Consider the following 284,225-nt stretch of genomic DNA (forward strand, 5'->3'; position numbering starts at 1 on the left):
TTAGCAAATGATGTCTGCTGTTGCTACACATTGATTAATATTTTACATGTTATTATCCTCTGTCCATTACCACAGCAAATTAAACTATAAATCACCCCCTCTGTTGGTGTCACCGGATCATAAATTGTCTCTCCCCGTGCTGCACGCTGCACCGTGCCGTGCCGAGCAAGGTCTTCTCTTTGGTGAGACAACAAAGTGGGGGAAAGTGGCTGTGTTCCTTAGCCTGAGTTATGGACTAGCCACGGTCACCATATACATCAGAGCCGTGAAAAATGAGGAGTTTGTTCTGCTATAAAACAAAAAGAAAAGCAAGAACCGCACGGTTAAAAGTTAAAACCTCTGAGAGTTGAGTGTGCTTGTTTGATCACGTCCTAAACATGCGTTGCATGTCAAACCATTTTTTAAAGAAAACACGTCTTTACCAATCCTGACTTCCTTATTTTGTGTCCTCACTCAATTTCATTTCATTTTAAGTCCATACACAGTGTGTACACATTATTATTTATTTTATATATTAAGACAAAACAATGCAATTTTGTTGCACAACAAACCATTGAAAAAAATACCACCTGTTTTAGAAATTTGAATAATACACTATAAAAACACCTACAGGTATAATGCAAATGTCCAGATGGAACAACAACAACAATGGTGCAAAATCCAATAGCAATGCAAAACAGTGCAATCAAAAGTTAAAATAAAAGTTTCAGTGCAAATTTTTACTTTCCTGTTTGGTTTTATTAGTCAGTAACAAAAAAAACTAAAGCACAAAATGTGCAAACAATAGAATTATATAGAATAGAACAAGAATTACTACATATGCAAAAAAAAACAATGTAATGAGGGAGGTAAAAATAAATTTTAAAAAATCCAATAAAATAGCATAAATATGGGCAGAACATCAGCAGGTATAGTTACAGATTTTCTATATTTAATTGAGAGAAAGCATTTACAGTGATTGTAAAGGGTGTGTTTCAAATGTATTATACCTTTTAATTATTATTATTATTTTTTTCCAGAAGATGGTGCCCTAGGCAGCCACCTGGGTTGCCTAGTAGCAAGGCCGGCCCTGATCAGGACATTAGCAAAAAGCATCAACATGAATATGCCGGAGTTGGCACAATATTTAAATTTCATTTAATTTTCCTAAGGCAGGTAAACATGTCATATTCTCGCTGTCTTGACAAATTTCAACCCTGTTATCTAAACTAATTCTAACTTATCTAATTAGATCTGATCAAATGTTGGGTACTAACTTATTCCATCTCATCTGATTTAAGTTCTTCTCCCTGTAGTATCTGGTTAATATTTTAAAAGTATTTATGAAGGTTCTTTGATATCGTCCAACAGTTTCATTTTATTTCATTCATTCATATGTTTTGTTTTGTTTTTTCGAACTGGGACAAGAAAGAAAAACAGAAAGGAACAAAAAAAAACTCTTTGTGTACAAGGAAACTCCAAGAGAGAAAACAATCAAAGATGTTCAAAAAAACACTGTCAATACAAAAATACCAGTTTTGCTCCATATGAATCCACAAATACGTGTTGAAAAATTTATTCCTGGGTCCGTCCCATATCTATTTGCATTGTTTGTAGTAAAGCAGACAGCAACAGATAAACACTCCTTCCCTCAGACGGAGGCTTTGGTGTTAAATGGAAATTCAAATGGAGCTGTAGATAAATATTTTTTCCATGACTCTTTGGACCCATTTTTCCCTGGATATCATCTAAAATATCAGATGACCCTTTCCTGCCTTGTCATTTTTTTTCTCATTTCCCCCCCTACGCAGGTGGGGGGCGATGCAAAGGTGCTTTACCAGCCGGCGGAAATCAATTTATACAGTCTTGCATTGCATGTAGGGAGAGATGGGGACAGAGCGGGTGTGATATAATGACACGGCCAATTGCATTGTGTTGGGCTGCAGGGGTCAAGTGGGGTCTGAGTGTGCCACGAATTCCAGCTTTGTTCGTACGAGGGGGGCATTAGGCAGGAATTACACAGCGAGGTCAAATGACCCACACCCGAAGAGGCAGTGGAGCACCTTGGGCCTCCACAGCCTCCTCATCATCAGGCCGGGGAGATGAGAGTGACACGGGATGACATCCAGGAGACGGGGGGGTGGAGAAACACTCCCACTAAACACTTCACCTACTGATAGGTGCCGTTGACCCTTCCTAAATCTCATCATCGTCGCACCCAGCACAGAGGCGGGGGGGCAAGGCAGGGGGGGGATATCGTGGGATTTTCTCTGACATCCGCTTCAATCCCCTTTTTCCTCTTTTCCCATTCGGACATTTTCTCTTCTTTTCACAGCCTCACTCATTTGTATACAGAAGCATATACCTGGATTTATTTATCTATCTGTCTGGCAGATGTAGCGGATGTTCCCTTGCTGAAGATGGCAATACTCACAGACTGATCCCCTCTAAGCCCTCTTACCGTTTCCCTGCAGATACAGTCCCTCTGCGTCATTCAATGATTTATCAATTTATGGTGTTTGTAAAAAAGACAGAAAAAAAAAGCTTTGCTGTGATGTTACAGTGGCTCAACCTGCAGATGCATCCCATGTTCCCATATGTCTTTGGACATTAACGCCTTGTACACACATCATCTCATCTCTGCTTTCCCCACACGCTCTCTAACCATCTATACATGTATTATTATCATTATTATTATTATTGGAGCATGGTGATCCTGATTTTGATGGCAATGCAAGGAGGAGATCTTAACATTTCTAAGGGCTTTGACCCTCTGGAAGTCCAATGGAGTCCATAGATCTGAGGTTAAGTCATCTGACCTAACTGACTGACCATTTGGCTTAAATTACCGTTCAGACAACCAAAGTTTTTCCTTTTTGTGCACTTAAATCTACACCAATCCATGCCGTAGACCGGCCATAACCTCTGGTCCACTTTGATTTATCAATATGACACATCTGTTTAGACCTTTTTGCTATTTTTTCGTTATATAAAAGCAAGAACCAAGAACTTCAGTAGCCAACCAGTTGATTGTGTTTATTCTTTTACATGCGGTTACACGTACAATATGTATAACAAGAGCACTTGGAGAGCGCAAACCTGCTTTGAGGAGCGTTGTGTAGCTTCGGGGGGAGGGAAGGGTGAGTTGTGGGGCCTCGCCCACGCTGGGGCCTCCCCTGGGCCGTGCTAGGTGGGTGTGTGTGGGGGCGCGGCCGGTGGCTCCTGTCCTGGCGGATTCGCGTCGGGGTGGTTGGTCTGCTGGCTGGGGGCGCCGGGCCCCGTGGGTGCCGTGTCTGGGCGGGGGTGCCCCGGGGGTGGGTCTCTGGGTTCGGCGTCTCGGGGTGCGCCCTCCCACCATCTGCCCGGGGACGGGCTGCGGCTCGGCGAGGTGCCGCGCCGCCTTGGGCGGGGTGGGGCTGTTGGCTGGGGCCTGCTGTCCTCCGGGCTGTGCTGGCATCGGGGGTGTCTCATGTCGGCGCGGGGGTGATTGGGGGTGGTCTCCGTGGGTGGGGGGGGGCCTCTGCTGGCAACATTGATGTGGGGTTGCGGTGCCTGGCTGGGGGAGCATGGGTTCGCCTACCTATCGATCCGTGGCTGGCAGGGTGGCCCTGCTTGGGTGGTTGGTGGCGTCCTCTCTCGTTGGGGGGGCCGGGGCCGCCCACCTGTGGAGGGTGCTATGTCGTGGTGTCGTGCGGGCCTGTGCTGGCCCTGGTGTGGGAGCTGGCCTCTCTCCTGCGCGGTCGCCGCCTGCTTTGGCGGAGCGGGCCGCTCTGGGCCGGCTGGCGGCGGGGGTCGCCTCCTGGACTGCTGGGGGATGTGGCTGGTGCCTGGCTCCACCTGGGGGGGGTCCCGCCGTGCTCCGTATGGCCACCGCGGTTCGGGGGGGTGCCGCAGGGGGTCTCCGGTTGTGCTGCTCGGCGCGTCTCTGGGGCCCGCGGTGCCGTGTGCCCGTCTGCGCCGTCTGCCCTCTCCGGTGGCCCGCCGTGCGGACGGGCCGGGCTCCTACCAGACAGGCCTCCTACATGGACACTTCACATCACTCACTCCCAGCTGGTCTGGCTCACCCACTTGTTGCACCACACTCACATACCCAACCTTTGGGGGGGCTGGATGGTGGGGCTGGGGGTGGAGGGGGCCGCCGCCTGCGCTACTAAGTAGTGGTGCGGGGGCGGCACTCCCACCTCTGGCTGCCCTACTAATCCCTCCAATTTTAATTACACCTCAACACACCACCCCCCGGAGGGTGGGACCACCACTTCCACCCTCCGGAGCTATTGCACCACATACACATATATACACATAGGCTGGATGGGGAGCACCGCTCCCCTCCATCCACCCTTTTTTAATAGCACTTCATACATTCACTAAACACATACATTCACTCAGGGGATAGGGAAGTGCCTCTCCATTGGGGAATGGAGAGGCACCATAACAGGGTGGTGGGTAAATTCACACATCTGGGCCTGTCGGGTGGGGGCCCGGCCAGTCTGTTGATGGCTGGGCTACCGTGTGGGGATCGGGGGGTGCGGTCGGGCGTGGCAGGGCGGTGGGTCTCTGGGGGGTGTGGAGGGGTGTTGCTGGGGGCTCCCTTTGCGGGGTCTCTCCGGGCGGTGCCGGCCTGGTGGGGGTGCCCCTTCCCTGCGGGTGGGGCTTGGCGCTTGTCTCGTTTCCTGGTTGCCTTGGGGGCGTGCCTCGCGGCGTGTGGGTTGGAACTGTGATGCTCACTTCATACCACTGTGTGGAATTTGTCTTTTTTTTTTTTTTTGTACTTTGTTTTAAGTTTTTACAGCAGCCAAAACCAATAGATACTTCAATTACTTTTATATTATTTCTAAAAACAGAACATCTTTACATTTATTATTTTTGCTTGGAAAAACATGTACACCTACCCTCTGTTCTTCTCAGTATTTTAACTTCATGGAATCAAACCACTGCAGTCCTCAGTAAAACAGTGTTTTCTTTACTGAGCGGATTCCTCCAACATACATATGTATCTAGTGCTGCTTAAGCAAAAAGGAAAGGCAATGGGAAACAAATGCAGTGAGACAAAAAAAAGGGAGATAGAGGGGCTGAATGAAAAATAAAAGTGCAATTGATGAGAGGAAATGAGAGCTTGCAAATGGAGGAGGAATCAGGAAAACGATGAAAGAGCAGAACGGCAGCTGTCATCCGAAGCCCAGCGCAGTGAAACACTAACAGTAGCGACAGGCTGATGAGTCAGTGTCTCTTTAAATGGCAGCTTGTCAGGCCTCCAGCTCTGAGGTGGGCCACCGACCTGTCAGGGCCTTCACCGCATTAACCAGCTGACCCTATCATCCCTAACATTGCTCCACCACGGAGCCGCCTGTCACTAACTCCGCCATTTGGCTTTCCACAGATCTGCCAGCGAGGGCAGCCACAGCCACCTCTTAGTGTTGTTTATTGATTTCTAACCTGCCGCTTAATAGTTTTCCCAGTCCCCCTGAATGGCTTTTGTAAGCAATAGGGTTTGTACATCTCGCAGATCAATACCTTTTATATTTACAATAAAATTGAAACGGCTTTGTGGTGGGGCTTCTACCGCCTCGGCATTTGTCATCCTTCTGCAAGGGAAAACTACGTCATTATCTGAATTAAAACATTTATTTCTGATTAAGAGAGTGTCCTATCTCATTAATTTCCCCCTTTCCAATACGAGAGGAATGGATTCCTATTGATTTTTGCACTTTTTACACGTCTCCACTACTGGGAAGATAATTGAGAAGTTAGCCAGAATAAATGAAGTTTCTAGTCTTGCAGGGCAGCCAATACCTTGGAAATGTGAGGTGTTTTTGTGGGAGCAGGCCTTTAATTTTGTGCCGGCAGAAGACTGGGGGACTGAACAAATTGGATTAAGGCTTGCGGATGGGAAGGGGGGTGGTGGGGGGAGGATGGGAGAGGGGGGTGACACGGGGTGGATCAACACTGTGGGTGTTTGTGTGGAAGGGGGTAAACTTGGTATTTTAGCCATAAAAAGACTGAATCCACGAGAACAAACGCCAACCGTGAGATCATAACATGCATAGAAAAGTGGAAATTAAAGCATCTTTAATGCCGTGAAGATAAGTTGCATCCCTCGACTTATTGTGGAGGACGAACTAAGAGACAGTAATCAATGTTTGAACTAGACCTTTTAACACATTGCGCTTCATTGATTAGACATTATCAAATTAATGAGATTGAAATAAGTTGTGCTTTTTTTTTTCTTTTTTTTCTGTAGGGCTACAGGAATCGTTCAAGACAAAAAAAGATTTTTAATTTGCACAGATGATTCCATCTCACCCTTTTAAAGTATATTTAGCACTATTTATTGTAGTTAACATGTTTAAAAATATGCACTAAATTGAAAACTGCACTAATGAATGAATTGTAATCGTTTCTACACTGTATTTAATTTTATTTAGATTTTTAATGTTTTTGTATGAAGTTTAATTTTATCTTTAGAGTATTTCAGAATTATTTAAGGCACATGTGTCAAACTCAAGGCCCGGGAGCCAAATCCATTTCCAGCCCTTTAGACTCAGCTCTAAAGTTTAGAGCATCCAGTTTGGCCCACAGAAGAAACAAAAAACATTTATCGTTTTGCAAATTACCAAAAAATTCACTTGTGGGTCTCACAGTTTTACCATGCTTGTATCAAATGATAGCCATATCTTTTTTTTTTTTTTTTATCTCAAATTGTGCAATTTATTTTTTATTTCTTTAATAACTTGTGGAATTTTCTTACAAACAATTCCCCAAAATAAAGATGACACAAAAGATATTCACAATTATGCAATATAAAACACTTTTACTCTTGCATCACTGTCAAAAAATGAGATTGCACTACATGTAGTGTTAACATTTGATGACTTATGCTGACATGAATAAATAAATGGATAAATACATTTAAAACTAACACAAAAATTGGTCTCAAAATCAAGGAGTTTAGAAGTGAAGATCCTGCATGGACTCAAATCTGTCATTTATTGTTTTAATGGCGATATTATTTACACGCGAAAGTGCAAACTAGGGCACAATAATGTTTCCGCCGCCTAAAATCTACAGCCCACAAGATATCAAACTATTCTTTGTTTGGCCCCCGAGTGAAAATCAGTTTTAACATCTTTAATTTAAGGCATTTATCAATGTAGATTTTTGAACCTTCATAAAAAAAATCATATAGGTGGATGTAGATATTTTATATGTAAATATAGATCTCATAGAAGAACCGTAAAGTCACTGAGTTGAAGGCTGGTTAAATGTTGCCTTCTTGCTGTGGAGTGGCCAACATGCACTTTTTTTGAGCTGGTAGGGTCATTTGGTCACCTCCAGTTTTCACTGGCCGTGCACACTCATATGAGGGTCGTGAGAAGGGTGACTGAACACAGCAATTGGACCTCACAAACAGGTCCTCGCTGGCCTACATTTGATGCTCCCTGATCTTGCTTTGGGGAGCGAGAGAAAATGTTGTCTGACTCGGAAAAGGTATCGTCCATCACGGCTCCCGTCCCACCTGTCAGCAGGATGATTGTGGGAGAAAAGAGTCTGGAGAACAGCATGTGAGGTTACACAGAAGCCCAGGAGTCCGCTATAGGAAGGCTTTAAAAAACAGGAAGAGTAGGAGGAGAGCACAGATCTGTGCTTGTTCAACAATTAATTGAATTTCGTGGAGTTTGAGATTCTTGCCTGGGGTGCGGGGGGGCCAAAGAAGAAATAGAATTAAATATATAGACCATCTCAAGATTCGCGCCAATCACAATGTGTGTAACATATACAATAATGCAAAAATGATTAGTAACATAATTGATGATGTTGACCACAAAAAGTTGCGTCGACACGTTGCTTAATGTTGTAAATTCATGATAAAATCAGGCCGGCAGAACTGCGCAACAGAAAAAGAACCAACCTAAAGTCTGAAAAGTTTGGGACCATTTCAACTTACACTACACACCTGAGGTACAGTAACTAACATTTGTGACATGAAACTAACAGTAATGTGTTCGATAACATTTCAACATGGCCTTGAAAAGAAGACAATGGTCACATGAAACTTGTACTTTTAAAAGAATTCAATTTAATTCAACTTTATTTATATAGCATAAAATACAACAAAGTCCTCACAAAGCACTGAACAAAATATAAAGTTTATAGGAAGAAAGAAAGAACCCAACAAGATCCACATGAACAAGCATTTAGCAAACAACAACAAATGAATTGATATACTGTGTGTATATATATATATATGTATATTATTATTATTATTATTTTTGTACAGTCACTGTGTTTTATGGCACTTGAAATATCTGTATATCATGTACATTATATTTAGAATTTTATTTTTTTGAAGGAATTTGAGAAAACTGTAATGAAAAGTTTTGACCACTGGGGGGAAATGCACCCATTGCCTCCCGCAAACTCTGCGCATGAATTTGGCCTGAATTTGGACCACAGAGCTCCCATCCCTCTATTCTTCAACCATACCTTAACTCTCATTACGGAATCACCCTTCCCTCCTCTCCATCACTATCTCTTCATCCTCTGAGGTCTTATCTTACCTTCTGTCCATCCAATAATCCCACTGCCCTTCCATCCCTCCTTCATTGACAGCTGGATGTGAAGCTGATGGGCCAGGAAGTGAATGGGGCGGCTGCCAGCGCCCTGCGGCAGAACCATCTCTGACAGGCTACTAATTTGGCCAACGGAAGAGAAATCACAACCAAACACTCGGGTTACAGGTCCAAAGTCGAGGGGAAGAATAGTGGAGGATGAACTAATGGAAGAGATGAGGTGGGAGCCGAGGCTGGGGAATATTGTTCTTCAATCAACTCTAAAAACGACCAACGCTGAAAGCGAGACTGGAAGAAACGATCAAGGGTGGGTTTCTGAAAGTTGGTCTTTAGTCATTTCAAATACATTTTTAAAATGTAACGTCATTTTTTTGCACTACATACAGGAGCTTCATATTCGAATGACTTATCAGTGCCCCCAAAAAAGAAACGATTCTTCTTTTTATCTTAAAAACAGCTGATATTCTGACTCTTTGCAGAAAACCAACCATATCCAAGCAACAAGTGATATATATCAGTCCAAACAGCCGGATCTCACTTTAAGTTTCCTAGATTTTGTGACCAATCTCTATTTAATTAAGGGAACTATTATGTCAGGATTTGAGGAAATTTTAAGGATTTTTTTCAACTGTTTGACATAAAAAATGACTTCCAACATGTGATATAAACTATGTGTTGATTTACACAATGATTAGTTTTCTCTGTCATTTTTACTTTCTCCTGCGAGCCGAATTGGATACTCCAAAGGGCCGTAATTGAGTTTGACACGTGTTTTAATGCTTTTCTAATTTAACAGATCTGAATTTGTGCGTGAATGTATTTTGTACAACTTATATTTTTGTTACTTAATACTTCAAACATTATTGATATGAGGAGTGGAAGTCCAGTCAGTCTTCACACTTTTTACCTTCTCTGTTAGGGTAGCCGATGCTGCCTTTCATGATTAGCGCTAGCAGTTAGCTTGTAGGCTACTTGCTACTTTAGGCTACTTTTTGGTTGTTTGAATGTTTAGGGAAATAATCAGCCAATAGCTTTGAACAAATGGGCACAATTACATCACCCTCTTCAAAGAAAAGCCAGAGAGCACTTTGATATACAGTATTGTGTTGAAATCACAGTTTGCATTAAGATGGCATTGACTGCAGAAAAAAATCGATATTTTAACAAATGTAAACGGAACAAGACGAGCAGACGAGACCTTGCTGGCCTCAAATATAGCATTAGGATGATAACTATTGACTTTTTTTATAGTGCAGACAAGATGTGAGCAACTGGTGGCCCTTGGATTAATTTGTGCGGCACCCTAAGTAAACGGACAAAATGACTCCAAAAACATACAAAATTACAAAAGAAAATTGCACAAAATGATGACAAAAACAACAAAATGTACAAAAATACACGAGAATAACAGAATAATAAACTCCTACAAAACACAAAATTACAATAAAAATACACAAAATAACTCATGACATACAAAACAACAACAGAACTACACAGGATGATAAAAAAAAATGTAGAAAATGACTCCAAAATCACCCAAAAAATTGCACCTAAAGACTCCACACAAAATGAGAGAAAATATACAAAATGACAACCCTTTATTGTTCCCTGTAATAATCTTCAGTTTGGTCATTATTCTAAACTCTGAGATGATATCCTGTTGTACTTTTCTGTAGTCAAGATTCAAGTTTCCCATCCCTGCTGTGGACGCACTATATCACAGCTACAGGTTAAGGTAAAACTACCACACCTTGACTAATGCTAACAAAAACTGAATGAAATATTTCTCCTCTTTGCAGCAAGCAAGGCATCAAACACTTTCACAGCAGCTCTCTCCATTCATTTATCTCTGAGCATGTACTTGAGGCCAGTCAGGAACAGTGTTCAATGAACAGCTTAATTTGTGGATGTATTTCTGTGCCTAAAGTAATCTAAGGAGGGATTCAGAAAGGTTGGGTACATTCATCACAAACACAAGCTTAACATAAGTGAAAAATTACAGGATTCCCAATGACCTTCCAACCAATCAGGCCTGGTAATTACACTCATTCATTACATCGGAGGGGAGAGATGGGGAAATACAGAGATGACCCTTCAGGACAACAAAAATGTTTATAGATGGGAACAAAGAGGAAAATGCTAATGTGGGGCTATCTGGCTGGATGGCCCTGAGACGTTGCAGAATAGTAATTTTCCTCGTCACGAGTCGACTTTAATGCGCAAGGGTTTTGTGAAATTATGAAAGAATTTCCTAATGCAACATACAGTATATCTACCACATCATATCTAAATAACATTCTTGGTAAATCCACGTTGGCTGGTACCAAAAGCATCTCGTTATTCTTTTTTAGGGCCACTAAAATACAACAACAAAACTAAAGATAAATGTAAAATACTACACATAAAATGTATCAAAAATATTAAACCACTATTGCCTGCAGATTCAGTATATTTGTTGGTTGTTGGTTCTAGGGCCTGAGCACCGAAGGCGGTGCAAAGGCCCTATTGTTCCTGTACGTACGGATTCTGCTTAATCTTCTATTATTATTCTTCTGACTCTTTACTTGGATTTTTGAGGCAATTCCCAGTGGAGAAATTTCATCAAATTTGGCCGGAATGTATAGTTTGGTGAAAATTTTAACCTGTAGTTCTTTGATGCAGTTTCGGGACTCATTAAATGCCATTCAGTAGGTATATGTATTAGACCATGACTAGCAAAAAAGGAATTGGACCTACAACCTAAATCCAACAGGAAGCTTGCTATTTTGAATTGCAGACTTCCTTTTTAGTGGTCCAAATTTGGCATTTTTTCCTAATTTTTAGGCCAAACCACACAGTCTATAAAAGTGAACTCCTTCTAGAGTGTTCACAATTTGTCTTTGTTTTTAGATGTTTTTAGTTTTATTTTACAAATGATTGACAGATCATTCTTTTGTTTAACATTAACTTATGAAATACATTTCTTAGGGACATTTATTTATGGTTGAGGTGTTTCTTGGTCCTCAGGTGTCATATCTAGAAATGTTACTTGTTTATTGTTGTATAGGGATCCTTTTTCCATTTGTATTTAGTCAAAACAAAGCCCAAAGCAGGTGATATGGATTACAACTGAAGCCAGCAACCATTTAGATAAACTTTTGGTAGATGTATGCAATATCCACTTGAAGCTAGATATCATATATCTATATACTGCATTTTATTTTAACTACATTTATATATGAAAAAGTTTGAGTACAGGATACAGTTATTTGATATGCATTGTCTTTTTGTTTATTGTGTATTTAAAAAAATAATGATCATTCAAAAATATATAAAAATAATAATTTTAATAGATTTTTACCTGTTTTTTTTCACCAATTAATAGATATTTCAGGTGACCTTATTGTAATTCCAGGCACCCCACATGGGGTCCCGACTCAAAGGTTGAAATACACTGGTTTAGACATAAAAATGTAATTTGAAAATATATGCTACCAATGTTTCTGATTTATCAGAAGAACTTCAGCGTTCAGACATTATGCTTGGGTAAAGTTAAGTTTAATTTCAGCTTCTACAAAATGAGCCACAAGTGACATGGTGCGTCGTGCATGTGTGTTGTTAATAGCTAAAGTGTTTCCAACGCGCTTATTTCCTTTGATCTAACAACATGGAGATTCCTTGCTGACTTTAAATTGAATCACTGTCGTGCATAAGCAGCTCGATGCGACGGCACTGAACTTTCCATTCATCCCATTTTCCAGACGATGGCTTCTGACTGCTTTTCTCTGATTATGCAGATGATATTACTTTCTTTTCCACTGTTGGTATGTGTTTAGGTGTCATTTGCAGTGGATGATGTTGTCATTGCTCAGTTTACCGCTCCCGTAATAAGATCACCTGTGGTATGAATACATTTTCCCTCTCAGCTTGTGTATTTGGATTTGCAGGATAAATGAGTTTCTCTCTAGCCTCGAAAAAGGAGTGAGACAGCGGAGGGGAAGCGGGAGAGAGAGAACACATCAAACACATTCTTAGATTCACTTTAAAGCCTGACACCTCAGCGCTCGGTCAGTAAATGGCTTTTCTGCAACGTGTTTGTGTGTGCACGTGTGCGTGCACTTGAAACAGCATAAATGGATGCTTTCCAAGTGCTACAATGCAATCATAGATGTAGATATTTATTACATGGGTTTAAAGCTGCGGGAGACGATAATTATTAATCAGATAAGAACATTGTTAGGCCTCATAGATTTAAAAATAAATTGAAGATCATTTGCTCAAAAAAAGATGTAAAAGGTTGAAATTGACATGCATTGCATTGTGGGATGTGGTGTCCCATAGACCAGGGATTCTCAACTGGTGTCACCCCGGTAACCACATTTTGCCACAGCCACTGTATTTTTTAGATTTCAACCAACCAAATTGAGTATATAATCTTTTTTTAAACGTAAATCTATATATTTTCCGGTGCAACATGCAAGGTTTCTTTCAGAATAAAAGAGAAGTCCAACATGAGAGACATTAAGTGTTCATTTCTTTTTGACCAGCTGTCCACAACCCACCCAGTAAAGGACTGTGACCCACTTTTGGGTCCTGACCCAACGGTTGAAAATCGTTGCCATTGACGGATGTAAAATGTTTTTATTTTTTTCTTAATTCTTAACATGATTTCTTGTGACTCTAAAGTTTGTTTTGATCTCCACTGTAAACAAATAATTCACATTGTCAAGTTTTGCACAGTGCATTGTGGGATGTGAAGTCCCGTAGACAGATGCATTGATGTATGTTTTTGCATCATTTTTACCATATGTTCTTGTGTTTCATTTTGGTTCTAGTTTGTTCCCTGTGATATCACCTCACTCTGACTCACATTCAATTTCACTCGGATTTTGATTTTTCCGTTTAACCCCAAAAGAAAAATCTGCAATTGTTTTTCCACAACTGTTGGGAACTCACAGCAGAGTTTTTAAACAAACACAATAAATAAATAAAATAATCAACTCTTCCTCACACCTTCCATTGTCCTACCCTGACTCTCTCTTCCCTGTTCCCTCCCCCTCGACTACGTGTAACGCTGTCCTCTCTTTTTATATTCTGATTTTAATAATTTTTCTTACTCTTCATTTATTTAATTGAAATAATAAAACATGCATTGTTGTCACAAAAAGATTGCTCTACATATAGTGTTGACCTTCGACAGCATGTGCAGACAAAAAAAATGGGGGAAAAAACACTTCTATGCAAATAAGTTGACTACAGTACTCCACATCCCACAATGCAATGCAGGAAAGTTTCCCAACAATGTCAATAAGAGTGCTTACAGTGGGGACCCAAAAAAAGAAAATACAAGTGGTAATTTCAACCTTTTTGCATCTTTTTTGAGCAAATTATCTATGATTTGATGAAAATTCGATGATGTCCAGCAGCTTTAAGTTGCATGTGTGCTTGTATCAGTGCAGCACAAAGGGCAAATCTTACAACCACAGCCTGTTCCAGCCTGCGGCCTGAAAGTGGGCCTCGGCCGTCATTATTCTGTCCATCTAGAAAGAAGTTATAGTTGGCAAAAAAAAAAACCCATCAGGTGGGCAGGACAACAGATAATTGAGGTGATGATCGGAGCTGTTCAAAGACAATTGATAGTGATGGAGACTGAGGGAGCCGCGGAGCTGAGCCGGCTGACCGAGATCTCAGGGGGCTCCAGGAGCATTGGACCAGAATGTGGAATAACACATCACATTCACACATTGCCTTTTTTCCCCTCATTCACTGAATATTGAATATTCACCTTTCAACTGCATAAGAAGATATTTTCTAACACTGTTTTTTATGAAAATAGTTATAGATTTCTTTCATGGGAACCAGCAGTGAAAAATGTGCTCGCCTCGAGACCACCCCAAGCTTTATTAATAGCCCAAATCCCCTTTGCCAAGCCTACCTCCATCACATAGCAACATATTGAACGAGCAGAAAAAGCCGTGACCTGAACATCATATTTCCACCTGCTCCAGTTCTAGTGACAAGTTGCCAAACTTCAAAATCCCCCAGAAAACCCAGTTAAGGCAAAGCAAGTTGTAAAGGCGTTTTTCATAAGCCGAGGGACAAGGGGGAACAAATGGAGGTTATTACTTTTCTCCATTCCAAATAGCCCCCTACTGTCTTGGTGAAATAGGCCCAGCAAAAAAAAATGTCTTTATATTTCACATCCATACCTGACATAACACCTCAGGATTTTTCTATTACCCACCGGCATCTTTTTTCTTTCTCCACCCCTCTATCCTCTTATTTTTATTCACCCACACGCAAATGTTATCACCCAAATGTCATCAACTGTACATATAAAACCAGCCTGCAACGTCAACGCCTCTGTTGATTGAATCTTTTCAGCGAACGTACATCTTCAGTCCTTGGATGTCTTTGCTCAAAGCTTAAAATTCTGCCCACAAAGCAAGCTGTGTGTTTCCAAAGAGTGCCATCTTTCCCCTGACATGGGTGTCATGTGTCCAGGAATCAATGGGCGGTTTGAGTGCAAGCGTGCCGTGTCAATAAGGCCGTCACGCATTTAGTGACACACGTTTAAAAAAAAAAAAAAAAAAAAGTCACAGATGCTCAAAAAGCATACAGCACTCTACGGGGTGAACTGGCATTGTATCAATAACTTGCTGAGTCGTGCCACGGTGCACACTCGCTGTCACACACACAGACACAGCATCGATAACTCAATATTTCAGGTGTCAGTGTTGTGTGGTGCGCCGTGCCCTCTGAGGGGCTCAAAGGGGGAGCAGGTTGGCAGCAGAGGACACTCCTTGACGAGGCCATCACACCTTTCAATAGTGTCAGTCAGTCTGCATGTCGTTAGCTTAAACAAGTGTACGTGAACCATTGCCTTGGGTTGGCATTGTCAGCAACTATCAGTCAAACTTTCCACCTGTTTTTTTTTTTTTTTTTTTTTTTTTTTAAATGTACTGGCACATCAACAGGAATGTAAAAAGTACTGATATATACTACTCAAGTAGAAGTACTGTTACTTGATTGAAATCGTACTCAAGTATAAGTAAGTCATACATAAAATACTCAAATACAAGTAAAAAGTAGCTCAATTAAATAGTACTGAAAGTAAAAGTTACTAGTTGCTTGCACTCCCCCATGTTTATTTTTTGGTAATAAATGGTTGCCATGGTTACAGTACGGTTGACGTACGGACAAACCCCCGGTGCAATTGGTACGTTTTCCGAAGTACATGTAAGTAGCGTCCAGGGGTTAGGGTTAGGTTATAACCCTATATCGCATCAATTTTCAGGGTTAAGTTTACAGTTAGGTTTAGTCTTAGTCATGTGACCTAAACTGGCCAATAACTGACTTCATCATGTGACCTAAACTGGCCGATGAGGGGCGCTGTGTAAGGCTAGAATGTTAGTATATTGATACGGCAACCGTACGGATAGCCACTGCCTGAAATAAAAGGTTTGTCCAAATGTACAATTCTTTTTAAAAAATAAATAAATAAATAAAACCAATGAAATCAATTCAACATAAAATAACATTTTCAGGCTCTAAGTATAGCTACATTCATGAACTCTAAAACATGTTTTAGAGTTTTGGCGTAGTGTATTACGTTTAATCTGATCGGTCGGCTATGATGTGATGCATTTGATTGTTGTCTGGTCATTTTATTTTTTGTAGTTTCGCAATGTCTGTTGATCATTTTAAAACAAAAATTAATAATTTACTCAGTTATGGTTTGGTGTAGAAATGTAACTAATTACTACTTTTAAAAAGTAAAATTACTGATTTAGAAATATATTCAAAAAACTACAAGTACCCATAAAAGCAACTCAATTAAAGTAATATGAGTACTTGTAATCCATTACTTTCTCCTCTGGAATACTTGCGTATATAGGCTACGCCTTGCTGTCTCAACGTTCTGGTGAGGGACCCGCCTGAACTCCTCCTCCCCAACTGATAAATCCTCCGCCGGCTCCTGAGTATTGACCCAAGCTGTCACCCTACCTTGCACCCCTGACCCCCCTCTGCGACAGAGGATCCATGACGGGGCCGAAGGTTCAAATGATTTTCATCTACATCCCGCCAACCTGTTTTCCCAGTGAGCTGATTGCTAATGACAACATTAGAAAAGGGCATAATGGAGATTCTACAAACAATTTGCACCTTAGATCTGCAAACCAAAATATCTACAGAAGGTGCAAAAAGAACAATGGAGGATTGATTTTGCCTTTTTGATTTAAATGTACCATCCAGGCAAGGGCAAGAAAATATTCAATGGAGAAGGTGACATTTTCCGAAACTGAAAATATGTCAGACACAGCTTTTGTTATGGTAAAGTGAGTTTTCAAACATGCCAATAATCAGGAAAAAGGCTCTCATAAGACAATTCCTGATGCTCCTGTATCATAGGCCTTCCAAAACCTACTGATATATATGTATTTATATGGCAGGAAATAACATTAGAGCAAAATGCCATAACATCTTTATAAATCAGGCAGAAGGAGGGATGGCAGGTATGTGAGAAAGAGGTGGAGAGGGAGAGATGCAATGCCAAGGTGGCAGTAATGCTGATGACAAGTCTCTGAGAGGGCATTTATTACCTCCAGGCAGGAGACATACTGCCAGAAGACCAGCGCTCTCAAACCTACGGCCCACAGGCCACTTCCTCGCACTCATTAAACAACTAAATTAGAAATAAAGTAAAAATATTCACACTTAATTTTCTTTTATACAAAATATTAATTTAAATCTGTTTTGAAGACACTGGCTTGAAGCAAAAATAAATGTGTTCCCTCCGCCAATTAGGTAATATTTTCACTTTCACTTTTAGTACTTGCGTCAACTAACCAAAGATAGACCCTGCCACATGTGTCGAACTCAAGGCCCGGGGGCCAAATCCGGCCCTTTAGAGCATCAAATTCAGCCAGCTTGAGAAGGTAAAAATGATAGAAAAAACATTAAACATATTGTAAATGATCAATTAATTCAGTTGTAGATATCTCAGCCCCCAACCCCCCCCCCCAAAAAAACAAACAAAGATTCAATTAAAATCCACAATATCTGCAGAGCTCACTTTTCCAGTTCTTATATCACATGACGGAAGGCATTTTTAATCTCAAATTGTTGGAGGAACTTTGAATTTTTTTCAAAATCTGGCAAATTTTCCTCCGCAAATCAGGGAAATTTAAGTGGAGATGCTGCAGAGATTGATATACTCACATACTTTATCATTTATATATCATTTATACATGGAAGAGCAAACCAGGGTCCATTAATGTTGAATTTGCTCTTTTTTCCATCCAAAATTTTGTGGCGCACTTGAGGTCAAACTGGTCCATATTTGGCCCCTGAACTAAAATGAGCTTGACACCCCTGCCTTATGCCATGAAAGAATCCATTACAGTTTGGAGGATGTCTTTATCAATAAACTGATTCTGGATCAATTTCTAAAATAAAAAAAATGGTGGATATTCAAAAATTAATATCTCAAGTCATAATTGACAGATCTTTATGAAATTTGTCTGTTATGTCAGTGGATATTTGGTGTTTGGCTTAGGTTTGCGCTCTCTGAGCATTCTTGTTATTATTGCTACTTTCTGCTCTGTTTCAGTATGAGACCCTCGTCCAACCTAAAGTGGCACTGATCTCTAGAGGGGTCCAGGGAGCAGAAGCTGAGCGTGGAGGTTCTGCAGCTGGACTCTCTTGCTGATCTCTAGAACACAGAGTTTTCATCCTATTAAAAAAGTTCAAAACTACTGGGTAATCTGCGCCGGCCTGGATGAACCTACCCGACCTACAAGTCATCCTACATTCTCATTCATTCATCCAGCCAAACAGTCTGGATGTGGCCATTCATCAAAAGTTACAAACAGACTTGGATGTGTCATAACTCTGGTGATGGGCTTTTCTTTTGATTGATTCCTATACACACAAACTGTCTGATTACCATAATGTGTTCTTGTGGCAAAAAATTCTGGTAGCTGGGGTGAGATGGGGTGGAGGTAGATGGGGGTGGGAGTGTTGATGTGGGGTTTGGGGAAGGAGTAGGGGGGCTTTGAAGCGAGCGGGAAGTAACAAATGGCCCAGACCCCACCTCATCTGGAGCGATTTCAATCCAATGTTCCATCATAGCTAGTGGAGAGAGGCGAGTGTTTGGGGTTTGGGCTATCAATTACAGATATGTGTAGGCAGGCAGACACTATCATTTCACTGATTGTCACCAGTCCACCGCAGTGACATAAGGAAGTGATTCATCAGTCTATTTTCCATGACACCGGGAGAAAGATGACACGCTGGAGCCTGTGGAATTATGGGGTATCCTGAGAGAAGAGCTCTTTAACATGCTTGGGGGGCAAACGCATCCTGATGCAGACATTTAACCTCCGCATGTCTGCGATTGCTCTCAACCGACTCAGTCGACATTCATTCATTTCAGCCAGAGAGTCTGGCTCCTGATGAAACTATACGTCCAATTTGTTAAACAACGCAACAGAAAACGTACCGTTGAGTAAATCTCTGAAAAGTTTCCTTTGAGAAGTAGCGTCAGAGGAAAACTATCGCTGTAAAAAATGAACTTTTGTGAAAATGGAACGAGATATTGGATACTGACTGATGAATATTATCTCAGTGATAGTAAATATAATCATGGAACGAATGATGCCTTCACAGCGATTTAACATTGAAGTCTTAAGGATTGTTCAAACTGCAGTAAAGTGATTGAAAAAATGTGTAATAAATCAAGCGTTTTCAATTACTCTGCACAATCCGATACACTTCAGTTGGTGTTTCTGCAACTGTTTAGCAATGAAATACAATAAATGTGATCAATGTCGGTTTTTTCAGCTTGCAAAGCTGCACGAATATGATTTTTATTTAGTTCTTCTTGCCTTTATTTACCTTTAAAAGGTTTACACAGATCACTTGCAAATCTCTTTGTCCATTTATTAATCCGTTGCACTTTTATTCTCTGTGTTTTCCAAGTGTCTTATGAAGCAAGGCAGGGTAAAGGTTGCTGGTGAAATGCTTCATAGTACACCTGTAGAGCAAGGGTTATTATTAACAATGACCAGGAACAAGAACTTGCCCAGCAGACCTCTGAGGACCAGAAAGATGAAATAGTTCATAATACCTGGTTACTATTAGATACATCTCTTTTTGTGTTTGGATTATTGAACCTGTTGAACCTAAAATGAGCTAGAGGTAACTCTGTGCTGTGGTTCTACTCATATATACACTCAATTGGTTAGGACTCTCAACCCTTACTTTCTTTTGGAAGTACTGTATGTTCAACCCAATCTCACAGGAATTAGGAAACACACATTAATTTATTGTTTTGTGCTTTCCATCGCGATTTCCTTACTCTCTTTCGTCTGTTTCAAACAACTTTTTTCCCTGCTTCTTTGACAAAACTATCCTTCAGATGGAAGATTTGTTCCATGCAGCACGAAAAATAGAAACAATAGATTGGCCAGATCACCTTCCATGCTTTGCAGCTTTATTTATTTTTTCTATTTACTGATCAAGACCAAAATGTGATTGAGTGGCATCTGTAACACCCCAATCAAACGGGTACAGGGTAAAATAAACTGCTTCTTTTTTTCTGAGGCATATTGCACAACAAGTGTCATAACCAAAGCCATAGCAATGGGATTTGACAAAAACAAACTAATTACTAGGGGTGGAATGATAGACAGAGTTCATGATATGATGTGATGGACAATAATACAATATTTAAGAAATGGAAAAAAAAAACACATGTTGCTTTTATTTGACTTGTTCTAGGCACACTTGCATACTTTCTCTGGGTATGACCTTTTCAACTCAATGGGAATAAGAAAAAAAAGATAACAAAAACTACCACTTTTTGACTGCAAAAGGTACCACTCTGCAAATACAACGCAAAACCAGAGACTGACAGACAGTTCATGCCAGTCTAAAATGAAAACCAATGTCCTAATGACATTCTTCAAAAAAATATTCCTACCCGTGCATGATAAACTGTTTTAAAATCATCAAACTAGAACAGTCTACACAGCCCAGATTTAAGATATACACATGTTCTTTTTCATCATTATTAGGATGTCTACATTTTCTGGCAGCAATTAAGACCATTGGACATTGACTATGTCTCCAACAGTTGAAAAGACACGCATGTTTGGGACAGATATCGCAACAATCAATTGGTTTTTAAATCGGCTTTAAAAAGACACCTATTTAGTATTGTGTAGAAACTTTGTTGTCTCATGTCTCCTTCAGCAGTAAGTAAATAATAAACTTCACCATTATATATGTTAAAAAGCAGAGCAGAGAGACAGAGAGATGTGATTGGTTTAAAAAAAAAAAAGTTTTCTTTTTTTTCATTGGTCGAAGTTATTACAGATTTACAACGGCTACAGATGACAGATTTTCTTTGTTTCTTTTTCAGAGCACATAAGGAAATTAATTTCTGTCAGGACATAAAGACAATTTCAACCAAAAACTTAAAAAATGTATCTGGAGAAAACTGCCTACCCTAGCTTTAATTTATTTTAATCTATTTTCTATGTGTTTTTGTACTTTTGTATTGTTCTTAACCATTGTAATCTGTACAGCACTTTGGTCAACTCCGGTTATTTTAAATGTGCTATATGAATACAGTATAAAGGTTGAGTTGAACAATGGAAAGGTGTGCATCACCCCTTCACAATAACGTGATACCACTCGTAACACCAACAGTAGATCTTATCATATTTTCATTAAAATCTCTATATATTTTCCCACCTTTACTAATATCACTGCTCACACAGTTGCGTGCGTACCTGAGGGTTCAGTGTTAAGGTTGGGCCATGCGTGGGAGAGAGGGCAAGAAGAGAACAGAGAGTAAGAGCTTATTTTTTTTCCATGTGTTGTCTCACACAGACGCAAAGGAACCAGAGGTACGGTAAATGCTCTGAGGGAGGCTCATCTCTCTCAGGTCATCCTTCCTCAGAGATTCATACCAAGTTGGTGGTAAGCACAGATGATACCAGCAGGCCAAACTTTATTCCTCCCCATTGCAATTGCGTCTGTGAGCAGTGACTCTATCAATCTGCCAGCAGTTGGGAAGATTGCCTAATCCGATAGCCAGGGGGACTCTTATCATCAGTCTGCTTCACACACACACAAACACACACTCAGAGTCACACACACACAAGGCAGATCCTCATTCATTGGTGGGAAAATGCATGCACTGCTCCTGTTTAACATTATCACCCTCATTTGTAAACACAGCCATCCATCAGGCGCCAGCTCGCCACTTATCCAAACAGATGAAGAAGGTGTATGTTCTTATAATTTGCTCTCATCTCAGAGAGAAGGAATAATAATAATCTCTCCCTGATGTACAGTTGCCTCCTCCTCCTCCTCCTCTCTCCATTTTCCTCCTCCATTTCCACTCTCTCCTCTTTCTTTTCTTCCTGCTTATGGATATTATAATAATGAAGCAGCCTAATTTGACACCATGCAGCAGTGTAATAGATTAAAATGCAATCGTGCCATCCGTCTGCCAGCAACAAATAAAGCATGCCGTATTAGGAGTGTAATTCATACCTGTGATGGGAGCCATGGCGCCACCTCCCAATAATCGTAACCTGCAAATGTTACGCAGATTGGAAAAAATCTGACTATGTGCTCTTTGCATTTATGTAAACATGCATGTGAATTCATGCCTGTGCTGCACATAGTGCCCGTGAAGATGAACACACGCCGCTTTCTCCAAAAACTGCAGACTTTGTCTCTGACATATTCTGCATTATATAACGTGTAGATTTACAGCCTTGTAATAAAATGACAATATTTTCTCTTTGAGGAGCAGGGGTTTGCAACTTTGACTTTTAGGTAGGTTTAATTCAAGGATTCAAGGATTTTCAACTGTCATTATATACATAACGTAACGAAATGACGTCCCCAAGTTCACAGTTAAGTCCTTAAAAAGAATAAATGGAGTAAAAGACAATAGTATAAAAGAACAAAATGGAAAACTAATAAAATAGAAAAACACCAACATTCTCCAATCAAGTGTTCGTAGATTAGTGTTTTTTTGCATCCATGTTGATTTTTAATGGGGAAAAATTATCAATGTTGGACTTTTTTATTTGTATCTTTTCAGTGTTTGTGATTTCAGCTCTCAGCAGAAATGCATTAAGAACCCTAAATGTGACTGTTAATGAAATGAATGATGAACAAAGTTTGCCCGAAATCAATAGATTAAACTTTATTTGTAAAGCACTTTTGATACAGAGACAAATTTAAACTGATAGTGATGATTTTCTTTAAATCAATGTGTGAATTAAGGTCTGTTTGATATAAACACTATCAGTAACATGATAGCGATGAACTATAAATGAAGTACTGCTTTTATCGAAGAAAGTTGATTAGACAATCATCTAAAAATAAGAAGTTAAAAGGTTTTGGGGTCATTGGTCAATAAAAATCACTCTACAACTTCATCCAAAGGTTTTATTCAGATTTTCCAACATTTTGCGGAAAGATGTCTTTGCCAACCTTCAAATTACATCAAATATGTGTATATCTAAACATACAAGTGAAAACAGTAAGTTCTGTTATGTTATGCCTTCATTATAGATTATTGTTTTTTGGAAACATAAATGTACATTTTAAAGAAGTTATTGAACTTCACAGCCTCTTTTTTGATAAACAATATCTCAACCATTTTCCTTGTTATTCAAAGCCACAATTTCTGTCTAAATATTCCTCATATAATGTCCTATTGATGGCGATAAACATAAATGTTCATCATCACATAAAGCTCTTCTCTTTACCAGCAGGTGTCTTCACTTCAACAACTTTTTATCATAAGCCGCTCAGTCCGTCAGCACTTTAGTCATGCTTGGTCAAAGCGCTTTAGTCCTCGTTCCTGATAAAATCCTGGCCCTGCTGCTCCAATCAGGATCAACACACCAAGATAGTTATCTGTAAAAAAAAAAAATGTGGGAGTGCAGGTGACGTGTGGTGAGATATCACCATCTGTTCAGACTCTCAGAGATCCTCAGAGACACTTTGATTCAGACGAATGCTAAATATTATTTTCAACTTTGAAGTACAAATAATTCAAATGAAAATATCAAGAGAAAAAGGGCACACAGGGCGGGATCAACAAATAGTCAGCTTTTTTTCTGCTCAGTGTGACGTCTTTACAATGGCAAAAGTGACGTTACAGATTTAAAGGTGAGAATCCAAGTGTCCTGCATTACTGATCTAAATCATCCTAATATTTCTGTAAAACAGGGCTGTTAAACTCATTTTAGTTCAGGGGCCAAATATGGATCAATTTGATCTCAGTGGGCTTCAGATTTAGGTGGAAAAAGGATACATTTTAACATTAATATGCCCTAGTTTGCCCTTTAACGTATAAATTATGGAAAGTGTGTAAGACATTGACAATATCCAAGCAATAAGTAACAGATATCAGTCCCTGCAGGATCTTCCCTTCAAAATCCCTTGAGTTGGGACCAATTTTTTTATTTAATTTGGGGAAATTTTGCGGAATAATTTGTAAAAAAAAAAAAAAAATTGCATGATTTTGAAATATATAAGAATTATGTCAAAAAATTGTTGATTAAAAATGACTGCAGTCAGCCCCATATACAGTGGGTCCAAAAAGTATTTGGCAGCCACTGATTGTGCAAGTTGTCCCACTTAAAAAGTTGAGGTCTGTAATTTTCACCATAGGTACACATTGTTTGTGACTGTTTGAAGGTGTGACACAGGTGTCTTTTATACAGATAACAAGTTCAAACAGGTGCCCTTAATACAGGAGTGGAGGATAGAAGAGCTTCTTAAAGAAGAAGTAACAGATCTGTGAGAGACAGAATTCTTCCTTGTTTGTAGTTGCCAAATACTTATTTAACACAAACATGTACAAATAAATTCTTTAAAACAGCGATTCTCAACTGGTGGGTCGGAACCCAAGAGTGGGTCGCAGACCTGTACTGGGTGGGTCGGGGAAAGCTGGGCAAAAATAAAAAATAAATACTTAAAGCTGGGGTGCTCAAATTATTTTCTTTAATTAAAAAAAAAAAGATTCTTATTAGTATCATTTAGCATATCTTAAAAGTAATCATTTCTAAAAAAAAAAAAATTGTACATCTGCATGCTGTCTGTGCCCTATAATTAAGTATTTTAGTTAATAAAACCCCGATTTTTTTTTTTTTCACATCCTGTCTCTGTACCTATGATGAAAATTACAGACCTCTTGTCTTTTTAAGTGGGACAACTTGAACAATCGGTGGCTGCCAACATTTTTTTTGCCCCACTGTATGCATGTGAATACTGTGGGCCTGCAAATAATGCGATGTTTCATTACATTTATGTATTTGAGTGGGTTGACATATCTTATACAATGATTCAGTTTTACGTTGTCCTCTGGGCCACATTGGATGCTCTAAGGAGCCAGATTTGGCCCCCGGGCCTTGAGTTTGACACATGTGCTTTACTATAAAAAGCCCACACATTAAGCATTACATACATTTATTGTATTTTCAAAAACATTCACAGACTTATGTTTAGTATGTTAGGCACCATTCCCACAAACTCAGTTCAACCCTCTCAGCAGTAGCTTGGCAGAAGCTTGTATTCATTAGTAAACTTCCTATATAAGCACTCTAGCAAAAAGAGCGCAGGTCTATTCCCACTGATGCTCTTAGAATAGCAAACATCCCAGTTCTTTCATTTGCAATGTAGATGTGCGCGTGTGTTCTCACTCTTTTATTGAATTGTTTTCTTAATCGTTTCCTTTGTGCCAAGAAGTAAAGAAAACAGATTGTGTCTGAAGAGCATTGAAAGTGCCAATGACCCCTGGTCACCGCAGCCACATTAGGGCTGCCACAGCAGCAGATGGGACAAACTACACTGCAAGCACCAGCGTTTTTATAAGGAAGGAAAAATGCAAAGTGTGCAACATAAACTCCTCTTGTCTATTTAAACCTTCAACATTGTTTTCTGATACATTTTGAAACATCTTTCTCAATGTATTCCAGGGTTGGGGTCAATCACATTTTTCAGTTACAATTACATCTTCCATTCTCCATAATAAATTATGATTACAGTGACCAGCATTTTTTTCCACTTACAATTAAAATTAAAATTATTATTTTTCCACTTAATGTCCATTACAATTATTATCTTAATCACTAAAGTTCAAATTCAATTAATCACAAATACTGAGCCTTTAATAAATGATCCCATGAAACGTAACCTTCCTCTTGTGTTAGCTTTCTGTTAGCATCTCTCATGATAATGGGCCAGTTTTGACCCATTTAAATCAACTATAAAATACACTAAAAAACACAATATTTCATTTAATATCTTAGTTACCCTGTAAGGCTTCCTTATTTATAAAAATATTGGAATTAATGTTTTTGGTGTTGGCGTCTGAGCCTATTTTCTGTCAGTAAACGCCTCAAATTCAATTTATTAAAAAAAAACTGATAATCAAGAGACCTGAAATGTAGTGGAAAAACTTGATATGAAACATATTTTAATAATTATTAACTACATATGTGTAAGTCATAGAACTGTAACATGGTTCTCCAGTTTTGCCTTCAATGAAATTGTAAAAAAAATTTTAATAGAATTTCTATCCCAATTACAATTACAAAGTCAGTTATCTGAACTCAATTACAATTTATTCTGATTACATCAGCAACAAATGTTTTCTATTACAGTTATAAATATAATTGACCCCAACGTTGATGTATTCCTTCCCATTTATTTTCAGTTAAAGGCAAACTCTTGCCTTTCGAGCACACATAGCACAGGAACGATTATTATTTTTTAAAAAAGGACAAAGCGTTGCATGATTGCAAAGAAACCTAATGGCTTTTCAAACCTCAGTGGCTCCTCCTATAAATTAATCTGGAACACTTGCAAATCTTGAGGATAATGAATATCACTTTTATAAATATGTATGCAGGGAAGTCACAACATAATAAGGAGCGCGGTGAAAAACAGGAAGCTGAAGGATGAGGTGCAGGCCCTGCAGAAACGAATGTTCCCCCAGCAGAAATTGGTTTAATTAATAGGACATTTTACATAATGATTACAGTGTAATTGCACCGACTAGCAGAGTGTCATTAAATATATCCCTGCTCCTTTACAACACCCTCCAGCTAAAAATAATGAGTTACATTGGAAATCACCATGCAACAGGTTCATAAATAACATTTAAGCCCATACAAGGCAAGTACTTATAAATAATAAATATTTGCCTTTTGTAATTGAAGGAAAAATGACTGCCTCTTTTTTTTCTCCTGGCTTATCCTGTTGTAGTCCCCACCAAGGATATTTTTCTCATTTTTCCCCTGTTGTAAGTGCTGAATAATTTATTTGATGGCTAATAGTCAACACTGTCAACAGACGGTGGTTAAAATATACCTGTGTCCGGATAAATGCAGCAGCCGGCTATGAAGCGATTATTCCCTGCTTCCAGATATTTTGTCGGGTGCAGTCCCTGTATACATCGCAGTAAATCACCAACTTCCAATTACCTTCGTCCATAAAACAAGGCTCGTATTCAAATCAGGCACCAAAGGAGAGAGACGGAGAGGGACAACTGAACTCATGCCTGGGGGCGCTGTGTGTGTGTGTGTGTGTATTTTTAAAAACCTACCTGATTATTAAAAAGACAAAATTCTCACTGTAATTATCCTGAAAATAAGACAAAGGATGTGTTATGACCAAATGCCATAGTTGCAGAATTACCAAAGTGGTGGTAATTGTTCATTGGGGAAGGTTGCTTTAAAAATGCATGTATTAATCATTTTGTTTATTGGAGTTTGTTTGTTGTTAGTGTATATTTTAATGTTAAACTGTCCTAAAGAATCCCCTTCTGACATACATTGTCCGTAAATGCATATTTTTCTCAGAATATTGGTGGAATTCTTAAACTGATATACAGTCAGTGACGTGCATTCAGGGTAGGCAAGGTAGGCAGTGCCTACCCAAGGGTGAATTGATATTTTGATTATTTGTTTTAATTATGATATAATTATAAATTATTTATTTTTCAATTTCCGAGCCTACAATACCTATAAGTTTGAAAGTGTCAGCATTTTGTGCTTTTCATAAAACATCGCTATTTCCTAACCGCTGACAGGCAGGAGGAGGCCACACCCCTTCTGCTCTGCCTCTGTTCCCATAGCGTGTTTTTATGTGTTTGCGCATGTGCAGTCGGTTTCCCAAGATGAAAACCATTTACAATCAAAGGCAGCTGTCTACGCTGCCTTTGGACGTAACCGTGCTATGCTAAATGCTATACCTAAGTTCACAGTGCATTAGTGAATTGATCCCAAATGGCCGCTGCTGCTACGTTCTCTAGATAGTGGGCGAGATAACACTACAGTCAGGATGACAGCGCTAGAGATCATAAAGAAACTTTTTTTGTGGAAAAACAACAGCTTTTAAAAGATGGGAGACCAACACCTGAGCTACCAGACCTTCAGCAAGGGTAAGGTCAGAATCCTTCCATTCACTGTATTTTCTACAGTGAATGGAAGGATTGGCTTTGTGTCTCACTGAGGCTGTTCTGAGTTGTCATTTTCTCCGTGTTAATGTGTTTCCAACACAAACAACGGATGTGCTGATGTGTCGTGAGATATATCTTGTTGGGAGAGTATAGAGGGTATATTAAATAATTGTTTATGTTTCTTTGATGGTGTTTTACGACGTTGATTTTGTTAGATGGTTAAATACTTGTTCATGTGGATCTTGTTGGGTTTTTTCTTTCTTATTATGAATTTTATATTTTGATAAGCGCATTGAGATGACTTTGTTGTAAATTGCGCTATACTAATAAAGTTTAATTAAATTGAATTAACACTTGCCAGCAGAAATATGAAATTGTCCTTGGTGTTGACATTGGTGGTCTCGATATGGAACGACCTGCCTACCCTACCCTAGTTCTCACGGCACGTCACTGTATACAGTAGTAAAAGATTTACATTAAAGTTTTAGGTGATATTACAGATCTCTCTTGTTTTAAGAAGGTCACTGAGCTCAAGCGTCTTCGCTACATTCATATTTCACTAAATATGGGTTAAATGTGTAACTTTTCTCGTCCCCTTAACCATCAAGCTCGAAAAGTGTCATCGTCTTTGATGTCTTTGAGGCCGTGGGTGTTTCCCTTCATTCTAAAACCTGCTTTTTCCCACTTGTGTTTACGTGGTTTTCACCCAAACCATTGCCAAATTAACCATACAAATATTTCACGATGGGGACTTTGGAAGAGAACAATCAAAATGTCAATATACGTAAATAGGGGCAAATGTCAAAGACGATACTAAGGGAGCCATGACTAAAATTAGTAACACCATCTCTATTGCAAAGTGATTTTTACCTGATATATACCTATAAAGCACTGGTCATCAAAATATAGTACTCTTTATTGAGCACTTTATTTCAGTAATTTGCTATGTAATGTCATAGTACTTTTTATTGGTATATCGCATAAAACTCACCGCAGTAGAGTTCTAGGGTTAAGCATTGTTCTATAAAATTTTTGTGTTTACTGTATATTAAAGGTGGGACTCGATTAAAAACATGTATCTAAATAGAGACTTTGTCATTTATTTATCTCAATTAATCAAAATTAATCTCATGACAATATTTGACACGAGAAGCAATGTTTTTTTTAATTTAAATGGATTTTGGTGTATGATTGAATCAATGCATACAAAAAAAGAGCTTAAAGAACAAAATGGTATATTATTTTCATTACTGAGTGCTAACGAAATGTGCAATATGAATAAAAAATATTATGATTGCATTGTTCATGAAGCAAAAACTTAAATTTAAGTAAGCTATATTCATGGTTTTCTGGATTTTTTGTCAACTTTCTGAAACAACAGCGTTTTTGTTTAATAACTAAAAAATTGGTCATCTGCAAATTCTTTCTTGCATAATTTGTAGATAACTGGCCTTTTGTTTTCCATCTGGTGTTTTTTTTTAGGCACTGGCTATCCGTATGGTTGCCCTATCAATATACCGACATTCTATCTGTACGCAGCATTGCTCATTGGCCAGTTTAGGTCACGTGACTAAGACTAAACATATCCGTAAACCTAACCTAAAAATTGTTGCGATATAGGGTTATAAATGGTAAATGGACTTGATTTTATATAGCGCTTTATCACCACACTGAAGCAGTCTCAAAGCGCTTTACATATTAGCTCATTCACCCAGTCACTCTCACATTCCACCAGTGGGACAGGACTGCCATGCAAGGCGCTAGTCGACCACTGGTAGCAACTTAGGGTTCAGTGTCTTGCCCAAGGACACTTCGACGCATAGTCAGGTACTGGGATCGAACCCCCAACCTCTCGATCAGAAGACGACCCACTACCACCTGAGCCATGGTCGCCCGTGGCTCAGGTGGTTGCCCGTGGCTATAACCTAACCCTAACCCTAAGACGCTACATACGTGTACTTCGGTAAACGTAACAGTAGCACCTGGGGTTGTCCGTACGGCAATTTTTTATTAACTAAAAATAACGCACACAAAGCACAACGACTTCTCTTCAGGTTCTACTGTTGTAGCTGGTGCATCAGTATTATGGGTATACCAGGAACACATGCAATGAGAAAGGTTCCACGATGTTTGGAGTGCAAAAAAAACAAAAACGATTATCTGTGTTCATTTTTTCTATAATCAATTCTTCACAATTAATGCGTTAAAGTCCCAGCCCTAGTTTATATACATAGTAATGTGTTTAACCAGGTGAATAAAATCTTAGGGCATAGCCTTTCACACACTTCCTAATGTCCATTAGGTGGAGACTCTGATGTATGTTTTCTCAGGCGCCATCATTGCACATGCAGCCCCCCCAACATGATTCACCTTTGATCAGCACCTCTGCATAAAGATCATTTAGGATGCTCTCCGCCTCTGACTGTATTGAATAACCTGTTTCTATTCATTCTCTCACCCACACCCACAGAAAACACACATAAACACACGCAGCCAAATGCCTCCCTTTCACACCTTATATTCTGGCAGCAGACGCTATCAATAGATTGCATTCATGCAGAATGCATCAATAACCACAGAAACTAAGAGGCCTTGTCAGGCACGGCGAGTTGTCACAGGCGCGAGCAAATGATTCTACGAGGTGCTCATCTGAGCTGCAATCAGCTCATAATCTGAGTATACATCAGGCCTCAGTGACATGGAAATTTCCTGCTCCTCCGATCTCATTTTCAGATGCAGTAATCACAGGGAGAGGTGCTCAACCTCGCAAAAATGTATAAATAATTTTCATTCAAACATATTAACAGTCAAAATACCAGAATCCATCATGGCGGTAGAGAGCGGGCTTTTAAGAAGCAATCAGGGCCTCTGCGTGTGTTCTTTGTCTTTGGCAGCTGAGAGACAGGCTGCAGATTACATGTGCGAGCCCTGCTTTGCATAATGGCCTACCTACCCCCTTGGTGCTCCTAAACTTTCCCTCCGATCCATTACGTTTACCGAGCCGGATTCTCTGCCTCACTTTAATATAATGCCTCCTTTGAAAGAAGATCGAGATGAGAGTTTAAATACCTTTTTATTAAGGCAGGTATGGGGGGCCTTCATTTATCTTACTGAGGCTGCGGACACATTTATGTTCCATGGACAGGTTGTGCACCAAAGTCCCAAAGAGCAAAAGCTTGGCTTTTAATTCATTTGAAGACGACTTCTTCGGTCTTAAGGTTGTCCGACTAAAATATCTGAAGCACAAGTAGACATAATATATAATCAGAGATGTAAAGAGTACTGATATACTGTATCCTACTCAAGTAGAAGTACTGTTACTTGATTGAAATAGTACTCAAGTACAAGCACAAGTAAGTCATACATAAAATAGTCAAGTGCAAGTAAAAAGTAGCTCAATTAAATAATACTCAAAGTAAAAGTTATTAGTTACTTTCACCCCCCCCCCAATAAATGTTGCCACGGTTCCCTTGCATACAGTAAACATAAACTTAAAAAGGAAGAGAATATGTATCTGTATAGAATATATATTTTTAAATAAAATAAAACCAATAAATTGAATTCAAAATAACAAAAAAATCCCAGGCTCTAAGTATAGAAATACATTTATGAACTCTAAAGCAGTGCCATGCCAAATGTGCCGAGTGGGTAACAACATAATAGGTAGAAACCCCAAACTGAACCAAAGAAAGTGGCTGGGCATTGATTAGAAATGGTATGACTGGCCCACGTTGCACTGCATTAGCATTAGCTAGCAATTTGTATTAGCTTTAGCATTAGCTTTAGCATTAGCTTTAGCATTAGCTTTAGCATTAGCTTTAGCATTAGCTTTAGCATAGCATTAGTATTGTCCTAGCAATAGCATTAACCTAGTATTAGCATCAGCCTAGCATTAACATTAACCTAGCATTAACATTAACCTAGCATTAACATTAACCTAGCATTGGCATTAACGTAGCTGTCACTACCTAATCCTGACGGATCCTTTTAACGCATGCGTCGGCCTATTTTACTGCAGTTTGTGTACTATTTAAAAGGTTGAAACCCTGCTAGTTAAAAATAATTAGAAATGTATGTTTTGAGTGAATTTCAATTTATTTACTTTTTCATTTTATTTTCTGTCTTGTTTTTGATTGTCAATGTTATGTATTGTTTTTATTTGTTTAGGTTTTTTTAATTAACAAAACAGTCACATATTTACATGTGTACTATAAAAATATTCAACAAACGTATTGTTGGTTTACATTCAAATATCACGTCCCAATAGCTTTGTCGGGTGAAGGATTGCGGGTGAAGGAAGTGTCGTAGTTTACGCGCATGAGTTGAAAGGATCTGGAAGGATCCGCTCTGTGAAAGGATTAGGTAGTGACAGTAGCATTAGCCTAGCAATAGCATTAACCTAGCATTAGCTAAGCATTAACCTAGCAATAGCTGAACATTAGCATTAAGGTTGAAAAAAAGTTGAAATGGGTTGAAGGTAGTAGCTGTACATGTTAAAGGTTAAAGGGTCAAAGAAAACATGTAATAAGTCAAAAAGTTTAAAAGTTACAAATGATAAAACGCAATAGCATCAATCTCAGGCACTTTCTTAATTTTTTGATAGCTTATTTGTCCAAATAGGACAAACGGTGTAGGAGGAGTTAATGCAGACGGGTTAGTGAGGATGCCTCCTGCATCAGGACTCACTAATTACTAATTTTGAAATGTACTCAAAAAACTACAAGTACCCATAAAAGCAACTCAGTTAGTGTAACGTGAGTACCATAGACTGTAAAAAGAATGGAAGGGACAAGCTCCTCCAAAAGTGAAGCTTTTATTTTTAGAGCTCCCCCTGCTGACTGGCTGCAGTATAGGCCATAAAACCCGCCTCCTCAATGATAGCGGATGGGATGTGGGTCAAACTTTAAAGTTAAAAAACTCGTCACATAATTTTTTCCAAACCTAAACTCTGCTGTGATCATTAGTTATTATCAACCTACATTGTGTTCAAGAGTTAATATTTCTGTGAAGTTTGTTTTAAATAAGTTATTTGAGGTTGAAAAATGGGATTTTACATCATATATGATGATAATTGACAGCCGCGGATCTTGCGTAGCTTTCTTTGTGAATAGCAGTTACGTTGTGAAGGAAAGCCAAGACACCATTTAACTAGATAATATTATTTGAGTTGAAATACTGTATATCGTGGTTTTGTACTAACATCTATGATCTGAACAAGTCGTTGGTAGAATTTCCAGATACTTATGTTTTTGGCGTAGCTGAGCTGCATAAATCATCAGGGCAGTACGCTAAGTTGGCGGGGCATGTTTCCAGGGCTCCTCCTGCCGGGCCCTACTTTTCAGACTCTGGCTCCAAATTACGTCAAATTTGCAAGATAGAAGCGCCGTAGAAGAAGAAGATAGAAGCCTGAAAAGGAAACCATTTTCCTCACAGTAGATGGTGTCATGAGTTCAAGTCACTTATGTCTGGAGATGTAAAATGGTACAAACCAGCCATAACACCATCTCATTAAAGAACGGCAAAATATCCCCTTCTTCATGCCAGAGGAGAAAGAGGATGTTAGCGCTATTCACAGGAGGTGAAAATTAAGGCTTGGAAGCTACCCAAGCTTGACAGGACATGGGCTGCAGTTTTATGTCAAGTCATTTATCTGCACTTTATATTTTCTATGACCGCATTGTCTCTTTCAGGAACCTTTGAAAAATACACAAGCTGTATAAAACGGCCACCTTTTCCTCAGCAATGTTCCTCACCAATGCTAATGTTTTTCTAACAGCCCCAGTCTCCCTAATGAGCCACACATACTTTTCTACCAGGTATTTCTCTGCAATATTAGTTCAAATGCCTTTTTCTCTGCAGCAGATGGGGGTCAGCAAAGGTGGAAAGCTCAGAAAGAATCAGAGTGTAATGAAATATTCTAAAAAAAAAAAAAAGGCGTAAAGCTACTGAGGGATGCCCATATCATCAGCAATAAAGCACAGTGAGGCAGGGCAAACACCCATGGATCACAACCCTTTTCATTACAACAGTAAGAAGAGGCATATCGTCTATTTCTTAGCATCAGCTTTAAACGTTAAAAGCAAAACTTTGATGTAAAGTTCCATAATAAAAAGAATAATAATGGCTCTTTGTGTGCATACCGATTAATGGGTTGGATCCTGACTGTGCACAGAAAGATGAGACGGTAGATCCTTGAAACCACCACAGACAGAATGGAAGTTTTATCTGATCCCACATTTCATTACAATAGTGCACAGTATTTATCTATTATTGCATAGTGTTATATTTCTATATTATTTTGTATTTCATTTCTTCCTATGCTAATTTGGGTATTAGTTTTTAGTTGATTCATCATTTTCAAGTAACTCTTATATTAGCAACCTAATTATGGGACTTGGTAACAAGACCTATCAGCCTACAAACTCATTTTGTTAACAAACTAGGCTTTATGTGGCTTAAGAAGTGTGTATTTGCCTTACAAACATTTAAAAAGCATATTAAGAGAGAGAGAGAGAGAACACACATAAAAGACATACTGTATACCGTAGTTGTAATAGGCAAACATAATGATCGAAATGGGTTTTAAAAATGAAGAATAAAAATGATAGAAAATTACATTTATGTTTATTATGTCTAGTTGGTCAAGTCATTTTATTTTTGTCTGAATTAGTCAGAATTTAGTCTGTTTTGTTTGGTATTTATTTTCAGAGCCCATCCATAGAATTGTTATTGTTATCCATCTAACTGGAGAAATGCTGATATAAATTTCATTTTTTAATTTTTTTTATCATAATTATGTTATATAATGCGCACTCAAGATTACTTTGAGTGCGTCTTTCCAAATTGACTGCAGTCATTCGCTGATCTATTAAGAAAATATAAGCGTATTTATGTCTAGCTAAGTATTAAGGGTAGTAAAAAAAATAAATAAAAATTGCGCTTTTATTATTGATGTTTATGAATCATTTCTTAAATTTCCAACAATTATTTACATTTTATAAATTGTTAGACAAACCAGCCGAGTCCTCCTAATTTGGATAAGTCAATTACGCTATACAAAATTAAAGATCTTTAAGTCTAATAATTCATCAGATGACTAAGGTTAAATGGAAGAGCAATAATCAGCAATAAAAAATAAATAAATAAATAAATATCGATAATCGCTCATAATGTAAAATTGGTTTGCAATCAAGTCAAGACTTTGATGATCAGAATCAAATTGGGAAGTTGGGTTGATTAACCAGGCCTACTGATCATCATGAAGGTTATAAACATTTAAAATGCAGATCAAAATGCAACATTTGAAGAAAAAAAAGTGTCTGTTGGTTGTTTCGTCTACTCCAGGTATTTGTTCTTGCTGACTCTTTACTGTGAGGACAAAACAAGAGTCACAACACCGTGATATTTCCAGGCAAAGCCTCTGAGATTCATGGACAAGCCCCCACTGTTAAGGTCCAGACAGAGAGAATTGCAGCTTGTGCAATAACAGTGAGAGAGGGTCACAATAAAGTTTAGTTTAATGACAAGAACAAATAACTTGAACATTTGGCTGAAGCGCTGAACCCTTTTCTCCAGGATAGCATCTGATATATCAGCAGGCAACTGTCCGTGACTGCTGGGCGATTGTGCTGGCCATTCTGGCCTTAGTGGTGCATGCATGGTGGCAGGTGTCCATTTTATAGAGTTATTCGGGTGAAAATGCTGGATTCTGGTTGAAGCTGAGGACGGGGAGGAGAAGCCAGGCTAGCTTATTGTTACAGCACGGCTGACATTTCCAAGACTGCGACCGTGTCTCTCTAAGTGTGTTAGCTGAGACGGTCACCGTCTAGGGATGAAAGCTGTAACTGAATCACGAGGACAGAAACACTTAAACACGAATTACCACAATAAATGGCAGAAATGATCAGAGGAATCACACCAGACCAGCTGTTGGTCAGTTTGCTCTTCTGCTGATGACAGACAAACCAATTTGGTTTTTTGGAATGATCAACTGTGACTACTGGTTACAAATGAGTAGTAAAATTTTACAATAAATTGCTTATTGTCTCATCATGTACACAATTTCAAAAACATCTAAAATGCTGAATAGAGCAGCATTTGTATTTTATTTATCTCTTGTTTATCTCATTAGCAAAAGAACAATATATAAATTGTAGTGAAAGAACCTTCTACGAGTGTGTGCATGCATGTGTGTACATGATTAAAGGCAATATCATTGGCCCACCAGTATTATTGGCACTTATTAGCCATGTGGTTTTTTTCCAGTAATATTGAAAAAAAAACATATGTGATGCTGTTGGAGACAACATATTAAAAAAAATAATATATATATATATATATATAAGAATATAGCACTTTTTCAATAACTAAAGTTGAATAAGTATTATTATTTTGCAATGATGATGTTTGTAGAAAACATCCAGCAACAGGTTAGAAGTAGCCTGAACCCAGTGTTTTTCAACCTTGGGGTCGTGACCCCATGTGGGGTCACCTGGAATGTCTAGTAATAATTGGTAAAACAAAAAAAAAAAAAAAGCAACAACAAAAAAACTTCACTGATTTTTAAATTATTATTATTTTCCAAATCAACACATCACACACAATAAATATCAAACAACTGTATTCTACACTTAAACTTTCTCAAATATAAATCTAGTTTAAATAAAATGTAGTATAAAATGCTCTTTGTGTACTAATCCTTGCTATTCTATATTTGTAACACACCTTAATAAACATGATCAAAAACACTTTTCTTTTTATTTGTCTACACATGCTGTCAAAGGTCAACACTACAAGAAGTGCAATCATTTTGAGACAGCAATGCATGTTTTGTTATTGCAATGAAATAAATTAATTTATTTTATTACATAATTGTGACCATCACCAAAAACACATTTTAGAAAGAAAGAAAAAATGCTGCCAAAAATGTTGTGATATCAAAATGGGGTCACGACCCGAAAAAGGTTGTCTTAACCTGTTCATTCATTGGAGATGTATACAATGTCATGTTACATAAAGGTTAGTAGGGAGGAGATCAGTGTATATGTATATATCAGGGTTGGTAAATATTGGAAATCTAAACTTTTGTGTTGGACAATATTGTCAATAAAAGCTAATATTGAATATACATATTTCCAAATAATTTTATTTCTAGCACCAAATACAACACTTTATATCATCCCGATTGCACAAATTTGAACTTAATATTATTCTTTTTTCTTAATATTTTGATAAAAAAAATATTATTATTTTTTTCTTTAGCTGTTTATTTTATTTTATTTGTTTTGTGATGCTGTTGGAGACAACATATTGAAGAAGGAAAATTACACTTTTTCCATAACTAAAGTTTAATGAGTATTCCTATTTTGCACAGATGATGTTTATTTGTGGAGTATGGTTTATCAGATTAAAAGTAGCCTTAGCCTATTTATATATTTATGATGTAGTTAATTAATCCATTGAGATATATTCAATGTATTGTTACCTAAAATTAGGTTGATGAGAAGGAGATCTGTGTAGACTATGTACAGTATATGGATATCGGTAAATATTAGAAATCAAAACCTTTGTGTTGGACAAAATCACAAATATCTAATATTTCTAATATTTTTTAATGCTAATATTTCCTTCTTTAGTTTAAAAAAGAATCTATTTTATTTCTAGCACCAAATTCAGCACTTTATATTATCCCCATTGGACAAACTTGAATTTCTTTCAAGTTTTAATATTCTAATGAAATATACATACATACTGTATGTTTATTTTTTTTCTTCATTAATTTGTTTTTTTCATTTGATTTCTGATAAAATCTCTGGTCTTAACAGTATCTAACTTAATTTATTTTCCACAAAGGCTACTGTATAAAATAAAAGGTTTGTCAAAATGTACAATTATTATTTAAAAAAAAAAAAATAACACTAATGAATTAAATTCAAAATTAGAAAATGATCAGGCTGTACGTATAGCTAAATTTATGAACTCTAAAATTGAGAAAATAACCTCCACTCAATGCTGTTTTGGCGCGATGCATTACATTAATGTGATTGGTCGGCTATGATGTGATGCGTTTGATTGTTGTCTGGTCATTTAATTTTTTTGTAGTTTGACAAAGTCTGTCAATCATTTTAAAACATAAATAAAAATGAACCCAGTAATGGTTGGGTGTAGAAATGTAACTAATTACTTATAGTACAAGTAAAATTACTGATTGAGAAATATACTCAAAAAAGTACAAGTACCCATAAAAGCAACTGAATTACAGTAACGTGGGTACTTGTAATCTGTTACTTTCACCTCTGGTCTCCTCATGGTTATTTGTTGTTGACACATTTCTAGTTTACACGGCCTGAAAAGCCCCGTCCATGACAGCTATTGTTGAACGCAGGCCTCGTATGCAGATCCATTTGAAGGGCCATTATCTGCAAAGAATATGGTTAGACAAAGTGACGACAGGCTGGTGACAAATGATCAACCTGATAATAGGCTGTAAGACATGCTTACCATGCTAACAGCACCGTGCTAGAACAGACGTGCTCCCCCGTAGAAAACAAACAATGTGCTTCCAATCTATCACCGCTGATGCGTGTCATCATTACCCCATCGATGGCCACGCGGACATCAACATGACAATGCAACATGCAGGGGCGGCTCTGGGATGGATTATTATGGTATGAAACATGGTGCAGATCTCTTATGGTGCATTATGGAGAGGAACAAACAAACAGATTTATGTCAGGGTGCTCTCCATAGCCGTGAACTGTTCCTTCTTTAAAACCAAATCAAAATAACAAATAAATGCTGTGCTTATTTAGTTTTACTGACTTAAAACCAAAACAGAATTACAGAATTATCAAAAACCAGGTCAGCAGCTTTTTTCTGTTTTAAAACTAAAATAATAATGGTAAAATCTTCTTCTTCTGTTTGTGAGATATTTGGATATTTACGGAAAAATTAGAGCGAGACCTTAGGAACGTCACATTCTGTCAGTGCAAACAGGACCAGAACAGGACCATTCACTGCACCTGGTTTCCCTCCACAGGTCCTGGACCTGGATGTTTCCGTGGCCCTACGGTCAAAATAGAATCCAAATAAACAGATGACTGACTATCGACTGTGAGGCTGGTGTGAAGAACAATAGATGTTAGAACTTCTATTATTTCACACTATTGCAAAAACAATCACACAGATGTTTTTATATTTTTTTACATGTTTTAATACCGTGAGCCACTAACTGCAGCCGTCAACACGCACGGAAGCTGATCACAAGAAACAAGGAGCACCAGTAGATTCATTACACCAACTCAGGTTCCTTTTTTTTTTTAAATTTATTTATGTATTAATAACGTTTCAATTCACCAGTTCATCAGTAATGTGACTCTATGTGGTGAGCTTAAGCCATCAAGCTCTTTTCCATTTTCTTACCCAGACTCCCTCTTCCCTGTTCCTTTCCCCCTCACCTATAGTAATGCTACGCTCTCTTTTTATATTATCCCTTTAATAAAGTTGTTCTCATAATTCCTTTGGGAGGGCTGTTGATGGTCATAATTATGCAATAAAATAAATGTATTTGTTGAATTGCAATAACAAAACATGCATTGCTGACGTTAAAAGATTGCACTTCATACAGTGTTGACCTTCAACAACCTGTGCGGATAAAGCAAAAAAAATGAAGCTCTCGTCCTAGTTTCCTCATAAATATCCAAATATCACACAGATTTAATTTGAAAACAGAAAAATGCTGTATGTCTGGTTTTTTTATTTGTCTGTATTTCTGTAAAGGTTTTAAGTCAGTAAAACAAAATAACTACACTGTTTATTTGTTATTTTGATTTGGTTTTAAAACGGAATAACAAAAAGAACGAACACACATGCGTGTGTGTGTGTGTTGCGCGGCTCTGCTGGTGACATGTGCTAATTCTACACAGGTTGGGCTAATGTCAAGCCCCCGGGTCCTGTTTTGTTGGCAAAGCCGATTGGTGATTAGAGATATAATTAAGAGCAGCTTTGACACAGACACTGTCCTCCACCTCTTCAACACCAGCCTCCTTCCTTCTCTGCGGTGGCTGCTCCAAGCACCCAATCCGTAAAGCCCCTTCTCCCCCCCCCCTGGGGGCCACTTCTCATTGCTGTTTATGGTACTACCTCCATTATCCAACAACAAAAGGAGCCCTCAACACACACAACCCCTAGCAGCTGTGTGCCTGACATGGCAGGGAATACACAGGCCCGTCTCCAGCGACAATAAAAAGAAACTTGAGTTTGAACAAAAAAAGTTGGACCATATTTGCTCAGACTAACTATGATGAAAGGCAATGAAGACAAGGGATCCTTGTGTAGGCATCAATATAAATATTACTGGAAGGTCAATTAATATGTAAATTAACTCCTCCATTTAATTAGCTATTTAACTATTTTCCAAGGCATGGACATATTAAATCATGCTTAAAGACCCCTCTAACTAGCCTCCTGACAATAGTGCCAGGGAGTCGTGGGCTCATAAACTACCGGCTTGACCTATAAAGAGCCCCGAGTCTGCTAATTCCATCTCAGCCTAATTTTATGACTTGCATAAAATAACCATAGTGCAGCTTTGTAGCTGTAAAGAGGATATGGGTAATAAAACGAAGCCGGGGAAAGCATCAGAAATCTCCTCTTCACTAGTGTCCTCATTTATTATTCTATTATTCTTTGCAGGGAACCGGGCTCCTGTGAAAGACAAATGACCTTATTATATTAAATAATTTGTGAGGATATTAACCGTTAATCACACATAAACAGCATTTAAAAGGTATTGATTTTCCAGTGCTCTCAACAGCTTGTTAAATTTACATCCAATAACATGATAAGAGATAATCAGGTGAAGGATACTCATTTGTAGGGGACAAAGCAAAGGTAATGGCCATCAGTGACCCTGTATCCCTCATATTTCTTTATCCTGCTCCTTCATGACTCCCTAACAGGTATTTGACCTTGAGCTTGTCTCGTGCACTGAGATTGACGGCCTTGAATCAGATATTATGTGCTTTATAACCAGGATTAGGGTCAAGCTACTTTAAAGTTGGCAAACTTTTTTTTTTTTTATAAAAGTGCAGGATCTGATGTTCTGCAAGATTAATGCACAGCCTCAGAAGTATTAATATTTGTAGGTAGTAGTAGTTTTGATTGATTGGTTTTGTAACAAAAGCATGTCACAAAGCAAACTCATGAACAAAGTTTAAATATATCTTCATTTATGACATATTATGACATTAAAGGAGCATAGGGTAGGATGTATAAATCAGACTCCACAGTGACACCAAGGTGGTTAGTGTAACTGCAGCCAAACCTCAGCGGGAACGTGCATCCATTGTTTGTTTATCAGCTGATACTAGAGGATGGATACCTGACCGAACCCTGACGGGACCCGACGACCCCGGACGAGTCGAGTTTGAACAGATATTTAGAACTGGTGTTCGGGTTCGGTCACATAGTGTCGTTTGCACTGCAGCGTTCTTCCTTTCCTGCTGCAGCAGCCATGCACTGGTAGATGTAGAATGGATCAAAGGACAATTTTAAAGGAAAACACCATTGAAACATTCCATTTACTGCACAATAACATGGACTATCTTTTTCTTTGACACATGGAATCAGTAAATAGATACAATGGGTCCCTAGAGTGTCTCTTCTTTGTGTTTCACTTTCGATTGTTACCCGTGTGCTGATCTTATGTTGACATTAACAGTTGTTTGTTAATAAAATCAGTGCTTACCACAAACAATCGTATGTATGTCATTTCTTTGGGAAAATTGATGAGGTTTTCATTGTCTGCTTGGACTCGGACCCGATCCGCACTCCAACTGTGACACGGTTGATTATTTACTCGCCGTTCATGTGACTGTTTACTGCAAGACCTATGCACATGCCTCTGCGTAAATCTGTGGAACCAAACAGTAGTTTAGTCCACTGTGTATGTCTTCTTTCAGTCTTCAAGCCATCTTCTTCTCATTCTTTTTTATTTCCGGTGTAGTGTGAAATAATCCTACGCGTGAAAGTTTCCTACGGACACGTACGGACTAACAGTGTAGTAAATAATTACACGTTTACGTACAATATATTGCTACCTTAAATTTTCCTACTATGATAAACCCTAACCCTTAAAATTAAAGGAAAGATTCTTACCTTTTTTTCAACATGACAGACACACATGCGCAGTTCGCCAGCTGCGCATGCCCATTGTCAACTGTAGGAAACTTTCACGGTAGGTTTTTTTTACACAACACCGGGTTATTGGGACGCCCCTGAAAGCCGTTGTGAACACGCAGCATCATTTGATGTCAGCATCAGCAGAACTGTACTGCTGTTTGTACCCTGAACAAAAATACAAAACATATCATACAATCTTTCCAAGGCAATAGGGAGAAATATGTGTGGGCTCATTTTGTTTTGTTGTGAGTGTTTCATCACCCATTAGCATTAAAAAAAAAACTTAAAATGAATGTTTATTTTTTCTGAAATCCTGCCCTATGCTCCTTTAAAGCAAAATTCATAAAATTGAGTAGTAAAATAACACTGTACATGTACAATATTGTACCCGGTATTACAAACAAAGAGAGTTTCATACCTTAAAAAGTGTATTTAGATAACAGGGAAGCTTTTAGTGTCAACAACAGTGATCATTTTCGTCATAGTTTTCATCTACAACATTTTTTTTATTATACATTAATAATCGTCAACTAATAAATACGAAACTATGATGTTCAAACTAAGTTTCTTTTTTGTAAGGTATCAAATCAAAACTACTTTTGTTGCGTGGAAGGCGAGACAAGCCTGTTATTTTAATCCTAAACCTGTTATATTTATCCTTTATATATATATTTATATGTATCATATTTATCCTTTATTCTCTATCTATCAGGGGTTAAAATGCTAATCTAAGTTAAACTAATCTATATTTCCTGTGTGTGTCTTTAGTGTTTTACACCATTGTGATGGGAAATTTGTGCAAAATCATAAAACAGTATCACTGTATGTTTAAAATGCACTTGAATGATTTTGGGGGGGAAAATGAATATTGAATAATAATTATTATAATTATTATTATTATCATTATTTTATTGAGAAAACCAAATGTCTAATAATAATAATAATAATAATAAGCACTTTTTTATAGTACTCGTAATGATTAATTAAGGCAGTGTTTTTCAACATTGGGGTCAGGATCTTATGTGGGGTCGCCTGGAGTTTAAGTGGGGTCACCTGAAATGTCTAGTAATTAACAAAAAAAAATACAGATTTTTTAAAATTATGATTTTTGTTCAAATTAAAAGAACACACAATTTGTATTCTATGCTTTCATTACATCAAACATAAATGTATTTCTTTTAATTTTATTTAAAATGCAGTAAAAACTTGTCATTAATCCTGGCTACTCTGTATTTTCAATACAGTATAACAAACGTGATCAAAAACTAATTCTAAAAAAAGTTGTCCTCAGGAACGCCAGAAATTCTTGGTATCAAAATAGGGTCACAATCTTAAAAATTGGAACCACTGGTTTAAGGAGTCATCACCAAATTATCAAATATCCTCCCACAAAAAATGTGTTAGATGTTAGCCATATTTCTACATTTAGTTTTGTTCTAATTGGTCGTTTTTCAGGCTGATTATTACACTTTTGACTAGGACAGACAACAACATGATGGAGGACGAACTATGTCACACTTTAGGTCAAATCATAATATTACAACCACTGTAGGCAGCATGTCTCAGCCATGCAGAGACACAATGATGACCCTCCACAGCAGCTTTCTCTGAGGTAACCAACTTTGGGTGAAAAGTTGATAACCACTTCTCTGTTTTTGAAACAGTCGAGCACTTCATCAGAGTCATCACTTAGCGTTTAGCGCTGTTGACGGCTTCCTTCTGATCTCCATGATTACTTTTTGATGCACCTTTTTCTGTTCCTGTGTGCGCGTGTGTGTGTGTGAGGAAAACACTGAGAATGTGTGTGTGTGTAAGTGTCTCCTGACCGCCTGCAGATACCATTTAGGTTTGAAAAGTCCTCCAAGTTGCTGTTGGGGAAGCTGACTTGCCACAATAATAAATTTGCAGCAGGTAGTGGAGAATAGCAAGTGGCATGCAAATCTGTCTGGGTGTCCCTCTGGGGCCATGGTGCTCACTGCGGGAGAAAATGAAGCCATGCAGCTCCAAACACTGTCTCTGCTTCTCTCCTGGGCCTAAAGTTAATTTCACCAGAGAGAGCCAAATAGGGTGTCAACTGGTCTCTTTTCTCCAGCTACGCCGGAATGCCGAGGTCTATTTCAGAGATGGATATGTGAGAGGATAGACTCACACTCGCTTCCTGACACTGGCCCTCTTGATTCATTATGACAGGCCAATCTTTTATTAGCCTCGGATTTGTAATCAAACCCTATCAAGAGAAAAAAAGTGAAGAAGTTGAATTTTCTTGATGGATACGACACATTTGTTTTGTACTTTTTGCTTCTTAGGTGGACAGATACTTATTATTAGCCTATTTTTTTTGACAAATCAGGTTAGCTGAGTTAAAAAAAATAAAATAAATTAATATCCAGTGGTATAGCGCCACGACTGACAGATGTTTTTTCATGCTGCCACACTGCTCTACAAATGATTACCTTGAAAGAATTATACCCTCAAGGTCTTCGTTGTACTTCTCCCCCACCACCCCTCACCCCCCCCCCCCCCCTTCTTGGGATAAAAGGACATCATGAAAAACATCCTGTTTTACTTTTATCAGCAAATTCCGACGCAGTAAATGAATACAAGGGTGGACGGTAGAGTAATTCAATTATAGTGTGGAGGAGCAAACCCAGTTTTATAGCCTGCTCTCTGCTCTGTGAGCACATCCACAGCTAAATGAACATGACAGCCAATGGTCATCTACGCCTGATGTTACAATGGTGCTGTTAGCCATGCCTCTGCCATGATATAAACCAGGGTTTGGGCTCCAGTATTTATGAAGCATGAAACAATATTTTAATTTTGCATAAGAATTAAGATTTTTTTCTTTTTTGTCATGTCTGACCGCACATGAGCTTGTGAAAAAATGAGACAGAGTAAGGCTCTGTTATTAGATTTAGAAATCATTGGTAGCCTAGCGCTTGGAGCATTTTATTCACAGAAATTGAACATAAATTGTTTCTCTCTTAAGGTTTCATTTATTCAGACAACTTTTTTTTCAGGGAATTTACTTTGAAATTGACTTTGATCTCCTGACATCAGGAGATCAAAGTCAATTTCAAAGTAATAATATATGTTATTATAATATACTGTGAAGTTATATAATATAAAAAAAATACATTATATAAAACAAAACAATATTTAACAGAATAAAGTTCCATTGTAGTTTTATCATAATTAATTGTGGGGTTTCTTTAAACTTACTTTTATCCCTCCCACAATGTGTATCAATTATGTAAAATATAAAAGATTATAAAAAACTGTTTTTTGTTTGATTTGTATTAAAAAAAAAACTTTGATAAGAATGACTGCAGATTGTTAATTTCACTTTTTATTAGAAAGAAGAAATATGAAAGATCATAAAACGTTTTTCTTTGTGTTTATTAGTGTATATCTTATCTGTGTATTGTTAATATAGGCTACAAAGTTTAATTTTTTTTTTTAAATTTTTAGTTTGTGGTGTACCTTGGGATGTGTTTCCATGGAAAGATGCAATTTGGCTCAAAAAAGGTTAAATAACAATGCCTTAAATAAGTAGCGATTATGAGTCACAGATGCACTCACAGTTACTTGAGCTCACATAAACATTGATGAGATCCCATCCCAGGATAAAAAATGCAGTGCTATTGTAAGATAAGCCCCATCGTCATATGAAAGTGTGATTGTGTTCATTTAACTTCTGATTCTGAGGCCCAACAGTGACGGTTTTTGGTGGATGGATGTGCTGTGGTTGTTGGGCAACTGGGATAAACTGTATTGATCCGGATCCAGTCTCATTTTTGTAAGCAGACAGCACTTCACGCTGTGTTTGGCTACCTTTTTGATAGCCCTGACAGCTTCTGCTGAGTGCTGTCGGAGACTATTTGACAGGCCGGACGAGGGTGGGAGGACAGGGCGGAGGAGAAGAGGAGGAATGGAATGAGGCAAAAGGAGGAGGAGGAGGAGGAGGGGATCAGCTCGGCTCTGTGCAGGCTGTTGACAATCGCTTCAGCCTTGGAATCAATTCCCTCTGTTTACAGACCATTTCACAGTCCTTTACCTGTAACATCACTTGCGTCAGTCCCATTAATACCCCTAGATATATAATGGTTGAATTAGCATAATGGCCGAAGCAAGGCCCCGCACTGTGAGCACAAAGCAAATGTCAACACGTTCCCTTCACTAACCCAATTAGCGCCCATTAACAGGCCAACTTGGCTGCAAACATCATCAAAGGTAAAGACAATTCCAAACAGCATCTTTCCAACCCTCTTTTCCTCCGCTCTAATAGATGGGCCATAGAAAGTGAAATGTTAGTAAACACTGAGCCAGCTCACCACCATGGCTGCTTCATCTTTAGTCCCACTGTGTTTCTCAGTCCTGAAGGTGAAACAAACACTGAATTAAACATGAATGTTGGTCTTATCTAATGCCACCAACAAAGCTGCACTCCTTATTAACTCAACATTCAAACGTATACATTATGTTTGGCAAGATTAAACAAATTCCAGCAAAACTGGCCAAATAACTTTGTTTTAAAGGGCCCATGTTACGCTAAATCAACTTTTCTGTGCTTTAAACATCATAAAGTGCTATTAGGGCTTCATACACATGCCCAAAGTGTTTTTTCATTGATTCCCTCAATCATTAGTTAGAGGGTAATTTGCTCCTTTCTTACTGCAGGGTGAGCCCAAACACCTCGCTACAATTTGATGACAAATTTGACGTGGCACTGAGCTGGAGAAGCCGCGCCTCCAGAAAGCTCTCTGCCATGATTGACATGTAAACAGACACGCCCACAAAGGTGAGCATTTCAACGTCCTTCGCGCAGTGCTATGTATGTATTTTCTACAGTCTATGTATGTCCCAGTGAACGCCCCGCCCCCACGCTCTGTCTCACATTTATAAAGCGGCTACAGAGTGGGTGGGAGGAGGGCGGGCCGTCCTCTGGTGCTACGTCACCATGCGAAGAGGAGGAAGTCGGTGTCCCGTCTATAGACACACCCACTCATGAATATGCATAAGCAGGCAGCAAATCAGCCTGTTTGTGTAGAGTTGCTCAGAAAGTGACTTTTCAGAGGCGAAAACTCTAGAAAACAGGAGAGTTTTTGGGGTTCTTAGAACAAATGGAGATGAGTGAAAAATAGCATGACATGGGACATTTAACGAATTGGGTGAACAACCGTGGTTCAGTTTTTTTCCTTTTTTCAATCCTGCAGATGCTGGGTAATTAGTAATGAAATAATGAGGGGAAAAAGCTTCTAAATGTCACGTATCAGCTCACAATTGTCTATATTAGGGTAATTTGAGTTTCTAAAGGCTGGAAATCTAAAACAAAGTGTGATTCTCTACTCCAGGGTTTAGAGATGTTCAAACAAAGACTAAGGCTGTGTTTGAAATGCCATACTAACGTACTATTCATGCTAGGTCTGATGTCAAAATTTGTATGTTCAAATTAGATAGTATGGAAAGATTGACTATACGAGAAATACCCACATGTATACTACATTGGGACATTTTTGAAGTATACACGGTGGGCACACTATTCATACTCAACCGCCCCATGATGCATTGCGAACAGAACGGAAAATCGTCCTGCGACCGGCTTCAAGCTAAAAATCAAACATCCTCTTTTCAAAACAAAAGCATATCTTCTTGTCTTCCAATAGTTTTGAATGTTTTTGTAAATAGGGCTCTTGTTTTGAAGTTAACAGGAAGTTTTGTCAGTAGCACAATGGCGCGTCTCCGAAAATCTCCGAAATATCGCAATGAAATATGTTTCCGTGAGTTTTATGGATCAAATGACCACATGTTAATACTCTACTTGGTCACTTTCTCACTTAAAATGTTAATTCGCCACAATGGAAATTTCTGAAAGCAGAGATATTTAGCCTCAGCGTGCTTCAGGTTTTTTGTCGTTGTCGGTTCGAAATGCATCTTGGGAAACTTGGAAGTATACTTCAGTGGGAACAGTCACCATCCTATTCCTCCTATTCATACCTAAAGTATGTAGTAAACAGTATATACACATTGAGTTTATAGTGCCTAGTACGGAGTATGCCATTGAATAATGAAACATTTTCAGGTAAACAGGTAGGTCTACAATAGATTTAAAAAAAAAAATTAAAAAAAAACTCAAGGGCAATAAAATCCTGCAACCAGAGCCAACTTTCCCACTTTTACTCACTTGGATTTCCTCTTTGTTTACGGATGCTGGTTGTGCTAGTTTAAATATGCATTAAGCACCTTTTTATTTAGTGCACTTGGGTAAATTATGTGATCCAATACATTAGTCAGTAATTACTTTTGGGAAATCATCTAAAAGGATTTCCTGATATTTTAGTGTTGTTGTAGTCAGACCTAGGTTCATATACTAACTCAACTTCTATTTATTTTGTTTTGTAAAGAAAGACTGATTTTGTGTATAATATGTTTTGCAGGTGATTCAAAACATGTTAATATCCTGGTACATTCTGGCACAATCCTGGCTCATCTGTTTGAAAAAAACAAACTACTAAACTGACAGACTGTCTATTAAAGTCTTGTCTTAAAAGTGCACAGGTCAGCAAGGCCAAAGAATGACTTCTCAAGATCACACTCCTCATGAAGTGGCCTTCAGCCATAGCTGTGTACCACATTAGATTGCAGCTACACTTATTCCTGGGGCTGCTACTTCCTGCTGGAATATGGCAACGTAACGTTAAACCCACGAAAAGAAAGAGTCAATTACAGAATACTATCTGATGCCTCTAGCCTTTCACAATAAGAGCCCTAGATATAAGCTATATGCTTTATAGCAGATGACTTTCTTTTAGTGGTTTTAAATATTTTTTTTTCCCTTATTGAATATGGTTTTTAGTCATCAAAAAGCTCACAATAACAGTTTATACACATTCATAATGCATTTCAGACCATTTGACCCAATCAAATTGTTACTAGTTTAATAAGTTATTTGTTATGATCGATTACTTATTTGATGAAGCACTTTGAGATTTCATTGTATTTTAGCCTGCGCAATAAGAATTAAGTTTATTTTTAAATAATCCCTATTTGAAACAACAGAAATAACAGGACTTTGTCATTCTTAGCATATGTAATTACTATTAAGTTATGCTTACTTATAAACAAATATAGTTCCATTTACTCAAAAATTATTAGTTAAAATTACTCAAAAAGGAAGAACATGTCACACCAACTTGACATCATTAAGATAGTAGAACTTTTCCTATAACTTTGAGTATAAACTACTTAATCTATTTAACTACTTAATTGTGTTGTCTGTCGTGATAAATAAACAATACATAAAAATGAAATATACATACGTATTTTTTAAATTAAAAATAAATAAATAAAATGTAGAGAGAAGCACAACAAAAATCTAAAAAAAATAGGAAAATCAAGGCAACCAGGTGGGCCATAATGTAAACGCTGCACTTAACATCTACAGGCCAAACATGGCTGTTTTATTGTTTAAAAGGTATAAAATTGTTTGAAATAGTTCTTGAAATGTGAGTTCTTTTAATTAATGTGCACATATTTAGTCAATTATAACCAATTAAACACAGTGTATGTTATACATGACTAGTACAGGTACCTTTTAAAGGAAGAATTTCATGAACACCAATCTTTTCCAGTGCTGTGTGTTGGTAACAGATAGTTTGCTGCATAGCGGGCGGGGCTGATGCAGCAACAGGCTTCACCACATGTCTGCATCAGGATGCTGCTCTGCTCTGCTCAGCTCAGCTCTTCTCTCTGTCTGTCTGCTGTCCATGTTCAGCTCTGCTCTAGGGCCAGGCTGCAGTGATAAGTCACCCAGCCATCCAGTATCGATTGGGGGGGTCCACGAGGCTTATACAAAGGCGACGACTGAGGTGACTGATTGTGTTTTACAAAGAACATTATCACTCCACTCAACGCAGGCGGGCCTACAGAATTTCCTCGCCCAAGAAATGGAGACGACCACCAAGGGCTGGGAGTATATATGACTAGACTCACTGAAGCTCTCTGTCCTATTTAAAAGCCAAATTCTGACGCTTCGAACAAAAGAGTGAAAAACAGGAACAGCTTCAGCTTATTTTTACAATATGTTTGGAATATGAAATAAATTAAAAATACACATGTTAATTAATCAAACTGCTTATTACTATTCAACAGAATAGAAATCTGAAATCATGTTTTTGTTTTGTTTTGTTTTTTACTTTGTTTGCAGCTTCACCTCATGTATTTGTTTAGCACACATTAAAGAAAAAAAAAAAACAACATTAAAGGTGCAAGGAGGGAATGAAGCCCTAAGGGCTTGTATAAGACCTCCACCCCTTTCAATAACACAAACAATTTAAACATGAGACAAAATGCACAATTAAACTTTGATATGAGGAATAATAATATACAAAGTGCACAAAAATCAATATCAAAAGACAAATTAAAATATTGAACTGATAACATATATACATACATTTATACACACACCCATATACACGTGTGAATACAAACATACATATAACATGTGGGTTGTAATCATGGCATAGAGTAAAGTGAAAGAGGGCATGAAGTAATTAATCTTAAATTTAGATTAGATAACAATTAGTCTGCCAAATATAATGTTGTAATCCTACAGAAGACTGCTGAGACTGATTTAAAAAAAGAAAGAAAGAAAGAAAGAAAGAAAGAAAGAAAGAAAGAAAGAAAGGTGAAGGTGTTATTGTGGATTTTGCTTTCCATTCATTTCCTACCTAAAGTAAGCTTTCGCTCTCCTCCAGTATAATCAGGATCTACCGTAATAGACTCACACAAACTCCCTTATCAGCCAGGTGCAATCTGAGACGGCTGCTGCTTAGAATGGAATTAAACATTTTTCCATGCTGTTGCCAGCACTTTAATTGATTGATGCTAAAAGTTTGGAAAATAAAAGGCTTTGTGCACAGAGAAAACGTTGCTGTTTCCTGGACCGGTCAAGGTGATGAGTCGTGGATTTGAAGTGACAGTTCACATTTTCACCATCAGCCGACCCTGTCAAGGCAGCTAGCTCTGTGTGTGTGTGTGTGTGTGTGTGTGTGTGTGTGTGTGTGTGTGTGTGTGTGTGTGTGTGTGTGTGTGTGCGTGCGTGTGTGTGTGTGTGTGTGTGTGTGTGTGTGTGTGTGTGTGTGTGTGTGTGTGTGTGTGTGTGTGTGTGTGTGTGTGTGCGTGCGTGCGTGTGTGTGTGTGCGTGCGTGCGTGCGTGCGTGTGTGTGTGTGCGTGCGTGTGTGTGTGTGTCCCACCTCAACATAGAGAGCAGTGCCTGCCTGACAGACACATGTACTTGAAAAAAAAGGGAATCAATAGAACACTTAATGAACAATTAGGCGAACAGCTGTAAGCCTGTCAGACGCCCATCTGCACACACATCTGAGTGAGAGTGAGGCCTCCGTGATGCTCTCCGGCTATCGCTCTAGGACAAGCCTAACCCCACCCTCTCCAGTTTTAGCCTTTCTACATCCATTTACACCTTTTCTCCCCCCCTCCCTCCCTCTGTGAGAGCCTAGTCTAATTCAAGCCAGCAGACCTTCATCTCCCTCCATCCCTCACCTCACATTAGTCGGAGAAGCCACTAAAGATATGGAAATGGCCCAGGACATCCTTCAGGCTCGTGTCAGGGGAGGGGGGGATCGATAAATTTGACAATCCATGGCATTTAATTAAAATGGCTGCCGGAAGCTAGGCAGTTTGTTTTTCTGTGTGGGACCAAGCCCGGCGTTTATTGCTCAAATGAATACGTAAGTGTATTCATAAGCACCCCTGTGCATTAAATCTACCTCACTCTTTAAAATGGGTGGAGGTGAGGTGGGTGGGGGGGGACTGCTTTCAACTTTTGACGCTGAGTGAGCACCGGGGCAGATGAAATTAATATCTCCACCCCAACCCCTCCCTTTCCAGTGACTTTTAACGTATTCTTGATGCATAAAGAGATATCCTCCTCAAGCAGGGCGCTGACAAATGAACGTAGAACACAGTCAGCGCCCCTGATTTGCCTGTCTGTGACAATGTCGACCTTATGTGCCAGTCAGGACGAAAAATAGTCAACAGTAAAGTGACAGCAGCGTTGGATGGATCGGTTTAGCCTTCGACTGGCTGCACGACTTTTTTTAACGTGTAGATCAACAGCCCAGTGACTGACATCTATGATGGCCAAAAACCGTCCTGGGTATGTGTGAGAAGAACAGTATCAGAGGTGAAAGTAATGGATTACAAGTACTCATGTTACTGTAACTGAGTTACTTTTATGGGTACTTCTACTTCTTTAAGTATATTTCTCAATCAGTAATTTTACTTGTACTCGAGTATGTTTTAAAAGAAGTAAAGTAATGCATTAAATATCTACACTCCAACCATTACTGAGTAAATTATCATTTTTTGTGATAATTTTTTTTATTTCCGTTTCATGTTGTCTTGGCACATTGAACATAATCCATATGTTCTTAGTCGTGCCATTTCTGATCAAAGTCCAGCCACTTTCTATGGTTCAGTTTGCAGTCTCTACATATATGTTGTTATCCACATGGTATATTTAGCATGGTACAGTTTAAGAATTCATAAATGTAACTATACTTAGAGCCTGAGAATTTTTGCCATTTTGAATTCAATTCATTGGTGTTATTTTATTTAAAAAGGAATTGTACATTTTGACAAAGCTTTTATTTTATACAGATGCCTTTGTGGAACGTAGATTACTGCATGCAAAGGAAACGTGGCAAGAAAATAAACGTGGGGGTGAAAGTAACTTTTACTTGAGTACTATTTAATTAAGCTACTTTCTACTTGTACTTGAGTATTTTATGTATGACTTACTTGTACTTGAGTACAATTTCAATCAAGTAGCAGTACTTCTACTTAAGTAGGAAATATCAGTACTTTTTACACCTCTGCAGAGTAAAGTTACTGTAATTGAGTTGCTTTTGTGGGTACTATGGGTAATCAGCAATTTTACTTGAACTTAAAAGGCCAATGTTACGCTAAATAGACTTTTCTGTGCTTTAAACATCATAAAGTGCTATTAGGGCTTCATACACATGCCCAAAGTGTTTTTTTCATTGATTCTCTCAATCATTAGTTAGAGGGTGATTTACTCCTTTCTTACTGCAGGGTGAGCCCAAACACCTCACTACAATTTGATGATGCGTTCCCACTTTGATGACGAGTTTGACGCACTGACCTGGAGAAGCCGCGCCTCCAGGAAGCTCTCTGCCGTGATTGACATGTAAACAGACACGCCCACAAAGGTGAGCATTTCAGCATCCTTCTCACAGTGCTATGTATGCATTTTCTACAGTCTATATACCCCGCCCCCACGCTCTGTCTCGTGTTTATAAAGCACCATGAGCTCGGGTACGGAGTGGGTGGGAGGAGGGCGGGCCGTCCTCTGGCCCTACGTCACTGTGCGGGGAGGAGGAAGTCAGTGTCCTGCCTATAGACACGCCCACTCATGAATATGCATAAGTGGGACGCAAACCAGCCTGTTTGTGTAGAGTTGCTAAGAAAGTGACTTTTCAGAGGCTAAAACTTATAAATGAAGTAATTTTTTACATTTCTACACCCAACTGTTACTGAGTTAATTAATATTTTTTGTTTTAAAATGATCAACGGACATTGTGAAACAACAAAAAACAAAATGACCAGACAACAATCAAGTCATAGTTGACCAGTGAGATTAAACGTCATGTATGGCACCAAAACAAAATTGAATACCGGTTATTTACACAGTTTTAAAGTTAATAATTAAGCTATACTTAGAGTTGAATTCATTGGTGTTATTTAAAAATATATATATTTATTTTATACAGATACTATGGTGGAAAATAAATTCAGTTCCATTTGTGCAAGATTTGTCTTTTCCTTTTTAAGTTTATATATGAGATGTTTACTGTACGCAAGGGAATCGTGGCAATATGTATTACCAAAAATGAACGTGGGGGGTGAAAGTAGTAACTTTTACTTTGAGTACTAGTTAATTGAGCTACTTTTACCTTGATAATTTGATGTAAGACTTACTTGTACTAGTACTTGTGTCCAATTTCAATCAAGTAACAGTACTTTTACATGAGTAGGATATAATATCAGTACTCTTTACACCTCTGGAGAACAGAATCAGAGGATGGGGCAGGGTCTGATAATTGACCTTGTGCAGCCCTCGCCGTCGTTCTTTATTAAAACTTCATTTAAAGAAGAACAACCCCGGGTGGCTGCGGATCAGGACTCTTTATCTCCTGCTCCCTCAGCAGCAATAATGGATTACATGGGAATCCATTATGCATTCCACACAAAGAAAGAAGTAGGATCTGCAGGAAGACCTGCTTAAAAATATATTTTTAGTACTGAAAATTAATGCCTTCACACAAGCCAGTGAATCATTTTAAATGTTCTTTTTTAGTATATTAGGTATATGCGTTAAAAAGACCTATATTTCAACGAGGCTGTGGGCTCAGCACTGGGGGAGTAATGGGTGTGCTAATTTATTCATGACTCGACTCAGTAGTTATCTGTGTTTCCTCCTGTAGTTGTTAGTGTAAGATCTGTTTGCAAAATAAAGATGTTCTTTCAGGAAAATGTAACATTTCAACTGAATTGAGTGAAATTCTAAAGCTGCTGAATACAATTTCTTTTAAAAATCAGATAAAAACATAGTGTAAGCATCATAGATCAATAAATAGTAGATCATGTGCTCGAAAAACGATGTAAAAGGTTGAAATTGACGCTCGAGAGTATGTTTTCACTGCCACTGCGAACTCTCTCTTATTGACATTGTCAGAAAAGTTTCGTGCATTGTTGTTTTTCTTCAATCTCAATGTAATTTCTTGTGGTTCTTTCTCAGACAAGGAGGAAAGTGATTGGCTTGACCCCATTTTTTGCTCTTGTTTGTTCCCGGTATTCTCTGTGATATCACCTCACTTTGCGAAATACTCAGTCTCAGACCTCAGATAAACATATACCACTGTTTTGCAGCAACTTCCTGTTGGTAAAAACACTAAGAATGTGTAGAGAAGTCACTTTGGCAGAGTTTTTGGGGGAAAACACAAGAAATAACACTTAGAACAAAGTAAAAAAACAAAAACTTCAATGCATCCGTCTACGGGACTCCACATCCCATAATGCAATGCGCAAAACTTGAAATTGAATATGGTGATTTACCTATGTAAATTTTACTCAGCTTGATGTACAATTATAAAGGTAGTACGAAGACCAGTATTTATGCCTGTTTACATATTTTCTTTTAATTTCTCATGCTCACTCATGGTTCTCTGGTATTTACTAATGGCTTATTAGACACATTTGTTGCAAACTTTACATCCTTTAACACTTTTTGAAAAGAGTGTATTTGAGGCACTTGTGATTGGTGGATTTTTCACGCTGACTTGCTTTGTTCTTTCCCTCGTGGTTGACGCTAAAATCTCAGTTACTAATCTTACAGAACGTGTAACTGTGTCCCATCTGCTGCTCTTTTGGAAGATAAACTCTCTGGCATTTACACGAGTTCTTTGTTTTTTCGCTGGTGCATCTTCTTACATCCATCTCTCTCTCTTCTGAGTTGTTTCCGGGTTTGTTGTCGCTGTCGGCACTAATCTTGCGAGAACTGCCACTCAGGCCACTTCAGGTGGAAGTTCTCGCGAAGCTCGAGACAGCGTTCAGTTTAGAGAGACAGATACATGTATTTATTTATTTATCTTTTAATCATTATTACATGAAAATACAAGATATTTATGGGAAAATACTAATACTGGACGATGGCGGGAAAGAGGGGTAAAATACGGGAGTTTCTCGGCCAAAACGGGACACTCGACAGTAAGAGTGCAACAATACATGTGTTTATATTGAACCGTTTCGATACAGGACGTTCGGTTTGGGTACAGGGTTGTTCAGAGGTGAGTTCCTGGAACGTCATGGCTAACGCTAGCGAGAAACAAGAGCTAAGGGACCCTCCCCTGTCACTAAAGTCTCCGGCTTGGGAACACTTCGGCTTCCGGGTGAAATACTGCAACATAGAAAGACCAGTGGATAAAACGAGGGCAGTGTGCCGACATTGTTCAGCTGAGATCGGGTATGTTTCCGGGAACACGACGATCATGCTAGCTCTCTAGAAACGGCACCACCCGAGTGCGAATATCACTGCGACAAGAAAGAAAAAAGCAATTCAGATCTGACCAAAGCTTTAACAACTGCCGTAACGAGCTGTGAGGAGCTTATTTTTTAAAAATAATAGATGTATTTTTTGTTTGAGAATATTATTATTACCAGGCAACACTTTTTTTAAACTTTATTTTCATATTCTGTATAATGTTAAATACATTGTTGGTTTACTAAAGTTTCGAATAGACAACAAGCAAATTTATGTCTTGCATTTTGTTCCATACTGTACCAAAAATGAACTGAACCGCGACCTAAAAACCGAGGTACATATCGAACCATGATTTTTGCGTATCGTTACACCCCTACTTGACAGGTATGATTATTATGCACTTGTTTGATGGAGCATGTGCAGTAGAGGTGGGACGAGATGCTGACTTCACAATATGATACGATAAACAATAATGGGCTCATGGAAATAATGCGGTATTTATCGTGATAAATACAGTGCAGTCCTATGTTTTTGGAAAAGAAAAACGACCCACAAAATTGCAGTTGAAAAAATAACCATGATTTTATTTGACTTTAACTCTGGACATACTTACTTTGGGTATTCAATAGGAATATAAAATATGCTACAAACCATAACAATCTGGTGTGTAGTAGATTGTGTGGATTTAACCCCCCACCTATTGTACCCTCAACGATACATCTTGTTCGCAATATTGGTATTTTGATTTCATTGCTTATATCTCTACCTTGCATTAAATTGTATACATATAAAATGCATTAAAAATAACACAATGTAAATTTACTTCAAAAAACTTGTATTCTTTAATTTTTTAATCCAACGCATGTCCTGCTGACTCAGCAGAGTGCAGCTTTAATATTAGGTCCACTCATTGTCCACTCAGGACTTTCACAATACATGATGATTATCATCATGTGTGTAATTTTTACAATTATAATTTCTGGGGTATTAAAAGGTTAGATTGCACCATTAGGTAGACTGTGAGCACAGGTGCTGATTAGGTTGATTCACTGAGGCAATTACAGCCAGATCCCCTTTAATTACTGTGGGTTTTATTGCAAGTGCGTGATAACGGTGCAAAAGGCCTGCAGGAGTTTTAGAAGGAGATGAGATGGAAATGTATCACACATACACACACGGGCACGCAATTAAAGCAGACAAAGTTAATAGTGTTTACCTCAGTGTGTGTGTGTGTGTGTGTTTGATAACATGACAACCTCCTAACCTCTGCCGTTCCCATTCACACATGCAGCATTGCCATCCTGCTCAGTGAGAAACAAGCTGACAGCTACACAGCAGGCAATATCCCTCGCCTTCAGCCTGGGTGCGTGTTTGGGATGTATCTGCTTAGTAAAAGCTGACAGAGGACTGGCCATGCCTCAGAGGACAGCACAATGAGGATTTTCACTGTTGCTCCACATCACCTCCACTACCTCTATACCCCCCGTATGCTCAACTCTCTCTCACCAACACATTCATGACTGGCTCCCACGTTTCCGTGCCACCAAAGTGTGACACCCACCAGTTATCTAAACATTAGAGCCTGTTGTTATTGTTGTCACATGCAGAGTGGGCATCTTTTCTTTGAACCAAAGTTTGGTAAAACCATAAATAATGTGTGTATTTTCATAGTCATAATGTCAGTTTTTGGAGTAATTTTGTGCATCTTGTTGTCATTTTGTGTAGTTTTGATGTTGGTTTTGTGTCTTTTGTTAGTTTTTGCTCTTTTATATCATTTTTTGTCTTTTTGTTGACATTTTGTATGTGTTAGTTGATGTAATGTTGAATTTTGTATATGTTCTTTCTCATTATGTTGTAATGCTGTTTTTGGAGTCATTTTGTGCATTTTGTGTACTTTTGATGTTGGTTTTATGTCTTTTGATGTTAGTTTTGTGTCTTTTTGGAGTCATTTTGTTAGTTTTTGTTCTTTTATTGTATATCTTTCTATCATTTTTTTTAAACTTTTTGTTGTCATTTTGTATGTGTTTGTTGTCGTAATGTCAGTTTTGGGAGTTGCTGTGTGTTTGTGAATTTTGTTTTCATTTTGTAAATTTTCTCTCATTTTGTGTGTATGTTGTAATGTCGTTTTTGGAGTAATTTTGTGCATTTTGTTATTTTGTATATTTTTTTCTCATTTTATGTGTATGTTGTTGTTTTGCGTGTTTTTACAGTCAGTTTGTGTATTTTGTTGTAATGTTGTTTTTGGAGTAATTTTGTGCATTTTGTGTACTTTTGATGTTGGTTTTGTGTCTTTGTGGAGTGATTTTGTAAATTTTTGGTTTTGGATTGTATATCTTTCTGTCATTGTGTGTGTGTTTGTCATCGTAATGTCAATTTGGGGAGAAACTGCACATTATTCTATTGTATTTTTGTTGTCATTTTGTATATTTTCTTTCTCATTTTGTGTGTATGTTGTCGTTTTGCGTGTTTATATAGTCAGTTTGTGTATTTAGTTGTAATGTCATTTTTGAAGTAATTTTGTGCATTTTGTTGTCATTTTGTGTACTTTTGATGTTGGTTTTGTCTTTGTGTTTGTTGATGATTTTAATTGATTTTACTGATGATTTTAAATGTTCTTATTGATTCTAAACAATTGAATGTTTTATCATGTAAAGCACATGGAGTTGCCTTGTGTATGAAATGCACTATACAAATAAATTTTCCTTGCCTTGCCTTTGTGGAGTCATTTTGTGAATGTTTGTTCTTGTATAGTATATCTTGATGTCATTTTGTGTGTGTTTGTTGTAATGTCATTTTGGGGAGTACCTTTGCGCATTCTTGTTGTCAATTTGTGTTTTAGAGTCATTTTGTGTGCTTTTGCTGTTTTATGTATTTTTGTTGTCATTTTGTGTGTAAATGACTTAACCCTATGGACCTGTTTTGCTCCCGTTATCTGGTCAAAAACATGTGGCTGATACATGATCATTGCGATAATATGAAGTAGGCCTAAAAAAAGAGTGCAGCATGTTGCTCATGACATATTAAAAGCTATGCATATGTTTATTTGTTAGATGTGAATTTGAGTAAAAACATCTAAATAACTTCTAACTTCTAGTGGTGGCCTAGTGGTTAAGGACGCTGGGCTTGTAATCGGAGGGTTGCCGGTTCAAGCCTCACCGGGGCCGTCACTGTGGGATGTTGAGCAAGTCCCTTAACCCCGAACTGCTCCCCAGGCGCCGCAAAATGGCTGCCGACTGCTCCTCAGGGATGGGTTAAGTGCAGAAGACAAATTCCAATAATGTACTAACATTACATGGCCAATTAAAGGCGAAAGCCCGATTTAAAAAAATAAGACTCAGTGATCGTGTGCCAGGGATGAAAAACCAAAAGAAAAAAGGTAATTTTTGAACAGAAAACAAACAGGAGTATTTAACTCATCTACTGTGTAGAGGGGGAAAGGTGATGAAATGCACTGACCTAATATCTCTGGACACTCACGTTCACACGTCCAGTTGATTAATCATAGCATTAGTACATGTGCCTTACTTTAGACCTGAGAAGATGTGCGAGGCATGCGGTGGCTCAGCATTTCTCTGAGACGTCCTGTGATCTGGACGGAGGGGGTCGGGGGTGTTGAAGACCAGTGGACAGTTGTGTGGACAGACTTGAGACTCCGAATGAGCAGCGTTTACGCTCCTATGGCTGCAGGATTGGGGTATATTTAGCCGTGCAGAGATATCACTGCGAGATGAGATTTCTAAGTGAAGTACCTGTTTGAAGATGCATGGCATTCCACAAGGGTGGGCAAGGGCTACTGGGTATAAATCTAGCACTCCTGCACCTGGTGTGAAGCCAGGGAGGTATAGTGCAACACCCAAGATTTATAGTTTCTCACACACGAGCTCTGGATGTAAAAGCCACACGGTCAATTATATATACACAGTTGTGAATTGGAAAAAAAACAACTTAGCAGCCATATTATTATAACATTGTGTTTAATTTAAAGTCCAATTTTGGCATCCATTGCATCCTTATTCTGTTGATGGATGGACTTCTCTGAGGGTCTGATGGAGAGTCCAAAATATTAGCAGCATATTATTGTATCGTTTCATTATCCCTTTGAAAGGGATTCACAGAGGTTAGACGCCTCCCATTGAAGGTCTGCAACAAAACTTAAATTATATACTGTATGTATATGAAAAAAAAATATCACCATTGTGATGTGGGGGTGACCATAGCACAATGGTAGAGTGGGTCATCCAATAACCGAAGGGTTGGAAGTTTGAATCTCGCTCCATCCAAGTTATTATCTTTGTGTCCTTGGGCAAGGCAGTTTGTGCACAATGAAAGAATGACTTCTATAGAGATGTAAGGAAAGCATGTTAACATTATATGCAGATTGTTAATAATACCTGTCGTTGTTCCTATGATCTAATCAGTGTTTTACACTGAGAACATGCCACTAATGATCTTGTCTTGTCTCGGCACTGATATCTGCTATTCTTCAATACTAATGTGATAATGAGGAGAAGAACTTGGTAAAACAGTATAAATTTCTGTGATTCGTGTGTTACCATTTTTTTTTGGTCTGTTCAAATGTATTTTAAAGAAACTAAAAAGAAAATGTTATTTTACTGTTCCACCTTGTCATGGTTTTCGAAATTGATTTTTATGGCTTCGTTCTCGTCTCCATCTTGGTCTTAACTTGGTCTCGGTGCATTCTGGTTTCGGGCAAGTCTTGATCTCGGATAATGTGGCCTTGAGCACAACACTACCTCCCAGTCTGAGAAGAATCTGCTCAGCTGCAGAAGAGATTTTTAGGAATCTCAAGCATCGATGGCACTGGAGGCAGCTGTGTTAAGTGTGTGTGTGTGTGTACACATTCTACTTGTTTTATGAAGCCTCTGCTTCCACTGCATTTTCCATGATCCCTTGACTTGTTAATGAAATGTTCATATGTCCAATGTAAATACAGGGGGCCTCTGATTACACTGCACTGCCTCAGTGGCTGTTTGAAATCACATACGCACTACACATTCAATGAGTATACACTGTCTACTATATACTATAAGTAGGAGGATTGGGAAGATGACCGTTCCCACTTAAGTATACTTCCAAGTTTCCCAAGATGCATTTCGAACCAATGACGAAAACCTGAAAATATCTCTGTTGATTCGCTACCTTTGAAAGTTCTGAAAACATTTTAAGTGAGAAAGTGACCAAGTTGAACATCAACATGTGGTCATTTGATCTATAAAACTCACAAAAACACATTTAATGCCAACATTTCTGAGATTTTTGGAGACCCACCATTAACTTCAAAACAAGAGCCCTATTTACAAACCCTATTTTAAAAACTAATTAAGAAGACAAGAGATGCTTTTATTTTGAAAAGGGAATGTTTGACTTTTAGCTTGAAGCCGGTCCCAAGACGAAGTTACGTTCCGTTCGTAATGCATTATGGAGCGGTTACAGTAAGTATGACCAGTGTGCATGTGCATACTTAACAAGTGTTCCGATATAGTATACTATATGATCGGTTGTTTCTTGCGTACTAATCTTTTTATACTATCTAATGTGAACGCACTACATACTCATTTTGAACTCAACACTTAGTATGACTAGTACATTAGTATGCGATTTCGAACACAGCCAATCACTTCCAGTCAAACTTCCACTCTTCTTCGACAACAGAAGGATGCCATGTCACACCCTTTGCACTTTCATATTTAAAGATGTCACCCATCCACATGCCCCGAGCCTCTTAGGAAATCTCCATGAGCACACAGATCAGATCAGATCAGATCACAAAGGGGTTCTAAATGCTGCCTTTATGTCCTTCTCTATGACAGATGAGAAAACAGATGAAGGATTCTTCCTCCGTCTGACCATCACTTGGTTTCTACACATGGAGGAATTTGTATTGTACAGAAAAACAGTCTGTTGAGGCTCAAACGTAGAGATTAGCCATGGTAACGGCGCTCTGCACACAAGGATATTTTCTTTTCCTCTGCACAAGATCACAGTGGGTGCCAGTGTCAGTGGGTCACTTTTTTCCCCCAGTTCCTGGTTAATGGGCTGTAGAAGTGGTTAGCACGTACGATTAGTTTTAATCTGTAACATTTGACTGGAAGAGGAAGGAATGGAATAGAATTGGAAGTGTAGAAAATAGAGTATTTTATTTATTTATCTATTTACTTCATTTGCTTTATTCCATATAAAGACTCCTTTACATGAGGTGGAAAAATGGCTTTATTGTGTTATTTTAGTGTAGGCAACAAAGGAGGAAACTTCAGCAGAGATTCACGCATTAGTCAGACAGTAATACTCTCTCTCCATCCATCCATCCATCCATCCATCCATCCATCCGGTGACCTGACTTCAGTCACTTTTAGATGGGACAAATCATTGCTTTTGCTTATAATATGGAAACTAGATATAGAGGTGTGTATTTGACCCTTTTACATTATAGTTGAAGATTAATACAACAAAACATTGCATTATAATATTAAATGTGTACTTATATTTAGTCACTGAAATTGAAAACAAGGCAAAAAAAAGTGTTGTAAGAGGATCTAACATGGCAACAGTCAGTATTTAGTATAGGATACAGTATAGGCCACACAACATTAAGTTACTGCAAAGCTTCCAATATAAGGAATTTAAATAAAAGCAAATCAAACAATGACATCTGGACCCATGTGTGAAACGTGACCAAAAAAATAAAATAAAATAAAATCTTGCAAATGAAATGTCAAAGTTCTCCACAAACTTATTTCCTTCCAACAAAATAATTTTGTGATGATCTCCATACAGGTAGGGATTAAATATTATAAGACAACTACTTATTTTCAAGTTATGAGCAGTGCATAAAAGCATGAAACTATTTAAAATTTTCATTGGTTAAAGCAAATTACAAAGAAATTCAAACATTTTTAAACACAAAAGAAGCCCTGCAGCAGCTGCTGGTGCAACACAGAAAAAGTGATATACTATAATAAGGCATGTCTTTATACAATTAGATTGTAAATAAAATATTTCACACTTCAGACATGTTAATATTAGGTTAACATGCGCACAAAGGTGTATACATTAGGGTGCAAAAATACTTCTATTTGATACGTATCATAAATATAATGTGAAACCCTTAAATTCAGCTTGCTGCTTTGCAAAATATGGATTTTTTTTTTTGCATGAATTTCAGTCACACTGCCTGGCAACAGAAATTCTAACAAGTTGCTGGAGAAAAAAAAAAAAAAAAAACGTTCTCAGGCTGACTAAAGTTTGAAAGACGTCCTTACACTTTCTCATTTGACTTTTGAGGCTTTGGGTATGGAACAGTTGATTAGAAGAGGACACACCACCTGTCAGTACTTTGAAGCTGGGCTGTCAGAGCAGCACAAAGTCCCCGGAGGTGGTGACCGTCCTACGTGGGTCGCGGATGAAGGGCCACTCTCTCTTCTCCGGGGTCAGAGCGGCTGACAGGTCATAATCCCTGCTGTGGCCCTGGACCAATGTGAACGCTGGGTATTTGTCCTTGGCTGATGGCTGCAGCACCTGGAACCACAGCACATCTCTGTTTAAGGCTTTTGGATCTTTAAATGCATGTAAAAAAATTAAACAGATAACTATTGCATGTTCTTCAGCACTTTGGAACATATTTATGGGGACCCCACTTTCATCACAGCAAGGGCAACAAATTTGTTGATTATGTAATAAGGGCCACATTATCAAAATTAATGTCATCATTTAAAGTAATGACTAATCCAAGCATTAATACAGGAAACAACTAAGGTTTTGGTCCATTTTTCTTCTTATTTTTGCTGTTTTTGATGTTACTTTTCTGGTCAATAATTTAACGGATGCTAAGTCCAAAGCTTATATATATATATATATATTTATATGAAGCTAAGGAAAAAAATTATAAAAATGTCAAGGTTCTCCAAAAGGCTTTATTAATAATAATAATAATAATAATATATACACACGCATCTGTGTATACTACTCTCTAAAATGAAGCAATAAGCCCTTTAATCCACAAAACATTGACTCACTCTATAATGTAATAAAAATATTACACTATTATAATATATGTAATATATTATATGTAATAATGAAAAAAAGTTTTTACATTTTGGACCTGTTATTACGTTTTTGACCTATTACATTTCGGGTTTAATTACATTTTTGTTTTTTATAACAATTTGGGTCTTGTTACATTTTGGGGTCGTTGTTACATATTCGGCTCTAACATGGCCTGTATACTTTCGGTCAGTTCTATCAAAGCTTACATCAAAATTACAAAAAAATATTTAAGTACATAATGAATAAAAATAAAGAAGTAACTGACCATTATGCACATAGTTGATAATATGGACAATGCGTTAATGGTAGTGAGATGTATGTGCGGACTTCCATAAAGGGAAGTGAAGATTTTTACCAAATTATGCACATTTGAGAAATCTGCTTAAATGTTTATAATTTTAAAATATATTATTATTATTATTATTATTATTAATAAGAGAATTTTGCACATGATTTTAGGATTTAAAAAAGCTGTAATGGCAGGAAACAGGTTTATGTAGTTGGTGCACCTCTAACATCCTTTTAATTTGAGAGGTGGGAGTAAAAAAAAAAAAAAAACTGATTCATGGGTGTATACTGACACCTGCTGGTTAACTAACATATTACATCATTAACATAAGCAGCTTTCTTTTTTTTTTTTTTTTTTTTTTTAGAGCATGTGAAATAATGATGTTTGATGCTGTATGTGTTGTTCCACACCTTGGACAGCTCCTGTCTGATTCTCTCAAAGTCTTCAACACTTCTGGAGTAGAAACCAATCGTACAACTGGGGTCCATCTTGCTGAAAGGCATCTTCTTTGGTGACGGACAGTGAAATGACTAAAAACAAAGAGAGACAAAATCCTGTATTGAACTGGAAAGCTGTTTAATAACTGCTGAACATGCTCTAAAACAGTGGTTCCCAAACAGGGGTATGTGTACCCCTGGGGGTACAGAAGCACATTGCAGGGGGGAAAGATTAAAAAAGAAACTAGGAAAGATTAAAAAATGTATTTCACAAATAATCTGAGAAAGGTTCCGAGTTCCTTTTTAGGCCATTTTTTGGACAAACTCACTACAAACTAAAAGTACTATTGTTACTACTTTTATTGATACTACTTAATACGTTGTAATTTAGTGAAGCAGGATTATTTTATGCTGTAAAGGCCATTGTATCACACAATAATTAGCTACATTTGACAAAGAATACCATACTTACTATTGAAGCAATCACATAAAAGTTTCATGGTATTTTTTTAATTCCACTTTAAACTCCACCTATTGTTTTGAATGTATAGATTAAGCAGGACAAAGGTTTTGGTCTGTTTTTCAGTCATTGGTGAGTTTTCTTTTTTTGAAAGGGGGTTAATTTGTGGGTTTTTTTATGTTGCAATTGTTGGTGTTACTTTTCCATATTTTTATAGTAATTTTTGGTGTATTTTGGAGTCAAATCATGCATTTTCGTTGTTGCTTTGTGTTATTTTGGGTTTTCATTTTTTGTTTTTGCTTCCCTTTTGTGTATTTTTGTCAATTTGCAAATCTTCCTGTATTTTTTTGTATGTCAGGGTCATGATCAGATTCCTTTTTTTAATTTACATTTGGGGGCTAAACAAAATTAGACCGGGGGCTGCCCGTTGCCGTCTGCCTGGCATAGTGAAGTGGAACATCTACAGAAAATAAATACCGTAAGGAGTTTAGGAGAGTCCGCTGTTCCACAAATAAAAAAGCATATGAAATTATGGAGAGGGTACTTATGATATGAAGAGGGGGTACACTACACGGGACAAAAAAGATTGGAAACCACTGCTCTAAAACAATATCAAAATAAATTAATAAATACATGAGTTAATTTGATGAATTAAATCCTATTCATCTGCTGGTGCAGCATCAATAGATTTACAACGGCGGTGTGTTGTCACATTGTATACCACGGAATGTAGAAGTCATAAAACAGTTGCGCTACAGAGCTGTGAGATGATTTTTATGTGTGTGGGGTCCTAAAATATTAAAGCCCCCCCAGCATCTGAACATAGATTTGTCATATTTCTCTCAAATGGTAGCTTCACATATTTGAGCAGCAGATAAATCATCAGATCAGGACTGTCTGTAATTGGGCTTAGTGCTGCTTTTGAGATCCACACGTAGAGAAATGATCACATTGGGATTACTGTGGCTCTGTGTGGTTTCACATTACCTGCAAAGGGAAATCACTTGTGCTGACATCCACAGAAGACTGACAGTAATGAGGGTCCATGTAAATCAAGCTCTCATCTCCAAGGACAAAACAAAAGACAAGTTATTCAAAAACATCGGATTATTACAAAAAAAGAAAAAAAAAAAAAAAAAGAAACGCACCGCAGCCCAATTTCAATGCAGAGCAGCTCAAAGTCAGCGGCGTGGGGCCACTGCTGTTGAGCTGGGGTGCATCAAATGTGCCTCCCAGAAGGTTGTTGCTGTTTAATATCCAGCAGGGTGGATTAAATCCTGCATAATCACAGGCGTTTGTACAAGCACATTCTTTACAAGGTGGAAAAAAAGGAGGTTGTCATTTAATTTTTGTCTAGGGGAATTACTTTTACAAACACGCAATTATAATCGACCATTTGCATGTGATGAATGCAGCGCCGAGCCGCGTCGTGGCAGTGGGGAAAATTTATCGCTTGTCATTTAGATATCATCCAACACTGTGTCTCAAATTGGTAAAATGTAAATGCACAAATATTGACTGCCAAGATGTACAACTGAAGGTTCCTCCTAGCTCCTGAAGGTGATGAAGAGTGGCTCACTTTGGGGGCCCGGATGAAATTTAATGCATGCCTCGGATGAAAATCAATTACTGCTCACAACATGGGAGGTTTTACCTGTGATAAATGGCTGAGACTTTGATGGGTCAGGGAGAATAAAGTGAGCCCTGCTTCACTTGTTCATACCTCCAGTCCTTTTCTCATTCTCCAAACAATGAATACATTTACTTAGTTTGCTCTTCTTTACATAAATATGTGAAAATATGCAAAACAGTTTTACTGCCAACTCCACCTTCGAACAGTCGCGTTTTCATTCCCACAACACCAACCTTGAAATCCCACAAAGTAGCAGGCCTGTTTGGGCTTTCCTCCGATGATACCAACGCAGTAGTCCAGACTCAGTATGCTCTGTAGAAACAAACAGGAATTTACTACAATCACTGGGATGTCCTTTCCTTCTTTTTATTTATTTTTTGTACTTTTTTATTTTGTTTTATTATATGGAACAAAATACGAAACAAACAGGGGACTGGGTTGTACAAAAAAGGCACAAGAATAGATACAAAAATAAAATACACAAAGTTTAGGTATTAAGCAACCCCATCTTTTCTAGTATTCGTTGCCTTTTATTCTTTTGCCTTGGTGTGAAAGTCATTTTCTCCAATCGAGTTTATGATGTTTATATAGAGTCTTGAGGTTAGCCAGCACTTAGTTATAGCTTTTTGGCTTGCTAGTCTGAATATTTTCAGGAGGTAGGCATCTTTCCTACCAAGTCCTTCAAATGTTCTTCCATGGTACACGGAGGTGAAGCAAAAACAAGCTTTATGTCCAAAATCTCTGAGTCTTTTCCTATTTTTGATAATCCTCAAGTCAATCAAACACAATAAACTGCTATATATATATGTTAAAGGTAGAGTAGGTAATTTTCTCCAGATACACTTTTTAAGTTTTTGACTGAAATTTTTTTTTTATGTCCTGACAGAAATGGAGCTTGTATGTGCTCTGAAAGGGGAACGGAGAAAATCTCTCATATTTAGCAGCTGTGAACCTGTAAAAACTTCGACCAATGAAAGAAGACGGTTATTTCTTTTTAAACCATTCACGTCTCCCTGCTCGTTCTCGACCCCTCGCGTGCACGAGCACACACTCAAAGCGCGTCAACGGTGACAGAGTTAGAAAAGAGTTTTTGGTCACGTTTTTTAACATATATAATGATAAAGTTTAGTGTTTATTTACCGCTGAATGAGACAGGAGACAATGAAGTTTCTACACAATACAAGCGATAAGCTTAAGTCCGCTATTGGAGCATCAGCGCTCGTGCATGTGAATGAGACACGTGGCTTTAGAAGGAGCACGAAGGGGGGGTAAAGGCGGAGCCCTCGGAGGATGCTACATTCGAAATCATGCTAGCTTTCAAAAATTACCTACCCTGCCTTTAAGGTTTCATTTATTCAGACAACTGTTTTTCAATAAATTTACATTGATCTCCTGACAAGTTTTGACTGTCAACTGCCAGTTTTCTTCGGAGGCATCTGCTGATTGCTTCAATGTCTCCTTGCTTGCTGGAATTATTAACCGCAAGTGGGATTATTACGGGGAAGTCAAGGAAACTTCAAAATGATCAGCACATGCCTAAGTCATAAGTATCTATTATTATGACTTAGAACAGCGTTTTTCAACCTTGGGGTCGGGATACCATGTGGGGTCACCTGAAATGTCTAGTGATTGGTGTTTAAAAGAATACTGCTTACATTTATATTTAGACCTTTTTTGAATTATTATTCTTTTTCAAATTAACACATCACACACAATATACAGTATATATATATATATATATATATATATATATATATATATATATATATATATATATATATATATATATGTCACTTTGTGCACTAATCCTGGTTACTCTGTATTTGTAAAACACTTTAATAAACAAGGTCAAAACCTAATTGTAGAATAAAAATGTCTCTTGGGTCGCCAAACATTTAAATGTAAAATATGTTTGTTTTATTGGTGAATTGGTCCCCAATGTGAATAATAGTTTTTTTTTTTTTTTAAATTTTAATCAAGCTACGGCTCAAGGACCCCAGTTTGAGAACTACTGATCTATCAAATAATATATATAGCAGTTAAAAGAATATAAGACCCCTTGGAAATAAGTAAACTCAAATATCCATTAAGAGTTTACAACTTTTTTTTCCCAACATTGTAAAACTTTGATTGAAGCTTTTAGATCAATGTGTCACTGACCTTTGTAAAGTCAAAGTACTTTGAGTTGATCTTCTCTCCTCCCAGTCGTACAGGGATTAGGATGAACACAGCTCGGTTGTTGAGTGAAGACGAGGTAGACTCCGGTAGAGGAAGAGAGCACGATGCCTGCTCTGGAGTCTGTCCTGCTTTTGGTGCTGTGTGGCAATCGATGACATCAGCACAATACACTGTAGAAGAGAGACGACTTCACAATTACATCAAATATGGTCGTTTCTTTTATTTTGTTGACATCATGTGACTGAAAATCCTAAAGAATATACATATTGACCGACTCAAAAGTGACAAAGTATACATTATATTTTAGAAGTATATTACAATAAATGTAGTTATATCTTATTTAAAGCCTCCATTAGTGGTTCCCAACTGTTTTTGGATCGTGATCCCGTTTTTATGTCACTAAATTTCTAGCGACCCCAAATACTTTTTTTCCCTTCTAGAATTAGTTTCTATATCATGTTTGCTATACTGTTAAAAATACAAGATTATTAACTGCATTAACGGAGACTTGACAGGCTCCCCTTAATGACCACCCCCCGTCTACTACAGAAGGCACCAACAACGGCCATGTGAGCATCCGCAGTGCACGAGTCAGATAAAGCCTTTGAGCAAAGATGCTCTTTGCCAACCCTGCACTATTGGGAAAACAAAACTAAATCAACACAGGGACAATTGAGGTTAAGAAGAGGTTTGAGTGGGAGGTTATGAATGTGTGTGTTAGGGAACAAACGCGGCAGCCCCCCTGTCACCGTAAAGCAGCGAGGACTTGGAGGTAGAAAGTGAAGGGTCAGTGGTTGGGCGCAGTGCCCAGCCTCCAGTTCTCATCATCAGCAAAGCTCATTCTTCATACCTGTACAGTCCTGGGAGATGTAGGCAGTTACACCCGCCAAGCCGGGGTCTACGGCCTCTTTCACAGCCTTCCTGAAGGACAATTAGAGATTGGAGGAGATCAAGTGCAAAGGGGAAGTGAAGTTTACATTTAGAGGTCAGAAAAGATGGACTCCCAGGCTTTAGAAGTCATTCAATCATCCATTCATAAGCACATACTGTATGATATTTATTGAAGAATCAGTGACTAAAAGCCGTCCCTTCTATTGACAATAAGAGCACGTTGAACAATTGCATATACAACTGTCAGGCAGTGTATTTTTTTCTGTGTGTAGTGTGTTTAGCTATCCTGTATAGAATATTAATGTTGGGTTTTGTGTCTATATGCTGTTCACAATGAGACACTGACACCTCCTAAAGTCTTAATGTCTCAAATAAGGTTTAGCAATTTTTATCTAATGACATGTACAAAAAAATATACATTCTCTTACATTATTTCAAACATTTGAGTTATTCTCATATTTTCATTTTGAGGTCTCACTAAACCAGATTTCAATTGGAACCATTTCTAAATTTTCTTCAATATTTGTGTTTTCTGTTTTTATTGGGGTTTTTTAAAAGCAGAACTAAGTCACTTTTTCACCTTAATAAATCCTTCTCGTAGTCCCTCTGAGGGTAATGAGTGTTTACAACGGTGACATAACCAAAAGGGACCTTTAGGGGGAGCGCTAAGCAAAAGTTACTTAGTTCTGCTTTAAGTGTATTAAAATAAAAAGAAAAAACTCCACTCAAATGTGATTGAAAATTGAGGCTATAATTTGTTTATTTTGAGTCCTAGAAATTGAATTCTGCTAAAAAAGAGAGACATTAGTTTACCTGTTTATGACCGTGTTTGTCTTTGTTAGTTTTTATTCAAACTTCATTGACCACAGACCACAGGTCATAAACCAACGAAGGTCCAAAGTACTATGATAGTAGTGCAGTACAGTGGATTCTATTGAAATCTTTTAAACATTTGTGTTACTTTTATACTTTTATTTTGAAGGTCTCACCCAACAAGATTTGAAAACGTTTTTAATTGTTCCTGAAATCATTATGTTTTCTGGGCTTTTCTTCTTTTTTAAAAACAGATATTATAAAATACAATTTTTTCAAATTGACATTTTGGACTAGAATTTAAGTGCTTATTTAACGTCAGGAATTGAACATCATGCAGCAATAATGCATGCTAATATATCTATAGCTTCCTGATAAAAAAATAAATTACATCACTTTATTACACTTTATATGTCCGAATAAAAAATTGAGTCGGGTGGTGAATGTGTGTCTTTACTTACTTGAGGATGTGGGACACCACAGCTGGTCCATACCAGTCCCCAGCCTGCTTTCCCAGAGTCAGGCCCAGTTGAACCAGCCTGTGGAGGCCCAGCTGAGCAGCAGGACTGTCCCCAAACCAGGACACCAAAGTGCGGTGGTACAATTCCTTCAAGTGAGCCTCGGCCTCTTCTGCAGGCCCGAGGGCTCGAGCCGGATGTGACGGTGGTGAGGCACGATTGGGCGGTTGGGGGGAACCTTGCAAAGAAGCTTCCAGTGAGGCCACCAGGCGCTTGGCTGCAGAGGTAGTCCACGTTTCAGTGTCTAATGGCTGGAGAGCCAGTGCCTGTGACCAGGTCCAGTCTGCGAATGGGAAATCTCATGTAGAAATTACATTCTTAATTATACAAAAAAATGTAAAATAAAAAACAGTGACGGGGTTCCAGCGGGATTCTATGCAGATGCGCGTCGTGCTTGTAACTTTCAACAACATGGGGAAATGTAAACAAAGATTTTTCTTTATGGTTTTTATATTTTGTATTTTTGTTGCTGTTTTATAGATTTCTGGCTATTTTTGAAGTCATCTTGTGTGTTTTTGAAGTGATTTTGTTTATTATAGGATGAATTTTTTTTGTGTATTTTACTGTCTTTTTGTGTATTTTTGTGTTCACTTTGAGGGCCACCAGTTGCACTTCTGCATTAGACACTGGAAAAAATGCAAAGTGCAAATTACAACAATAGTCATCTCAAAGTGCTATCAAAATATATTTTGATTTAATTTAATTTAATTTTCATTTTGAACATGAACTAAACAGCAGTGTATTTACCACAATCAGAAAAAATTAACAATAATAATAATAATAATTCTAATTAAACAAAGCAAAGAGAGAATATATGGTTACAAAATTCTGCACTTGAAGCCTGTACATGTTTGATTTTGAGCATCAAAGAGTTGTTCAAACTTTGAAATGAAATGATTTTGCCCTGAAGAAAATTAACCTTCTGCCTTTTAATAAAACAGTTGGTGTCAATCTGCTGAGCAAGAGATTTGAGTGTTTTGTTTTACTTTAACAAACATGGTGGGAGCTGAAAGCAGAGAGACAGGGAACAGGGAGCGACCGTGGCTGTAAAAGCAGAGTACATTGCGAGCAGTGCTAAAAAATGACCTACAGTGAATAAAAGTAGAATTGAACAATAAATATTCTGATCATGAGACCATGTTCCACTTTAGAGAGAAATATTTAACCACTGGCATATTTTACCTTCTTCAAAAAGAACAAGTTTTAAATAGTGTTTTCTAAACGGCTACATTAACAGGAAGCTGTTCTCATTATGAAGGCCCATAAAACCAAGGGCAGAATAAAGAGAGTATAATAGCCCAAGAAAGTGAGAGGATACAATTCATTTCAATGTTTTAAATTACTTGAATAAATTGTCTTCCATTGGGCTGAGGATATTGAAACAAAGTCTTGTTAAAGCCTGAAATGTAACACGAGCTGAATTGTTTTATATATATATCTATATATATATATATATATATATATATATATATATATATTTTTTTTTTTTTTTTTTTAAATAAAAACTGAAATGTAATAACTGGTCAATAATGTAACAAGATGCTGATTCCAAAACGTGAAAACTTTTTTTTCGATACCACATTAGCCGTCAAAATGTTTTCCCCCTAATAGTTTAATAATGTTAATACATTATAGAGTGAGTCAATGATTTATGGATTAAATAGCTTCAATATAGAGAGCAGTATACACAGATGCACATGTGTGAATATGTGTATGTGTTTATGTTATTATTATTAAATATATGTATTTTTTTCTTGCATTCATATACTGTATATAGATTTTGGACTCAGCATATTGTTAATTATTGACCAGTTATTAAATTTCAGGTTTTATTAAAAAGGATAGTTTATAACAATTCGGGTCTTGTTACATTTCAGGCTCTAATAAAGCTTTCTTTCATTTAAAACATCAATTTGAATCAAATCTAATCAAACAAAAATGTAACCTATGGATTTGTGTTATTGGATAGTGTTAAACGATTCCTTACATTTTTCAGGTATATTGCTAATTGGTTATTTTATATAAATACTGTATATTCATCATTAGCCTCACCTCTGCCCTGGAAGTGCATGATAAGAGCTTGAGCCAGCATCATCTGTCCGGCCCTCAGCATGCAACCCCAGCCGCAGTCGGACGTCAGGGTGCTGCCGGGAAGTGGTGGGAACCCCTCCCTGTAGGTCAACCACAGACGGGATGCAAAGTCCTTCCGGAAAGCCTCTACGTCCCCCATGACAAAGTCTTCATCAGGAGCTTCACAGGAGGCCGTGGTGAAGTCTTCATCATCTGAGGCAAAGTATACATGTGTATACATATATGTGTAGTCAATAACAATACAATTAAAAAAACAGTTAAATAAATGTTACAAGTCTGTGTAAAGCAGAAATACATTTGTGTTATCAGTTTGTCACACCACAGAAACATGTGTCATTAACCACTGAACCAAATTTGAAAGATGAAAAAAATCACTAAGTGTATAAAATTATGTCTCAAAATCATGGAAAAACAAGCATTTCTCTCTGCTCTGAGACGCTGTGGGCGTGTCAGTCAGAGGTACTGGAACCACGCCCATGCGCGAGAAGGGCGCCGCCTCTTTACTGTGTCTATGGGAGAGAGCAATGTGAAAGCGACTCCAGCGTCGATAGTGCTTCCAAAAGTGCTTGGATCAAACCAAACGAGGTATCAGCGGAAAGGTCTGCTCTGTCTAAGTCTGAATATGTGCGTTCCTCCTGGATAGAGTGAAAACTGCACCCGCTAGAGGCGAAAAACAAAATTGCGGGGTATAAACGTGCTAATTTCTCGGAAAATGTGGCACCAGCGGACGCGTTTTATTTTTATTTTTTTATTTTTCAATACTTGAAAAAATGAAAAAGTCGCATAAAGAAAAATAGTTTTATATCCCAAAAAAGAGTTATCTTTATACTATAAATTAAAACAGAGATCAGATTTTTTTCTTACATTCTCACATACAGTTATCGGCCAATGAAAATAGTAAAAAAAAAAGTATTTTGCATATATATGACAAATCATTAGTGATTTAACCAGTCTGTGTTCATAGCTCAAAACTGATCAAATTACAGGAAGCTGAGGCTTATGATAAGTTGTTTAATGAAGGCACAAACAGGTTCAAGCCCAGCATGTCCACCAGATAGAATGTATAGCAGATATTTCTGTACATTCTGAGAGAGTAGGTGGAGCTGTATTACAATACCAAATTTCAGTTTCCTATGTGATGTAGTTCCTGAAGTAATGGAAGCTGAAAATGGCAAAAAAAATCGACACATACCCCCCTCACTAAATTGGCCATATCTAAAAAAGTATTAATCCGATCAATCTAAAAATGTACAGTGTGACTATTGAATAATTACTGAACAATTGGCACTTGAGAGTGAAGGCGTGGGATGTCGTGAAAATGTGTTGAAATGACATGGAATGACCCTATATCAGGATTCACCTTGTGATTCTAACCATTATTATATAGCATGTTATACAGGGATATTGCAAATTCCACAAAAAAAAAAAAAAAAAACTCTTGATACTAACTGTACACTGGACCTCCAAATAGTTCATCATTATTCTGCATGCAGTCAGGATGTAGTAAGCGCAAGGTATTGTCTTTATTTACTGAAGACTGTGTACTCATGCGTTAAACTTAGAAAAAAAGCGTGTTGTACCTTCAGCCTTGAAATGATAACACTTCCCCAGAAGCAACACTGGTGAATTTCTACTGAATGAGGTCTTTGATTTGAGAGCCCAACCTAAGACAAAAAACAGAGAGATTAACTGTTGCTGTTGTCATTTTGGTTTTCCTGTAAAAAAAACAAAAAAAAAAAATCACAAAATCATCCAATGCCTGAAGAGCAAATAGTAAAATTAAATATACAAACCAGTGCTGTTTGAAAACTCAACTACCTAAGAGATAAAAACTCAGCTGTGTCCATTCCAAGTCATATACTGTATTCTATTTCTCATGTATACTTACCAATTACTGCAAGCTTTAACAAATGTGAGATCTAGACTCTAGGGATATAAATACACTATCATATATAAACTAGCAAATGACAATGATCTATTCTAAGAACTGACTCAGCAACAGCAGGCATATGTCCCATTGACTCATTTTTGCAGCTCTGTCTGTGAATACTTAAATATTTTTGTTATCCGGTGTTTCCATAATCTAAAAGTAAATACATATAAAAATTTGGAAATGAAAAAAAAAGGGGGGTATTTTTCTGTGTGTATTTACAAACATTAATACCATCACATATCAGGTTGATCAATGGTAAATGAAAGTTGTTTAAAAAAAAACTGCAAAAACTCTTATATCTAACAGATGTAGATGACTAAAATCTTAATGTCATTTAGTTGACTAAAACGACTAAACGGTCCTAATGACAAAATGTTGACTAAAACTACATAGCATTTTAGGTAAATATGGAAGAGGATTAGGGCCAATTTAAATAGAAAAAATAATTTTTAGGCAAATCAAGAATAAAGTTGAAATGTCGAGATTAAAGTTGACATTTTTGGCCCTCGTCAGCTTCCGTAGATTTGACTTCATTTGCAGACCATTGACTTTAATCACGATATTGTATTTTGAGTTCATTTTTGTAATTTCAACTTTAATCTGGACATTATATTTCAACTTTATTCACGAAATTTAAACTTTCATCTCGACATTTCGATTTTATTCTTAATATGCCCAATATTATTTTCTCCATCAAAATTAGCCCTAATCTGCTTCCGTACTTAAAAGACTGAGTAAAACTAAATCAAAATTTGCTGTAAAAATTACAAAGTGTCTATTATCACAGAAACGTATATATAGACCCCGGGACTATTGACACGGAAACGTACGTTTCTCCCTTCTGCTGCCGTGGGTTCGAATCCCACTCTTCCACCTTTAAAAATACATACACGAAAAAAATAAACATTTTAGGGTACTTCCTGAGTTAAGGTTAGAGATAGGGTTAGGGTTACAGTTAAAAAATACATGAACGAAAAAAAATAAACATTGTCGGGTATTTCCTGGTTTAGTGTTAGGGCTAAAATAAAAGGGTTAGCGGAGTAGCTAAAAATAAATATGAGCTAAAATAAATAAAAATGGCCAATGAGGGGGCGCTCCGTACGGATAGAGGGAGAGTTAATTCATACGTTTCCGAATTTTTGGGTGCCGATTTTAAATCGATTTTTTTAATTTACAAAATCAATTAAAAAAAAAAAAAAAAAAATATATATATATATATACTGTATATATATTTTTTTTTTTTTTGGCAACATTTCAGTGGTGGTTACAATGCTTTCAATGTGTTACAATGTTTACTTGATGCACTTGATTTTATGATGACAGTGTGTAATACCTGCAATAATTATGTATGCACAGGCATTTTATTTTCATATAATCTGTTCAGAACAGTGTTTAAACTGACACAATAAGATAAACATTTTTTTCTTATTTTTGTGCATTGTCAGTAACTCAGGGTGATTTATCCTTAATGTTCTCACTTACAGTTGTTACAATGCTGTCATTATGTTGTCATGGTTACTTTGAGACTTCTACACAGTAGTTTCAGTGAAAAGAAACTTGTTGCACTTTATTTTATGATGGCAGTTTGTAACACTGCATTTTCTTTTTTCAGTGAAAATGTGCAAAAACACTAATAATAAATAATAAATGTTTTGAAGCAAATAGTTTTGACTCATTGTGTCCTCTGAATGATTGATATTTCATCTCTACGCTTAATTTTGATATTAAGTGGGTAGAATATTGTGATATATTACGATAATATCGTATCATGATACGTATCGTATTGCAACATCCTTGCCAATACTCACCTCTACTGGTGTGCACTTCATTCCATTTCCAAAAGCAATGATATGAGAATGTATAAAAAAAGGAGACCAGAGGTGTCATGCATGGATGGATGTGTGTGAGTTGGTTTCATAAAAACTACTTACTGTACTTCACATTGTGCCACGCTGACATAAACTTTGTCTTCACTTTTTCCACCTCGTCGCTCGCTTTATTCTCCATGTGGTCCAGTGAGAGAGGGAACCCATTCCCACAAGGCATAAAAGACCTGCTACACACACAGATATACACACAATGTCTGTTTTCACGTCACAATTTATCCATTAAACCTCGGTTTGCAGCGAGTTACTTCACACATGTACCGTCAGGGTGGTTCTCCTCACAGGACGCTGTGTAGCTCCATTTTAACGCTTTCAGAAGCTCAATGTGTTACATTAACTTAGTAAAGTGTGTAATAAGTTTAGCTTGTATCGTGTGTGGGGAAACGATGCCCTGAAACGGCCAATGTTTACACTTTAATGAAGCGCTACAGCCGAGTCACGGGATCGAGATCTCGCGAGATTTTAGCGGAGGAGGAAGTGACAACGAGAAAAGCGCTCGATTTGATTACAGTAGCAGCCAGGTCGGGCGGGGTGTACTTGGTTTCTCCTGTACTGTCTGTTTTTTTGGTGTTTTTTTGTTATGATAGCTGTGTGGAAGCCCGTTTCAGTCACTAAAATAATCACTATGGCAAGTCATAATTATGATATAAAAAGTCCTAATTATGAGTGAGTAAAGTCATAATTATAAGATAGAAAGTGATGATTTAAAAAAAAAAAGTCATACTTATGAGATAGAAATTCATAATTATGAAATAAAAAGTCAATTGTTCTACACTATGCACCATGTGTTGAATTCTAAGAACCAAATAAACAGGCAAAATATGTGTTTACTGTTTTGAATGAATTATTATTCAAAGTGTCATTAAAGAATTATAACAGTCAGTGCTGGTACACTGTTGATAATGCTCCGTTTATATTTCATAAGTATGACTTTTTATTTCATAACTATGACATTATTTCTCAAAATTATGACTTTCTTTCTCATAATTATGACTTTACTAACTCATAATTATGACTTTCCGCTGTGAATTGTTGTTAGCGGCGGGAACAGGCCTCCATACTATGGTACAGTAAAAAAATAAAATAAAATAAATAAATAAATAAAAATAGTCATATATTGAAAAATGCCCTTTAAAAAAAAGAAATTCGTAGTTTATTTCTGTTTTAAATAAACAAATTTTTAAATAATCATTTTCAGCTGTGGGGCAAGGATGGTGTCCACAAAGATTCAATAATTTGAAATGAGACATTTTTTGACAAACTCACAGGTTTGGCTATTGCCACAATTGGCCATAAAAGTCAGGATGCTTTAAAAAGTAGTTTGGCCTTTTGATCAAACAATTTGTGTATGAAAGGGCAAGTTTGGCTGGTAACACGCAGGCAATAACAATTTGTGTTTAAACAAACCTGGAAAGGAATTTGTTGACACACAACTGAACATCACAAGTGAACATATATCCTACCATGATAGTGGGCCGGACATGAAAAATCCATGTTTTTGAAAAGTAAAAAGCACAAATTCAAAATTGTGGTCCACTTGTGAAAGTGCAAACGGATTTGTGAAAATCTCTTGATTTTGTAACTTATTTTCTCAAAATTTGCAATTAAATTTGCCAGAAATCTAATGACTAATTTTCGAGAGATTTCCAGGTTATAGGGGGAAAAAAAACTGCAATTCAATATTACTGAAAATAATGTAATAGCCTTTACTGAAAACCCCATTGTGTTTTGGTGGAGTTTTATTGAATGTGGAGGGTCCCTGTTTTAATTCCAGGGGGTTCTGACCCCAAAGGTTGAAAAACACTGTACTACATTATAGTAAAAGGATAACTGCTTACATTTGAACTAGATTCATATTTGAGAAGGTTTAAGTCTTGAATACAGTTATTTGATATTAGTTGTGTGTGATGTGTTATTTTGAAAAAAAGAATGATAATACACAAAATGTAAAAATGTAATTTTAAGCAGTTATTTACCTAATTTATTTATTTATTTATTTTTACCAATTACTAGACATTTCAGACGACCCTATTTTAGTTCCAGGCGACAGCACATGGGGTCCCGACCCCAAGGTTGAAAAGCACTGTACTATATCAAAGTAAAAGGATATCTGCTTACATTTGAACTAGATTTATATTTGAGAAAGTTTAAGTCTTGAATACAGTTATTTGATATTGTGTGTGATGTGTTAATTTGAATAATAATAATAATTCACAAAACGTAAAAATGTAATTTTAAGCAGTTATTTACCTTATTTATTTATTTATTCATTTATTTTACCAATTACTAGACATTTCCGACGACCTTGTTGTAATTCCAAACTACAGCACATGGGGTCCCGCCCCAAGTTTGATAACCCCTCCTTCATCATAGTAAAATGATATCTGCTTACATTTGCGTTGCGCTGCATTTGTGCAAATGCGGTACTGCTCTATTACCCATTTCGTGTGTTGTTACGCACAGATTTTGTCATTACGAGCTTATTCCCTCCCCTGTTGATAGCTATTACAATCATTACGGTAAAGGGGTAACGCTCCCCGTTTCCCAACGTAATGGCGTGGTGCGCTGCGTTGCCGTCATTACGGTACTGATCCATTCTCCCGTTTTCCAGGCTGTGGCCGTAGTGAGTGAAGGAAAAGCAGAGTCTTCCTGTGCCTGCCTGGGATTCTCGCTAAACCCCGTTAGCGGCCACTGCCATGGCTGAACGCCGCGCCTTCGCCCAGAAAATCAGCAGGTAAGGACTGTGAGGGACTCAATCCTGCTTTGAACCCCGAGCCTCTGCCATGTCGGTCGCCCTTTGAGCCCCGCGGAGAGGCGGAGGAGGCCCGGCTGCAGCTAGCCGCTCGTTAGCCGCCAAGGCAGAGATGCTCAGACCCACCCAGACACACAGCGACACCGCCAGCGGCTGCTTTTACCCTGGATGCTAATGTAACAAAGGCTCGAAGCGGCTCTTGTAATTCAAAATAAACAATTCAACGAGCATGGGGTGTTTTTAAAGCCGTGTTCATCTCCCGAATGACTGGCGTTTGGATGGAAACCCTTCAATGTGGACAAGCTTACGGTCTGTGTGGTTTACACTAGCTAATGATGGGACTCAGGCTGTATGAAAAGAACCCCCATCTGCCCCCTCTCAGGTACAGATCCTATAGTCTCAGACAGCTCAAAGTAATCTCTTTAACAAAGGGCTTTGTGCTGTCTGTCAGTCAGATGCCATCGTCCCGTTAAGATGAGAGAGATCTGGATCTCCATCTATTTACCACTGTGATGATGACAAACTCACATAGAAGTGAATACAACTGGAATCACTGAAACAAACTAAATTGTCTTAACGATTTTTTTTTTTTTTTTTTTTAATGTTTAAAATGAAAGTCTGATTTTAAGGAGTTTATTATGATAACAGGTTTTTTCAACAAATTATTGCATGGCTTTGAAAGGAGATAATGAAAAGTGTTAAAAGAAAACAATGTTGAGTAGGGGTGTCCCGATGCGATATTAATATTGAATATCGGTCCGATATCAGCCAGAAAACGAATATCAGATTTTATGCGACTGCATCTAAAATCTCCGAAATAATCGCTACGATAAGTTTTAGTTGTTTTTGTCCCCGCAATTAGTTGTTCCCACCATATTCTGACAGTAAAAGATAACTGAAGTCAACTTGAATTGTTGACTATTGTTCTCTGTTTGAGTTACATCACTTGATCAAGCCTTTTCTCACATTCCACACGACAAAATAAGTAATAAAAGTGTTGATGATTCGTGCCAATATCGTATTGGATTTATATTGGTATCGGCCAACACTCAAGGCTGCAATACTGGCATCAAATCGGAAGTGAAAAAGTTGTATTGGGACATCCTTAATTCTTACCGTCATCTTGGTTTCCAGAACATACACATCGCTGATGTTTATCACATACGAAAAACGTGTTAAAAAAATGAGCTGCCATAAGTCTTTGTGCCAGTTGCAGATGATGGTCTGTGGAAACTGTTATTTAAAAAAAAAAGGATAAGATGAATAGATACCAAAGTTAAAAAAAAAAAAAAAATATATATATATATATATATATAAAATATTAACCCTTATTTTTTTGACGCAACCCCAAACTCTCTACGTTACAAGTTGGTCAAGTCAAATATCAAGCACCTCCAAAAGAGACATTGATCTAGCCGTATAGGAGCCATAGTTTGCATGTTTTATTTAAGCCGCACGAGGGGCTATTTCAATTTCTTTACAAATGTTTCCACCTGTGCTTGCATACCTGTAGGGGTATGTATCGTGTATTCAAAATCGCATACTAACGTAATATACACTCAACGAGTATATACTGTAGTGTCTAACATATACTAACAACAAAAACCTGAAGCACACTGAGGCTAAATATCTCTGTTAATTCTTCAAATTTGAAAGTTCTGAAAACATTTTAAGCGACAAAGTGACCAAGTAGAATATCAACATGTGGTCATTGGATCCATAAAACTTGCGGAAAAGACATTTCATGCCGACATTTCGGAGATTTTCCGAAAAAACTTCCACTTAACTTCAAAATAAGAGCCCTATAAAAGATTGTTTTGTTTTGAAATGGGAATGTTGATTTTTTTTTAGCTTGAAGCCGGTCCCAGGACGATTTTACATTCCACTTGCAATGCATCATGGGGCGGTTGAGTATGACTAGTGTGCCCACCGTGGTCAGTGTATGTTTTGGTCATTGAATTTTCCGTTCAGAAAAGGAAATTGAAAAACAAAATACTAGTGGTTATTTGATTTCGGTTTTCAAAATTCAAGGCATATTTCTTTATCAGGGTCAAGAAGCGATAAACAAATATTTAAAAGTCTTTTTTTTTTTTTATTTATGGTGAGACCATAAAAAAAAGAAGAGCTGTTGTTTTCAAAATAAGAGCGCATATGAGGATGCTATTGTTTTTCTGGTGTCAAAATATATGATTTATATCTATATTTAGCCTGCTGTTTAAAATGTCTTTGGAACCGTACAGAAATCACTACAAATATATTGCACATATTACATATATTGAACTCACTGATACATACATATATATAATATCAATGAGTCAGATTAAACAATTTTCTGTGCAAAATCTCCTCACGTCTCGGTGAAAGACTCCCACTCCCACTTCGGTGCAATATTTTTGCAACAATTTCTGCAGATCATATATTTTGGCACCAGAAAAACAGCAGCATCCTCATATATGTGCTCTTATTTTGAAAACAACTTCCGGTCTCACCATAATAAAAAACAAACCTTTTATTTGGTTTTATTCTCTGGTATATCAGTTTTTTTGGTTTTAGAAACCAAAAATAAGAATCAATCGATTTTTAAATGTTTCTTTATCCCTTCTTGACCCTGATGAAGAAATATGCTTTGAATTTCAAATTTAGTTTTGAAATTTGAAAATGAAAATTAAATATAATAAGTGTTTTTTGGTTTCCTTTTTTGAATGGAAAATGCAATGACCAAAACATACACTGTACCCCACCGTGCAAACTTAAAAAATGTCCCAATATAGTATTCATCCGGGTAATTTATTCTCACATACTTTTCATACTATCTAATATGAACACACTACACACTCATTTTGACATCAGACTTAGTATGAGTAGTACATTAGTATGTGATTTATTATTTTAGCGCTTTAAGATATGCTGCTTACGTCCAAGTTCGTATTCGTTGATGTTACTATTTTAAAGCAATAACTACGGTACATTACAAACGAACCAAGCCTGTTGGGTAATTTCTCAGTGCAGTGACCAGGGTTAAGTGAAGCTCTGGCAGAAAACACGAGGGAGGGCTGTGGAATGTGCTTGTGGCTTCAGCGCTTTTAGTATTTATCTTGCGGAGATAGAGCTGCACTTCTGAGGCCTGGTGAACTTTTACAATACTTAAACTATCCTGAAATGTCCTTGAAATGATGAGCATCTTGTCATCCTTTCTTTGCACCATTGCTTGTTTGTATTTAGCTGATTAATGAAGAACAATTCGACTGATTTTTGCTCTCAATCCCTCTAATCAAAAGTCTAAATAAAGATGCAAAACAACATCATATCAACTCCATGATAGAGACTCAAGAGAGAGAGAGAGAGAGAGAGATACTAGGTACCGTATATTGTTCACAAGGAGACTATTATAGATATATAAAACTGTATTTCAGCCAATCTGGATGATTATATGTGTTGTACTCTGTGCGTTACAGCCTTGATCTGAGATTAGTATCAGTCTGGGTAGCTTGCTGCGTTGTTGTTTTGTTCAAGGCAAAGGTGTTGGAGTTGTTTTGAAGCTTGCTGTGATTTAAAGGACCTTTGTGGACGGGGGGAAATACAGCAGAGGTTGAACACAAAGCTTTGTGCTGACCAGTTGAGTTTCTAGTTTTTTTTTTATTTCTTTCCGATATCTGTCTGTAATAAATGATACAATGTGTGAAAGGTTATGGAGCAAAGGTCTGAAGCTGTATTCCTCAGTTCTAACCTGGATTTTTAGCGCTCTGTTTTTGTTGCTTCAGTCAGCAAACGTTATTTGATGCAATATCTTAAGATATTTTCTTGTTTTGATAAAAGTGTTTAGTTTTGTGCTGTACATTGGAAATAGGAAACAACCCCATTAATTTAGTTCTGTCTAATTTCTTTAAATTATTAATGATTCCAAAAAGAAATAATAAATGTGACAAGGTATTAAATATTAACTGCCTGAAAGTTAAAAGCTTTTCTATTGAAAAGCCTTTTGCGGTTTTCCTCTCATGCAATGGGGTAGAATAAAAGCTATCCATCATTTCCATTATCATTTGGGGTACCTTGTTTATAAAGGAACATTCCACTTAAGGTATTTTTGCAGTTTTTTTTTTTAATTCCCTATTGCTCTAAAAGATAACCTAGTTTCATCTTAGCTATTACTAGAATAGCCATAATATTATGGCCAATTATAAATAGTATGACTAACAATTTCTAAAATTGGGATGTGAGCCGAGGCAGCTTAAACAGGGGATTTCCAAAACTTCTGCTATTGTCGGGTGTCTGATCCAACAGATGAGCTTGTTATCAACTTAAAAAAACATTAAGACGTGTTAAAATAATGATGGCAACTCAATGATATATACTTTAATGGCTTTGATCTTTGAATTCAGTATAACTCTCGGAAAACTACTCTGTATTATCTAAAATTGTGTAACACTGACTCTTATTAGTGATGTTTTTAACCATGTCCTGGTAAACCTGCTGGGATTGATGACGACAACTTTTTTTCATTTTCCATTAAGAGAGCTTACATTTCACCCAAGAACAAGGAGAGAAAAGAGTCATTTGGAAGAAATAAGAAAGTTCCCAGAGAACTGTGCACAGGGAGAACATGCAAGCTGCACAAAACAACTATAAAAAGAATTGCCTTTTGAACGTTACTGTTTTCAATGTTTGTTTGCATCTGTGATGAAGGAATGGTCAGAGAAGAGGACTAAACTGGAGGGTCAGAGATTCAATTTCTGCAGTGGGCCTTCACTGTGGGACCATGAGCAAGGCTTGTTAGAGCCCGAAATGTAACAACGTCCAGAAATGTAACAAAACCTGAAATGTTACAATTAGCCAAAAATGTAAAAACTTTTTGTTGTTACATTTTGGGTTTGTTTTTTACATTATGGGGCAGGCAAAACATTTTTAACATTTTATTACAGATTCATAAAGTGAGTCAATGATTTATGGATTTAAGGGCTTGTTGCTTCAATGTTAAGTGTAGTATCAAACACAAATGTGTAATATGTGTGTTAGGGCTGCACGATTTTGGAAAATAATTTTTTTCTAAATATTGCGATTTATTATGCGATAATTTTTTCAAGGGCCTCTTGTCATGTATTTTTCAATGAACACAAGCAATAAATCAATATGGTTGATAATAAACAATTTCAGATTTATTTAAACTTTAAATAGATATAAAATATAAATGTTACAACAATAAAGCAAACCAATCTGTGGCTTTACCTCTTCAACATATCTAACTAACTTCACATTTCATGAGACATGTAAACATGTGGACTGCACTTCTTAAACACTCTGCACTTAACAGGACAGTATAAGACAGGACAAGAAAAAAAAATTGCAGCCTTTGCGATTAGAAAATTGCGTTTTATGATATTGTGATAATATTGCAAATGCAATTAATCATTTAGCCTTAATGTGTATATATATATATATATATATATATATATATATAATATTATTATTTTTATGTTTTGGGCTCAGCGTCTTGTTACATGATTGACCAGTTGCAACATTTTGGTTTTTATTACTTTATTATTAGCACTTTTGTTACATTATTGACCAGTTAATACATTTTTGGGTTTTATTACATTTATTTTGATAACAATTGTTACATATTGGGCTCTAACATGGGTTTTGAAGCCCCTGCTCCTCAGGGATCTGGGTTAAATGCAGATCACTAATGTCATGTATGTACCAGTGAAGTAATGTGTTCTCCGTGGGCAGGACTGTGGCAGCAGAGGTGAGGAAGCAGATAGCCGGCCAGTATGGGGGCTCCCCACTGATCTTCAAGAACCTCAACGCAGCGACGACAACAAGCAACGCAGTGTGTATTACAGCCGCCATTACTAGCTTACGCTGCACTAAACTATTATTAGTTTTTAGTTTGATTATTCTAGATATATTATCTTAAAATGTCCTTTATTTTGACAACTTGAGTGTGTAACTGGCTTCCTGTAAAGGGGTTTGCATGTGACGGCGAGCTAGGTTAGCAAAGCCAGAAGATGAGTATTATCAGTATACAAGTTTCTATTACTGTGGATCCTTTTTTTAATCAAAATGTGCTGTGTATTATGGGTGTGGGTATGTGGTAATACAAATTATATTTGCCTTTTAAACTCACAAGAAATTTAGTTCAATATTTGTACAGTGCAATTTACAACAAAGTCATCTCAATGTGCTTATCAAAATATAAAATTTAGATTAAGAAAGAAGTTGATACAATTTATTTATTTTTTTTTAAACAGATGTGATTTCTATAATTTGACTGAAACACTATTTCTTAGTTTAAGTTGTAGGTATTGTAATAAAAAAAAGTCTAATTTTAACGTAATAGCACTTTATGGAGTATTTACTGTATATTACCGGGTTGAATTCTACAGTGTTTTCAAATGCAGCCACTGGAGAGATCCCCTTAATATATGTGATTATTTTAAAGAAAAAAGAGGACATTATAGAATTTTAATTGTACAGTTATTTAATAAAGACTTGGAAAAAGAAACCACTGCTGTTGCAGTCATCACAATGTTTGTGTCACTGTTTGTTAGAGCGGTGCCAATTGACACTGAGCTCCAATGCAAACTAACTTCTCTTCCCCCCTAATTAGGCAGCAGTTGGTTTTTAATTCACAGTGAGATGTGATTTGTGTTGAAATTCCTTGAGAGACAAACACATGCTCACACACAGATTTTTTAGTTTAAAGCTGTGACCATTAAACTATTAGCTTTTGCTGAAAAGAAGCACATTAGGTGGTCCTAAACATACATTATAAAGCAGAGATGGGCAACGTTTATCACAGCAGGAGGCCACAAAAATGTGATTGTCTGATCTGAGGGCCACATTATCTACATTAATGTCAGCATTTAGAATAATGACCAATCTGAGCATTAATACAGGAAACTAACAACAAATAATTTGTGTTTGCGTTGTCATTTTGTGAGTTTTTGCAGTCATTTTGTCTATTTTTCTCTTTTTTTGTGTTCTTGTTGTCATTTTGTATATGTTCCTTAGTTTTTTGTTGTAGTCTTGTTTGTTTTTAGTGTAGTTTTGTGTATTTCTGTTATTCCTAACTGTATTTTGTATGTTTTATGGTGTCATTTTGTAAATGTTCCTGTGATTTTGTTAGTTTACTTTGGGGGCCACTTAAATTTAAACCGAGGGCCGCATGTGCCCCATGTCTGTAGAACTGCTTTTTTAGCTGAAGAAACAGAAATGTCCTCATGTTTTTGCATGATAATGACTTTTAATTATTTATACTAGTATGCATAAGCCCTGAGGCTGAACAGCATTTGCATGTATTTTAAGACATGCATATGAAAAAGAGTAACAACACACCCAATTGATTTATCTTTCACCATCATTTTCCCATCACCCACCACAGGTCCCCCTTACGGATGCGGTGGAGCCAGTGGATTTTGAGGAGTACCTCATCACTCACCCTCCCATAGTGGAGTCTGGCCCCCTTAGAGATTTGATTGAGTTCCCACCAGATGACATTGAGGTCATTTACACACCGAGGGAATGTCGCACAGTGGTGCAGGCCGTTCCAGAGGAAGGGTAAGGCTGGGGAGATGCAACCAGTTTCAGTTTCCCACTGAGACCATTCAGTTGTGATTGTACCTTTTTGTTTTTTTGCTGACAAAAAAAACAAGTATTAACCTCCTGTGTGTGGTCCTAATATGCCAATGTATGCAACGGGTAAACTTTGTAAAAAAGAATTAAATATTTACAGTAATGTCATTTTCATCCAAAAAAAACATTTGTGATTCTGTGGGAGTATGAATTTATAAATTGCTACTAGAGGTGTCTCGATTCGATATTGATATTGGATATCGGACCGATATCAACCAGACAACGAATATTGGATTTTTTTTGACTGCATCTAAAATCTCCAATATATATTATGTTATATTTGTTCAATTGTGGAATACTGTAGATATTATGCTGAAGGTTAAAATTAATGTAGCCAATTGGTTAATAATAAATGGGTCAGTTTTTCTCATACCTACTGTTGCTGACTATTGTTCTCTTTTTGAGTAACATCACTAGATCAAGCCTTTTCTAACATTCCACACTACAAAATAAGTAAAAAAAGTATGTATGATTCGTGCTGATATCGTATAGGATCGATATCGGTATTGGCCAATACTTAAGGCTGCAATATCGGTATTGTATCGGAAGTGAAAAAGTTGTATCGGGACATCTCTAATTGCTACTAAACAAAAGGTTACTGTATATTGTTGTAGTGGTGACTTTAGTTTGACTTGATATGAAGTGAATCCTACTTTATTATCACACACCATCATGTTACTACCCACCATGAATATTTCTCGACTTAACACTAGATTATAGTAATATTTGGCTTTTATAGGTTAAGCATAATATGTAATTATTGTGTTTAGTAAAAATGCAGCTTTTAGTTGTTATGCTGCAAAGAAGTGGAACAAACTGCCAGCAGAGCTGGAGTCAGCATCTAATATGAACATTTTTTAATCCAGGTTAAAGACTCTTTTCTCTACAGTGTATGACAGAGGGAGATGTTTAATCATGTTATTGTTTATTTAATGTTTTTATTGCTGATTTTAATGTACTTATTGATTTTTAGGCTGTTGAATGTTCTCTGTGGCACTTTTTAATCATGTAAAGCACATTGAGTTGCCTTGTGTATGAAATGTGCAATACAAATACATTTGCCTTTCCTTGAAAAAACAAAACGAAATGTAAATGACAAACTGTTTTTGTGTGGTTGAACAATGTTGTTACTAAATTATCTCCTGATCGTTTGTCTGTTTCGCTGCAGTGACACTGACCGTCATGTCAGAGACTGTGTCAGATCTTACACAGAGGACTGGGCCATTGTTAATAGAAAGTAAGAATTCTCCACAGTGACTGTGCTTAAGTCATCAAGTCTTCAATTGATTTGAGAAATAAGTAAGTTTGAGCTGCTAAATTGCTTTTTTTTTTTTTGTTGTTACAGATACCATAAGCTCGGTACAGGCTTTAACCCCAATACTCTGGACAAACAGAAGGAGCGACAGAAAGGATTACCTAAACAAGTGTTTGAGGCAGATGAAATGCCAGACAACAGCAGCTATCAAGACGACCAGGTAACCTTTACCAAGCCTTAAAATGTATCTGATCAGACTCAGCTGAAAAATAGAAGTGCTTCTTTAGCTTCGTGTTAAAATACTCTCAGTAGCTTGAACTGTTAATAAACCCCCTGGGGGTTTGCACGTCAGAGACAAGGTCAAGTGTAGATTGTAGCAGAGAAGGCGTCTGGTATGAGAACTAAAACACGTCTCTGCTTCAGATGGAAAATAGACTTATTAGCACAGAAGTAGTACCAACGCATTTTACTTTATCAGCCACATTCACACAACGACAGTAACATATCTACCATTTGTATTCTAGTTGCCTTGTGTGTACATGTTATATACTTTATGTCTGACATGAATACACACACATGGTTTATTTTTGTCGCTTGATCTGTCATAAAGGAACTTATCCATGTCTCATGTGCACGTTTGATCACTCATCTTACTTATTCATCCACGTGATCACAAAAGTGGCACATGGCTGCATTTGCAGTTTGTGTAACTAGTTTACTTTTACAATAAGGGATAGTCCAGTTTTTTTTCAACCTTGGGGTTGCCTGAAATTCAAATGGGGTCGCCTGAAATGTCCAGTAATTGATAATAATAATAATTTAAAAAATACTGATTAAAAAACTTTAAACTGTTTTAACCCCACACACAATTTTAAATAACTGTTTTCTATATTTTTACTTTCTCAAATATAAGCCCTGTAAGATAAAATGCAGTATGAAAATATCTGAGCTGTCCATCACAGAACAGGAGAAATCTGACCCTTGTTTTGAGACTGAATGTTATATTTGGACTCACACCCCGCAAATCACAAAACTGGATGGTCACTTGTATTTGTTAATTCAAATCATGTCATGTTAATGTTTTTTTTCAGTCCAACTAAAAGTTACAAAAAATAAATAAAAAAGCGGGCTGGTCCCTCATCAATCACTAGTTTTTGACACTGCAGAATAAACAAAAACATTTTTTTTTTGCTATTATGCAAAAGCGTTTTAATACATAACAGGATCATTTAGGATTTGATTGTGCTCTGTAGGATGACCTGAAGCGGCGGTCCATGTCCATTGATGACACTCCCCGGGGCAGCTGGGCCTGCAGCATCTTTGACTTGAAAAACTCCCTCCCCGACGTCCTTCTCCCTCACCTTCTTGATCATGCCCCCAACGAGGAAATTGACCGTCACAACGAAGACCAGCGCAAGGCTAACCGGCACCGCGAGCTTTTCGCTCTCCACCCCGCCCTCGATGAGGTACCGTTTCTTTTCTGCTGATTATATTTGGTAATCATTATTGTCTCTACAGTCAAAATTCTACAGGAAGTCAGTGATTTTATGATCTGTATTTAAAAGTAGCTGGAGGTTGGCAGTAATTGTCATATATGAATTTGCTGTACTGTGTAGGAGGAGCCCATTGAGCGCCACTGTGTGCCTGAAGTACCCAAAGAACATTTTGGCCAAAGGCTACTTGTCAAGTGCTTGTCCTTGAAGTAAGTGGCAGAAAACCTTTTACAGTACAAAAAGAAAAAATGTCTGTGTAGCTTTTATATTTAACTGCTGCTTTCTGCTGACTGGCCATTTTTTTTCCCCCTTTTGAAGGTTTGAGATCGAAATTGAACCCATATTTGCTAGTTTGGCCTTATATGATGTCAAGGAGAAGAAAAAGGTAAGCTGTTGTGCTTTCCTCTGTGTCCTCTCAGCCCTGAATTGTTGGGTCACTTCTGGAAAAGCGTTAAAACTGTTGGAGGGTCAAAAGGAACTTGATGAGTGGACCATAAAATTTTATGTTCTTGGGATGCTTTGGGAATGCAGTTAAATCATACAGTGGTGGAACTATGTTTCTATCTGAAGGAGTCCATTAAACGCTGGTTATCCCTGGTCTACAGCTTATAAACACTAGGGGGTGGCAGTTGTCTAATAGTTTTAGTATCCTAGAGAATCTATAGACCACTGTGTAAGAACAAATAAATAAATGATCCAAACATATTTATTATAAAACCTAGAGTGAAAGTAAATTTGAAAAAATAGTCTCCTGTCTTCATAATGCTTCTGTTTAAATTGTGTAATGCATTAAATCTGCTTTATTATAGTTTTTCATGCCAGTTTCTGCAAATTACATATACGTATAAATGGATTAACATAAAATTGTTCTAGAACCTCAGAAAGGTCTGTTCTGCCCAAATACACCACAAAAGGCTAAAAACCTAAAAGGTGTCTTTCAGTATTTCTTAGTTTTTCATGTTAAAATAAGAGATACACATGGAGAAAATCCCAAGCTGTCAGAAATATCTGCCTATATTGGAACAGAGGTTCTATGCTGTGCGTACTGACATTTTAAGATTTTAGTTTTTCAGTCCTCATAAGGAAAAAAAAAAACAATATAGTAGATTTTTGTCATGTTTATACACAACCTTTCTTTGGAACAGAATTATAATTTTTCTTTTATGTGTTTGTGTGTCCTCCAGATTTCAGAGAACTTCTTTTTTGACCTGAACTCTGAGCAGACTAAAGCTATGTTACGTCCACACATTCAGACGGCAGCCATCTGCACACTGGCTCGCTCTGCTGTGTTTTCTATCACTTACCCCTCCCAGGACGTTTTCCTCGTCATCCAGGTGAAAGTTACTTTATTTTTCTTCTTCTTCTAATTCTTCTTCTCCTTCTTCTCCTTCTTCTCCTTCTCCTTCTTCTCCTTCTCCTTCTCCTCCTTCTCCTTCTCCTTCTTCTCCTCCTCCTCCTCCTAGACTTAATTACCTTTGCCAAGGAGGTCATATTCACACCTGTGTTTATTCATTTGCTTGTTTGTCTGTTAGCAGGGTTACGTCAAAAGTACAGATTTTTACGTTCATTCTAACCAAAGACAGACTTCACGCTATGGAACATTTCATAAATATTTGAGGGGATCCAGAATCAGTGTATTGTTCTGGATCTGTTTCAGAAATGGAAAAATCCCTATCTCTCCATCTGTGGCAAAATTGTAAAAATTCATATCTGGGTTCGTTATTGATCGATCTTTATGAAATTTGACTCAGTTATGTCGATTGATTCCTCAGTTACCGCACTGGGTTTAATCAGGATCGGATTTGGATTGCGTGTTTCATTGCGAGTTTTAGAAAGAAAAAAACAAAAAGTATGAATGGATTTAAGTATGAATAATCATGGTACCATGATCAGGATCACCAGGAGATTTGGCGCTGGGTGGAGGTTTGCACTTCCTCAGAGTTCTTGTTAAATCTTTTTTTGCTCATGGTCATTATTGTAAATAATACATTGCCCAATACGTTGCTATTTGTGTTGTTATGCCACCAAAATTATAAAGAAAATTCCATGTACAACGTGCAAACATACATGGCAATAAAAGCTATTCTGATTTCTGATTTTCTTTTAACCATGAAAGTTGGAAAACCAAGTAGGATGTAAAATAGGCCAAGCTAAATATTTCCAGTAAAGCACAGCCTAGGAAAATCTGTAATTCCACAATGACCTGTCATATTATGAGAAAAGGTAGCACGATCAATCATAAATACCTTTAGATGATGAGATTGTTTAATATTTCGGTAACACTTTAGTTTAGGGAACACCTATTAACCATTAATTAGTTGCTTGTTCGCATGCAAATTGTATCATATTGACTACTAATTAGTCATTATTAAGTACTTATTAATGCCTTATTCTGCATGGCTTTATTATAAAACCAGTAAGCCATTAAATAAGAGTTTTTCCTCAATAACCTCAGAATTATTACTTTTCAGTAAGTAAGGAAGTTATTGTATATGAATTACAATCTCAACATGCTAGGGTTAGGGTTGACACTAACCCTAATCCTGACCCTGTTTGGACTGCGAGACTGCCATTAAGTGTATAATAAGGCATTAATAAGAATAAAGCATCAATAAGTACTTAATATGACTAATTATGTTACTAATGCTAATAAACAACTAATTAATGGTTAATAGGTATTCCCTAAACTAAAGTGTTAGCAATATTTCAATAGTGTGGCTCCAAACACACACATACTGTAAAGAAGACAGTGATGTTCTTGTTTCCCTATGAATTTAAAAATGCATGATGTCTTTGAATGCAGAGTCAAAGTTCTATATTCAGTCTTTGACCGAGATTGTCACGTCTTTGCTGCACGTGAGCAAAATAACTAAAACTGTTGTTTGCTTTGTCAACAGCTGGAAAAAGTTCTGCAGCAGGGTGATATTGGCGAGTGTGCAGAGCCCTATATGGTTTTCAAAGAGTCTGATGCTGCTAAGGTATGATCAGTAGCAGATATCTACGCACCAGGTTCATTAAGAGTTAATCATGTTCTGAGATTGAGAGTGGGTTTACTGGTGAATAAATAAAAAAACATTGATTTTTTTTCACCCCCAAATAGAATAAGGAAAAGCTGGAAAAGCTCCGTGGACAGTCAGAGCAGTTCTGTCAGCGCCTGGGTCGCTATCGGATGCCTTTCGCTTGGACAGCCATCCATCTAATGAATATCGTGAACAGTGCAGGAAGTCTGGAGAGAGACACAGAGCTGGAGATGAGCCTCGCAGGTCTGAATCCCTCTCAAAACATGTTTAAATGTACATGTGAACGAGAAGGAATGTGTTTTAACATAAAACTAGTTAAAGCCAGCGTCAGGAGGAAGTTACTTTGGTCACTCATGTAACAGGCCTGGCTGTCACGCATGAGGCACATGTGCATTTCAATACATTACCACACATTTGGTTTGTTATCTGAAAAGAAAAAAAAAAAACTTCAAACAAATGGTAAGAATAGGAAATTCAAACAGAGACCGAAACGTCCAAACAAAGTATCCAGACATATTGATGGTGTGTTATTTTGAGTTTGACCTATGCTATTTGTTTAGCCTTTGACCTCACTAAGCTTATCTGATGCTGGCCGCAGTGACCGACTTTTGTTGCTAGGCAGGGTGGCATTTATTTTTACATTTGAGTTTGGCATGCGTATTTAGTTTCAAAGAAGTACTGGAAAAGATATAGTTTAAATTGAAGATTAGTTCTAGAAAAACAATTTGCTTCTTAGTCTGAGTTTAGTTTTTTTTTCTCATCTTTTGAATTAAGTGTAAAACGTCTTCAAGTCCCATTGTCTAACTGAAGTACATTATCAAAGGTTAACCTTGTTTTTGTTGTGTTTGTGCAGAAAGAAAAGGCTCCTGGTCGGAACGAAGGAACTCGAGCATCATGGGAAGGCGGTCTCTGGAGAGGACCACCAGTGGGGACGAATCGTGTAGTCTGACAGGATTCAGACCAGCAACATTAACCATCACCAACTTTTTTAAACAGGTTTGTAATGCGGTGCCTGCAGCACACTCTGAGCCAGGGTTTTCAACCTTAGGGTCGTAACCACTTGTGGGGTCGCCTGGAAGTAAAATGGGATCGCTTGAAATGTCTACTAATAATAAAATAAAAAAAAAACTGATTAAAATTATATTTTGAAATGGTAAATGTTTAAAAAAAAATATATATAATTTTTATTTATTTACCTATTTTGCACAATAATAATAATGATAATAAAAAACAACATATCACATAAAAAAATATACAGTGCAGGAAGAGGTAGAAAGCTGAAAGAGCTTATATATATATATATATATATATATATATATATATATATATATATATATATATATATATATTTATTTCAAATTAAAACACCATGTGTTGTAATATTGAATTTCAAAAACTTACAATTATATTTTTACATTTTTAATGTTTTAAAAAATAAATAATTTTAAATAAAATAGAATAAAAAAACGTTTTATTTCATTCAAATTTTGTACATTAAAAAAAGGGGAAAAAACCAATACATAATATCACAGAAATAGATAAACAGGAAGAGGCAGAAAGCTTTTTTTCAAATGAAAACACCACACACAATCTCAAACAACTGTATTCTATACTTTACATTTCTCAGATTTAAATTTAGTTAAAAAAAATGCAGTAAAAGGGTATCTGAGGTGGAGCTTATTGTTATTTTGTGCACTAATCCTGGCTACTCTGTAATTGTAAATACAGTATAACAAACATGATCAAAAAACTAATTTTAGGGGGGAAAAAAGTCTCTGGGGTCACCAGAAATTTGTGATACAAAAATGGGGTCACAACAAGAAAAAGGTTAATAACCACTGCTCTAAGCACTTTACCTCATTCAAAAACAGATTATGATCTTGTGTTTTCTCTTCATGCTCTTTTTTTCTGTGCTACTAATTGTCAGGAGGGAGATCGACTTAGCGATGAGGATTTGTACAAGTTCCTTGCTGATATGAGAAGGCCTTCATCAGTGCTGAGGAGACTCAGGCCCATCACAGGTATACACTCACCCAGTACTATTAATTAGAGTGTGAACCTGATAACCCCTCATCCCAATCTTTCTTCTTCCATCTGTGCCTTTAGCCCAGTTAAAGTTGGACATCTCTCCCGCTCCAGAGAATCCACACTATTGTCTCACCCCAGACCTGGTCCAGGTCAAACCTTATCCAGACAGCAGGGTGCGGCCCACCCACGAGATCCTGGAGTTCCCTGCCAGGGACGTCTATGTGCCAAACACCACATACAGGTACAGAGCAGGCCTATTCATATTCTTTACTAAGCATGTGCAAATGTAATAACTATTAAGTATCTGTCTCAGGCCAACTTAAAAAAGTTTTTGATTTATTTATGATAATTAAGAGGGAAATATTTCAAAGCTAACTAGATGTAGGGGGGACCTTAACGGTAAATTAACCTCTCAACATTAATACAGGGATGTCCAGATGTGTACGCGGCGTGTGCAGAATCGCCTACTACTCACTTTGTGTACGCCTTCTGCTCTTGAAACTACAGTTCATTGAATCCTCTCTCCGCTTCGTTTTGAAACCAAAACCAAAACTGAACCTCCCTTACCTTGCAGTTTTCTGAACGCTCTTAGCCACTTTTTTTCTCAATATAGACTAGTGACAAATGTATAGACTTTATCTTGTGTTATTGGAGATTTTTCTGGTGTTTTAGAGACTCTGACATGAACGTACGTATCACTCTAGTTACTGTCCGGAGTAATGCAGCTGCTGCCGTCAGCTTGTCCCCATCAGAGAGCTCACAGAGGTGACTGTGATCCCTGCTGACTAGGGGTGTAAAAAAAATCTATTTCACGATATATTGCGATTTTTTTTTTAATGCTGATTTTAAATCGATTTTCTTTTTTTTTTTTTTTTAAAGTGGGATTTCAAAATTTCAAAATTTAATCAATATTTTTGTGCAATATTTCAGTAGTGGTTACAATGCTTCCAATGTGTTCAGATCAGTGCTTAAACTGATACAATAGGATAAATTATATATTTGTGTATTGTCGGTAACGCAGGGTGATTTATCCTTAATGTTCTCACTTACAGTTGTTACAATGCCGTCATTATGTTGTCATGGTTACTTTGAGACTTCTACGCAGTAGTTTCAGTGAAAAGAAACTTGTTGCACTTTATTTTATGATGGCAGTGTGTAACACTGCATTTTCTTTTTTTCAGTGAAAATGTGCAAAAACACTAATAATAAATAATAAATAGGATGTTTTGACGCAAATAGTTTTGACTCAATTTGTCCTCTGAATGATCAATATCTTCTGATGAACATATACAGCAACTTGATTTTTCATCTCTACATTTAATTTTGATATTAACTGGGTAGAATACCGCAACACACCGCGATAATATTATATCGTGACCCACGTATCGTGATACATATCGTATTGCAACATCCTTGCCAATTCTCACCCCTACTGCTGACTGCCGCTCTGAACGGACTGACAACCATCACTCCGCTACCAGACTATAGAATTAATCCACCTTGAATAAGCTTTTCCTGGCCCACACGCGGCAGTCATCACCCTCCCTCTGACATCTCTGTGTGTGTGGGTGGGTGTGTGGGGCGGACCCTGCACAGTCATGGGGATCCGTTCCTCCTCAGTGTTTGTGGCTTTAAACTGTTGCTTCTCCACCTCGGTCTGTCTTTTTCCTCTTTATTTACTGTGTAACTGTTGTGGCTAACGCTGTTATGCAGACTTTTGCTAGGACGTTTGTCATTACACGTTTACTACCGAGGGTACCTGAACGCCCCTCGACTTCAGTCAAGCAGCCAATAGTAACGTCAAAAACAGCTCATGGAGCACAAGTGTTTGTAGAAAGATCTCTGATTGGCTGAAGTCCAGCGTCACACTCCTGGATTTATAAACGTCATTTTACAGCCAGGAGAAGGAGAATAGCTTCACTGTCCACTCAGAACACTTTGATTACAATATGCTCAAAGATTTAAAGCTTTAAACATGTTCATAAATGATTCCTTACCCCTTTAGCACCGAAACAGTATCTGTAATATTACGTGAATATCTGTGTAAGTCAGGTTTTTCTATTAGCTCAATTCTTTGTCATCATTATCATGGATTCCAAATTTCAATTTGTAAATGCATCATGCAAACAAAAACTAGGTGAGAAAATACATCATGCTAAGAAAAGTGCTAAAAAATAGACAGAAGAAAAGCCACAATTATACTAATATAATGCACCAAAAGCCACTATATAGCATTATTTTTGCAAAATTTTCCGCCGGGGTCATGCCCCCCGACACCCCCACTCCCCCACCAGGTGTCATGCGTCATCGCTGCGGAGCGGTGGCAACTCGCTGTGAGTTTTAGCCTTCTACTTTTTTTTTAAGATCTACTACTTTTCTCTGTAATATGTTAAGGTTTATTTATTCTGACAACTTTTTTTTCAGGAAATGTTCTTGTTTCGACTGTCCTCTTCAGAGCCGTCTGCTGATCACTTTGATTTCATTTCCTGAAAGAAAGTTGTCTGAATAAATGAAACCATAACATACTAATTTAAAAAAGAAGACAAAATGAACTTGCTGGAATTATCTTTTAAAAATAATTTCGTTCAACTGTAGAAAGATTTGTTTGATGCTGGGGCTTCTGGACCACATGACCCCTGGGCTCTGATCATTTATATGCACCTGAATAACCTGCACCTGTCAAGGTCACTTTAAGAGATAGAAAAGGAAATGAAGAGATTAATAACTGACCTTGTTGATTCACAAAAGACTGCAAATACAACTGGGTTAAATGTATTTACCTTCATGGCAGTCAGACTCAGCACGTTTTGGACTTTAAAGCTTCGTTTTGAAACAAAAGTCCTTCAATAAAAAGAGGGAGTGAAGCAGAGAATTATTCAAACCTAAACACATGTTTGACAGTTTTTGGCTAACATAGTCAAAGCTCATGCCACCCCTAAAATCTGATTGGCCACCCCAAGTGCCACCCCATCCAGATTCACAAAAGACTAATGTTTGTTGTTTTGTTATTGAAACAGTGATAAATCTTGAACCTTAACTAATATGTATATAGACTTATTTATATATATATATATATATATATATATATATATAAACTATTCCTCACCCACCGCGAGCAGTCTCTTTTTCCTTCAAGCTCGGGTCCTCTACCAGAGGCCTGGGAGCTTGAGGGTTCTGCACAGTATCTTTGCTGTTCCTAGCACTGCACTTTTCTGGACCGAGATGTTTGATGTATTTCCTGGGATCTGCTGTAGCCACTCTTCCAGTTTGGGGGTCACTGCACCGAGTGCCCCGACGACCATGGGCACCACTGATGCCTTCACCCTCCAGGCCTTCTCCACCTCTTCTCTGAGCCCTTGGTATTTTTCTAGTTTCTATGTCAACCACAACAGCTTTCCTCTGCTCTTTGTCCACCACCACAATGTCCAGTTGGTTCGCCATTACCATTCTGTCCGTCTGTATCTGGAAGTCCCACAGGATCTTTGCTCTGTCATTTTCTACCACCTTTGGAGGTGTTTCCCACTTTGACCTTGGGGTTTCCAGCCCATACTTACATATGCACAGATGTTTCTGTACACTATACCAGCCACTTGGTTATGGCGCTCCATGTAAGCTTTCCCCCGCCAGCATCTTACACCCTGCCTTTATGTGCTGGATTGTCTCAAGTGCCTGTTTGCACAGTCTACACTTGGGGTCTTGTCTGGTGTTGTAGATCTGGGCTTCTATTGCTCTGGTGCTCAAGGCCTGCTCCTGTGCAGCCATGATGAGTGCCTCTCTGCTGTCCGTCAGTCCAGCTCTGTCTAGCCATTGGTACGATTTCCTGAAATCCGCCACTTCAGTTATGTTTCGGTGGTACATCCTATGTAGGGGCTTGTCCTCCCATGACGGAACCACCAGCACCTCGTCTTCTGTTCCCCATTGTTTGAGGCATTCACTGAGCACGTCATCTGTTGGAGCCTTGTCCTTGATGTACTTATGGATCTTGGATGTTTCATCCTGGATAGTGGCTCTCACGCTCAATTGTCCTCGGCCTCCTTCCTTACGGCTAGCATGTACTAAATAGTCCGAAGGGCTACCAGTTAGAGAAGCACTTAGGGCTGGGCGATTTTGCCTAGAAAAAAAATCTCAGGGTTTTTAAAGAACAATTTGAGTTTCTTATGGAGATTTAAATCTTTTTCCTTTTTCATAGCATTAACTGCATATCACATGACATAAAGATGCTTTTATTCTTATGGCATCATTGCAATAAAAAAAATAACTGACGTGTGTTTATTCGTCTCATTTTTTAGTTTTGCTTTTTATGTTATAAGCATTCGTCATAATCGCGACACAGAAACAAAATGTACCTTAAATTTGCAGCCCAGGTGCAACAAAGTAGAAAAAAGGAAAGTGACATCAGATGGTTAGTGTAGAGATGTATTTATTTTTTGTCATAAATATAATTAGCTGGTACACATAGATATGTCATAGTTTAGTCATTGGGAGTAGTATAGTAGTCTGAGGCATATTTACAGTGGAGATTGCTATGCTATGTTGCAGTATTGGGAAAAAAAGAGTCAATATGACTCAATAACAAAGGTAATACACAGTGAAGAACAGCCTAAATATGTTCGAGCCTAAATATGGTTTAAATACTTTACAAAAAAAAGAGGAAAACTAAATCAGTGCACTGCCAAGTTTCTTTTTTTTGGGATGGCTTGTTAGCCACTGTTTGATTCTGAGTGTGGAAAATACACATATTTCATGTACAAACCCCTGAAAATGGACAAAGGGGAAAATGAATGGATTTTTTTTTGTGTGCAGACCATTGACATGCATTCGTGATTTCAAACTTTGTATTACTTTACATGCCTCGTAACCCTCTGGGTGTTTTAGCCGTAGTGACATGCAGCAAAAATATTCAATCAAGACACTTTCTGCCCTGCGTGTGAGCCAATCGACTTGTAAAGAGCTTGGATTAAATAAGCACATTTATATTGAGCCTAGCTGGTTGCGTAATGCATTGTGAGTGTGTGTCACTTTGCAGCGCTCTGATGTTTTTGTGTCTGACAGAGAAGTAGGTTGCTGATGTAGATCAATATATCAGTTTTGTAAGTAATGGCAGTTGTTGCATAATGGAAATTGTGTTATTCCATTTGGACCAGGCCCAGCAGGTTAACAACCCACGTGTCATGTTGCATCATCATGTCCAGCGACTTGTGACGTGTGTCTGTGCACAGTGCAGCCTCTGAAGCTTGTGCTACTGGAACAGTTTTGGTTAGACTAAAAGGGTGAAAACAATATCAGTTGTTTTTTCTGTAGCTTTTGAGGTTCAGGCAGCGGTCATGGCAGTCGGTGCAGGTCGTATGGTGATTTTGGTCATTCTAAGGGTCATTGAGGGAAAACCAGGGCCAGGCTTCCAGTGGATGCCCCTCCTCCTCGCTGAGCGTCCCTTTGTCCTCAGCCACATGTACCTCCCGTTGAGACTGGACTCACCACAAGCGTAGAACCACCAACCACCTGAAACACATTCAGGACAGATAATATGGTTACACTTTACTTACAGTGTTATACCTAAGGCTGACATTACGCTGTCATTATTTGTCATTAGCATAAATAAGGTGCCACGAAGGGTGTCATTAAGTGTTTGCTAAATTATGACACCTTTGGAGCTATGTTGGCATTTTTTGGGTTTGGTGGCGGGTACTAGTGGAGTTAGGGTTACGGTTAGGGGTTGGGTAGGGATAGAACGTTTATTTCGAGGAAGCTAAAAAAACCATAAAGAAAAAGAAAAAAAGAGTAATAAAGGAAATAAAAACCAGTGAAAAGAATTTGATATAAGTAGGGGTTAGGGTAACTAAGGGTTAGGGTAACGAACAACACTTAATGACAGCCTTCATGACACCTCATTCATGCTAATGACAGGTGTCATGTCCTAATACTGACAGCGTAATGTCAGCCTTATGTATAAAAGTAAAGTGTTATGGATAATATTTGCTTAAATCAAAACTAGCGGTGTACGCGTTTTTTTTTGTAAAGTCCCATACCTGTGTCATTTCGTGTACAGTCAGAGTTTCTGTGGTTTTTGTTGTTCCTGTCTTTTGTGGAGAATGCAGTACCAGTGATGTTAACCATGGAGTCAGGCAGGTCACCGGAGTATTGGTGAGCACGGAGCACGTAGTCTTTAGAGGCATTTTCTATAGAAAAGCGGTATTCGGACCAGTGCTTTTCGTCCTTCCAGTCCTCCAGATCGATACGCAGAATGTAAAGTTTCTGTTTTGTGAGGCTGTGGATCTTCTTCAGTCCCAACCAGAAGTCCTCTGCAGGGTGCAAAGATCATATTGTTACTTACAGACTATAAAGTAGAAATATGTGATTGTTAATAGAGTAAAAATCACCTTCAGTTGGAGACACAGTTGTAAAAAAAAAAAGAAAATTCTCAATTTCTTTTACAGTAAAGTTTTTTTTATCTAACGTGGTCATGAAGGGCCACGTGTTTTTGAGGTTTTCTTCTCCTAAAGTCAATGAAATTAGCAAACACGCTTAGCAGAGGACCTGATAATGGGCTGCTCAATGCAGTGCGGTGTGTGTTTAACAAAGGAAACATCTAAAATGTGCCAGAGCAGGGCAACCTCTCATGTAGAGATGTAAGTTGTCACTAAACCTGTTTTTGTGTTATGTGAATAACTCAAAGTTGGGATTCTGACGTTGCGTTTCGTCTTATGCCACTATATTCAGTTTAATCACTCTGCACTCAATAATTTGTGCTCACTTTTGATTGTTCACCTTTTCAGCAACCATCGGGTCAGCCTTTTGCTGAAAGTAGTAGCAGCTCTAAAATTGTTGATATTTCTAAACTCACTTTCTATAACTCCAAAACCGTTCTCGTACTTTTCCCATGGCTGGTCAAAATCCACTGCACCATCTACCCTTCGCTGGATGACGGTTGAACCTCCATCTGTTGAAGAGCAAAATAAATAAATGAAAGTTAAGGAACAGATGCACTGAAAGTTAATGTGTTCCAGTTTGGCTTGATATCCTTTTTACTGGGGCTTCACCCACCTTGGTCCATTTCACAGTAAACGTTGAATGGCTCTGATTGGTTTGGTTTGATAATGTAAATTCCACTGTTGGTTTCTCCTTTCTCAAAAAGTTCACTGCAGTCTGCTGGAAAGTCTGAAACACAATTATAAGAATCCAAATAAAGGCTCAAAAATAGCATCTCTTTTTCTTTTGTTTTTTGCTGAATTTTTCTGATTGCAGAATTGAATAAATACCATTTGTCTCAGAGACTGTTGAGTTTTGTGTCAAATACTCAAACATATCAAGACCCACAGGATCTGAATCTACTGACTTGTCAACTGTGTCTTGAAAAGTGTCGAAGCTGAACTGCAAGAGAGTAAAAACAAAGATTGTTTGGTCAATTTTATTATTTTATGTTATTTCTTCTGTAGTCGAGAAGAGGAATTTATGAAGACAAGAGACTGTACCTTTTCCTCCAGATTTTTTATTTTGACATTCTGATAGTCCAGCTGATCATGCTGTTCCTTGACAGCCTTCAGAAGGTCGGTGATTGTTTTCTCTTGAGTCTCAATTACGCCCTGAAAGAGATCAAACAGCTATGTCAAATAGGACTACCGCTAACAACTGACAAACTTTGAACATTTTTTTAAAGTGCTGCATTATCGTTGTATCATTGTAATATGAATCATGGGTAAATAGACTGGCAGACATTTTGGTTAATTATTGGCAGTGAAACAATCCAGCATATGATTTGCACTTAGAATTATTTGTTTCCATGTTGACTGAGTTCAGAAAGGCTTATGGCTGATCATCAAATAATAGTTTTCTTGTTATTTCGGAGAATGGTAGATAATTGCTGATTAACATTAAGATTGGTGTGTTAATGTGTTTCATTGCTTGAAAAACTGGCTTTGATTTATAATCACTTACAAGTAATCAGTCCTTTTTTTGAATTGTTGTAGCTTCATACCTTGAGTTTTGTGATTTCACTCAGCTGGTCGGCAGGAATCATGGTCTGTGACATTCCTTTGAGCGTCTCCTCCAGGGTGCCCACCTTGCTCTGCAGCTGAGTTCGCTCCTGAATGATGCCATTGATCTTCAAGTTGATCTCAAGTGACAAGTTCCTGATCTCCTCATTGTTGGCCTTCAAGTAGTTGGTGGTCTTTTTGAGCTCCTCTTCCTCCTCCTTAATCTCCGAGGTCACCACAGAAAGCTGGTAGAAAGAGCGATCGAAGATGTTCAGCTTTTGGAAGATGTCGTTGATTTGCGCCTTGGTTTTGTGGACGAACTCTCGTAAACTCTGGCCTAACTGAAGTAGGCCATTTGCAAGGAGGCGGACATCGTCCAGCATGGCAAAGCGGGACTTTGCTTCAGTTGGCGGAGTCGTAAAACTCTGAAAAGGCATGGTGGGATTTTCATGCCTGTTGGAGGTTTCCAGGCAGAATGCAGCAGTTAGACTGACTAACACCAGTAAAAAAGAGAAAGACCCCATAGTTAATTTGTAAAATGTAAAATATTTTTCTCCCCTCTGTGCTGTTTCCAAACTTCTCCCTTCTGTAAACCTGACTTCCTTGCCGGTAAAATGATGAAAGCAGCGTGCTGCCTCGTGTTATATACTGTAGAGGAGGGGGGTGGTCGGGCTGATCATTAAACCGGACTGTTTTTAGCTTTGCACCCCACCTCCTCCCAAATCGCCCTCCAGCCCTCCCTCCTTTAAACAAACAAATCACAGCGTTGAGCAAATATCCCACAGAGCACCCCCCCCCACTCTCCTTTAGTAACCATTTAACCCCAATCCCCTCAGTGAGCCACACCCTACTCTACCCTGCTCTCCATTTGTGGAGCAGCACTTTGGCTGATCAGCAGAAAGCCAACAATGGCCATCACCCATTTTGATGCATGGCCAGTTTGATCAATCTCAGACCTTATAACTCTGCACACGCTTTGCTCTGATTGATAATGCTGTGTGTAATTAATGTTCCTAGTTTGATCTAGCATCCTGCTGAATCAGCTTAACCCCCACCCCCTCCTCGATGAGTTCCCCCGTTTCTGTGTGGGGAGGGGGGAGCAGGTCAGTCATCAGTGCCAGGGTAGAGCTCCTTCTGGCTATAAATGATGTTGTTGGGCTTGGACAGTGTGTTCTCCTCATTGTGGGTTTATTGCTCAGTCTCATCTTTAGAAATGTAATTTCTTGATTAGCGTGTTGCTTTAAAGCTTTTCCCAACTGTTCTCACTTTTACAATGGATTGGAAACTCCTATTACATAGCTGTGTAGTTTTTATTCACCAAGTGGATAAAACAATACATAGAATTTAACTTGGTGGATGGTGCAAAGAACCATAAAAATCCCAGAAGCACTATATTAATGATAATAATAATAATAATAATAATAGATATAAAGGATAAAGGATAGATATAAACATATACATGTATGATTATTTGCTCACCTTTAACTTGAAATGAAGAAGAGCTGTTCAGTGAATTTTAATAATTGACATGTTTATTTAAATATTTTTTTAAGTATTTTCATAGATCCCCTTTCACTCTTTTTTAAATAAATACATAAATAAATAAAAAGGTTAATAGAAGTGTTTATAGCATATTGAAACATCTCCTAAAATGTAATTTAGTAGTTAGTTTAGTAATTTAGTAATGTTTTTTAGTTGGTAATAAAAACAAACAATCAAAATTAAATAAACGTGTAGGCAGCATCGGGGTTTTTTTTTGCAAACTTAATGTGTATCATCACATTTTAGTGATTTATTTATTTATGTCAATATTTTTTAAGTAATTTTATAGATTCCCTTTCATTCTTTCTCTATTTTGTACCTTTTTTATTTTTATAAAAAGTTAAGAGATTAAAAATGTTTTTTTTTGGTTAGCATATTGAAGCATCTCTTATAATTTGTAATTTGTAATACAAAAAATTTTTTTTTAAAAAATGTCAAAACACTGACTGTGTGTGTTCTCACTCAAGCTTTATTAGCAGTCAGCACTTTACCTCATTCCTTTTTGGAAAACTTTTCACACTTTTGTCAAGCTTCTCAGGAATCTGGCGTGAGCGAGCCTTTTTAAAGTTTTATAGGTGGCTTATTGCTTGCTTTTCAAACTGACTCTTATTTAAAACCTTTAACCATTCCTGTGATAAGTGTAAAAACACCTCTTACACATTCTAATGAGCTGCATTTATTATGAGGGGAACCAAAATGCACCTGAGGGAGGAATGAAAATATTTCATAAATAGAGTAAACATGCCGAGACTTTGCTTCATCACCGTTAAGCTGGCAGCAGCACTCGCACATATACGTACATCATTGCAGCTCAGTGAAATTGAATTTAAGTCTGACTTCACTGGCTGTAGCACTTTCCAAGGTGTGATGCTCACCGCCTGCAGCCAAATTTAATTTAAAATAACATTTTATCATGGCTCTGAATTCCCTAAACAATCTGTGTTGTTATTATTTAACAAACATTTCTGTTTTTTTCCGTTTAAAATAAGTTACACGAGTGGCTAAGTTAGAAACTGCCTCCCAGCTGGAAAGTTCTCGGTTCACTTCCAGGTTTTGGTATTCCATGCAGAGTTTGCACATTCTCCCCGAGCTTCAAGGGTTGTCTGTGAGTTCCCCAATTTTCTGCAATCATCCCAGATCCTCCAAGTGTTTAGTTGTAATGCTCATTACTGAGTTCACACAGAAATATCCCCTTTACGGAGGAGTTAAATGGTTTGGAAAGTGTGTAGATATGGACTTGGTAAAGGATAAACATTTTTAAAACTAAACTTTTTGTAGTTTTTTTTTTCTTTTCTTGTTTTTCTTTAACCAAAAAATAATGATCTTCCCCTGACAAACTACACCAAATATATGAACCGCAACATTTTCTGTTTAGAGGAAAATATGTTAACCTATTTATTTGGAATTTTGACTAATCGAGAATAACTCAATATGCACTTTTCAAATTTAAATTAGGTATTATGTGGGACCTGCAGTAATACTAGGACTGTTATAGACCCACCCACCCCCCCAACTCATTAATTTTTAGATTATTAAGCACACCGTTTATATTGGACGGTGATTATGGGTCACAAAGCGGACCCTAAAAAACCTAATAAGAAAACCTGACCCAGCCTGAGCCCTACAGAACCTGGCCCCGGACCCGTCCGACCAGAATGAAGCCGATGTCTCTTTAAGCCCAAACCCGTTTCAACCCGACGGTATTCACGGCTGTTGTGAGTTATAAACATGACGAGCAGCTTCATGTGCCGATTATGGTTACCAAGTGGAGGATGCACACAGGCAACATCGGGGGCAGCGACGTGGCTTCAGGGTTCCTCGGTGTCCTTAGGTAAAGACGGGAGTATCGGAACAAGATAGACGGTGGGTTTATGTATGTGTTTTTCGGTTATACAGATTAAAAAGAGTTTAAAAACACAGGCACGCCTGGAAGTCTGTGTGCAACAATTATTACAACGGTACCCATTAAAAAAAAAGGAAAAAAACAACAGAAAAGCCCCCAACGCTGGTCGAAAAACACCGTAGGGGGCGACATCACACCATAGGAGAGAAAAATTACCCTACGCTCAACAGCACTGGCAAGAACTCTAATATATATATATATATATATATACAGTATGTGTATATATATAGATATATATCAGAGAAATACTTGCTTGATTTCATTGAAGAGTATAAAACATCTAGTATTCTTTACAAACTTTAAAAAATCTCAGTCATAAAATATTGAAAGAGTAAATTAATTGTTCATATCTTCCTCGCCCCACATACTATAAAGTTGCATGTGGTCACAACTATCTTTGTATACGCTGTACTTAGTGCAGGGAAGTTTGCTAGTTTTGCCCTCACAGATATTACTTATTAACCTCAAAAGAATCTGATGAAATGGACCAACCAGTCGGTCAATCTCCCTGCTATGTTTGTACGGAGTTACCTGCCTTTGCCACAGAAAAGTCCTTCTGGGGTCTATTCCAGTTCACATTCAGCTGCTCACTTAATGCTGTCAGTGTGATTCTGCAAACTCACTGGATAGAAGAACAAATAGATGAATACTCCCCTGATTCCCATGCTTTCCTTCTGGATTGTGGTCTCAGCTGTGCTTCCTGTGAGGCCACCCCCCACAGATTGACCCACGTCACTGCGGTTTGTCAGCGGATCTTTAGGTTATTCTGAACTTCTTAAATTAGAGCCTCTTTTCTGCTTCCCAAGCAAATGAAAACCCACCTTGTTGTAATGTGAAAATAGACACAGTTTGCTGACAATATATTCATACATTAGTTAAATTTCATGTGTATATATATATATATATATATATATATATATATATATATATACCATTATTCAGTTCTTTAAATCAATTAAAATCATCTGTGTTAGGGGAAGTTCTATCCATTTGTTTGTAAATTACTCTTCATAATTTTACAAAAATGCTGTGAATTTTCCTGAGTCTGCTGTCATTTACTTTACATCTGTGTTTTGATGATTAATTCAGATGTCTGTTACAGGATACCTGGAGTAAATTTTATTTGCAAACTCTTTCAGAAGATCCAACATTCAGTACATTGTATATGATTTTATTTATGATATATACAGTGGGGCAAAAAAGTATTTAGTCAGCCACCAGTTGTGCAAGTTCTTGCACTTAAAAAGATGAGAGATGCCTGTTATTTTCATCATAGGTATACCTCAAATATGAGATACAAAATAAAAAAAAAAAAAATCCAGAAAATCACATTGTAGGATTTTTAATGAATTAATTGGCAAATTCCTCGGTAAATTAGGTATTTGGTCACGTACAAACAAGCAAGATTTCTGGCTCTCACAAACCTGTAACTTCTTCTGTCCTAAGCTGATTTGATGCAATTAAAACTCACTACAGTTACCTTTAATTCATGCAGCCTGTGATGAGGCTTCATCTTAAAGCAGTTTGCAAATTCAACTTTCAGATAATATTTCAAAGATTCATTTTAATCTGCAGATGTACTTATGCAAAATATCAAAACCTTTCTCAAAAATATGTCGTCTTTTGTTTATTTTTATTTATTTATTTATTTATTTTTTTTTTTTTTTAGAAAATAAAAGTTTTTTTTCCGCTGCAAGTTGTTTATTTCTCCTTTTAAAGCATTTTCTTAATGTTGCCCGTGCTTCTCTAATTTCCAGGAACCTGCTGTATGTCAACCCACAAAGTCTGAACTTTGCCAATCGCCAAGGATCTGCCCGCAACATCACAGTCAAAGTGCAATTTATGAACGGAGAGGACCCGAACAATGCAATGCCGGTACGTATACAAATGTTCTTTCATGCTTATAAATCAACATTGTAATAGTGTGTACGACGAACAGCTTACCATATAAGTCAGACTTTAAGTTATTTTCATGTATCCCAGGTAATATTTGGAAAGTCAAGTTGTGCAGATTTCTCTAAAGAGGCCTACACTGCGGTGGTGTACCATAACAGGTGGGTGCATGTTTTATCTATCATTTAAATAATGTGCAAAGCATGCTGTGGGGTGTGTTTAAAAAAAAATATACATCATATGAATAAAAATATATTTTTAAGACTGGAAATGTTGCATCTTAATTCACAACAAAGCAAGAAACCAGTTGCACATCGATTCATCAACAGCTGCCACGTAACTTCAAAATGTATTGACAGAATAATGTATGCTTACATTAAATGTGAATTAAAAAATTCAAAGCTGAAAGTATTTCATAACATTAACTCAAAAAAAATTCTGTTTAAATACATTTAGTTTAAATTTAAACTTTTCGAGAAAGTCTGTTTATTTAAACTCTTAGAGGAGTGGTTACATGAACGTTTTTAAATTCTGAATTAATTATTTCGAATAAAATAATTCAGAATTAAAGTTTTCTGCTTTACATAGAAATAATAATTCCGAATTAAGGTTTACATGGAAAACACTTAATTCCGAATTAAGGTTTACATGGAAAACACTTAATTCCGAATTAAGTGTGTTTACATGGTCATTCTAAATCTTTTTAAAGAAGATTTCTCTTTCATTCTGAATTAAAGCTCTCATGTAAACATAGCCAATGTCTCAATGTGGAAAACACTGCTTTCTTTAACGTCCTTTTTTTATGGGGCTTTAAAGCAATGTGTTTGTTCTCATGAGAAAAAAGGGCCTCTCTGTGAGTCTTTTTAACCCTCCTGCTCTCCTCACTCAGAGGATTTATAGAGAGGCTGATGTAATTGTGTTTGTTAGTTTCTTGGCACCGGCTCGCAGAGAACATTTTCTCCATTGGACCATTAAAGAATGCAACTGAGGACACTAATAGTGTGTTATGTAATTTCTGAGTTTTATGTGACATAACATCTATGAAGATACTTGTTTGGCCATTTGGGCGAGTTCCAAGTTGTAAAGCTTGTGATAGAAGTGTAATTTGAATACAGTGGTTTTGAATAATAAGTTAAAAACTATAAAAATTTGTAAAGGATGTAGTCGTGGTATGTTAAATTATTACCGACCTGTTCTTGGTTTTTGTTTGATTGCTTTTGATATCATCTCTAATCAATCACTCAGTCCACTTCAAAGCACTTTGATGCCCAGCCCTTGTGTTGTCATTCCTGAATGCTACAGATCACCAGACTTCCATGATGAGATCAAGATCAAGTTGCCGGCCTCTCTGTCGGACCACCATCACATCCTTTTTACCTTTTACCACGTCAGCTGCCAGCAGAAGCAGAACACACCCCTGGAGACCCCCGTCGGGTACACGGTATGTCCGTCTAACGAAAAGGTGCATGGATTTAGTAAAAGCAAAATTAGGAATTTTTAAAAAAAAATACTAAATCAGGGGTTCTCAACCTTGTGGTCGGTGTTATGAGACACTGGGAGGGCGTCACCAGATGCCTTCAAGAAGAGCCCATTTTTGCTTAATTTTATCCTTTTTCTGGCACTGCACGAAAATTGCCATATTTGAACATATTTTTATCACTTTTTCTTGCCATATTTTTGTGACTTTACTCCAGTTTTCCATCAAATTTCAATGCCTTTCCTGCACATTTTTCTTCCACTTTCAAGAAGTTTTCGACACTTATCAACCCTTTCCACCACTTTTTCCGCCAAATGTCACATATGTTGACCCATTACTGTCACTTTTAACCTCTTTTCACCAGAGTTCATGCTTATTTTTTGCCAATTTAACCACATTCACCATTTGTCTTGCCCATTTTTTGCCAGTTAATTGTTCCTATTTTTTTGTCACTTTTAAGCCAATATTTATACTTTGAACCTTTTTTTTTTATCGCTTTTTCTGATCTTTTGCCCACTCTAACTTGCAACTTTTAACCAATTTCTGTGGTTTTTAAAATTCTATTTCACCACCTTTTCCACCATTTTTGGTCACTTTTAGCTTATTTTTGATTAAAACAAGGATTTACATCTTTAAGATGACTATATACTATGGCATATATAATAATAAACTTCCTGGATAACAGTGGATATTATTCAGAAAAACAAATAAATGTGGTTATCATAGATTCATAGAACAATAGACCATAATTTTTCTGACTTCATGGATGCCCCTAAATTATTTTGGATGATTGTGCATTATAATCCTTGTGGAGTAAAGTGTCCGGACTCTTTTCAGTCTTACTTTTTTGTATTTACAAATGTTTATTTATTAGTTTGTTACTATTGACGTTGTTTGAAAGCATTTATGTTATGTTTGATGTCTCATGCTCACTTTGTTCCTGTTGTTTTCATTCTCCAGTGGATCCCCATGTTGCAGAATGGTCGTCTTCGAACGGGACACTTCTGTCTGCCTGTATCACTTGAAAAGCCACCACAGTCCTATTCTGTCCTCTCCCCAGATGTACGACATTATTCAGTTTTTTCAAATCAAGCAAATTGTTTTTAAATTGTCCTAGTGGTTTGTTATTTATTGGTATAAATTGTCATCTGATAATTGTTGCTAATGTCCATTATAGGTCGGAGTAACTGTAATCCTTCTGATTGACAATTGCTATGCAACGGTTCATATAATATGTGGAGTTACACCGCATCGTTTACTTTTTTGCTACATGTCAGATTTAGCATGATATCTTTGTGTTTCAGGTTCCTCTTCCAGGGATGAAGTGGGTGGACAACCATCGAGGAGTTTTCAACGTTGAAGTGGTGGCTGTTTCAACCATTCACACACAGGTTGTAACAATTCACATGAGAACAAATTTAAACATTTTACCAGAGTGCTACACTTCACTATTGTACTAATACATTTCCCTTTATGCCTTAGAAAACTATTTAATTTAAAAACTATAATGGAAAATCTGTGATATTTGAAATACATTCAGAGGAAAAACTCTTTTTGCCCCAGCTAAGCTGTATTAGCAGTAATTCTGTTTCTCACCATTTCCTACTTCTACCTCTCTTCCTCCCCAGGACCAGTATCTGGATAAGTTCTTTGCTTTGGTCCATGCCCTGGATGAGCACATGTTTCCAGTCAGGATTGGAGACATGCGCATTAGTGAGAACAACCTTGAAGCTGAACTCAAGACCAGCATAGCAGCTCTTAACTCTTCCCAGTTGGAACCAGTGGTTCGATTCCTTCACCTTTTACTCGACAAGCTGGTGTTGCTTGCCGTGCGGCCGCCTGTCATTGCAGGTCAAATTGGTACGAGAGTCAAAAATTACCCACAAAAAAAATATGATGAATTTAAATCAGCTTTGAAGATGCTAAAGATCCAGTGTCATCCCTAAAGGTTCGGACTTTTATCTTCACTGTGCTGTCTTGTGTCTGTGTGCGTGCACGTGTGTGTTTAGTCAATCTTGGTCAGGCATCCTTCGAGGTCATGTCAGCCATTGTGAACCGACTACACAAGTACCTGGACACCAGCCAGGACATGCACGGTCGCAACTGCCTGCTGTCCTCCTACATCCATTACGTCTTCCGTTTGCCCAGCGCTGACCCCAACTCGCCATCGCCTGGTATTATACAGTCAATGTAGTTTTTATTGTATTCTTCAGTTTTTTATGTTACATTTTTTTCTTTTCCCCTCTTATTGTCACTTTGTGCCTTTGAACAAATATGTTGCTGTAATTAGTTTTGTTTTTTGTGTTTTTTTTTTTTATTCTTGCATCAATTTTGACTTGCATGCACAACACAGACCTCAACTCGTCTTTAGCAGGTAGATCCTCGACAGTACATGCTGTACATTTATGTACAAATCTTTTAACCCCTGAATCAGTGGTTCTGTAGTCAGGGATTCATGGCAGGTTGGGCATCACTGAAACGCTGGTATAATGTTTCGGGACATTTACCTAACTACACTCTAGCAGTGATTTAGATGTAAGCCCTTCCTGTGTTGTCAGCGAGTAAAGGTGAGTTTTCACAAGTGTGGTTTTTACATTAAACTTTCAATAGATGAGGAAAGTGAAGTATTTCCAAACCTATCCCCCAGCCTGTATCCCACACTCCGGTTACTCACAACCATAGCCTTGTCCAAATTGGGGCCGTAAGCGAGTTTGGATCCCTGGGCCCGTAACTCACTCCATCCCTAATGTATCATCGGTACAAACTGATCAAATAAAAACATGCATTTAACTTGACAACCCTTATTACTATTAAATAATGTACTGTCTGTAAGTGTAGATACAGTTATTTGCCTCTATGAAAAAAAAATCAAGCGTTAAAAGATAAATATTAAATAGAAATAATTTCAAACTGAAAAAATTAAAAACAAGTCATAAATAGAACTAAACATGCATGTGTGCCTTTTACAGCTATAGAGCAAATGGTTGGTTGTCATGTTTCATTTTGGACTGTGCACCCAATATGAAGCCTCAGTCAGTGACACTTTTTCCAACTTATCATGATTTTTTTTGTTTCTGTATTTTCCCTGCACTAGCAAGTTAGTACTGGTACATACTTTTCACTAGTTCATTAGTGCTGCTGCAAATGGCTTTACTAGCAGATATCTTACTTCTACTAGTTCCCTTGTAGACATGTTGGGTCCACCTTAGTAAAGGCAACAAAAAGGCTTGAACTGGTTTAAGCAGTGGGGCTGGGCGGCCCTGTACAATCCATTTACAGTGCAGTATTTTTCTGTCTTTGTGTGTCATCTCAGGCCCCGGAGGTTTGGGGGGCTCAGTTCACTATGCAACTATGGCTCGCTCCGCTGTCCGACCAGCCAGCCTCAACCTCAACCGCTCCCGTAGCCTCAGCAACAGTAACCCGGACATCTCTGGCACGCCAACCTCCCCCGACGATGAAGTCCGCTCCATCATTGGCAGCAAGGTACGGTCATACTGCACTGCAAAGGTTTAGTGGACTTTTGGTCAAAAAACAAATTTGTTTATAATAATATTCAGGTTTTTAGCACTAGACCTCACAAACATTGTAGGCCGCCATCGGTAATTTAAAAGAGGCCTAGAAATATAGGGTTTCGTTCCACCCCGGGGGGCACTACCTACTTTTTTTATATTTTTCATCAGAAATATATAGAGATTCCTTAGGAAAAAGTTAGGGAATTTTGCACGTTCAAACCTCAAATAAACCAAAAAATATACCAGTTTGAAATGTGTGATATACCTTAAGTTGCTATCTTAACATGATAAACATGGTAAGATTATCAAGAAAACTTCTTCTGCAGCATTAACATCCCAATTACTTCTCATTATGTTGTTCCAATTCAAACGTAATATTTGAGGTAAAATCTGAATAACAAATAGAATTAAGCCAAAATATAATGTATAAAAAAACACTTTTCAAAATAACACATTTAATGGTGAATCGTCAATTTGCATACTAGAGCAGTGATTATTGTAAACAAGATTTAATTTTAATTTATTCATATTAAATATATATGTCCTATATTACATTTATTATCATATACACATCACTAAATATCAAGATCACTGTCCTCAATATCCGATTCACATGAAACAATATCCTCAGTTGATCTCACATTGTCACAATGAACACATTTACATAGGTCAGTGCAGGCCAGGTCAGCCTTGTGCCAGACTTACACCCACAGTGGAGTGACCCCAAAATCTGTGGAGGAGCTGGATCTTTAGTCATCCATGATATGATGAGATCGCCATTATGACAATCCATCAAAAGCCGTCTGTACTGGGAGCATTTATAAAAGGATCCAATGCCCTCCTGTGGATTGCAGCTTGGTAGTTGTCACGCTTAAAGTGCATCTTTTATTGGAGGTAATGCCTGTTTGGAAAAAGCCTGGACACAGAACCTATTGTATCTGGAAAAATGAACATCTGATACATTTTCTCCATAAAGCTCACACACAAAACATTATATATATATATATATATATATAAATAAATAGTGCCCCGTTAGTCGGAAAGAAACTCAACGATACAGCTCATGTACAGCGGCCTATTGACCTTCATTGTATTTAAGATAAGTAGATGTATTCAGGGTTTCTTAACTTGCCTACGAGAGGCCTCTGTGTGCACAGTGACACAGGGCCCTTTTTATCTACATGTAAACTGTTTAGCTGATGCGTAAACATGAGCTTGGACATCTTATCTCCCTAACCGGCGTAACAGCAACCTGTCACACAGCGACGCATGCACAAAAAATGCATTGTGTGTGCAGGTTGTGGTAAGTATATACTGCCTTTAGTTGGGTCAAATCAGAAACAGATGTTCTGAAGTAGATTGTAAAGACAATATTGGCTAATAAAAACATCAGAGTTCTTTGTTGTCATCCTTTTTCTCTTGTATCATTTATGATATTTTCATTGAGCCATTTTTAAAGGATTGCAAAGCATATGAGCAATGAGTGAACAATGTGCTGTTTAAATGGTCTTGGTGTACTTGTAACCATGATATGATGAATGTTACCTTTGCTGCTGCCACTTTATTAAATGCCTCTACTCTTGACTCTGAGTGCAAACCCTAATTCAAAAGAGAAAAGGGGGAACTCCTCTTTGTGCTTTACTTTGCTGTGGTAATGGTTTGAAATTAACTGACGTTTTTGCTCCTTGGCATCTTCCCACAGTCCTGATCTTTGCAGCTTTGTAACTTGTCATTGTTGCTTCCCTCTTCCTTTCCCTGCGTGCTGCTTGCTTGTTCCCATTGCCCTTTGGCTGCCTTGTGTCCTCTGACCTTGGCATCCCCAGGGCTTAGACCGCTCCAACTCCTGGGTGCACACCATGGGCTGTAAGAGCGCCACCTGGGGATCCAGCCCTGGGTCGGCTCCAGAAACCATGCAGGTGGTTTGAGAAAAGCCCCCCGTCCTTCCACTTTACCTCACTAGAAAAAACCCATACGCACAACAAAAAGTATGCTGGGATATTTGAAGTTTTGGTTAATAAATTGTACTTTTGTGAATCCTAAAAATATTTAATCAAGTTTACCAGTAAATCTTTCTATCCTAATTGATTTCTAAGCTAAGTCTTGTGTCAAACTAATGGATTAAAAACCAAAACTTCAGAATCTTTCAGTGTTCTGATTAAACCAGTCTTCTCATAATACCATTGGGGTGTCGCATCGCTTCCATGACCCCTCTGCTGTCTCAGCCATTTTCATAATATTTATTGTTGCAACACTTTTCTCTTTTTGTAATGGGTTGTAACAGTAGTTACTTTCATCTCCTGTCTGATTCCAGCTTCTTAGATGACTGTTGGGATATTTGAGCGAAACAGTCATGTCACAAATCACTCCTTTCAACACTTTTCTGTGCTAACATTAATTAAAAATGTCCACATTTTGGTCATTTTTAATCATATCCTTCAGTCTCGTAAAGTAAACCCTGCATGACTTTCCACTAACCCTTAAATGGCTTTTTGTCCGTCTGTCCGATCATTGTCTTGTTTTCCATCTTCATGTGATTAATTGTCTGCAGTAATTTGCACTTTTTGATTTTCCTGAAGTAACCAAGACAATTTTTGGCATATTGTAATTAACTGAGATTATCATATTAAATTAGATTTACACCCATTTTCAGCATTAAATATTTAGATGATATTATGAATTTAAGGACCTAGCTAGTTCCCTCCTTTGTAACTTCAATATTGTGTTATTGTGAGAGATGCAGAGTGATTGTTCATGTGGTCAGTGACTTAAACCCTGTGAAGGTTTGACCTTCAAATGATTTCTATAAATGTTAATGTATTTGATATCTCAGTCTCGCTCAAAAAAGATTTGTTTATACATTTTGATTTCAGGGAGATTTAAGTGGTTTCCGAAAAACTGCACGTCAGATTAGAGCAATGATGTGAAATTAATAAGGATTGATTAAAAAGTGTCCTGACCGAACACACACTCTCACACTCTGCATCTCTACCATTATGATGTGACTGTTATTATGAGTGTCCTTTGTTTAATTGTCTTATCATCATGTAGGAAAATTGTGTGTAGCTTACCACAAAAGTGCATCATGTGCATGTGTGTGTGGGGAGTCCAGCACGACCTAGCACACACACGCACGTATGTGTGTGTGTGCTGAGGGAAAGGTGCAACCCCACGCCCCTGTTGTTGTTGTTGCTCCTCCACTAACCTTGCTGTCACCCTTCCATCCATCCCACCCGTAGGCCATGGAGCGCTGTGGCAATCGCATGTCTTCGCACACTGAGAGCGCCAGTTTCTTGCAAACTTTAACAGGACGGTTGCCCACAAAAAAGGTAGAGCCACCTGCACTGAGGGAGGAGCCAAACTGCCTATTATTCACCCCCTCACTTATATTGTCTGTGAATGTATGCCTTTGGATTTGTTCATGTTTTCCTGGAGTTTTGTTCATTGTTTTTTGTCTGCTTCTTAAGCTACTTTATAAGAATGTTGAAATGAAGTAACGCCAACATAGTAATATGGTATGTTAATCATTAAAGAAGTTTTTTTATTCTCTATATTTGTGCACTTGCTTGCATGAAACGGTCACTGGCATACAGTGTACATTTTAGGACATCCTCAGGTCTCAGAGTGAGGTATCAGGAGAACCTCTGTCATTTGTCAGACCAAATGGCCTCACTTGACAAACCAATTGGACTCATATCTCAGCAAAACCTCCATCAAACCAAACGCCATTAAATGACACAACCTCAGGCTTCAAAATAAAAGTCATCAGACTCAATGGCCTTGGGCCCTAAGACACATGACGTTGCATTTTGAAGAAACCGGAAATACACATTACGTCATCAATATGTGCTGCTTCAGATACGAGAGTATATATTTCAGGTTAAGATATATCAATGTTTCATTTAGATATGTATTTATTAATCAAACAGTACCTTGATCTATCTTAACTGTTAAAAAGAAAAGGAAATAACAGCTTTTCAACATACTTCTGATTCCTTCAAAATAAAATGCCATGTCGTGTTTTATGGACTGAGGCCGTTGAGTCTGATTACTTTTATTTTGAAGCCTGAGGCCGTGTCATTTGACAAATGAAGCCATTTCATCTGATGGACGTTTTGCTGAGACATGAGTACCTGATACCCCACTCTGAAACCTGAGGATATCCTACAATGTACACCGTACTGGCAATATGCAACACAGACAACAGATATTGTAAACATGCTCATATACATACTTTTTTGTTGGGTTGGACATCTGCATACAAAAACAACAACACGTTCCACTATATAAGGTTAACACATTTTACTCTGGAGCAGTGTTCATTGATCCAGAGTGGACGCACAGTCTTCACCTACCGTTAGATGGATAAGATTAACACAATATGCTAACATTACTATTTATTTATTTAATTCTGATATATTTGATTCACAGTTTTGGTGCATTTGCCATATTTCACCATGCTCCACTGTAAGGCCTGGGATTCAAACCAGTGACCCTCCAAACATGAGTTAAGGCCTACATGTCTATGATCACCATCATCATCATCTGAATGATAGCGGTAGCATTGTTTGCTAAGTTGTCACGTGTATTAAATCTCCACTGTATGATTTGTTTACTAATTTCCATTGCCAGTTTCAGGTGTTGAGTATTTGCATTGTTAATCTAATTTATCTTTCTTCTTAATGAAGTTGACTTTCAGGGTTAATTGTTTTATCTTATATTTAGCTTTCACAATTAAAAACTGCCATTAAGTTGTTAAAACCTCATTTTACCTTCATAGGAAAACTTATTTTGGGATCCTGTTTCTTTAAATAAGGACAAACGATTATTCATGTTGCATTTAAATTAATTTGCTGCTGTTCTGATATTTTCCTATCTTTCTCTTGTCTTTTAAACCTTTATTTATTTACATTTAAAGCTCTTTCATGAGGAGTTGGCCCTGCAGTGGGTGGTAAGCAGTGGAAGTGTTCGAGAGGGGGCGCTACAGCAGGCCTGGTTTTTCTTTGAGCTCATGGTAGGACATTGTTCGCTGCTTTCATTTAACTTGGCCTATAATTCATCGCAGCTGCTGATGCTTTGTCCTCCACCTCTACCACAGGTGAAGAGCATTATTCACCACCTTTACTTCACTGAGCGATTGGAGTCGCCTCGAAAGAACCGCTTTCCCGAACGCTTCATGGATGACATCACAGCCCTGGTCAGCACGATAGCTGGGGATATTGTTTCCCGCTTCCAAAAGGTGAATCCCAGAGTCAGTCAGTGCATATGTTTTTTAATAGATTTATTTTTTTTTTTTTAAAGATGTTCTATTTTCTGTTGTGAGAATAATAAACATTTCATTTTTTTCATTCAGGATCTGGAGCTGGTGGAGAGGCTGAACTCTAGCCTGGCTTTCTTCCTCAATGACCTGCTGTCAGTAATGGACCGAGGGTTCGTCTTCACTCTGATCAGATCATATTGGAAACAGGTTCGATTCCTTATTTATCTATTTTGATTTATTTTGTATTTAATGATACAGGTGAATGTAACTGAAACAGCAAGATTAGAGGTCCAGGTTTTTCTGTTTACGCTCACTGATTAGAATAGAAGCATATTTACGTTCATGTAAACATCTGAATTAGGGTGTCCCTATTTTGATTTCCAATAAAAAGGACGCTTGGGCTGACCTCGGCATACTTAAAGTACTTGACGTTAATCTACCTTATAATGGTAAAATATGGTGTAGCGGATAAATAGGTTTTAATTGTCCATAATGTTTAAAAATTAATTTAGCTCTTTATAACAAAGACTTTGAAAGTTTGCATCACAGTTCCATGCTGAACTTTATTCTGACTGTCTGTCTATGGAGACGGGAGTTGATGAGGTTTAGACCAGATGATAGAAAATTTACCTTAACTTCCTATAGGTTATATACCTGTATATATATATAGATAGATTAAATCCACCAGTATTTGGTCTCTTTCACTCTATCTTGGACTTAAGTCTTTCTCTTCTCTCTGTTGCGTCTGACGAATTCATCAAAACAAAGAGGTATCTTTATTGATTCCAGCACTTGTGAGTAGATTTACCGTAATGATACTGGCGGTAAAGATCAACTCTTTATCTTTTCGGAACCGCTGAAATTGCTCCGATAGAGCAAATATTAGCGGAGTTACAGTCATTTAAATTAACGTGTTCCCCTAGATGCGTTCAGGGTCCCTGGGAAACCCGGACATTTTGATGAATTTGTAAAATCCGGCCAGACGGTCCAGACATAACGTGAAAAGAGGACATGTCCGCGTAAATCCGGACATATATGGTCACCTTACTCTGAATATTTCCACAAAAGATGTAATGAGAGAAACGTCATTTAAATTTTGGAATTTTCCACTATTGCATCAGAATGGTTCACCAGCTCTGCTCATTCTAAATGTGAATCAATACATGACTTTGTTGATGGTTAGAGAGGCACACATTGGTATAGAGGTGTCCATTACATTACACCAAGGCAACTGTGGCTACAGAAGAAGCTTACCTTCACGTTATAAGATTTATTATTGTGGACTGTTATGCTTTCTAGGTGTCCACAAAGATCTACACTCTACAGAACCCAACCCTGGAATCTTTGAGACTTGACTTTTTGAGGATCGTGTGCAGTCACGAGCACTACGTCACCCTCAACCTGCCCTGCAGCCTGCTCACCCCACCCGCCTCTCCTTCCCCATCCGTGTCATCGGCCACTTCACAGGTCAGAAATAAACAAGAGACAGAGACATGCTGTAAAATGAATAACAATTAGTTACTACTATAAGTCACAGAAGCACAGGCTGACACTTACGGTACTTTAGAACAGAAACCCTGAGTGAAAAAGGATAAAGGGAAGTTTATTTTACCTTCTTCATATTAAAGATTCCCATTAATATACAGTATATATATTATTTTTTTTCAAACTCTGCAGAACAGTCCAGTGAGTGTGTATGAACATCTGAATGAAGCATTTTAATAGAGTGAAAAGTGATTAACTGTAAACTCATTTACATACACACAGTTTGAGATTGTTGTCCGGGGGGTCAGCAAAAAAAAAAAAAATTCAATATCTAGAATGTCTCAAGTTTCGCGTCACAAATAAGGAATGAAAACAAATGTACCAATGTAACTTTCTATTATTATAATTTCTCATTTCTGTAACATACGTTTTGAAAGCTGTATAATGGACCTGCTAAAATGAATCCAAAATACAGCTTGAAATGTTCAGCACCCACTGTAACTTAAAGAATGGGAGAGTAAAGTTGCTCAAATTTAGCTTATTATTTATGATGTTCTACATGATATATCATACAACACTGGATACATGTGCTTTAAGATTAGAAATAGGGATAAACTTGCTGGCAGTTGTAAATCACTAAGTTAAACAACAGGTACGTTAGGATAAAAGGATCCATATTATGGATTAAAAGGATTTAAAAGTCCAACAATGTAGATTATGGCATTAAAAGTCTATAACACTACAGATGGATGCCATTTTTGTTGCGGAGGAGGCAGGTGGGGTGGGCTAAGTAGGTTGGAACAGCACCGCTCAATCCACCGCTTTGCATCCGGACAAGTGCGCACTGATCGCGGGGTTTGCTCCTCCTCTGTTCCAGCATCACAACAAACAACAGACTAGGGAGTCTATGGAGCACCCACGGTGTCCTCCATGTTGTAAACAAAGCTCTGAGCTGTTACGGGAAGCAGGAGGGTCAAATTTCATTGGCTGTTGGTCTTTTAAAACTTTTTTACTTGTTTTTATTTTGTGAACCTTTTAATTTTATATCTCCATTTTTATCATTTCCTAGTCACTGTGTTTTTGGCACTTAATTATTAGTATATTATGTACATTATATTAAGAATTTAGTTTTTCGAATGAATTTGGGAAAACTTGAATTAAAACTTTTGCCCTCCCAAACTCCACGTATGGGTAGCTGACCAAATTCTGGACAAAATACAAAGTCCCAAAACAACGTTGTGAACATGAGTTCTCCTGTCTTGTCCCACAGAGCTCGGGCTTCTCCACACATGTCCAGGACCAGAAGATAGCTAACATGTTTGAGCTGTCGGTCCCTTTCAGAGAGCAACACTTTCTAGCTGGGCTGGTTCTGTCGGAACTGTCAGTATTACTAGAACCGGAAAATGAAGGGTGAGTATTGTCACATTATTAATACGTGTGATTGTTCCACTCTGTTCTTTTAGTTTACATTCTGAATCACTACCTGTTTTTGTTTTTTTTGTCTGGTTTCTTGTTGCACCGTTTCTAGGATGTTTGGGCTACATAAGAAAGTAGTCAGCGTTGTTCACAACCTCTTATCCAGCCATGACTCCGATCCACGATACGCCGATCCTGAAGTGAAGGCCCGGGTGGCCATGCTGTACCTGCCTCTCATTGGAATCATCATGGAAACACTGCCTCAGCTCCATGACTTTACAGGTGTAAAAAACAGGGAAATCATTAGATTTATCATTAAGGAACTACTTCTGTTTAATAGATACTTGTATTGTTTTTTCCAAGCCCATAGTTTTGCTTTTTGCCAATAGCAAATAACACTTTGAACAAGTATTGCTCATATTTTGGTGAAACATATGTTCCTATTGGAATAAGGGCTTACTAAGTACAGCTCATCCTGTTTAGCGTCACTGGATGCTGTAGTTTATTGCAGTTTAATATAATATAAGAACATGATATGTATGTCAGCTTGATTTATAATTGACCCTTTAAAAAAATTGCGTGGGGTAAAAGTAGTTGCAAAAACAAAGATTTTGACTGATTGAGTTCTCTCATAAACAGTTCTGAGTGCAGCAGTGGAGAATAAAACTCGTAACACCAAAGGTTATCAGCTGACCTGTAAAGAGATAATGCATTCTAACAAAATATACATGTTCCCTTACTTCATCCCTGTTACCTTTCTCTTACTCTTTTACCCTGATACCCCAGTGAACCCTTCATCTAGGGCAGGGGTTCTCAACTTTTGGGTCAGGAACCCATTTTGTGTTGCGAGACACTGGGAGGGGGTCGCCAGATGAATTGAAGAAACTAAGAATATTTTCTGAACAATTTGAGCCCTTTTTTGCTTATTTATTTTTTTTTTTACCATTTTTATGCAACTACACCAAACTGGCCATATTTTAACCTATTTCCTATTTTGCTGCTTTTAATGCATTTGTCCACTTTCAAGACATTTTCGGCACTTATAATCTCTTTCCACCACTTTTTCCACCTAATGTCACATATGTTGACCCTTTATTGTTACTTTTAACCTCTTTTCACCATATTTCATGCTTGTTTTTGCCAGTTTAACTACATTCATGATTTATCATGCCCATTATTTGCCAGTTAAAATAATTGCTCCTACTTTTCTCTGTCACTTTTAAGCCAATATTGACAATTTGAACCATTTTTACCAATTTTCGCCACTAATTAGCAACTTTTAACCAATTTCTGTGGTTGATGTTGAAATTGCTAATTTTCCCACCTAAAAACTGCAGCCATTGTGACCTTGAATCGGCCCATATTACGATTAGCATTTATTAGGATGGTCTGTTATAAGGTGTGTCACTTTGTGTATTTTATTGTCTTTTTTATGTAACTAGAGTCTCACAGCCAGTGGGGTCGGACAGGGGGTCCCCAGGGGACAGCAGCAGGTAACGGGGGCGAGGATGCTGAGGCAGACGGCAACAGTTTAATCAGTCAGACTGTTGCCATGGCAATAGCCGGCACCTCCACTTCATCTCCCATTTCTCGACCAAGCAGCTTCCTGCTCAACTCGCAGGTAACAAAGTTTGAGAGAAACTACAAGACATAATGACAGAAATATGAGCTGCAGTAAACCAAAGTGATAAACTTGTGACTTATGTCCGGCTTCTGAAGCTGCACATTGTTTTTTTTTTCATCTTTGTGCTGATTCTTTCTTGTCGGCTCTCTAGGCGAGTCGTCAGCACGGAAGCTTCTCGGCCGAGTCCAGCCGCAGTCTGCTGATCTGTCTCCTGTGGGTGCTGAAGAACGCTGATGAGCTGGTTTTGCAGAAATGGTTCACAGACCTCTCCGTGTCTCAGCTCAACCGTCTGCTGGACCTCCTCTACCTCTGCGTGTCCTGCTTTGAGTACAAGGTAAGATCTGTAGTTTGAAGCATGTCTATTCTACAATGAATTAACCTGTGCCATGATTGGTTGGTGGAATGGGGCTCCTCACAGACTTTTGAGCAGACCACTGAAAACTGCATGTGTAAAGACACAAACTTGTAATTTTTATGCAATTTCACATCCTTTTTAAATCTAAAGATGTTACCCTGTATAACAGAGATGGGTAAGTTTTATCAAAGCGGGGCCACAAAAATGCGACCGTCAGATCTAAGGACCAAGTTATGAACATTTATGTCAGGTTTTAGAACAATGAACAATCTGAACATTGATACAAGAAAAAAATTAAGGGTTTGTGTGTTTTTGTGGTTGTTTTGTATTTTTTTTTTTGTTTTTTCTTTTTGTCATCATTTTATGTGTTTTTGGAGTCATGTTGTCTATTTTTGTTGTTGTTTTACATGTTTATTTGTTAATTTTGTCATTTTGTTCTCTGTTTTTGTGTATTTTTGTTCTTATTTTGTATTTCTTTGTTATTAGTGTTTTTGTTGTTGTGTTGTGTGCAGTTTTGGGAGTCAATTCATGTATTTTGTTGTGGTTTTGTATAGTTTTCTCAATCTGTGTGTTTTTCTTGTCACTTTGTATGCTTTTCTCTCATTTTGTGTGGTTTTGGTTTGTGTTTTCTTTACTTTTTCAGTTATTTTTCTGTATTTTTGTGGTTGTCTTCTCAGTTTTTGGTGTAACTATTGGGTGTTTTTGTGTTTTTTTAAGTCATCTTGTGTGTTTAGTTTTGGGGACCGCACAAAATTAGACCGAGGGACGGATGTGGACCCCGGGGCCGACAGTTGCCCATGTCTGCTGTATACTGTGCTTCACATGCTTTGACTTATTAAAACAAACCACTTGCTGCTTTAGAGGCCACAAACTTGAGTTCATGTTTTCTGTGTACGTTAAGCACCTTCTAAACATTTGCTGGTGTGCATTTTGTTCTTGCATGCTCACACAGTGTTTTCTCACACTAACTAACCTGCTTCGCTTGCTGCGCTGCAAATAACTCTCCCGCTGTGCATTCTCTGCCTTCTCTGCTCACCCCCCTGCCATCTGGATACAAGGCCCATGTTGTGTTCACCATGCAGGGTAAGAAGGCGTTTGAGCGCATGAACAGTCTCACATTTAAGAAGTCCAAAGATATGAAGGCCAAGCTGGAGGAGGCCATACTGGGCAGCATCGGGGCCAGACAGGAAATGGTGCGACGGAGCCGGGGGCAGCTGGGTACGTGGTCTCTTCCTGCTTCCACGTCTTTTCAAAGAATAAAAAACTAGCATACTAAATACCTGGGTTGGGGTTGATTATAATTGTAATTGCGTTATTGATAATTAATTACAATTATGGCGTATAGTTGTAACTGTAATTGAAAACATCTATTGCTGTTGTAATCATAATTTAATTGTAATTATGTTCAGATGATTGACTTTGTAATTGTAATTGGCATGGAAATTCCATAAAAACTACAATTTCATTAAAACACAAAACTGGGGAACCGAGTTACAGTTCTATGGCTTACACATACGTAGTTAACAGTTATTAAAATATGTTTCATGTCAAGTTCTCCACTACCTTTCAGCTCTCTTGAGTATCATTTAAAAAAAGGAAATTAATTGAGGGGTATACTGACAGAAAATGGCTCAGGCGCCCACACCAAAATGTTAATACCAATATTTTTATGGATAAGGAAGCCTGACATGGTAACTAACAGATGAAAAACAAATTGGATGATAGATAATATTTGTATTTTACAGCTGATTTAAGGCATTGGTCAAACTGACTCGTTATCATAAGAGATGCTAACAAAAAGCTTTTATGGGGTTATTTATTGAAGGCTCAGTAATTGTGATTAATTGAATTTGAACTTTAGTAATTGATAATGTTATTGTAATTGACTTACAGTGGGAAAATGATAATTGTGATTGTGATTGGAAAAAATGCTGGTCACTGTAATTGTAATTTAGTTGTAATTGAACATGGGTAATTGAAGATTTGTAATGCTAAATACTCTGCCCTCGTCACATGCTCATGTTCATGTACATTCGGCAGCCAGTGTGGGCCACGTTTTTTTTTTTTTTTTTGTTTACACGCAGCCTCTTTCACCACCAACTAAAAAAAGTAAATAAACGTTTCTCCACCATCTAGAGCGGAGTCCATCTGGCAGCGCGTTTGGCAGCCAGGAGAACCTCCGATGGCGAAAGGACATGACCCACTGGAGACAAAACAGTGAAAGAATGGACAAGTATGTCCTCTTTAGTGCTTTTTACTTCACTTTTATTGATCCTGTTTAGATGTTGAATAAAAAGGAATGCCCTAAGCTTGTTTTTTTAGAACATTGCTAAGAATTAGGACCAGCTTTACAACAAATAAGTACATGTTTTTTTTTAGTCAATAGATGATCAAATCATAATTATTAAGGGTGTAAGAAAATAATTGATTCTGCGATATATCGCAATATTCCACCGCGCGATTATCGTATCGATCCAAAAAAAAATTCATGTTAAAAATCATGTTTTTTAACAACAAAAAAACCCATTTAATTACACTAATGTATGCATAGCACATAATTGTCCGGACACTAGGTGTCAGTGAACCACATCAGACCTTATTAAACAACCTCACTCCTCAATGCATTTTAACTGGAAGTTGATTGTACTTTATTTTCATAAATAATACTGGGCACTTTTATAGATGTATGTGGTGACTTTAAAAAAGAAGAAGAATTGAAGAACTTATCAGAATCAGTTGTAGAAGCAAAAGTATAACTTTTTTGATAACTTTTATAATATACATACCACTTGTTTTTGATACTTGAATTACAGTTAATTACCATTTACAGTTTTAAAAATATATGAAATAAATTGTATTTCATACCATTTTGTACTCGTAAAGGGGAAATTTTTAGTCATTTATATTGTGATATATCACGATGTATTGTATATCGTATTGTTTTGCATCGGGATATATTGTATTGTCACATGCAAATCGTGAATCATATCGTATCATCAGATTCATGGCAATGCACACCCCTAATAATTATAAATGTACAATTAGTTTTAATCCTTTTTGTTCTGTAACTAGATTAATTTTCCATCCTCGACCTTCATTTTAGTCATTTAAGTTCATGCTTGTGTCACTTATTCCTAACATATGTACTATATAACATTAGGAAGTGCACAGGTTGTGTTTGCTCTTCTATTTGAAACTCTGCTCCTGCATTCATTTTCTGTTAATTCCGTGTGTTCTCCCGTGTCGCTGTGTGTTTATGAAGGAGTCACAGATCAGTCAGGTATCGTATGGTTTACCTTTGCTGTGTGCTCGTTTGAAGAGGAAAAACCTGCTTTAGTGCGTCTTGTAAGGTGTACTGTCATGCATGTGGGAAGTCGAAAGTTTGAATCAAATGTGTAATTTCAGACATTAATGTACATCTATTGTTTTGTTTTTTTGGTTTATTTTTTATTCTTCATTTGAACTATCCAAGTCCACACATGTACAGCAGTACACCAGCAGAGACCCTTCTTTGTTGGCTTTTTGATTCCTCTGTCCTGGTAACAGCGTGTGTCTTGGGTCTGGTTAGGGTTAGGGTGTTGTGGTGAGTCTGTTTGGCTTTTTAACCATGTGCTTCCTGTTTTGGCGGTTTTTGACATGTGTTTCTGCCTCACTGCTACTGCAGAATATAGTAAAAGTGTGAATGAAAGCAGGATAGATGACAGGATGTCAGTATATACATATATATACATATAATCTATAACTGCAATTGTAATTAATGGTTCATAAAAGGATGATAACATCATTTCAAAGATAGAAAGATATTGAGATAGGCTGATTAACTCTTTCTGGATCAGCAAGTTTTGTGACAAATTGTTTGTAAAAAAAAAAAAAAAAAAAAGACTGGTTAAGGCAGTGGTTTCCAAACTTTTTCTGATGTTCCAACTTTGAAGAATGAAAAACTGTGAGGGCCCCCATCGCTATAAATTTTAAGGGGGAAAAAAAGGTTAAAAAAAAAAAAAAAAAACGTGACCTTTGGACTATTCTTCAAATCTCATTAGAACAACATACAATTTGCTATCACATATTTTAGAACACTAATACAGCACTTTATTAAAAAAGAAAAAAAGTTTTTTCCATTTTTCATGATCAAGCCATTCTAGCGCCGCCCCTGTCCTGACTTGTGCCCCTCAGTTTTGGAACCACTGGGTTTAGGTGTAATAAATCACACCTTTACATGTGTTTAATATTCTATATACAGTAACAAATAACAAAGCAGGACCAGAAGTCTCGGTACACATATCCATTTAGGAAGTGGAGTAAACTCCCCCCATCATGACGCACCCCCCCCAGTATGGGAACGACTGTGTTAAGGTGTAATAAATTACAGCTTTAAAACATATTCTATATAATGTGTCTTATATATCTTATATATGACAACATTAAAATTCACTCCTTGTTGTTGTGGCTTAAACGCTGTAACTAGTAGCTCAGCCCTCATTTAGTGATATATATATATATATATATATATATATTTTATTTATTTTTTTTTTTTTTTGCGTGTTAAGCTGATATGATTCTGGATTCCTGCTTGCAGGACGAGAGCAGAGCTGGAACATGAAGCCCTCATTGATGGGAACCTGGCAACAGAAGCCAACCTAATTATTCTTGATACGCTGGAGATTGTGGTACAGGTACACAGAGGCACAGTTTACACACAGTGATCAGGAAACGGGTTCAAATCAAGAATAAGAGTGAATGTAAAATAAAAAGTAACTCTCTTTCTCTGCGCAGACGGTATCGGTGACAGAATCTAAAGAGAGTGTCCTGGGCGGGGTGTTGAAGGTGCTGCTCCACAGCATGGCGTGCAACCAGAGCGCCCTCTACCTGCAGCACTGCTTTGCTACACAGAGGGCTCTGGTGTCTAAGGTTAGTAAACCTTCTTCACCGTTACACTCATTAACAAAGATGGACGTCAACATGTGTATGTCCCTTTACTGTTGTAGTTTCCTGAACTGCTGTTTGAGGAGGAAACGGAGCAGTGTGCAGATCTGTGTCTGCGACTACTTAGAAGCTGCAGCAGCAGCATCAACACCATCCGAGCCCACGCCAGTGCCTCCCTTTATCTCCTCATGAGGCAGAACTTTGAGATAGGAAATGTAAGTATGAATACAGTACATTTAAGTACAGTGGTTCTCAAACTTGTTTGGCTCAAGCAGCCCCTTTCGTTTACTTTTGAATGCAAGTACCCCCTTTGTCCAACTACAACTTTTTGCTCAGAATTTTGGGAAAAAACAATGATGCATCATGATGGAATTAATGAGTGATAACGCACACTTAAAATAATCTCATTTTGTAAATAATTGGAATGAAACAGTATTTAGTGCCTCCTGAATAGATTCATTTTTATAGTTTTTATAATTTCCAGTAATCTCCCTCCTGGTGTGGGACGAAGACTGAGCCTTGTATTTTCAGTTCATGTTCTAATCAAGATCATTTTTATCATCATATTGTGTGTTTTTTGTGTCATTTTGTTGTTGTTTGTCTGTTCTTTTTATTATTCACTATATTTTTCTTCTCATTTAGAGTGTTTTTGTTGTTGTTGTTTTTGTGTGTTGTTGGTATTATTTAAATTATTCTCTCAGTGTGTGTGTGTGTTTTTGGCGTCGTTTGGCTGTTTCTTATGTCGTTTTGTATGTTTTTCTGTCATTTAGTGTGTTTTTGGTGTCATTTTGTGTTGTTCCTTGTTGTTTGTGAGTTGCTGGTAATATTTAGTATGATTATAATTTTTTACTAAAAATAAATATTATAAAACCTCATGTTTTTAATGCTTTTATTTATTAATTTTTCTCTCTCTCCTCTAGCACCTGCACCCATTACTTACCCCCATTTGAGAAACACTGTTATGGTACATACAGTGACTATCACTATAGTACTAGTTTAAAGGTCCCATGTCATGCTATTTTTTACCCATCTTCATTTGTTCTAAGAACACCAAAAACATAGTATTTGAGGTTTATTTTCCCAAACTCGCCTGTTTTCTGAAGTTTTAGCCTCTGAAAAGTCACTTTCTGAGCAACTCTACACAAACAGGCTAATTTGCGGCCTACTTATGCATATTCATGAGTGGGCGTGTCTATAGACGGGACACTGACTTCCTCCTCCCCGCACGGTGACGTAGGACCAGAGGACGGCCCACCTTCCTCCCACCCACTCCGTAGCAGAGCTCATGCTGCTTTATAAACACGAGACAGAGCATGGGGGCGGGGCGTTTGCCGGTACATACATAGACTGTAGAAAATACATACATAGCACTGCGCGAAGGACGCTGAAATGCTCATTCTTGTGGGCGTGTTTGTTTACATGTCAATTACGGCAGAGATCTCCAGCTCAGTGCCGCGTCAAATTTGTCATCAAAGTGGGAACGCGTCATCAAATTGGAGCGAGGTGTTTGGGCTCGACCTGCAGTAAGAAAGGAGCAGATAACCCTATAACTAATGATTGAGGGAATCAATGAAAAAAACACTTTGGGCATGTGTATGAAGCCCTAATAGCACTTTTATCGTGTTTAAAGCACAGAAAAGTCCATTTAGATTTAATATAAATTTTCTAAAAAAAATTTAAATGTCGATTTGGTCAGTTTAGTGCAAAAACCTTTATTGGATGTTTATAATGATTGTCTAAAGATTATCAAAGTTTTTTTTTCTCACTAAAAGCTGAACAAACTTATGAGACTAGAGATAAAAACTGTCCCAGAGGTGCTGCTTCCTAGTACTAGTTAACAGATACGCTTTCCTCCCTTTTGTGCCCTGTACCTGTCAGAACTTTGCCAGAGTAAAGATGCAGGTGACCATGTCGCTGTCTTCACTGGTGGGAACATCTCAAAACTTTAATGAAGAGTTCCTTCGTCGCTCATTAAAGACCATCCTCACCTACGCAGAGGAGGACTTAGAGCTGAGAGAAACTACTTTCCCCGACCAGGTACTGATTACATCTTTCATTCAATCACTTTGAGAAGGTCGAAATGTATAGCAAGTCCTAAATGATTTTATCCAAACTCTTAGTTTCTTCCCCAGAAACACTCATGTTATCATGAATCTTGTGTTCTTGCAGGTTCAGGACCTTGTGTTTAATCTTCATATGATCCTGTCAGACACGGTGAAGATGAAGGAGCACCAGGAAGATCCAGAGATGTTGATTGATCTCATGTACAGGTACAAGAACAGAACCCCAGCAATCAAGATGCTCTAATCAATAGGTTCCCAAAGTGGGGCAGCAAATTGTTATCGGGGTACGTACAAATCACACATTGGTCTCTGTAAGACTACCCAGGGTGACAGAGAAACAATCTCATCAGAAAAGCATAAATCATTGCTTTGCGCTAGCCTTTACCACCACATACTTGTGTGAAAGTGGATTTTCAGCTTTGACAAACATGAAAATAAAATACAGAACAAAGCTTTACGTTGAGAACGATTTAAAACTTGAGTCCCTCAAATTCAACCAAAAATTGCAGAGTTCTGTGCATCCTGTCAACCTCATCCTTCTCATTAAAGTTGTAGTAAGTTTCATTTCCCAGTATCAGGGTGATGAAAAATAGAATTTTTTCTCACAAGTGATAATTTTAAATACAATGTTTTGTTGTGTCCTTACAGGTTATATTAATTTTTTTTTATGATATATTATTCCTCAACAGGATAGAGAAACACATTTCTCTGTAGGCCTACATTGTATATTTAAGTGAAGTCAAATTTTATTTATAGAGCACATTTCAAAACGACAGACGTTGACCAAAGTGCTGTACAGAGGTTATAAAATTTACACAAGTAAAAGAAAATGAGATGAAGTAAATTAAAACACCGAACCAAAAATGCCAGTTCTCAGTCCTGTTTGAAAGCCACAGCATATAAATGGGTTTTCAAACGAGCTTAAAAGTATATATAATAAAACTCAGTGTTGGGAACGTTACTTTAAAAAAGTAATTAGTTATAGTTACTTGCTACTTGTTCAAAAAAGTAACTGAGTTAGTAACTAAATTACTCTATAATAAAAGTAACTCATTACCAAGGAAAGTAACTATTTGCGTTACTATTAAAAAAAACAAAAGTTGCTATATGTCAAAGAATTAACTTTTTAGATGCGTGTATCGTGAGGTGCTTCATTAAATTTGAGTTGCTTACAACAGATGTGGACAAAGTCTTCTCTCCTGGATATAATGAACACTTCACATGCACGTTCTTGCCTTTGACCACAATTAATTTAAAGTAGTGTTTGTATCGTCACCTTAAAAATGTCCACATTTTACATCAGACTGCTCCACGCTCGCCATCTCTGCTGCTTCATCCAATCTGTAGTGTGTGTGTGTGTGTGTGTGTGTGTGTGTGTGTGTGTGTGTGTGTGTGTGTGTGTGTGTGTGTGTGTGTGTGTGTGTGTGTGTGTGTGTGTGTGTGTGTGTGTGTGTGTGTGTGTGTGTGTGTGTGTGTGTGTGTGTGTGTGTGTGTGTGTGTGTGTGCTGGCACGTCGCCTTAGCCAATCATAATCGCTCACCTTGTTTTTTTACCCGCCTCCTCTTGCTGGCACATGTGTAAAAACACTGGCTCTGATTGGCTACCATGAAACATGATGCCTTGTTTTTAACCCACCTCCTCACAACAGTTGAGTAAGAAGCCGGGGATGCTTTCGGATAACATTTTATTCAATCAATGCATGTAATGCACCGCATTCAACGTTCAGTAACGATAACGGCGTTGTAACGGCGTAAAAAGTAATTAGTTAGATTACCCCGTTACTGAAAAACAAACGTCTTTATTTTAAACTCCGTTATTCCAAACACTGATAAAACTATAATGTTACACTATTTGGTTTTTAAAGTGTGCAGAATTATGGGTTGCATGGCTTCAGGTTAAATGTCTGAAGGTGTACGGGACTGTGAAATGTTTGGGAACCACTGATCTAATATACAGATCCTTTCCAAAAAATTAGAATATCATGAGTTGTTTAATTTCCATAATTCCATCCAAAAAGTTAAACTTTCACAGATCATAGATTCAGGGCCCACAATTTAAATGGTTTCAAGTATTTATTTGTTTATTGGGTGTAACATGTGAGGAACAGAACAGAACATTGTACCCCAAATCATGACTGACTGGATATTTCACACTGGAGCTCAAGCAGCTCTGGTTCTGTTCCTCACCCGTCTTCCGCCAAACTCTTGGACCTTGATTCCTGAATGAAAGGCACACTTTACTTTCATCAGAAAAGATGACCATGGACCACTGACGAAGAGTTCAGTCCTTCTTCTCCTCTTTTTTTCTGTAAAAACTGAAAAGTAAATGATTTCTTCACAGTATTCTAATTTTTTTTTTATTCTGTTTTCGTGGGTTTTATGAGCTGGAAGCCCAAATTATGTAAAAATAAACAAATAAATACTTGAAATCATTTAAATTGTGGGCCCTGAATCTATAATTTATGAAAGTTTAAGTTTTTGAATGGAATTATGGAAATTAAACAACTATTCTGATTTTTTGGAAAGGGTCTGTAAGTGTGTTCCTCCAGTTTAAACATCACTTCAACCATTGTGTTCTGTGTTCATTTTCCTGTTTGTGGTTTGATTTTGGTTTTTATTCTCTTACCTCCAGGATTGCAAAAGGTTACCAGACGTCTCCAGACCTGCGGCTAACGTGGCTCCAGAACATGTCTGGGAAACATTCAGAGAGGAACAACCACGCCGAGGCCGCTCAGTGTCTGGTGCACAGCGCCGCCCTGGTGGCTGAATACCTCAGCATGCTGGAGGATCGCAAGTATCTCCCTGTGGGATGTGTCACCTTCCAGGTGGGACTGTACACACGGGATCTCACTCTTTCAGCATTGCTGGTTGGTAACTAATGGGTGTTTGTCGTGTTCTGGCATAAACAGAACATTTCTTCCAACGTCCTGGAGGAATCTGCAGTTTCTGATGACGTGGTGTCACCAGATGAAGAAGGCATCTGCTCAGGGAAGTACTTCACTGAGATTGGACTCGTGGGCCTCTTGGAGCAGGCCGCCGCCTCCTTCTCACTGGTGAGTGATCAAATTAAATTTAAAAAAAATTCACTAGACACATTCACGCTTTTATTGTCACTTAATTTTCTTGTGCGTGTGTTGTGTTCAGGCTGGCATGTATGAGGCGGTGAATGAGGTCTACAAGGTGCTGATACCAATCCATGAAGCCAACAGGGATGCAAAAAAACTGGCCACCATACATGGTAAACTACAGGAAGCCTTTGGCAAAATTGTTCATCAGGTAAACACACACACAGGTTACACATGTTTTTCTCACAGATTAGAAGTATACATTTCCTCCACTTGTGCTAATAAATGTATACGTATATATTTTTTTCGGTAACACTTTATATTAGGGAACACCTTTTAACCATTAATTAGTTGCTTATGGCAATTTGTAACATATTGACTCTTAATTAGTCATTATTAAGTACTTATTAATGCCTTCTTCTGCATGACCTTATTATACAACCAGTGAGAGTTTTCCATCAATAACCTCAGAATTATTAATTATCAGTAGTAAGTAAGGAAGTTATTGTATATGAATTACGATCTCAACATGCTAGGGTTAGGGTTGACGTTAACCCTAATCTTGACCCTGTTAGGGCTGCGAGACTGCCATTAAGTGTATAATAAGGCATTAATAAGTACTTAATGATGAATAATTAAGAGCCAATGCGTTACTAATGCTAATAAGCAACTAATTAATGGTTAATAGGTGTTTTTTAAACTAAAGTGTTACCATTTTTTCTAACATCTGCTACCAAAGCAAAAGAAAAAGGAAAAAAAAAAAAATATATATATATATATATATATACTGTATATAGGGATGGAAGGGTACATCTTAATTCAGCTAAAAATGGATGCAAATAAGAGTGGATTAAAATCGATACGGCACAGTATGTAATTCGATACTCTGCTTAAACATTAGGGGGTGCTGTGACTGTTTTAATGCCGCTTGTTTAGACGTTACAGTCTCTGGTTCAGCCCCGAATGTGCGGGAGAAGAGCTTTAATCAGAATTTACAATACATTTCCAACCAGGAACATAAGCAAACTTTTTTTACATGTTTATTTGATATGTTTTCAAAAGAAATTATATTTTTGTTCAACTTTGCATGGTGATAAATTAAGAGATGTGCAGTTTATTTCGATTTATGAGTTTAAACAGTTTATAAGAAGAAACTATATTACTGTATTATTATTATATTATTTTTTTTATTATTATAAAAAAAATAAATCTTGACAATTTAAATAAAATAATAAAGTATATTTTGACTAATCTTGTTTTTTTTCATCAGGATTAGAAAGGAATCGTTAGTTAAGTGTATTCTTAACTATATGTAAAATTGTTAGTCATAACAACTTAAGTGACTGTCATGATGACACACTGACTAAAGATGGTTTATGGCGTAAAAAGCAGTTCTTACACCAATGTGCCATTATGCTTGGGTAGAGAGGAGCTTGTTACTTGCAGGGTTTAACTTTCTATGAAACTCAATGTTATAATACACTATTTGGAACTCACATAATAAATTCTATACTTTGAAGGCGCTGCCAACTACAGTAGGTACAGGAGTCATGCAGTTGATGTTTTTTTGCAGACGAGGTCAAAGGTTTTTAACAGATGACTTCTGTCACAATGAAAAGCAGACTCTGAATGAGGAGACATTTAATAAAATATAAAATCAGCAAATTTAAAAATGTTGCAGGTATGTTTTACATTAAATGCACAATATCAAAGTGCTGCTCTACGCCACTAACCAAACCAGCTGTTTGTGTCTCTGTTCTCCGTCGAGTGACCTGAATCCGTTTCTTATCGTCCATTCTCTACATGCGTGCAGGTGTGTGTGTGTGCGCGTGCCTCGCTCTGTGTTTTTGGCGGGCGTCTGTGTGTCTGTTGTTCACATGTCCTGTATTCTCTTTGTCACACAGAGTACTGGCTGGGAGGTAGGTGGCTAAACAGTTCCTGCTTGGCCCTGCTCACGTTTCTCTGTTTGTGCTTTTGTTTATCGTCATCTTTTTCCACTTGCTTTATCTGCGGCCTTTCTGTCGCTCAATACATTCAATCCCATTAACATCTGCAGACAAAATGAAGTGTCTGTCCTTCCCACAGGCGACTCTCTGCTGTATGTGCAGCATCATCCTCACTGTTTCCCTCTCTCTCCTCTCACTCCATGTTCCGTGTCGCGTATTTTACGTGACCGTGTTGACAGGCTGTGCATGGGAGCCGCAGTGTGTGACACTAATGCAAAAACCTCAGCGAATACATCACCCGCACCAATCCACACCTTTCCCATCCCCGTCTTCCAGCTGTCCGTCAGTCGGCTCGCGTTTACCGGCTGCCACCGTGTGCTGTCAACCTCCATCCCATCCCATTCACAACCGCAGGGTTCGATTTCAGTGCATTATTTTAACATGAGGGGGATACCTGTTTGCTTCCTGTACAAGCTGGGGGAGGGGGGTAATTCATGCCTCACACAATTAAATCAAAACCTTTAGGTCCTCACTGAAAACAATTCAGGCTTTTTCAAAACCAGTTCCATTCAGTAATCTCTAGATTATTTTGTAACACTTTGCATGAAGTTTTATACATAAGGCTGACATTACACTGTCATTAGCATGAATAAGGTGCAACTAAACCCCTGCTTTCTGCTCACCTGCCATAGGGGGGAAATTAAAAAAATGCCTTGATTATGGTCGCCCAGTCACAGCGCACATCGCTGAAGTAACAGAGCTCTGTTTATTCAACAACTACATACAATACACAGCCCACAAACATGAGCACATAGCACACACAGCCCCCAGACACTTTATCAATGACAAACACCCCTGCTCTACTCCCACCATGAGCCTCAGAACATCGACTCACACACACAGAAACCAGGAAAAGACACACACACATGGCAATGAGACACGCACGCACGTTCGCGCACACAGGAATGTTAAAAGTTGGACTAGGATCAGTCTAAGAACACCACTTAATACCCAAATACATATGTATTCAGCAAGAAAAAGTTGGTTTGGGGTTTAGTTACTCTTTAAGTGTTGTTTGCTAAATTATGACACCTTTGGAGCTATGTTGGCATTTTTTAATTTAGGTTTAGGGATCTAGTGGGGTCAGATATGGTTAGGGTTAGAATAATGATGGGTTAGGGTAACAAACAACACTCAATGACAGCCTTCATGACACCTTATTCACGCTAATGACAAGTGTCAACCTTATGTATAAAACTTCAAGTAAAGTGTAACCAATTATTCTATTTATCTCTTTTGATTTTGATTAGTTGGTTGTTATTTTTTTGTGCCTCCTTATATTTTAAACTTTTTGAAACTAAATCGACCCCTGATGTTAATTTTCATCTACTTGGATCTTTTGTTCACTGCATTAACCTCTAAGTTTGTTGCATGAACCGGACAGAGAAGTGATTTTTCTCTTTGGAGAAGCACGTAGAGTGCATGGCGTCTTTCCTTTGATGCTCGTGGATCTTTACTTTCCTCACTTTGTCTCTCTTTTTGTTTTTGATCTGTCTATGTTTGCATGGACCCCAAAGATCTTAAGAGATTGCTTTTATGTTTGTTTGTCCTGTTTTGGAAGCTGTGACTGCGGAGGAAACCGGTCCTGATTTAAACTTGTTCTGTTTTCTCCTCTTTGATTTCACCGGTTGCTGACCCTCCCCTCCTACTTTACTTAATTGTGTCTTGTGGTAAGTTTCTTAGTTTTTGGGGGCCTATGTTTTTATTAATTTCAGAGAAACTATTTTTATTTTATTTGCCCTAAACGCACAAGAATCACCCAGAGGTTCAGTCATTCTCCTACATTTCTACAGACGTTTGTGTATCACCACAATAAATCCAACGCGTTGGATAGAAAAACTTAGTTCAAGCTTAAAAAAACTTAAATAAAATGCATTTGGGAGGAAAAAATGTTTGTCATGTGGATACATTCAGATTGTCCAGTGTGCTTGATTTTAGACAGGTCGTTGGACTCCTGCTCACTCTCACTGTTTTGCTACTTCACCGTATGTAACAGGAGATTGTTACAGGTTTTATAAAAGCAAATAATCTTATTTTCATTGTGTTTTCTGTGTAGACACTGCAGAGACCAAACTGTTTACATCTATAACATAATAATGATAATAATCAGTTAGGACTCATTCAAGATTAATTTAGGAAAACTTACAGCAGATAAGTAATTCATAAAACATACATATTTATTTTATATATTCATAAAACAAAGCCTAAATTTCATATGACTTTTTGGTAGTTGGTTCATTCCATGACATTTCACAAAGAAAGTGTCTATTCCTACGGTTGCGTACAGACAACTCCCGGTGCTATTGGTACGTTTGTGTGAGAACATTAACTCAGGTTGGAGGTTTCAGACTTCCTTTCAGCATTCACACACATTACACAGCTAAAGCATCGTCGGGTGACTTTTCTTTCAACAAACAGTTTATTTTTTTGTGCTTATAATGCTATTGTTGCACTAAAAATGTACAAGTTGTCTGATTTAATGTGCCAACTGGACTTCACATGGCTTTACTACCACTTAATGGAAGAAACAGGGTTTCTTTCTATTATTTTTGGTTATTTTTTTTTTGTTTTTGTTTTTAATCCTTGTTTTTCTTCTCTGCAGGATGGGAAGAGAATGTTTGGCACATACTTTAGAGTTGGATTTTATGGCTCAAAATTTGGTGATTTGGATGAGCAGGAGTTTGTCTACAAAGAACCTGCCATCACTAAGCTGGCTGAAATCTCCCACCGACTGGAGGTGAACCCTCACGTACATTCTCGTGGTTTACTGTCTATATCTGTATCTGCACACTTTAGTCTGGTTTCAGGAATGCAAAAAATCTGAAGTCCTTTATTTATCCCAGGGAGAAATTACTTGCGTTACAGCCGCTCAAGAAATTTACGAACAAAAAGAATAAACAATAAACAAAATAAAGAAAGAAGAGAAGAACATTTTAATAAGGATTAAGTACACACATTACAGTAGTAAAAAGTCAAATAAGATGAATAATACAATATAATAGTACAAATATAACAAAGATATTTACAACAACAATCAAAAAAAAAAGGCTGTGATCTGTGTTTTCTGGTAGAACTTCTATGGGGAGCGATTTGGAGAAGACCAGGTAGAAGTCATTAAAGACTCCAATCCTGTGGACAAATGCAAGCTGGACCCCAACAAGGTTAGTATTGGCAACTCAAGCGTGGGAATTTTGAGAGTATTCAACATTGTACATTTTTCATGAGAATTATGTATGGGAAATAACCAGAAATTGAGAGTAATTTTCAATAACTATATCATATCCAAACATAAATATTAGCATCCATGCAAAATAATCTAATGAAAGAATATCAATGTTTCAATGGATTTTTTTGTAAGCAGAACTTTACAATTATTCAATTTTTGCAAACATCTTGTTCTTTAGGACTTGCAGAAAGTAACACGATCACAGATGTGTTTTCTACTCAATATATATTTAGAACTGAAAATCTGTGACACAGATACCAATAACAGCTCTTCCTTTTAACTTAAATTATTTGTTTAAACAGTTTCATTTTTTCACATGTAGATTATTACTAATCAGTCTGACCATTGTTAGAAAATTAAATAAAATGACACAATCCTCCCTCACTGAAAAAACAACAAAAAAGTTATAGGCAATGGCCTCTTACTGAGCTAGTACATGCAGGGGGCGTGGCCTCAATACTATGCATTGTTCCATGTGATTAAGAAATAGCAGAAATTGTAGATTTTTGTATATGTGCATGAAATCTGATTGTTTAAGTCAAGATGATGCTAAAATACATCTCACCAATTATATTTAGCATCCCTGTTAAGGGCCGACCTTCAAATTTCTAAATTTCTTGTTTATTCCTATTAATTTCCATAATAATCCCATTGATTTCCACGGAAAGTTTCCAACTCTGAAATGCCCAGGATTTTGGAACCCTATTCACTCAGTTGTGTTGGAGCTGGGAAATATTAATTAATTCCATGCCGAGCAGAAAGACTTCAGCCACATCTGTTTAACGCATACAAGCGTCTGTCGTTATATGAATAACGTTTGATTTCTCTGCAGGCCTTCATTCAGATTACCTACGTGGAGCCGTACTTTGACACCTACGAGATGAAAGACCGCATCACCTATTTCGACAAGAATTATAACTTGCGTCGCTTCGTGTACTGCACACCTTTCACCCTGGATGGGCGGGCCCACGGGGACCTGCACGAACAGTTCAAACGCAAGACCATCCTCACCACCTCCCACGCCTTTCCCTACATCAAGACACGCATCAACATCATCCACAAGGAGGAGGTAGGTGAAGAGTTTACAGCAGGTCACATGATCAGAACTCAACTCCACGCCCTCTGTGACTCTCACGGGTCTAAAGTTGTAAAGAATGAATGAAATCACACATTCTATACATTTCCATAATCCTAAGAAACTCAGCTATAACTGTAGCCAACCCACACACAGAACAAAATGACCACAGCACACACACCAGGCCATTATGTTCAAAGAGGGAAAAGTCGACAACTCGGCAAAACTCTGCCTTTTTCAGTCCTATGCTTTAAAAAATAAACACAGAGCTCTATTGCAAGAATCTACTGATATATAGATTGGGGATAACCTTGTCTGCAACATGGATTCTCCTGGTGTTCACAAACACCAGAATCCATCTTGTACTGTTTCCGCCTTTGCCTTTCGAATCTGAACCGATACGTTTAGAACCAATCACGACGCAGTGTTGTGGTTTAGGGCGGGATATCCGGGTGTGACGAAGGCAGAAGCATCGAAGCAAAACTGGTACATGCGCAGTTGTGGGGAGAGGAACTAGCTGGGCTACCGCTATTAGCATAGCTCCGAATCAAAACAGAAAGATATTGATGCAGGAGGATGAACGTGTAGAAGCTGCTATAAACTCAGTTTTAGGAAAATCCTGCATTTCCTTTTTGAAAGAGCAACAGCGAGACGCGCTTTGTGCATTTTTGGACGGTAAAGATGGCAAAGCGGAGCCTTGTTGTTGGCACATGCCGATGACGACATCATCATTTGTTACCGTGTGATTGGCTAAAACAAATCATGAACAGGCGCTTCGCCCAATCAGCTTCAAGCATTCTGTTCCTGTCCCGCCCTGGTTCCTAAAGGATTCACCAGACACAGACCCAGATCGATGTGGAGAACTGGAGTTAGAGGGAGGGGCTACACATCAGTCTGGCTCTTGCCAGGTTAGGTCGGGTATGTTACTTTTCAAACAAAACACTCATGCGTAACTGCATCAAAGAGTGGAGGGAAAAAATAGCATTACACATGGCACAGACTAAAATAAATTATTAAGGTTAAGTTTAAAAGATGAAGAAGAAAAAATTAAGACTAAAAAAAAAAATTCAAAAAAGAGATATAAACCATATGATTTAAAAATGTGTTCTACAATTGTGATTTTCTTTTCCCATGGCTCTGTTTTTTGTTTTTGTTTCCCAGTGGCCCTAATCCTCTTCCGTATTAAACTGTATAAAGTTGAGGTGGCAAAGTTTTCCTGACACTTCCAATTCTCTTCTGTCTCTTTCCAGATTATCTCCACACCCATCGAGGTGGCCATCGAGGACATGCAGAAGAAGACTCAGGAGCTGGCCTTTGCCACACACCAGGATCCAGCTGATGCTAAGATGCTACAGATGGTTCTCCAAGGATCAGTGGGAACTACTGTAAACCAGGTACGAAGGAAAGGTTCCAGCACAGGAAGTGAAACGAGCAGCGTGTTCCTCACTGATTGGTTGGTTGATGTCTTTCAAAGGGTCCTTTGGAGGTGGCTCAGGTGTTCCTGTCAGAGATCCCCAGTGACCCCAAATTGTACAGACACCACAATAAGCTCCGCCTCTGCTTTAAAGATTTCACAAAGAGGTTTGGATTTCTCTTTTTTTTATATTTTTGTTCGAACAATCACACAAAGTTTACAAAGGTTTGGTATACAACACAATTCAACAGATAATATAATGAAGTAAATAGATGCCTGGGATCTTTACGAGTCCTTTTTCTCAAAACAAAACTCAGAGAGAATAAAAAGAAATAAATAAACCTGGAAAAACAGAATAAATAATATATTTCTTCCTTTGAGGTTCAAATCACCCTTTTCCACATGTGTACATAGTTTTTATATCAACCTACATACCCACATACAACACATAAGAATATAAATTTACAATAGGTATAATCAATGCAATTCCAAATATGATCTTAGATTGACTTATAGAAATTCCTTCGACAACCTGAGCATCTTTTTTCTGCTTATTTGCCACGAAAACCTTTTATCTTCATACTTCAAAAATATAAAATTCCTCCCTTATCACATTAACAATAACTATATAGAAAAGAACAAGGACAGTCTGCTGAAGGGGGTGGGTGTGCGTGGGGCGAGGTTAAACAAAATCTGCTCTTATAAATATAATAAATATAATAAATGTGATCCTTTTGCTCTAAATAATATAAAACCTCTCATTTTAGATCCTCATAATGTAAGTCAACCTTTCCATTTGAAAGACTTCCAGGACCAATTCCAGATGCTTATGATTTCATACGGAGCTGTTGGTAATGGAGTCATTAGAAACCATAATCGGTTGTATTTCTCAAAATTCTGCGTCTGATTTGGTGTCAAAGGTGTGAAGATGCGCTGCGTAAAAACAAGAGCCTGATCGGCCCCGACCAGAAGGAGTACCAGAGGGAGCTGGAGAGAAACTACCACCGACTGAAGGAGGCACTGCAGCCCCTCATCAACAGAAAGATCCCTCAGCTTTATAAACCTGTGCTGCAGGTCAACTCACACAGGTAGGGGTGGTACCCATGGCAACACATTCCTCTGTTTGTCCGTTTACACCAGAGAGAGAGAAAGAAATGAGGGGAAATACAGCAGGATAATTGATACGAATCATTAATAAATCAGTCTTTCTTTCTGCTTCTGTAAAAATCATGCAGCAAACGGACGACTTGACAAGGTAGACCGACATTTTCCAACTGCACTGGATCATCTGTTATGTTGGGGTTTTTTTGTTGTTGGTGTTTTTGTATGTGTTTCACTGCTCGCCAAGGATTTAAGATCACATGTTTGTAACCAGAATTCAAATGCTTTCATGTTGCATTATGGTGCACTTTACATTACCTTTTAAAGCACAGGTTCACTCAGAGGTTCTCAACCTTATACAGTCCAGTTTGATATCACAAATGTCCGACGACCCCAGAGACATTTTTTTTCCTAGAATTAGTTTATTCATCATCTTCATTAAAGTGTTTCACAAATACAGAATATTAGTGCACAAAGTGACAAGTGCGTCACCTCAGATATTTTTATACTGCATTTTATTTGAACTAGATTTACAGCTATTTATCCTGTGCACACACATTGTGTGGGATGTGTATTTGAAAAATAATAATAATTGATCATTTTTTTTGAAAGAATCAAAAAAGTAATTTATTTTTTATTCTATTTTTACAAATTACGCGACAATTCAGGTGACCCCATCTCACGTCCAGGCAACCCCACATGGGGTCCCGACCCAAGGTTGAAAAACACTGGATTAGCTGAATAAATCCTTTTTAAAGCCAGAATAATGTTATTAGCAATCATTTGAAACTCAGTGAAAAGTCAAATTAATAAAATTAGGAGGATTTCATCAGTTTGATGTATTTTTTTATTTTATTTTTTTTTCTTGTCTGCACATGCTGTCAAAGGTCAACACTACAAGAAGTGCAATCATTATGAGACATTTTTTTTTTAAATGATCTTTTGTGGCCCAATAAAAAGGTTCCTTTGACCAGTACTATTCTGTCTGTGGTCGTGGTGGAGCTCAGTAGGTACAGTTGTAGTAGCCACAGGGAGACGTACAAAATAATGAGGAATGTGTTCATTATATAAGGGACGGCTAATGTATGATTTGTTTCTATTGCCAGAAGTATTGTGAGCCCATGTAATAAAGGCCGATCAGTCGATTAAAGTACTTGTTCATTAGGATTAAAAAAAGTACAAATAATAAAATCCAGACATTTCAAAGCCCTCAACAAATGTTTTCTTTGTCGTTTCAGAGATTCCTTCAGCAGATTGAGCCTGCGCAAGTTTGACTTTTGAAGATAAGAGAGAGAAAACCCCACATGCACATATATAAACACTTACCTGGAATTGCAATATTAATTTATTTAAAGGTGTACATAGGAGTGTGTTCTGAAAGCCAGCCCCATGTTGTAAAGAGTGTCCTCGAAGGAAGTCTCAGAGAGTTTCAGATCGGTACGTCATTCCAGTGTCTTAATTTGTTTACATTTGCACCGTCAGGATTGAGGTGGATCCTAAAGAGTAAAGAGACACCTTGGCTTTGTGTCGTTCATGTTGTTGATCAATAATGTCAGCTTTTATTCTGAAAATCAACAGAATGATTTCAATAAAGTGCCAAAAAATACTTTTTTTTCTGCCAAAACTTTACGCATAACAGGTACGTTCCCTAAGTCAAGATGTCTTTTTACCTTTGTACGATGTGTCAAAATAACCTGTATTTGATTTCATGTGTGCACTTTTTTTTAATTTTGGTGTAAGCGATGCATTTTACTATTTGAGAGTTTATGTACTCCAAATTTGGAGTAAAGGAAAAGAAACAAACAAAAAAGGTACCAGTATTTATGCTTTATTATCATTTTTAGTCTAAACCATGTTTTTGAAGTTAGGTACTTTGGACATCCTTGTATAATTTTCAATTACTTTTGGTTTATTTTAAATATTTTACTAAATAAATATTTAATTGTTGATGTGTGATGTGATTTTTTTTTAGCTTTGCGCTGCTGTGTGTTGCTAAGCAGAGGAAAAGAGGCAGGACGCCAACAGACAAGTGAAAAAAATAAATAAAACGGGACAAAGACGTGAAGGTAAAAACTTTATTGCTCAGAATTACATCAAACTTTTGAGATAATTAATCACAGCTGGAATGAAAACACTAATCAGTGCAAAGTAATGTTGATTTAACCAAAAGTAGTATTTACATTGATTATGTTCACACATGAAAGTAAATCCCTGATATGATGAATACACCTGAGGATAGAAATGTTCTTAAATCTTCAGGTTTTTCAACCAGATGCCTGATTTTTTTTCACCTCAGGATGAGATGCATAGCAATGAAAACATTAGATTAGCTTTTACCAACGCAGATGTGTTGAAAGTGTCTCTCTACATCCATACATAGCTGATTGCAATGTGCAGCTCTTTATTGTTAGACATTATTCTGCAGAGCTTGACCACATATTGAGATTATGTGCGAATAAGGACGGTAACGCGACAAAAATGTAAGTTTGTTCTGCCAAATATAGTAGTACCGAGTAAATATAGCAGCTTTTTAGGTATAACAAGTGACAAGATTGAAATAAATGAACCTTCATTTCGTCTGGAAATTACAAGTTGCAGATGAGAAGAGGGTTCAGATATTTAAATTCAGTAATTTTATAATATTTGAGTCAAATTAGCCCCTTTGTGAGTCATAAAATAAGTGGATTTTCTCCAAATCCCATTCACAATGCTAACATAGCTACCTTAAACATCAAAGCTGGGCAGTAAACGTGGATAGCTTACCAATAAGTGGAGAGATAAATTAAACAGTCATTTTACCCAAAATTAATTTACCTTGTTACATTTTGCCAATAGCTGATTTCATGGTCTAACAGACTGTGGAAGAGGAAAGCAACTGTAACACATTTAAAGCTGGGATTGTGTGCTGTAAAAAATGATGTATTCTAGTCATCCAGCAGGGAAAAGAAGCTTTGATCTATTTAATAATGTATTAAATCTAAAATTTACACCCAAAGCCACATGAACACGACCTGCCTTGCCAGAACTAGAGGTACAGCTACCAACCCCATTGTAATTTTTTAAAAAATATGACTGTCACACGTAACCAAATATGAAGTTATTTCTTGAAGACGTTTCCATCATATCATCTGTTATTTGGTTCGTTTCATCCAGCTGCACAAACCGGACCATACCAAAGGATACTACACACACACACGTTAGAAGATGATGCTTGGGACATTTTAGATTTTAGTATAAAAAGTGCATTTTGCAAAAATATGCCATACATCATCAGAAATGAGGAAGACAAAAAAAAAGTTTAAAGGAAAAAAAGTGGGTTGAGAAAAATGTAAATATAATTAAACTTGCTTCAGAAGGGACGGAAAATTGAACCCCAACAAGAGTCGTTTAAAAAATCTAAGCTTTGATCACAGGTCAGGACTTTTGGCACAGTTTGATGAGCTGTTGATTGTGTTTGTCAGTGTCCGTGTTCAGGCCTCCTCCTGTAGAACAGCAGGTACGGCGTGGACGAGGAGCTCGTCTCTGGTGAACAGGCACGTACAAACTCTTCCTCATCAAACAAACGCACCTCAGAGTCATCAAAGTGCAGCCATTTGCCTTCGTACTCCTTCAGGCTGTTCAACGCCTGCTGAGCTGAGGCTTCCATCTGTTCGCCGACGGCCGCCGTCGACCCTTCACCACCGTTGGTTTTTCTACATTTCAGCACCTCCGCTACTTCACTGCTGCTGCTTGTTTTTTCCGTGTGTTTGCCGTTTCCCTGCTCATACGTGGACGCGCTCCTCTGTCCTCCCAGCAGTCCCACACTGCCCTCCAACAGCTTTTTGCAGCCTGTTTTAGCGCCAGCTCGGCTCCGCCCCCTCAAGCTGAACGACACCTCCCCGTCATCGTAATCCAACCCTGGATCCTTCATCTGCGGATCATCCTTACGCTGGTTCTCTTCCTGTGTTTCCACTTTGGGTTCTTTCCCCTCCTGTGGCCACAGCTTCATGTCCGTGGGCTCAGACATGCGGATGTAAGCGGTGTAGTGGCCACTGCTGATGGTCAATCCGCTGTGCATGATGACGGCAAACAGCTGGTAGATTTGACCCTTGCACGCTGAGGACTTGGTGCACCACTCCTCCAGGGACAAGCTCAGAGGGGTCTGCAGGGGCGTGTTCACCTTGGAGAGACTGGCATACGGATCAAACCTGCAGGTAAAGCACATGTACTGTATTAATAAATACAAAAAAACTCATTTATAGATCAGGGACTGCTAATACACTTCCCTTAGAGCTGTGGTTCTCAAACTGTTTTGGGTGTTTCCCACTTTGAACAAAGGTGAACTTTTTTCTTTTTTTTAATACGTTATTGCACTAATTAACAAAAAAAAATTGTCACAGACAACTGTCATCGAAAGTACTTTTAAAACAGAAATACATAAAAGGGTAAGTGCTTTTTTGTCAATTTTTTTGATACAATTATGTAATTGTGTAGTCTACTTTCAGAGTTCATTTTATTAACTTTTTGCTAGTTATCTCAAACATTTGTTTTTTTCCCATCATCTAAAATTTGCTCTACCATCTTCAACCAAAGATGTAATTTGGGTGAGATTTGTTGATTCCATGCCCTTATTACCTGCTTCATGGATATAATACACCAAACATTATAGAGTGGAACATTTGCCTTGTTTATTGTTGTTTATTGATAAACTGATTCCTAAAAGGTTTTTAACTTTCAGGCCCCACATGTGCCCCAAATAATCCTGACAAACAACACATTTTCAAATGTATTGAACTAACGAGGAAAAAGTAACATCTTTTTTTCATAATAAATCAAAAATTAAATTACACTAATCTCCTGCATAAAAAAACAAATGTAAAAGTGCAGTAGTCAAAAATACAGGAATTAACATTGTTTGCAATCTGTTAAAAAAAAAAAAAAAGCTTAAGAAAACCAAAAAGGCTGATGTAAATCATTATTTTTGCACTTTAGTTCCAACATTTTGTTCCTGGTCTCACATCTAATGCAGTCTAATAATTTAACGCTTTTAATTTCATGCTCTATTTTTAGGCTTCTCATTATTACTTTCCTTATGTGTAGGCGTTTTGTTTAGTGTTATTTATGATCTTTATTGTCAGTGAAATTGAAAATGTCGTTCCGTTTGAGAAACACTGCCTTAGGTGTATTATCCACTCGCATAACTAAGTTTCTTGTTGAGTTGCTCATAGAAATGTCATTTTTTACACACACAAAAAAAGCGTTAAACCCTAAAATGAATTCTAATGATTTACTATAATGTTTTTCTCTCATGCTCAGACAAAGCAGGATATGTGCTTTAGTTTATGACATTGTTAGTATATCGGCTCTAAAAATCATGAACAATCTGAAAACCACTCACTCCAGGCTGTTGGCAGAAAAACGCTTGAGGTGAATAGTGACCACTTCAGGAGTTTTGTCAAATCGCAGACTTCGCTCGGCCTCCGTGTAATGATGGCACGTCTCACAGAAGTATTTATCCTCCCCGACGATTCGCTCCACCGACGCAAACTGCTCAATGGCCCAATTTAGAGTCTTCAGGTGTGGTTTGGGGTCCGGAGAAACTGGAACGATAACGAGTATTAAACAATCACGTATTGAAAACCTACAACGGCCTCTTGTGTCAAAATAAGAGTTAGAATCACGCGTGTACAGATCCTTACTCTCTGAGAGTTCGTCTGGGCTGCTCGGCTGGTCGTCGAGCACGGGGACACTGATGTCCTGGAAGTCCTCCCTCCGTTCTGTGAAGCTCTCACACTCCAGGCATCGAGTGCGGAGAACCAGCTGACCCTGGAACAGGTGCCTCAGGTTGAGAATGCCTGCACCAAACAAACAGGACTTAGGAATCAACAACTTCTGTCAGACCAACAAATGGATCTAAGGGTGTAGGGGAAAAAAAATCGATTTAGCGATATATTGCAATATTTCACCGCGCGATTATGGTATAGAATGAAAAAATTTCAAAATCCATTTTTTAAAACATGTTTTTAAAAAAATAAAATGAAAAATTAAATCATGTTTTTAACAACAAAAAAAAGACCATTTAATTGTGCTAACATACGCATAGCACGTAAACGCCCGGTCACTAGGTCCAGATCTTATTAAACTACCTCACTCCCCAATGCATTTTAGCTTGACGTTGAATGCACTTTATTTTCATAAAACTTATTGGGTACTTTAATCGATGTACGTGGTTACTTTTTTAAGAATTTAAGAACTTAACAGAATCAGAATCTGTTGTAGAGGCAAAAGTTAAACTTTTTTTTTTTTAACAGTTTAATAGTTTTAATTGATAACATCCCACTTGTTTGATATTTGTACTTGAATTACAGTTACTATTTACTTGTTCTTGCAAGTTTAAAAAAAACAACAAATATTTCATACCATTTAGTGCTTGTGAAATTTGTAATTGATATTGTAATATATCGCAATGTATATCGTGTTGTTTAGTATGGGGATATAATGTATTGTGACATGCAAATTGTATCTTATCAGATTTATGACAATGCACACCCCTAAATAGAACAAAGAAAGGGACAGAATACTCATGAAACTACACCTGATCAATGAGATGAGCGTTTCCTACCTTGCTGCTGTTCACCGATAATCGTCTTCTTGTCGTCTGGGACATTTTCAGGTGAAACCTCCAAAGCGGTGATTTCATTTTGGTCTTCCTTCACTTTGTCCTCAGTTTTGCTCTTGTTCTTCACAGAAGTGGAGCTGATCTTCCCCATGCTGCAGAATTTGGAGAAAATACTTGGCTGCTTTCCAGACGGCCTGAGCCAGCTCAGCTTGGCTCTTTTCTTCTTTCCGTCCGTTTCTTTAGACGCCTTTTCATCATTCTTCAAACCGTCGCGCTCCTCTTCCCTGGTAGGTTTTGTTGCTGCCTCGTCCACCTCATCATCTTTTTGGGTGCTGTCCTTTGTGATTTCATTGGTGGACTTTCTTTTGGAGCGACGCAGAGGTACGTTTTTGACCAGGTTTTCCTCCACTAAATCAGATTTCTTACTACTGAGAGATTTCGGCCTCTTCTTGGCGTTTCCCACTTCTGTGTCGCTTTTTCTCTTTCCATTGAGCTGCTCTTCCTCTTCTGACGAAGGTTTGGATTCTGTCTGAGAGCTGCTGGAACCCACATCCTTGCAGTTTTCCACATTGACTTCAGTCGCATCATCAAGATCCTTCTTTATGGTGTCACATGCCTCCTGGACGTAACCCAAGATGCACTGCAGAACCTCCTGCGCGTCATGCTGAAGATAACCTTCGTACATGGGATTCAGCCGTCTACAAGAGAAAGAAAAGAGAATAAACCGGACATTAGACAAACCAATCCTAGACTTGAAAGAGATTTGGGGATTAACTGAACAAGTCCTTAACATACACCAGCAAAGGGAGAACAAACAGTAAGTTCACTGACGTCCATCTCAAAATCTGAAGTCTTCTTACTAAGAGGCAGAAATACTAACCACTACTCCACAGTGCCACCAAGAGAAGCACTGGTTCCACTGGTACACAACAACTATTTTATTTCTTATTTAATACCATATAGCACAGGACCTCCTATTTCCTATTTCAAAATGTCTCAAAATCTGGTTTACCCATTTCTAGGGATGGGTACCTTTCACAATTGAACCAATACTCGGTACCTGGGAATCGGTACTCATCAGCACCATTTTTCGGTAATTTTGTGTGTGTTTGTGTGGTAGTAAATGGTAAACAAAAAAAAATTAATTAATTAAAAAAATAAACTTCAACAAATTTGTATTGTAGCAACATTTGCTTTACACATTTCTTCAACATAAAAACCCTCGACTACAATCAGTGTTTTTCTTAATAATGCACAAATTAAAAAGCAGCTTTAGGGCCCTTTAGTAAATCATAGCCAGTAAAGTGATCTAAAGCAAGATCAATTTACTTCCATGCTAAATAGGGTTAATAGAGTCACCTACTATTATTAATTTTACATGTTTTAAATTAAAAAACAGGATGGTTACAATATTGTGTGAGATTACAAAAAATAAAATAAAATACAGTGGAAATGTGTCATATGGTCCCAAAACAGTATCTATGAAACCTTTAAGGTAGGAAGAGAGAAATGGATAAGATATTTTAAAAATCACCGCAGTGTCTGCAGGATCTTGCGAGGAGTAGTTGCCAGCTCTCCTTCACCGACTCCGTCAGGGTTGAGCAGGAAGTTGGACTGAAGCTGCTCCACTGAATCGATCAGACTGTTGAAGCTGCCCAGGAGCTCAACGTGAGCTGGGACATGTTCAGAGATGTCCTCAGTCTTCAATGTGGGGAAAACGTGAGCAAATAGAAGAATTCATACAATAATCATTCACTGGATTAGACGTCAAATCATTTTAATTTGGTATTAAATGTTCAAAGTGGTGTATATATTATTTGGTTTTCAGGAATGTCTGAATTCTATTCCCTTTAAAGTGAATGTATTCTACATTTATTTGGCGCGGACCTTGTCATTTGTATCCGTTCCTTCCTTCAGCTTGTCCTTTTCTAAATACAGGCTGTGCAGCTTCTTTATTCCATCTCTAAACCCCGGGCAGTAAAACAAAACCTGTGAAGACATCAATACAAAAACCAAATGTTAAATCTTTCATTTAAATTAGTTTTTTTACTTTGATTCTGTATAAACTCACTCGATATCTGGTGCCGACTCACCTGTAAAACGCTGTTCAGGTAGCAGGTGTTGCCGAGGTTGCTGAACGCCACAAACGGCACCAAGTTTTCTCGCTTTTCACACGGCAGGGGCCCAGGTGAGGACGGTTGTAACGACGGACCAAAGACCACCTGAGGGCAGCTGCTGCACAGCAGAAAGAATGGGATTTACTTCTGGGCCATTGTTTGAGATGTGCCACATGAGAGAATGATCACACTTCAAAAATATGTTTTTTCAAAAGAATATGGCTTCCTGCTCCATGATTAGAAGTTTAAATAGTGTAGATTTAGAGAAAACAGCTTGGCATGACTACCTTCTATTCTATGCACCATATTATGGTATTTTATTGCATTGAAATTGTTTCCAACACAGCACTGTACAGTCAAACAGGCCAGTTTTAGGTAGATCATATGGAACAGGGGTGTCAAACTAATTTTAGTTTAGGGGCCAAATACGGAGCAGTTTGATCTCAAGAGGGCCACAGATTTTATGTGGGAAAACATTTCAACATAAAAATGACTGCAATAATGTGATATAAGCACCAGAAAAACTGCGAGCCCCTGCAAATACTGTTGAGTTTCTTTTACACAATGATTCATCTTTTGCCTTTCATTTTTACTTTCTACTGCGGGCCGAATTGGATGCTCCAAAGGGCCGGTTCTGGCCCCTGGGCCTTAAGTTTGACACTTGTGACTTAGATTTTTGTTTTATTTTCCATTAAACAAACACTAAAAACTACACACAAAAAAAAAGCACTGGTTGCAATTTGTGTGTGTGTCTAGGGTTGCAAAGAACAGATATTTAGTAAATTTCAACGAGAACTTGAAGATCAGAAACTTTGGAAAGATTCAAAATAAACATTTTTATGGGAATTTTTTATTGGAATTAATGGGAAATTGGGAGTAACTTTTTAACAACTGATGCTGATATTTTGGATGATGCAATATTATATTGGCCGTGACTATTGATACGGAAACGATCATTGGCCAGTTTAGGTGACATGATAGGTGCACCAAGTGACGTAAAGTTCCGTCATTTTCATTTAAGCTCATATTAATTTTTTAGCTGATGTTTAGTGATGTTGCTGTCGGACGAACGTTAGCTTGTCATCTCCTCTGAGGGAGGGACTTTGAGAAGTTTGGAGGCAAGGTAAGAGAGTAGTGGGGAGGGAGGGATCTGAAAGTTGCAGACTGCACCTTTAAATCCCATGGAAAATTTCCAACTTTGAACATTTGCAGAATTTTGCAACCTGGGTTGAAATGTTTAATTGTATTCATTTGAATGGATGTTTAAGAAGATTGCTAGACATTTTGACACTTTAGCAGAACCTTATTTTACCTGCTGCACAAACCTACCTGGCTTCAGGCTCTTCTGGTTCACAGCTTTTAGCTTCATCTGTCTGACAGTCAGAGAAGTCCAGCGCTCGTTTGGTTTCTTTCCTCTGGAAGAACTTGAGAGAGAGTTTACTCTTCTTCACTGGGCTCCCTGGAGCAGCCACCGCATGGTCACCCTGCAGACCTGGCATCCTTATCGGTCAACTCTTCCGCCTTCAGGACTCTGTCTAGCAGGAAGCAACAGCGCGATCCACTGGGAAATAAAATAAAAGTTTGTTTTTAGGTGGACACGGTGTAAACAATACCAAAACAAAAGCGCCTTACGTGATTCCTGAACCAAAACACCTGTGTTTAATTCACCGTGCTCGGATTAAACCGCGGGAACAAACTCATTCGATCATTATGTAATGTGCTAGCTAGTGTAGTCAATCTACTGGTCCTGTTGTTAACTGGTGACCAAGTTCGACCGTAACGAAACAGTCAACAAGTTAAAACCAGGGATTATTTTAACGATACATGGAAATTCAGGGACGTCTTTAAAAAATATTTCTAAACAATCCAATGTATAATATGCGTCAATACATTATATAGTGGAATAAATATGTGTGTGTGTTGTTTCTCGTAGCATCAACAACGCAATTCTTCGCTAATATTATAGTTACCAATAAACCAAACATTGTTGTTTTTTTAAAATATTTTTTTCATTTAATTTAAAAAGAAAAAAAAACGTCTCTGACTAGCAGCAGCAACAGCTGATGTACTTGGTTACCACCAGTTACGTGGATGACCAAAATATGCATTACATCGCTAACGCTAACAGTCGCTAGTGCTGACTGTGCGCTAACGGCACCGTAGTGGTTAGAAACCAGTGCTGTTACAAGCATTAGCACTTTTTATTATTACAGTATAGACAACCCCCACAGTACATAATGATCCCTGTATGCTCAGAAATCAACGAAACTGGGTTAAAGTGGTGCCCAGACTGGGTAGATAACCCAGACAGCACGCCGTCTCCAACAGTTCATCGGTTTGAAAACAATCTTCTGGACCCCCAGCAATATCATCATCTTTACAAGCTCTTACCTGATCGTCTCATTTCAAATGTAACTGTGCAGTAAGTCATGAAATATCCAGAGTTAAATTAATAACATTGATGTGGTTGTCAATACGGTGCAGCAGAAATTGGCGCTTTTTCCTGCTGAAGGAATGGCTGTCCGCCGCGTCGCCGCCCTGAGGTAGACACGACGTTCAACTGTGCCACACATAGAAAACACAAACATTACCTGCGTTTGTGATATTATGATACACAAAATATGTTGTGACTCGCGTGTGTTCAAAATATTTCAAAAAGCACATCGTAAAAATCTTTTTTTTACATTAGGCTTATGCAAGACACCTATTTTTTGAATAGGCCCACATTGGACGCCATCTTTGTAGTTTTTGTCATACGGGTCAGTGCTTGTAGGAACCAACAAGAGATTGGCAGAAGTATTAGGGCCAATTTTTCTAGTAGATAAATATGAAAAATCAATAAATAAAATATTGTCCAGAATTTGGGGTTTATCAGATATAATGAAATAAATTATTAAGATAATATTTGCTAGATTGCAATGTAAACAGATTTTACATGATGTGCTGTTGCATTAATAATTATAACTGGAGAAATATTATCTTTAAAAGTAACAACACATTATCAGTAATAAAACAATGGGCATAGCTCCTCGGAAATTTTGTTTCACCACCATAACAAGAAACATTAATGGCTTTATAATGATGCAATGCTATAAAGAGTGTGTTTCTTGTTGTCTAAGTTGTTACCATAAATAAGTAAATGATCAGAAATCACAAGATAAGGCAAATGCATTCTAACGGTGTTCTTCAATCAATTGTGCAGCGGCACTAAAGTGTACAAATTAAATCCTCCACAAAAAGTGTAAATATACTTCTGCTTTTTATTCTTGTCTTACAAGGATCATAGTTGGAGTCAGTGTACTGTGGCACATATTGTGCTATGTTTTTATTACCTAAATAAAGTGATCATCTACGACCAAAAATATTTCTCTGCCCTATACAGTGTTGTATAGAGCATTACAGTATTAAATAGTGTCTAAACTGCCTTTTTTTGCATCGTTTTTTTTTGGGGGGGGGGCCTATAAAAGATTCAGGGATGTAACCATGTACAGGGTTAAGTAAGTACAGAAAGTGTAAATGAATGAAAGATGAACAGGTCTTTCCCTTTTGGTGTATAATTTAAAATCACCATAACAATGTGCTATATTGTTTTAACTTGCCACTCTTGATTCCAGCTTCATGGACTATTTTTGCCTGGAGCAGCTGTTGGATTCCTCTGCTTATGACTCAGAGTGTTCAATGGTTGACAGTCTCTACTTAGTTTGAATGAGCACAGAACAAAGAACAATACAGCAACATATTTTTCAAGAGCAAAGCCTCAGGATCGTCTCCTAAAAGAAGGAGAAAAAACAATTTAATATAGAAGTGGTTCCTCTTTCCTCCTGTTACAAAGGGTGTTTACGTTTTAATTTAGAACATGAACAAACCGTTTGACAGGTTTGCACTAGTGTTGAAATAAAGTGAGGACGGAGGTTGCGCAGGTACAGTAATGCAGAGGGATTCCAATTATGACTAAATGAAGATCTGTTTCCTTAAGTAGGTGTGAATGATGGAATGTCACTTTTCTTTACTCAGCCTGCATTTACCTGCCAGTTATGGTACCTGGGGCGGCCCCTGAGGCATCCAATCAGGTTACACAGGTGGCCTGTGTTACCATGTTATTTTGAGCATATAAAAACTTTTATACTGCACTGCATTGTATATGAAGAAAACATTTTTGTTTTGTTTTTTTTTGTTTCCGACTTTTTTTTTTTTTCTTCGTTTTTTTGGAGTAATTTTTTTGTGTTATTCTTTCAAAATGTTCCTGTTTTTCGGACAGATTTTTTTTGTTTTTATCAGACAGGAAAAAAAAAGATTGCACGAAAAACAAAAAAAAAAATTACTACAAATGACAGAAAAAAATTACTCTTTTAGAGAAAACAGATCTCACTGTTTATCTTTTTTTCTTCTGTTTTTCGGACAATTTTATTTTATTTTTTTAGGTCAGAAAAACAAATACTCAGGAAGAAAAAAAAAAAAAAACAATCAGAAAAACAGAAAAAAACAGCCTCCCAAAAAATAAATTATTCAGAAAATGTTACATCTTGTCTGTTTAAGGGCGCGCGCGCGTGGTGTGACGTCTCAAGCCAAGACGAAATAAAAAAAATAGTTTGTGTGTGCGTGCGTGCGTGCGTGTTGGTAAAGGGTGTGTCCGGGAAGTGTGTGTTTATGTGCAGCAGTAAAGTAGGAGGTCTCTCCACCTTCCTCCTCCTCCTCCTCCTCACCCAGCCCTGAGCTACCAGCGCTACTTCATCCACAGACAGTCAGTAGGTCAGTGCGTCTGTAAACCTACTTTGTTGATACTTCTTCAACTCGTGGACTTTTTCTCTGTGCTTTCCTCCATCCTGGTCTTCTTTCCTGGTAAATTTACCACGCAGTACCGAATAGAGCCGCACTGCAGCGTCTGGGGCCTCCGTCGTCCTGCGGTTGGAAACTGTGATGTATCACATAGTGAGGAAGATGATTTTCACCGACTGTCGGTGCGCCGAAGACCCGGCCAACGTGTACGAAGAGCTGTTCTCTAAGCTGGACACGAACAAGGACGGAAAGGTGGATGTGTCCGAGCTGAAGGCAGGGATGGCTGCAATGGGCATGAGAGCTGGGAAAGGAGCAGCACAGGTAAAAAAATAAAAAATAAATTAAAAATACACACAAAAAAAAACAATGATTTAATAGCACACAGCTGGAACAGGGTCAGACAAACTCTGCTAACATCCAAAGCCACGCCCCTTTATTCCTATCAGCTGGCTGTGCAGACAGATATAATATGACCACATTATTAATAGTGAAGTCTCCACTCTGTGATTAAAGACCTACTGTCACGTGTGTTTGATGAACAAGTTCATTGTTGTCAGCAGAGGTGTAAAAATTACTGATATTATATTCTACTGAAGTAGAAGTAATGTTACTTGATTGAAAATCTACTTAAATTAAAGTAAGTCACTCATAAGTAAAAAGTAGTTCAATTAAATTGTACTCAAAGTAAAAGTTACTAGTTACTTTTGTTGGTAATACATTTTGCCATGGTTCCCTTGCGTACAGTGAACATCTCATGTATAAACTTAAAAAGTAAAAGACTAAATCTTGCACAATTGGAACTTAATTTATTTTTTAGGGATGTCCAGATACATTTTTAACTTCCGATACGATACCGATATTGATCCGATTCGAAATCAGCACAAATCATCCATACTTTTATTACTTATTTTGTAGTGTGGAATGTTAGAAAATGCTTGATCTAGTGACGTTACTCAAACAGAGAACTTTGTTGGAGTGTGAACCACAGTCACCTATGGATAGAAGTGCTGGAGCAGTGATTTTAGATGCAGTCCGATTCGTTTTCTGGCTGATATTGGACCGATATCAATATCTATTATTATCCCACAAAGGCATCTGTATAAAATAAAAGGTTTGTCAGAATGTACAATTCTTATAAACAAAATTAATTGTCTTTAAGTATAGTATTGAGTATTAATCTGGTTGGTCATATACTCAAAAAAGCATAAGGAAAAGCTACTCAATTACAGTAACATGATTACTGGTAATCCATTACTTTCACCTCTGGGTGTCAGAAAGGCAAGTCATCAAATTAAACTTTTCAAAACAAAAACAACCTTGAAGAAGCTTTTTATGTCTCAGTTTCACTGAAATGAAGCAAATAATACTACAAATAAAATGCTAAAGTGTAAGTCTAACCTGATATTTAATAAGGATATCAATCTGATATCAGGAAAAAAAAAAGAGTAATTGGATTAAATCGGCCTGCATCTAACAGCTCAGCTAAAAAACACTCAAGAACAAATATACCCCAAAAAAAAAAACACTGAAATACACAAACCAACAGCATAATTACACAAAATTACATTATGATGACTACATATATGCAGAAACATTACAGAAAAATGCACAAAACGACAACAAAAATAAGCAAAGTGACTCTTAACATAGCAACAATTAATATACACAGAATGACAGAAAAATATACAAAATTCCACATAAAACAACACAGAAATTTAGAGGAAATGATACAAACTGATACGAACTGACTTAAAAAATGCACAAGAATGACTCCAAAATAACCACAAAGCAAGAAAATGGCATAAAAAACATACAAACAGAATCTTGTTGATTCTATATTTTACTTTTTCTTTTAAACCAAATAAATCACACTTGTTTTGACAGTCAGGCGTTTAAAAAAATCTGGTTATTCTGTAAAAAATAGCTGCAGGCATATCATGGTAAAGAAGACTCACAGGTGAGTTTTACTGTGTATGAAAGTGAGTCAAAGTTTATGCTGCAGGTGAACTTTTACTCTGTCCCACCTCTGCTAATCAAACACACACATTCCACACAATCATTAGTGAGTTTATTATAAGGCTCACAACAGGAAAGCAATTCATAATAGTACCTTTGGTCATGAGCAATAACCAGCACGATCAGGAATTTTAGACACTGTAATTGTTGGTTTACCTGTGTAGCTATAAACTTTTTTTAACAAGATATATTTTATTTGTTTATGTTTTACATCATCCTGCCAAGGGACAAGAGATGAAAATGAGAAAAGGCTACAATCTCACATATTTTCTTAAATGTTCATGAATATGTATTGAGAGAAATTTGCAACAACGAAAGTTTGAAATGCTTGACCGTCACGTTGTTCATGTAGACTCAGATAGTTCCCGGAAGTTATTGGCGGGCAATTCGAATCCATTGATTCCGAGAGACATAACTGGGATTTTTGGAAATTTGTCATCAATAACTGGAATGATTTACAATATTCATACAGAACACTGTCTTATGTATGTGTGTACGCAATATATGTTATTAATAATAATCCACTAACATGCTTTAATGCACACGGTAATTGGTTTATATACGCTGATAATATTAATAATGATTATTTAAAGGTCTTACCGTTCAAAAGTACATCACAAACTGTCTACTCCGCTCTAGCTCCGTTGCTCTGCAATAGTCAACTGCTCACTTCCAGGAACTATTGTGAGGCTCTATAAACTGCCATTGCTATTGAAAAAAAAAACAAAAAAAAAAAAACTGTCCCATTGGCGTGAACGTGGATGTCACAACTGTCTCTCTAAACGACTCTGAAACTATTAAGTTCTTTGCTGCACACACCCACTGTGTCTGTATAATTAGTGTTGACGAGATGCAGCTGGTGTTTTTAAGTCCTCTTAAATCACTAATTTCTAAATCTAAATATAGCAAAGGCTCACATTGTAATTTAGAGCTAATATTACACACTGCAAGCCATTACCTGAGAGTTAATTCTTCAGTAATCTCCAAGGAAATAATGTTTAATTTGTATTGAAATGATCGCAGAATGCCAAGCTTGGTTGTTTCACAGTTTAATGTTAGCTTAGACGCACAGTAGCATTGTTTAATATTTACCTTTTGGGCTTGGATGCACTTTTGTTGACATAAGCTTGACTTGAGTCAGCAGCTTTATCACAGTTGAATATTCAAACTGATTAAAACCTGTTCTCGAAAGATTTCAACACAAAGTGTCGTATCTTACACATGTTATAGAAATGAGAAATGGAAATGTAACGCATTCATGAGCTGTGTTCAAAATGGTATGCCAACATACTACTCATATTAAATCTGATGTCAAAATGAGTATGTAGTGCATTTACATTGATAGTATGGAAAGATTGAGTATGCGAGAATTTTTTTTTTAAACTCTTGTAAATAGGGGTCTTGTTTTGAAGTTACTGGAAGTTTTGTCAGTAGCACAATGGTGGGTCTCCAAAAATCTCTGAAATGTCGGCATGAAATGTGTTTTTGTGAGTTTTATGGATCAAATGACCACATGTTGATATTCTACTTGGTCACTTTCTCATTTAAAATGTTTTCAGAACATTTAAAGGTGGCAAATTAACAGATATATTTAGCCTCAGTGTGGCGTACGTTTGAAATGCATCTTGGTAAACTTGGAAGTATACTTCAGTGGGAACGGTCATCATCCTAATCCTCCTAACCATACTTATATATGTGTATATTGTATAACTCATTGAGTTTGTAGCGTATAGTACGGAGTGTGCCATTTCAAACAGTTGAGATTTAAAGAGTGAAGACCATTTAAGAATTGTATTTATTTCTATGATATCATTGCCCGTTACACAAATTTAGCATCTATCACTAAGGCAAACCTAGTAGCTAATATTAAACAACAGCAGTAAGTGAGAGATACTTCTCTAAGATTTTATTTTCATCATCATATATTTGATCTAACTAAAACATACGTTTACATTGTTTTTGTGATTTGAAAATAGGGTGTTTGTCCTTTTTTTTTCTTTATCATTTTCATTGCACAAGTGTCCAAGAAAAAGCTGTGGGTGCATTTAAATTACTTCCTGATTTTTTTTTTTTTTTTTTTTTTGTTAGTCTAATATGAGAAATCACCACATTCTGGACACATTTATGCATTTTAAAGGCTTTTAAACTCTTGTTTACTTTGATAAAGTGTTAATAAAACCTTTAAAAGTATCTATTTATGCAAAATCTGGCTGTGGAGGAGTCAAAAAGTTGGACTACATTATGTATCAACACATATCAGATGAAACGTTAGTGTTTTTGTACAATTGAAGCCAGAACTCACTCCTGAACAGTGAACTTTACCGTGATCAGCTGCTGTTTCTGTCTGTCCTCACTTGCCTTCTACTGTCATCATGACGTCACTGAGAGTTACTGTAGTTGCCTCTAGGTGGCCTCTAGGTGGCAAACATCAGGAAAGCTGTTTTTAATGGCTGTTTTCTGACTTCCTCCTAGAAAATAGTGTCCTCTGGAGATCAGGACAAAGATGAAGGACTCGACTTCAATGAGTTCACCAAATACCTGAAGGAGCACGAGAAGAAGCTGCGGATCACCTTCAAGAGTTTGGACAAGAACAATGATGGTACAGGGTTAATGTTGTTACCTCAAATTCATATACAGTACATCTGTGCCATTTAAAAACAAATATTGGAGGTTTATAATTAAATGTAAATATTATATGATTCAAATCTTTGTTTTTTTTTCGTCCCTAGGTAAAATAGACTCGATGGAGATCAAGCAGTCACTTGAAGATCTGGGGCTGAATATCACAAAAGAAGATGCTGGGAAAATCCTTCAAAGGTATTATTTTTTACATTTTTTGAACTTACTTTACTGATAAAAGGTAAATACTGGAGAAAGAGTGCAGCCTGATTTTCCATTTGAAGGTAGAAGCCCCTGTGAGGGATGTAACAGTTTTTCTGTTATTTTTCAAGAATTTAATCTACTAACGTCAGCCAATATCTGCCTAAAATGCCCACCTAATTACCATATTCAAACAAAACTCATTTCAACTTACGCATCATTTTCTAATCTGTATCATGTTGGTTCTTATTATGCACAATGGATTCAATTATTTTTAATTGTCATTATGTGCATACCTTGTACATAATGAAATAAAGTTCTCAGTTAAGGTCTTAAATTATAAATAGAGTAATGGGTGACCGTGGCTCAGTGGTAGAGTGGGTTGTCCCATAGCCGAAGGGTTGGAGGTTTGAATCCCACTCTATCCAAGTCATTGTCGTGTCCCTGGGCAAAAAACTTTATAATTCCAAGCCATTATTAATATTAATGAATTATAGTATAAAAGAATGTATGTAAAAAAACACCGAAAATATAAATAGAATATATACAATAATAATACAACAATATCCAAAACAATAGAACCCCAATAACAGCAGCATTTATGAAGTTTATAAAGATTTAAAGATGGTTTACTTAACAAATGCTGTAAACCATGTTCTAAATTTAGAATTCAGAAATGGTAATTACCGTCCGTGTACCTGTTTTGTAGGAGCTTCTGAATGGATAACAAATCTTTATGGATTTATTGTGTTTGATGTTATGTAATTATTGTTATCCTCTAATGTTGAGAATTGAGAAAATGGTTAAACTCGATATCTGACCTACATATAAACTTATAGATATGTACAACAAGGTAAACTCCTGTTTAAAGCATACACTTGAAGTTCTTGGTTTCATGATGACGCCGGTTTACTCACTTAAATGAATGGCATTGATGTTGCAGATGCAAAGCAGCACAAAAAAAGGAAAGCAAAGCAGGATGTGTGTGACAGTGAGTCAGAAACAGAGAAGAGGAGGAGTGAGTCACTGACACCAACTTAGGGGAAGTAATGAGAACAGAACATTTATGGGTTATAAAGAAAACTCATAAAAAGTTACAAAGCTTTGCTAAATAAAGTCAACATGACTAGACATAAAGCATGCACAGTCTTTCTGATTTCCTTCCATGGTTCTAAATTATGCACGTCAAACTCTTTTTCTCTCCCCGGTGATCTATCCTTCAAAGGTGCACTGCTGCCACCTACATGGCACCAGTTGGTCACTACATCATAGTACAAGGCTGATATTCACAGAAGACCTCCACCACAGTGTCTCCTAGCAACCCCTGTTGAAAAACACAATTAACGTACAACTACATCATTGGCAGTAAGCGGTTGGATGTGAAATGACGTATATATGTGTCAATGGCAGTGAATTAGTTAAGATGCTGGGATCTAATTAGATAGAGCGATTACCAAATCTAGAATAAACTTTAAATTCAGCTGTAGAGAAAAGCAACCCTCTGTGTCTTTGTACAGTATTGATGTGGATGGCACCATGACTCTGGACTGGAATGAATGGAGAGAGCACTTCCTGTTTAACCCCGCCACCAACCTGCAGGAGATCATCCGCTACTGGAAGCACACCACGGTAAGAGGATGCTGTGACACACCAACCAAACTGGGAATTCATAGTTTCCATATGGAAGGGACTGGTTTTTTTTCTTGCAAACTAATAAACATTCCCTGCACTTTCATTTTAAATTTTGACTTTTAGAAACCCAAAAATGTGAAAAGAAAACTTTATTGCTTTTCTTTAAAATACCTTAAAACACCATAAAATATTGATATTTTTCTTCTATGATATTTCAATCATTTTCACATTTATTGTAAAAGTCTATATATAAAATGCTACAATGATTGAGGCAGGTAAGGGCACATTAAAAAATGAAGCTAATCTGTAAAACTATTCAAAGCAGGGACACAAAGACAGGAAAACATTAATAAATTACTTTAATTACTGTTTAAACATTATTTAATGATAAATACTAGTTCAAGCAGTCCAGCTTCATCTAAAAAATAAAGTAAACTTAAAGTAAAATGAGCTAAAAAAAAGAAACATTAGGGATTTTTATATGTATTGGGTTCTCCTGTCCTTTAATTGTCTTTTATCCACTTCATATTGAGCATCCAGTCATCATGAAGTGCTTTAATGTGGATTTTATATTCATTGATGGTGAGCGTTCAATTTTTCCAGAACAATGATTTTTAATACGGCAAACTTTTAAAAAAAATCATTTGAAGCCAATGGAGTTTTAGATTCAAGCAGATATTTGACAGGTTACCACGATTAATACCACTCATAGTGTGAGAAGACTCTCTTCCTCTGATGGAAACTCGACATGATTAAAAAAGAATTGCAAAATATTTGTTTGCTACAAAGAGGTTTGTAGATTTCAGTACAATTATAGATAAAAAGTTACATCACGGGTAAAAAAAAAACTGTCCTTGGTCTGTGTCCTTTGGCAGTCCCAGACCTGGATCTAAAAACCGCCACGCACAGGGAGGAGGTGTGTCATCCATGACTGCGTCGGTAATACCGGATTAGAAAGCAGATTAACGTATCTACGTCAGGAGAGTAGATTCATTCATTACCAGAGTAGAGGGGTGAGAATTAGAGAGGAGACTAAGGATGGTGTAGCTTTTGAATGTTTCACTTAAAACTTGTTAGGAAAGGTTTGTGCAGACTTTGGTGATGTGAGGAAGTAACCCTCTACTCCACACGTGTCAAACTCACGGTCCAGGGGCCAAATCTGGCCCTTTAGAGCAGTGATTCTCAAAGTTTTTTGGCTCAACCCCCTTTTGCTTGTTTCTGAATCCATGTACCCCCTTTGTCCAGCTACAACATTTTTCTAAGAAAACTATTTAACAACAACTATAGAGCAGAATGATGGAATTAATTAGTGAAAAAACACATTTGAAAGAATCTCATTTTGTAAATAAGTGGAAAGAAACTGTATTTAGTGCAGTGGTTTCCAACCTTTTTTAGATTGTTACCCCATTTTGATATCAAGAATTTCTGGTGCCATCACGTACTCCTAGGGGTACACGTACCGCCATTTGAGAAACGCTGCTTTAGAGCATCCAATTCGCAGCAGAAAGCATAAAAGTCAGAAAAACGTGAATCATTGCGTACAGTAAATGACTAACTAATTCAGTTGTAGGTATCTCCAAAATTATACACACAGTCAATGAAACTCACATGATGGCAGTCATATATCATTTTAAATTGTTGAAAGAACTCTTTTGTGAATTAAATCTGTAAATATTCCACAAATTGTCCCAAAAAGACATAAAAATGGGTAAAAAAAAGAAAAAGATCCTGCAGGGATTGATGTCTGTTGCGTATTTCTTTAATATTATCAGTGCCGTACAATATTTTATAATTTATTATAAATAATGATTAAATTACTAATTTTTCCGGCCCATTTAAGATAAACTGCTCCGCATTTGACCCCTGAACTAAAATGAGTTTGACAGCCCTGCTTTAGTCGCTGAGTAAGAGTAAGTTTACTGTTTTTCATGTGGACTCACAGACAGATTCTACTTGTTTTATTCACTGTTTTAATCTTTGTCTCTGCTCAACACAGGAGGTTATATTAACCTGTGGCGTCTAAGAGTGACAAAGATGAGCTAATTCCAGTCTGATCCACAGGTGGATTAACTCCTCACTGGGGTTGGGAACAGGATGAGTTCAGAGGGAATGAGTCCAGAGCAGAGACAGGACAGGGTGAGAGTTAAGCAGCTGAGTTCAGAGACCAATGACAACTTTGTCTAATCAGCGTTTGGCTTTGAACACCATGTCAGCCTCACTTTCTCCACAACCATGTACAGAACGATGATTGTTCTACGGACTGGAGTCTTTCAGAGTGATTGTCAGATTTAGAGACTTTTCTTTTACTTGACTTGTGGACCTTTTTAAACGTGGACATGGCGATGGCTCTGCTGCAGCCTCAGCAGCACCACTATCATGCAAACTGGCTTTTCCTTGACTTTGAAGATTATGGGGGGATCTCGGAGGTAGAGTTGGACATGGTAGGTCTTATTTGCTGATTAAATGATCAGTAGTCCCTGTTGTTTGTCTTCTCTAAGAGTTTACTAGACAGTGATATGTGACTTTTTTGAATATTTTATTATTGATGCATTTTTTTCTCATAAAAATCTGACCCAAAGATGGAGTTTTACAGGGTGTGGACATGTTACTTTAGATCAGTGGTGTCAAACTCATTTTACTTCACGGTCCACATACGACCCAGTTTAACCTCAAGTGGACCGGACCAGAAAAATCCATGTTTTTGTGAATGAAAAAGTAACAAATTCAAACAAAATCCTGAATGTTAAGCAATTAGTGAAAATTCCTTGATTTTGCAACAAATTTTCTCGAAATTTGCAATGTACTTTGCCAGAATTCTGTGGGATAATTTGTGATAATTTACTTTCGGCAAAATCTTCTTTGGGCCGGACTAGATGCTCTGGTGGGCTAAACTTGGCCCGCGGGCCTTGAGTTGAGTTTGACCTATGTGCTTTAGATATGACAAACCAATATGAATACATAATATACATATGTGCTTTTTTATTTTAGCTGCTAAAGAATGCAATCTGTGTTGGTTTGATTTTGGCTGTGTCCATGGTGATGGAAAGCCACAAATTCCTTGTAATCCAATAATTATCCAACTGTCAACCTTTCAATGAGCATCAGAGAGTGTTTTTCACATCGGGCGAAACATTTTAGATTTCAAATTACCTGGAAAGGTAAAAAGTATTTAGTGATGTAACTGATCTTACCTGAGGTTATGCAACTATTGCTGCCGATGGCATTGATGCAGCTCAGGAGCCGACCTGCTCCTCCTTGGGCCTTTAGATGTTCAGTAGGTAATGAAAACTACAAGTCCTCAACACAATGAGCTACAGATCCAATGGCAACATTAACTTTACCAAGTTTCAGTCCTGGTCATTTAGAACCTCAGTTAGTGCTCCATGCTTGACCATGGTTCTTATAGGACAGCCACTAAACCATGGTTTTTCAATCTTGTGGTCACCTGTCACCTGTGGTCTAGTAATGATAAAATAAGTTACTGATTAAATTTATATTACAAAATGTTTTTTGTAATTTTATTTATTTGGAACAATACATAATATCACAGCAATACAGTGCAGGAAGAACCAAAAAGCTTAAATGTTATTATTAAATTATTATTTTTCAAATTTAAACACCACGCGCAATCTCAAACAACTGTATTATATACTTTCATTTTCTTCAATAAAAATCTAGTTCAAATAAAATGCAGTATAAGAATATCTGAATCATCACATTGTGCCCTAATCCTTACTTCTCTGTATTTTGTAAACACAGTATAACAAACATGAACAAAAAATAATTTTAGAGGAAAAAAAAGTCTCTGGGGTCACCAGAAATTTGTAATATAAAAATGGGGTCATGACCCAAAAAAGGCTGGGAACCACTGCACTAAACCGTTGTGGAAATTGATAAATACAAATACAGATAAATATGTGAACATTTCAAACAGTGCTCTGTAAGTGTAGTCCATGGTATAACAGCCACTTTGATGTTTAACAGGTTCTTTTTTGCTAAAGAGGTAAAATCACAATCAAAATATGATGTGCTAAATGTATCATTGATAATCTCTAAGGTTAAATCACAAACTGATATGTTGTGTGTTGTGTGCATGCTGTGTTCCTATGCTCTTGTACTTTATTCCTTGTAATTTGTTCCCTTGTACTATGTGATATGTTATTTTCATTGTAATGATTTCGGGGGTGGGCGCTTATAAGCTCTTGCTTCGGCCCACTCCTTTTGAGCAGAACTTTAACTGCTCAAATAAGCAAATAAACTAAACTAAACTAAAACTAAAACTAAAAGTAGGTTTATAGTTAACAGGCAATAGGCTACCAACAGAGGTGGGTTGTGCAGCAGTACTCATAGTGTTAATGTATTGTATATATATTTTAACTCACTCCATATTAGATGGTTAGCTTTTATATCTTGAGCCTTACCATCACGTGTAAGTGGAATTCTTAAAAGTGTAGATTTCTGCCGTTTTGGGCTGACAAAGTAGGGAGTGCATTACATGACGTTTGAAAGGCAAACGGGGTGTAAATGCACATTTTCTGGAGGAGACGCCAGTATTTCTTGAACTACAGTAGGGTGAAGGGAGGCCGTGGAAGGGGCGGGGCTACAGCGCCCTCCTGCTGCGGTGCTGCTTCTGTGATTGGTTGATAATGTCTCTGACAGAGAGCAGCATCTGAGCTTGTCTGAATTTATTTATAAACAAATGGATGTAATGACATGCATGTAGCCCAAAGTGTCACAGTTGTAAATGGGGTTAAGCAGTATACAGTAAGTCTTGACTTCAGCCAAAACCCCTTCCGTCAGGAATCACTTAGCTCTTAAAATACTTAAAGTACATGTTTTTTGTTTATTTATTGTAATGTACAAGATCTCTGAAAACATGTTCTAAATGTGTTCTAAAAAAACTACTACTACTAAAAGTACATGTATTTTCTCACAAATTTACTTGAGTAAGAGTGAAAGTTTTCTGCAAAATAACAATTTATATATAAAAAAAAAAAAACACTCAAGTACATGTAACGGAGTAAATGTGTAAATTGAATGATACAAAATAATTAGTTAGGGTTTTTAATGAACATGAACAAATGTGGATTTTCTTTTTCAATTAAAAGAAAATAAGAATTGAAAATCTCGTGTCTTTTTTTTTTTAGGGGGAAAAAAAAATTTAGTTTTCAAAGTAAAAAAAAATCGGGATTTTGTTCTGAACTAAAATCGTGCAGCCTTACTACTGACAGTAAAAAAAAGTGTAATTTCTTGGCCGGTGATTTGACCCCATGGTGTTTCTTCAGGCTTTGGATATCGGTGACAGCCTCACCATCCCTGACGAGTTCACAGAGGAGGAGAAAACCACTGGTGTGTGGTGGAGGCAGCTGTCAGCGGGGGCCATGGCTGGTGCCGTGTCCCGAACAGGAACTGCTCCGTTGGACCGAATGAAAGTCTTTCTGCAGGTAATGACTCGTCTGATTGGGTTAACCCTCTAAGGCATTTTTGCTGTTTTTTCATTGCGTTTGATTTCACCTTTATATTTCGTATAAGGAAATCCATAAACATTGCATGTTTGGTGTCATTTTTTTCAGGAGAACCTCCCAATTGTGACTATGAAGTATTTTCTTTAATATAGCATACTGTTAACACAGTGGATCTAAAACCACTATAAAAACTCAAATTCGAGTGGGAAAAAGTTAGTTTTTTTTTACTATAAAAGTCACAAACATTTTTAACGACTCATTTTTATTGCTTGTATAGCAAATCTAAACTATACAATTCAAAAACTTGTATACAGATAAATAAAAAAACACAGTTATATATAGCTATTTACAGTGAAATGCAAGCAATGTCTCAGGCGATTTTGTACAACTATTTACAAAAAAGTATGAATCACAAATAAAGGGAAAGACAAATTATTTGTACCTCAGTGTGTTGATATAAAACAATAAACAAATATACTAGACACTACACTCCAATCTCACTCACTACACACTAACTAAACAGTCAAATCACAGTAATAATTACTGTAATCTCAAATCTCTCAACTCGCCCTCTCTTTCTCCGTCTCTGTTGACCTGTCACTTGAAAACAAAATTCCCGCTATATGTGGACATTATGATTGGACAATGGCCTTCTATTTCTCAACCAATAGGAAAAACCGATAATGTCACGTTTCAGCGTGGTTCTTTCTTGCTGCACAGCACTTTCACTTTCAAGTGCTCTGCAGCGGTTTTCCTGCACGGACAGCTTAATAAAATGTCACAGAAAAACACAGGCACATTTTCCCTCATAACTCCATTTTTCTTTGGCCTATCAACATGATTTAAAGACTGGTTTGTAGTTTGACATCCGTACTTTCAACACGGGTTGAAACAGCGATCCAAGGACGCTGCGCTTTTCTGCTATTGGCTCTGTAAAACGATCATGTGATCAGGACGCACTGTCGCGTCTGTCTGCCCCAGAGGGTTAATACCGTTTGTTGTGTAATCTGGTAAAGAAACCTGTGAGAAAACCCCAACACTTGGATAACCACTCCTCTCTTTCACCTTTACAGGTACACGCCTCTAAGAGCAATGAGATCAGCCTGGTTGGTGGATTTAAAGATATGATTAAAGAAGGAGGGGTGGCGTCTTTATGGAGAGGAAACGGTACCAACGTTCTGAAGATAGCCCCTGAGACTGCCATTAAATTCATGGCCTATGAAAAGGTATAAGAGGCGATCAGATCAGATCAAAGCAGATCAGATCAGATCCAATAATTCTTGGTGTGTTTCCAGTACAAGCAAATGCTGGCCAGTGATCCTGGGAAGATCAGAACCCATGAGAGGTTCTTAGCAGGTTCTTTAGCAGGAGCCACAGCACAGACGGCCATCTATCCCATGGAGGTGAGAACAGACGTCGCTTTGGGACTTCAACATCAAACAACCACAAAGAGACAAACATTTTTACCCTAAATTGATGAAAACACAGTTTAGTTAAACAATTGAACCACAGGAACATGTTGGAGTCATGAGAGTCAAGAAAAAAAAGTTTTGTGTTTTTTTTGTTTTGTTTTATTATTATTATTTGTTTGGCAATACAATGGTAAACACAAATATAATACACATATTGAACATCTTTATTTTATTTTTTTACGGTAAAATTAAATCCAAGGCCCTGAAACGAGAGTCAAACAACAAGAACAGTAGAACATTGTCTCTGACAGAAATAATAATCAAATACCATAAATGGTAAATAGTAACAATAGAAAAAAAGAGTAAATATAATAGTAATAATAATGTATATAGATACACACGCATAAGAAAATTTTATATATATATACATGTAGATAAATTAGAAATAAGTACCCAAAGTAAGTCTCAAATACAAGTGAGTAACTGTGACGTCTAGTACATTGTAAATAATACAAATAAAACAATAAATAAGTTTTAACAAAAGAATAGTAAAGTCAATCATGATCTGTGTTGCCAGGTCCTGAAAACACGTCTGACTCTGCGGAAAACCGGACAGTATTCAGGAATGTTCGACTGTGCCAAAAAAATCATGAAGAAGGAAGGAGTGAAGGCGTTCTATAAAGGTTACATCCCCAACATTCTGGGTATTATTCCCTACGCCGGGATAGACCTGGCTGTGTATGAGGTACGAGAAATACACTTTGGATGGCTTTAAGTACAAGAAAACCCTGAAATGTGGAGTATCAGCTTTATTTGTCCTTTGTTCTCAGAGCTTGAAGAACATGTGGTTGTCTCGTTATTGCAAAGACACAGCCAACCCAGGGATCCTGGTTCTACTGGGATGTGGGACTCTGTCCAGCACCTGTGGGCAGCTGGCCAGCTATCCTCTGGCTCTGGTCCGAACCCGTATGCAAGCACAAGGTAGTGACAAAGTTAATTATGTAAAGCATGGACAGACATTTGTTAGCTCAGTTTGTAAACTCTTTCTTTAGTAAATGAAAATATCAAATGTTTAAATGTAAAATACCACACTAGGTGAGGTCAAACAAATTAAATCTACGAATGAATAAAAGTATATATAGTAAAAAATTTACTTTCAAAAACTTTTTCATATCAATCAAAAATAATGATAATTATGAGGTGACGATTGTAAAAAAAAAAGAGAAAAAAACCCATTTAGCAACAAACCAAATTTACAGATAATGAATCAAAATGTTAAATCTAAATGTGAAATGTTAAATATAAATGTTAAATATAAATGTTAAATATAAATGTTAAATTTAAATGTTAAATATAAATGCTAAATTTAAATGTTAAATATAAATGCTAAATGTTAAATATAAAAATTTAATGTAAATCATAAAAGTTAAATGTAAATCATAAATGTTAAATATAAATTCCAAATGTTAAATATAAAAATTAAATCTAAATGCTAAATATAGAAATGAAATGTAAATCCTAAACTTTAAATCTAAATGTCACGGTTGAAACTAAGTATTTAGTTACTATGCAAATTCAACAGAAATACCAAAATATAAGCTCATTGATCTTTTCATTAAAATACAAGCTTTTTAATATTCGTGCACATAACTTAAACAAAAATCCTTCATAATTAAATGTGTTGAACACATTCATGTTCAAAACCTAATGTGATTGAGTTCATTTCAACAGCAGCTTTTTTTTTGTTTTAACCAATATTTTACTGAGTGCCATCAGGAAGAGGAGTTATAGTAACAAAACAATATAATTAAAAAATGTTTAGGGCTAAATGTGTTCAGGCTGTAAAGTAGCAGTTGAGCTAAAATCATCATCAGTTGTTCTGGAGGTTTTGTGGTTTACAAACAGGTCGTGTTTCATTCTTGGAATTGCTTTTGATTAAACTGCAGCTCTCACTTTCACACAGCAGAGAAGATACAAAGCCCTGTCTAGAAAGGGTTGCCTGATAGTTATAATTGAAACAAATAAGTTTTAGCTAATGCTACGAAATAAGAGAAAAAAACAGGATAGTTTCTAGAAAGAATGAATCAGAACAACAATCTCTTTTCTTCTGATAGTGTAAAAAACAATCGTAAAAATCAACAAGTCAGACCTGTTGGAATGAAGCATAAATCCAGCCGAGGCAGTTTTACACAAAGACTGAATCTGCTATAATCATACAAGTGCAATTTCCTATATTTACACACGTGTTTACATGCAAACGGCATTTTACAGTTACATTTATTCCCCAAAGTAATACTCGTAAAAGTGAAAAGACCCTTTTAAATTTTGATTTTCAGTTAAAAAAAAAAAACAAAAAAAATGATTTTGGCAATTTGCTTTGAAAAATATATTTAAATATCTTCTTATTTTTATTTAATTGATTTACCTTTTAAAAAAGTAGTTACCTTCTTAAAACAGAAAATACAAAATTAAAAAAATGGAGAAACTCTGTTTCTTTCCTTGTTTTTTTTTTTTTCAGAGTTTTACAAACTTTTAATTTCATCCTGACAGACTCAAAGTGCCAATGTATTGTTAGAATTACACATTTTGTCCTGTTCTTCTTTAGCTCCACTCATGAATAGTTGCTTTTTGTGATGACGTAATGTTCAACTTTTAATGAAGGAAATATTCAGATTTATTTTTCTTCTCTTGTTTTCTTTGTCTTCCTGAATGAAAACCTATTATTTTTCTTCCAAAAATGTGACATTTTCACTTTAATGGCTAAATAAAAGATTTTTGTTTTTGATTTAAAAAAAAAAAAAAAAAAAAAAAAAAAAAACGTAGGTTTTTTTAAAAGTAAACCTTTGGTACACTGAAAGTTTTTAATGCGTTGATTTTTACACTACTTCAAAAATCCATTTTAGTCTTCTTTGGATTTGAGTTTAAAAAAAAAAAAAAACATGATTTTGATCATTTAGTTTGAAAAATATATTTTAATATTTTATTATCTTTGATTGATTAAAATTACCTTTTTAATTTTTTTGTTACCTTCTCTTACCCTTTTAACAACTTTTGATTTCATCCTGACACACTCAAAGCTTCATCGTATTGTAACAATTCCAAAATGTACATTGTACTGTTATTTTTTAGCTCTTTTTAAAAGTAAACCTTTGATACGCTAAAAGTTTTTTTTAATGTGTTGATTTTTACATGATTTCAAAAAATACATTTTAGTCTTTTCAAACGTTTCTCCTCCCCCAGCTTCTGTGGAGGGCTCTGAGCAGCTGCCCATGACTAAACTGGTGAAGAATATCCTGAAGAAAGACGGCTTCTTTGGACTTTACCGAGGCATTCTGCCCAATTTCATGAAGGTTCTCCCAGCAGTGAGCATCAGCTACGTGGTGTACGAGTACATGCGTGAAGGCCTGGGCATTCAGAAGTAGAAACGAGGGTCCAGAGGAGAGGAGTCCTTCATTTCCCTTCAAACACTTCCTCCACGTGATCTTTAAGGAAGGTTTTATCTGCACCAAAGGTCGGGACTCTAGCTTCATCTCTCAGGGTGCACACACAGCCAACATTTAAAAAACACACACAGCCAACATTTAAAAAACACACACAGCCAATTCCATAGTTGTTTATCAGTAGGATTTCAACTGTTTGAAATGTAAGTCACATCACCAAAGAGAGAAAAGGGGGAAAAGCACCTTATTGCATTTTTTTAAATTATGATTTACAGCCCAAACAATCACCTGCTACATATATATGTATATATTATTTTTTGCACATTATTTTTTCAAAAACCAGACCAATCATTAAAAAGTTTCTGCCGTTTACAGCTCGTACAAATTTAACTAAAGTCAAAGTTTATATAAAGTCACTTTTAAAATGTTTCACAGGACAGTTGAAATGCAGGTGAAATGTGCCTTATTTGTTTACCTAATGTTAAACCCTCTTTTGGCCTTTCTTTCCCATACATGGTGGTTAAATAGATGCTGGAGTTTACATCAATAAAGCATTTGTATAAAATCAAGTCATGTGCATTTGTTATTATTCCAAAAACCAAACCTGAAATTTAAACAATATTGTGGAATTGTCTCTTTTTCACCATAAATGGAAGGCGGTGCCAGTGTAACATTAGAAACAGATAATTGAGTTTCTCTGTATTTATTTAGATGGGAAATTTGGAGCTTGGCGGGAACACAACTCAGAAGAAGTAATGTCACCAGCCAGAGTCAGCTTCCTGTACGTGTCATTTCCTGTGTTCCCCTCTATTTTCAATTGAGACACCACTTTTAGCCTTGTGTGTCATTTATTGGTTTTCAGGTAAACCTCTGCTGAGATAAGTGCAGATTACTCCACTTAAGATCTTATGTCATTTCCTCCTGTGATGTCAGCAGGCTTGACTTAAGCAGCTTGATCCTTAGCGTTTGAATGGACACGATGATGATGATGATGATGATGATGATGATGATGGAGTAGATTTCTCACACTGTGTGGACACCCTGACCTGTCAGCAGTTACTGTCACATTGTGTCACAATTTTTGTAATGTTGACTGCATTCCTTTGCTTTTCACGAATCAAATTTAAAGTTTTAGAAGCAACTATTATGAAGAAAAAAATTATTGACTATCTCTCATTAAATGGCTTATTTTAATGCATGTAAATTCAGTCATTTAGTCATTCAGTAATGCATAAAATTTAGCAAAGAAAGCAATTAGCACCATTATTAGTTATTCATAGAGGGTTTTCACGGCGTGTCATCAACTCCGAAGTTGCCATTTTGGAGATAAGCAGTCGGTTTACAAACAGCACACAAACGAGCAAATCCCGAATTTTGAGAGGAAATGATGGACTATTGCCGTGTTTTTGGCTGTAATAATCGGTCAGACCGTGAAAAACGTGAAGTTTTATAAACTGCCAAAAGTTATAACAGATCAGGGAAGAAAAATGTCTGCATTTTGTAGTCAGTAGTTCTACATCAGGAGATCAGTGACATGAGACCAGCTCACCGTTGTTGCACCAGTTGTTATTGGTGTATATGCAAACACCGCCGCCCTCATCTCCTGTCTTGCATTTAAATCCAGCTTCAGGTAGTCCAGTTTGTTCTCCAGGGAGTGGACATTAGAACGCAGGATGGAAGGAAGCGGCGTTCTCTGAGGATTAGCTTTTAGCTTGGTTGCTAGCCCCGCTTCTGCTTTCGATCACACTGCTTACGTCTCCTCCGCTGGCGGACACCGCTGGTACGAAGCTGCGCTGTTCTACAGGCCGCTGGATGTAGCTGGCGTAGCAGTCCGAGGATCGAGGTCCAGAGTAGTCGCATCAAACAAACGGACTATGACGGTTTGATTTGCCTAAATCTAAGATCGCTTGGTGGTCGTATACTATTTTAGAGTATCTAGCTACAGGTTCACTGTGAAATTATTAGAACTGACTGAGTTATGTCTGCATATCCATTGCTAACGCGAGCCTCTGCAGCCGCAGCCGACCTCCAAACTTCTAGAAGATTTAAGGTCTTCGGCTGTGTAAGGGCTTGGTGAAATCCAGGTAGTTGATGATATCAGGTCCAGATTTTTGCCTCGTAGAGTTTAGTTTTGCTAGCCACAAGCGCCTCCTTTCCTCTGATAACTTGTGAGATTTTTCTCCCTGATTTGTGATGATTTTTGGCAATCTTTAAAATTCCAAATGTGTCTCACTGTTTGAGTGATTGGTACAGCCAAAAACACGGCAATTGTTCGCCATTTTGTAATTCGGGATTTTCTTGTCTGCGTGCTGTTTGTAGACCTACTGTTTTATCTCCAACATGGTGACTTCCGGGTTGATGACGCGCCGTGAAAACCCTCTATAGTACATATTATTCCATTTCATTTCGACAAATTTTCAGGACATCCACACACTTAGGTCTCAAAAAGTTCTGACATTTTTACCAATTGTTCCTTAATAATCCAGTTGGGGCACTATACATTTTTAGTTTGAATGATTGTTTTTGAGATGTGTGATTTATTGAGGAACATATGTGGCGATTTCCGTGCCTCCTTATTTTTCTTCCATTTTCAGCTTCCAATATCTCAAAAAATACACCACATAGAAAACTGAAATTTGGTATAGTAATACATCTTAACCTATTCTATCATAATATAGAAACAGATCTGCTATACATCTTATCTGGTGGACATGCAAGCTCCTCAAAACTGGAAAATAATTTGTCGGTTTTGGGCTCAAACAAGTTTTGTAGCTTTCCTCTGTGTCTTATAATCATTTATTGGTCATTTGTTTTTTATTAGTGACATTAAAAATATGAAATGTGAAATATTTAGAGTTCATGTATTCTTGCACCTTTGGATTTGGCGACACCCAGTGGTAAAAGAAAATACTAGAAAGTAGTGTTAGAAAGGCTCTCTCTCTCTAGGACAGGTTCATTTGTGTGGATGAAAAGAAAGAAGTGGTGTTTAAAGAGTTTATTGCCTGATGGACAGAAGAAGAAACACACTGTTTGGATTGGAGTCACAGTCTGCTGTAGGATGGATGGGTGGGTGCCCAGCGTGCTATACGTGGTGTGTCTGTGCATCTTTCCAGCAGTCCCCCTCCCTCTCTTCCTGATTGCTGATATGAATCAGGTGCTCTTCTGAGCAGCACCAGCTGTAACTATGATGTAATGATTAGGCCAGGCCTACAATACAGTGAAGCAATCATTACAAGAAGAGGGTTTTTTTTTATTATTACCTAGTATGTTTTTAACCACAAAATGTGATCTGAGGGCCATCATTTTATAAACTAATGTATCAGTATTTTTAAATAATTGCTTATCTGAGCACTAACACAGGAAATAAATTATTTTGTGTAATTTTTTTTTGTCATTTTGTATGTTTATTTGTATTGCATTTTTTTTTTATTAATTTTTTGTGTGTTATTAATACTTTTGTGTTGTCACTGTTTTTTCAGTCATTTTGTACAATTTTGTTGTTTTGTGTGTTATGAATCATTTTTGTGTATTTGGAGTCATTCTGTATGTTGTTTTTTTTGTTTTGTTTATATGATTCAGTTATTTGTGTATTTTTGTTGTTACTTTGTGTGTGTGTGTGTGTGTGTGTGTGTGTTTTTAGTCAATCTGTATAATTTTGTTGTTTTTTTTTGTATGTTATGAATCATTTTCATGTATTTTTGGTTTTGATTTGTGTATTTGGAGTCACTGTATGTTTTATATGATTCAGTTGTTGCTTTGTGGGGTTTTTTTTTCCAGTCATTCTGTATAATTTTGTTATTGTTTTGTGTGCTATAAGTCATTTGTGAGTTTAGTTTTGTATATGTAACTGTTTCATGTGTATTTTTGTTGTTTATTGTGTATAATGTTGTTGTTTTGTGTGTTACGAGTCATTTTTGTGTATTTTTGGTTTTGATTTGTGTTTTATGAATCATTTTACGTATTTCTGTTGTCATTTTGTATATATATATATATATATATATTGTTTTTGTTTTGCATGATTTAGTTATTTGCGTATATGTTTGTTGGCCTTCTGTGTATTTCTCTGTAATGTTTAATAGATGTAAAACATTTGCCAGTTGCCCATGTCTGTAGTATGTGAAAACACCATCAGACATGCAGGTAAACGTTGCCCTCTCTGTCACATCATCACAACAGTAGTCAGAATGTTAAGAACTAATAGTTTTCTCTGTAAGGGGAAGATCCGGCATTTATAGATGAAAAGACAAACAGTGTTTCTGTGAGATGGAAAGTGAATGTGTGAAAGATGAATGTTTAATGATCTGAAAACACATTTAATGAGCTTTCACTTCATTTCCTCTCTGAGTCACATTATGGATTACATTTAAGTCATATAAACAGTTTAGTCCCATATTTGCTGTGTTTGCTTCCTCATCATTGAAAAAAAACAGATTAAAAGCTAGTTTAAAGAATTACGCTCAGATTTATAAACAGTATATGCAATATGTCTGCACATTTCCATTAAATTGAACGGAACAAATCACTGAATGTGGAGAAATTATTACAAGATGAAAGTTTTGTGCACAAGATGTATAGAAAAAGCACGAGGAGATCACAAGGATGTATCCATTTATTTCGATAAATGAGATGTTGGAAACAATGCATTACTCTAACCAGTTTAATCCTTTTGTTTGTGATGCTGCTGTGGAGACGGAGTCCCTGCGTTGTCTCCTGATAGACATCAACAAGACTTTCTCTGAGGATAAGGTTTAAAAAAAGACCTGACGCAAATGGTCACATGCAAAGATCAGTCGTTTGAAAACACAAAAAGCACAAATGTTTCATTTTCTAGATGTTCTTTTTACATTGTGAAACCCCCCCAGCTGTCTTAGAACTAATCTGATTCTCTCTTTTGGTACAATTGATGAGTTTTTATTGCCCTTTCACGTCTAATCATTGTCTGATGTTGACATGTCACTGCACTACAGTGTGTCGATGCATTTTTGCTGCATTTATAACAGTTTATCTCCCCGATTTAAACCATTATTACATCACTTTGTCAATGTCCTCTGATAGTGAGTGCACGTGGAAAGCACAGAGCCAGAGCTTTTTAAAGTGTTATGACAGCAAAGTTTGCTTTAGTTTTAGTCATAATCTCTGGCTAAAAAGCAACTCAGTTGTAGTCCAAATGTCGACATCAAGACTATAGTCTAGTTTTAGTCAACTTAATGACCTTGATATTTTGGTCAATGTTGGTAAATGTTTTAAAGATTCAATAAGCATGTATACATATAATACACAGACAACTTTGAAGTGATTTATAGCAAACAATATCATAAAAACGGGCGAAAAAATTAAAACCCCCCGAGACAGAAAAAGGACTACAGTAAGGCATAAAAACTGATAAAATTTTTTAAAACACTTCGAAATGGAGGTAAGGCTATAGTAAGGCATAAAAACGGGAACTAAATTTCAAATGCCATTAAAAGGAGGTAAGGCCATAGTAATGCATAAAAATGGGAAGAAAAAAAGAAAATTACCCAAAACAGAGATAAAGCTAATATAAGGCATAAAAATGGGAAAATTATGAAAATGACACAAATCGGAGGTAAGGCTATAGTAAGGCATTTTTTTTCAAAAATCAAAAAAAAAATAAAAATTGAGTTAAGACCATCTTTATACCTTAGAAACTACTGCAATTATAATGCACATACTTAAAATGGGATAAAAAAGCAGGAAGGCACGAAAAATGACAAAAAGAAAAAATCACCCAAAATCGGAGGTAAGGCTATAGTAAGGCATTTTTTTCAAAAAAAAAAATAAAAAATAAAAATTGAGTTAAGACCATTTTTATCCCTTAGAAACTACTGCAAATATAATGCACATACTTAAAATGGGATAAAAAAGCAGGAAGGCACAAAAAATGACAAAAATAAAAAATCACCCAAAATCGAAGGTAAGGCTATAGTAAGGCATTTTTTTTCAAAAATAAAAATAAAAAATAAAAATTGAGTTAAGACCGTCATTAGACCCTATAAATAACTGCAAATATAATGCACATACTTAAAATGGGATAAAAAAGCAGGAAGGCAAGAAAAATGACAAAAATAAAAAATCACCCAAAATCGGAGGTAAGGCTATAGTAAGGCATTTTTTTCAAAAAAAAAAATAAAAAATAAAAATTGAGTTAAGACCATTTTTATACCTTAGAAACTACTGCAAATATAATGCACATACTTAAAATGGGATAAAAAAGCAGGAAGGCACGAAAAATGACAAAAATAAAAAATCACCCAAAATCGAAGGTAAGGCTATAGTAAGGCATTTTTTTTCAAAAATAAAAATAAAAAATAAAAATTGAGTTAAGACCGTCATTAGACCCTATAAATAACTGCAAATATAATGCACATACTTAAAATGGGATAAAAAAGCAGGAAGGCACGAAAAATGACAAAAATAAAATGTCACCCAAAATCGGAGGTAAGGCTATAGTAAGGCATTTTTTTCAAAAATAAAAATAAAAAATAAAAATTGAGTTAAGACCATTTTTATACCTTAGAAACTACTGCAAATATAATGCACATACTTAAATTGGGATAAAAAAGCAGGAAGGCACAAAAAATGACAAAAATAAAAAATCACCCAAAATCGGAGGTAAGGCTATAAGTAAGGCATTTTTTTCAAAAATCAAAAAAAAAATAAAAATTGAGTTAAGACCATTTTTATACCTTAGAAACTACTGCAAATATAATGCACATACTTAAAATGGGATAAAAAAGCAGGAAGGCACGAAAAATGACAAAAATTAAAAATCACCCAAAATCGGAGGTAAGGCTATAGTAAGGCATTTTTTTTCAAAAATCAAAAAAAAAAAAAATTTGAGTTAAGACCGTCATTAGACCCTATAAACTACTGCAAATATAATGCATATACTTAAATTGGGATAAAAAAGCAGGAAGGCACAAAAAATGACAAAAATAAAAAATCACCCAAAATCGGAGGTAAGGCTATAGTAAGGCATTTTTTTCAAAAATAAAAAAAAAAAAAAAAAATTGAGTTAAGACCGTCATTAGACCCTATAAACTACTGCAAATATAATGCATATACTTAAATTGGGATAAAAAAGCAGGAAGGCACAAAAAATGACAAAAATAAAAAATCACCCAAAATCGGAGGTAAGGCTATAGTAAGGCATTTTTTTTCAAAAATCAAAAAATAAAATAAAAATTGAGTTAAGACCGTCATTAGACCCTAAAAACTACTGCAAATATAATGCATATACTTAAATTGGGATAAAAAAGCAGGAAGGCACAAAAAATGACAAAAATAAAAAATCACCCAAAATCGGAGGTAAGGCATTTTTTTTCAAAAATAAAAATAAAAAATAAAAATTGAGTTAAGACCATTTTTATACCTTAGAAACTACTGCAAATATAATGCACATACTTAAAATGGGATAAAAAAGCAGGAAGGCACGAAAAATGACAAAAATAAAAAATCACCCAAAATCGGAGGTAAGGCTATATATAGTAAGGCATTTTTTTTCAAAAAAAAAAATAAAAAATAAAAATTGAGTTAAGACCGTCATTAGACCCTATAAATAACTGCAAATATAATGCACATACTTAAAATGGGATAAAAAAGCAGGAAGGCACGAAAAATGACAAAAATAAAATGTCACCCAAAATCGGAGGTAAGGCTATAGTAAGGCATTTTTTTCTAAAATCAAAAAAAAAATAAAAATTGAGTTAAGACCGTCATTAGACCCTAAAAACTACTGCAAATATAATGCACATACTTAAATTGGGATAAAAAAGTAGGAAGGCACGAAAAATGACAAAAATAAAAAATTACCCAAAATCGGAAGTAAGGCTATAGTAAGGCATTTTTTTTCAAAAATCAAAAAAAAAATAAAAATTGAGTTAAGACCATTTTTATACCTTAGAATCTACTGCAAATATAATGCACATACTTAAAATGGGATAAAAAAGCAGGAAGGCACAAAAAATGACAAAAATAAAAAATCACCCAAAATCGGAAGTAAGGCTATAGTAAGGCATTTTTTTCAAAAATTAAAATAAAAAATGAAAATTGAGTTAAGACCATCTTTATACCTTAGCAACTACTGCAAATATAATGCCCATACTTAAAATGGGATAAAAAAGCAGGAAGGCACAAAAAATGAAAAAAATAAAAAATCACCCAAAATCGGAGGTAAGGCTATAGTAAGGCATTTTTTTCAAAAATCAAAAAAAAAAAAAAATTGAGTAAAGACCGTCATTAGACCCTATAAACTACTGCAAATATAATGCATATACTTAAATTGGGATAAAAAAGCAGGAAGGCACAAAAAATGACAAAAATAAAAAATCACCCAAAATCGGAAGTAAGGCTATAGTAAGGCATTTTTTTCAAAAATAAAAATAAAAAATAAAAATTGAGTTAAGACCATCTTTATACCTTAGAAACTACTGCAAATATAATGCACATACTTAAAATGGGATAAAAAAGCAGGAAGGCACAAAAAATGACAAAAATAAAAAATCACCCAAAATCGGAGGTAAGGCTATAGTAAGGCATTTTTTTTCAAAAATCAAAAAAAAAAAAAAATTGAGTAAAGACCGTCATTAGACCCTATAAACTACTGCAAATATAATGCACATACTTAAATTGGGATAAAAAAGCAGGAAGGCACAAAAAATGACAAAAATAAAATGTCACCCAAAATCGGAGGTAAGGCTATAGTAAGGCATTTTTTTCAAAAATCAAAAAAAAAATAAAAATTGAGTTAAGACCATTTTTATACCTTAGAAACTACTGCAAATATAATGCACATACTTAAAATGGGATAAAAAAGCAGGAAGGCACGAAAAATGACAAAAAAAAAAAAATCACCCAAAATCGGAGGTAAGGCTATAGTAAGACATTTTTTTCAACAAAAAAAAAAAATAAATAAAAATTGAGTTAAGACCATTTTTATACCTTAGAAACTACTGCAAATATAATGCACATACTTAAAATGGGATAAAAAAGCAGGAAGGCACAAAAAATGACAAAAATAAAAAATCACCCAAAATCGGAGGTAAGGCTATAGTAAGGCATTTTTTTTCAAAAATCAAAATAAAAAATAAAAATTGAGTTAAGACCGTCATTAGACCCTAAAAACTACTGCAAATATAATGCACATACTTAAATTGGGATAAAAAAGCAGGAAGGCACAAAAAATGACAAAAAAAAAAAAATTACCCAAAATCGGAGGTAAGGCTATAGTAAGGCATTTTTTTTCAAAAATCAAAAAAAAAAAAAAAATTGAGTTAAGACCATCTTTATACCTTAGAAACTACTGCAAATATAATGCACATACTTAAAATGGGATAAAAAAGCAGGAAGGCACAAAAAATGACAAAAATAAAATGTCACCCAAAATCGGAGGTAAGGCTATAGTAAGGCATTTTTTTCTAAAATCAAAAAAAAAATAAACATTGAGTTAAGACCGTCATTAGACCCTAAAAACTACTGCAAATATAATGCACATACTTAAAATGGGATAAAAAAGCAGGAAGGCACAAAAAATGACAAAAAGAAAAAATCACCCAAAATCGGAGGTAAGGCTATAGTAAGGCATTTTTTTTCAAAAATAAAAAAAAAAAAAAAAAATTGAGTTAAGACCGTCACTAGACCGTAAAAACTACTGCAAATATAATGCATATACTTAAATTGGGATAAAAAAGCAGGAAGGCATAAAAAATGACAAAAAAAAAAAAAATTACCCAAAATCGGAGGTAAGGCTATAGTAAGGCATTTTTTTCAAAAATCAGAAAAAAAAATAAAAATTGAGTTAAGACCATCTTTATACCTTAGAAACTACTGCAAATATAATGCACATACTTAAAATGGGATAAAAAAGCAGGAAGGCACGAAAAATGACAAAAATAAAAAATCACCCAAAATCGGACGTAAGGCTATAGTAAGGCATTTTTTTCAAAAATCAAAAAAAAAATAAAAATTGAGTTAAGACCATTTTTATACCTTAGAAACTACTGCAAATATAATGCACATACTTAAAATGGGATAAAAAAGCAGGAAGGCACGAAAAATGACAAAAATAAAAAATCACCCAAAATCGTAGGTAAGGCTATAGTAAGGCATTTTTTTTCAAAAATAAAAATAAAAAATAAAAATTGAGTTAAGACCGTCATTAGACCCTAAAAACTACTGCAAATATAATGCATATACTTAAATTGGGATAAAAAAGCAGGAAGGCATAAAAAATGACAAAAAAAAAAAATTACCCAAAATCGGAGGTAAGGCTATAGTAAGGCATTTTTTTTCAAAAATCAAAAAATAAATAAAAATTGAGTTAAGACCATCTTTATACCTTAGAAACTACTGCAAATATAATGCACATACTTAAAATGGGATAAAAAAGCAGGAAGGCACAAAAAATGACAAAAATAAAATGTCACCCAAAATCGGAAGTAAGGCTATAGTAAGGCATTTTTTTCAAAAATCAAAAAAAAAATAAAAATTGAGTTAAGACCATTTTTATACCTTAGAAACTACTGCAAATATAATGCACATACTTAAATTGGGATAAAAAAGCAGGAAGGCACAAAAAATGACAAAAATAAAATGTCACCCAAAATCGGAGGTAAGGCTATAGTAAGGCATTTTTTCCAAAAATCAAAAAAAAAATAAAAATTGAGTTAAGACCATTTTTATACCTTAGAAACTACTGCAAATATAATGCACATACTTAAAATGGGATAAAAAAGCAGGAAGGCACGAAAAATGACAAAAAAAAAAATCACCCAAAATCGGAGGTAAGGCTATAGTAAGACATTTTTTTCAACAAAAAAAAAAAATAAATAAAAATTGAGTTAAGACCATTTTTATACCTTAGAAACTACTGCAAATATAATGCACATACTTAAAATGGGATAAAAAGCAGGAAGGCACAAAAAATGACAAAATAAAAAATCACCCAAAATCGGAGGTAAGGCTATAGTAAGGCATTTTTTTTCAAAAATCAAAATAAAAAATAAAAATTGAGTTAAGACCGTCATTAGACCCTAAAAACTACTGCAAATATAATGCACATACTTAAATTGGGATAAAAAAGCAGGAAGGCACAAAAAATGACAAAAAAAAAAAAATTACCCAAAATCGGAGGTAAGGCTATAGTAAGGCATTTTTTTTCAAAAATCAAAAAAAAAAAAAAAAATTGAGTTAAGACCATCTTTATACCTTAGAAACTACTGCAAATATAATGCACATACTTAAAATGGGATAAAAAAGCAGGAAGGCACAAAAAATGACAAAAAGAAAAAATCACCCAAAATCGGAGGTAAGGCTATAGTAAGGCATTTTTTTTCAAAAATAAAAAAAAAAAAAAAAAATTGAGTTAAGACCGTCACTAGACCCTAAAAACTACTGCAAATATAATGCACATACTTAAAATGGGACAAAAAAGCAGGAAGGCACAAAAAATGACAAAAAGAAAAAATCACCCAAAATCGGAGGTAAGGCTATAGTAAGGCATTTTTTTCAAAAATCAAAAAAAAAATAAAAATTGAGTTAAGACCATTTTTATACCTTAGAAACTACTGCAAATATAATGCACATACCTAAAATGGGATAAAAAAGCAGGAAGGCACGAAAAATGACAAAAATAAAAAATCACCCAAAATCGGAGGTAAGGCTATAGTAAGGCATTTTTTTTCAAAAATCAAAATAAAAAATAAAAATTGAGTTAAGACCGTCATTAGACCCTAAAAACTATTGCAAATATAATGCACATACTTAAATTGGGATAAAAAAGCAGGAAGGCACAAAAAATGACAAAAATAAAATGTCACCCAAAATCGGAGGTAAGGCTATAGTAAGGCATTTTTTTCAAAAATCAAAAAAAAAATAAAAATTGAGTTAAGACCATTTTTATACCTTAGAAACTACTGCAAATATAATGCACATACTTAAAATGGGATAAAAAAGCAGGAAGGCACGAAAAATGACAAAAATAAAAAATCACCCAAAATCGGAGCTAAGGCTATAGTAAGGCATTTTTTTTCAAAAATCAAAATAAAAAATAAAAATTGAGTTAAGACCGTCATTAGACCCTAAAAACTATTGCAAATATAATGCACATACTTAAAATGGGATAAAAAAGCAGGAAGGCACGAAAAATGACAAAAATAAAAAATCACCCAAAATCGGAGGTAAGGCTATAGTAAGGCATTTTTTTCAAAAATAAAAATTGAGTTAAGACCGTCATTAGACCCTAAAAACTACTGCAAATATAATGCACATACTTAAAATGGGATAAAAAAGCAGGAAGGCACAAAAAATGACAAAAAGAAAAAATCACCCAAAATCGGAGGTAAGGCTAAAGTAAGGCATTTTTTTCAAAAATCAAAAAAAAAATAAAAATTGAGTTAAGACCGTCATTAGACCCTAAAAACTACTGCAAATATAATGCATATACTTAAATTGGGATAAAAAAGCAGGAAGGCATAAAAAATGACAAAAAAAAAAATTACCCAAAATCAGAGGTAAGGCTATAGTAAGGCATTTTTTTCAAAAATCAAAAAATAAATAAAAATTGAGTTAAGACCATCTTTATACCTTAGAAACTACTGCAAATATAATGCACATACTTAAAATGGGATAAAAAAGCAGGAAGGCACAAAAAATGACAAAAATAAAATGTCACCCAAAATCGGAGGTAAGGCTATATAGTAAGGCATTTTTTTCTAAAATCAAAAAAAAAAAAAAAAATTGAGTTAAGACCGTCATTAGACCCTAAAAACTACTGCAAATATAATGCACATACTTAAAATGGGATAAAAAAGCAGGAAGGCACAAAAAATGACAAAAATAAAATGTCACCCAAAATCGGAGGTAAGGCATTTTTTTCTAAAATCAAAAAAAAAAAAAAAAATTGAGTTAAGACCGTCATTAGACCCTAAAAACTACTGCAAATATAATGCATATACTTAAATTGGGATAAAAAAGCAGGAAGGCATAAAAAATGACAAAAAAAAAAATTACCCAAAATCAGAGGTAAGGCTATAGTAAGGCATTTTTTTCAAAAATCAAAAAATAAATAAAAATTGAGTTAAGACCATCTTTATACCTTAGAAACTACTGCAAATATAATGCACATACTTAAAATGGGATAAAAAAGCAGGAAGGCACAAAAAATGACAAAAATAAAATGTCACCCAAAATCGGAGGTAAGGCTATATAGTAAGGCATTTTTTTCTAAAATCAAAAAAAAAAAAAAAAAATTGAGTTAAGACCGTCATTAGACCCTAAAAACTACTGCAAATATAATGCACATACTTAAAATGGGATAAAAAAGCAGGAAGGCACAAAAAATGACAAAAATAAAATGTCACCCAAAATCGGAGGTAAGGCTATAGTAAGGCATTTTTTTCTAAAATCAAAAAAAAAAAAAAAAATTGAGTTAAGACCGTCATTAGACCCTAAAAACTACTGCAAATATAATGCATATACTTAAATTGGGATAAAAAAGCAGGAAGGCATAAAAAATGACAAAAAAAAAAAAATTACAAAAAATCGGAGGTAAGGCTATAGTAAGGCATTTTTTTCAAAAATCAAAAAATAAATAAAAATTGAGTTAAGACCATCTTTATACCTTAGAAACTACTGCAAATATAATGCACATACTTAAAATGGGATAAAAAAGCAGGAAGGCACAAAAAATGACAAAAATAAAATGTCACCCAAAATCGGAGGTAAGGCTATAGTAAGGCATTTTTTTTCAAAAATAAAAATAAAAAATAAAAATTGAGTTAAGACCATCTTCATACCTTAGAAACTACTGCAAATATAATGCATATACTTAAATTGGGATAAAAAAGCAGGAAGGCATAAAAAATGACAAAAAGAAAAAATCACCCAAAATCGGAGGTAAGGCTATAGTAAGGCATTTTTTTTCAAAAATAAAAATAAAAAATAAAAATTGAGTTAAGACCATTTTTATACCTTAGAAACTACTGCAAATATAATGCACATACTTAAAATGGGATAAAAAAGCAGGAAGGCACAAAAAATGACAAAAATAAAATGTCACCCAAAATCGGAGGTAAGGCTATATAGTAAGGCATTTTTTTCTAAAATCAAAAAATAAAATAAAAATTGAGTTAAGACCGTCATTAGACCCTAAAAACTACTGCAAATATAATGCATATACTTAAATTGGGATAAAAAAGCAGGAAGGCACAAAAAATGACAAAAATAAAATGTCACCCAAAATCGGAGGTAAGGCTATAGTAAGGCATTTTTTTCAAAAATCAAAAAAAAAATAAAAATTGAGTTAAGACCATTTTTATACCTTAGAAACTACTGCAAATATAATGCACATACTTAAAATGGGATAAAAAAAAGCAGGAAGGCACGAAAAATGACAAAAATAAAAAATCACCCAAAATCGGAGGTAAGGCTATAGAAAGGCATTTTTTTTCAAAAATCAAAATAAAAAATAAAAATTAAGTTAAGACCGTCATTAGACCCTAAAAACTACTGCAAATATAATGCACATACTTAAATTGGGATAAAAAAGCAGGAAGGCACAAAAAATGACAAAAATAAAATGTCACCCAAAATCGGACATTTTTTTCAAAAATCAAAAAAAAAATAAAAATTGAGTTAAGACCATTTTTATACCTTAGAAACTACTGCAAATATAATGCACATACTTAAAATGGGATAAAAAAGCAGGAAGGCACGAAAAATGACAAAAATAAAAAATCACCCAAAATCGGAGGTAAGGCTATAGTAAGGCATTTTTTTCAACAAAAAAAAAAAATAAATAAAAATTGAGTTAAGACCATTTTTATACCTTAGAAACTACTGCAAATATAATGCACATACTTAAAATGGGATAAAAAAGCAGGAAGGCACAAAAAATGACAAAAATAAAAAATCACCCAAAATCGGAGGTAAGGCTATAGTAAGGCATTTTTTTTCAAAAATCAAAATAAAAAATAAAAATTGAGTTAAGACCGTCACTAGACCCTAAAAACTACTGCAAATATAATGCATATACTTAAATTGGGATAAAAAAGCAGGAAGGCGTAAAAAATGACCAAAAAAAAAAAAATTACCCAAAATCGGAGGTAAGGCTATAGTAAGGCATTTTTTTCTAAAATCAAAAAATAAAATAAAAATTGAGTTAAGACCGTCATTAGACCCTAAAAACTACTGCAAATATAATGCACATACTTAAAATGGGATAAAAAAGCAGGAAGGCACAAAAAATGACAAAAAAAAAAAAAATTACCCAAAATCGGAGGTAAGGCTATAGTAAGGCATTTTTTTCAAAAATCAAAAAAAAAATAAAAATTGAGTTAAGACCATTTTTATACCTTAGAAACTACTGCTAATATAATGCACATACTTAAAATGGGATAAAAAAAAAGCAGGAAGGCACGAAAAATGACAAAAATAAAAAATCACCCAAAATCGGAGGTAAGGCTATAGAAAGGCATTTTTTTCAAAAATCAAAAAAAAAATAAAAATTGAGTTAAGACCATTTTTATACCTTAGAAACTACTGCAAATATAATGCACATACCTAAAATGGGATAAAAAAGCAGGAAGGCACGAAAAATGACAAAAATAAAAAATCACCCAAAATCGGAGGTAAGGCTATAGTAAGACATTTTTTTCAAAAATCAAAAAAAAAATAAAAATTGAGTTAAGACCGTCATTAGACCCTAAAAACTACTGCAAATATAATGCACATACTTAAAATGGGATAAAAAAGCAGGAAGGCACAAAAAATGACAAAAATAAAATGTCACCCAAAATCGGAGGTAAGGCTATAGTAAGGCATTTTTTTCAAAAATCAAAAAAAAATAAAAATTGAGTTAAGACCATTTTTATACCTTAGAAACTACTGCAAATATAATGCACATACTTAAAATGGGATAAAAAAGCAGGAAGGCACGAAAAATGACAAAAATAAAAAATCACCCAAAATCGGAGGTAAGGCTATAGTAAGGCATTTTTTTCAAAAATCAAAAAAAAAATAAAAATTGAGTGAAGATCGTCATTAGACCCTATAAACTACTGCAAATATAATGCACATACTTATTTTTATGCCTTACTATAGCCCTACCTCCGTTTTGGATAGTTTGAATTTTTTTCGTCCGTTTATATGACTTACTATAGACATACCTCAGTTTCGAGGCTATTGAAATTTTTTCGCCCGCTTTTATACCGTACTATAGTCTTATTTCTGTTTCGGGGGGTTTTGAAATTCATATGCCTTTTTTTTATTCCTTACTAGAACCTTACATCCTTTTCGGGTGGTTTGAATTTTTTTCGCCCATATTCATGCCTTACAATAGCCTTAGCTCCGTTTCTGGGAGTTTGAATTTTTTTCACCCATTTTTTTTTCCTTTTTATAGCCTTACCTCTGTTTCGGAAAGTTTGAAATTTTTTTTTTGCCTGTTTTTATGCCTTAAGATAGCCTTATCTCCATTTCGGGGGTTTGAAATTTTTTTGTCCGTTTTTATACCTTACTATAACCTTACCTCCGTTTTCAAGGCATTCGAATTTTTTTCGCCTTTCTTAATTCCTTACTATAGCTTTATCTCTTTTTCGAGGCATTAGAATTTTTTTCGCCCAATTTTTTGCCTTACTATAGACTTACCTCCGTTTTGGGGGGGTTTGAAATTTTTTTTCGCTCGTTTTTATGCTTTACTATAGCCTTACCCTCCGCCCCTGAGAATCAGCTGTCACACTTTTTCAGACCTAATGAATCATTTTAAGGTTTGTAAAAGCATTTTTATTTGTATAAAACTTTAAATTACATTAAAAGTAAGAGAGTAAGCATTTTATGAATCGGATATAATTGTCACTAAGCAGCAGAACGTTTTAATATTTGAATGTTGCATGCAGATTGGCATGCAGCATGACAAACAGGGTTTTAAAACATTTATATAAATGTATTGTTTCATAGTGAAACTTCTGTAAAGTACATTGATTTGTAGATTAGAAAGTTGACGTTATTGTCGTGCTAAAATTGTGTTTTTGAGTTTTACTAACCTGGGTAGAGAACATACACAGGAGAGAAGAATGGACGTGTTTCATGTCGTTTTGTCCTGTTAAGCCTATTAGACTTTCATGGACATCAGCGGCAGGCCCTCCATTGTTTATCATGAAGCTGGATTGTCTTCCCAGTATCACATCGCACCATCAGCGTCACTGTAATGACTCCATGATGGATTGTCAACATTGACTCTCTTCCTCTCGTGTTGCCCAAACTGCTATAAAGTGACGGACACTGAAGCCATCAGAGCATCATAAACGTGAAACGTCTGTTTTTACTGCAGAGAGGGATCACTTTGCATCCTTCAATTAACCCTTCAAGGTTGTAAAGGTCAGCATAATCATGGCTTTTAAATCACATAATCAGTGGGAGGCTGAGGAGGCCGCACCTCAACTAATGTGATTGTCAACAGATGGTAGTAAAAGGCTTATGTCTCTTTCAGAGGATGGTTCACTGGTGATTGTGGAGATAACCCGAGGAATAGGAAGCATGTTTGTGTGTGTGTGTGTGTGTGTGTGTGTGTGTGTGTGTGTGTGTGTGTGTGTGTGTGTGTGTGTGTGTGTGTGTGTGTGTGTGTGTGTGTGTGTGTAATACACAGAAGGGGAGGGCTGAAAGGTGGATCCTATAAAAGAGTAGGGAGTTCCACAGTGAGTAAAGTAGTGGTTTAGCAGCAGTTGAGGGTAACTTAGGAGCAGTGACATACATCCATCAGCATGCGTTCTCTGGTGTTGTTTCCTCTGCTGCTGCTGTGTGCAGTGGTGGTTGTGAGCCAGGCTGGAGCAGAGATGAAGGCCATGAAGCTGTGCGGCCGTGAGTTCCTCCGAGCCGTCATCTTCACCTGTGGAGGCTCTCGCTGGAGGAGAGTGTTCACCGAGTCAGAGTCTGATGGTAAGGAACATCTACGTCTACTTTGAATTCTAAGTTTAACCTTAAAATATAAGAACCCCCCCCCCCATTGGTAAATACTGAACAAACCAGAAATAGACAGCAACACAAATGATATTCTTGGGACTCACTGAAAATAGGTCCACAGCCCTCGTGTTGAGAACATGCATGCTTTGTCATTTTTACCCATTTATTTGAATTTCCTCATGCAAATTCAAACAACAGTTTCCCCTTGTACATTTATCTTTAAGAGCTTTAATATTTTGTTCCATTAGTTCAAATCTTTCTACCTGTTTTGATTTATTATGTTATTTCATCTTCAAATAACCACCACACAAACACTTAAACTTAACATAAAAGCAGGGTCACATCATAATGAGGGTCTAAATACATTCCATTAACACAGACAAATAAATAAAAAATACATAAATAAACTAAAATAAAATAAATTAGAAAAATTTGTATAAAAAGAAAAAAAAATAATCGTAATAGCTTTGAGTTGCCTTATATATTAAGAATTTGCACAGCATAATACAAATCAATCCAGACTCATAAGATATTTACTTGAGCTGGAAACTGAAATCATTGCAGGTATAATAAATAAGGTGACCATTTACTATTGTAATCCTTGAAGGAAACATCAAAGCAAGCAGCAGATGCCTGTGAAGAAGACTGGCAGTTGACAGTAGAAACATGTCACTTATGGTAAAACTATATAAATTTTCATTAATTTCCACAGTGTATTATGTTAATCTCAACTGGTCATTTAAGGATTACAACCCCACATTTAAATTAATCTGACCATAAATGAATCTCTCAAATATCGCTGAATAAGGACTTGCTGTTTGTTGTCAGTAACTGTAATAAGATGATGCTTCAAACAGCTTTTTATTTGAAATGATGTTTACAGTAAAGACATGTCTGCAGCATGTGAATGGCTAAAATCAGCTGCTTGCAGGCTGCAGACAGGTGTCTCTCCTCATTAGCTGGACATGGTAATGATGAGTGAGGAGACCACACATTGCTGATGAAATGCAGTTAGTGGCTGTCCCCTGGGGGGGCCTCCCCCCCTCCCCTCCTTCTGCTGTACACAAACAACTAAACTAGGATATCAGTCACACTGATTAGAAAGAGGAAAGTGACATTGTGGAAGACAAATGGCGTGGAAGTAATCTGTGCTCTCATTTACAGTTTATTTTTATACATATTCTGGATGTGAAAACAGCAACATTTATTACTGTTGATGAAAATTTTTTGTCGGCTATATTTTTTAAGTGACAATAACTAGACTATGACTAATTCATAGATAAAACCATAAACTATATTAAAATGTACGGAGGCTAAGAGCTGCCACAGGAAAGATATAATTTGAATCATTATAATGTATGAAAGATTTAATTATATTGTACAAACACTATAATTATAATGTAAAAACATATTTACAGTATATTGTACAAACGTAATATTATATTGTACAAACATTATATAATGTACAACAAGATATTGCATTGTATAAACATGATGTGTTGTTTAAACAATACACTTATATTGTACAAACAATATAGTATATTGTATAAACGTGATATTATATTGTTCGTACAATATCACATTTATACACGTATATTGTTCATACAATATAGTGATCCAAAAATATATTCTCCTCTGTAGCAGCTCTACGCTTCCGTAAAAATGTATTGATATTTTCGTGGACTAATAAAAACTAAACTATAATTTTCTATTTAGACGGAAAAAAGTGTATTAATGAATATTTACATACATTTCATCCGTAGTACCCAACATGGGATAAAATCAAATAATCTTTCTTTTTTGGAAGGTATCCAATCATATCTACTTTTGTAATGTGGAAGGTGGGACAATCTGAAAAATCATCCAATAATAGGTTGATAAAAGATAATAAAATATTTTAAAAGGCACATAAAGTCCATATTTTAGTCAATTACATCTGTAACAGATGTATCAGGCCTCTAATAATTCTTAAATGACACAGAATATGCAATTATTCAAAAAAATAAATGTCTTTTCCTCATTTGTCCACTAGGACTCACACCTTTTTAAGTAAGACAAAAACTGAACAGCAGGTGACAGCAAATCTACTCCACCAATACATTTTATTGGAAGTACATGTGATTCATGCATTTTATCATTTTAGGACTGTGATACCTGTAACTAAATGCTTTGTGCACCTATTTTTTTTGCTGAAGTGAGTTATATTTTATGGTGATGATTCAGTTCTTTAAATGAGTATACTTTTACTTATTTGCAGTAAAACATGGAAATAAAGGCAAAACCTGTTTAACCTTTCGACACTAACCCTTCCACAAAACCATATTATATGCAGCTCAGTTACGATTTGTTTAAAAGTATCAGTTATTTAAAATACAAGTCCATTGTTTTAATAATTATTAATTTAATAAACCCACTAAACACAATCCAAAGTAACCAGGTCAGGTTAGTTGTGATCCATGATTTTTTTTAAGTCTAATTTGACATGTTTGCTTGTTCTCCATGATTTCTAAGGAGGGCTAAGAACTGAGTTAGACAGAGAAACAATATGTACGTATGTGTTCAGAGTACTTACGATACAAACCTTAGAGTGGATTGAATTAACCATCACTGTGCTAAACAAATGATCGAATATATAATAGAGAAACAGCTGCAGAAACAATCTAATTGTGACCACATTACACACAGGATATTAATAAATCAATTTGAGTCCAGATCCTTATTGGTCAACATTGATGTCACTTAGTGTGAGCCAAGCTTTTAACGTAAAACTATCAAAGTCCAATAGTCCAGTTGGAAAAATCCATTGCTGTTGTAATCGTAACTGAATTTTAATTGAGTTCAGATAATTGACTTTGTAATTGTAATTAATTGGCATTGAAATTATGTAAAAACTGTCAATTACAATAATTAAATGCAAAACTGGGGAATCTATAGTTATATGGCTTACACATGTGTAATTACCATTATTAAAATATGTTTAATGTCAGTTTTACCTGTCACTTCTCTTGAGGATCAATATGTAATTTTTTTTTTTCTTCTTAAAAAAGGTTCATACGCCAAGACCAAAAATATTAATACCAATATTTTTCATTAATTAGGAAGCCTAACAAAGTAACCAAGAGATGAGAAACAAATTAGATGATATATATATTTTTTTTTGTGTATTTTACAGCTGAGATGCTAAGACATGCTAACAGAAAGCTAACACAAGAGGAAGGTTACAAGTTATGGGCTGATTTATTAAAGGCTCAGTAAGAAGTAGAATGTAATTGGAATTGACTTCCGGGGGGGAAATAATAGATTGTATTTGTAATTGGAAAAAATGCCCATCACCGTAATTCAATTGTACCTGAACATGAATAATTGAAGACACAATTGTATTTTAAAATGTAATTGAACCAATTCCTGGTTTCAGGTCCTCCTGCAGCCGAGCAGAGCAGTTTGGAGAGCTTCAACAGCCCAACGTCCGAACTAACCAAACGGGACATGAACCACCTCTTGACCACCATGTGCTGTCAGCTGGGCTGCAGGAAGAGTGACCTCACCTTCCTCTGCTGAGGACGAACCTTCTTCTAAACTCTGAAAGTGACTCTGTTCTTTCCTGTCTCATTATTTCTGAATCAAACACCGACTGCATGATTAATGTATAATTCTTTGTAAAGTATAAAAGTCGAGAACATCTGTGAACGTGTTTCCATTAAAGTGGAGCAAAAAGACATAAGTAATCATGTTTGTTATGATCACTGAGTTTCAAACTGACCAAACACATACTTTTGAGTTGTGACAACTGTGTCTGTGCCATGGTTTATGGACACAGCAAAACAATTTAAACTCTATTGTCTTTGTAAGAAACTTGAGCTTTTTGTCCTTCAGTTTGCCACTTTTGTCTAATAAATGTTCAAAGCCTGGGGTAGAACTTAAATTATTATTTATTTATGTTACATATAGGACTGATACTCAGTTTATTACAATCGTTTCCCCCCTAATTTTATTGTTAATCCTCCTATTAACACATTTTACCCTGGGGTCAATTTGACCCCAGGGATATTTGCCTCCAGAAAATGATTTTGAGAAAATTGTTGAGCAAGTTTTTGTGTCAGGCACTTTGTTTGTGTGCTGAATACATAAATAACCCTTTGATAATGAAACCTTGACTTGTTCTCTAGCGCCACCATCAGGCCAAATTTTTGAATTAGAATTCATTTATCAGCAATAGTCTTCATGCAAATCTTCTCAAAAAACATTAATGACCACAAGCATATGAATCCTATTGAAAGTGGTGATCATATGACCTTTCCTTCAGCGCCACCATCAGGTCAAACTTGTATCTTGACAATCTTTCATCTTTCAAGTCTTTTTTTTTAAATTTGGGGTGCACATTCATGACTCCCACAAAATTAATTAATCTTGGTGACCCCCCCCCCCCCCCCCCCCATCAACATATTTGTTACCATATTTTTATCTCCTTCTTGTAACATATGTGTGTGTCTGTCTCCTCTACGTCACTTTCACTGTGAAAGAGCTGTCCCAAAACCTCATTGACAGTAAACCTTTTCCTAGAGGACATTTTCGAGAGAGAAAGAGAGAGAGAGAGAGAGAGAGAGAGAGAGAGAGAGAGAGAGAGAGAGAGAGAGAGTGCAGATTGCAATACACACACAGCACAACAGACAGACAAATTTTACACAGCTAAAACAGCTTGGGGTCACATTGACCCCAGAGGAAAGCCAATGTGTGCAATATGTGTTCAGCACATTGAAAAAATACCATCTTGATAACATGCTAAATCAACTGTACCCATCAAATTAGGAAAAGTCATGAAATATGAAGCAAAAAAAACCAACAACAAAGTCAACTATTATTTTTTGAAGGATAAACAATGAATGGGGTCAAATTGAGCCCAAGGATAATAAGAGGGTTAACATGTGCAGTTTTACCCCTTCATACATTCACAGTAAATGATATAACTTAATGAACAGGAGCACACAGAGAGAGGAACACACATCCAGTTGTAGCTTTTATTGGTTCTGGAAAGAAGCAAACTAGGTTTCTCATAGCGTTGTTACGTACTGTACAAACAGCTTGCACATGTGTCAGAGGTTAACGGTACACAACCGAGAAGAATTTTGTCCTGACAGCACACAGAAAACACACCTACTGCTGCTCTCACGTCAACATTACAGTCCGCCCAACGTCGCCTCAGCACTACCTGCTGTCACACAAACACTTTCCCCTTGGTTTCTTCATTAAAAATGCAAACATCTGCTTGTTATTTCTCTAAAGGTAAAAGTCGAGAAACTGCTAGTTGTGGTGGTAAATAAAATCAGTTGCTTGATGGAAAATGTGAGACATAGGTCAGTGTATGTTTTGGGTATTAGATTTTAAAAACAAGTGGATATTTGAGTTTCTAAAAACAGAAAATGGCAATTTTTTGCATATGGCGCAAATGGAAGTCGCTGTTTTCAAAGTAAGAGCACATATGAGGATGAAATCTTTGATTTTAATCTTTATTTAAAATTAAACTCAAATATCCACTTATTTTTAGTTTTTCTCTTGAAGGGAGAATCCCATGACTAAAACATACACGGACCGACACTGCAGATAGTGCTAAGGGGAATATTACACTAATTGTTTCAAGAGTCACCACCAGGCAGGTAATTACACCCTGTCCTCCTACTGAAGGACTCTCATGAAAGACAGAAGGAATTGTAAAACGTAAATGGCACCAATCGTTAATCTACAACTTTATTCTTTCCTCAGACTGAACCTGCATTGAGAAGTTGCTGTATCTCACAAGTGTCAAACTCAAGGCCCAGGGGCCAAATCCGGCCCTTGAGAGCATCACATTTGTCCCTCTTGAGACAGTAAAGTAAAAATGATACAAAAAAAAAAACTGTAACACTTTATAAATTACCAACTAATTCAGTTGTAGATATCTCAGCATCTCCAAATACAAAAAAATAAATTAAAAAATCTGAAATTGTTGAAAGAACTCTACTTTTACCAAAATCTGGCAAATATTCCTCAAATTATTGCTCAAAATGTCTCCAAATTCATAAAATAGAGGGGAATTTGAGTGAATATCCTGCAGGGACTGATATACTGACATACTTAATCATTTATATATCTTTGATACGTGGAAGTGCAAACCAGAGTAAATTAAAGTTGAACTTTCTCTTTTTCCCACAAAAAATCTGTGGCCCATTTAAGGTCAAACTGGTCCATATTTGGCCCCTGAACTAAAATGAGTTTGACACCCCTACTGTATTTGATTAAATTGTAGCTAAAAAGACCCAGAGTATTACATTATCATGTAAAGGACTGGGATTGGTCACATTTACTGTAGCTCTATACAATCACTGTATGGAGATTTTCAACCGTACCTCATGCACACTTTTAGTTCTTCATGTTGAGAATCAGTGCTTTCAGATAAGCAAAACAACATCAGCACAGTGTTTTTTTTCTTCTCTCTCTTCTGCTTCTTCTTCTTCACATTAAACAATATACCATGTTTAATTTTCCACCTCTTTGAAAAATATTCAGCTTATTCTCTCTAACAGAGGACTGACCGTCCACAGTCACACACACAAAAAAACAAAAACAAAAAAAAAACATTTTGGTAGACTTAACCTCCATAACCTCATTCAAATCATGTCATCTCACAGAGACCATTACAATTATGCAAAATAAAGCCATGAATTGAAAGCGCTGGTTTTGTGTTAAACAATGAGGGAGTTAGGATACTGGTAAGGTAACTGGAAACATGGAAGGAACAGGTTAGCTTTGTAACTGGTGAGCCAAAGCAGAGGATATACTGTATTTGAAGCAGGGAATCACTGCTTGTTTGTCACTCTGTAAATTAAATGAGGTTTCCATTCAATCAACATGCTGGTCCCAGTAAAACCATTCTGTTCCTGTCCTGTAGTCACCATATTTACTACGGACACAACTATATGTTGGGGACGTGTTGATTAAAGCGAATTAAGACATTTTGAGGAAGGCGTGTGTGTTAGGTTTTGAATCTGTGTTTTGGTTTTTAATATCAAGCTAGTTAGCTTAGCGCAAAGAAGCTAAAGCTAGCTTTGTTTGATCAAAGGGCCACATTATGTACGTTTAAGTCAGCATTGAGAATAACGACCAATCTGAGCATTACCACAGGAACGAACAAAGGGTTTGTATGGTGATGTTTTTGTCGAGGCGTTCCCCAAAATGTCCCAACATCTCTTTAATGTGTGGACCGCGCTCATGGTTTTTAAGCTAACTCTACATTAACACTGCTTTCACAGAGCATGACACAGCATCCAGACAATAATCTTTTTAAAAACCACCCAGCCCCCACACACACACACACCCACCCACCCATATATAGCTCGGATCTTCTGCAGTTACAAAATTATATCTGAAACAAATCAAAAAATTATACCTCATACTGTACACAGGTTACCCAACTACACAGTTAACAAAACATGAGAGGTTTCAAATATTTATATCTTTAAGGGTTCTGAGTTTATACTCTTCAAACTCTATTCATATACAGATACACATGTTTTATACAACACGCTTTCGTCATTAATAAATAAAAATAGACTGCTGTTGTGTTACCCTGGAGTCTAATACGGCTGTCCAGAGAACAACAGAAAGGCTATCTGACAATAGGAGGAAAACACCAACAAACGCCCTTTGAATACACACGGTTGAATCAAAATGACACTTTATACACTTCTTTTCTTGTTGAAATACAAAACAAAACATATCTTTTTTTTTTTTTTTTTAAACCAGTGAGCTGACTTATCATTGCAGCTGCCTGAACTGCCTCTGTAAAATAAAAGAAGGATTAAATAAAACCTTTGATCAGTGCTTTTTAAAAACCCCATAGTACCAGCAGGGGATGTAAATCTTTAGTGGTTAAGTATCAACTAAAGTGGTTATTTGTCTTGAAAAAGGGTCAGCATTGATCTATGAGGATCTGTTGTATGATCCATCCTGTGTGCAGGGGTACACTGGGACTAAAATTCAGCCCTGGCATTTTGTGTCCAGACCAGCCCACTACATTATCAGTGACACCATGTAGAAGCTGCTATTAAGTCAGTGATGCTCAACATGTGGCTCTTTATAAAAACCTTAAATGGGGGGAACTTAAAGCCTTTTTTGCCTTTTTCCTTTGGCCATTTTGAAACTTCCTTTGCCTCATTTTTGTCCCTTTTCAAAACTTTTTTTAGACTTTAACTACCGTTTGCAAATAAATAACCTTTTTTCTTTATTTTGTCTCCATTTTTGCAAATTCTTTTTGACACTTTCATCCAATTTTTGTACTTTCTTTAATTTTTTTGGCCACTTAACATCCTAATAGGCTAACTTTTGATAAAAAAAAAACAACACTTGTTTCCTTACATTTTGCCTCTTTCTGTTCCACATTTTTGCCCTTTTTCATTATTGTTTGCCACATTTTGCCCATTTAAGCTACCCTTTGCCATTACATAGCACCGGGTTCCTCTTTATTTGATAATTTTTTGGCCACTCTTGACTGCTTTTGGGCAAATTTAGTCACTTTTCTCTTTTTTCTTGCCACGTTTGGACCATTTTTGACCACCTGTTAACATATTTGCTTCCACTCGCTCGTCAAAAAAACCCAAAAAGACCAAAACATGTAGCGGACCAGACCGGCCCACTTTGGGTCGATGGCCGACCAGGACGATGCCCAGTATGCCAGATGGCCAGTTCACCCCTGCCTGTGTGTGATTGTTGGGTTCTCCCTCTTCTAACTTTGGATGAGATTAAGGTGCAAAGATCTGAGTTTGAATAATGTCGTCTGAGCAATGCCCCCCTCATGCATATTTATCAGTCAGGCAGCTGCAGTGAAACACTAACAAACATCAGCACACGTTGACCAGAGGTGGATGAAGACGGAGGCACAGACGTTAGAGGAGGAGGGAGGGACCTCCGGGGGCTCTAACGGCAGCAATACTAACGTTAACACGTGGACACCGATACGAGAGTTACGTATGTGAACTAAAACTGTTCCACGATGCTATGTGCAGGTTATACAATACTGCTGGACAGGCCAGGCCAGGCTGCCTACCCGTCGCATGGGTTCAGGAGACGTTTGTGGAGCATCGTGTGTCCGTCCGTTATTAATGCTGCACTGGGTAGTTCCGGCTCAGTTATCAGCCAGGTATTTTCCTGAAAAACGCACAGAAATTCATTTAAGTTTGTTGATTTACTGATCTTTTTGTCAGCTCTGTGTACACTGCACACCTACAGTAACATCCAGGCAAATGTTTTACCATCATAAAGAAAAGTGGTAAAAAAAGAAACAAATTGGCTGTATTATCATCTCCTCTATGGTGTACATTTTAGGACATCCTCAGGTCTCAGAGTGAGGTATCAGGTATCAGAAAAACCTCTGTCATTTATCAAACCAAACGGACTCATGTCTCAGCAAAACCTCCGTTAAATGAAACACCATCAAATTATACAACCTCAGGCTTCAAAATAAAAGTTGTCAAACTGAACGGCCACAGGACGTAAAACACACCATGAAGTTATATTTTAAAGAAACCGGAAATACAAGTCACGTCATCAATATGTGACTTTTATTTTGAAGCCTGAGGCCATGTCATTTGACAGCACTTGGTTTGACAAGTGAGACCTTTTCATCTGACTGGGGTTTTGCTGAGACATGATACTTCACTCTCAGAACTGAAGACGTCCTAAAATGTACACCATAGAGGAAATGATAATACAGTAAATATGTCGTCTTTTTTATCACTTTTCTTTACGATGACTTTGTCAAACTTTGAAAGTCAAGCTTCTGGATTTGGCCAATGTCGTGCACTGGAATACCAACCTGCAGCAAACCTCTTCTTGACGAGGGAGAAGCGATACCCTGGTCCGGCCAGTTCAATGTCACAGCCTGACAGGGTGCTGCCCTCACTGGTGAACTGCACAGCCAGTGGAGCTGGTTTACTGGGACCCTCCGTCAGTTGAAAACGTGCCAACAACGATCCCACACCTAGACAGAGAGTTGGGTTTGGAAAGCATTAGAAGGTGTTTTGTCACTTTGATTTGTTATTATTAATCTTTTAAATTATAAGTTATTCATTAAGAACAAATATTTTAGTGCTGGAAACATTATTTTAGACACAAAAATTTGTTGACTAAATTCATATATAATCCATAAAAAAGAGAGAAAATGTAGAACGTGAGAAATCTGTTGATAATATGGTAAATTTAAAAAAACAAAAAAATGTTTTTCTGATGTAATGTTTTTTTTCTTTTAAATATTGTTTTATTTTACTAGTGAAAACTAATAAACAATAAATGATTATAAGACACAGAGGTAAGCTCATGTAAAGGATTTTTGATATTTGCGAGTGGTGAAAAAAGTCACCCAAGAACCAACGCATATACATATATGTGACTAATCAAAAGTGATTTAAACAGTCCATGTACATCAAGCTCAAAGCTGATTAAATTACAAGGAACTGAGACATTATGCAAAGTTTTTTACCGAAGGCCCAAACATGTTCGAGCCTGAAACCCCGACAAACCTTTTCCCAATTTTGAGGGGCTGGCATGTCCACCAGATAGAATGTATAGCAGATCTTTTTGTATATTCTAAGAGAGTATGTGAAGCTGTATTAATATACCAAATTTCAGTTTCCTGTGTTCTGTAGTTCCTGAGATATTGGAAGCTGAAATTGGAAGAAAAATAAGAACGCGGAATAACCAAGATGAATTTAAGGCGACTTTTAATGAGCTTAAAGTCTTACGGTGTTTTCACACACACAAATAACTTTTCATTTTCTCATTTAACATAATCTCTGGCCCTTCATATGAACCTGCCCTAATCCCCAATGAACAGAAATGATCTGTCATGCGTTTCAGTCATAATTTGAGTTAAATAACTTTGGTTTGTATTTAGTTTAGTCAAAGTTTAGTCTGGTGAAAACATCACAGTTAGTGAAAATTTTTATTTTACAAAACTATAAGTATGCTGCATGTGTGCTGCACTGCAGATGTCACAGTATGATTTACACACTACGCAGTAACGGCTCAGACGTCACGACAGTGGTCACAAGGTTTGTTGTTATGCAAGTATCACTAACACACAGAAGGGGGCGCTGTGTTCTTTGTGACAAAATCCCAGAGTGAAGGAGCTGAGCACTGCTCAGACAAGATGCTTTGTATAGAATTCAATGCCAATACATACAATTACAATTATATGTACAATTACTTGACTTTTGTGATGCTGAAATTAATTTTGCTGCCATTTCTGTCATCAAACTGTGAATAATTCGTTATCATGTAACCTGTTTATCTAATGCTAATCCAGGGACACACACACTCACTTTTATTATGATGATTTATTGTAATGTAAAGCACTTTGCAGTTACACGCGCTTTATAAATAAAGTTTGAGTTGATAAGGATTGACAGACGAGTAACTTAAAATCATTATATAATGAAAATGAATGACAGCACAAAAGAAGTTCCTTCCTTTATGTGCAATGTACATTTGCTTATCATCCCTGCAATAGAAACACAACAATTAAATATTTTAAGAGTAAATTGATAATGTTTATTTATTTATTTATTGACGTTAAGCAAATACATAATTCACAGCTCAAAGACGAGTGTCAATCACCATATACCTTAATCATTTAGATTGAAGTACAGTATATGGAATATGGACGAGTTTGATCTCAAGTTTTGACATAAATTTTAGGTGGGAGGAAAAAAACTTTAACATTATTGTACACTAGTTTTCAATGTCAGTTCAAATTCACTTAAAAAATTCTTGATTTAAAAAAAAATAATAATTTTTTTTTTACCAGTTTTGTGTAATTTCGAAGAATTTTATGGAATTGCTTGTGAGAAATTGCAATATTTGTGGAAAAATTGAGAGTTCTTTCTACAATTTGCAATTAAAAATGACTGCATTCATGTGATTTAAACAAAGGAAAAATGCAAGCCCCGAAAATATTGTGGAGTTGTTGAATTTGAGAAATCTACAACTGGATTATTTAATTTACACAAGAATTCATGTATTCTCTGTCATTTTTACTTTCTCCTGCGGGCTGAATTGGATGCTCTAAAGGGCCGGATTTGGCCCCCGGGCCTTGGGTTTGACATATGTGACTTATTTAGCTGCAAAAGAGGCAAAAACTTAAAATGAGTGCAAATCAAAAACCTCAGTACCTCCATTTTCAGACTTCTGTGAGATGTCAGGAATCTTCCACAGTATTCTACGCTGTTCTGCATTCCTGTCAGGATTTTATATACAACAATACATCTTCACCATCGCACTCATCGATGTGGAGCATTAGTTTACGTGAGAGAAAGAGGATTGTACCATGCTGCTGGAGGTAGGACCGCCTGTAGTTTGGACACGCCTCCATCAACAGGAACCAGGAACTGGACATTGTTAAGGGCCGATAGCGATGACATGGCCTCGCCGTGGTACTTGTAGTCTATTCTCAGGTCAGTGCTGGTGGGCTCACACCTCCAACTCACTGCTAAGTTTAGGGGAATGGACTGAAGGCCCTGGGATGAAACCTATCACAGGATACGCAGGTGAGAAACAGTAGCGTAATCTGTTTGGGTTCAATATTCTTCAAACAACAGGAAAACAAAGGATTTGTTACAGCATAATTTACCTGATACTTAAGCATGTCGACATTGTAGTACGTTGCCTGTGGCTTCTGGTCTGCCACCTTCTTTAAATGTGATATCAGGTTTGGCATGTTTACCCAGAAGTCCTTGGTGTCGGCCTTGGATTGTGTCGCTGTGTCACTGTGAGAGAAAAACAAACACAAACAAAAAACAAATCTCAAAAGACGCCCATATTTTTATATTTACATTTTATGTTTTTTCCAACCTTTGCTCATTATAAACCTAACACTATCAAATCTTTCTTTTTATGTTTTAAAAGTTTTTTCTTTTTTCAATCCAAAACGTTTTAAAACGTTTCTCATTCTCTAACCCAGAGGTGTCAAACTCATTTTAGTTCAGGGGCCAAATACGGAGCAGTTTGATCTCAAGAGGGCCACAGATTTTATGCAATTTTAATTTCGACATTATTGTGCCCTAGTTTGCACTTTTACGTATAAATAAAATACAAAATATGTAACAAAACGACAATATCCAAGCAATAAGTGATCGATATCAGTCCCAACAGGACCATCACTTTAAATTTCCTAGATTTTGTAACCAAGTTTTATTTAATTAAGGGAAATATCATGTAATAATTTGAGGAAAATTTATGGATTTTGTAAGAATTAACATTAAAAATGACTGCAAACATGCAATATACAGTAAGCACCAGGAAAACTGTAAGCCCCTGCAAGATATTGTTGATTTTCATTTCCACAATGATTCACGTTTGCTCTGTCATTTTTTCCTGTCTTCTGTGGGCCAAATTGGATGCTCTGAATGGCTGGAATAAGCCCCCGGGCCATGGGTTTGACACGTGCTCTAACTACTTCATTTTTAGGGTGTTATAATAAGGCTAAAATATGCATCAACTTTATATAAACAGTGCAGAGTGAATAGATGCATTGAGCATATATGCTAACATCTCTTTAATATCATATTTGCTGTGCATCATATTACTTTTACTCACACTGCAACATATGAGGATACATTTTTCACTGAACATGTGCAAACAAACAGTAATTTAGTTGTAAATTAAAGATTATCCACATTCTTAAGTCAGATAAAACATGAGTAGCACATGTGAGAAAGAGATAAATGAATGAAAGCAGAGGTACTCAAAGGAACACAAAGGTTTTCTTAGGAACATAGGTGGGGGCGTTGCCATGGTGACATTACCAGCAGAGGAGCTGAGGGTTAGGCAGCACATGCTCCAGCCGGCTGTAGTTGGTTATGCTGAAGGTTAGCACGGCTGGGGACTGGTTATTGGCAAAGTGCCGAGTGATTCCCGCTGGAAACGACAAAACCATCTCACCTATGATCTTCACCACACACCTGAGAGGAAGAGAGAGGGGTGAAAGGTGTGAGAAGAAATACAAAACACACACCGTCTTCATATTACAGGTGATGTGGTGAAGTCTGAAGGAGCAAAGTCTATCATTTAAAAAAGCTGCTCTGTTGGGTTTAAATTAGAATCCAGTGCAATTCCTCCATAGATAGATATATAGACAGACAGACAGACAGACAGACAGATTCCTTTATTGTCATTCAACATAACACCAGGGATGTGTTGCATTTTAGCCACAAGAAAAAAAGAATTACGCAGTATAAATATATAAATGTATCAGTGCAAAGTGTATGTGCAACAGTTCTATGGGCGACCATGGCTCAGGTGGTAGTGGGTCGTCTTCTGATCGAGAGGTTGGAGGTTCGATCCCAGTACCTGACTATGTGTCGAAGTGTCCTTGGGCAAGACACTGAAACCTAAGTTGCTCCCAGTGGTCAACAAGCGCCTTGCATGGCAGTCCTGTCCCACTGGTGTGTGAATGTGAGAGTGATTGGGTGAATGAGCTGATGTGTAAAGCGCTTTGAGACTGCTTCAGTGTGGTGATAAAGCGCTACATAAAATCAAGTCCATTTACCATTTACCAAGTCCATTCTTCATAAAATAGATAAATACAGGTACCAAAGATACCTTTCTCTCCCATTATGGACCTGGCTTTGTGCACATGTTGGGATCATAATAATGTCCAAAATGTCCTGGAAATAGCTGTATATTTATATAGTGTAGTTTAACTGTACCATGTTCAAATTTAGACTCAAATATCCTAATTATTGTAAATGATATGATCACTGGAGTTCAGTTTGTGTAATTTGAGAACAATTTGCATACAGGTGAAGGTTCAGTTTAATTTCTTTCTTAATCTGATAAAGACGTAGTGTAGGCCTCATAGATCAATGAATCAAAGATCATTTGCTAAAAAAAAAGATGTAAAAGGTTGAAATTGTTTGTTCAAAGTGTGTTTTTCTTGTGTTTCTTTGTGGACAAAGGCTGATGTACTACTCATACTAATTGTGATGTCAAAATGAGCATGTAGTGCATTCACGATATATACAGTAGTATGGAAATTGAGTACACGAGAAATACCTGGATGTATACTCTATCTGCACACGTATGCACAATGGGCACACTAGTCATACTCAACCGACCCATGATACATCAATCAAACATCCCCTTTTCACAACAAAAGCATCTCTTCTTGTCTTCCATTATTTTTTTAACTCTTTTGTAAATAGGACTCTTATTTTGAAGTTAATGGGAAGTTTTGTCAGTAGCACAATGGAGGGTCTCAGAAAATCTCAGAAATGTCGATATGAAATGTGTTTCCATGGGTTTTATGGATCAGATGAGCACATGTTAATATTCAACTTGGTCACTTTCTCACTTAAAATGTTTTCAGAACTTTCAAAGGTGGAGAATCAACAGAGATATTTAGCCTCAGTGTGATTCAAGTTTTTGTTGTTGTAGGTTTGAAATGCATCTTGGGAAACGTGAGCGTTTAATTCAACGGGAGTGGTCACCATCCTAATCATACTAATAGTAAATAGTAGACAGTATATACTCATTGAGTTTTTTAGTGTAGTACATTAGTATGCAATCTCGAGCACAGACAGTGATTCTCTCTTTTTATTTTTTTTTTTTAAAGTAAAAAAACACCATTTATGTTCTACATTTTTCCCAGTATTCCCCAGATTATCACCTCACTCCATGAGACAACATTAAACATTGTTTTGTCGCAACTTTTACTTTTTTAAGTAACTTTTCACACCAGAAATGTGTTGGGAAGTCACTGTCAGAGTTGTTGGGGGCAAACACAAGAACTTTATATCACATAATGCAATGCTCAGAGTGTTGACAGTGGAGATCAAAACCAACTTTCGAGGGCAGATTCAACCTTTTACAGCTTTTTATTTTGTATTTATTGATCAATGAGGCCTACACTATGTCTTTATCTGAAATAAAATGATTTCAGCTTTAAGTCACAGTATTGTACATCTTTTAACCTAATCTGGGATTTTTAATTGCTTCGAGTTTCCTGTAAAGATGTGGCTCAACTCTTCTGTGTTAACTCACAAACTATGGACCATGGAAGAATCCAATAAAGTGAATTGTTGACCCCTGATTACAGCATTACAACATACTTTGTATCTGCAAAAATGGATGAATCGTGACCTTCTTTTTTTTGGAATTCAACCAACCAAATTTAGTTTTTCAAAAATAACTGTTGAAAACAAACATATATAATATTTTTTTGAAACATAAATCTATATATTTTTCTGTGAAACATGCATTTAATAGCATGCTTGTCAAAAGAAAAGTTTCTTTCAAAATAAAAGACAAGTCCAACATTATCTCTCAGAAGTATATATTTATTTTTGACTTGCTGTCGGCGACCCATCCAGTACAGGTTCGCGACCCACCAGTTAAGAAACGTTCCTTTAAATTTGCACTTGTTGCCATTGAACAATCAGAAACGAGTGGAGACATACTTGTTGGGATCGGCTCCCTTGAAGAAGGCGTTGACCGTCTCTGTGAATGCAGCTGCCACAGGAAGTGTGTCCTGAGCCCCCATGGTGAGGGGACTGGGCCCTCTGGAGCAGCCTAGGAGCAACAGAACCCAACCTTTAATGCAACGTCACAAAGTTCAAACATAGCATAAGGTTCACTATAACACTAAAATAACCTCATGCAGCACATATAAATATAAACTACTCAGAAGTAGTTTAGTTCAGTCCGTTACTGAAAGTGGACACAGAAGCTTCAACAGAGCAAAGATACACACGTAATAGCAGAAAAACTATAGTAAAAAGTTATTTAAAGCAGGACGCTACTCTTCAGTATCTACCTGTGATGAAACGTAACGGTAGAAAATGAAATCTAAGACTACTGTAAGTAAGATGGCATGAAAGCAGCACAATAGCAATGGACGATAACCAGTTCTCTCTGTTATTTGACTGTGAAAGTTGCACATTATTGCTTCCACTGTCGCTCAAAGTGAGATTTCTTTTTAACTTAAATCTCAGAGGTAAATTAGAGCAGACACACAGAAGAGGTGCATGCTTTTTTTTTTTCAGCAGACATGCTGTTAGACATAAATAAGTCAGCAAATATCAAAGAAGATTGAACAAAGATTGAATCAGAAACGAGTAACAAGAGGAAAGAAATGAGCACAAGTCGATTAGTGATGTGCACCAATGATGACGACTGTTGAGGGACCCAGAGACAGTCAGCACAGACGAAATGAGAATGGACAGTGTCAGAAAAACTGATGGAACAGCATAAGTGACAGCAAATAAAGAAGCCCAGCCAGAAAGTAGTGTGGTGTGTGTGTTAGGGGTGATGGAGGGAGGAAGAGAGGGGGAGAAGGAAGGGGCGGGACAAAGGAGGAGGCCAAGCGTGCACGAACAAGCTTCAAAATAGTGAGTCTGTGCACTGCACGCCACCCTAGTGCTCACGTGAACTTACCTTCAAAGGTTAAATAAAACTTCCCTCTGTCAAACCATACAAGGGATGGCTGGTCATTCTCTGTGTGGGGGAGGGGTCAGAGGATGGACGGAGGAGGAGGGATGTGGGGTGAGGTGGACAGGGAGGAAGTAGAGGGATGGGAGTGGGTGAGGAGGAGGAGAAAAGGACAGTAGCGTGAGTCTCACATGGCAGGTCGAGAACACGTCACAGTGAGGTGAAACGTGAAGAGGAGGCGGAGCATAGAGACGCTGGCAGGACGCCACTTTAGACGAGATGGGACACGCAGAGTGGTTTGACAACGTGTGTGTGTGTGTAAACCAGAGGTTCCAAACCTTTTTCAGGTCATGACCCCATTTTTATATCACAAATGTCCGGTGACCCCAGAGACATTTTTTTTTTCATGTTTATTAAAGTGTGTTAAAAATGCAGAGTAGGCAGGATTAGACAACAAAGTAACAACATGAGCCAGTTCAGATATTCTTATCCTGCATTTTATTTGAACTAGATTTATATTTGAGGAAGTGAAAGTATAGAATACAGTTGTTTGAGATTGTGTGTGGTGTTTTAATTTGAAAAACAATAATAAATAATTAAGCTCTTTGAGTTTTCTGCCTCTTTCTGCACTGTATAATTATTTCTGTGATAATGTGTTGTTTTTTAATGGTGCAAATTAGATACATGAAAATAAATAAACACAATGGACTGGCATCCTGATCAGGGTGTACCCCCACCTAATGTCCATCTAGAGCTGGAGATAGGCACCAGCTGACCCTCGCAACCCTGAAAACAGGAACAAGTGAGCCAGAAAATGGATGGATGGATATTACTAGACGTTTTCAGGTGACCCCATTTTATTTCCAGGTGACCCCACATGGGGTCGCAACCCCAAGGTCTAAAAACCCTGATATATACTGTTACTGTACAAGAACACAAATGATGGGGTGCAGCCGCACCCTCTGCAACCCCCGTTCTGACGTCCATGGTCTTGCAAGCAGAGGTTTGCTGTTAAAGTGAGTGACCAGAAAAACCAAGTATAGAGAGATTAAACAATGAAAGCAGTGCAGGTGGTGACCAAGAAGTGGACGTGTCAAGAACATTTGGGGCTGATTTCTGTTGCGATGTCTTTGGCAGCGTGTGAGCGTCTGAGTGATCGCAGGTTAAACTGTGTGTCAGGAGGTCACAACTTTAAAGTGCAAATGTATGCAGTGTGTGTGTGTGTGTGTGTGTGTGTGTGTGTGAGAGAGAACCTTCCACCTAACACACACACACTCACTCACTCACACACTCCTGTGGTGTAAACTGAGAGCAAAGGGAACAGAGAGCAACTGCTTTTGCGTTGTCAAGGTAAAGAGATGGCAGGGTTGCTATGGCAACAATCATCGACATCCACTGATAAACAGTCATAAAACAGAGAGAAAAGTATCATCATGATGAGGGCAGATGGACACTTTGTCGACTTGTTGGGGAAATGTTATGCAACAATGCATCTTTTTTTTTTCGTTTTATAAAGAGGGGGGAGAGAGAGAGAATGTAAGGGCCAGTGCAGGATGTGACACATGACTGTAATACAGTGTGAGAATGAATAACCAGATGAGGGCAAAAAAAAAAACATAATGAAAAAATGATATCAAATTCAAAACAGATATGATTATGGCATCTTTCAACATCCAAGCACAAAATTTAAATGATTGCAATAAGTAGGAATCAGAACCGTGACACTGAGCTTCTGAAAAGTCCTCATAGTTTGGATAGATACACAATCTGACAGACATTCATCACAACATGTTTGAAATTTTCATGACATTTTCCTCATAATTCTAACTGCACTCAAGGTAAAGAGCATCAGATTCAGCACGACAACAGAACCCCATCCTCATCCTTCATTTTTTAGATAAAGTTTACCTGAAAAATACTCAAAGTGTCTCCCAAAGGTGGGCAGTTTGTCTACATACGCATCATCTTCTGCATGACAAGCCAAGAAGACAAAAGAAAAGAAAGAGACAAGGAAAAACAAACAAAAAGTACATCAAACCAAAATGTAACATGAAATAAAGAACACTGAGAAAACAACTAGAATCACAAAATAATACAATAACACACCATAAAAGGAAGCAGCCTGTTGCATATAGATTTACAATCTTTAGATGTGTTTAAATGTTTCTGAACAAAGCTCTTAAGCTGCTAAGGGAAAGTTTAGGGTCATTTCTTCTGCTGACAAACATTCATTTATTGAAAACAAAAAAGGCTCCAATGTAAAAGCCAATGGGAAAAAAAACCCCACTAAAATAGCTGCCATGTGATACTTTATTATTAATGACATTTTATGATTTTGCAGCTAATTTGATCTTCAAAAAAAAATGTTATTCATCTGGTTTGCTATTTTACAAAAACACTAACAATGATTTCTGAGGTACTGATTTTTTTTAATCTAATCCTATTCTCTTGTGCTTTGTAAAGCACTGGATTCAGCAGAGCTTTTACCATTGGTGAATAAGGGCAAATACTAAATATCATAGAAATACTAATATTCGGAACTAAATAAATAAAAAAAATTTTGGCTTTTGTTGGGGTCGTATGTGATGAGTTTGCCAGCAGTGGTTTAAAAATTGACTGAACAATTATATAAAACAGTTTCAAGAGAAAAGTTGGACTTACACCCTGTTTGCATTTGTGTGCTTGTGTGTGCATAGTTACAGTACTTGTGTAGCATCACAATGTGAAAATTATGTTGTGTTTAATAATATATTGTTTAGAAATAATCAGCATGCAACAACAAAGACACATAAATGCAGTAACTAGTGAATAAAGGGCTTATTTAATCACAACTGAAAAACAATTGTGTATTTACCAGAAAAATAAAACAGTGCATTGGGAAATGCTTAAATGAATGTAACTGAGGTTATACCTGTCACAGACAGCTCCTTGTTGACCGTAGGAGTGGTGGCGGCGCTCATAGAGTTGGTGGAGGAGATGGAGGAGGTGCTTTCAGCCCGTGCCAAGGGGGCGATGGGTGGGGGGCTGGCAGAGTGGACCGGGGGGCTGAAGGGACGAGTCTGAAAAGATATAAAGAGTAAGAGTTTGTGAGCTTTTTAAAACATCGAAGAATCCAGGATGGAAGAGCAGATCTTACTGCGTCGCCTATTGTGGGCTTCCCGGGGGGCAGCTTAGGACGTGATGGCGGTCGTGGGGGAGGCGGAGGGGGGGTGGAGTTCACTGTTGAAGGAGTGGAAGGTCGAACTGGTGACGAAGAACCTGCAAGAGAGAACACGAGTATAGGCTGATCAAGTACAAAAACTAATGGAATGAATGAAAAGTTGCTGATATTTTGAAAGTTTTACAAACACAAAATCTGTGAGAATGACCAGTATTATGAAAACCCATCCATTCTTACAGTATAATTTGTTGTTGAGTGTTCTATGAAGCAGGTATAGAGGAAAACTGCTGTGACAATTTACAGGTACAACCAACCAGTAATAAGTAAGTCCTAGCAACCATTACATGTAGAACAACCCACTTTTTTTTACTTTGAATAATAACTGCTATATTAAGAAATAAACAAAATATGAGACTGGGTGTTATGCCTCGGTTGTGTGTTTACAGTTCAATTCTATATTTTGTGATGAGTGATATGAGATGACTTGTTGTATTTGGCGCTATAAAGAAAGTTGGATAACGCTTTACTTAAAGTTTTATAAATAAAGGCTGACATTACGCGGTCATCATTATGACATGACACCTGTCATTAGCATGAATAAGATGTCATGAAGGCTGTCACTAAGGGTTGTTAGTTACCTTAATCCTAACCCTTTGTTACCCTAACCCCGAACCCCACTAGATCCCTCCAAATAACCCAAAAAAATGCCAACATAGCTCCAAAGGTGTTATAATTTAGTGAACAACACTCAATGTCAGCCTTATTCATGCTAATGACAGCGTAATGTCAGCCTTATGTGTCACCAAAAGTTTAATTGAATCATATTAATGAGTAATGAGGGTCCAATTTCTTTGAAATGTCACAATAGAAGGCTAAGAGCCTTCAAAAGAAGACACTTCAATAAAATGTCATAAAAGACTGATGTCTCACTAAAATGTCACTTTGTGCTATAATAAGTTCACCACTTATTAAACTTTACAACCAGTAAAAAGTGTTTTCTAAGGCAAAGTGTGACCTGGAATTAACAAATATGAACTACAAAGTAGGATCATTGTATAAATTGAAAAAACAAGACAATAACGTTGAATCTAACAGCTAGATAATCCTCTTCCTCTTTATCTGAGGGATGGGTATGACTGCACATAATATGATTAATATGACCCCATCATATAGAATTGGTTAAAGTATCTGCTCGTAGGAAGTGAAAACATCTTTTATTGAAAATGTACCACTATTGGTGCCACTTGTTCCTGACGTGGGACCTGGTGATGAAACCACTGCACGATAAGTTGGAGGCGGAGGAGGAGGAGGAGACGTCTCTTTGAGTGAGGCCATAGTTTTATCTCCACCCTCTCTGGAAAGGCTGCCATCTGCGTTTGTGGGCTTCTCCTCATTAGAAAGGATGGGTGGGGATGGGGTGGGGCGTGTGGTGAGCTCCTCGGTTGGAGAGGTCACTGCTGGGGGAGTGGCTGCTTTGGGAGCTGGAGGGATACTGGGAGTGGATTCCATTGAAGGCGGCGAAAAAGCAGGAGGGGATTTAAGCTCATTACATGGTGTTTCCTGTCTTGTGTCCTCCTGTTCTGAAATACCAGGATGTACAACGGTCTCTGACAGAGGAGGTGGGGATGTTGGTGGAGGGGGACTCATTTTCTCATTTGGTGGAGTGGAGGACGAAACAAGAGCTACTGGTTCCTCTGGGGGAGGTGGCGATGAGGTTAAGGCTGGGGCATGTGATCCAGGAGGAGGCGAGGCTGGTAAAGGTGGAGCTGGCTCCACTGGTGGAGGTGGGGAGGGGGGTAACAGAGGGGCAGCGTCTATTGGCTGAGGCGGTCGATCTGGAGAGCTGCTGTTAAAGCAGACCCAGGAGTCCCCGGTGTTGTCACTGGTAGTCGTGGCCTGCGAGGGTCCAAAAATGTTGTCCAAGTCTGCTATGGACGGCTTCCTGTTGGAGCCATCAGCCTCTGCAGGTGAATCTGAAACAAAGAAACCCATCGACCAATCAGCAAGTGTGCCAACATTTACCTAACATAGCACCAAAAATCCTCTTTGCCAGATATTCACAGTTATCTGAATCACTGATCCATGATCATTCACACTTCAAAGCGGGGGTGTCAAAGTCATTTTAGTTCAGAGGCCAAACACAGACCACTTTGATCTTAAGTGGGCCACAAATTTTAGCCAAGAAAAAGAGCAATTTCAACATTAATGTGCTCTGGATGCACTTCCAGGTATTAAATATATGAGATCAACAATATCCAAGCGTTAAGTGACCTTAAATTAAATTCACTTAAATTTCCTTTATATTATGAACATTTGCTATTTAATTTAGTAGACAAAATAACTGAAAATTACTGAAAATGACAGAAACACCTAAAACTACAAAATGACAACAAAATACACAAAATGGCTTCAAACACACAAAAAAAAATCGGATCAAAATGTCAACAATATGCCAACAAAAATTCAGAAAGATACACAAAAAACACAAATAGACACTAGAAAATACACAAAATGACAACAAAATGACAAGATAAATGCACAAAAGACTCCAAAAACACACAAAATGACAACAAAAATACACAAAATGGCTCCAAAAACACACAATGTCAACAATATATAAAATGACAGAAACACAAAAAACTATAAAAAGCTGTCTAAATTAAATTAAAATTGTTATTTAATTTAGTAGAGTAATTGAAAGTAATTTACAGGATTTTGAAAAAAAAATTGTTATTTTTTCTTACCTGCATGATCTACAGAGGGGGGGCTGCTCATTGGGGGAGGAGATGGGACATTCTTGGGGGGAAGTGGAGGTGGAGCTGCAACGATACAGTCAGTATGATGATAAATTGCTTTCCTTGATGTAACAGACAGTGATCATTTCTTATACTGTATATACAGTGGGCTGCACACAATCATCTGCAGGCATTTGGAATTTTAACAAAAGGAACACAAGAGTTGTTGAATGAAAATCTAGTCAAGAAAACAAATAAAAGAGGTTTTATTATCTTGCAAATCAAAACGTACTGGAAGAAAATCATTGAGAATGATCCACCACCACCATGCAACACAGTTATATCCCATTACCACCACACCAAGGGCAAGGAGGAGGGGTTTGGTCAGAGTTGGACTCATTTGTAACCTTTCTCCCACACAACAAGCCATGTGCTCGTGAAATGAAGACATGAAACAGGTTACAGCTGATTAGTCAGAGGAGGGCGGAGGGGGATGAGGACAATACCACATTAATATTTTAATCAAGCTGCTTTGTTGGTCTCACAGCTGATGATGGGAGGTGAACGGATGGGTCTGTGCAATCATTCCATGGAGACGAGCAGAAAACTTACTTCCTGTTGGGAAGGACCTGGACAAAGAGGACTCGGGCCCTGACAGAGGAGTCCCCCACACGTCACACTCAGACAGACCCACTACGTTTAGAAGTTGAAGAAAAAGGCCATGTGAAGGACAATCGTAGAAAACGCACCTGAATTTATATCATGTTGAGTTTACTTTGCCTTTTTTTTTTTTTGTATATCTTATACTTTAATAAGTAATGTGACCCTGAAAAGACTGGGTAAAAAAATAAATAAAACTGTGTTCCTAAACAAAAAGAAGATTTGTTAAGGGATACAAAGTTGATCTTAAACTTGTCTTTTAGAGACAAACATAAAATTGTGTGATACAGATTTGATACCCTAATATTAGCTCTTTTTGAGAATCAAGTTTGGAAAAATCAATTCAAATTAAACTACTCTCAATACAGTTTCTGTTAAAGTCATCTAGTTTTGTTTAAAACAAGTCAGTCTCATGTAAAACTAAAAAAATAAACCCTTTCCATCCCTAAAAGGGACATTTTCATGACATGAGGTAAACTGCAGTCACAATGTGTCACAACACAACATTGGATGCTGCTAGAAAGTGAGAAATCCTGTTTCGAGGTATCTGGGATTAAAATTAAACCTCACACATTTAAAGGCAACCTCATCCAGGATCTTACAGTGAATAGGACTGCAGGTTTTTAATTACAAAGACTAAAATACAGTAAACTGAATTTCCCAGAAAGCAATTATCATTGTTGTCATTTTCTGTAGTTTTTTGGTTTCCAGAGTTTGCATCACAATTGACCTTTAATCCACTGTCCACAGCTTGTACAGTAACTGATATCTAAGATTATTTTATTATTCTCTCGATAAAAAAAAAGTATTATGCCTCATACAAAGATGTTACAAAACAGTACATTATGTATCTTTTTTTATACAATCTCTTTGATCGAATACACGACTGTACACACTTTCATTAATGCACAGGGAGAATTTGTGTGGAGCTCCTGTTAGTCATAGCGGACATCACTCTGGTGTTAAGAGCTCTTCTTCACTCTGCATCAGCTTTTCCTTCTGCTGGATGTGAGCAGGTGACGACACGTAATGTATCAACAACGATGTGCAGGTGAACACAACCCAAAGTGCCCGTTTTTATTTCTCTCTCTCTTCTGTTTTAGAAAAGAGAGATTCCAACCATGGTTGGGGTCAATTGTAATTGTACTCACATAATTGATCATTACAATTGTAATTGTAATTGTAATTTTAAAAATCTGTCTCTGTCGTAATCGTACTTAAATTGTAATTGAGTTTATATAATTGACTTGTAATTGTAATTGCCATGGAAATTAAATCAATTAGGATTTAACGCAAAGCTGGGGAACCATGTTACAGTTCTATATATATGTAGTTAACAATTTTTTAAATGTGTTTCATATCAAGCTTTCTCACATTCTATCATTTAAAAAAAATGTAAATCCAGGTGTATAGTGACACAAAAAAGACTCAGACGCCCACACTAAAAATATTAAAACCTATATTTTCATTGATTAGGAAGCCTAACACAGTAACCAATAGATAGGGAATAAATTAGTTGATAAATATTTGTTTTTAGTGTATTTTACAGCTGATTTAGGATGCGTTATCATAAGAGATGCTAACAGAAAGCTAACACAAGAGAAAGGTTCACTTTTATTAGGTTATTTATTTCAGGCTCAGTAATTGTGATTAAATGAGTAATTGAGAAGATAATTGTAATTTGGTCAGTGTAATCGTAATCCAATTGTATTTGAACATGGGTAATTCAACACGTAATTGAAACTGAAAAATGTATTTGACCCCAACCTGAGTCGCAACCTCCACTTTCTTTCACAAAAAGAAGAGGCAGTAAGAATGAAAAAAAGACTAATCTAATCCATTTTAAAACAACTCATATTAAGACTGATAACAGTTACTGTACATGCTTACCATCAGTCTTCTGTTCCCCAAAGGCGGTGTCCAATGGAGGCCCGAATAAGGCTTCAGTGTCTTCACTGACAGGTGTTTGCTGACTGCATGAATGACACAATGACACAGGAGAGGGAAAATGTATCACATACTGTAAATGAGACGGTCCTCAACAATGACTCCGAGTCATTTCTTGATTGTACTTTCTCTCTGGCTTGGTAAAAATTCTGAGTTCTTTATTTATTTATTTATTTATTTCAAATGAACAAACAAAGGAAAAAAATGATGAAACAGAAATCTCTATAAAATAAAATAAAAAAGGCAATTTCAATATAATACACCTTTGACTGGTTCGACACTGGATGGGAAGAAGCCTAATCTTATCAAGTCCTACCCCCATTCTTCACCATTAAAAAATGCAAAATCCAATAATAAAAAAGAAACCACATGAACAATACAAATAAATACTCAAATCGACCTTTTAAGAAAAACGAAACAAAAAACCCAAAATGAGCAAGCACCATTTACATTCTCCTTCCTCATTTCTGTACTTTTCAACTATATATCTTTTCTACATTTTTCAAAAATGTACAAAATAAGTGCAGCACTTCCATGTCGTGCACTTTTCCAAATCGAATAACACTTAGTTTCAATGTGTCTGTTAGCAAGGCATTCAGGTCACGTCAGGTAAAGAGCTTTTTACATCAAGGATTTAAAGTGAGGTTATATTATTAATGAAGTATTTAGGTGTGATGTGTTAAAGCCACTTATGTCCTGTAAATATACAGTGAACGACTCACTCCTTTTTCTGTTTTACTGAGTGACAATTGCATGCAAAGAGTGGGAAAAACAACTAAATAACTTGTGTGCTGCCTGTCCTAAAAGGACAAAAAATATATACACAGCGAGTCCTTGTCACACACACTTTTTTTTAATCGTGTCCAAAAATTGTCAAGCTGAGGCTCTGCTAATTGTCAGGGATCAACACAATCCCTTCATTCCTGCAGTAGAAGATGCAGAAAAGTGAATAATCGGGTTAAATGTTGTTGCCTTGATTGAGTTTTGATATTTTATATTCATTCAATTTAATTGACCTTATTTTAACTTTGTATTTAGGTTTAATCAGGGTCTCATTTGCCAGAGAAAACAGCGCACACAGCAGATGAACTGAGAGGAAGGAAGAAACATTTCCTCTGGTGTTGTGGGGCCAAAAATGTAGGTAGTTACCTTCCCTTTAAAGGCCAAATGTGGCTAATGTGCAATAAAAAATGTTTACTGTGTGATTCTAGGAAAATAAAAGAGACTAACAGGCAGTGCAATGGCTGTATTTATTTATATGTGTTTATATGGAGTTAACAAACAAGTCCAAAGCACATACCTGAGGGGTGGTGTTGCTGGAGCTGGTGCAGGAGCTGCAGTGACGACACGTCGTGGTCTGGCAATTTCTTCATCTATGAGCACAAATATTGACAACCAGAATTAGTAATGTCCATTGTTCTGTATATTTAAAAAAAAATTAAAAAAGGTGAATTTGAAAAGATGTTACTCACTGGAGGGATTTCTTCTCAAACCCTGTGAGGAAAACAGTTTACAGGGGAAAAAAATACAAAATACATAATTGTTTTTCTTCCATTCAGAACATCCCACTTAATGTACAGTCCAAAAATAGCAAATCCTCCAAAAACAGGTTTATAGCTTGATGAGAAAAAGCTCTGCTTGAAACAGAACAATGGCTTGTGCAGCAGTAAAGGTCAGAGAATGAACTCGAGTCCCGACTGGAATTAATCTGATGGGACTAAAGTTACTCCTGTGCAATTACACTAGATTGGATATTGGATTTACACACAGTGTGAAAGAACAAGTCACGCATTTTTATATAAATGTTACAAAAGGGACAGATTTTGACTTTTTGGACTAAATGCTCTGAGAACATTGTGTTTTTGTTAGGATTCTTGTGCAGAAATAGGGAACTTTTATCGCAGTGGGGGCCGCAAAAAAGCAAATTGTCTGATACGAGAACCACATTATCAACACATTTAGAATAATGACTGATCTAAGCATTATTTCAGTAAAGAAGAAAGAGTTTTGTGCGTTTTTGTGGTCATTTTGTGTTTTATTCTTTAATTTTTGTTGTCTTTTTCTTGTTTTTTTGGAGTCATTTTATGTATTTTTTTGTTGTTTTGTGTGTTACTGAATTAATTTTGTGTATTTTTATTGTCGTTTTGTCTATTTATCTGCCGTTTTGTGTATTTTTATGTAATTTTTTGTATTTAAGTTACCATTTCCAAGTATTGTTTTTTTTTAGTGTATTTCTGTTTTTTTGGGGTCATGATGTGTTTTATCCTGTCATTTTCATTTATTACTTTTCTTGTTTTTTGTGTTTTTGGAATAATTTTGTGTATTTTTCTTTTCAGTGTGAGTATTTTTCTGTAATTTATGTTTTTTGGAGTCATTCTGTGTATTTTTTATTGTAGTTTTGTGTGTTATTAGACTCATTTCTGTGCCCTTTTTGGTAGTTTTGTTCAGAGTAATTTTTTCTGTGATGACACTGTTACTGCACTCTTTTGGTGCATTCTTATTCTCATTTTGTGTATTTTTCTACCATTTTGTGTATTTTAGTTACCATTTTGTATGTTTGAGTCATTTTAATGTGTATTATTGTTGTGGTTTTGAGTATATTTCTGGTATTTTGTGTGTTTGGCCTCATGTCGCTATCATTCAATTACGTTTGAAAACTTCTTCAAAGTACACAGAGCACTTTTTTGGACTTTTATGATCTAAAACTGCTGCTGAGATATTAAAGATTACAATAAGTGACCAATTAGACACATTATTGAGAGATGCTCAAAGTTGACATGTGTCAGTTAATAGTATACTATTGAACTAGTGTCTTTAAAAGCTACTTCCTGCGAATCAGAGCTGTCGGTTTGTAGTTTGTCGTCGTGCCAAAGCATAAAATGCTGGTAAACTATTCATGCAAGCTTTCAAAAGCACAAAAAGCCACACTTGCAGGTACATGACGTTGATAGTGAAGCAGTGGCACAAATATCACCGCCTTTTCCAGCTGTGATCTGTGGAGCATATGTATGAGCTCCCTATGAGGGGTCACGAGAGGCCGAGGATGGCAGAGGGTAGATAAACAGGGAATGTGGGGAGGACACGATGGAGATCGACTGAAGTAAAACATCAAACGGACAAGCTGTCAAAAGTGCAAATTTTCTCCCAGTGGGCGAGCATCGAGCAAGCAGAAAGGCAGCATTATTTGTTTTCTGTTTAAGCTGCTTTACCGTCCACAAGAGTTATTTTGATAAACATGTATATTATACAAAACATTAATTATATTCTTAATATTATTGGTTTGTGTAAATATATTACCACTGAAATAAAAATATTTACATCAAATTTGATATGAAAAAACTAAATAAATATATATTTATTGACTCTTGGAATAGTCTGAATATATATATGAAAGTTTGAATACATGTAATGAAAGTCTGAATATATATAGATGAAAGTCTGACTATCTAAGAAAAGTTTGAATATATATGAAAGTCTGACTATATATATATATATATATATATATACAGTATATATTTAGAATTGTATATATTGAGACTTTTTATTCATTCAATTTATTCCCAGAGCCAAAAAAATATATATTTAATTTCCTAAACATATATATACTCAATATATATATATATTTGAAAAAAAAAAATAGAACTTCTGTAACATTTCGATATTGTAGATTCGGTAGATGTACCAAATGCAATTTAACGGCTATAATAATATTTTTTCCTCCTCCAGCACCTTTTCTTTTTTGACTGTCCCCTGACTGAGAGTAGATCAGTAAAAAGGCCACAACAACAAACACTGTATCAAATTTCGTTGAAAGCCCATGAAGACAGCGGGAGTTACACTTACCGGGCTACGTCTCTGTGATCAGCAAAAAGGAAGAGAGAAGAGACACCTGGTCAGAGAGTGACAAATCAGTGAGGAAAACATCACGTGCACCAGGGCAACAAGACGTTTGGCCTGGTAAAGTGACTCAGAGGTTAGAGCTTTCAGAGGAGATCTCACTGAAAATAATTCAATAAAGCCCATAGTGCTTAGAGTGCATATACTGGATTGCATTTAGAATATTTTAGTTATTGTATTCTAAAACTGCTGTTATTATTATCAAATAGATAACATGTAGCATATAGACTTTTATCCTGAGAAGTCCAAACACACAAATTATCTGTATTTGATTCTATTTTATTTCATTAGCTTCATTATTTCGCTCATGTAAATTAAAGCTTAAAAACAGTTTAAAATAAGATAAAATAAATGAACATCAATAAATAACAACAAAACAGTATCTTGCATCTTCAAATTCTTACGTATCTCAGTTAATATCAACGAAAAGAAGTATAAACCTATCTAATCCTACCTCTTTCATTTTTTCTAGATTTCCTAACGGCAAAGTCTCAATTCAATAACAATTTTTAAACTATAATGTGTTACGATTTTGGCCATATGTGCCTGTTTTTTGTCTCCCTCTTGTGGCTCTTTGTTTTTCTTTTAGGCTTGGTCCTGGTGGGGCGTGGACTCAATTACTCATCACTCCAATACAAAAGCCTCAGACTCACCTCCACTCATCGTTGGATTGTTCCGTCTATGCTGCTCTAGAGATATCCTGAAGTCTATGCTTTTTGCCAAGTTTTATTTTTGATTCTGGACTTTTACTCCTCTAGTACCCGAGCCTGCTCTGGAGCCACTCCCAGGATCAAGCCAAGAGGACACTTTTTGTTAAATAAATTCACGTCGACCCACACTTTGGGTGTTGTGTTTGTTTATGGGTCCAACTTAACAACCCTAACATAATGTGCAAAATAATACTTACACAGAAGCCATGCAATCATGGTTTTATACATACCTCCTTTTCATATAATGTACCATATCAGTAACGTTTTACTCCAAATAACAAGCGAACACCTTGTGCTAAATATCTATCTACATACCTATGAAGAATCGTTTCTTTATGCTTGTTTTTAAACAGAATCATGCTGGGAATTATTTTAAATTCAGTACTCAGTCTGTTTCACTCCACAGATACATAAGCTTTTCATCGTTGTGCAAACACTAAACTTTTAGATTTGATATTCCTCTTAAGTGATAACCTCTCTCTCTTTCATGAGACATTACCTGAATATGTTTTGGTAGCAGATATTTCCTTGCTTTATATAATAACATTTGTGCTGTTTTATGCTCCACCAAGTCAAAAAATTTGAGAATTTTGAAATTTAAAGGGATCCTCCACTGTTTTTACAAATGTGGCCTAAAACCTTTGAAATGTCCAATCAGAAGATCTATGCCTAACAAAATGCATTATTTTGCACCATATTCGTTTCATTAACTTTTACAACTGGGATTACTTTACCCTGTGCGCTGCCATGTTGAAATAATGTCATTGATGACGCCAATCGCACCTGTTAGTAGATTGAGTTCTAAAGGAGGTGAGGCATTCAGGATCATTTAGCAGCTTTTTCAGTGAAAATGACAACTTGTGCTGCTTTCGGTTGCTCTAAAAATCAGTAAAAGTTAGAAAAGTCGATGTAAACCTCTTTTGTTTACCAAAATTTGATAAACAAAATGCGTGAGCTGAAAAAATCTGTGACCGCAGGGGGCGACAGTTCCATCTCTGCTGTTTCGTAGGCGGCATGAAGAAGAGAAGAGCAGCTGGGTTGCATGTAAATACAGGCAACCAGGATCAAACTGCTCTAAGCGCTTGGCGTGACACCATCACTTATACTGCTGCTCTGAAATGACGTCATTTCAACATGGCGGCGCACAGACTTGAAAACGGTAAAGTAGCCCCATTTCAAAAAGTTAACAAAACGAATATGGTGCAAAATAATGCATTTTGTTGGCATTGATCTTCTAATAAGGACATTTCAAAGGTTTTAGGCCACATTTGTAAAAACAGTGGAGGTATCCTTTTAAAAAAAAAAACCCAAAATCAACATTATGAACAGTTAAGCAGAGAAAATTACTTCCTTCTTTATTTCTACAAATTTGACTAATCCTCTATAAAAACTGTCATCTTGATCACTAATCCCAGAGTTTTCTCCTACATCTCCTGGTCGTAATCCATCTGCTCCTTTTATTTCTACCGCACCCTGTTCATCTGCGTTCGTCGAGTCTCTCTCACATCATCCATCATCCCCCCCCCCCCGCTCCATCCCTCATCCTTGTGCTTGTTCTAGTTGTGCAGTGAGCCGTCAGTGATTAAAGTGATGCAACACAGGGGCGGGACGTGCACTCAGACAGAAACCACCCTCATTGGACAGCCGGGAAAATAATTCAGCTCAGCGGCGTGTGCTGTAACCAATTGTTACCACTTGGCTGTATGTCAAAAAACAGGAAGTGTTTTTATGTGATGACCTCACAGGTCAAAGAAAACCCTTCTTTTTTTTTAATTCTCCCCTTTGTGCTTTACCCAACGCCTTTGGTTAAATTAATACTGAAATACTCAATGCATTTTTATTTGGAATTGAGAAAATAAAGCAAACAAGTGCAAATTCCTGGGAAACAACATGAGGAAATGTAAATAATTTGTACATTTTTGCACCACAATTGACCTTAAACTGTTTCCATAGTTAGTTTTACTCAACACTGGACTCTCAAAACTCAATAAGGTATTAAGAGTTTGATTTTAGAGGTCTTTGCGAGACATCTTAACGTCTGTGTGGTCTAAGATAAAATCAACAATTAAGTGTGTTTGTGGCAGAGAAATGCTGACGCACACAGAAAAAAAAACCCCAAGTTGTACGAAGTCAGACCACATTATCTCCACAACACCAACCACTACCCTTTTCTATTTTCAGTAAGTACTGAAGACAGCCTTTAGATCTCAAAGTGATGATAACATTGAGTTAAATGAAAAGTGACCTAAGACAGAAAAACAAATAAGAAGGCTTACCGGACTCCTCTACAAGGGTACGAATCATGTGAGACAGCAAAAACAAAAGAGAGACAAAAGAAGAGTTAGAGAAGTAAAAGGAAGACAATGTTTAGAATGAGTTGGCACTTTCTTTAACACCAAACAGGATGCAACAAAGGCAGAATAACTACTGAAAAATAATAGCAAACCCAAATCAATTAGTATCAGTTTATAAAATTCAATAAAATAAAAAAACAGGGATTGTCTCTAAAGGAGGGAAAATAAGCGTAAATGAAAGATAGACAGGCCTTTAAAACAGTCTATTCCAACATTGTGACAGCTGTTTCTTAAAAGAGATAAAACTAAACTAATAAACAACATCACGATGGAGTCATTCCATGTCTTTTCACAAATGGCCCACGTACTTTGGTCTCAAAAAATTCTGAAATATTCACTTATTGTTACTTGATTATTCAATAAGCCCACTGTACATTTTTAGTTTGATCAGATGAATAATTTTTGAGATATGACCATTTTAATGAGGGGGCTTGATATTTTTTGGATTTCAAGAGACTGTCACCCAAGAACTAATGCAAATATCTGACTAATCAATATTGATGTGAACAGTCTACGTACGTAACTCAAAGCTGATCAAATTACTATGAAATCACAGTAGTGCCAAAATGAAAAAGAAATAAATGTGGAAATATAAAGATTTTTTTTTTCCATTTTGTCATCGCTTTTTCTATTTTGTCTTTATATTTGCCATTTGCATTTTTTGACATTGCTTTTACTTGATGGCTCAAGCCATCAAGTAAAAGCAATGTCAATGCAAAGACCCATCTAGTCGATACCTGATCACACGATTCCTGCTTGCAGTGGCTATGTAAGCAGGAATTGTGTGATCAGGTATCGACTAGTCACCCTGGACAGAAAGACACACCCACAGCCCTTGCTCTAACAGCCCAAACATGTTAGAGCATGAAACCCCGACAAACTGTTTTCCAATTTTGAGGGGCTGGCATGTCCACCAGATAGGATTTATAGCAGATATTTTTGTATATTCTGAGAAAGTAGGTGGAGCTGTATTACTATACCAAATTACAGTTTCCTATGTGGTGTAGTTCCTGAGATAATGGAAGCTGAAATAGGAGGAATAATAAGGACGCACGGAAATCGACACATACCTCTCACACGAAATTGGCCATGTCTCAAAACGGATTCATCCAATCAAACCAAAGATTTACAGTGTGACTATTGATTAATTAAGAAACAATTGGTAAAAATCTCTGATTCATTTGTATGTGTATAGATATAAAAAAATAATCAAAATACGCTATAAATCTTTAAAAGAAATTGGTTTAAAGCCAATGTTTCAATAAGCTTTCAGATCACAGCTGGAAGAATAACATTTAGATGATGAAAACCTTCAAGACAGAATAAAAGATGTGATGCATCACCTGCTGGCAAACATTCAGCCACTTGTAATAATTTACATAGACAGATGCAGTATGTACCAGTAGGTTAGACATCCATGTTGGAAATAAGCAAGGGGCTTATTCGTACACCTTTACTAAAAAAAACATATGGCCAAAAAACACTGTTCTCTGCAACAAATAGCATTTTACATTTAAAAGCCGGTGCATGTGCATGCCACTTTAACCAACATGAAATCCTCAGTACACTTGAATTAAATTATTAAGCCAAAAGATCAAATGACTGCAAGCTATCTCATTGTTCAGCAGAATGACACACGGTGCTTGACGGGCCTTTTTTCCAGCCTGAATTATTCAGTGGGAACACCCAAAGTAACGGACCTCACTTACACACTGAAGCATGTGTTTGGAGACTCAACACTGCATTTATACTCATAGCAATGACCCAACCATAAAATAAACAACTGAAGGCCAAAACAAGCTACAGGCTAAAATCTAATGTTTAAAGTTTAATGATTAAGACAACACGCTAACCCAGATGCTCAGCTAAACATCTCTGTGTGATGAGGTGACTTCCTTAAACACTCTACAGTATAACAGGGATGTCAAACTCATTTTAGTTCAGGGGCCAAATATGGACCAGTTTTAACTCAAGTGGAACGCAAATTGTGCCCTAGTTTTTAATAACAGTCCTTGCTGGATCTTCACTTAAAAAATATTGGTTTTATGGCCAATTTTTGTGTATTTTAAAGGAAGTTTTTGGAATTGTTTGTGAGAAATTGCAAGATTTGTCGAAAAATGGAGACTTCTTTTTTTTTCTACAATTTGCAATCAAAAATGAATGTATTCAGGTTATATATATATATATATATATATATATATATATATATATATATATATATATATATATATATATATATAAAAGCAAAGCAAAACTGCAAGCCCATAAAAATATTGTTGTTTCATCAAATTTGTGAATTTAAGATATCGACAACTAGATTATTTGGTAATTTACACAATAATGCAGGTTTTCTGTCTTTTTTACTGTCTCCTGCGGGCCAAATTTGATGCTTGAAAGCAGTGGTTCTAAATTTTTTTTCACCAAGTACCACCTCAGAAAATACTTGGCTCTCAAAGTACCACCATAATGACCAACATTAAAATACAGTAGCGTAGTAGGCCTAAGTATTCATTAAAAACAAAGCAGAGGTTTTATTCAAAAAGTATATTCAATAATGTTGGCTACTATAACATTACACACAGTTTGAACAGTAACTCTGTGTTTAAATATAGGAAAATGAAACACTGTACTTAAATAATGAATCAAATAAAATTAATTTGGCGTACCACAGTTTGAGAATCAGTGGTCTAAAGCAGTGTTTCCCAACCAGGGGTACGCGTACCCCTGGTTGTAGGTGAGCACATTGCAGGGGGTACGTGGAAAAATTAAGAATGTATTTCCAAGATAATAAAAATATATATAGGTCCATCAATAAAATGTGTGCTATGACTTGTTTTTAAAGTTTAAATGCCTGTTTAAAGGGGACATATTCAAAGAAGCTCCTTTTGTGGTAAATGTCATAAGTTATATATAACACAGGCAGGTTAATTATTTGTTTTGTATTTATTTATATTATTATTTTAATTTATTCTTTCTAATTTCAACTTTATTTTTCTTTAATAACAATATAATCATAATATATTAGTATTAATAATACAAACATTTTCTATAATATTATTTCTTATATTGATAATTTTTATTGCCTTGAAAGCAACATCATTTTATGTTTAATTTGAGTTAAATAAAAAGATAATGCCTGAATATTAATTGTTCAATTTAAGAAGATGGAATAAAATAACTTGTGTTGAATATTCAGTTGTGTTATGTTCTACTTTTGGAGAATCATGAACACGTATGAGTGAGGGGGTACTCATGGTATGACAAAAAGGCTCAAGGGGTGCATAAGACAAGAAAGGTTGGGAACCACTGCTCTACAGGGGCCGGATTTGGCCCCCAGGACTTGAGTTTGACACACGTGCTCTATAAAGTGTTTTTTTTTTTTGCCATGAAGCATTGAGTGTCAGTCAGAGCTACTCACCAGAGGAGACGGGGACAGGGCGATGCTGCCTATGGAAGCTTTAAGCTCATCCACTGAGGGCACGGCCACAACCTGATCGGGCGGCAGCGGCTTGATCTTAATCTTGAACTTTTTCCTATGATCCTCCTCTCCCTCCGACTCATCCGAGGAGAAGAAATGGGACTTTTTGGTGGTTAGTAAGCACAGGGTCAAGGAAAGGAGAAGTTAGCTGTCCTTGACATGACATTTTATATAAAAATAATGTGTTCTGCACAAATAATGACACAAATCGAAACAGCAATAAATGTGCTCTGAAGTCAGTTTTACAGAAGCTTATTGCAACACAGAAGAAAAAAAAGTTTTGGTTTTTCTGAATTGATGAGATAAAAATAAGTAAATAAAAAAAAAATGCCCCATTTTTCTGTTTTTATAGGAAATATTTTTTTTTTGTTTTTCTGAGTTGATGAGATAAAAACAAGTTAAATAAACAAATAATTGGCCCCGTTTTTCTGTTTTTACAGCAAATATTTTTGGTTTTTTCTGAATTGATGAGGTAATTTTTTATAGGAAATATTTTTGGGTTTTTCTGAAATGATGAGATCATTTTTAATTTGTTGTAGATTCAGGCAAAATGCTTTTTCAGCTGCTTATTTGATAGCATGCCTCATCATCTGAGTTGTATCCGTTTTTATTTTCTGTTGGGATTAAGACATTGGGAAATTCTTGTTTGTCTAAGCAATTTAGATGAAATTGTTATTAGTTTATCGACTCTGCATAGGCACCTCAAGGCTATGCAGTTATTCCGAGGAAAGGGATCATCTGATTTGCTGGACATTGCACTGTTTCTTCAGGATCAGATGAACCAGCATGGCATGCTTCATGGATATAGAATGATGCATCTGAAATGCATTCAAGCTGGCTTTGTGGTTACTCAAGAAACAATCAGGCATTTAATGAAAATACTTCTGCCACTGTAAGTTGAATTCCTAATGACCGTATGCAACGCATGATAGATTCTCAGTTCGGACACATGCAGTTAAGGACGCAGGGTCACTTTTCCCCTTGTAAACTTATCTCATCATTTCAGAAAAACCGAAAAATATTTTCTTTAAAAACAGAAAAACAGTGCCAATTTTTTTTATTTACTTATTTTTATCTCATCAACTCAGAAAAACCAAAAAACCATTTCCTATAAAAACATAAAAGCGACAATTGTATTTTTTTCTTCTGTGAATGCATTAAGCTTCCGTGCAATTCAGATTTGGCCCAACAGCAATAACAATACCATAAACATTAAGGTCGTAAGAAAAAAAATCAATTTGGCAATATATCGCAATATTTCACCGTGCGATTATCGTATTGATATAAGAAATGTCAACAGTGATTTTTTAAAGTCATGCACTAACATAAGCAAGTAAACACCCGGTCACTAGGTGTCTAGGTTGTTAAACTACGGTACGTCACTCTTCAATGCATTTTAGCTTGGAAGTTGATTGCACTTTATTTTCATAAAATACTTGTATAGATGTATGTGGTTAATCTGTTGTAGAAGCAAAAGTTTTTTGAAAAAAGTAATTTGACACTTTGATAAACAGACCACTTGTTTTTGATATTTGTACTTGAATTACAGCTAGTTAGCATTTACTGCTTCTTGCAGGTTTAAAAAAATTAAATAAACTGCATTTCATACCATATTGTACAAAATTTGTTATTATTGATAATGCGATGTATATTGTATTGTTTAGTATCGGGATTTATCGTGACATGTAAATCGTGAATCGCGTCGTATCGTCAGATTCATGGTAATGCACACCCCTAATAAGCATCCAAATGTAGTTGTAGCTTGTGTGGATGTTAAGGGTTTTATATTGTTTACGCTAAAAACTAAAAATGATGTATCACGCTGGGTTAAGGATATCTCCCTCCTCTGACTCCTCATCTGGTCTGATGCTGTATCCCTCATCATCCACCTCAGGAGAGTTCTGAAAAACAGAGGTGGACATCATTTTGTGTTACGAAAGGCACGTTTGTTCAGCTCAGTATCTTCTCAGTTTAAGCTGCTCGGGACAATTTTTTAAATCAGATAAAGACAGGCCTCATAGATCAATAAATCAGAGATTATTTGTTCGGAAAAAGATTAAAATGAACACTCCAAAGATTGTTTTGATCACCACCGTAAACATTTGGCTTGTTGACATTGTCGGAAAAGTTTTGCGCATTGCATTGTGGGATGTGCTGTCCCGCATAGAAGTGCTTTTACTTCATTTTTACTGTGATCTTTTTGCCAAAGTGACTTTCCACATTTCTGATGTTTTCACGGACTGAAAGCTGTAGCAAAACAATGGCGTTTGTTTATTTTCAGAAAGATCCGAATGTGGCCGAAAGTGAGTGAATCGTAGCGTGAGGTGATACCACTGGGAATAGTGGGAACAAACTAGAACCTCCTTGTCTCACGAAGAAACACATGAAATCATGAAAGGAATGTGGTAAAAATACTTATATGCATCCGTCTACAGGAGTCTACCTCCCACAATGCAATGCACAAAAATTTTACAACAATTTTAACCATTAGATTGGCGATAAAAACAGCAGCAATTTCAACCCGTTGCATCTTTTTTTTTGAGAGCAGATGATCTTCTGTTTATTTGATCTCTGAGGCCTACACTATGTCCCGAGCAGCTTCAGTTAAATGTCCTTGGTAATATCTGGCATTGATCAGAGTGTTAGGCAAATTGGATTGCCTTCACATTATCTACAGTGGAGCTAAATTTGGTGCTTACATATCTCTCCCAGTCGATGTCTTCATAAAAGCCGTTTGGGGCCCCGTTAGTCTTCTTCTGGGATGGAGGAGAAATAAGTGCTTGATTAAAAAATCCCACGATGCGCACTTAAGACACAGCACAATTAGTGTGACTGTAAAAACTGTAAAAAGCCTACGAAGAAGCAGAATTGGCGTTGCAGCTGATGCTTTGTTGTGACATTGAAAACAATCACGCTACAAACAAACTAATTAAGTATATTTGATTTCCCATTGTCTCTGGGGACAAGTTTCAGTCTGCTACTGAAAAGAACACTATGAAAACAACACATTGGTAACAAAGGAATTGGAATAAAAAATAAAAAAAAGACAACAAATACAACCTACAACCACCAGGTTACAGCTCTACACACTATGCTAAAGGCTAGGCCTTTCTGAACGGCTCAGTACCGATTCAACCTCTTGGAGCTCCTTTGCAAGTAATAAAGGAAAATAACACAAAGATATAAATAACATATTTCATATTCTTCAGGCCATATTCAAGTCAGTAATCCATTGTAGACAAATGTAAAAAAAACTGCTAAATAAGAAATAAGTCAAATGTTACTTACGTTGCCATCTCTGTCTGGAGACCCCCTGAGAGAGAGGAAAGATTACATTACATCACATGTGTCAAACACAGCCTTTTGGAGCATCTAATTCAGCCCGCAGGACAAAGTAAAAAATTACAGAGAAAACATGAATCATTGTGTAATTGAAACTCAACACTCCTGGTGCTTATATTGTATGATTGTCATTTTTAACGGTGATTCTTACAAAATCATTAAATTTTCCTCAAATTATTATATAATATTTCCCTTAATTAAATAGATATTTTTTCACAAAATCTAGGAAATGTAAAGTGAAGAACCTTTTGGGACTTATATCTGTCACTTATTGATTGGATATTGTTGGTTTCTTACATATTTTGTATTTTATGCAGTGACTTGCAGTCAGTGTAGGCAAGGTAGGCAGTGCCTACCCAAGGGTGGATTGATATTTTGATTATTTGTTTTAATTATAATACAATTATGAATGATTTATTTTTCAATTTCCGATAGCCTACGGTACCTCTAAGTTTGAAAGTGTCAGCATTTTGTGCTTTTCATAGCCCAAATGACTAAACATCACTATTTCCTGCTACAGCAGAGACGCTGCACAGGCTGCTCTGCCTCTGTTCCCATAGCGTGATTTTATGAGTTTACGCATGTGCAGTCAGTTCCCCAAGATAAAAATCATTTACGTAAAAAAGAAGATTGCTACTCTGCCTTTGGTAACCATGCTATGTTAAATGCTATACGTAAGTTCACAGTGCATTAGTGAATTGATCCAGCGTGGCCGCTGCTGCTACGTTTTCTAGCTAGAAGCGGGATAACACTACAGGCAGGATGACAGCGCTAGAGACTTTCTTTTGAGGAAAAACAACAGCTTTAAAAAGAAGGGAGACCAACACCTGAGCTACCAGACCTTCAGCAAAGGTAAGGTCAGAAAATATTTCGTACTTTCCACAGGGAATGGAACAAAAGGAAGGATTGGCTTTGTGGATGCGCCTAACTGAGGCTGTTCCGAGTTGTTGCTGTTGTTGTTTTTTTCCGTGTTTCTGTGTTTCCAACACAAACAACGGATGCGCTGCCGTGTCATGAGATATATCTTGTAGGGAGAATATGGAGGCTATATTGAATAATTGCTTATGTTTCTTAAATGGTGTTTTATGATGTTGATTTTGTTTGATTAACACTTGACAGCAGAAATATATGAAGTTGTCATTGATGGTCTCGATTTGCAACGAGCCTACCCAACCCTAGTGGTCACGGCACGTCACTGATTTTATGTATACGTAGAAGTGCAAACTACGGCACAATAATGTTGAAATGACTTGTTTTCCTGCATAAAATCTGTGGCCAACTTAAGATCAAACTGCTCTGTATTTGCCCCCTGAACTAAAATGATTTTGACACCCCTGTGTTACATTAACATTAAAGTCAAGTAAAGACCTTCTTTCTCAATTTGGAACTCAGGAACCTTTACTACTGTAGATGACGTTCTCAGCCACAATCACTCACAAACAAACCCTTCAGTGAACACCAGAGTAGCTCATGCAGAGCGGCCGTCAATAGCTCAACTATTCATCAGCTCATGCGAAAGTGAGGCAGCAGCTCCCATAGCTTTGCTGCTGAGCCTGGTGATGTAAAGCAGACTTTTTTTGTCCTTTTATTAATAAAATATGTTTAACAAAATGATTTTCCAATTAGATTATTTTATTATTATCATAATTAGACTATTCTTTATGATTGTGACCTTTAATTTTAGTCATTTCCTCATAACTCTTGTTGAATAAACAACTCAGTCATCAATGTATCACTATGGTCCATGCTTTTATATCCAACAGACTGGACTATTGTAATGGTCTTCTGACAGGAATCCCCCGAAAGAGCATCAAACAGCTACAGCTGGTTCAGAACGCTGCAGCTCAGGTCTTAACCAGAACAAATAGGTCAGAACACATTACTCCAGTTTTAAAGTCTTTACACTGGCTCCCAGTCAGCCTCAGAATAGACTTTAAAGTTCTGCTGCTGGTGTATAAATCTGTGAATGGGTTTGGTCCAGAATACATCAGTGACATGTTAGTCAGGTATGAACCCAGCAGGTCTCTCAGATCTATGGACACAGGTCAGATAGTGGAGCCCAGAGCTCACAGTAAACATGGTGATGCTGCTTTTAGTTGTTATGCTGCAAAGAAGTGGAACAAACTGCCAGCAGAGCTGAAGTCAGCATCACATGTGAACATTTTTGAATCAAAGTTAAAGGCACTTTTTTTCTCTACTGCATATGATTGAGAGAGAGATTTTTAGTCATGTTGTTGATTTTAATTGATTTTACTGATGATTTTAATTGATTTTATTGATGATTTTAAATGTTCTTATTGATTTTAAACAATTGAATGTTTTATCATGTAAAGCACATTGAGTTGCCTTGAGTATGAAATGCGCTATACAAATAAATTTGCATTGCCTTGCCTTGCCTATACTATATCTGAGTTTATTTGTATTCTATCAGAATCAGAAATACTTTAATAATCCCAGGGGGAAATAATTTTTGTTACAGCTCCAGATATACAAACAATACAAACAATATATATTATACAAGCCACATCTATTAAAAACAATATAAATATAACTATATTTGTACATTTGTGTTATATTTTACGGGAGGCGTGCACTTGTATTTAATCCCTATTTAATTAACAGTATTTTATTTAATTATGCACAGTTTCTTTTTCTTTTCTTGTGTTCTATGTTTTAGTGTTTTTTCTTTTCATTCGAAATATTTCTGGAGCATCTGTTAAAAAAAGCAATTTTCCCCCTGAAATAAATAAAGTATATCTGATCTTGATTCTAATTGTACAACTCTATTATATCTTGCAATGATGCAAAACACTGTTAATAAAATCCCTTTTTTAACTTTTAAAATAAACACCTCAGTCTAAGAACATATTGTACATGCATTTACAAAACCTACTTGCAGTTTATCAGATTTTCATTTCACATTAAAACCTATTATAATGCATACAACTTTGGTAGATTATAATAATCTTTCTTTAATTAATGCAGAACTTTGCTGTGTGTGTGTCTGAGAGGAGACCTACGCAGAGTCATTGTCTTTCTCTTTCTTCCGTATCCCGAAGGCCTTCCTGGTACGTTTTTTCAGTCCTGTAGACACAGAAAAAGAAATAAATATGAATAAGTAAAGAGAGACCACCAAAAGTATGTGGTTAAATAGACAACATCGGTGTTTGAAACGTGCACCATTAAAAATAACAGCCAGGATGATTAAACCAATGCTGGCTTTTCATTTACAAAAAATGTTAAAATGTAACAGAAGTGGCCAAAGATCCCTTAGTTGTTTCACACATGAAGCAAAAAATCAATAAATGGCCAAAAGACCTAAAAATGAAGCCTTTGATTTAAAAATTATTTTGGGAAATTATAGCAAATATAAATTGAAATATTCCTCTCCCTAAAACATTTTGGACACAGACATAAAAGCATCTGTACTATGAAGAAAATGCATACATGGAATAACTAGATCCTGCAGTATTTGCAGATGTTAATATGAAGTGAACATATGCAAATATCTCAGATTATTGATTACATTTAAAGTGTTTAACGATGGGTTTTTTGCATTCTTGTCTGTTAACACCTGCACTGTACATGGTCTACATAGTAAACTAGTAAACTACAATGCAGACTTTACAGAGTTTTAACAATGCTTTGTTAACCAGCGTATACATTATACACATTACCTAATTAAACAAAACAACCTCTAACTTATCAAAGTGCTGCAGGTGGGACAATCGATTCCAAATGCTCACACCTCTTTCAATTCTTACCCCAAATAAAAGCCCAGCTGTCTCCGTCCATTTTGCCTCTAATGGTTCTTTTACTCTCATTCTTTCTTGCCTCTGACTAGTTGCAAGCTCGACACATATTCTCTTCCTCATACCACATGCAGACACAGACACACTGAGCTGGAGATCAGGAACTTGATGCTACCTCTCTCTCTCTCTCTCTCTCTCTCTCTCTCTCTCTCCAAGCCACGCCCACATGTAAACACACGTGGGCACACAGTGTTTTTTTATGTAACCATGTTTATTATTAAGATGCTGAAAACCAGACGGAGCCTTTGTGATTGTTTTTTTGTTCATTTATGTACATTTTTTGTAGTTATTGTCGATATGATATATATCAGTGATTCTCAACTGGTGGGTCGGGACCCAAAAGTGGGTCGCAGACCTGTACTGAGTGGGTCGCGAACAGCTGGTCAAAAATAAAAGTCTCTCATTTTGGACTCGTCTATATTTTAAACTTTTATTTTGATGCTGTGAAGTGCATGTTGCACAGGAAAATATCTAAATGTATGTTTTAAAAAAGAGAATGTGTGTTTTCAACAGCTGTTTTTTAAAAAACGTGGGTCGCGATTTAATGGCCGTGGAAAAATGTGGGTCCCAGGGTGAGACCAGTTGAGAACCCCTGATATATATTATGGAATGTTTTGAATAATGTGAAAAGAATATCAATGTGTAAAATGTATTGTCACAGTGAAAGCTTCTCGCTATGCAGAAGCTTATGGGGATCCATAAAGAAACAAACAAAACCCACATGCACAAAAAAAAAGACAGATTCTGTCCCTGATCTGTGGTACCACCCATTGACCTGACTCATAAATTAAAGTCAAATGTTCTGCAAGGTAGAACAATCAACAAATGTTCAACACAGTGGTTCCCATTCTTATATCACACATTTCTGGCGACCCCAGAGACTTTTTTTTGTCTCTAAAATTAGTTTTTTGATCATGTTTGCTATACTTCTTTACAAATACAGTGTAGCCAATATTAGTGCACAAAGTGACAATATGCACCAGCTCAGATATTTTACACTACTTTTTTTTTTAAAACTAGATTTATATTTATATCTAATCCTGTGATATTTTTTAATTGTGCAAAATAGATAAATAATAAATAAGTAAGTAATTTATAAAGCGCTTTTTGCAGATAAAATCACAAAGTGCTGTACAGAGCTGTGGTGAAAATACAAGTGCAACATCATAATAGAATAATAAAACATGGGTGCATATACATCATAACAGCAGCACCATAAAAGGATTAAAAAAAACATTTTTTTTTTTATCCTTCTAACCAGAAGTCTTCAACAGTTTTTTAAAAGTGTCTACACAGTTAATGTAATTTTTTTTTTTTTAAATAAAAAACATAATTTTAATGAGTAATTTTTTTAAATCTTATTAATAGACATTTCAGGCGACCCCATTTTAATTGTATTTCCACAACCCCAAGGTTGGAAAAACCCTGCTCTGAGGACACTGCTGCAATTGAAAAAAAATAAATAAATAAAAAAATGTATATAATTTTATTGAGTAATTTAAAAAAAATATTTTATTACTAGACATTTCAGGTGACCCATTTTTATTTCTAGGTGACCTCACACTAGGGCTGGGCGATATGGCCTTTTATAAATACCGCGATATTTTTAGGCCATGTCACGATACACGATATATATCTCGATATTTTGCATTACCCTTGAATTAACACTTTGATGCACAAAATCACACCAGTATGATGATTCTATATGTCTACATTAAAACATTCTTGATCATACTGCATTAATATATGCCAATTTTAAACTTTCATGCAAAAAAGGGGATATCACAACTAAGTCAAAGTTGACATAACTGTATTTATTAAACAGTGAGTGGCTCAAACATAACATTGTCAACAGAAAGTGCACGTTCTGTGCAAAATTGTCACAGAGACATTTCATAACAAGACATTAGTGCAGGATGCAACTCACATGGCATTTCAAAACACAAAATTAAAGTGCACTTTTTGTACATAATGCCACTACAATATTTTAAAAACAAATAGTGCCCTTTTGTGCATGTTGTCATTAAGATGACATTTCAAAACAACACTAAATTTAAGTGCACCTTTTGTGCATAATGCCACTAAGATATTTAAAAAAAAAAAAAAAAAAAAGTCCGCGAGTTTAACGGTATGGTCATTTTCAACACCGCACAGACTACAAGCTGCGATATATCGAGTATATTCGATATATCGCCCAGCCCTACCTCACACCTTTAAAAAACCCTGGTTTAACTCAACACTGATTCACAGGCAATCACATTAGAATGAAAGCTTTAGTATGGAACAGAAGGCAATACATATGCAACTGCACAAAAGAAATTTAAGTCAGTTTTAGCCCTTCCTTCAGCATATTTCCTCAGTGTCAACACTTAGCACTGATGTGAAAATGTAAAATCAATTGGAAAAGCAGGTTCTGGACACAAGGGGACTCTCACATTGATTCAGCTGACATATTCTGCCTGGCATCCCACCAATAATAATCAAATATTGAGTAAATATTTTGGTACCAAGGTGAGGCACGCATGAATAAAGAAACGAGGGCATTTTGACATGCTCAGATTTAAATAAACTGTCTTTTAACTGTAATGGCCTTGTTTGTGCACACAGAGTGCTCCACGATGATTGAAGGATATTGACAAGATGATCTGGTAAATGGAACAGTTCTTTATTGTATGCAAAAAGTTATTTATATTACTATTGTAGTTTTTATAATCTAAATTTAACACAGTTCCCATTCACTACATATTTTTCCAAAAAAAAACTTAAAATGTATTCTCTGGTTAAATATCTTAATAAATTCAAACGGTTAATGTCTCTTCTTTATCACGTTCTATGAGTGATTTAAGCTTTTTCAGAACCGTGTGGATTTAAAGCATTCAAGTGTGATCACATGTAATTACAAACTGTGTGTAGTTACTTTTTTGCTCAAAACATTCAAAATTATGATGTTTTCAAACAATCTCATGTCATTGAGCCAAAAGCTCAATTCCGTCATAATTTTCACTGTGAATGAAATATATTTGCATTTCCAACCCCTGTTGAAACGAACATTTTTTTCTTTCTTTGTTGTGTTTCATAAACTGGATTAAAGCCAAAGCTTGAGTAAAACAATTCACAACAAAGCTAATGAAAGATATGTGTTTGTGTGTGTGCATTGCAAAAAGCAGCTGCACAAAACTCGTCAGAGCACCAAAGGTGGTTAGAAAATAAATGAAAATACCACATTTTACTATAATTAAAAATAAATGTTAAAAGGGTTTTGTACTCTTTAATGAAATGTCTATCCCCAATAATGATACAGTAGATCCAAATATATGGGCACTCCCATTTTTTCGTATAATTGCGATGAAATATGCAATATGGATTTGATCCGGATGAAACTCGGAGGGATAATTCAGGAACCAATCTGTGATAACTTTGTCACATTGCATAAAGATCGGTCATTACGAACCGACAGAGGAATTTTTGAAATTTCACAAATGATGAGAAATCGAGATTGTTCGATTTTTCAAACTGATCCAGAATCAGTTTATTGATCTGAAACCCTCCAAAATGCATTGGAATCTTTCAAGGTGTAAGGTCTGTCTTTGGTTAAATTTCTGTCAAAATCTATGAAGTACTTTTAATTTAATCCTGCTAACAGACAAAAAAAACCAACAAACAAATGCTGGTAAAAATATGACATCCTGGTGGAGGTAATAATCTAAACTACAGATGGAAATAACGTATCAAACTGGGAAAAGGTCTTGCAATAAAGATCAGTGCAAAGAGATCCAGCAGTCAGGATGGCAGATATATGACTAAATACATACTGTACTGTAGTAAGTACAGTTGAAAAAAAAAAAAACTCAATTCTAATTACATCAAATATAAATTAGAGTCCAGGAGTCTGGAAAAATTCACACTGGATCGAGTAGCATTAATGACTGTCAAACAATACTTTAATGTATATTTAAATGGGAATCATTAACATAACAGGAAATAAGCGGGTGTGCAGTTTAATGAGTACAAGGCTTCCGTTCAGAGGGACGCTAACACAAGTGCTAACGTGATTAGCAGTCTCTACTGAAGACGCAGTAATGTAATTCCAGGAAAAGAAAAGGACATTGAGCCAAACACGACACATACAACACTGCAAAATAACAAATTCAATCAATCATTTTGACTGTAAGGGTTTAGCAAACTTAACTTTAAGCAGCCATTTAAGGGACTTATTATTAGTATTATTAGCACAGCACTCTCATGTCTTCTAGTATGTGTGAGCCACTGAAAGCCTTTAAAGAAAAAAAAGGGTAATTTACACTTTATAACAAGGATACCGTAGCTTTTTGTCAATTAAATCAGAAATGTGGATTCACAAGATGACACAGAAGTTTTTCACCTTTCTTGAAGAGAAAAAACACTAGAAATAAGTACACTTTAAAAAGTCTTCTACACGTTAATGTGTTGAGTTCAACAACCTTACAGGTTTCAAGTTGTCAAAGACACAGAATATAATATTTTTTGTTGAATTTTGTTTTTTAAATCGTCATTGGGTTTTAAGAGTGTGAAAGCTATTAAATGAAACCTTGGACCTCCAAACATGGCCACCTTAGACATTAATGATAAATCTATGGTGTGACTGTTTCAAGCTGATTTTAACCAAATGCTACATAAACCTGAACTACATTTAAAAAAAAATGACAAAACCCTTCCTGAACTAAAGTGACACAGGCCAGTTTTTAATACAGATGTTTTATTAAAGTGCAAACCTTACAATAATTATCTACGTAAAACTGTAAAAAAAAAAAAAGAAAAAAGAGAGAGATGTTCATTTAGTTTGTTACAGCACCAGAGTTTTACATTTTAACTTGATCATTAACTCTAATTTGTTAAGAATGTCTCGAGGGAATCACAGGATTCACTGAAGCTCTGACTCTGTGCTCTGCACCGGTTGCATAACTTCCCGAGGGCCATGTTTCTCCTTCTGCCAAGAGGATCTGGTTTATTGGTTCTGGCTATAAAGTCACAGGCTCTAACCATCTACACTTTCACTTTGCAAACTAAAAACACACAATCAGTCAATCCTCCACCTTAAATCACTCAAATCACACTTGAATGAGTCTAGAAAAGCAGACAGGAGAGAAGCTGTTTACCAAGCTGCTCCAAACAGGGGTGAGATGAAGAGGCTCTGTGCACACATGCACACTCACAAACACATAGTATACACTGCATAAGGTGCCAGCTGCAGCAGGGTAGACCAGACCACTCCAAACTCTGAATAGAAGACCTGTGCTGCTGTGCATAACAAGTAGACAGAACCAAAACACACCATTGAGCTTTACTTGCAAAATGGGATGACGTTGAACTTGCAAATGCACATGTTTATATTCAAGCTCTATACCAGGCATGGGCAAGTGGCAGCCCAGGGGCTTGTTTTACCCTCAGTCAAATTTTGTGCAACCCTCAAAAGTAAATGTACAAAATGACAAAAATGAATACACCAGTTTATGCCCAAAACACACAGAAATGACTTCAAAAACGTAGAAACTTACATAAAAATACACAAAACGACTCCAAAAAACATTTTTTTTTTTTTTTTTAAAAAAGGGCAACAAAATACACAAAATGATCAGAAAAATATACAAAAACAAAAGTGTACTACTCACAAAATACACTACTCCAAAAACACACATATCCAAAATTACTTAAAACTAAAATATACATTCCTACTCCAAAAACACACAAAAGAAAAGAAAAATATATAAAATGAGAACAGAAATACACAAAGTAATGACAAATATACACAACATTCCTCCATAAACACACAAAAGGACAACAAATACACAAAATGAAAACAAAAATACACAAAATTAAGACAAATATACACAAAATCCCTCAAAAAACACACAAAAAAGACAGAAAAACACATTAAACCCTTTGATCTTTCCTGGAATAATGAATATTGATCATTATTGTAAATGCTGCATGGCCCTCGGATCAGACAATCACACTTTTGTGGCCCCCGCTGTGATAAAAAATTGCCCATCTTTGCTCTGTACATTAAAAGTGTAGGAAAGCCGATGTGCAGTTTGCATGCCAACGCTCAATGCTCTGGTGGAAAATGGCTGGAGAAAATTGCAGAGTTCAGACCGTGTGTCGGGTTGTGTTACAGAGCCAAGCTGTTGACTAAGCACAAGGAGAACTGTGGAGCCAGTGCCGGGTTGGGAGCAGATAAGAAGACAAGTAATTAGTGGTACAGGATGAAGATGGACAGGCAGAAAAACCTGCAGGGAAAAGAAATCTGCAAACAGGCTGTTGGAGATGGCAACAAGTGGTGAGACAGGAAGGTGAATATACCAACCACAAACAAACAGAGAAACAGACGCCTATATTGCACATAGGATGCTTAGAAGGCTCGTCTACTGCAATGACTCATCTATCTACCTTGTTCTGACAAGCAGAGGAAGAAGCAAACAAGTGAGATAAATAAATGTGTGTGTGCTGAAGACTGGCAGCCGCACAGTAATGGCCTTGTAGATTGTATAGGTTACAAAAACTGCTGGCTGATGAAATCACTCAACAAACCTCAACTGGACTCAAAGACCAGTTGAGAAAAAAATTATGTAATACACAGTTATGAAATTAAATATGAAGATTACTGTCAGCGTGTTGTCACATGACAAACAGGGAGAGAAACTAGAAAAATGTGCATTGCCACAACAATGCAAATGGGAATGCGAAAAAGAATTGCCTTTGGCTTCATGTGTTTATTGTCAATAAACACAAGTTTGTAGACATTCCCAAAAGCTTAGATATTTATAGGCAGTACTCACAGAGAATGAACATCATTACGTTCACTCAAGCAGTCACTGAGGATTTACCGTAATTTCCGGGCTAAAGCGCACTGTTTTATTGGCCTCATTACAATAATTTAGCAAATTTTTATGAAAAATCCACACAAATGCCGCAGCCTAATTTAGGCCGCACCCTATTGGCTGATGAGGGTGCCCGTCAGACAACTCGGCCAATCAGAACGGGCAGGTAGGCGGGTTGCTGTACTCAAGTGAGGTTTCACGGAAGTGTCTGTGTTTCAAATGATAAATTGCCTTTCCTACATGAAGTCACCTCCTCACTGCCCCACATCTACATATCAGTCCATTTACAGCTTTTTATGGTCACCAGACTGATACACCGCTTCGTCCGCTATTCTTACCGTGAACTACCGCGGAGCGATCACAGCGTGTCGGACTCTGAGTCACAATACGGACGCGATCGCTTCTGAACAAATCCAACGTGGTGATTTGGCAACTTCATGCTGTTATGCTACTATTACAAACTGGCTGACTTTTACTATAGACGTCTGTCCGTCCTAAGGAAGTGTCTCCATCAGCCTCAGAGTCCAGAGCACCGATTAATCCTGAACAAACCTAACGTGGTGATTTAACAACTTTATGCTATTTATCCTTCTATTACAAACTGGCTGACTTTTACTGCATCCACACTGCTGCAGCGGTTTCTCTCTCTCTCGCTGACCACATTTCTCTGTGTCGTTGCTACGAGGCAGTGTGCATCATGACAAAATGAGTGATCAGAAAGATTATGTGTGAGCAAAAACGTTCACAATTTCATTGTTCCACCTGGTCTAATGTGGCAGAGCTCAATTTTGTGGCGGCATGAAGCTTATAAAACTGGGAAAAATCCACAATTTAGCCGTGCCATTGTTTAAGCCGCAGGGTTCAGAGCGTGAGAAAAAAGTAGCGGCTTATAGTCCGGAAAATACGGTAACAGACATTTATTTCAAGTTGAATTTAAATACATTGTGCAGGGCAAGATTCAAACTAGGATTCACTGATGATTGCTCAAAGGAAGGTAGAAGCAGGCTCTGAGTATTATTTAAGAAACATTTCAAGCTACAAATTGTGGCTGTAGCTGCAGAATTAAAGCTTTAACAGCAGTTTTTTTTTCAAGTTCATGAGCAGCAGCTGTCACACTCTAGCAGACCTAATCATTACACTAAAAGTAAGAGAGTTAGCATTTTATGAATTAGATATCATCACTGTCACTAAGCAGCAGAACATTTTGAACTTTGAATGGTGTAAATCAGTTAAGTTTTACAGTACATGCAACATGACAAACAGGGTCGTTTCAAAGATTAATATAAATGTATTTTGTCAGAGGGCAACCTCTCTAAAGTAGATAGGTTGTGGACAACCCTTTTTAACTCAAAGATGAAGACAGTGTTTGACAGTAAAATAGAAAGAGGAGTGAAGACGGAAACGTTTCGTTGTCGTATTAGCCTGCAGCGCAAACAAAAACATCTCGCAGCATCCAGCAGAACTTCCAGAAATGTCCACTGAGCCTGATCCGTCTCCTACGGCTCACTGTGTGCCACAAACAAACAAAGATACAGAGCCCAGCTTGTGTTTCACGATGCTAAATTTAGGATATGACTGTGCAGTGCAGGTGCACTGTTAGCACAAAGTGTAGCATGAGCAGCAATGATGAAGCAACAGTAGGAATGCGACGCTGCAGTGCGAGTGCACTGAGACACACTTTGGAAGTGATTGCAGTGACGTCAGCCCCCTCTGAAGAAAACCGCTCAGGGCCAGGAATGAGCTGTTCGCTGGCAGCTTGTATGCACATGAGAATGGAAGGAATAGAACTGAGTGGGGGCACAAATGGATGGATGTGTCACCATCATAAAGGCAATAATTAAGCCAATCTCCTCCTCAAACTGACCAGCATAATAAATAAAGTTAAATACAACACAATTAAGTTCACCAACATCAACCATCTTACAATTAAAGCTCAGTATAGTTGTTTTACTGCTTTACTGATTCTGATGTTCTTAAGATTTAAATTGAAGTTGATTTCCCTGAAGTTCATTGATTGATCTCTGATTTTTAAGGATTCAAAGATCTGTTATTGAGTACGAGTACATGGAGGAAACAAAATTACTGATGGAAAGCCCTTTAAAAAATCTAATAAATGTCTGTGAGGAGAATTACTTTCAAAAACACAAAGGATTGTGACCAAAGAAAGACCTTAAGCCATAGAAGATTCTGTGAAATTTTGGAGAGGATCGGATTCGGGATCAACATACTGATTCTGAATCAGTTTGAAAAATGCTTTTCTTTCATCAATGTCAAGATTCCAAAATTCATCTCTTCATGACTTTATGAGATTGGACCCAGATTGCACATTTTGGCGTGATTTTATGGGGAAAAAATGGGGTGCCCATACATTTGGACCTACTGTATCATTATTAATGAGGATAAGCCTTTAAAGAGTGAATGATCTTGGTACCATGATCAGGATCACTAATGCAGATAACTGCGAATGTGTGGCAAAGAGGAGATTTATTACTTGGCGGAGGTTTGCACTCCCTGAGTGCAATTTTAGGTAAACGTTCGCACACTTGCTGATTGGCCAATGGGTTTCTTCGTTTCTTGGCAAAAAAGTTATGTGCTGTCATTTATATATTTGATTATTCCTGTTCAGGGTCACAGGGGTCTGCTGGTGCCCAACTCCAGCTCTCAATGGGTGCAAAGCAGATAAACACCCAGGACAGGGCACCAGTCTACCGCAGGGCGATTTTTTAAATTATTTAAATTAAAAACAATTCTGTTGATTACACTACACAGCAATTTTGTACTGGACGCGCAGAAGAAAAATTAGGGTTAAAGTAATTATTTGACAGGGGTCTGTTTGGAGAGAGTTTTTTAGCATGTCCTTACATAATCAATATCATCCAACATCCCCAGGGAAAAATCATTTCACGCTTCCTGTGCCAGATGTTTATTTCTCGCTACCCTTGTGATGTGGAGGATGAATTAGGTGCCAAAAATACATTATTTCATTATCTATCCTTAATTTGGCTCATAAAGGCTAGACCTAGAACATCAACACTCAATAAGAATTCTAAATAATACTGTTGATGCTCAAGGACTCTGAAAACTCAATTCAAAAGCTTCCATGGACCGCAGGCCCCAAATTTGTTCTGGTCTCAATATCAAAGGCTTGTGGTGTTGCTAAAATCCTTTGAAAACAGTTTTTAATCAAATAAGCACAAACAACACTAAAAAAGCTGGGGAGTTATGAAGAGGACTGCTCGACTGTGGTGAAAGAAGCACAATAATGAAAAAAGTCAGAATTTTTTAGCTGTCATAAAAAAAAAGGCTTTGAAATACAAGTATGATGAAGATCTTTCATAATGAGTCGATGCAATGGTTAGTCATTAGTCAGTTATCATTTTAAGCTGCCCACACATTGCCAAAATAGGGAACCCACTAAGTTCCCCTGTGGGAGATAAGCAAACAATTAGGCTTTTCTCAGCGCAGTTTAGTTTTTACTTTGAAAAAGTAACTGTTGATCATTCAATTTACACCACTTTTTTTTGTTTTTTCTTTTTTTTTTTCAAATGCCATCAAATTAACAGCAACTGTGTTAGTTTATAATTTGTGAGAAAAAGAAGTTTTCTCAAAGTAATAATATTTTACTTTAAGGCTCATTTACAATTCTTAATTAGCGTCACATCGTCACATTAATAAAAAGAGCTGCTATGATGAACTTAACGTGCCTCCATTTCAACAAACATTTGATTTCAGGCCTCAAAAAGTCTCCACCAATGACTAAAGCTGTGTTTGAAATCGCATACTAATGTACTATACACTACACATTCAATGAGTATATACTGTCTACTATATACTAAGTATGATTAGTATGGTGATCGTTCCCATTGAAGTATACTTCGAAGTTTCCCAACATACATTTCGAACTTACAACAACAAAAACCTGAATCACACTGAGACTAAATATCTCTGTTGATTCTCCACCTTTAAAAGTTCTGAAAACATTTAAAGTGACCAAGTAGATTTTTAACATATGGTCAACTGATCCATAAAACATGTGGAAAAACCATTTCATACCTACATTTCAGAGACCCGCCATTGTGCAACTGACAAAACTTCATGTTAATTTCAAAAGAAGGGCCCTGTTTACAAAAGTGTTAAAAAACTAGGGGGATGTTTGACTTTTAGCTTGAATCCAGTCCCAAGACAATTTATATTCAACTGCCCCTTCCATAGTATACAACCAGGTATTTCTCGCATACTCAATGTCTGCATACTATCCAATGTGAACGCACTACATGTTCATGTTGACGTCAGACTTAGTATGAGTAATACGATAGGATGCAATGTCGAACCACAGCCTGAGTATCAAACAACACGACAGCAGAGCCAACCAAGAAGCTTTTAACAGAGATTTTCAGTACAGAATAAATACACAGGGAAAAAGCCTTTTTAGGTTGGATGTCTATTCATTTACACAAGACACTATACATCTCCATCTCTCACTTACAGTACTCGTGTAGTCCACTGATTGCACATTATGGAACAGCTGCTTGTTTTATATAACAACAACTCTATGGATGGTAGATGTACCAAAACAGGTGATATTATACATATTTCTACTCTGGTAGAACCACATGCAGCCATTTAAAGTCAGACATGTGATGCTGTGGGTGTACAATGAAGTGTGATTCACTGATGAGAGGGCGATTTATTTTTTTACCACAAGCTCCGTGTTTGATCCCTGGTTTCCATTGAGAGGAGGAGAAAGAAGGGAGGAAAATAAAGGCTCTGTGCTGAAGTAGCTGTGGTCAGCAATGCTGACTCACAGCTAAAAGGGGATTGGTTTGTGCAGAGGTGGTCTTTCTGTGCAGGGTTTACATGTACGAAAGGAATGGGTCTCCATATCAATCAATGGGTATTTCAACAAAAACAGTACTAGCGCTGAGTAATCTATTGCTATACTAGAGGCTTTTGATTTTGCAATTCAAAATTTCCCGAATCTATTTCTGAGTTTAACAATTTCAGCATCAATTTATTCTTTTCTGTTTTGTTTCCGTTTCATCGGCTTTCCCTCACCAGATGTCATTAATGACTTTTAGACTTCTTGAAATCGTACATAACATGCTTAATATGGTTAATAGAGTTAACTATTGTTATTAATTTAAGATTTCCGCAGTTGCTGAAATCACACAAGATTTTGGGTGAGATCTGGCATCTGTTGCTACACATTAGGCTACCCATTTTACAGGTGAAAATTGCATGTTAATGCGTGATATTGTCCCAAAAATTGTCAGTTAATGTTTAGTCCATGTCGTACACTATAGCTATTTCCAGTTCATGAGAGGAACTCCTTTGTATCGCGTCATTATTCATTATATTTTGTGCAAGAATTGAGATTTCTGTCTCGTTGCTTACCTTATAAGACAGATTACGTGTAACGGCATGATTTTGTCTCAAAACATGCATGCATGGGTATATTCTCTGTCCTTTTGTAATTTCAGATTGAGTTTTTTAAAGAATTCTGTTTTTATTTTCACAGAAAATCAGATCCCCTACAATACCTAAAAATATATATATATATATATATATTATAAAAATAAAGCCTTAAAGAGTTGGCAATGGAAAATTTTACATTTTTTATTTTATCTTTTTTTAAAATTCTATTTACCCCAAAAACACTATTGGTGGGTGATTTTTGTATTTACATTGTATTTGCATTAGATGTTCCTCTACTCCAAAGACCTCTTTTTTCTACAGGCACATATTTGGGTGTTAGCAGCTGTTAGTGTGTTAAGAAGACTATACCTTCACCAGGAAAGCCTCAAATGCTCCAGGAATGGGCGAACGAAAGACCAAGTTTTTTTTAAATTATTATTTATTCCTTATTTTTCATTAATTTGGGTTAATGTTTTTAGAGTGCACCCATGGCATTTATTTATTTTTTGGCATGGCATAGTTGAAATAAAAGAACACAACTCTAATTTGTCATGTATTGTCATTTTTGATGATAATAACTTTATATTGGGGTTTATAATATCGAGTAAAAATCACCCGGCGATAGTGATGGTGTCACTAATTTTAGCGATAGTGTTCTAGGGTTAATATTGCTATTATTTGTACACAAACCACAACAAGATACCTCATACAGTGTTTTAGGTCACTATTTTAAAGCCTATTTTGATGTACATGAGTGTAGTGGGAGAGAAAATAGCATGTGCCCGCGTGTGTGTGTAGTAATTTGTGCATGAAAAAGTCACTAAGGTAAAGGAATGTGTAGTGTAGTATATCACAGGTCACAGGGTGAGAAATGTAACCTTTAGAAAGTGGATGTGGTTCCTTAGGCTGGGAAGGTCTGCATCAGCCCTGTTATGTTCCATATGTTTACCAAAAGAGGAGCAGGAAATTAGTTTGTCGAAAATAATTACAAAAAATCAGGGCAAAGACAGGGAGGGGGATGTGACAACACTGTATCAAGGTTTGTTTTTAATTTTTATTTAGGTTAAACTGGGATGTGTGGATGATCACTGGTGGTCCCTGTCATTGAATACATGATCCTAAAAAGCTGTCCTACATTCCTGTGGATTTCATCTGCCATGTTCCCTCCCAACAGTCAAATCCCTGTGCATTTAGGCTCAGGCCGACCACTGTCTCCACCCCACCGCCCATTCACACCCAGATTATAGGTTAGGCCACATTTGGTCGGGTAAGGAATGTCCCGACTTCCGATGGCTCATTAAGACAAGCTCCTAAAATCCTCTGGAAGCATGTTTTTCAAAATGAGGGAACATAGTATAACTCGTCATCAACATGGTCAGTTAAACAATGACTACATGTAAACACACACAGTCACACAGACACAGCTCCTTCTGATTTAGGTGATAAATAAATAAAACATATTTTAATACAGAGATCACATAAGCCTTTGTAGTCACCACGCGTCACATGATTCAAATGCAAGGCGTCAGTTTGAATTATGGCTCATGAGCCGTTGTCCTACTTTGTCCTCTCCCTTTAAAAGACATGAATGAAAATGGACCAATGTTTTTAACACCAAACCCCGTTAAGTAAAGTAAAGCTACGCCCCCCCCCCCCCCCCCCCCCCCCCCCGGAAAAAAAAAACCCCCAAAACAACTGTTGCCAGTGCCTCTGTGTTACATAACACTACTGATACTTCTTAGAGAACAAAAGAGGCCATTGCAGAAGAATCCTGCAGTAATGGAAAATGGAAGGTAGTGTGATTGTATCACACAGCATTCCTCGAGCAGCTCCATGTGTACACAGATGCACAAACAAGCGCACTCGAGCTCTTATGAAACAGTGGAAATGATGTTGTTTGCACTGGATTACAATGAGCAAACCTCCCAGACTGGTTTACACAGTGATTAAAGCAAGTGTAAAACGTGACTAAGGATGTACTTCTACAGCCGTCACAACATTAAATAAAAAAAAGTTTTTGTGTCGCAATTTAATCATAAATACATAAAATGTATGTTCTCGAAGCATAGGCGTTAAAGGGAAAAAAATATAAGTAGGTGTATATACTTATATAGATATATATATCAATGAATTATGTCTCTTTTTAATAAATAACGCATCTGTAATACGTGCAATATACTGATACAACTGATTCTACCTCTGTGTTATATCCATCCCGCAATGTATATACACACTACAGCTTCTCTGCACCTCATGTACTTACTTTTTTTTCAATCTTGTGTTTTAGACTGTGCTTATTTAATTTTATTTCATCTTGTCGTATTGTGTTTTTATTATAACCAAGTTTTTATATATTTCATATTCCTGATATATGTTGTTGTCTTTTTGCACTGAATGGCCTGCACCTTACTTTTCGTTGGACTTGTTACAATGACAGGAAAGCGAATCTGAATCTGATCTTTAATAGAGTAAATAGGTGTATATTATAAGAAGATTAAAGTGCAGTACTAGATATTAAAAGGGGTAGGATAATATATGTTTATATTTCCTCCCACTCCTTTTCGAACATGTACAGGCTTCACATGTAGGATTTTATAACAATTATTTCATTATTACGATCATTATTGCAATTATTATTTTCTAATTCTGGTAAATACACTGTGTTCATGTTCGAAATAAAAATTAAATCAAATCAAATCAAAGGTGGAACGATATATCATGTGACAAAATAGTGCGAGCTTAAACATCACAAGATGTATCAACCAGGATACGAGTCATATCATGTCTTTCATGCATTTAACAGAGCACGCATTAGGGTAATCGTCGTACTACTGTACATGGGCCAGATAAAACAACTATTTACATCTCTTCCAGAAACAATCTTGCATGTTTCTGTTTGAGTATATTGGTATTTCATTGCAGTTTTAATCACCTGCATTTGTGTTGTGTTTAAATGTCCTAATTTGTGGCAAATGTTCAGCAAGTTGTTGGTTTTTTAAATTGGGCAGAACAGAAACCTTGGTGGGGCCTCTGAATGGCCCTGCTGGAGGGAACGTCCCAAGGGTGAATGTAAAAGAGCTTCTACTGGAAAAACAAGCTGCGACAAGAATCTACAAGAACCCAAACACTGCTGATCCAACCGAGTGATAAGCATTCAATGCAAGAGTTAGGTTACATTATGTCCCATAGGAATAACATATAGACACTTTTCTAAATATCTGTAAAAGATAGCAAAGTGGTTTGGTTTCAAAGTCGTGTTCAAGTTGCAGGTACCTCCAGCTCCCAGTAGCCCCCTGTCCCCTCTGACTCCCTTTATTCAGCCTCTATCTGCACTGATATGGTAAAAAATCAATGGGTCCTCTATTTGGTTAAATGTCCGCTAATGAAATCCCATCTGCTATGAGTCATCTCTCAGAAAGCTGCGAGCGCAGAGACTGACTATTTAACAACACTGGTGATTTCACACTATGCACACAACCATCATCACTACAGACAAGCATTTTAAGACTGTGTTGTACTCCAAGAACAGGAAACTAAAAAAACTAGAAAAACTGGAAAACTGCTCTTTGTTTACTGAAGACACATAAACCGACTTTCAGGAGATGGTTGTCGCAAAAACTGGGTTTTTTTGTTGTTAAATATAAACTTTTCTACCTGCTAATCAGATAATTACTTAATCTGAGATAAAATACGGCTTGGAAGGATCCTTCACTGTTTTTACAAATGTGGCCTAAAATCTTTGAAATGTCCTTTTTAGAAGATCTATGTCCAACAAAATGCATTATTTTGCACCAAATTGGTTTTATTAACTTTTAAAACTGGGACTACTTTAACGTTTTAAAACCTGTATTCCGCCATCTTGAAATCACATGACTGATGACGTCACACAGCACCATTTGCCTGAAACGTCCCATTGTTTTCTATTGGAGTGAAGCATTCAGCCAGATTTTTAGATCATTTAGCAGGTTTTTTTGGTCAAAATGACAATTTGTGCTGCTTTGGGTTGTTCTAAATTATCAAGAAAAGTTAAAGATGTTGATGTAACCTTCTTGTTTAACGAAAGAAATTAAAAACAGTTGTGACCCAAAAAATAATCTGTGACCGCAGGGGACGACAATTCCAACTCTGCAGTTTAGTAGTGGACAATGAAGCAGGGAGGAAGAGCGCTCCTAAGGGACATTTACTCTCCCTTAAACAGTGCACGATAGGTATAGACTTATATGGATTCTTTTAGGGCCGATACCGATTTTTTTCCATCAGCCTTAGCCGATGCCCAATATGGACTGCCCATTTTCTTAAGCCGATATTTGGAGCCGATACAACTTTTCCTCCCTCAATTTACATCATAAAAATTACACAATGATGATAAATGGTACAAATGAGTCTCAATTTTTTTAAAAAAGAACAGTTATTGAAATTAACAAAGGTGAGGTAGAATGACAACAAGTAAACAAATTTAACAAATAATAAAAACAGGTGATGTAGAACAACTCAATTCAATTCAATTCAATTCAACTTTATTTATATAGCGCAAAATACAACAAAGTCATCTCAAAGCGCTGAACAAAATATAAAGTCCATAGTAAAAAAAGAGAAAGAACCCAATAAGAACAAGAACAAGTAAAAAACATTTTTTCTCTCTGTAAAGAATGTGGATCGGCGAACGCAGCAGCCCGCATCGGCCGATGCCGATATACGTAAAAGACGCAAAAAAACGGCTGATATTATCGGCCGGCCGATGTATGTGTTTTGTGTGTCTGGATTTTGTTAGACACAGATCTTCTAATAAGGATATTTTATAGGTTTTAGGCCACATTTGTAAAAACAGTGGAGGATCCCTTCAAAAACAGTATTTTTTCAACATCCTGCAGTTTCTCCAAATTTCATTGGAGGGCTTTTAGTTTTTCTGCTATTTGTGAGTTTCTTTGTATTCAATGCCATCATTCATGGTTTTTACCTTCAATACCTGTCATTAAAAGTCTTACATTCACCACAAACACCAACATCATAACATCATTATACAAAAAAAAAAAAAAAGGAAAAAAGCATTTGAAAGCTTGTCCCAAACAGATGACACATTACTCCTCTTCCTGTGGACACTCCTACGCCCTCTCTCTGGCCAACAGTGGAATACTGAGCTTCATTCGATTCCCCGACTCATCCAGCATCCGTCTATAGAGGCTAATCTCTTGCTGGAGTTGCATCTCTGCAAGTGAATTCTTCACTGATTGAAAGTGACATCTGTTTGCACTGTGATGCTTGTAGCTGTGCGCTGCAAATACACGGGGAGTTCTCTAACGTGCACATACACACCCAGTATAACAGTATTTTCATATATATATATATATATATAAGATTTTACAAAAATATACAAGATAACTACTTTCTAAAATCATGACACACAAAAATCCAGACAGATTTATTATTTATTTATTAACTTTAGGACACTGAGCCAAGACTTAAGAGTCAGCTTGGGGGATGAATGCATAATGTAAAGAGGCACATCAATATTATATTGCCTAATAAATCCAACTCCACCCAAGGGTCTCCCTGTCACGGGGTTTTTTCATTCCTACAATAATGAGAAATGTGAAGAAAAAAATATATAGGCAGCTCATGTACCCACAAGGATACAGAAGAAGATAATACAATAATACATCCAGGATACAAATCGAAAAAAAAAACTAACTACCTACAAAATAATAAAAGGTTATATTTTAAAATAAAAAAAGCATGGAGATTATTTGGCTAAATTCAAGTAAGTAATCGTGTATTTCATTGGTCTGCATGTGTTAAGTGATAAACGATATAAATTCAAATCGCTAAAGATTGAATCTTGGTGTCATAACGACAAAAAAGGTTTGGATTTTAAACGTTTTACCAGTGTCTGAAAACTGTTATTCTTTCATCCATTCTTTTGGCCTGATTTATCATCATTAAGGTGGAGTGGAGTTCTAGCTTAGTTCAGGTGAAAATAGCCTCACATTTGTACATGCTGCAAATGTGTGAAGTCAGGGGTGTCCAGCTCATTTTAGTTTGGGGTCCAAATTACTAAGTAGTTTGACCTTAAGTGGGCTGCAGATTTTAGGAGGAAAATTAGTAATTTAATCATTATTGTGATAGTGTGCTAGTTTTCACTTCCACGTATAATTATATTATAAAACCTGTACGGCACTGATAATATCAAATATCAGTCCCTGCAGGATCTTCACTTTTAATTTATTTAATTTTGTGACCCATTTTTATGTAATTTGGAGAAATTTTGTGGAATAATTTGAAGAAATTTGCAGGATTTTGGAAAAAACGAGAATTCTATTAATAATTTGACATAAAAAATGACTGCCTTCATGTGATATAAATATAAGCATGGGGGAAAATGTGAAATGTGCTAATATTGTGGAGTTTCATTGAATTTGTGTATCATTTTGTAGATAGATATCTACAACAGAAGTAGTTAGTAATTTACACAATGATTCATGGTTTCTCTGACGTTTTTTTTTTCTGCAGTGGGCTGAGTTCGATGCTCGAAAGGGACGGATTTGGCCCCCAGGCCTTAGGTTTGACACACGTGAACTGATTGATATAAATTCAAATCGCTAATGACTGAATCTTGGTGTCATCTTTTTTTTCGCTTTATCGTGGTTAAGGTGGTGTGGAGTTCAAGCGTCTTTCAGGTGAAAATAGGTTGTCCAATAACCTCACATTCGTACATGCTGCAAAAACTTCAGTCACAACAAAACCATGTGATTTCAAAATCTCAAATATGGAACATTCAAAAGGAAAGAAACCATCTGCCTTTATGATTACTTTTTTTTCTTAAATTGTCAAACTCATTTCTGGAAGGACATTTTCCGATGGCTAAACACAGCCTTCCAAAAAGGAAGTGACTGAACCAAACATGAGCCTATCACAGCAATCACATTGCCCTCCCACTCCATCTATTTGTTTTCCTGTCTCCCACTGGACACGAGCGGGCGATTCTCCTGCTGCAGTAAACCAGCACACATCTAATGTCATCTCACAAATCTCCTCCACACCTCATTCAGTGTGAAACATTGTTCCTAAAAATGATGTCAGGTACTTTTAATCAGCATTTTTTTTTTGGGGGGGGGGGTGGATCCATCTTACTGTGTTTTTTAACTCTGTGTCATGTCTTTTAAACTATGTAACATACAGTGAGATAACAGCAACACGTTCAGTTTGTCTTACATCGGCCGGCCGATATTATCAGCTGATTTTTGTGTTTTTTATATGGGGGCTGCTGCGTTTGCCGATCCACATTATTTACAGAGAGCAGAAATATTGTTTCCTTGTTCTTGTTCTACATCACCTGTTTTTAATATTTGTTAAATATTGTTTACTTGTTCTTGTTCTACATCACCTGTTTTTAATATTTGTTAAATATTGTTTACTTGTTCTTGTTCTACGTCACCTGTTTTTAATATTTGTTAAATTTTTTTTTTACTTGTTCTCCCTCATCTTTGTTAATTTCAATAAATGTTCCTGTTTTCAAAATTGAGACTCGTACCATTTGCTATCATCATTGTGTAATTTTTATGACATAAATTTAGGGAGCAAATGTAGTATCAGCTCCAAATATCGGCTTAAGAAAATCGGCAGTCCGTATCGATCATCGGCTAAGGCTGATGGAAAAAAAAAAATTGTAACGGCATCGGCCCTAAAAGAATCCATATCTGTCTATCCCTACTTGGGACTTTGGAGTCGAGGCCACAATAATCACAGAAAAACATGTGAAATAAAGCCCGCCTTTGCCCGTTTTCTCCTGTTTTAGGAATAAATCAATATTTCGAGGTTAATAACCTCATAACTGGGTATCAGCAAGTATGTACAGGCTAGTAATGACCAATTACCATTTCACTCCATTACTACAGTCCATTGGCCTGTTTCTTAGCACAGTTTGCATGTTTTTCTAAAGCATGTTGGTTTGTTTGTCACAGAACTTCTTTTACTCCCACAGTTAGAAGACAAGGATTTAAGTTAAAGTATGAGCTCAGAGTAAATCGGTTTCTTGGGCGTGTGATTGCATTATTATATTTGTTTGCCGTGCAATTGCTTCGCAGCATGTCAAGCATGTACAACAAGGCCTGATTCCTCAGTTGGTGGAGACAACCTCCAGTGTTGATCACTTATCACGGGTCTTAAACTCATTTTAGTTCAGGAGCCAAATACAGATAAGTTTGATCTGAAGTGGGCCGCAGAGGTTGGGAATCAAACAATTTCAAATGAAAAAAAGTATGTAGTATATAACGCACTGTTAATATCCAAGCAATATGTGGCAGGTAGCGGCTATATTTATCTAATTTGGGGATATCCTGTCAAATAATTTAGGGATTGAACAGGACTTTGTAAAAATTAGGTTCCTTTCAACAATTTCAGAGTAAAAATCATGCATGGGAAAACTGCCAACCCCTGCAAATATTGTAAAAGTTCATTGAATTTGTGACAAATTCAATGAACCTCCACTTGAATAATTTTAAAATTCTACTTCCAAATAAATCTGTTAAAATGTTATGTTCTTTTTTAAGTGTAATGTTTTGCATGGATACCAATATTTATGCTTGGATATAATACTAATCAATAAATAATAAGATTGCGTGAACATTTGCCATATATTATACTAGCGATGTAACGATTAATCGTAAGGCAGTTAAAAATCGATTCATAGGTATCACGGTTGAAATCGATTTTCTGAAAATTGAATCACAGTACTTTTTTTAACCAGCAGAGGGCGCTATCCACAAGTGTAGGCAGCGGGCGAAGTCTGCTAATACTTTCTTTCTGGCCGCCTTCTACTCTTAAATATGTTAATAAATGATTCATTACCCCTTTAGCACCGAAAGAATATCTGTAATATTACTTGAATATCTGTAAAAGTCACGTTTTTCTATTAGCTCTGTCTCCTAGCATAGCTTCTCTTCTTCACTGCAAGATATCTGCTTGCCAACCGACCACTGTGTTACCAGCGCCCTCTGCTGGTCCAAACAAATATGACGTAAATCAGTGCAATGACGGTTTTTTTTTTTTTTAAAGTCCAATTGTTAAGGCACAAAATACATTTTCAATTGCACTTTTAAAAGAAAAAGAACTATTATGCAGTTTTGCATTGTTTATTATAGAACCAGAATTTAAATTAATAGGCTTCATTTTCATTTGTATTATCCCTTTATTTATTTAATTCAAGATTTATTTTTAGTTAAATTCCATTTTTTTGAATAGTTTATCAAGGAATTCTTTTTACAATGAAAAATAAAAGGAAAATAGTACAGTATTTTCTAGTTTTTTTCCCAAAAAAAAAATTGTCTACAGTCCCATTTTGCAAAATAAATCGTGAGAGAATTGTATCGTGAACCCAGTATCGTGAATTAAATCGTATCGGGAGTTGAGTGAATCGTTACATCTCTATATTATACGGATTACGCCCCTTTGCAACCCTACTGAGATATCAACAACTAAAGTATTTGGTCATGTCCACAATGATTCATGTTTTCTCAGTTATTTTTACTTTCCCCTGTGGGCTGATCTGGATGTTTCAAAGGCCAGATTTGGCTCCCGAACCTTGAGCTTGATGACACATGTGACTTAACAGGAAAGAAAAAAAGAAATACAGTAAAACCTATGCTAGTGATTAAACTGCATCAAACCATGTCTCTGTTTACGTCACCAAAACACCTCCAGGTTGGAAAGAGGATATATGCAAAAGAAAACTACTTGCCAACTTATGTGAGGTAGAAGTTATTTTTAACTCGATTTAAATATAAAACATAGCTTACCAAAGGTCTGCATAACTGGTCAACTTCTTTTTAAAGAAGAATAGAGTTTTAAAGACAAATTTTACTAAATATTTCAGAAAACCATTGCAAATTTACAGATATAGCATGACGTGCATTGCTGTTGTGTCTCAGGGTATCTTCACAACAATTGATATTGCTCCATTTTAAACAAAATATAGTTTGTCACTGTGCATAGTTTTATTCATTGAACCGAGTCTCCAAAAATATCCCGCTAGGACCTCCCTTCAGATAACATATCGTACAAACGCTTGTTTAAAAATGTGGCCTTTGTTGTCAAATAAGCACTTTGAAATTTCTAACCTCAATAAACAAAATGTGGTAAAGCCTTCCCTACAGAATACAATGAGAAGTTGAGTAGAAAAACAAAAAGGAGGCACTTAACGTTATCAAGTGCTTTGGCTCTAATCACTCAGCAAACACATTAACGCTACTAAAAAGACCCTCCATGTTTCGCTCAATAGTCACTTCTGTTCATCAGGAATGAATTGCAGTGCAGCTTCTTCATAAACAAGAGCCTTGTGGAACTTTGAGCAGGATTTAGTCAAATGTTGCATTTAAAGGAATCAATGGTTTGAAATCACTTGGCGCTGATACAGTGTAACAGACTCATTTTTTTAAAGGTTGTTGAGCTGCCACATTGCTTGATTGTTTTTGACCTGTAGCTGGATGACAACAACCTGCACACATGAGCAACTGGTTCACATCCAGTCATTGGTCTAATTTTGTGCGGTCCCCAAAATAAACGCACAAAAAAAAAACTATTTTTACTATATTTACAACAGATTTACTCTCTCTTTAATTCATCTCCACATTGGTCATTATTAATGTAAATGCTGACATGAATTGACTCTAATGAGGCACAATCATGGGTACACCCTAGACAAGATGCCAGTCCATCGTAGGGCCAACACAGAGAAACTAATAAACCTGTAAACTCCCACTGGCAAAGGGAACCAGATGATGCCATTTCAGGTCTCCACCACAGAAGAAAAAAACCAGAGCCTTCAATCAAACTTTAAATATGACATTTTTTTTTTGTTGCAAATCCTAATCTAAGGGTGTCTAATTACTTATTGTATGTACAGTATATTGCAGTGGTTCTCAAACTTTTTTGGCTGAAGTACGGTAACCCCTGTCTCTTATTTCTGAATCCAAATCCGACTACAACATTTTGCCCAAAAACTATGAAAAAACAACTATAGAGCATAATGATGGAGTTAATGAGTGAAAACACACATTTTAAAGAATCTATTTTGTAAATAAGCCAAATGAAACAGTACTGTATTTAGCATCTAATGAATAGATTTATTTCTATAGTTTATATAGTTTCTGGTCATCTCCCGCCTGGTGATTATCATTTTTAACTAAAAAAAAACATTATAAAACCCCATACTTGTAATGCTTTCATTTGTTAATGTTCCACTCTATCAGTCTCAAGTACCCCCTGTAGTACCATCGCGTACCCCCATTTGAGAAACACTGGTATATTGGACGTTCTTAGGAAAAACAAACATTAATGGAGACAAAAGCCTACAGTTTTTATTGAGATGAAGTAAAGCTGCAGTTTCCATGCTGGTTCAAGAACTAAAACCCAAGCACTCGTATTCAACAAAGACGTCTCAGTGTCATGAGGGCCTTCATTTCAGAGAGAGATAACGTGAAATCCTGCAATTGTTTATGACATCTCGATATTTTCGGGTAAAATGGGCATTAATACTATAAAATGAATTTTAGAAGTATCTGGGATGGAAAAACTGACCTATCAATAAGATTTTTTTTTTTTTTTTTCTCCCGTACATAGTTTCCGTCGAATTGTTCTTTCATTCATTGTGCTGTATCAGAATTCTCTTTAAGTGAGCTACCAAGCCCCATCCGGTCCATTTATTCTAGGTAGCTTTTTGGCACGGGTTTTACAGGGATGATTGTTTTTGTTTTTTTATTTTTTTTTTTCCTCCATTGAAGCTATTTTAATATAATTCCTGTGAAGTTTGATTTATTAGAGGAGCATGGGTCCACCACAGAACAGGAGAAATCTAACCCTTGTTCTGGGACTGAACTTTATATTTAATATTCAGACTCACTCCATCAGTTGGATGGTGTTGCTTGCTTTTTGGGCTAAAAAAATCACAAAACTTGATGGTCACTTGTATTTGTTTATGCAAATGATGTCATTTTGATATTTTTGTCCATTCCAAATAAAAGATAAAATTTAAAATTAAAAAAAAGAAAAAATGAATAGCACCATATGGGCTAATGTCCTCGTTCCCCTGGGCTGTGAAGAATTCCTGTCAAGGGTTTATTCAAGTTCCAGCCTGGCACGCTCTAAACACTAGGCCTCCCTTGGACACTCTAATTCCTACTGCTTGTAGCCATGCAGGATTAACAACCATTCAGACAGTCTGAAGCCCCACTAGTCCTACAGTGACAAGCTACTGTGACATCTACTGTTTGATGTAGCCAGCAACACCCTGGATTCATACTAAAGTCATACTAGTGATACTATTTTTAGCGCCCCATCAGTGCAGAGACAACATGTTTAAATTGTTCCTTGTTGGAATGTCATGTAGGAAATGCTGTAGCAAACACAGAACAGGAAGTGGAACACATACAGAAGACTAGGTAGGGTACGGAGAAGATGTCAGCTATGGCATTCTGATGTTTTTGTTCATGAATAAAGGTTTTGGCATGATGGTATGTGTACAAATGAAAAGGTCAGGCCAAGATTCCGCAGGAAAAGATCATTATTCTAATGCAGGCTCATCAGTTTCTATTATGTAATTTCACTATAACATCTAACTGGTTTAGCTACAATTGCCCACTGTAAAAAGTTAGCCTTAGTATTTTTGTGTCAAATTCACCGTCAACTAGGGCTGGGCGATATGGACCAAAACTCATTATCTCCATATCTTTTCTCAAAATAGCAATATGCAATATAAGTACCTATATTTTTAACTCAATAAAGTTGCACGAGAAAGACAATTTTTAGTTAAATTTGATGATTTATTGAAAGCAGCAACTCCTAAAATGAGTATTTTCTACAAAAAGGTATGAAATAAAAGCATATCAATATAGACAATATTGTAATTTTCTATATCACCAAAATAGAAAACTCAATATATCTTGAATCTCTATATATTGCTGCTACTGTCAACCAGTTTCTGTTTACCTGCTCTGCTAAGAATATGACTGATTTTTTTTTTTTTTTGCTGTACTTAACATGTATGACTGTAATTCTTGTATGTTATAATTTAAATTATTTATATTAATGTATTGTCCAACACTGGAAAGCAACATTCCTACTAAGAGTGAGTGACAATAAAACCTGTAACCATCAATGATGGTTCATTTCAACTCAATAACACAGTAGCCGTGATGTACAAATCAGAATCAGAATTATTTGTAAAGCTTTGAGTGATAAAGTTGCCAAGTTGCTGCAGTAGTGCTTCATAAACCTGTTCCACCATCTTAAATTGTTCCTAATCCTGATAGGTCTAATATATCACTGAGTGTCACGCCTGCATTTTCTGCCCTGTGCTGTGAGCTATTCAGGGACAATTATGCTTCCCATGGCGTGGAGCTTTAAACAGCAGCGCTAACAAAGATTAGCAGACCATTTTAAACACCTGAGTGTAATTCCAGCCTCACACAGGCCACACTAAGCCTGTGTTAGCTTTAGCCATGCTAGCTCTCTGTGTCTTTGCTAAGTGTTACCTAACAACTAAGGCTGGTGACAAATGCAGCGAGTTGAGTGGAGAAATAATGAATTAGCTCTGTGTGTTGCAGTCTGGGAGAACATTTGCAGTATTTTAATGAGATATTTTTTTAAGTTTAACCCTTCCAGTCCATTCTATGACTGCAAGTCTGCACCTCTAGAATAAATAGAAATGAACAGATAGAATAGAATAGAATAGACCATTATTGATCTCCAGAGGGGAATATCACACGGTGCAGCAACACAATAGAATTGCAGACGGTAACAACAAAAATAAATACCAACATAAGATAATAGTATAAATACACGACTGTGGGACAGATTTAAATTAGAAAACATTTTATAAATAAAAATACAAAACAAAAACGGCATAAAAAAACACAACAAATGTGCAAATGAGGGAATATGGATTAGATGGTGGGGGGGTATCAGAGTGGTGACAGTTATTGTAACTCTGACTAACTCTCAGTCTAATATCAATCCTATACTGTCCCATGACCAGAAACTTATCTCTGTATTACATCTATCTCTCTATACATCTAATAATAATAATAATAACAATGCATTGGATTGTATATAGTGCTTTATCATAGACGCTCAAAGCACTCTATAAATCAAGGAACGTCTGTCTGTCTGTGTGCGTGTGTGTGTGTAACGCATATCTCCCTGACGCAGTGTCTGTTCGACCAGAAACTTTTTTAACAGCTTGCACATAGCTCGAGTGTGTGCATCCATTTTTTTGGATGATTTGGTGATTACGTTTCAACACGTTTATTTTCATTTTGTTTTTAAATCAACGCGGGTTAGGTCGCACAGAAGGTAGACCAGAGAGAGAAGGTTTTAACAGTACCCTAACACCTACAATAAACAGCACAAACTATAATAAAACACACACACACACACACACACACACACACACACTTCATTGTTTTTTAATAAATTAAATAAAGAAATAACAGATCTACAACCGACTGTGCCACCATTTGGCCAACAAGACTTTAAAAACGAAACAATTGTGTGTGTATTATTCAATGCAACACTATTGTCCTGTTTTACTGGGCATGATGGGAATACAATGTAATTCCAGCAAGTTTCTTTTGTCTTCTTTTTGAATAATATGTTCAGGTTTAATTTATTCAGACAACTTTTTTTCAGGAAATTTACTTTGATCTCCTGACATGTTTGAATCCAATGTAGTTTTAGTCAAATAAATGACATTAAAACTAAAATGTATAGGATAAAAGTTCAAGCGTTTTGAAAAGATTAAAGATTAAATTACCATTTATCAACCTGATGTGCGATAGTATTAATGTTTATAAATACACACAGACAGATCAATGCGTAAGACCACATTAGATTTCGTCGTAGATTTGAAAAAAGTTATAGTTTCATTTTCAATGGTTGAAGAAAATATACACATATTTTGGTATAGTGTGTATTTTTTAATTAGTCACAGTCTAGTTATGAACGACAAAAACGACAACAAAAATGTTTAGTCTACAAAATGAACAAAGACATTAATTTCTTGAGTACCTAGGATAAAATGTGTAACAATAGTTTCTACCCTCCATCAGCAAAAATCACATTTCATCAAACACTGATCAGCAAAATAAACAATAAACAACACACTGACAAGATTCTTTTTGGCACAGAAACAAAGACACTGAGATGAATAACTAAACTAAACTAAAAAAAAAAACAGTTTCACTATTATCTGTCACAAACTGATTACCACATAGATTACACTTTATTGTTTAACAATTCCAAACTCCATTATTTAGCTGTAAGTGAAATGTTAGTGCTTGGTAAATCATTAACGTTTGTGCCAAAAAAAATTTAAAAAAAAAAGAAGGTCTTCTTGTCTGATCACAAAAGAAAAACAAGTACCATAAGAAATTGATGAAAGGTTTGTCATCCCAGCTGCTGCTGAGCCTTTAGTGATGCATCCCAAAATGACAGGCCTTCCCCCTGGTGATGTCATCAATTAAAGAGACATGATTCCAAAAAAAAAAACCACAAACCACAACTCTACATGTCAGATGGACCATTCCAGTCATGGCTGGATGCATGCACTCACGCATGCAGATTTGCTAGAGTCGTGTTGACCAGATTCCAACTGTGAATGCACAGCGAGAATGTGTGTGTGTGTGTGTGTGTGTGTGTGTGCATCAGTGCATGTGTGTGTGTTTGAGACGACACCATACAAAGAGAATTCACACTGGTGAGCCAGCTGGGCACGTAAGCCCTTCTGCACATTAAACCCAAATAATCCTTTACGATGGGGAGTGGGGTGAGGGGGGATTGGGGGGCTTGGGTAGATGGAGTATGTAGACATATGCACGCACACACACACACACAGGTACATACGCATCAATTAGAAATTCATTGGTTGTGCCAATTTCCCAAGAATGACTGAAATGTGTGCCACCAAAAAATAGCAGAGGGTGTTGTGACACATAATGACAAGTAACCCAACACCAGCCCTGTATGCAGCACTGTGTGACAAGGGCACAAATCAGGATAATCCTGCAGAAGGAGAAAAACAAGTATAAAAAAAAGACCTTCTTACCTTCCATCATGGTTGCAGATTGGCATTCCTCAGTTTCCAAGGACTTTAAAATGAAAGCAGGATGGGCAGGCAGGGAGGGGGGAGAAGACAAGAAGCCCCCCCCCTCTGTTACAGATCCACAGACAGTAGCACTGATGGACAGCACAGGCAGCTGTAGCTGTGTAGCTGGAGGCAAACGCCCTGCGAGTCTCCGACAGCCTAGTCCACACACACACGAGGAGGAGGGATAGAGAACGAGAGATGAGAACAGAGGAGATGGGGGTCAGGTTTGGATGCTGCTCGAGTGGTGCTGCTGCTACTGCTACTGCAGCTCTAACCTACACACAGAGGATGCTGGGGGGGGGGGGGGGGGGGTAAGTAGAGGATGAAAAAAAAGAGGCTGGGATGGGAGGGGTGGAGGAGAGAGGGAGGCAGTGTGCTGACGTCAGTGGGGGCCACAGCCAATCCCTGCAGCTCAGTAATGAGTCACATGGCTTCCAGCTTGAATCTCCTGACACTGAGGAGCAGGAGGACGCTGTGTTTGTCAGTACTAACTGTGTGGCTTCGCTAAACACACACACACACACACACACACACGACTGTTTGCACATTCAAAAAAGAGGCTCCAAAACAAACTGACAGCCACAGGGTCAACACAGGAAAACGGAAAAACTGTAGAAAACATGTAAAATTCTGTACATAACGTTTTTTCTCTATAATAACACTCATAACTTAATTGTAAGTTTTGTTACACATGTATATAGTGAAAGAATATTTTTTTTTTTTAAATTTTACAATTTTTTAATTACGCACACACACACAGCCCTCCCCCCTCCCTACCTTATGTCAGAGCAGTGTGCTGTGCTGAGCTTGTTCAGGGCTGAATGACACCAACTATGCGGTTACGGAGAGAAAAATGAGAGAATGAAGTAAAAAAAACTCATAGTAGACGCTGCACGCGCCCATGCATTCCTGTGTGACTGCAGTGTGTCCATGTACAGGGTCTAATACTGTCGTGTTTGTGGGTGTGTGTATGTGTGTGTGTCCTGCCCTCTGAAATAATAGTGTGTGTGGTATGGTGGGTGCTTTGACTCCTCCTCTTTCCCACTGTTCCCTCCCTCCTCTGCCTCTCTTTGCTACTTCAGCCTCCATAGGTTGCGCCCACTTCACTTCTCTTGCGTTCTTCCTGCTGCACATGATTGACATGTGTCCACGTGACGTCACACACACCAGCCTCAACACAACTGTGCCATGCCCATGTACGAATGTAGATGTTTATTCTACCAGCCACTGTATTGTTTGAATAAAAACAGGAATGTTTTATTACTGTCCATTTGATAATTTTCTCTAGGATTGCCACCACTTAACCCCCCCCCCCCCCCCAAAAAAAACCTATATTGTTTAGAATAAAACTGTTCTTCATTCAAATGAAGGTGGAAATCCTAAATGTAATACTTACGTATTTCAAATATGTGGAGTAAATTGGAATCAAGCCCAATTATATAAAAACAGAGTCAATACCAATAATAATAATAATAATAATAATAATAATAATAATAATCGATTGATGACTACTTCATGGACCTGATATAACTTTATTAGGTCATATCAGGGTATTTAAAGCAATAATAATAATAATAATGGCTTGAATTTATATAGAACTTTTTTCAAGGAGACTCAGAGCACGTTACAGACACCATTATTCATTCACACCAGTCACTCATACAGTCATACCAGTGGTGGTAAGCTACAATGTAGCCACAGCTGCCCTGGGGCAGACTGACAGAGGCAGGGCTGCCATTTCGCGCCTACGGCCCCTCTGACCGCCACCAACATTCATGCACAATTTAAACCCATTCATACAAGGCAATGTGGGTAAAGTGCCTTGCCCAAGGACACAACAACAATGACTCAGATAAAGCGGGATTTGAATCCCCAACCTTTTGATTACTGGACGACCCACTTTACCGCTGAGCCACGGTCACCCTAAAAAGCTGAAATATGTATTTTGTTTGGTTAAAAATCCATAATCATATTATTATTATATTGTATTGCATATTGTAATCCAAAGTGTTCTGAGTGGACAGTGAATCTCTTCTCCTGGGGGGTATTTCATCACAGTGTTCTTAGTAGAGCCAGGCCTACAGTTTAAACCTGGTTTAGCCAAGCTGTCCATGACCATGCTGGCTTTTCCCATTCCATCAAACTCTTCTCAGTTGGAGCTCCCCAGCTGAGCCAAGCCAGCTGACAGTGTTTAGCTTAAGTGCACGTCTTCATAAGACCCACAAGATTGATCATAGATTTAATGATTAGAGAGTGAGTGCACATACGCTGCAACTTTTACAATGAATGAGAAGCCAAAAGAAACCAATGCTGAGACCAACAGGATGTGACGTCATCTGTTTCTGAGAATAAAGGTCGGACACGTTAAAAAAAAAAAGGTGTCTGTGGTTTGAACATTTTAAAAGTAGTAAAGGATTAAACATGGTGTTATGTCGTCAATTTATCATAGAAAACATGTGATCACACTGATCATGTGAGTTTGATAAGTTTTTAACACCTGTCAGCGTTTAATAAAAGAAATTCTGTAACTCACAATTAAATAATATGTAATTTATGAGACTTGTGAGTGTTTTTTTTAACTCAGCACTAAATGTTAAATTCAAATGAACAGAGGGAGCTGCTCAGCCATGCTGTGTGTGCTGCTGGATGTCACATCCAACACTGCAGACGCGGTGTAGGTGAGCAGCGCCTACTGTGCACAGCTGCCCAAAAGCGATAATGTATTTTTGTTGTTGGGGGGCCTTAGTGCTCTGCCCTGAATGTCCCTGAACAGCCCCTCCCTCTGTGTGTATTCACAGATTTCTCATTATTAATGTCTGGATTCTCAATAAATGGACATTTATACCGTGCGATAAACAGAGGCAATGGATTCGCACAGAGACATATTATTACTGATGATTAAAACACATGGAGACTGTGATCATCTCATTAAAAAGTACAGGACACATTAAACACGTAAGAAGGCAATGATTCTATCTTCATTTGTATCGATTTAAAATCATATTTAATAATTTATCACGATATTGTTTAATTTCCTTTTAAAATACGGTTAAAGCGATATAAAAATAAAGTATAACAGAAGTCTTTTTTGACTTCTTCTTCCTTTTGTAAATCTTTGTTGAGTGTTTTAAAGCATCACTAAATGACTTCTTTAATAATGATGACATTGTTTCACGCGAATGCGTCTGCAGCTTAAGCCAAGCCTGCTGCTTAAACCTGGTCGGGAGCAGGTTTGACCCACGGCCTGTGTTACTATGGTAACTAAGGTGTTTTCTCATTGATGAAACCACCGTTCCAGTTAGAACCCGGCTTAACGGAGCCGGACTCTCAGGTTAAACCTGGACTTAACCCTAAGCTGGGTTTGATCAAATACCCCCTGGTTCTGTAAATGAGCTTTAGAAATACAGGACATCAGCCAATCAGAGACCAGTGAATTTTTCAGGAGGGGAGGGGGGAGTGTGGAAGGCCTCACAATTCTACATATTGCAGCTTTAAATAAAAACACAGTCAATGATATTGAATTGATTAAATAAATTATAATATAATTTATATAAATAAATAAATACCAACAATAATAATAGTAATAATTATGGTTGGAGTAAGTTATCATTGTAATTGATAATCAATTACAATTATGTTGTACTTTTAATCTAATCTAAAGCAAAAACAAGAGGAAGGTTAAGTTTTATTGGATTATTTATTAAAAGCTCAGTAATTGAGAATGTAATTGTATTTGACTTTCGGGGGAAAAAGAATAATTTTAATTGTAATTGGAAAAAATAATGGTCAACGTAACTGTAATTCATTATGGATAATTAAATATGTAATTGTAATTCCATAATGTATTTGACCCCAACCCGCTAATAATAATAATAATAATAATAATAATAATAATAATAATAATAATAATAATAATAACAGTTTTGATCAATCATGGCCCTGATATAACCTAATAAAGTAGAATTGCTCTTAAACAACTTCTCATTAGAAGCTGCCTGATATATATCATTATTTTACTATTGTTGTTAGCATTTTGCTCATGTACATAAAACACTGTATGACATGTTTCACATCTAATCTTTCCCTACACTGCCATCTAGTGTTAATAAATATCCATAACAGAAACAACTACATGGTGGCTGAATGTTGTCCTTTCAATACTGACAAAATACAAGCACAGGCTGTTACGCTGCATGAAGTCTATGACAGTTACACATACATTCTGTCATTCATATCAAATGAAAAAGTTATATTTGCTACTGATTGGAGTAAAATCATCAGCTAGTTTGAAGTGTGTAGCATCAAACAGGACGAAGGAAAGTGTTGATGAAGACCTACATTGCTTTTTATTTATTTAAATTTTTAAAAGAATAAAAATCTGTGTATATAAAAAAAAAAAAACAACTACCGGTAAGTGTCATTTTTGGCAAGATAAAAACAGCGTAAAACTAACAACTAATAAATGATAAACACTGACAAACTGTGTACTACTTCACAACAAATACAGTTGTTTTTTAAAGCAATGAAATACTTTGTAGCTATTTTGTTACTTTTAAAACCTAAATTAAATATGATAATCTATTAATTTGATATAAATCACAATAATAACCTGATTGAAGCTCTATAATTTGGTTAGAATGTAAATTAGTAACATTTTTAACAGATTTGTCAATCTCTTTTTACATCATTATCCATCCATCCACAGCAAAATTATATGACACAACTCCAAAAACACACAAAAGAACGGAAATATATAGAAAATGAGAACAGAAAGACACAAAATAATAACAAATTTTGACAAAATTCATCCATGAATACAGAAAGAACAGCAGAAATACACAAAATGACAACAAATATACACAAAAAAATTAAAAACTGACACAAATCGAGAGCAAAAATACACAAAATGGCTCCAAAAACACCCAAATGACAGCAAAAATACCCAAAACGAAAACAAAAATATGCACAAAATTCCTACATAAACACAAAAAAAAGACTTTTTTTTTGTGTTTATGTGTTTATGTTTTTTCTTGTATTAATAGTTAATATTCATACACGCATGGGCAGACTATCTATATATACTAGAGATGTCCCGATACAACTTTTTCATTTCTGATATGATACCGATATTGCAGCCTTGCGTATCGGCCGATACCAATATTAGTTTTCAGGCTAATATCGGACTTGCTCATGCATGTATGACTATACATACTGTATATAGGTGTTTGTGTACATGTACTGTATGTATATATGTATGTACTTGTGCAACCAGACGCACGTGTGTGTATATTGATATCTGTAAAATTCTGTACATAATAACTTTTTCCTCTTTAATAACACTCGTAACTTAATTGTACATTTTGTACCACATATACAGTGAAAGAATTATTTCCACATATATAGACACACATTTAAACACACACACACGCACACACACAGAGAGAGACAGACAGAGATTTCTTGCTTTATAGATAGATAGATAGATAGATAGATAGATAGATAGATAGATAGATAGATAGATAGATAGATAGATAGATAGATAGATAGATAGATAGATAGATAGATAGATAGATATTTGCTTGTTAATAATGTGGCCCCGCTGTGATGATAGTTAACCATCTCTGCACTATTGTATCAAAGATATATAATGTAATATGGGTAAAGACGCACCAGAAAATACATAAAATATTAAACACTACTGAAGAAAAAAAAAAAAAGGGTTAAAAATGAAGTAGAAAAGCCTCCTTCCAGTTTAGTGTTTTGGCGCCATCTTCTGGTAGCAATAACACAGTGTGTTTTTACATCCTCTTGGTTCAGTGTTAAATGCAGAAAATAAAGTCAAAATGTAAAACCTATAATCTATTGAACTTTGCTTTTATATTTATACACAGCAGCACATCTTTGTTTCTAATAATCAGATTATCTTCAACAATCACATACAGCCACCAGATGGAAAAAGACTCATAAAAAGTGAATTAAAAGGTTTTTTTTTTTTTTAAAAAAAAGGAGAAAAACTCTTTTCATCCTTAACTCCAGTTAATGCACCTCCCACGTTCTCCTCCTTCCTTTCCTTTCCATCTTCACCTCCACCTTCCTGCTCCCTCCTTCCCTCTGACCTACTTTTCTTTACCTTTGCGTCTGCAAAGTCGCTCTGATCCATGTATTTTCTCAGCAATGTCTCACTGCATTTTCCCACCCCTGTTTGTATTACAGGGAATTCTCACCTAACAAATCAAAATAGGCCAACCCTGTTAGCTACTGTAGGAAATATACTGCTGTGAAAAGATGAGCATTTAGCAGCAAACTGCAGTGGAAAGAGGAAAACACCTCAAGTGGATTCCAGCTTCTACTTGGTTTGTGTTCAATTGTACCCATGAAATTAGGAAAAGTAGCAAAATGTGAAGCAAAAAAATAAATAATAATAATAAAGTCAACTATTATTTTGTTTGTAGTTTGGTACTACATCTTTTTAATCCAATGGCAGTGGTTTCCAAACTTTTCACAGTTCCCATCAGACATTTAACCTGAAGCCATGTACCCCCTACTCCTGCACACTTAATAACTTAATAATGTAATGTCATATACAATGTAGCCCTACAGTACTGTAGTTTGTCTCTGAATTTTACCTATCCTGTTGATTAATAATATATAATTAAAAGTTAAATAAGCACACAATAAAACATCTTATTCAAAAATATAACTTGATTTATTTAATTAGTTGGCAATTACTGTACTGGCAATTTCAGTGAGAGACAATCTCTTTTATTTTGGAAAAATAAATCTACTAAACATTTGTTGATTGAACATATACCAATAATACCCTGGGGGTACCCGTGCCCCACTTTGGGAACCTAGGGTCCATTGTATGATAAGTAAAATGTGCTAATTTTGTGTCTGAAAATGTGTGTGCTGACGTATGCTGGACATCATTATGTCTGTCGGGCAGCTCTCACAAACTCAAGGCATAACACGTGGCCCGATGGCACGTAGGCACTGCACATGGCATCATGCCACGGTCATGCCTCATCACCCCGCAGGCCTTTCCCTGCCGCTGAGTGAGATGTTGTTTTGGTTTGACTGAACTAATTTGGGTGGCGTTTCTGTGAACAATTACTAATCATTGTCTCTCATCAGGCTGGTTTTAAGGTTGGGGAAATATGAAGCTTTTACAGGAACTGGGACACAATGTGGGCTGAGGGAAATGTAATGATTAATGAATGAAAGTTAGCCTCAGCGACTGTCATCAAGGTCATTCCAGCACATGGAACGATGTGATGACAAAGAATCAAGCATTTATTAGAGATTCTGCACAAGTAGAGTCATGACATGGCTGTTATATTGAGGTTTGTTCCCCCAATAGTTATGAAAGTGTCCATTTGTACGGTTGCCGCACGAACAACCCCAGGTGTTGGTACGGTTACCGAAGCACAAGTACATAGCGTCTTAAAGTTAAGTTTAGTGTTAGGTTTAGGTTTAGGGTTAGGTTATAAACCAATATGGAAACAATTTTTAGCGTTACAGTTAGGTTTAGTCTTAGTCACGTGACCTAAACTGGCCAAATAGGGGCGCTGGGTACGAATAGAATGTCGATATATTGATACGGCAACCGTACGGATAGCCACTGCCAATAGTTATTACCTACGCCAAGGAGCTAGTATTTTAACCAGTGTTTGTTTGTTTGTCTCTTAGCAGGATTACGTCAAAATAGGGCTGGCTGATACAGACCAAAATGACAATCAATATATTTAACTTCACAATTCTATGTCTGAGAATGTGAAACTATGGAATACAGTTGTTTGAGAGTGTGTGTTATTTTCATTATGAAAAAATAATCTAAAAAAATGTTTTTTCATCAATTACATTTCAGGCAAACCCACATGGGGTCACGACCCCAAGGTTAAAAAAAAAAACACTTTAAAGCGTGAATGATCAGGGTAACATGATCAGGATCACTGATAACTACCAATATCTGTCAAAGAGGAGATTCATAGTGTCCAGTCACTAAGTTTATTAGAATAAAGATTGTTTTCCACCGTTCCAAAATTATCTTTTGAAAAAGCAGTTTTTAACAAAAATGTTTTTCCACTCAATACAAAAAGTAAAATGATAAGATCTAATTATTCTCACCATTTTCTTAACCTGAATCTGATTCTTGCCCCTGAGCGGAAACCTCTGATCCCCCAAATGAAGCCCCATGTCCTGCATTTACATTTGTGTATCAGATGAGATGAGCTCATGTCTTTGATTCGTCTGCTCTGTGTTCCCCTAATGGTCTCCAGCATGTCTACGCCAGCCCAAAACGTCCCTCTGACTCACACCAATTACCAATTCCACACAGCCAGAGCCCCGGCCTACATAAACACAGACCAACTTGCTTTACAATCAGCTTGTAACTATAAACAGTGGGGAGGTTTAATTCAAGCCACTCCCTAGAGTACTGTACGCTTGGACAGTCAGGCAGAGATGACAGAATGGAGCCGGATGAAGTCACTGTGGGGAGTTAGAGTTAGAATATTTTCAAGAAATCTAGAACTAACTGCACGAGAACAAATGTGACACCCCATGAGGGTTTCTTTTTATTTGTATCAACAGTCCACTTCTTTTTAAATCACTGATCTTTCTAGAAAACTGATTTATACAGAATAAACATCCTGTATCTGGGTAGGTTTTTGAAAACATGCTCATTCCTTTTTTGGATCGTGACCCCATTCTGATCAACAATTTCTGGAAACCCCAGAATTACTTCTTGATCATGTTTTTTATACTGTATTTGGGTCATTGTCTTAACACTTAAAGGTTTAAATGCATAAAATGACACTACAAGAATATGTAGTAACTTAGTATATATGTGCTCACTTAGATTTTTTTGTTTAAATGTTACTTACTAAATTATTTCTGTAATTTATCCTGTTATTCAAAGTAGGGGTGGGAACCTCTGGGTTCCTCACGATACAATACACAATACAAAGCTCACGATAACGATTATCTCACGATATGGCGATACTGCAATTATCGATATATTGGTCCGAAATGAATCTACGATAATCTATGACGTAACAGGAAAAAACAGATTAAGTGAAAAAATACAATTTTTATTTTATATCTCTGAAAGACAATAAATTGAAAAAGCGTCCTATGAACAGTGACACTATTTTAGTGTAACATTTCTGTAAATAAGTCTCAACATACCAATGTAAATGAATAAGTATCTCCAATAGTGCTTTCTGTAAACAAAAAATAGGGTCTTTCTTCCCAGTGACACCATTATAGTGCAATATTCCAGTAAACAAAATATTGGTTTCTTCAACAAACAGTGACACAATTTCTGCACATTTTAGTGAAAAAGCACACTCAGCCAGCTGATCAGTTGCACATGCTGTAGCAGGGCGGGGAAAAGGGCGTGGCCTGCTGGGTCGAGAAGCCCCAGACTGCAGCCTGCAGTTCGAGGCGGCGCTTAACTTTCAATAAACCAATCGTGTTCAGACTTACTCTAATCCTAACCCTGACCCATATCTATTTTGTATGCCTATAGAATTATGTAACATATTAAATTATTTATATGGCACGATTTATTGATTTTGAGATTGATTCTTTTTAACTGTATAAAAATCACACAGCACAATAGCATGCCTCATTAAGCTCCGCCCTGAACTGTGGACTGAAAGCCAATAGCATGCCGATGTTGAGCAGCGTAGAGCTCCGCCCCGAACTGCGGACTGCAGTCAGGGCTACTTCACTGGATCAGGAAAGTGGCAGACAGACAACAGAGCACGTAACAATACATGAGATGTTTACTGTACGCAAGGGAACCGTGGCAAGATTTATTACCAAAAATAAACTTGGCGGGTGAAAGTAATTAGTAACTTTTAATTTGAGTACTATTTAATTGAGCTATTTTTTACCTGTACTTGAATATTTTATGTATGACTTAATACACTTGTACTTGAGAACAATTTCAGTCAAGTAACATGAGTAGGATATATCAGTACTCTTTACACCTCTGATGAGTGTGAGAGTGAATCTGTGGATGCAGTGATGTGCTAATGGGCCTCCCAGTTACGCCATTCATCAATTAATAACGCACCTTGAAATAGATCTGCAGAGCTGTGATAAATAAAAACACGCATCAGACTGTCCTGGGTCAGATTTAGAAATGAACCTATCCTTTCATGATGCAAATTACAGGTGCATGTGATGATGATGCAGGGAGCATTTGCTAGGAAATGGTCAAAGATCACTGCTGCTATTTTAAGCTCTCGCATCTCGCAACTTACCGTAAGCATCAATGCATTGGAGTGAAAAGCAAAACTCATGATCCCTGCTTCACAGCAGGGAAAAGAATCTTCTGTAACACACGATTTCAAGCACAAGTGGGATTTGCGCATCTTTGCTTGGAAGCTTGAAATCTTGTAAAAGTGAATCATTCACAACGATCAGGTTTTACCGTAACTGGGAGAGAATATGACACAGTGCCACACTAACACATACGAGTCATGTTCTCAGCAGACGATTCTTAAAATAACTGATGCTACTGCTTTTTTTTTTTTTTAAATCATTGGCACTAATTAATGGAACAGAGGCGTTTATTAGGATAATATATTTTGTTTTTCCCAAACTATTCATTCTGTTGTCTAATACCAACTGAAAAATGATATCACAATACTTTAATGGCCTTAATGAATTGAAATATCTTAAATCAAAGCAGAAAATGATTATTATTTTTTGCCTGGTAAGATATTTCTTCTTACAAGTCGTTTTTTGTGTAAGAGTATTTTACTTACTTTGAGAACTCTACCTGTTTTAAAACATTTTGGCAAGTCAAATTATCCTGTTCCGTTAGCAGATAACTTTGCTTATTTTAAGTAAAATCAGGAAAATATTATTTAAATTAAGCAAAATAATCTGCCAAAAGAACAGAAAAAATAGGCTAACCAGATTGTTTTAAAACAAATCAAAAGATCTTGAAGTAAGGAAAAATAATTTACCAAAAAAAAACAATTGGGGGCGCACGGTGGCTTAGTGGTTAGCACGTCCGCCTCACAGCAAGAAGGTCCTGGGTTCAAGCCCTGGGGTGGACACTTGGGTCCTTTCTGTGTGGAGTTTGCATGTTCTCCCCGTGCTGCGTGGGTTTCCTCCGGGTACTCCGGCTTCCTCCCACAATCCAAAAACATGACTGTAAGGTTGATTGGAGTCTCTAAAATGCCCATAGGAGTGAATGAGAGAGTGAATGGTTGTCTGTGTCTCTGTTGCCCTGTGATGGACTGGCGCCCTGTCCAGGGTGTACCCCCGCCAAGCGCCCCATGAGAGCCGGAGATTGGCACCGGCAGACCCCCGCGACCCTGTTAAACGGGAAATAAGCGGGTAAGAAAATGGATGGATGGATGGAAAACAATTGGTAAGAAGAATTACATTATCAGACGAAACAAATAAGTAATAAATATATTGCCTTAATTTAAGATATATTTTGATTTATTAAGATTTCATTTTTTGCAGTGTGTAAAATGTAAGCTACATATACCATAGCCCTCTATTCAATAGACAGGTGCTCCAAAAGTTTTACACTTGTCATTTTTTTACTAACTCTAACTCATCATTATCAAATAATTTATACATATATATTTTTAAATCACATTCAAACCTAAAAAGAGCATTGATTAAGTGCTAAGCAGTGCTTCGATCACTTCCCAGGTCAAAGGTCATTAAGTTGACAGTAACTGTCATGTCATCACAGGCTACAAATGAGAGCAGCTCAACAGCGGAAACATGGATAAGTGCTTTTCCCAGGCTGGATTCCCAGGCAAATAAAACCCAAATGTGAAACCTCATTTTCCTCATTCATCATTCTCAACCATGGCCATTTTCTTTCTCCCCCGTAGCTTTTCCCACATTTCACTAACCCACACTTGAACTCCCTCGACTTCAACTTGTACACGTGCAGGACAGATCGAAGCTGTGGTATGCACAAATGAAGAGTTTGTTGTCCTCGCCTTGTCAGCTGCCTTCCAGCAGTGTCACAACCTTTCTACACTTTCTAAAACACATCACGTCTTGTTTAATATCACAAATATTGCAGTAAATCTGCTCAAAAGTAAAATTCACACACATTTTTTTAATTTTAAGTTGCTGTTTATTTTAGGATGGTCCACTTTCCAATGGTTGCCCCCCTAGCTGCAGAGCTGCTCCCTGTGACCCATGTTTTAGTGGTGGCTGCTTGTAGCCAATCAAAAGTGGTTTTTCATCTTCTGCCATCGCTTTGTTACATTTTTGATGAGTCACTGAAAGAAAGATTTCTTTTTGGGACGATCGTCTGTCTTGTCCTTCAGCTCAGTGTGAAGCTGGAGGATTATCTTCTTGTGTTCCTCCTGTGTTTCCAAGAAGCCGTCCCAGTCTTTCTGCCTCCACCTCTGCTGGTCCTTTAGGGTTTGTTGGACCTGGACCAGAGACTCTTTGAGGACATCCATGTCCTTCTTCTGTTGGTCGAGAGAATCAATCTCATGTTGGTGACTTTGGTCTTCCACTGGCTCTGTTGGTCCTCCAGCTCTTGGATCAAAATCACCCTTTGGGTATGTAGACTCTTCTGATCTTCTGGTACCTGGACCAGTGAAGAACTGAGCAGTGTGAGCTCCTGGGTGGAAGTTTCAGATTCTCCATGAAGCTCCACCTGGTCCTCAGGGTGTAGGGTGGGGGTTCCATGTTCTTCTTGAAGCTCCACCTTGTCCTCAGGGTGTGGGATGAAGGTTCCAGGTTACTGCAATGTATTTTATAAATCATGTTTTTTTGGAAAATAAATTATTTATTTTCACATAGAGTTTTATTATAATCATGTTTTTTCCAACATGTGCTTTATTTAACAGATAACAAGTAATAATAATAAAAACTGCATAGAATAAATTTAAAACATATTTTTAATACAAACTCAAAACATTTCTCCTGCCTTGTATATTGAGCAGTTGTACATTTTTGTACAAGAAAATCAGCCATTCAGCACTTGTTAAATAACATTAGCTTTGAACCTTAGCTTTTAAATACATTTTTTTATCTCAGCACGGCGGAAGTAGAAATAAGCGAAGGGGAAGTAGCATGAATTCATTTTCCGGTAGTGCGCATGCTCATACCCGATCTCAGACCAATGTGAACTCAGACCGTGACACTGGTCCTAGGACCATTTTATATTCAGCTCTAATTTGCAACTTTTAACCAATTTCTGTGGTTTTTCAAAATCCCATTTCACCACCTTTTCCACCATTTTCGCTCACTTCTAACCATTTTATTTCTGATTAAAACAAGGATTTAGAATCTTTAAGATGACTATATACTATGTACGACCAAGTAGAAAATCATCAGGTGCTCATTTGATCCATAAACTTCACGTAAACACATTTTTGTAGACACATTTTTGGAAACTGATTGTGACAAAACATCCAGTTAGCTTCAAAACAAGAGCCCTATTTACAAGTGTTAAAAAAAGCTAATGGAAGACAAGAGATACCTTTTTCTTTGGCTATTTTGGAACTTTTTTGTCCCATTTTTGACCCTTATCCAAAAAAAAAAAAAAAGACACTTTTTTGTTTTTTTCTTCAAATTTTGGCTTAATTTTGCCAATAAATATCCCTTTTTTCCTAATTTTTGTCCATTTTTGTAAGTTCTTTTTTACACTTTTATCCAATTGTTGTCTTATTTTTGGCCACGCTGTCATCACTGGAAGTGGTGAGCTCTGCTCCGAGGCTGCTGCTGAGTAAAGTTAAGACTTTTGCACAGAGCATTGGTTCTCAAACTTTTCAGCCCTCGATCCCCAAAATAAAGGTTCCAGAGACCAGGGACCCCCACTGTACCTGAAGGTGGTTGAACACAGACATGAAGAACAGTCATGTGGAGACAGGGCCATCTACAAGGGGGAATAAAGGGGGGATATTTTTGGGATCCATCCATAAAGTCAGCAAAATGATGATCCATTGTTCTATGAATCTGTGTTAACCATATTTATTTATCTGAATAATATCCACTGTTATCCAGGAACTTTATTATTGTTTGGGCCATAGTCATCTTAAAAATGTAAATCCTTGTTTTAATCAGAAATAAAATGGGTTAAAAGTGACCAAAAATGGTAGAAAATGGTGGTGAAATGGGTTTTTAAAAACCACAGAAATTGGTTAAAAGTTGCAAATTAGAGTGGCCAAAAACGGACAAAAAAGGTGGTAAAAAAAGGTTCAAAGTGTCAATATTGGCTTAAAAGTGGCAAAAATGGGGGGCAAGGGAGTATGGGTAATGTAATTTAAAAACAAGCAACAATTATTTTAAACTGGCAAATAATCGGCATGACAAATCGTGAATGTGGATAAATTGGCAAAAAATAACCATGAAATACGGTGAAAGTAGGTTAAAAGTGACAATAATGGGTCAACATATGCAACATTGGGTGGGAAAAGTGATGGGAAGAGTTAATAACAGCCGATAATGTCTTGAAAGTGGGAAATAATATGCAGTAAAGGCATTGAAATTTGATGGAGAAGTAGAAATCTAAGTAATGTAGCAAAAATGCATTAAAAGGAGCAAAAATATGGCAAAAAAAGCAATGAAATTAGGGTGAAATGTGTAGTTGCAGAGAAATAATAAAAATAAACAAAATGGGCTCAAATGTATCAAAAAACATTCTTAGTTTCTTTATGGCATCTGGCGACCCCATGTCAGTGTCTTGTGTTGCGACCCCAATGTTGAGAACCATAGAAACTATCAGCTAAAATGAACCCAAGCCTCAAAATCAAGCAACTATGAGTGAAAAAGCTTAATGAATAAATATGTGGCTTTGAGAGACAGCTCTAAATCTGATACACGCTTCACCCACTGCCATCTGTTATGTCTGAACAACTCCTAAATAGTTTACACGTTGTCTGAACACCAATGTCAGCATTTCTTAATGGCAAACAGTTAAACTGCAGATTTTATTATTTTATTTCAAACATTGCAAATCTTTTGAAACATACTTAATCTAACTAACAAATGAAAGATCCATTTCCAAAACCAACACTAATTAGCGTTCGGTCGCACCAAAACTAAATGTGCTCCATCAAACGACTTCATCGATGACAAACACTAATAAGCTGGCCCACTCCTGGTCTCCTCCCAACCCTGGACATGCACAACAACACGTGCAGTGGAACTGACAAACAAGTCATGTGGAGACCCTCGTGACGAAGAGGAATTTACTTTATTTAAGTTAATTTCAGCAGTATGAATATGAAGAGCCTAATAATACTAATAAAAGCATGTCTTACAGGCACTCAAAAATACATTACTGCAAATGGATTGAACCCATAAACCACTTTATTAGGTATAATAGCTATTAAACCCATTCCATTGGAAGCCACTGCATACAAGATTGATCTAATGGATGAATAAGGGTGTAAGAAAAAAATTAATTTGGAGATATATTTCAATATTTCACCACGTGAAATATTTTAATTAATTAATTAATTAATTAATTTAAAAAAATAAACTTAGAATCAAAATCTGTTGTAAAAGCAAAAGTTCAACTTTAAAATTTAATTTGACTGATAAATATACCACTTCTTGGTATTGGTATCGCGACATATCACAATGTATATTGTATTGTTTAGTATCGGGATATATCGGGATTTATCGTATTGTGACATGCATATCGTGAATTGTATCGTATCAGATTCATGGCAATGCAAACCCCTATGACGACCTGCTGAATATCAAATGATCACTATTGACAGAAAACTGAGGCTACAGTTAATAAAAGGTTTATCCAAATTCAACTGGCAAAAGTTGTAGAAAAACGATACAATACAATATTTTTGTAAAGGAAAAAAGATGTGGAAAAAATGCTTTAGGTTGACTTTAACTTCCACACCCTTGACAATACATCTTGTAAGGTTTTATAATTGTGATATCTTGTTGCATGATATATCATCCCATTTAATGATGTCATTTCTTCTTCGATACTCATATGCTAGGGTCCTCTGTTTGGGAACCATTAGAATTTAAAATCTCCATGTCACATTAGACTAAAATTTCTTAGGGAAACTTTGTGAAGTAATGCTACAGAGAATTAGGACAAGAAGTCCAACTCAGAGACACGTCATGTCATCAGTGGCGTATATCAGTGTGCTGAAGTGAACAGTTGCATAATCCTCCACATTTTGAACATCAATAAAAACTGCTTATTTGGACCAAATGTTCTGCCAAACACTGACAAATTCTTAGGAATTGTTGTGGTTGACGTGTTTTATAAAGAGGCCTGGAGTTACATTGGGCCTTTGCATCTGTTATCTGACCTTAACGATGCACTTTATGTTGTTGTCTTTACAGTTAAACAATTGGGAAAAAGGCCTTTGACGCCTATGCATCTCACTCTATGCTTTAAAAAGACTGGAAATTCACTAAGATAATTTTGTGTAACTTTATTTTCCAAACTAAGAGGACTTGAAATCAATTCCATATCTTGCATTTGATTTTCCTTTGACTGTCTATATTCTGATCTATTTTTTGTTGTGTTTAACTATGCATTTTAACTATTGTTGGTGTTGTCACAGATTGTATGTGTGCTCGTACGTTGCTGCTGCCTATCTTGGCCAAGTCTCCCTTAAAAATAATAAGACATCCATGGTTAAAAAAAAGGTCAATTCCTTTGTTTTTGTTGTATACTGAAGACATTTGGGTTTGAGATCAAAAGATAAATATGAGACAAACGTTCAGAATTAAACAACTCAGGACAGAGCACCTTTTGTTTGAACCCACCCACTTTTTAAGTGAGCAAAAGTATTAGAAAAGTATTCTAGTATTAGAAAGTATTAGATATTATTAAATTAACTTCATGTGAATAACATTTAACATTTGGTGGCAAAGGAATTGCCATTTCAATACTTTTGGAGGAGAATGTATATATCTCACTGTTGTAAATTTCTTTTTTGTAAGTATTTGCACTCACCGTGATTTTATTTTTTGGCACTCTTATCTTTGTTTCTTATTTATTCTGTTTAAAATTCTTGTTGTTTGCACTGACTGAAGGGCTTTTGCCATGTTGTAGTACTTGTTGCAATGAAAAATAAAGTTCTATTCTATTCTATATTGTCTTGGGTGGTTTCTTTTGTACACAGTTCTTATGTTGGTCTTCTCTTTGGTTTGAACATGTATGTATTTAGAGATACATCATATCATCATTCAGCAAGCTAAACTAAGGCTTTAAATACAGCCCAATCATAGGAGACAACACAAAGTTTGATTCACCACCTCAGTGTTAAACTCAGTTAATTGACTCAGAGAAGACCATACATCACAAATTCAGAGACTTCCATGTTTCGCTTCTGCAGTGTAGGATGTTCAGCTCATAGTTTCCATGGTGACCGGAAACCTACTACAGTCCTAAAAATACACAGGCCAGCTTTGCAGTGACAAATACAGCAGATACTGGAAATGATCATGTCACAGCTTGCTTGCTTTATTTATTTATACATAAGATCCTTTTTTAGCAGCAATATTCACCTCAAATGACTGGATTTACTCTAAATGTGCGGAATTGGTCTGACTGTGTCGTATAAATGAACTGACCTGAAGGATGAACTCGTTTTACGGGTTTTCTCAAAACCAAACTTTGAACATAAAAATGTAAGATGAAAGTATAAATGTAGTTTTTTAAGTTTTTTTTCAACAATAATCTTCTTTTATGGTGAACTATTACATACCATATATTTGAACCGAGCAAACAGACAAACACAAAGTACCAAACTGTATTTTTGGTGGTTTTGTGACAGGTATTAAGTGATTTTACAAATAAAAAGAATAATTGATCAGAATAATCCAAGGATTAGAAAGGAAATTAAATTCTGAAAGAAACTATAACATAAACTACCTCATTCTAACTCACGTGTCAAACTCATGGCCCGAGGGCAAAATCCGTCCCTTTGGAGTTTCCAATGCGGCCCACAGAAGAAAGTAAAAATGACAGAGAACACATGAATCATTGTGTAAATGAAACTCAACAATATTTGCAGGTGCTCACACTTTTCCTGGTGCTTATATCGCATGATTGCAGTCATTTTTACTGATAAAAAACCCCTCAAAATTCTTACAAAATCTAGGAAATTTAAAGTGAAGATCCTTTTGGGCTTGGATATTGTTGGTTTCTTACATAATTAGTATTTAAAGTGTACGGAAAAGTGTAAACTAGGGCACAATAATGTTGAAATTACATAAAATCTGTGGCCCACTTGAGATCAAACTGCTCTGTATTTGGCCCCTGAACTAAAATGGGTTTGACGCCCCTATTCTAACTGATAACTATCGTAATAGAAAAGAAATCAACTAAATATATGCAGATAATATACAAGCAGGGCACAACAACGCACAATTTGTGTAGTGTAGATAATAGGATAAATATATACTGCTAATATAAGAAAATTTAAATCTATGTTTATACAACACTGCTATTTAAATGTCACGTGTACGCTCTCGGAGGTCGTGTGATTCATTCACCTGGCCTGCACACAGTAGCCACTCCTCCATGCCAAAAGCCTTGGTTATTCAATTGATCAAAACCAACCTGGGAAATAATGTCCTCCAGCAAATCAGAGTGTTTGACGTGCAGCCCAATACTATTGCATAACAAGAAAGTCTTTCCCTGCAATTCGAAATGAATTTCCCGAAAGGTCCTGGTTTCATACATGTGACTAGTGAGAAACCAGCTGAGGAGAAGTACAAATCTAATTTCACGTGTCTTCATTTATTTCTATGGCTTTTAGTCGCTTATTTTAAACACCTTATTTTCAGAAACATGCAGTTCTTCTGTTTAGGGGTGCATTTTGAATTGTGCTTAGAGACTTTATCTTTCACTATTCCTACAATGACCAACTTCAATAACCTGAGACAATTCCTTTGTTTTTGTTGTTCTTATACTAATTTACAGTTATAATTTGTAGCCCATTCATTCCTTAATTTGCCTAGCTTCCTAAATCGTTTCTCTTGTGTTTGGAGAGAAAAAGAAACACTTACATTGTTCCAGATCACTGCGTGACTTTCTTCTCCTTGTTCCTGGCCGTGCACATGCAACCAATCATTTACGCACGCTTTCACCGACTCCTGAACACACCCTGATCGATTAGAGGTAGACACACTGCTGCTGCCTGGCCACGAGGACAGCTCCTAATCACAGTGACTAACATCAGTACACTTATCTAGAAAAGCAGTAAGGCCTCACCCGATAAAGCTGTAGACCGGTCAATTTGTTCATTACTCTCCATGCCAATGATGTTTCAGTGCCATGTACTAGTGGCAGACTTTCATGGTTTGTTTGATTTTTTTTTTGATGGCAGTCATTTTCATTGTTAAACAGTATAACATAATATTTCCCTTAATTAAACAGAAATTGGTTACAAATTCTAGGAAATTTAAAGTAAAGATCCTGTTGGGACTGATATATACATCACTAATTTCTTGGATAATGTCAGTTTCTTACATATTTTTGTATTTCATGTACTGTATATGTAGAAATGCAAACTAGGGCCCAATATTGTTGAAATTACTCGTTTTCCCGCATAAAATCTGTGGCCCGCTTGAGCTCAAACTGCTCCTGATTTGGCCCTAGAACTACAATGAGTTTGACACCCCTGACATATATGGTTTTATGAAATGGGAGATGCTGATAAGACAGAAATCACATTACCAGTGAGGCGTAGTCCCCATGTGCTGTGCGTACAACAATTATTCAAGGAAGTTTTAGAGCACTGATAATTCTTAAAGCTTTGCATCAATGACCTCAGTGACCCTGCAGTGACAGAGCCACAGAGACAAGAAAAAGAAGTGTCCGAGAACATTGTCCAGCAGATGTTTGTGTGTCGACTGTCAACAATTCAAAGCATGAGTTTTAATAAATCTGTAATTGAGGGACTGATTGTTGTGGCAGTTTTAAAAGAATGAGACAGAGCCGAGTTTTAGGGACGCTGGTCAGATGCGAACACAGGGTTTATTTGCTCAAGGGTTTTGGAAGGAAAGCAGTCTAGGATTAAGGCTTTCAGTGTGTGTGTCACAGTGAATCTGTCATTGTTATGTGCTCTCAGGGTTTTGTATGTTGCTAATAGTGGTAGTCATAACAATGACAGAGCCTACGAGAAAAGACCTTGGTAAATGCTATCAGTGTACGATGGTATTTGGCCTGCTTAGGGCAGTCTGACCAGAACTGACCAGGAGAAATCCCGTAATCACATATAAATCCCTTCTTTTGTTAAGAAAAAAATATAAATTTTAAGACAAATATATATGAATTACAGAATCACCACAGAGAGACACCGAATACTCACACCTACTAACAAACATTCCCAGTATCTGCAGTCTGTTCCTATTCTATGGCCAGTCTCAGTCAGAGGCTGGAGAACACTTCGTTCTGTCTTAATAGTTAATGAGATGTTTTTTTGTTTGTTTTTGTTTGTTTGTTTTGGTCTGAGGACAATGTATAACTTTTAGGTTGGGAAAAAATACAAAAGCTAAAGTAAAAATCTCTCGGTCAGATGTGTAACCAGTGGGTGGTGGTAATGCTCCTACAACTGAGTGCAATCTGCCAATAAACCCACAGAAGAAGAAGGAAAAGTTCCAGACTAATTTGTCACACACTAGGATTCTCCGAGTGAACAGTAAAAATGTCAAATAACCAACAGGCAAGAAATGCTGATGTTAACTTTGAAAGACATGGTAAGTCATCCAAAAAAAGTACCTGCTAATGAATATGAAGCACAAGTAAACCTGCCACCAGCCACTTTAACCAATGCCATCCTTCAAAGCCAGCCAAACCCTATACAGCTAAATAGCTTAGGGGAACTCATGTCTTTTGCAAATAGCCAGAAAAAGGGAATCTCAAAACCCAAGCCTTTCCTGCAGGGCCAGTCACAACAAGGATACCCATTCTGAAAAGGGGAGGAGAAAACAACACCATCCTTCAAAGCAAAGACAAGGAAATCTCCAAACTCAAACATTTACTGGATCAGAAGGAAAAATAATTACACGAGAAAAACAAGCAGTTGGAGGAGAACCTGCTGGGG

General features: G+C 36.7%; 7 protein-coding genes across 40 annotated transcripts; 3 read left to right on the top strand and 4 right to left on the bottom strand.

Annotated features, from left to right (window-relative positions):
- Window positions 1–62,433: 62,433 nt before the first annotated feature.
- On the bottom strand, window positions 62,434–77,999 carry atg4c (autophagy related 4C, cysteine peptidase). 4 transcript variants are annotated; one of them, XM_028445304.1, is made up of 11 exons: window positions 77,749–77,991; window positions 77,533–77,657; window positions 75,249–75,332; window positions 73,630–73,860; window positions 71,521–71,860; window positions 70,206–70,276; window positions 69,338–69,525; window positions 67,411–67,489; window positions 66,532–66,608; window positions 65,058–65,177; window positions 62,434–63,830 (listed from the first exon to the last, which is right to left on the bottom strand). In XM_028445304.1, the coding sequence occupies exons 2-11, from the start codon at window positions 77,645–77,647 to the stop codon at window positions 63,663–63,665; spliced, it is 1,473 nt and encodes a 490-aa protein (XP_028301105.1). In that variant the 5' UTR covers window positions 77,648–77,657; window positions 77,749–77,991; the 3' UTR covers window positions 62,434–63,662. The 4 variants fall into 4 exon arrangements, with proteins under 4 accessions (XP_028301105.1, XP_028301106.1, XP_028301104.1 ...); XM_028445303.1 differs by having other exon boundaries at window positions 63,663–63,830; window positions 77,533–77,654; window positions 77,749–77,994; XM_028445305.1 differs by lacking the exon at window positions 75,249–75,332 and having other exon boundaries at window positions 77,749–77,992.
- Window positions 78,000–79,945: 1,946 nt separating this feature from the next.
- On the top strand, window positions 79,946–146,571 carry dock7 (dedicator of cytokinesis 7). 20 transcript variants are annotated; one of them, XR_003673933.1, is made up of 53 exons: window positions 79,948–80,221; window positions 85,967–86,066; window positions 87,621–87,796; window positions 89,040–89,108; window positions 89,217–89,346; window positions 90,380–90,592; window positions 90,743–90,828; window positions 90,938–91,004; window positions 91,804–91,953; window positions 93,517–93,597; window positions 93,720–93,882; window positions 94,493–94,635; window positions 95,567–95,660; window positions 95,746–95,908; window positions 108,840–108,957; window positions 109,066–109,136; window positions 110,278–110,416; window positions 111,413–111,514; window positions 111,757–111,843; window positions 112,081–112,312; window positions 112,462–112,626; window positions 113,766–113,935; window positions 115,788–115,880; window positions 117,201–117,290; window positions 118,880–118,975; window positions 119,060–119,200; window positions 119,315–119,428; window positions 120,521–120,688; window positions 121,977–122,116; window positions 122,235–122,404; window positions 123,565–123,743; window positions 123,898–124,080; window positions 125,160–125,319; window positions 126,238–126,334; window positions 127,364–127,381; window positions 128,678–128,774; window positions 128,875–129,009; window positions 129,087–129,239; window positions 130,903–131,061; window positions 131,194–131,294; window positions 133,719–133,911; window positions 133,996–134,139; window positions 134,231–134,362; window positions 136,056–136,070; window positions 138,760–138,894; window positions 139,229–139,318; window positions 140,216–140,452; window positions 141,709–141,852; window positions 141,933–142,039; window positions 142,793–142,960; window positions 144,212–144,410; window positions 144,946–145,039; window positions 146,435–146,571. XR_003673933.1 is itself a non-coding variant. In XM_028445071.1 (52 exons), the coding sequence occupies exons 1-51, from the start codon at window positions 80,184–80,186 to the stop codon at window positions 143,121–143,123; spliced, it is 6,432 nt and encodes a 2,143-aa protein (XP_028300872.1). In that variant the 5' UTR covers window positions 79,948–80,183; the 3' UTR covers window positions 143,124–143,127; window positions 144,212–144,920. The 20 variants fall into 20 exon arrangements, 17 of the variants coding, with proteins under 17 accessions (XP_028300872.1, XP_028300865.1, XP_028300866.1 ...); XM_028445071.1 differs by lacking the exons at window positions 144,946–145,039; window positions 146,435–146,571 and adding an exon at window positions 143,108–143,127 and having other exon boundaries at window positions 144,212–144,920; XM_028445064.1 differs by lacking the exons at window positions 144,946–145,039; window positions 146,435–146,571 and having other exon boundaries at window positions 144,212–144,920.
- angptl3 (angiopoietin-like 3) lies at window positions 100,120–104,235 on the bottom strand. Its single transcript, XM_028445086.1, has 7 exons — window positions 103,640–104,235; window positions 103,137–103,247; window positions 102,924–103,035; window positions 102,709–102,822; window positions 102,509–102,604; window positions 101,694–101,966; window positions 100,120–101,166 (listed from the first exon to the last, which is right to left on the bottom strand). The coding sequence occupies exons 1-7, from the start codon at window positions 104,159–104,161 to the stop codon at window positions 100,979–100,981; spliced, it is 1,416 nt and encodes a 471-aa protein (XP_028300887.1). The 5' UTR covers window positions 104,162–104,235; the 3' UTR covers window positions 100,120–100,978.
- On the bottom strand, window positions 145,155–154,329 carry usp1 (ubiquitin specific peptidase 1). Of its 3 annotated transcripts, none has more exons than XM_028445085.1 (9): window positions 154,080–154,329; window positions 153,018–153,249; window positions 151,665–151,803; window positions 151,459–151,560; window positions 151,106–151,272; window positions 149,575–150,269; window positions 148,652–148,807; window positions 148,351–148,552; window positions 145,155–147,160 (listed from the first exon to the last, which is right to left on the bottom strand). In XM_028445085.1, exons 2-9 carry the CDS (start codon window positions 153,185–153,187, stop codon window positions 146,431–146,433), a joined length of 2,361 nt encoding a protein of 786 aa, XP_028300886.1. In that variant the 5' UTR covers window positions 153,188–153,249; window positions 154,080–154,329; the 3' UTR covers window positions 145,155–146,430. The 3 variants fall into 3 exon arrangements, with proteins under 3 accessions (XP_028300886.1, XP_028300883.1, XP_028300885.1); XM_028445082.1 differs by having other exon boundaries at window positions 151,665–151,806; window positions 154,080–154,328; XM_028445084.1 differs by lacking the exon at window positions 154,080–154,329 and adding an exon at window positions 153,321–153,385 and having other exon boundaries at window positions 151,665–151,806.
- Window positions 154,330–156,342: 2,013 nt separating this feature from the next.
- Window positions 156,343–173,818, top strand: slc25a24 (solute carrier family 25 member 24). The gene is made up of 10 exons (XM_028445211.1): window positions 156,343–156,785; window positions 160,953–161,079; window positions 161,210–161,297; window positions 162,818–162,929; window positions 168,218–168,376; window positions 169,471–169,623; window positions 169,693–169,800; window positions 170,387–170,554; window positions 170,640–170,790; window positions 173,050–173,818. Exons 1-10 carry the CDS (start codon window positions 156,606–156,608, stop codon window positions 173,229–173,231), a joined length of 1,428 nt encoding a protein of 475 aa, XP_028301012.1. The 5' UTR covers window positions 156,343–156,605; the 3' UTR covers window positions 173,232–173,818.
- A 17,161-nt stretch (window positions 173,819–190,979) lies between these two features.
- Window positions 190,980–194,938, top strand: LOC114462352 (relaxin-3-like). Its single transcript, XM_028445119.1, has 2 exons — window positions 190,980–191,198; window positions 194,638–194,938. Exons 1-2 carry the CDS (start codon window positions 191,024–191,026, stop codon window positions 194,778–194,780), a joined length of 318 nt encoding a protein of 105 aa, XP_028300920.1. The 5' UTR covers window positions 190,980–191,023; the 3' UTR covers window positions 194,781–194,938.
- Window positions 194,939–199,678: 4,740 nt separating this feature from the next.
- On the bottom strand, window positions 199,679–264,152 carry sgip1a (SH3GL interacting endocytic adaptor 1a). Of its 10 annotated transcripts, none has more exons than XM_028445593.1 (26): window positions 263,953–264,152; window positions 263,134–263,331; window positions 233,977–234,040; window positions 230,903–230,927; window positions 230,314–230,367; window positions 229,452–229,515; window positions 227,555–227,730; window positions 224,059–224,067; window positions 221,019–221,030; window positions 218,648–218,669; window positions 218,476–218,548; window positions 217,119–217,201; window positions 215,181–215,261; window positions 214,578–214,652; window positions 213,063–213,806; window positions 211,810–211,931; window positions 211,585–211,732; window positions 210,582–210,641; window positions 208,680–208,739; window positions 207,704–207,815; window positions 205,052–205,207; window positions 203,878–204,013; window positions 203,574–203,776; window positions 203,420–203,484; window positions 201,067–201,231; window positions 199,679–200,399 (listed from the first exon to the last, which is right to left on the bottom strand). In XM_028445593.1, exons 2-26 carry the CDS (start codon window positions 263,141–263,143, stop codon window positions 200,377–200,379), a joined length of 2,742 nt encoding a protein of 913 aa, XP_028301394.1. In that variant the 5' UTR covers window positions 263,144–263,331; window positions 263,953–264,152; the 3' UTR covers window positions 199,679–200,376. The 10 variants fall into 10 exon arrangements, 9 of the variants coding, with proteins under 9 accessions (XP_028301394.1, XP_028301392.1, XP_028301390.1 ...); XM_028445591.1 differs by having other exon boundaries at window positions 230,314–230,370; XM_028445589.1 differs by lacking the exons at window positions 263,134–263,331; window positions 263,953–264,152 and adding an exon at window positions 234,721–234,847.
- Window positions 264,153–284,225: the final 20,073 nt, after the last annotated feature.

Source organism: Gouania willdenowi, chromosome 4 (assembly GCF_900634775.1).
Source record: "Gouania willdenowi chromosome 4, fGouWil2.1, whole genome shotgun sequence".
NCBI lineage: Eukaryota > Metazoa > Chordata > Actinopteri > Blenniiformes > Gobiesocidae > Gouania > Gouania willdenowi.

What these genes read in the sequence shown, in the direction of transcription:
- atg4c (XM_028445304.1), bottom strand. Translation starts at nt 77,647, where the DNA reads ATGCCTTGTGGGAATGGGTTCCCTCTCTCACTGGACCACATGGAGAAT. An exon ending in TTATCATTTCAAGGCTGAAG is followed by an intron (nt 73,861 to 75,248) that starts GTACAACACGCT and finishes ACTTTGCCTCAG; the next exon opens with ATGATGAAGACTTCACCACG. An exon ending in TCAGACAGGAGCTGTCCAAG is followed by an intron (nt 63,831 to 65,057) that starts GTGTGGAACAAC and finishes CTGTGGTTCCAG; the next exon opens with GTGCTGCAGCCATCAGCCAA.
- dock7 (XM_028445064.1), top strand. Translation starts at nt 80,184, where the DNA reads ATGGCTGAACGCCGCGCCTTCGCCCAGAAAATCAGCAG. An exon ending in AGACCCCCGTCGGGTACACG is followed by an intron (nt 110,417 to 111,412) that starts GTATGTCCGTCT and finishes TTCATTCTCCAG; the next exon opens with TGGATCCCCATGTTGCAGAA. An exon ending in CCGCCGCCTCCTTCTCACTG is followed by an intron (nt 134,140 to 134,230) that starts GTGAGTGATCAA and finishes TGTTGTGTTCAG; the next exon opens with GCTGGCATGTATGAGGCGGT.
- angptl3 (XM_028445086.1), bottom strand. Translation starts at nt 104,161, where the DNA reads ATGGGGTCTTTCTCTTTTTTACTGGTGTTAGTCAGTCTAACTGCTGCA. An exon ending in GTGAAATCACAAAACTCAAG is followed by an intron (nt 103,248 to 103,639) that starts GTATGAAGCTAC and finishes GATCTCTTTCAG; the next exon opens with GGCGTAATTGAGACTCAAGA. An exon ending in CGGTTTTGGAGTTATAGAAA is followed by an intron (nt 101,967 to 102,508) that starts GTGAGTTTAGAA and finishes TGCACCCTGCAG; the next exon opens with AGGACTTCTGGTTGGGACTG.
- usp1 (XM_028445082.1), bottom strand. Translation starts at nt 153,187, where the DNA reads ATGCCAGGTCTGCAGGGTGACCATGCGGTGGCTGCTCCAGGGAGCCCA. An exon ending in CCAGAAGAGCCTGAAGCCAG is followed by an intron (nt 151,807 to 153,017) that starts GTAGGTTTGTGC and finishes TCTGCTGTGCAG; the next exon opens with CAGCTGCCCTCAGGTGGTCT. An exon ending in TATCGGTGAACAGCAGCAAG is followed by an intron (nt 148,808 to 149,574) that starts GTAGGAAACGCT and finishes TGTTTGGTGCAG; the next exon opens with GCATTCTCAACCTGAGGCAC.
- slc25a24 (XM_028445211.1), top strand. Translation starts at nt 156,606, where the DNA reads ATGTATCACATAGTGAGGAAGATGATTTTCACCGACTGTCGGTGCGCC. An exon ending in GCTACTGGAAGCACACCACG is followed by an intron (nt 162,930 to 168,217) that starts GTAAGAGGATGC and finishes GTGTTTCTTCAG; the next exon opens with GCTTTGGATATCGGTGACAG. An exon ending in GAATGAAAGTCTTTCTGCAG is followed by an intron (nt 168,377 to 169,470) that starts GTAATGACTCGT and finishes TCACCTTTACAG; the next exon opens with GTACACGCCTCTAAGAGCAA.
- LOC114462352 (XM_028445119.1), top strand. Translation starts at nt 191,024, where the DNA reads ATGCGTTCTCTGGTGTTGTTTCCTCTGCTGCTGCTGTGTGCAGTGGTG. An exon ending in CACCGAGTCAGAGTCTGATG is followed by an intron (nt 191,199 to 194,637) that starts GTAAGGAACATC and finishes TCCTGGTTTCAG; the next exon opens with GTCCTCCTGCAGCCGAGCAG.
- sgip1a (XM_028445588.1), bottom strand. Translation starts at nt 234,751, where the DNA reads ATGGACGGAGACAGCTGGGCTTTTATTTGGG. An exon ending in CAGCTGGGCTTTTATTTGGG is followed by an intron (nt 234,041 to 234,720) that starts GTAAGAATTGAA and finishes CTGTGTCTACAG; the next exon opens with GACTGAAAAAACGTACCAGG. An exon ending in TGAGGAGTCAGAGGAGGGAG is followed by an intron (nt 227,731 to 229,451) that starts ATATCCTTAACC and finishes CCCTGTGCTTAC; the next exon opens with TAACCACCAAAAAGTCCCAT.